We start from the raw sequence: 245,357 nt of genomic DNA on the forward strand, positions 1-245,357 counted from the left end.
TTATTTGTTTGGTCTTCAGTCAGTTTTCCCCTGCAGAACTGAGACAGCCGAAGTGGAGCATGGTCGCTGAGGGTGGATCTACAGGTATCTATTCTGAGAGGTTTCCTAAGCACCACCACAGACCGTGTAGCATCTCCTCTCTTCCATTTCCATTCCTTAGCTGTCACAGAGGTAAAGCCGTTGCCATGGCCACAGCAAGCCCGGATTTAATTCCTCGAACCAGTTTCTGATTGGCTTAGGTCTCTGTTTTTCAGATCTCCAGGCTCCCTCTGCTGGGAAAATAAACTTTGGAAATAACACATTCTTAAAAGATGTATTGTTTAAAGATGTTGTCACAGAGTTTGCAACCAATTCCTATCTGTGCTTTTTTGCAAAAACAGATCAAACTCATCAAAATATATCACATCATCAATATGACATTTATCAGTCCCACAGGGATATGATGGAGGTTGTATTACATTGCTGAAATCAATTAGCTTGTGAACCTTACTGTTTTCCCCTAATTACCGCTGTATGTGAATAAGACTCATGTATCCCCCATTGGGGCATTTTTCAGTTGAAGAATTTCCCACTATACCCACAGGAACATGAACAAGTGGCAGCACAACTTATATTGAAAGTGACAGATGAATATTCACATGTACAGTCGGGACTCTGGACCTTGGCTTTCCTAGAAGTGCCATCCTATGGGAGTCGCTGCTAATGCGGTTCCAGCAAACTCCAAAAATGTCTCAAGGAGAGCTGCTAGCCTACATCTTCAGAGAGAGGGGCGGAGGAGAGAGAGAAAATGTGGCAGAGAAAAATGCAAAGGAGACTGAGATAAAGTGAAAAAAGATAGCATGTCTGTATGTGGATGTTTGTATGTCCTGTGTGTTTTTAGTAGGTTTCCTCTCCGAACATCACCACCTTGGACTGCTGACATACAGCCAGTTTTCACTTAAATCGTTATTAAGTGTTGTCATGAGAATGTTCAATGGGGAGGATGAGAGAAGAGAGATTTCCCAAGAGGGATGATGAGTAGGTGACTGTACCAATTGCTTGCTGTGATGTGGGTTTCCTGGGAACCTAGGGTGAGGACTACTGTCTAATTCCTGGAGATAATAACCAAAGGTTTTGACTGTCAGCGATGTAGGAAAGCACCACAAAAGATACAGTAAAGCTTCTGTTTGATTTAAAGTGTGTTATCAAAATTAGGGCTAATGTAGTAAAATTGTATTACATTAGGACCTCATTGTTTGCACAAGAATAAGCTCATGGTAAATTCATGCCCTGAGATTGAAAAGTCCAAAAACCAAATAAAACATGAAATACAAATCATTGTATTTAAAATCTTCAGCCAAAGCCTTCGCTCATTCATGCCTTGCTTGCATGTGTACTGATCTGGAAACAGGAAACACAGTTCAAACTCTACATTCATACAACTGAGGCTGTCTTCAATGAGTTATGTGATACAATACCACCACCTAATGGCTGATGTGTGCTTTTAATCTCCCTAACAACCAAGTCAACTGCTGGCACTATTTGAACCATTATGAGCAGCGTCGTCCTGCACCTGGAGTTTGCACATGAAACACCACAGAAACCAGTTTGTCAGGTATACTGACCCATGTCACATTCAACTTCACTCTGCTGCATGCATTACAGCATGTAAACTAACTTTTCAATCTTCATGTTACTTGCAGTGAGAGGTAAATCCTTCACTAGATGGTCTGCATCCAATGATTGGTCCCAAAAAGTATGCTAGTAATAATTGTTTCCTCTATAAATACTTGAGATATTTTCTTGGAATTAGGTTGAAAACACAATAACAACACAAAATGAGTAAAAAAAGTTTCTCCCACCATGTGCTCTTTCCTTCTTATAAAGTGTTTAAAACGTTTATTAATAAACTGAACTATCAAGCTAAATAAAAACATTTGCCTTCACACTGAACCCATTATTAAGAAAAGCTGTACAAGTATTCCAGTCAGACTGCACAGTTAAACAGTCATAACGTTTATTCTGTAAGAGAGTGTGGACATCATTTAAATTCCAAGTAGTTCAGTAATTCAGAAGTACTTTGATTATTACATATTACGATTATTACATGATTTTATATCATTAATTAAATTTAATATTTAGTACACTGTTAAAACAAGCAATGCATTAATGTACAAGAAAGACTGAAGAATGTGATGCTTCAACATAACGTTATGTGGGCAACGATGTGCTGCCTATAAAGGAAAACTCTAATTGACTTCATACTTTATATCAATGCATGATCATATTCAGATTTGATTAACATTGTTTCCCATAACATAATGATAAAAAAGTAGAAATATTTTCTCATCACATTTATTCTGTATCTCTTGATGGGATGATGAACATTGCTTATCCTGACAACAATTCACACTTCATTGTCCTCATTTTCTAAATTGTATCTTAGTATTCTGCTACAGCCTCCTCACAGACAATTCAAATTTAGATCTTTACCAGTACCAGTAACTATGGCCAGAATTTTTGGTTCATGAATATTACGACACCTGACAAAAGTGCACAGTACGAGTAATAACAAACCGTGTTAAAGTTTGTCTCCAGTTCTGCCACATATACAGGAGTCAACTGTGACTATTTTAGTGCTTTTAGTACAGCACATGTCATGTAATGGACAGAACTTCCTGTTTTCAATTGGAAACTAATAGGGGAAAAATGGATACGTTGAAAATGTTACACATTCATCATTTTAGCATCCCATGGAGGACAAAAGCCTCCTCTTTGATGTAAAGTGTTGTGTTTCTTCACCGTGTGGATGTCTTTAGGCTGACTAAAAGAAAACAGTTTAAAAGACTCGGGAGGTGTTTATGAGATGTATCTCAGCCTGTGCTGAAAGATTCAGAAACAGATTGGACAGAAATTCAGACAGACACACCAGTAAATAGAAAGAGAGAGACAGGAAGACTATAAGCAGACAGACACAATTACTGAAACAGAAACAGATGTGACAACCAGAGTAACAGAGACACTCATCTGCTTAACGCAGTCCTGTGCAGTTTATCCATATCAAAACACACAATCGTCACAGTAATAAGGCACAAACAACACTAGACCACAATCCAAAAATAGCCGTACACTACGTATTCCCATAAAAATCTTTAATTTTTGTGTGGAATGGTGAAACATGCTGCTGTTGGAAGAAAACCTGATACCTGCAATTTAGTCCTCAAACATATTTTGACCAAATTGTCTTTAATCTAAGATGTAAAACAAGATGTTATGAATGCAGAGAGCTACATTACGTTTCTCACTCATGTACATTTCATTTAAAGTTTTTTTTAAGAGGAGATACCTTAAAATTAAAGAGAAAGTTCCTGAAAAACAAATTTGGGAAAAAAAAGTACACGATTTTCCCAAACCTGTAGCAATTACACCCTGTTGTTAAGATCTTGTTACGAAACATTTTGAAATCAGATAGTTTAAACATTTATAGTTGTGTGACACACAGCACAAAGACACTTCAACGCCGACTTCAACCCACAGTAGTAAAATACTCTCTATGCAAAATCATATCAGAAACATTGTCATACATTTTTGGGACTGCTGTACATACATACAACCTTGAACCAGTTTCCATCTCAAAAAGTATTATGGAGCTTCATGTAACTGAGCATCAACAGTAAAAATTACAGGATATGACTGGTTTATGGTATAAAAAGTGCCTTGTCATGATGCGTAATCAATATATAGTAGCCTATACATAAAATTAAATCCTATAAATACTCTAGAGAAGATAAATAAGGAATTTGTAAAATACATCAGGGGCTTGATTTTTGTACTTCCACCTAGTATTGTTAGAGATACTATTCTATTGTACAGTGTATTACAATATAATCAAGCAATCTGACCTCTAGAAATAAATCAAATCAATCAGCATTGTTGATAAAATCAACAAGATTTGAATGAGGTTTTTGTTCCAAAATGCAATATCAACCATTTTAAAATTCCATCTGCATTTTCAAATGAAAGATTTTTAAAGACTAGTGTACAATTTAAGTTCCCAGGGGAGGAAATGATTGCAACAACTTGGACCATCTGTATATGCGCATGCATTTATAGCATTTTGGAGAAGACCTCTTCAAGTCTTGCTGTCCACTCGAGCACTGACGCTAGACTTCATTCGTGCAAACTCTGCACTGAATATTTCCAGTGCACTTTAATCTCATAAAATTAGAGAAAGACTGGCTTGTGCCCCTCAGTCCTCCATCATATATAACAGCTCTTTTCTTAGAAACAGTCATAAAGTCGAGATAAAAAAAAAATACAGACCCCATTCACAAACCTGCAGGCCAACTGAATTTTGTTTTGTCAGAAAAGCTGCAGCCAAATTATTTTCCCCCTTAACATAAAACTTCTGTCCTAAATAAAAACGATATTAACAGTCGATTGGATTATTACATATTAACAGAGCAATGCTTCTGTACATGGCTATCTCTCAGTATGGCAAACCTGCATACAATTCATGCTAGTACAAGTCCACACACCAGTAGAAAAGAACATTGGCATGGATAGGGGAGGCTTACAGTAAATGCCTTTGCACAATGTGAAGGTTGTGTCAGGGATTACACACTTTTAAGGAATGAATAGGAGTGAATTGAAAAGTGAAACAGTGGTGATAATTCATTCTATTAAAAAAGTGGTGAATTCCTCTTTTAATTTCACTTATAGTGCTTCATCCACCACTTTTTAATCAGGGGGATAGATGGGGGCAAAAATATACAAAAAAGAAACATTTTGGCCTTAATATTGCAAAGAAATCATTCTTTCCAAAAATGCAAATAGTGTATTTCCAGTACAAACAGCAGACCAGCCTGATTTGAATTCAGTGAGTGTGGAGTTGTTATTCACTGCAAACTGATGACGGTAATTGTTTGCTCTCTTATCTCCATGCTCACACAAAAGGGAATCCTCGGAGCAGCAAAATGGACAACCAACTCTGAAAGCCCGGCAACGTCTGCTTCACATCCTGCACCATTAACAAATACACATTTTTCACTGGATGATTTTACAGGGGGGTGCTGCCATGGTTACTGACAGCTTCTCTCTCTTTTCCTCTCACGCCATCTCCGTCTCTCTCCACCCCCATAGCTAACGATAGCAGTAATATGCACTCGTGTAGTCTGACAGGTAGAGCTTTTTTAAATTTACTGTATACGCGTCTGAATCCATTGTGCAGTCGGGGTGCTATTACCAGTCTGAATACCACTGGGACTGTGCAGCCTTTGTGTGTGCTGTGCCTGCTGCAGCTCAATCAGGAGTAGATTGTGTTTGAAGTGATGTGATATGTGGTTGAGGTTAACGGTTGGACTCCCACTGGGACTGACGAACACATTACATCTCAATCTATGTCTGCACCCAAGGTAATGTAACCTGATATTTGGTCTGATGCACTTACATTCTCAACCCCCCTCTATTATTTGATGCATTTTACCCAATCTGTCAAACACTTCGCTTTGCGTAGAAAACGTACAGTATAAATCTTCCATGTGTTAATTTTTTTGTGCAGATCTCAATTGATTAATCTTTCGTTTTCCAATGCCTTTCCGTGGTTATAATACCAACATCAGAAACATCCCTTTGAACTCTGATTTGGACTGAGGGAGGAAACCGGAGAACCTGGAAAAAAGTCACGCTGACAAACATGCAAACTTTACACAGAAGGGCCGTCCAGCCTGGGATCAAACCCAGGCCCCTCTTGCTGTAAAGTGTCAGCATGGCATGACAGCGGGCGTGCAATTGTATATCACACTCGCATACAGACTCAAGAAACGTCAAGTTTTTTCGTCCCTGAAGTAATTTAGCGAGTTTGATACAGCATTAAGCCAAGCAGGGTCAGTGGCAGGTTAAGCAATGTGTTCCCTGTTAAACGAGTGGCAGTTCTCTGGCCAATAGATTGACCACTAGGGACAGTGTGGGTGGCTGACAGAACAAGATGTTTGAATAAGCAGTAGAACAAGGGGCTCTGTGATGGACAGAACAAAGAGCGCTGGTCACCACAGCAACTTAAAAAAAAAAGTGGGTGACACAGGGTGAGATAGGAAGTGAGATAGGGGAGACAGAGGGAGGTAATACAAATTTAAAAAAATAAAAGAGACAGATCAGACATGAAGCCAAAAATTCATCTCATTCCATCAGTCTTGTAGTAATCACCGTGGTTACATCATGTTCCTGTACACTCTCTCCATGAGTCCCTTTGAACTCTGTGTGATAAAGAAGAAAAAAACTCCTAAAAAAGCCAGGGTGAAACAGTGGAGTCTCTTTCCAAGAACTGCACACTAGATGTTTTTTTCGGACATGATGTCTGAAGTCAACAAACAGACACTTGTTATCTGTTGTTTGAACTGCCACAGAATGTTTGATCCCTTTCCATGTTTGATGTTGGGGGTGGACGAACATGTCAACTCTTGACTTGTGCGGCTGAAGCTTTCTTATGCTTGATGAATAGGTGGAAAAATCTTGCGAGCGTAACAATGCCTGCTAATTACCGTCTGCCTGACAATATAAAATGGTGAGCTCAGTGTGTGTCTGTCTGTCTTATAATTAACGGCTACTAAAAATATAGGCTACTGCGACATTATTGCTATGGTTTCGTTGAAAAACTATTTGAAGTCAGGGCTGACTTTAAGTTCTGCAACTCGTTGAGAAGTGACAGGTTTATACTTTGGGAACAAAGAAAATAGATGGGGAAATATTAGCTTGACCACTGCTTTATCCACTCGAAATGTAGATTGGATTTAGAGGAAACCTACAGCACACTATTCCTGTTACTAGCCAGAAGATATAAAGTATTTTTAATTACTTGGATTCTTTCAATTTTAAGATAAAATCAATCATAATCTCTCTATATTTTGTGTTCAACATCAGGGTATAAAAGCTGCTTCAAAGCCTTTTCATATACAAATACTAAAATCAGTCTAAAAAGTATCCATCATGTGTACAGATTGTTTTTGTTAAAAAGTAAATTTCCCCAAAGCTGCAAAATCATTTAAATTGGATAATTATTCATTATTAATGTGAAGACATACAGTACATGTATGGAGACTACATATGGAGTATGCAGCCAACAGCAGGCTTATACCTACAGTCTACATCTGGTGAATCTGACTAAATTCTCAGTCAAATCCCTTTCTGTCCTTCCTCGTCTGGAATCTATAGTAGAAAACATCCTGTCCTCCCAAAAAATGATGACTGCGGCATTGTTCTGAGTTGGATTAACACTATCCACCCATGCAAAAAACCCCGCATACATCCATGTTACTTAAAGGTGATTTGGATAAAAGTGTCTACCAAATGACAGATGCTGTTGAACAGAGGAGATCTACTCTTTTGTCCACAGTAACAGAGCAATGGGTCCCCTTCGTTTTCCAGCTGGGTCCTAGTCTGCAGTCTGAGCTTAATGAAGTTATAGCCACAGAGAATGACCCAAACAGTGAAATCAACTGTGACCTTAAAGGTCAAAGGTCAGAGAAGGGGGGGGCTTTTGAACTTTGCACTCTTCCTCTAATTCCCACTTACAGAGAGAGAGAGAGAGAGAGCGAGAGAGAGAGAGAGAGAGAGAGAGAGAGAGAGAGAGAGAGAGAGAGCAGCTTTACCTTGTTAATCTACATCCTGGTCATGTATACACTATTAAGGCTCACTGAAAGAACTATAGTACTTTCCATGGAAAGTCATTGTGTCCATTGGTAATAACTCAATAAATGGAGGTGGTGGGGAAGTAATGTAATACATCCGTGCCAAAGAATAGGGACATGCGGAAGTCAGGAGAAGAGAGGATTTGTTATATATACACAGTCATATGTGCTTACAGAATAAGTTTATAAGTTACTATATAAGTGTCAAAAGACGCTAACAAAACTGTCTCGATCAAATCTGTTTTGTATCCACTGATGTTGTGTGTTACTCATACACTGCTGACACTGTGATGACAGTAGAGCTATGTGAGGACCGAGCTATTGAGCGCTCACCCTGCACTGAACCGACAGCGGCTCCAGAGGGGCTGTCCCCCTGCTGATCCTGACCTCCGATCTGTCTCATGGTGGATGAGCAAAGAGGAAATGTGCCTGTGCAGATTAATACTGTACTACACCAGGTGTGTTATTACTTCTTAAAAAGATCTCACTTGTGTGTGTATAAATGTGGAGGAAACTTCATTATTGCACTTTGAACCCCAGCACACTGTAGCTTAAATTTTAATTAACTTGAGCTGCACCCCAGTGAGGTCCAATGGAGATGATCACATGGTTGCCAAATAAGCCCGATGACTGAAATACACAAGACACATCCCTGATCAAATGCTTTGCAGGGAAACTGATCTACAATAAGATGTGGTTTCTGACCCCATCATCCAATTTAAATCAGAGTAACTTGGTTTGAGGTTGATATATTTAGTTTTGTACAGTTTGTGCCCAGAGGATGAAGGCATTATGCTTTTTATACAGAGAAAATAAAGTCTATATGCCCAAATGTATTACCCAGGCCAGAGAGTGTAGTAATAGTAGTGTTGTTTTGCCTGACTGGAATGTGAGCAGGCCTCTTGGAATGAGGTTGGCAGTTCCCTTGGAGCGCTGACCGGTTTGTCAAAGTCACGAGTCTAGGAGCCTTGCGGTTGTGGCGATGTCGTAGCGGGGAGGCGCTCTGTGATCCAGCCGGTCACCTCCTTCAGCACGGACTCGGCCACCTCTGGGAGGTCGTGGTGAAGGCAGTGGTAGCCTCCCTCAAAGACCTGAACAGGAGCGAGAGAGTCAAGAGGGATGACTTGTTTGAAATCTAAGTCATTTGGAGAACACCTATTTTAAATTAACTACAGTGCAATTTCAGTCAGGGGTCAAAGTTGAGACAAATTTATCACGCTTAGCTAAACCTTCAGAGAAATACTATGAAAGTAAATAAACAGATCATTTTCTGTGATAAACCAATTTCCTGATACCAATTGTTCAGGCATTTAATACGTCAAATATTTCTTTGAAATAAAGATAAGAAGTGAGCAGGACCTCTCTTCCCTCTTTTCACTTTTCTCACCGCTCAGTTTTATTTTTTGTCCATTAAATTATTAACTATGCAAGAAAAAAATTGTGAACTTCCTTCTTCACAAACACACATACTTCTGCAAATGAGGAAGAATCTATATAGAGGTCAAAAAGCCTCTAGTGTGTCTGTCAGTGAACGCACCCTGAAAGGTTTCATTTAATAATTCTTTTTTTTACTTACATAGACAAACATGTATTTAACTGCCAGCACAGCTTAGTTTAGGCATCGACCAAAAGCTGAATGTACTGAACTGGGTTTTCATGTATTTAAAGGCAGCAGTTAACATTTCTACACAACTTGAAGTTGTACTTTCTGTATCAGTCATAAAAGCATGAACTTTTTTGTTAACTGTAGCAACCTCCCATACAGCCAAGTGTCATTTTTAAAATGTCAAAAGGCAATTGGGTGATACATCATTATAACAAAATGAAGCTACTGGATACAAGTTTGTGTCAATGTGATTATTTCCTTTTCTTTGACCGTATTTAAACAGGCTGTCCCACTAAAAAAATAATTTGAAATAAAAAACAAAATTTTTCAAAATCATTTCCATATAATTTTCTGTAAGCAACCCCATCCTCACCTTGATTTTCTTGTCTGAGCCCGGAGCGTTCTCGTACATCATCTTGGAGCCTCTGATGTCGCAGAGCTTGTCGTCGTCGCCGTGCAGCAGCAGGAAGGGCCAGCTGATGGACGGGATCTCCCTCTCGATGCGCGCCGCCGCCCCCATCAGCTGCATGGCGAACGACACCCGCATGCCACCGTGGAAGTTCAGCTCATCAGCGGCATACGTCTCCACCTGGCAGGAGAGAGAGACAACAAAGGGTCATGGTGCAAAGTGGACAATACTCGAGTTTATTACGCTTAGTATTAAGCATTTATATCGAACAAGCACTATAAACTTTGTGGTTTAATCCAAATATGGAAGAAAGTCGGGAGAATAAGTGCCTCCATGGGAGAAAACAGGGCCATGAAAGTAAGAAGACTCCTGGGAAAAACCATGAATGTTGGCAAATTGGATTAAGGATTATAAATAAATGGATGGGGGGCTTCAATGGAAAGAAAAATAAGAGTCACTGAAAGTAAATGTGACACGCTACATTAGTTTAAATCACAATTCAGGTGCAGATGGCACACCCTGTTTTTCTTACATCAAACATGAATTCTTCCATGTGGTCCATACATGCTTTCACATAAGTCACACTCACACACATACACATTTCTATTCATCTCATATGCAAACAGAGCTGATGGCCCACTCTAGCAGAAGCAGCTTCTCACAGGCCACATGCGCTGCTGCTTTGAATAATGAATGGCTGTAAGATGAGACGTGACACAAAAATGATCTGTTCAGAAGCTCAGAGAAGTCAGTGACGAAGCTTATACCCGGATACACATGAAAGAATGTAAAAACAGATACCGTGTAAAATATAATCATAGCAGGATATGGCCTAAGTTTAACTATAAGGAATTAGCATTACACATGTCAACGTAATTTTGACTAGTCGTAATTACGTTTTGAATTTGTATATAAGATATCTATAACTAATTCTGATGAGTCAAAACAACAGTAAGAGATATCTGTAAACCGCAGTGATTTCACTGAAAACGACACTCGACTCGTCACACACCCTAAGTGACACTGCAGATATCTGTAGTTCTGTTTTGACTGCTCTAAATAATAGTTGCAGATGTCTCAAACGTCCTTTTGACGTCCTTTTTGTTGTGCATGACGCTGCTCATGCAAGCTTGGATAGTTCAAACTGTATTTCAAGATATATGTAATTACATTTTGACTCTGCAGAATAAAATACAATTGTCTACAAATAAATTATTACTATACCTAATTCCAATTTGAGGTATCTACAACATCATTTTGACTAGCTAAAATTCTAAATTCTATCTAAAAAAGGACATTGTAGATATCTTGAATTGAGAGGAATTAAAGATGTCTGAAACTGGAATTAAAACTAGTCATAATTCAGTTGCAGATATCCGCAACTGAACTGTAGGCATCAGTAATAAGCAATCCCATACACATTAATGGCAAAAGTAGTTTGAATCTTACTTGTCAAAATGTATTTAGAGATGTCTAAGATTAGAGTTTTGACAAGGCAAAATTACTTTACAAATATCAGTAATAAGTACAGCTTTCCATAGGTGCTGGCATGTGTGTTTTTGTCTCCTCTGTGTTTCATTCAAAATACACACACAACCAAATACAGTGCACACAAGCGTTGTCTCATTGTCCTGTAGGTGACACAGTACATGCACCTGTTTTTATAATTACAAATAACAATGCAACCCACTCAAGGTATTACACACACACACACACACACACACACACACACACACACACACACACACACACACACACACACACACACACACACACACACACACACAGTACTTGCGATTTGGAAAGAATTCCAATTATGTATTGTAGGTTGGTCTTTCCTCCTGGGACTGTCAAATGTAGTTGGTGCATGACATCACACACGTATATATATATATAAAACACACACTCATATTTCCCCCTTGAGACCTGGTTAAATTATTTTCCGCGACGCCCTTCCCTGATATTTCAATGACAGATAACAATACAATACACCAACATGTGTCTCACCTGCTTCTTGTCCCGTGAGATCCATTTGGAATCGATGGCGCCAAGAGTGAGGCTCGGCAGCATGTGGTTTAGGACCTTCGCCATAAAAACCTGCAAACAGCGAAAAACAAAACACACAGAGCTTTCTAGTTTATTCTCACACATCAACACCTCCCTGATGGATGTTTCTATCCCTCTCTATTATTATTTTTCTCGCCATCTGACTAGTGTTACAAAGACATACAGTGATGCATATTTTGAGTATGCACTGTATAATCCACTCGTTTGCATGCAAAATAAAACCTCTCTTCTCCTTCCATGCAGATTGTCTTTGGCCTTGGACACACTTGTATCTGTGAGATTCAGAACTACTGCTGCTCAAATGGCACTTACACTGATTCTCACCTTTCAAACACACAAAAAAAAATAAAATGAAGTATTACAGTAATCCCCACAGCAGTGCTGAGTGGAGAAAGACGAAAGACTCCTGGGTAAACTAAGTACTTGACTGAATAAAGTGACTCAATTATAAAGGAAAGAGCAGAGGAAACAAGAGAGCAAAGGTGAAGAGGACAGAAGAGTGGACGAGCGATTGTGTGGTACCTTGAATGGCGTGGCCGAGTCTGGGTTCATTTGGACCATCGGAGCTATCAGAACCACTCCAGCAAAGTCACCGGGCCTCTCACAGGCCGTCAGGATGGAGATCGCACCACCCTGAGTAGGAAAAAGCACAGAATGTATATTTAGTAAATTAACTGGGAATTAAATTGATGAGATATTTTTTGCATAGGAGAAACATATAAAAGTTTTCAGTTGTTTGAAACCAATTTTTCAGTCAATTTGAATGCTTTATTTTTAAAGGTGTGATCTTCAATGCAGGGGGCATGAGTCAGAGGTGAGGTGCAGACGAACCAGGTGTTGTTTTTCCAACAACAGTGAACACATACATCGACAACAAGGGTGAGCTCTCTAAGAGGCAGCTCTACAAAACACACCACATCATCAATACACACACAAAAAGAAAATCACTAATTTCTTGTCACAATTAATTTATACAAATTAATACAAAAACCTGTGTGTTTCAAGTAATCAATGCAATCTATGCCATGTGTTATAAACAAAGTAGTACTTAAAGTGTAAGCTAAACAACATGCAGTGTGTGTAAAGAACCTTATGCTGAACACTTGGTTATGTTGGTTGGTTTTTGTGCTGTCAGGTGACCATGGTAACAGCTGGTCCTATACTGGCGCAGTCATGTGACCTGATCTCAGCACTTTGATTGGTTATTGTGTAAAAACAGTGTTGTAGGCAGCATGTTCATTTAAATAGTTCAATACTAAAACAAAGTTGATATTGATATTGACAATGGTATTTGATATATCTTATGTATATTCATATATATTTCATATTAATAATTAATTAATTAAACATATTATATTTGATGATATTTAAAAGCTACCACTGATGAAGAATAAAGCATTCCAGCCAGACAAACTGACGACGGAGAATTACCTAGAAACAAAATCATAAAAAAGAACCACCGGCAAGAGGTGCAATTTTTCAAGATAAAAGCAAATAAAAACAACTTGAGGAGTTATAAATAGAAGAAAGAGCATGTTTCAATGAGTGGAAGATGATATGAGCTCCGTCTTCGGCCTGTAACATAAGACAGGGAGTGTCTGAGCGAAGTAGGCGTGAGGTTCTGACGCGGGGAGCAGTGGGAAAACTCCTCAGAGGTCAAGACGAACATAAAACAATCCGTCTTTTGTTCAGACGGGCGTGAATTTCGACCCTGCTCTTTTGTTGCCGTTGCTCTACACATGACTGGGAGAGAAACGCAAATGTTAACCCACGGCTCTCGGGGCACAGCGTGCACTGTGACGCTGCAGGCGAACAGCAGCTCGAGGCCACACCTTGGCACCCATGCTGACAATTGAGATTGTGATTTAAATCCTGTGATGTAGGGCCGTGATAATTAACGGCTCCGTGGCGGCTGAAGTTCAAATCAATTCGTCATGGTTCACTTTGTCGGGGTTTCTCTTCTCAAACGCAACAAGTGCAAGTGTCTGTGAGGGTGCACACAGACAGACACACACATGGGCACAGGGATTCTGAATGGGTGAATCTGTCTCTCTCACTCTCGCTCTCTGGAGACTAATTGGCTTCAACTTTGTTTATGCAAGCGTTCTTTGTCACTTGTATGAATATTCATCAGGCTGGGGCCAATGACAGGCTCACTTCACGAAAGAGGCACCAAAAGACAAAACATTTCCCACCAGAAAATCTCACTTTCTAAAGCACACAAGCGCACACTCACTCACTGCATATACCCACACAAACAACACACAAGTCAAAAGAAGAGGCTAGCTAGCTCCATACATTTTTTTTCTAGTTTACACACACACACACACACACACACACACACACACACACACACACACACACACACACACACACACACACACACACACACATTCTCCTGGATGATTTAAGCAGCCCAAACTGGTTGATCCAGTAAAAAAAAGCCATGCCCTTACACACAACCGCATACTGTACATTTTGTCCAGTTGACTCCAATGATAGAGAGAGATACGTTTGAATAGGGATGAGAAGAGAGGGAGACTGAGATAGAGAGACAGGATTGGGACAGAGAAGCTCTTTAAGAAGCTGATTGGAGGCCTTCTTACACGGTCTCTCTCTGAACTTTGGTTGAGAGGATGAATACTTGTATTGTTTGTCGGCCTGCTGACAGTGGGTGGACTAGAACTGTCAAAGAGGAGGCTAACATACTGACAATATATGGACTATACAGCCAGCATACTTACACCGCAAAGGCCAACGTTGTCAGTTTCTCCATAACATTTAGAAGTGACGAAGCCTGTTTGAAAAACAGCAGTTTTACAAAAAAAAAGTGATTTGGATTCAACTCTCTCCAATTAAACAAAATCAAACTATTCAGTAAAAAGTAAACAATGATAAACAGGACAAGGTGACAAACTAAAAGAATGGCACAATATGAAAAAAAAAGTGACATATGGTTTAGCGTAAGAAGAAACTGAAGGAGAGATGGAGGGTTGACGAGCTGAACAAAAAGACCGTAAAAGGCCCTGAACAGCAACAAACCATTACATAAATCTCTGGCACTAAGGAAGTAGGAGAAAAGAGCTTGAGCCAGAAATACTAATGGAGAGGAAGAAAAATGAGGAAGAGTGAGAATGAGCCAGAGCTGAAAGCATTTGTCAGAATTCTCATGAGCTGATACAACACCAACAAACTGCTCCAATTCTCGACTCACTGCTTAAACAAATAAGATCCTAAAAAAGCTGTGAAATAGTCAGTCTGGTCGATCGGACCCAGATTCTACAAATTTGTAACTGAAATTTACTTTTAATCCATGTTTAGACTGTGATTCTGTGAAATAATAACTAATTAACACATTTTTAATGAGCTTGCAAGCGTTCAAATTCATATAATAGAAATGTAATAATTCATTTACTTCAGGTAGAAAATTATTGCTTTTTTATTTTTTTACTTATTAAAGTTTTTTTAATAAGTCTAAGAGTTTACAGTAATGTCAGGGTGGTCATGTTCTGTTAAATTACTCAAAATGATCTTAAGTACCTAAATTCATCCCTCAAAACGTCCACAATGGTGTGACAACGGCTTGTAGACTATGTCCTGCCAACAATGCCACAATGCAGTCGCTTGGTCATTTGTAGCATTAGTCAGCATTTTTCCTATTTTTTGAACTGATTATGGCACTAGAGAAAAAGTCAAAGGCTCATCAAAGTTATTAGGATACATTGACTGAGTACAATGAATATGTGTACAGAATTTGTGCCAATCCTAATTTGTGGATGTTGAGATACTTCACCACATTCGTGAAAACTCTGACCTGCTGGCAGGTTTAGATGATCACCACAGTCATTCATTAGGATTCCTCCCTCGAGTACTACGGATGTCTGCACAGAATTTCATGCCAATCCATCAAGTAGGTGTTGAGATATTTCACTCTGGACCAAAGCGGTGGGCCGACAAACCATTAGCCAGCTGTTAGCCTGGCTAATGATGACAAAATGTTAAAGAAACTTGAATCTTACACCACTCATGACCGTATGCATTTGTTTACATTTTCAACAGGAATCTAGCTTATGACTGCTCAGCTCAAACTTTTTAAATTAAAAACAACCTGGTGCAGCAGTTCAGGTGATTTGTGAGGAGTGGGACGTCGTTCTTCACTAAATCTACACTGTTGGGCTCTGCTAACTGCTCCACAGTCTCCTCAGGATGTTATCTTTGGAGCAGCGTGTCTGCACATACTGTAGAATCTACAGGGTGTTCCCATGGTCTTGAAGTTTCTGCGTCATCATGGTCCTGTTAAACAAAGATTCATACAAGCAGAGGAACACGCAAACAGAAACAGGATGAAAGCGTCACAACACTGGGAAGCTGGGAAATGAGGCCTGTAAAAACATAGCAACACAATATGGGATTTGGGTTGGGTTTCCCAAAGTCAAGGTCTGGATTTTATTTGTTTCCAAGTAAAGGAGAGTAATATGAGACGAGATGAAAATAAAGAAACGCTATGAAAAAGGAAGGGCAGGAAGGATAAAATGAACAGGAGTTAAAAAAAGGACGAAGAAAGGAAATGAGAAAATTAAATGAAAGCAAAACAAATTAAAGGAAGTACTGTGGAGGAAAGAGAAGACAGGAAATGAAAGCGGGGGATGGTACCGGTGGACTGGCTTACATGACAGCACAGAACAAACATCTGATAAAATGACGCAGATGGAGGGATGGACAGAAGGAAGGAAAGAACAGAGAGAAAAGAGGGAAGAGGGGATGAGAAAAAGAAAAGGGGAGAAGGAAGAAAGGAGGAAGGTGCTACTGTGACTTCGGTCAGCTCTGCATTCATATTTACAGACTCTGATGTCTAAACACACTCTAAGCCTCCATCTGGGATCCCACAGTTTCATTTACACAAAACTATTTGCGTCTGGGATCCTACGACCTCAGATTGTTTTGAATGCAGCATCAGTCTTTATATAAATACAGTACTGCAGCACGGTAAAGCACAAGCCATAAAAGGGTTGCAAAAATAGACTCGGGAATTAAATGAGTGCTGTTTGAAACATCTGAAAGCCCAACTGATGGCGTTTAATGTGACCTCAATGAATAGAAGACAGTGTGATGTAAATAAAAAATATAATAAAACTTATAGCAGAAAACAATATTTGAGTATCATTGGATTGTCTGAATCCACAACAAAGACTTTTCTATCATGAAAAAAAATGCTGCGATAGCAAAACAGCCTCAAAAGCACACAAGTCATTAAACAACGTGGTAAATCCATTAACCCCCCGTGGTTTTCTCACTCTCTAATAAGTCATTAATGGAATATAATCGATTTCTCACTTTATAATCCATTAGGTCTGCAACTATAAGTGTTTGCAAGTCATTATTAAAGTGTTCTTCCACTACAATATTGACGTTTAACAACAGTCCTTCCCAGAAGACAGAGGCTTCCTTTTATATTCAACCTTGGCTTGGAAATGCTCTGCAGCTCTTTTCCCAACTGATAAGTGATGTAACAGCCCATGGAGGTGGTCTTCCAGATAAATAACAAGAGCTAGCAACTGTATAAAAACAAAGCTGGTGTTATGCTAAGGGAGAACATACAGTACACCATGAAAAGGCATTGATCCTCAAACCCAAAGGTTGTTCTTATGAATTACTTACAACTGAGCTAAAACATTTATAAAGTATTTATAAAGACACATAACATAGAAACCTTTAATAGACAGGGTTACTGACTAACTAACGTTAAAAGCTCAATGTCTCGAACATTTAAATATATTTTCCAACAATATAGATGTTGGAAGCTCGTCATATCTTCTGTGAAAAATACCTTTTTTTCTGATGAATCCAAGAAGCCCACTGAATCACTGCTGAGCTATGAGATAACAAGGCTCCATGCGTCTCATTACAGACCAGTTCTGTAATGAATTTGCATTTATCCTCTGTGTTCCCTGCATGAAAAGAGTCTGCCAGCTGTGAGCAAAAAGACTAAAAAACTGTACTGTATGTGTGTTGGGCCTGAAATGTTTCTGACTAACAAAGGTGGTGCTGACTGCACTCTGTTCAAAGAAGCTTTTGTTTCATGTCCTGTGTCAGTGAAGTTGGCATCTTCCTCATACAACACAACATATTACACTCCAGATGAAGCTGCATGCATGAAAACATTTGTGCGTTCTGTATGAATACTGAATCTGAGCGGCTTGCTCATCTGAGACAAATGAGTTCAAAGGAGTACAAATTGACCGGACCTACAAACTTAATAACATAATTTTTTATTATATCACTCATCAATACTGTTTGTGTTCTGTCAGTTGCAGTAAGAGTTAGTGGGTCACTGAGCAAAACAGTGAGAGGGTGTGATGTTGAAGGCAGCTCTGCGAAAAATAGTTCCCTGGCTGGCCTTGATGCATTTTGTGTCCAGGCATTATGTCATTTTTCTCAATGAGAATTCTGGTTTGCCCCTGTCTCTGTAGATTTCCTACCGCTGCTGTCTGCATCGAATTTAACACAATTTTAACTCACTAAATTGAACTCAGTCAAACGGAAGACCAAGAAAATTTGGATATTAATAATAAATAAAACTTGTTTTTGTATTTGCAACTTTTTTGCATATTCTATGATAAAACATGATAAAACTGTACGAAGCACACTACAAATTCCTACTAATACCTAGTAATTATTTGGGATGTGGGAAATCTTTTTAAGCAAGAGTTTAACATTTTGGGTAATACGCGTACTGCTTTTTGGCAGAGTTAGATGAGATGATTGGCACCACTCTCATGTCTGCACATGAAATGTACGGCTACAGCCAGCAGCCCACTGCCACATTGCCCTTGAGCCGGTCACTGAACCTGTTACCTGCCCTGTTGGAGGTTTGAAGTCACCAGCAGCAGCAGCTGCTGTGGGCTGTGCACAATCTGTGTCACTGTGTGAAAGGTAAGTTTATTGAGCCAACGTAGCAAACCATCCCTGAACTGTTTTCCTGCAGGTGGATGGTGGAATTACTTCATCATACATAATGTATCTAGCTTGGGCCAAGCCAAACTAAATAAAATATCAATAAAAGCATGGCATCAAAGTATTTAACTGCATTATACAGTTCTTTCTTGAAAGTACTCGTAATATTAAAACACTCTGTTATTCTGTCAGCTTTCATGCAGAATACCACGTTCTGTGTTTTTTTTATGGCGGACTATTGTGTGACATAAAACCCCTTCATACTGATAGAAGAGCGTGTTCCTTTTCTTTTTATTTGAATGTCACGTTTTCACAGTAAACCTCTCAACACCGATTGCAGTTGTCACTGCAGTTGTCCCTCTGCATGTGTGTGTGTGTGTGTCAAGCACACTGTACCAGGAGCTCTGACACAATATTATGCAATTTCACACCAAACAAAACAGACAGACAAACCTCGACGACGGTGAGAGTTTCACTATCTTCAGAGCTGTTGTTCTTGAAATACAATAATGTGATTAAAATAAAACAAAACCCACAGAATGACCCCCAGTTGAATCTGGAATTAAAAGCATAATGCTATGTGGAGAGTGTCCTACCATGGAGTGACCCACGATGAAGACGGGCAGGTCTGGGTGGCGGGACTTCATCAGGTCAACGTGCTGCAGGGAGTCTCTGACGTAAACCTGGAAGTCTTTGATGTTCATCCTGTCTCCTTCACTCTGACCATGACCAACTGTGTAGGAAAAGAGGGAGGAAACTGGCTGAAACAATAAACTAGGAATATAAGGGCAGATGGCGGATGGAGGGAGAGACAGCAGTGAGGATGAGGAGGGACGAAGTAGAAGAGAGGAAAGGGATGTGAACAGAAGTAAGAAAGGGGAGGAATGGAGGGAGCAGGTGACAAAGAAAGTGAGACACTGAATGCAACATGAACCATTTCTAGTGGCAGCAACACCTTTGATGATTTGCATCTGCACTTATTGATATTCTGCAATTCATTATTCAGTGATCCAGGCTATGATTAGAAGCGTAAGTCATTTAAATATATCTTACCCTAAACAACTGAATGGAAACTGAATGGAAATGACAATTTAAATGTGTTTGTTACTGAAAGACAACATACTCTCCCCATCTTTCTGACTATATGATTTATGATATAGATTAAAACGGAAAATAACGGATCATGAGGAGAATCATGAGGAGGAACCTTTCTAAGGATCCTTTGTGAAGAATTTAAAGTTAAAAAGCAATGTTAATGTGTTTAATAATCACTCCTAGTGGTGGATATAATGTTATAACATGTTTGTTTGGAAAAGTGTTAAATCATAAAAGTATAATCATTCTATGTATCAAACTATAAAATACAGTTACTGAATGTTTTGAGGGAAAGAGAGAGACCTTTGAGACAGGCTTTTCAGATCTGAAAACAACTGTATGATAATGTGATGAGTTTGGTGAGCTGACTTCAGGAATGTGGGGTGTTAACAGTGGGGGAAGGAGATGTATTGATCAAACAGAGATGTAGATGAAGATAGCCCTAAGAAAACACGGGGGTCGGGTAAACGCAGTTTTATGAGGAGGAGGACAGGTCGGACCAGAGGACACTGTTCAGACATTATGTGGATCACTTAGACCAATGGAGAGCATTGTCCGAGGACAGGAGGAGACAATCAGATTCCAGCCAATCACAAAGCTGATAATGGACTTTTGAAAGTAAACTACTGACTTTTGGGTATAAAAACATTGTTAGGAGAGATGTTGTTCAGTTCTTGGCGATCCTCTTTACTGTAAACTGGCGTTTGTAGGCCGGTAGGGGGGGAGAGTCTTTGAACTCGGTTTCGCGATTCCTTACTGTCGACAGTGTAATTCAGTTTGTAATTGTCTTTTTAGCATTTGTGAATTATAAATACTTTTTCATTGTAAGCCGGATCCAGCTGATTTTTCTTAGCGTGACTTCGTTGCTCAAACAACAACGAAAGAGCGAGAGGTCCGCGGCCTCCTGCGAGCAGAGGTCTCACTCCATTACACCTTCTATGGTTCTTTTGTCAATTAAACCTACAGATGAACTATTGTGTGTTATCTGTTTGTCCACTCCAGTATAAAACTGCAAAGTTGTATCAGAGCTGTACGATCAGCTGCAGCATCCAATCACTAACAGATTTCCAATAAAAGAGGACCATCATGATGGCAGACCAGAACGTCATCTGGGTCAAGCATGAAGCAAGGAACGATCAAAATAAAGGACGCTGCATGTACCCCTGGATTAAGGTGAGAAGAAGAAGAAGAAAAAAGGGACAGGAAAGATTAGGATGGAGGACCAAAAAAGGGGGAAGGAAGAGAACAGGGTGTCGAGAGGAAGAAGGAGAAGAAGAGTGATGAAAGTGAAAAGAAAAGACAAATGAAAAGAGGGAAGGCAGGAGGTGGAGGAGGTGAGAGGACGAGGGGAGACAAAGACAGTGGGGAGAGAAAATTTGACTGACAGATGGCGAGGAGGGAAAAAAAAATGAATATGTATGTCTATGCATACATAGACTGTGTGTCGTCTCCTTGAGCTTTCTGCAGCAGTGGCTGAGAGGTGAGGCGGGTTGCCATGGCAACCATTGAACCAATACCATCACTGAGCACCTAAACATTTACAACATGTGCAGCTCACACCTTCTTGCTTTCCTCTGCAATCTCAAGTGTGTGTATGTATGTGTGTGTGTGTGCATTTTATAAATACTGTGTATGTGCGGCGTATATACGAAGATGTTTTTTTCTCTCTCTGCGATACCGAAGCGATCATCACAGCGTGGAAATCAATGTCCAATCACAGCAGCAGAGAGTGACGGAGCGCTGCAAACTCCAGTTCGATGCACACTGCACCCCCCTCCTGCATGAGATCAATGACCTCACACTCTACTGAGTCCACATCTTTTGATACACTCGAACACACACACAGATATTCACACATGAGCACACTTCAGACAGCTGACACACACACACACAGACATATAAACACTGACATCCACTGCTGCATGACTGGAAAGAACCGCAACACATGTTTTGTCTGATTTTCTTGGTAATAAGTGAATTCATTTAAGAGTTGATTGTAATACAAAGCCAGTCCAGCTGACTCATCTTAAGATCATTTGTGCGGTCTATTTCCATACAAGTGGGCTAATAATATTATAAAAAAGTGCACCATTGATTTTACTGCAGACACAGGTGTGACCATGGGTGCGCAGAGGTGTTGATGAAGAATTACATGGTTTAGCAGAATTTGGGCAGCAACTAATTATTATTGTCAATATTGGTAAATCTCTTGATTACTTTTTTGATGAACTGAGTATTTTGTCTTTAAAATATCACAAAGTTGTAATTTTAGCCCTAGGTGACTTCAATAATTATATAAAAGAGAAATATGCACTATATTTAGCAGAATGTAAACATTGTATAAATGGTTTCAGAACACACTATAATGTAGCTGTAAGCAGGTATAAGTGATTATTAATGTATTGTGACCACCCACAAGAGGAGTCTAAACTGATAATGAATCATAATAGACTAAAACACTGCTGTAACAATATAAAACATGTCTGATATTGAACAAAGGCTTGGGACACACTTCAGAGTCTGTGTGATGTGATGCTATGGCATGCTGACAAACTTAGATTTTTATGGATGTGAATAATTTAGGGATGTGTTCATTGCTTGGTGAATATAATTGTACAAATGAAGATCATGGCTGTTTTATGGGGTGTGCAATGTCATCTATTTTACCTTTTTTTATGTCTAAAATAAACTCAATCAAACCAAAAACAAATGCATATTTTTTTTCCAGATAATGGCCTCTTGAGGTAGCTTCTCCAATGTAGTAGTAGGAAATAAATCTTTGCACGGACTGATGGATGCAGATCTAATTAACTGTCACAATTCCATTATTGTCCAATGATGTGATGGGAGGACAAACATGATTTGAGCATCACCAAACAAACACTCCATTGTGAATATTTCACCCCTGCTTCAACATGAAATGTCAGTGTTGGTGTAATATGAGTCAAGTGATATGCATCCATCATCGCATCCACATTCTACAAAAGCCTCAATGTTTCATGTGTGTCAGCTATCAGTTTGGTATTTTGCTGTTACATTTTGAGTGAATTAACTATGCAGCCACCATGCCATATTTGGAGGTTGTCATGTGGTAAATAGCTGCAGTGTGTGACAGATGGAACAAACCTCCAGTCTGTGCAGGCTGCGAGGGAAAAACACCTAAAAGTCCTATAATTAGAAAGAATTACATGCGAGACAGAGGAAATTGTGAAAGAGGAAGAATATGTGAAAGATCTCAACTGCTGAACTCTATCAGGGGCTGCCCGAGGCGGCGTGTGTGTGTGTGTGTGTGTGTGTGTGTGAGACAGATAGATGGAAAACTAGTGTCTACAGGGACTTGTTCCAGTTCAGTATTTTCCATTTAACAGTGTGACATTTTACTGCGAGCCACTGAACAAACTGCTCCCGTGTGAGCAGCCTCTGTCATCCTCATCACTGTTTTTTCTTTTTCTTATCATCTCTGCCAGCTCTTCATTGAGATGTCTACCTCTGCAAATATTTCTACATTTACAGCTGGGACGTTATGTCTTTGCCTTCTCACCGTCTATCTCTCGGTCTCTCCTGTTCGTCTGTAGATGAGTTTGCTGAACACACATGCTGCTCTCTCTCTGCTGCACAGTCACACACGTTCACACATTCCTGCTGTATCTAAGACCAGTAACACCACACAGCCTCGCCTAAGAGCACCTAGTTGGAGGAATGTATGAGAGAAGAGATTGCTAATACCTATTTACTACTTCCCATCAAGCTAAAACGTTTAGGAATTTTTCTGTATTTTTCTGTTTCTATTAAATCTTTCTTTAAGAACCCATTTTACATTTTCTGTTCTAACTTAACATTTAGTTGGGGAAAGGTTTTGTTAGTTATATCCATAGAAAAACTTTTTCCGGATAACAAGTTGTGCCGAAGTGTCAACAGCCATGGTAATGGCTCAGTAGGACTGTGCTTAGCCACAGGAGTCCTTTGAAATTAAAGCTATCATCATCGTGCTAACGTGCTCACAAAGACCAAATTTTCATGCTGATGTTTAGCAACTGGGCTACAATGTTCACTATGTTCAACAACTTAGGTTAACATGCTAGCATACATTATCTAATTAGCGCTAAACGCAAAGCACAGCTGTGGCTGAATGGTTTTTAGCTATAAAGCAAAGTATTTCGGTATTAACGTGATGATGACACTAGTTGAAAAGAGTTTTACCAAAGTTATTACAATTCATCCTGGTGGGGGACATGAATGTCTTTACCAAATATCATCTATCCAAAGTTGTATAGTCACTCAAAACCAAAAATATCAAACCTTGTGATATTTAAAAGTCATTGAGATTCATTATCTGAGGATCATGAATTTCTGCACTAGATTTCAATCCATCCAATATTTGTGGACCTCCATACTAGTTTGGCTGAACAGATTTCAACCAAGTCCATTAAAAAAACATCAACAGCTCTACTGATTAGAATCCTTTAGTTGTGTTTTGTAATATTATGAGTTACAACTTGATGTTCGGCTTTGTAATTTCCAGCCTTGAGAATCAGCTAAAAGCCTAAACACCAGTTGACCGTGGGACTGTTGTCTGAGCTCACAGTCAGTCTGTCCAGTGCTGAGGACTCACTTGAACATGAACAGAGCCAGAAGTTTCATTCACACCTCAAACCACAACAGCATTTGTGAAGTTTTCCTTGATGTACCAACATAGAACAATGTACCAACGAGCCTAATTAATTTTCCCTAACAGGCTTCGTTCACTCAACAACACATAAGGGCCGGAATCAGGCAGAGAGGGGGATGATGGGCTTTCTTTGAACCTATGCATAAGCTATTCTGTGTTTGAACTACAGATGAACACAAGGGCTACCATGGGTGTAGGTGTGAGCGTATTAATGTAATGTGATGTGTGTTTGTGACTAACCGTGGTCGTGTGCAAACACCAGCAGCGACAGTTCCTTCAGCTTCTGTGCGATCTCATCGTACGGCCCACAGTGCTCCCCGGCCCCGTGGACAATCAACACCAGAGCCCTGAGAGGAGGAGAGGAAAGAGTTAAGTCATGTGTTCACAGAGACAAACAAACCTATGTTTGCATTTCCGTCCTTGATTTATCCGACTGTTGCGGTTGAGGTAAACCTTGAAGATTTCTATCCAACAGTACAGGGCTTGATTATAAGAGACTGCAGGGGGAGGAGGGCTGTGAGATGGATGAACGAGTTTAGAGCACAAACATAGATGGAAGGAAGACATACGAACAATCTGACGCAGTGATTATCCTCACTTACAGCCTGTTTTCTCAGGTAAAATACCAATTGATCTCTGAACAGCATTGCTTTTAACTACATGTGCGAAGAGACAGAGATGATAGAAAAAAAAAGATGCGAATGTTTTCAGAGATAGCAGCTATCATCCATCTGTCCGTCTATCTGCCTCAACACAGCTCTTCCTTCCTGACTCAAAACAAACACTGAGGGAATCCAGCAAAACACAAAAAAACAGCTTTGACATTCTTGCTTTTCATGAGAGTGTCCATTAAAAGAGAGTATCCATTAAAACATTCAGGAAAATGGAGCCTGTATGCAAATGCTTCTTCAGAACAGAAACTTCAGCGGCTCAGTTTCCAACCAAGTGCTTCAATGAGGCTGCATGGGGATAAACACTTCAGATCAAATATCCTCAAGGTTTCCAGCTGGTTTGAGGCAGAACCATGTAGTTGATGAGGAAATTATAAACTACATTATAAAGTAAACTGCCCTGGAATTTCATTTCTTAAATAAATGACATGGTTTAAGAATAATTTTTTGGGGGTTTTCTGATGTCGAGTATCTGTTTTGTTTGTCCCGACCCTGCTCATGGAGACATATTGTTTCTGTATTTTTACACGTTGGCAGATGTTTCAATTTCAATTTCAAACTTGTTTTGTCAAAACAAAACAAAGCTGGCTTTCAAAGAGGTTTTAGGAGTTTCAGCAGTATCAAGGATCAGATGTGGATAATCTAAGTCGCTACCAAGTTCTTTTATGATGATGTACCAAATAACAAAACAACGTGAAAGGTGTCGCTCGTAGTGATGAACCTACAGAGAAGTAATAGTGAGTATCTGCTCTACACTGCTGTCCGGCCCTCAACTCTGCTGTTTTTATTGAGTCTCACTGCTCTGATAGCGTCGTTTTCAGCTTTTCTCAGAGAAAAAGCTCTCCAGACTCATTGCACACTACCTGCTCGGCACCAAACAGCAGGCAGACACAGTGAGCGACTAGTGGGTGAACATAGTGGAGCATTTAACAGCTTAAGAGACAAATATTTCCTTCAGGAGAGAGCAAAAGCAGAGCTATAGGAGAGTGAATGGTGGACTTAAAAATCAAAAAAGTGAATGACAATGTTTATCTGTATCTGCCGGATATGGAATGTGGAATTATGCAACTGAACACGGTTGTTTATCCTAAAAGATGTCGAAACGTCAGCAATGTGTTCACAATTTGTTGCTGCAAAAAAAAAATCAGTTATTATTGCAGGTTTAACATCATTTAATATTTTGAATGTCATATATTGTGTCCTCTCCAGGTTCGTCAATATCAGAAATGTTTACATGACGACCTCGTTACAGGATGTTTTCATCCTGCTACTTTAGTCGATACAGTACTATGATAAGGATTTTAATTGCAATCATGATTTCTAGAAAGGAAAAACACAACTTATATGTTGTAGCAGTACAAACTACAGTCTGAAGGAAACTAATTTTAGAAAAACTCTTAAAAATTATCAATACAACTAAATAAGAGATGAAGTAAATGACACTCAAAGTTATACGCATTATGTGTGCGGGAATAAAAAGTCTAGTAGTGTTTTATTGAGGTAGAGTTGCAACCATGCAGTGTTTAATATTAGATTTACTGCTTTCTTTGTGCTTTATACCAATTGGGGAGGTGTTTTAATATTTCCAATATGCAAATGTATGATTTGTAATATTGGAGAAAAAACACTAGATGTCATAGGACAACAAGGTCTTTGTCTACCTTTCCTTTGAGGTACCTCAACGGTCTTTGTCACACATGCCCCAAACATAAAGCTACAACCAACACTGAATGTCAAAAACATGTTCTAATCATCATGTAAAAGCCTACAGGATAATCCCTTGCTAATTTCATCTCTTACATCCATTTAAATCGGGGTAGAGAAGATATTATGTAAAGTATATTCTTAAAATAAATGCTGGTTTAACGTCATGTTTTCTCAGAAAGAGAGACCTTTCGCTAATGAATGCACCGGCTGTGAGACCAGGTGTTTTTTTTCAGGTTTTACTTCTTCTATCAGCGCATATTAAGCAGCAGAGCAGCACTGAAATGCTGCAGTGTTCTTTCTCTGAACAGCAGCGCAGCTGAGAAGCCTGCGAGAGCTTCAATCAGCAGCAGACAATTAGCCCAAATGTATTCAGCGACAGAGAAAAAAGGGAAGTGAGTGAAAAAGGGAGAAAGTGAGTGAGAGTGTGCGGCGGGTAGAAGAGTAGAATAAGAGTATCTGTTCATCAGGCCTCATTAGCAAATCGCTCTGATTTCACTTGCGGCTCTTTCCCTCCTTTTGGAAAAAGCCATCGCCTCGGGCTAAGACTTCCTCTGCACTTGTTGGCTCGGAGCAAGTGTGTGTATACATGTACTGTATGCGTGTGCGCTTTTGTATGCGAGTGTGTGCGTGTGTGTGTGTGTGTGTGTGTGTGTGAATTGTGTGAATGAGTGTCTTTGTATAGGAACAATGTTCTGTAACACACATGCCGAGGGGCAGCAGGGGATTAATGGGGCTAATCTGGGTTCATTGTTATGGCGACTGTACGGTGAACAACACCCTGCGCACTGCAATGTGACATTTTTTCCGTTATTCACTTAATACCTCATTTGTCTGCCTGATAACCTCTCTTACTTCATTTCCCTCCCTTTGTTCTCCATCTTTTCTCCTTCTCTTGTCAGTTTTTCTTCATGAGTTGCCAGAAAGAGGAAATACAAACTGGATGAAAGGCAACACGTCTGGTGACAGTTAACAGTCTGCATTGTTTTTGAAGGATTTAATTTCCCAGATAATTGCCCTTATCTCAAGAGACCTCTGCAATTGCTCATATACAGGCATCTGCAGACAAGTGACATTATTCAGTCATCGCCAATATGTCGGCTCAGCCGTGCAGAGCCAGCCCACTATTTCCACTTTGCTTAAAGTGGTCTGGCAAGGCTCAAGAAGCATTCGCTTGGGACGAAGTGTTACTTCAATAGGCTGTGACATTTTGGCGTTATACATCTTTACTTAAACTCCATCAACCTGAAGCCTTCCGTCACCAGGGTGGATTAATGCACTACATACTAGGCTGTTTTAAGTCTTACAGAAAAGACTAATGACGGACCTGTAAAAAGACTAATCAACATGGCAGCTTCAAAACTGTGAAATGTTTTTTAAATGTGACACAAAAAATAGTTTCAGGGTAAATTTTAGGCTTAAAGTAGGCCGTCCTGTTGTAGAATTATACTTTACAACACCTACATGTCCTTTAGTTACTGCTCAGGCAAATTACCTTCAGCATTTGACGAATTGTGAGCTCTATTAGTAACTCACAGTAGGACTGCCTTAAACACAAATCAGGGCTAACATGCCCCTTACTTTAAGGAGCTACTTTTAGACTTCTGATGCTTTGTGAATATGGCCCCTGGTAATATGAGCACGCCAACTTCCTTCCCAAACTAGCTTTGACCAATCACAATTAAGTGGGGGCGGGACAAGGAAACGTTCAACGACGGACAAATATCCCAACCAACTCCTTCAAAAGTATCTTCGCCTGTATATAGTACAGGGACGTTTTATATTAAGGTCTGCAACTATTGATTGGTTCAATTGTTGAAATTGTCAATCAAGCGATATAAAAATGCTCAATAGTAAAAAAAAAAGTAGCGAAAAATACTTTACTCTTCCAGTAACAAGAAAAGAGGCTTCTCATTATCTCTCTCTCGCTCTCTCCCCCCCTCATCTCTCATGGGAACTGGAGACACACTTGTCTCCCACACCAGTTTCAGTTGCTGGAACAACATGGCTTATAACCAGCCTTATTAAAACACTCAAAGAGAGTGAGAGAGAGAGAGAGTTTAGTCCTCCCTCTGGCTCTACTCAGAGCTCCACGAAACAACCACAGACCCAAAACAAAGCCAGGACCCTAATCCCCTTAAAGCAACGCTGTTTGGCTACTCCACGATTATTTAGGAACTTCCAAACCTTCCAACTGTGCTCCAATGCCACTTTCTGCACCTTCAACTTTGTGTTTTACACGAAAAGCAAGAAGAATTTTAGGCATTTTAGGCATGCGTTTGATGCTCACAGAGGCTCATATTTAGAAGGTGGAAAGACCAAAGCCCTGCAATGTTTCTGTCGCCTAGGTATGAAATTCTTTAACTTTTCCATTATTTTCCACAGCACAATCACTACATAATTCATGTATTTCAAATATCTAAACATAACATGTAATTTACATAACATATAACATGTTGTTTCTACATAGTTTGTTAATTGTTTTTTCTATAAGAAGAAAAATTCTGGTTGCGCTCACCGCTCATAAATCATAGCCCACCAATACACATGTAGCACTGTTGAGTTAATTCTGTTATATTCCTGCAATGAGACCTACTACTTGTGAACTCCTCAACCAATGGTGAGGAGTTCAATAATCTAACAGAAAAATAGAATGGAAAGTATACGTCTGACGTCCTCCAAGTAGCTGTAGTGCAGTGGTTCTCAACTGGTCTGGCTGCGGGACCCACCATCACCCCTGTAGATTCGTCCATTTGTAATGCAAAATGACCGCTTGCCTTCGAGCTGTGGTCTGTTGTTGGATGTCATCCAACATGTCTTCAATTCGTCTACTTATAGTGTCATTTGACAGAGGGTTAGTTTTCAGTTTATCTGCTGCGAATTGATTCAACACGTCCATGTCCATGGCAGCAGGTAAGTAAGACACTTTTGTGATGTCCTCAGGTCTTGAAGTCGTCTTCGAAAGTGCTCAACAGGTTTTGTTTCCAAATGCCACTTCAGTTTTGACGACTTCATGCTTTCTTGTGCCAGAACCTCGCTGCACAAAACACACTGAGGTTTTTGCCCTCTTTTGTCCCAAATGTAAGAAAATCCAAATCTCATGTAGTCGGTGTTGTAGTTGAGTTAGCATCAATTAGCATATGAAAAGTATGTTCTTCTATACAGTGAAATGGGTGTCTATTAGCATTACAAGGCATTTAACACCAAATACTGTTAATGTGAATAACTCCACTACATTGTGGCTGACCATCCCAAGGATGAAAAACATCATCGTGCATACAGGAAGCTGTGATATTGTGAAACAACAGTCTGAAGTTCTTCGAGACTTTATTGATCTGTTAAACACAGTCAGCTCTGTCGAGGCTGAAGTGTTTATTAGTGGCCCTCTTCCACCAGTCAGAGGAGGAGATGAAGGATTCAGCAGTCTGTTTGCACTGAACAAATGGCTGTCAACTCCATGTACTGACCATTCAGTACATTTTATCAACAATTTCTACCTTTTTTGGGAGCGCAGACATCTTTTTAAGGCACATGGAGTTTGCCTGAACAAGTCAGGGGTAAAACTGTTTACCTCTAACCTATTTTTCTTCTTGCGTCACCCTGTTCCCACTCCCAAGGACAAGAGGAGTCTAAACAAGAGATAACCACACAGCATCGCCATAGAGATCTTATGGGAAGGATGCCCCTGCCTAATGTCAGCCAAGAGGAGGAGTCTCCAACCTCATCATCAGGGACCGCCTCTGATCTCCCACTTTCCCCACCCTTCCGAGAGGAGAAGTCTTTACCTCCCTCCCCAGCACCTACTTCCACCCCCCAGACTCCATCCAGACGTACAGTTCCAGCCCCACCCCCTCAACTGACTCTAAGTCCTCAGCCAGTTTTGACACAATCGGTGAAGGTAAACCGCTGTGCCCCTCTCCCACTTCCACTACTGTCTCCCCTACCTGATAAAGGCAATAATTTATATCTTCTGGGTCCAGGCTACAAGGCTAATGACACCAGTGATTCTCTCCAGGAAAAGTCGGGGCCCTGTAGCAGCTAGCCTTCTCAATTCCTGTCCTGATAGTTTATAGAAAAAGGCCGGTGAGGCTGCGAGGAAACAATAGTAAACCTGCAAACTTATCAAACTTAACATTCATTCCTCGTCAGCCTGTCCAAATAAATTGGGCAAATAAAGCTTTAACCACATTAAACTTAGCTTTATTAAATGTCAGGTCTCTATCAGGAATTTTTTTTTTAATAAATGATTTTATTGTTAGGCACAAACTGGACATTTTGTTTTTAACTGAAACATGGTTAAACCAAGATAACAGTGGAGCTGTTCTTATTGAATCAACACCTCGCAACTTCAGTTTCATGAGTGAAACAAGAGCGCATAAGAAAGGAGGTGGAGTTGCTATTTTATTTAATGATTCTCTTCAATGCAAGCAGATGTCCTTTGGTCATTTTAGTTATTTTGAATATGTGGCTCTGGATTCCGCTCAAGCTCTATTCCTAAACATTTACAGACCACCTAAATACTGTGCAACCTTCTTTGATGAGTTTACTGAACTGCTGTCTATAATCTGTATTGATTTTGACTGCGTTGTTCTTGTTGGCGATTTTAATATCCATGTTGATAATCCCCAGGACAGAGGGTCTATATAACTATGTGGTGTCCTTGATAACTATGATCTGACTCAGCATGTGACAGGACCCACCCACAACAGGGGGCACACTCTGGACCTAATCATCACCAAAGGTGTAAACATTTCCAAGGTTGCTGTGACTGATGTTGCACTCTCTGATCATTTCTGTGTTTTCTTTGAGAGTGCAATCTCCTTGCACACAAATGTCCAAACCGAGGTTGTGACAAAGTGTTACATCTCTGAAAACACCAGTGAACTATTTATTCAGAAGTTCTCCTCCACACCAGCCCTCTCTTGCATCTCAGTCAATGAGCTTGTTGAAAGCTTCAATTCTAAAGTTAAAAATGTTATTGATGCCATTGCACCCACTAAAGTGAAGGTTGTCTCGGGTAAGCAAAGATCTCCTTGGAGAAATGCTACGCTGGTCAGAATAGAGAAAAGAGAGTGTCGGAAAGCTGAACGCAGGTGGCGAAAAACAAATCTCCAGGTTTACTGTGATTTCTATAAAGAGAGACTTCGCAATTATAATTTGGAACTTAGAAATGCAAGGCAGTCCTTTTTCTCTGACATCATAACCAAAAACAATAACAATACACGCGCCTTATTTGCTACCGTCGACAGGCTAACAAACCCTCCAGTGTCAGTAGCTGCTGAGCTCCAATCCACCTGGGCATGCAATCAATTTGCCTCCTTTATCTTCAGTAGACTCGACTACTGTAACGGTGTGCTTACAGGTCTCTGTAAAAAGTCAATCAGAAAGCTGCAGCTGATTCAAAACGCTGCAGCTCGAGTCCTCACTAAGACCAAGAAAGTGGATCACATCATCTCTGTGGGTACAGCACCTCTAAGAGAGCTAAAAGCAGGAAAAGTCCAGCAATCTGCATCATAAATTATCATGATACGTGTCATGAATATTGACTTATGTCGACACGAAGGGAACGCAGCAGCATCAGGACTGTGTTAGCGTGCACAGGCAGAACGATAACCAGGAAACAGCGGAAAAACACAGGTGTAAGTAATAAAAGGAAGGAAGGCTGCATTCCATTTAGATGCTTCAGTTTTAGGGTCCTGGTATCGTGCATGCTGGCTCACTGCGGCTTTCTTGAATAGAACAGAGCCATCGTTTTCCTATAGGACAAGTCAAAATGGCTGCTGGTAAAAGGCTTATACCATCTCCTGTTTTGCTGCACTTGACTGGTCAGGACACAGGTAGAAGAATGTAAAAGGTGTCATATCCTGTTTGTGACCTGTCTCTGGGGCACCATGTATATTTGTACAATTAACTTTTGCTGATATGTTCTTATATAAACATACTGTAATTAACGCTGAAGGTTTTAGCGTCCACATGTCCAGACTGGACAGGATCCAGAGGACGAGACAGAACGACCGAACATTGGTATGTTAAGACGATTAATAGACTTAGACTGCTCAGAACTTAATGGTGTGTGTGTGTGTGTGTGTGTGTGTGTGTGTGCGTGTGTCTTTACTCTAATCTCAGTGACTGTGGGAGAACCACACATTTCTGAGCTTTCTTTGAAGAGCTGCCCAAAGGAAGTGATGTACATGCTGTGTGTGTATGTGTGTGTGCGGGGGTTACCACATCAGTGCTGTTAAGTGCAGACGTACAGTTATAGGGTGTGTATAGAAATATAGAGGCAAAGATTAAAGGAAAAGAAAAAGAAGAGTGGACCAAAGATAGAACAAGAAGATACACGTGAGACAGATTGAAACAGGACGTCATCAGCAGCTTTTGAAAAACCAAAGTTGGTAACGTTTTAAGATTATAACTCTAAAGTAAAAAAAACGCATGACCAGCCTGCCTAATTTAAACTGACTGAAGAGTATTCCAGGTACAGTGACTGTACTATAAACAGATATTTAATTATAGGCCAGGTCACAGCAGCATGTAAAATGACCATATTTTCGAATCTGCCTAGCGTTAGCTTGTCAGTTACAGTAGTTCACCAAGTAGCTCTGCGAGTAGCTGTATTCTGCTGAATTTCAAGAACTTTCTATAGTGTTTAAGACACCTTCAGACATTGTAAGAGACCGTGAACTCCCAGGTGACAGTGAGATTTGATGCACTTGGAAAAAAACAAAATGGATTTGACAGAAAGAACAACGTGACAAGTGGAAAATGACATGGAGGCTGAGAGAGGAATGAAGTGTGACTAACCGGTACGGAAAAAAAAAAAGATTGTATAGGTGTGTGTGTGTGTGTGTGTGTGTGTGTGTGTGTGTGTGTGTGTGTGTGTGTGTGTGTGTGTGTGTGTGTGTGTGTAATGCGCAGAAAAAAACCCACAGCAGAGAGAGACAGAGGAAATTGCTGTGTGATGGAGAGAAATGGAGGCAGGCAGATAGCAGGCATCCACAGAAGGAAAGTTTACACCAGTGAAAGTAAACCAAAGAGACCCACATTATTGAAAATGTTCCACTTTCATCTTTGCAGAGTGCAAAATTGGGCCAAGAGCATATGGGAACCACAAAGATGCCAGCTAACACAGGCAGTAAAAAAATAAATGCATGCATTTATGAATTTCTTTTTAATAAGGTGTTTTGTGGCCCGGGTACATGACCTTTAAAGCTGCTGGCCAGTAAAAGTAAAGAATAAAACTAGCAGACTTTAAAACAGTAGAGCTCAGGGGCTTTTCATTTGTGGTGCAAAAAAAGGCTCAACAGTCACTGTTGTAACATGCAACCATTTCCTTGATGTGGAAGGTTTGACCAGAAACTAAATGTCAGAGTAAGAGAAGAGGGAAGTGGTGTCCTCGTGGAGGAGATGCATGTGCAAAGTAGGTCTTGAAATCTCCCTCGTAGGTTCAAACTGCTGCTTTGTGGAGACTTGTATGAAGCTAACTGATACTGAAAATGAACAAAAGAAGAACTGTGTGTTCCTTAAACTCTTCCTCACAAGCTCGCAGCACACTTTCTTATGTGGATAGACAGAAATAGAATTAGATTTTTCTTTTATTATTTTGAATGGAATTGTCCTATGAATTCACCTTTTTCTAATTATGCACCAACACAGCCTCAATAAAATAAAAACACTACCACTGATACTACCATTTTATCACTTCTTCTTACTGCTGTAATCCTGATATTTTCATTTTTGCAGCTTTGCATGTTTGCATAACCTTTTTTGCTCTCTTCTTATGTAATTGCATTTTTCTTTGATGCATCTTATCACAGCAGTAGTTTTTGTTACAACATTCCACTTTCACATTTAATATATAAAATGTAATTTATTGAAATCCTAATAATTATAAAGAGTACTTTGATAATTACTTACACATTTGTACAATTCATGTCTCATTCATGTCTCAGCATATTATTATATTTTAATGTTGTGGTTGTTGCTTGTAATTATAACTGATGCAATAATTCTCACTTTCTATTACAGTATTAATGAAATCACTAAGTCATTGTGAATAAGAGCAACAGTGGGATGAAAAATTTACTTTTTCTCTGCTTCCTTTTCACAACTGGTATTTACTTTTGTGAGTACAAGTGGCCCTAATATTTAATACACTGCTTCATATATGCCCCCGAGCACAAACATGAAGGGAACCATTAAAGAGCTTTTATCTTTGTAAAGTATCCTCCATTGACGAGCGTAAAAGGGCAACCAGCAGCAGGGAAACGAAATGGTCTGACAAACACAAAAAGGAAAATCATTAAGACACCATCGGCGATAACATCAATAATAACAGCTTGACCTATTTATACAAACTGCGTGTGTTTGTGTGTGACTGTCAATTGTAAGTTTGCACTGTGAAAAAACAGGTGTGCAGTGCATGTACGGCTGGTATGCTGGTCTCCATGAGGGTTCAAAGCCCCAGTTGAACATCTGTTGGAAGATCTGTCAATCATTGTTGATGTCCCTCCCCTCCACCTTTCACCTACTTCCTGGTTCTAGTAGTGAATGGGCTTTTCAGGAGCCATTGACCTTTGACCCCATCTCATCCCAACAAGAAATATTTGAAATTGCATATTTTTGAAGGATTCATTGCTGCATCTTTCAGACTCCTCAATTATTTATTTGTCATAATTCCTACAGAACACACAGCGTGTTGGCAACATGGTGGACATGAAAAAGCCAACACCAGAAAGGTTCGTTATTTCTTCCAGAGAATTTAGTAGTGAATATTTGTAGATTATTTTATGCTCATATACCCATGGGAAAACTTCAAGGCTTCATTTTGTATGTTAATTGACTTCCGATAGGTATTCTGCATGTGTACAACATTTAAAAACATGACAGTACTTGACTAAAGAAAAAGTATTCTTACGAATAATTTCCAATTTTAAGCATTTAAGTCTAAACAAAACAACTTTGGAAAGGAGATGAAAGGAGACACGTTTAAGACTTGAACTGCACAGAAAGTGAGTGTCGCAACAAAAATCAATATCAGGAAGATGTTCTTCACACTCAGTGTATGTCAGAGGCTAAGTTCACGTGCTGCCCTCTGTTGAAGTTATTACTGTCCTTAAAGGACATTTACAACGTTAAACAACCAATCAATATTTATCAAAAAAATACTTTTTTGTAAGTGCTACTAAAGAACAAAGAGTGATGTGTTTTTTTAATCCATCAGCTGCATTCAGCTGCTGTTACTACAATGTTCTCTCATTGAGCCATCTACTCGCTATATGTTAATCAAAAGACATATTTGCAAAGTGGCCACCATCGCATGTTTGGAAGCTTTTGGTCCACCAGCAACAGATTTATTGATTCCCAAATTCGTATGATAGTTAAACTATTAAAAAGACATGTTTTCTGAAATAGACACGGATGGCTGACCGACGGCTGAGAAAAGGAAAAAATACAAACTAGCTCCTATTATAATCTCTCCACATTTTTTGCTCCAACATTTGTTGCCAAAGAGTAACGTAGCAATCAACCTAAGTCATCAACCCTCTCCGAGGCATGGGTCTTTTCCCTTCCATTTGGTGTGAGATTTAATATCAAACAACTTCCGCCTTTTTTGGTAAATAAATACCTCATGCGACAAACTGGTTCAGTTACTTGAGTCGATAAGTGTAGACCAGGCACTCTCAAACTGCTGCCGGTCCTCATGGTTGCAGCAAATCACATCACAGCTTAAATTGTGTCGACTATGATGGTGAATCATTGATAAATCATTTAAGCAAAAAACATACCCTATAGTTCCAGCATCTCAACTGTACGGATATGGTGCTTTTCTTTGTCTTATGTGATAGTAAACTAAAAATCTTTGGGTTTTGAACAAAACAAGCAATGTTAAGACGCCATGTGGCATTTTATAGATGAACCAGTTGATCAGTAAGAGTTGCAGCCCTGTTTTGGTTTGTTTTTGAGTTCTCATGAACCAGATGTCTTGCTGCCTACAAAAAGATATTATCAGAAGTCACAGTATATACCATTGTCATGCATAATCTCAATTAAAAAAAATCATGCGTCACTACAAAACATTTTATAATGAGTTTGAGTCGTTTGGCTACCATTTGAATAAACTGTCAAACAGCAAATCCCTTATCTGGAGATTCCTTTGATCGTCAAAGTTTATCACTGCACCAGCTGCTGCTGTGGCTGATATCAAACTATGTAGCCATCCTTCCATAAATTATTACATGGTCTAGATGTAGCTTGTGTTTTAAAACCATCCACAGTGTATACTAAGAAGTTTGAATTCATATTTCCCAGTCATGCCGATGGTCATAGACAGTTTTTTTTTAATTTTTTACTTAAATTCATATAATGCTATAAGCTTCTGGCTGAGCTGCATCTACAGAGATTTCATAAATTGGGCTCCGACACGCTGTGTCACGTTGTGTTAAATTACTAATCTGAGTGCTGCAGTGAGTGGGTAGCTGTGAGTCTGGAGGCTGCATCCATCCCAACCAAACAGAACCGTTTTTTTGTGAAACATCAGAGCGCAGGAGGTGCGTATCAGAGTATCTCTCTCACGGTTAAGTGTAGGCTTTACGACAGACAGCAGGCTAGAGAGTCTCAGTTTGTGACGCTTGCTCAGCAGTTTTACTCTCTGATGACATTCTGTGTGTAACTTTGATTTTGAGAGATTAAGACGGCAGCGCGTTCAGGAGAGGCTGATTTCCCCTCAGAGCTACAAACTATTATACTCCGATAAACACTGACGACAGCATACTCAGACCAATAACTCAGTTTGGGGTAATGGTGGGAGTGTGACTTTACTGAACTGCTTCTGTTTTGTCAGCTTGTAAAAAAAAAGTGCAGTAAACCTACCACACACAGCTTCTAGGAGCTAAACTTATTTAATTAATCTGGGCTTCAGTGAAGAATGCAATTGCCCTGTGAGAGTCTAGATGCAGCTTCTAAAGCTTTTTTTATTTGAGTACAGCGCACATAAAACGACCACAGAATATCTGCTATTATCAGCTAACAAAAGCACACGTTGGTCGACTGACAAACACATCACGACTGCTACATAACATTTCATGTAGTCTTGCTTGCCTCTCTGTAACATGACCGCATGCATCGCTAGCATGCTCGCTAGCATGCTCGCTAACTGGCCTCCAGTGAGAACGCTGTTACATAAGCCATCCAAAGCCTTGGCTCTGAAACAGCTACAACACAGAGGGATCTGCGGCTATTTTAAGCCTGCAGTGATTCAGCTTTTTACTTCCAAAAAACATGATTTGCAGAGGGACAGTAAAGCTGTTATGGTATGCCAATCAGATTTGTCATTTTGGTTTATTGATGCTTTTGGCAGCTGGAGTAGGACACGTTTTTAGAATTGGTTATTCATTTCCGAGACTCTTTGTTGACAAGCTTGAAATATATGAGCAGGTAGTAGGTTTTCTGTTCATGGGGAAGTGTGGGGACGAGTAAGGGACCACAGTATGGCCTCAGAGGCATTGTGGGCAGGCATAAGGTCATGTTTATCCCACTACCTGAACAGAATCATGCACATTTACATTTTAACAAGAGCTGACAGAGTCCAACCACAAAAACAACATCCAACGTTCGCTAACATACACAAATATCTGCACACAGGTATAAAAGCATCAGCATGCACAAATACAGAATAAATAACTGTATATAACTGCATGAATAAACACACATGCTGTTGTAAACTATGAGCCGCAGTTCATGGAGCAATTATGCAGCAGAGGCACGGACACAAGTGTCAGTTAATGAGTCACTGCTCTACAGAGATGTGTGAGCCTTGTGTGTGTGTGTGTGTGTGTGTGTGTGTGTGTGTGTGTGTGTGTGTGTGTGTGTGTGTGTGTGAGTGAGTGAGTGTGTGAGAGAGATCAGTAATGTCTTGACTCCAGATGTTTTGTGGGTGTCTCTGTCACTTCCCTTTCCTTCTGTGCTGCATGCAACTATGTTATTTGTAGGCGAGTCTAAGTGCGACATCTGTATTCTGTTTGGTGCCCTGGCCACAGCCGAAAGAGTTCATAGCCAGGGGGCTTCCGACAGCAGACACTAGCACCAAGTGTGTTTTTCATAAACTGGACCCATTAATCATCTTGTTGTATCGTTTGATGTCTTTTTGACTAAGAGACAACGTTGCGATTAACACTCTTTCAGACACCAGAATGCCCTATTAGTCAGCATCTCAGGCCTTTTGCAAATGAACTATAACGCTGTTCATTAAGGTTGAGGATACCATTCGAATCAACTACAAGTAGCAACCTCGAAACACAAGGGTTCATGGGTATGAGGAGACAGATGTTGTCATTTCATAGCCAGCATTTTCCCCGTGCTTGGAAAGTTGGGTTTTTCAAAGTAAAGTGATCGGGGAGACCACGGCCCGCACTATTGTTCATCCGTTTTCTCGTGTGCTGGACTGATTATGTTAATCTAAGTGAGCCATACACACAAAGTGCAACTGAGCTGGAAGCTGTAACTTAGTGCATTCTGTTGTCCTTCCCGCTAGAGTGAAGTATACAGAGGATCTGCAACCACAGGAAATGTCTGTTTGACTTATTAGCAAAATGTTTTAACTTGTTTAGTGGGTTGAAGAGGTAACACTGTTCCTCATTTTCTTAAAATGGGGTCATGACCCAGTATGAGTCGCTGGTGCATCTGGCAGTCCCCACTACGAGGAGATTAACATAATTATAATGTCTTTTTAACAAGCTTGGGTCACAGAATGAGACTCAACTGTCCAGATTGCCAACAGGTTGATTGTATTTCATGTCATTTTGTCATACTGACGTCATGTTATTGTCTCATTTTGACCGAGGGATGTTTTGTGTTGCATATATCAGCAGTAAACTGATTACATAAATAAGGGGTCGACCCAGGACTTTCACTAGACCTACAATAAAGATGCGAGGATTTTATAAACATGGACCTGGGCCATACGTTTACATGCATATTTACTAGTGTTGGGTTACTGGATTACAGCTCATAAAAGTAGGCTTCTCTTCAGCCAGTGCTACTCTAAAATAACGAGTCAATGTTTAAAACAACACATTTACAGGTGTTGACTTTACTGTGACAGTCTATGGAAGATGAGGAATGCTGATTGGTGAGTGTTTGACCAGTCACAGAGCTGATATGACTCCTGGTTGTGAGTGGATGAAGGCCTAACTGCCTTACAAAAGAAATTAACTTGGATATATGGATTCATACAGCTATTGTTGGTAGTGTTATTTACCCACTGTCAAAACATTTGCACTGACCAGGAAGGGATAGAGAATACCCAACTGTGCAGTTTTAAACAGCTGGTCCTGGACTGCGCGCGCACACACACACACACACACACACACACACACACACACACACACACACTAAAGATTAACATGCAGGAAGTTGAAGTGCTCATGTGACTCCAGGACTGAAAGCAACCATGTGAGTAGAAGCACTTTCCTCACAGCTCAGGATAATACGTTTAAACACTTAAAATGAAGACACCTCTTGTGGTACAAACTTCATTTCGCACGCAGCCTACTAAACACATACACGGAGGGACGATGCAATAAACACTAGTTTTCCTGCTCCGTTCTCCACTGACCTTGGCGGGGCGGCGGGCTCCCAGTAGCGGCAGAACAGGTGCAGTCCGTCGGCGTTGACGATGTGCGGCAGGTCGGCGTAGGGTACTCCCTGCGGGCTCTGCCGCGGAGCAGCTCCCGGCTCGGGCATGGAGGGGTCTGCAAGAGAGACACGGAGCAGCGATAAGAAGACATCGCTGCCGTACAGATAGCAGCTGAAGCCGGCGACGAGCAGGCAGGTGGCGGCGGTCACGGCGTTCATTGCTTATTGTGGTGGCGTGTTTTGCGGCATGCATCAGAGATGAGACGGTTTGTTGGGTTAGGATATGTCGGGAGTAATCCTGAGCAGCACGCGCGCGCACACACAAACACACAAACAAACACACAGCAGTGTTGTCAGAACGTCCGCAACGACCGGCGTTACGTCACGAGACCATATGCTTTGCTTTTCACAGGCCCCCAGTCTCTCCCCCCTCTCTCCCTCCCCCCCTCCCTTTATATTCTCTCTCCCTCTCTCCCTCTCTCTCTCCCTCTCTCCTCTCTCTCTCACACACTCCCTGACCATGATTATAATAATGCACTTAAAAGTGCAGTGTAGTGTTGCCAAATGTTGTAACCAATGCATTACTATACTGTAAGGATATAATTTTTGTATTTATATGACACATTAACATAAGATGATAGATTTAACAAGTGACTGTTATTTAGGGGGATAGGGGATGAATTTAGATGTATTAACATCACTAAATCAATAATTTTAAACTGAAAATTAAAGTGTTTCTACCTTCAGTCCATGAAAAACTGCCCCCCCCCCCCCCCCCACACACACACACACACACACACACACACACACACACATGTGAAGCACACTCCCCCTTCCCCTCTCCCTGTCTGTGGCATTCACACACACACACACACACACACACACACACACACACACGCACACACAAGAGGCTTCCTGGCTACAGGTCCAGCTGGATATACTGGATCCACGTCATGTTAATGTGTGCCACCATTACAATGAAGAGGGCACACCGCCGAAGGTAACAAATAGCCCTGGTGTGAAGCCATTTCCTGAGATGATCGGGTGTCTTTCAGGTTTAGTGACCTGACAACCTGAAGCCAGTGACAATTGTGTAATAAAAACACGAGTGAACTATGTGGCTGCCTGTTGCTGAGCAATATGGAATGATTTCATCCATGCGTCTTGCTTGAAAATGCGGGGTTTTTATCCTCAATAACAGGCAACATTTCTGCTTTTCTGCGTGGGTAAATCATTTCACCTGCATTTGACAGGATCACAACAGGACACACGAGAAGTGTGCATCACGCGTGGAAATAAACGTTCACACCAACATGTAACTATAGGCGTGAGCAGATCATTATTTGTAACTGCTCTCATGACGTGTGCGCAAAACCCCCTCTTTTGTTTTCATCTCTGCTGCAACCATCCAATTCCACATTCATGCACATGGGAAAGACTCTGCAACTACTGGGCAGGGTGGTCAAATCCCCTGCATGCTCCCAGGAAAAGCAAGCGTTTGCCATACAAGTGTCTGTAATAAGCAATATAGCCTTGCAGAGAATCGATTCATCTAGTTTGATATCGATGGCAGTGCGCAAATAGTGGGCTAGTGGAATATACAAATATGGTCTGCGGGTTTTATTTTTAAAAAGATGAGTGTGGAGAGAAGATGCGGCATGTGCGAACATCAGTGCAAAACTAAGAAGTTGCATTGGTTTAAAGCAAAGCGTAAAGGATTATTATAGTGATGCTGGAGATTAAATGCACTGGAGTGTCCATAATAAGGTCAAAACGGAGTCCTGCAGACGCACCGTTAAGTCCCCATGCTGAAATATCACGGTAGTGTTAAAAGAATATCATAGAGATGGAACCAACCTGAGCAGGAGCGTCTGCAGTGAAGTTTCAGCTTCTTCTCGGACTCTCTTCTCTCTCTCCCTCTAGGCTATGTCTCTCTCTCTCTCTCTCTCTCTCTCTCTCTCTCTCTCTCTCGCTCTCTCTCTCTCGCTCCGTCCCTCTCTCTCGGATACTCCGCTCGCGCCACCCGCCAAGAGAAGAATGCAGTCAGCGACGTTTGGGTTGAAACTAAAGAAGTATTGACACACACCCATCTCTCTCTCTCTCTCTCTCTCTCTCTCTCTCACACACGCACACACACACACACACACACACACACACACACACGCGCGCGCGCACACTCACATACACACATTTTCCCCAGAGGCGGAGATACAGCTCTTCCTCTCGCCCTTTCTGTTCTAATTTAAAAAACTGGTTGAGTCCACATGGTTCACATTTTGAAGGTACCAGAGCCACTGATATTCATGTGTTCTGAAGATCTCTCTTTATTTAGTTGATTGTGAAGCTTCCACCTGATGAGAGAAAGGAAAGGTCATTTTTTTCATTGTCTTCCAAAACGACCCATGTGTTCTGATCTGGTCCAACTTGTAGGTATTTGGTGGACATTGTTTGCCATAGATCTCTTTAAAAGAAATTTTAAAGAGAACCCCAATTTCATGATTTTTGAAGCGTAAATGCAATCACCAGAAGTAAAAAGCTAATGTTGAGCTATAAAAAAACTACAACACGGTCATATGACATCATCTCACTACAACTAAGCTAAAGGCAGACGTGTTATGATGTTTATTAGTATAATTTAGCTACTTGTTGTTAGAAACCAATTCACAAAAAAGCCACTGACTTTGAGATGAGAGAACCTAAAGTGCAAAAATGGCAACAAATTTCTGGGTTTTAGGACTCATTCCAAGCCTTAAAGAATAATAAGTGCTCGGCTTTGAAGCAAATTGTACATAGTGGCAAAACAGTGGAATTACAACTTATATGTCCGTCACATGATGCCATTGGGCCCATAGACTTACATTGGAAAAGAGGCATAACTCAGTGGATCTTTTTTTTTTTTTTGAGGTAAATTAACTTCCCAGCACGAAACATCACTAGAAGGAGGCTGGAGAAAGGGCTGGGACTTTGGGTAAAAGTAAATGCTAGTGCGCTTGCTTTATGGGTCCATGAATGTGAAAGATCACTTTTCTGAATTTTATACACGGAAATCAAACATTGTTTTGCTTCATGTACCACTGAGCAACTTTCATAGGAATGAACTGGGCCCACTCTATTACAAACCACTCTTACAATGATTAATACCTTGGTTTTGTGAACTGGAAAAACTACTTGGTTACGTATAGGAAAAATATACACAGCCTACAGAAGGCTGCCTCCACATATAGTATCTAATGTGTGCCAAGGTCGGGTGCAAATTGTTGGCTACAGACACTTGGGTGCTTGTCTCTGCCATGCTATATACACCCTGGTGTAAATAGCCTCAATGGCTATTCTGCCCGGGTGCAAATAGCATGGTTGGCTTCTGACACCTGGGTACTTATAGCATCTTCCATAACGGAACAAGCTTAACATAACATTGGCTTTTTGAGACCATATAAAGTTAGGGAATAAGACGAATATTGCAAGCCAGTCAACATTGATGTAAATACATTTTTTTATGGAGTTTTTTTTTAACAAGTCTGTAAGAACTAAACACAATATTTTTTTGGTGAATAACACTGAATGTACTGCAAACACAATGTCTGTTTGTTCACAAGAAAAGTCCACACTCACTTTTAAGTTGAAGCAAGCTTGTTAGCAAACAGTTGCCTATTAGCACATTCAACAAACACAGAGCGACACTAGCACTCACCTGGGGTTGTGCCTCTGGCCACCTGACAAATGTCCAATATTCACTCTTTTAACTCTGTTTAGCTCTGGTCCATCAGAGCTTCTACGGTCGATTACAGCTGTGAATGAGGCTGATCAGAGCAATGTGCTGAAACAGTAAAGTAGGCTAATGATCCAAAGGCTCTAAAATGCACCTTAGAGTCGAGGGGAATTGCAGAGCTGGTTATAATTCTCTGTGGGTTTGTCATTTGATACACAATATGTTATGTTTATAAACATATTGATTAGTGCAGATTTAAGTTTAATAATTTTTTAATAATTTATTTCTTTGTCTCACTTTTTGGACGATCCATGGCAGATGAGGCAAAGCATTTTAAATAATAGCCATTACTGTAAAATGGATTTGTTTTATTACGACTATATATGATTCAGAGTCTTCGTGTTCCAATAAGCAATGAGTCATTGAACCTGGTTTTAGTTAACAGAGGACTGATGTGGTGGAAATTAATCTCTGCCCACCTCTCTAACTGCTTACAGAAAAAAATGAAGCAAACGCTGAACATGGAAGTTACATTTTAGTTCCCTTATTCATGTGTGACTTTAAACTTCCTGATCAAAACATGGTGAGTTGTATCTGTAAATGTGCAGTTTCATGAGTTTCATAATTTTTTTCAGCTGTCTTGATCCTGAGGGTCAAAACATGATTGTATCTGCTTATACGCTACAATATGACAACATCTGGGGTGGTTATGGGTTTGGTTTCCACTGTCCGTACTGCTATTCTCTGTGCTTGAGCTACTTTACTGAGCATCTGCAACATCTGGCAGAAGAACTTGAAAATGTCTCAGAACAACTCCTTATACAGTATAAACAAACTCACTGAACAAGTCCGTAGATAAACAAGGTGTAGACTGAAGTCTGAGTGTGAAGGAAGCAGCCGGTCCCAGTGAGACAGGAAAGGAGAACACCCTGCATCTATTTTTGAGGCGTCAGTGTCATCAGTCCAATCTTTTCAGAGGTATTTTGAGATTTCCTGTCGCAGCGTCACCAAATCAAAATGTCTTCATTTGGAATATTCAAATCAAAACAGTCTGTGTTTGGAAAGGAAATGAACATTACCATTCAATGAGAAGCTTTTGAATCAGTAAAATAATATTTATTTTCCTTTGTTAGTAGTATAAATAAACTAACCATGCAGGTATTTATTATGTGTTTGTTACTCATTAAAGGCAATCTAATAACTTCCAATTTTTTTAAACAGCATACCAAAATACATTGCAGAAAAATATCAGTCTATATTAATGTGCTTTAAGTGCACATGTGTATGTTTGTGTCATATTTTAATGGCTTTGATCTGTACACTCCTCCAGCAAGGCATATCATTGTATGATTCCGGGTGTGTACTCTACTGTTCTCATTTACATGAATTCTGTTTATTTTGTCTTCATGTATTGTATTTGTGTCTACAGGTTTGAGTGTCTGCGATTGTGACACAGGCAGTCCCAGAAATCCGAAGCTCACAGGATATACTCCTCATACAGACAAGTGTCTGGCACTTCTTCATAATATCCTCCGTCACTGTTCTCAGGACTCACAAATGTGTCGCTGTGATCACCTGTGAAACAGAAGTACAGGAGAGGTCAAAACAGAGAAGAAGCACAACAGCGAGAAGAAGAGAGACACCGAGTGGGACGGTGGAGGGAAGATTTTCAAAACATGTTCCAGATTTTTCTTTTCTCTCTCCAGCGGCATGAAAGTCTCAGTGGCGGTTAATGAGGAGGAACAGAACGGGACTGTAAACGCGCCGCCTCAAACTTTGGCTCAGCAGGCCACAATCTCAGAAATAATGGTTCTGAGTCAAACTATTTTCACACGAACGTCTTCACTTTGCACTGTGTGGATTCTTGCATTCACTCCATTATGTTAAATGTTATATATTGTAGTTGTGATTGGCCTCGGGGGCGAATGTAAGGCTCTACTTGCTTGCTGATATGCTGAAATGCTTCTGTGAAATTAAGTGAGCTGGAGATAAACTATGGGCCAGATGGATTTCCAAACTAACCGCTTGCTTCCCTTATGTAAAACCATGTCCATGTGAAATACATTCATACATTCGGGCTGCATATGCATGTGCACGTATGCAAGTATTCATTCATTTGCACATGCCAGCATGCATGTTACTGTGTGTTCTTGTTTTTTGCACAGCTCTCTTAAACCAACCTCATGCTCATCTTACCATCCACTCGCTTACATCCTCAGTATTTTTGTATCCCTTTGTGTGTGTGCCAGTGACTGTGTGTGTGTGTGCGCCCTAACTCTCCCATGAAGAGCGGTAGCTCCTGTAAACTGTATTTCATGGATCAGTGCCACGTCTTTGTTCTCTGTTAGATTTGTCTTATGGAGGCAGAAACATAAAGTCACGCACCCAACTAAATACTAAAACAGAAGAGGCAGAAACAAAAGCACATGCACAGAACAATATGCAGATATCCAAGCACAGGTGTATAAATGAGATTAAGACAGACACACATACACACACATTGCCCACCCATGTGTTAATGAGATTGAGGGTGTTGCTGGAATCTGCAGTATTTCTGATGCATAGAAGAAAACCAAAATGCTGTTAAGGTATTTGTGTCTAATTGTGTATGAAAAAAAATCATGAGGGATTTGTATCAAAATGCATTAAAACATCAAAATAAAATATAATTTTGTACTTTACTGTAATTCTGTGGTACCATTTCCACCCAACCCCCAACCATCTCACTGTGTGCAATCAATTTGCAGTCCAGGTCACGCTGCAGAGTAAAGATCAATGAACCAATCCAGAATCAACATTTTAATCATTGTCCATTAAGATATTAAGAGCTGAACACATCATTCCCACACTCCAGGCTGCTGCATGAATTTGACTTTTTTCCCAGGTTCTTATCAGTGATGAGCCTGGCTGAATCATTAATACATTAAGCACCTCAAACAATCGAATGATCACGACTGTGAACATAAATATTCTAAGCTGCTCTGATCAATATTTGTATATTACTGTGACAATAAATCAAATGACAATGTATAAAGGCAAAGGGGTCGCTCATACTGACAAACCCACAGAGAATTATCACCTGACTGCACTTCCCATCGTCTCTATAGAGATTTGAAGCATCTTTAAACTCATTGTTTTGGTTTTACTGCCAACATTACTTTGCTGCGGTGGTTGGCAACAGGTGGTGCGCACGCCAGAACTAGATCACCAACAACAATAACATATTGTGATGATAAGCAGATGAAATTATCAACGGCAAAAAAATATTTTTGGAAATATGGCAAATAAATAAATGCATTAACAGCATATTAACTAGCCTAATATTGTGTGACCCATAAGATATGTTGCAGAGTCAACTTAAATCAAACCTAATCTATACAAAAAAAATTGACTGCTGTGCAAATTTTGTTTTTTGTTGGCTCAGCGCCAACAGATACAGTGGAGCAGAATATTTTGTTTTGGAAATTATTACATTTATCTGCTTTCAATAAATTACTTTTGGACTAAAGACTGAGACAGTTACAGAGACCAGGAGCACCGCGGCACTAGTTAGTGTGTGTGCGTGTTTAAGAGAGACAGAGAGAGGGTAAGAGAAGGAGGACTATTGCACGCAAGTTGGTGAATAAAGACACCAGTTTATAACTACTATTGGGTCCCTGAATGCAGCGCAAAACCCAGACACCGACATAAGACACTATGTAACAGTTTTTCGCAAATTCCAGTTGCAAAATTGTCCGGAGGCCAAACTTACTTGCCGACCCCTGCTTTACTGTTTTGCATCAGTTTTACCGCTCTCCTTTCATCAGCAGGCAGCAGTTTTCATTGAAAAAGCTCTAAAAAACCAACTGGACGCTTCCTGTCCAGCACCAAACAGCATTCATTACACCTCTATATGAATGACACCCAATAAGTATAAAGGCAACTGTTTGCTAACACATTCGTCACTGAATAAGATGATATCACGTCAGTACTGTGTGTCCATATTATTACACTGCCCACGGAGAAAAAATTAAATTATTGCAGTTTTAAGAGTGGTTTTAACAATTAAAGTCAACTATGAGTTTCTAGGAGAACAGCAGTAAGAAAAAACGAAATAACTGAGGGTCCTTTCACACCTACCTTGTTTGGTCTGGACTCTCTAACTTTTCAGTTTGTTCCAAACCAAAATTACAAGCAAAAATATCCCTGGTGTGAAGCTATGCAATGTGAAAATAAAAATAAGAGCATCAAATGTACACAATGTAACAAAAAACAAGACCCTTGGTTTAGACCAAGCTCAGACTTTCAGGTGTGAAATGGCCCTAAAATTCTGTCAAATTTAATAAACCTGCCTCATTTACTATTGGATAATGCCTGAAACTTGCACACTTCAGTACTCTATGTTGTGGTGTGTGATGACGTGTCTGTTTGAGGGCATGTGTGTACGCTCACAGTACATCACCTTATCTTGGTTGTGTGTTCTGGCAGACTGACAGTGCAGAACAGCATCATGGACGGTGGAGAAGAGACAGGACTTTGTCACTTTGTCGTTAAAGAAACCTCCAGTCTGCAGGTTGTCCACCACACCAGCTAGAAAGAGAGAGAGAGAGAGAGAGAGAGAGAGAGAGAGAGAGAGAGAGAGAGAGAGAGAGAGAGAGAGAGAAAGAGAGAGAGAGAGAGAGAAAGAGAGAGAGAGAGAGAGAAGGGTGAGTGGTAGTCCCCATGTTATTAAACCTTGTTGTAATTCCTGGCTGTGTAAATATTCTTTGCAGTTTCCTTTTCTAGCCCAAACATTCAAAATTGAACTATTTATTTATTACAGTAAAAACAAAATCATCCCCGCCAGATATCAGTATTTTCTCTTTTAGCTTTCCTTGGGACTCAATATATTCTTCTCATGACCCAATATTGCATATCATACCAGACATAGCAAACCTGGAATAGTGTTTTCTGGAAAACATACCAGCTACTGACTGAACTACTTCCATCACAGAAATGTTACAAAACATTAGCAAAAGGCTAAAACAACATCTTGTGTTGTTGAATGAATTTAAATTGTGTGTGGCTAAGCAAGCTGGAGCGTGAATGTAAAAATACATCACGTGTGAGTTACAATATGTGGGACAAAGGAATCCCAGTGGGATTTTGTTATTTTTCTGACAAACTGTCTACCACAGAAGATCTCAAAGTTTCCTACTGCTTAAGGCAAGTTACTATATATTTAAAATTGTTTTAATGCCACTCGGAATAAAGTTGTACAAACTTTACAACAACCAAGACTGAAGAAATCAATTATCATGTTTTAAGCACTTCCTGTACAAACTACACTTCGCCAGTCATACGGACAGCTGTAAACAGTAGCATAGCCGCTCTGGTGTTGGTCTCCAAGAGATTTTTAACTTTTTCTTTTTCATTAAAAAAAGAAAAATCTATTTAATTATTTTCTAGTGATGTAGAGAGACTTACTCAAGCAGCCAGCGAGGACCACCTCTATACAAATTTCCCCATAGTCCCTCTGGATCTGAAACAGACACAGAAGCACCGAGCAAAGGTCAGACTGGGGATCATTTCATTAGTCCGACAATTCAATTTACAGAAATTGAATGTCAGAGGAGCTAAATGATAACAAAAGTTATAGATGTATGGAGGAAAGTTCTAGTTGTTGCATAAAGAGATGAGAAAGGCAAAGTTACTAGAGTTGGTTAAACAAGAAGAAATGTAGACAGCAAAAATAAAAGGATCAGAATCAACAATTTGTATTAGAATCTTATTCTCCTAGGGCCAGTTTTTTTAAAATCTAATTCTGAGGATTGGTTTCATTAATAGCAATCAACTGTCTGCCAGCATTTTTCTTTAAAAGAGCAGTTTAGATCAAATTCAGATGACAACAATTTAGAAAAATGCTCTAGTAACCTGTTAATGTTGTCGAAATATTAAGATACACAAAATTTAGATTTGTAGAACAACAAACTTGCATATACTAATGCACATATACAAGAGGTAGAATTTCTAATGTGTGCAAGTTACTTTGACTTTATTGAATATGTCCCCTCCTCTCTTTGTACATGTGTATGTACAGGTGTAATATGACCGTCATATACGTACGCTGCGTAGCATCTTGACTCCCACAGTATCCAGGAAGTTGACTGGGCTGAGGTCGAGGATGATGGATCTGGGGAGTGAGGGGTCGGGCTCAGCGTCCATCTCAATGATGGCAATCTCCTTCTGCTCTTCCTTCTCTGGCCCCCCCTCCTGTAAAGGAGGAGGCATGACATTAAAATGTTATGCTTATAAACTGCAATCAAAGGTAATTGCATTACCAGGAATTAAAATGAACGTCACGGTTTAGGGTCAGAACTGTTTGAATATTTATTTTCTTATATTTCTGTTTGACTAACAATAATACTTTTGTATAAAAAGACAGTTGCATTTGAAATGTGTCACGATTTTAACCAAGCTCTGCTGGTGGTCTGTACGTTTTCAAAAATAGAGGAAAAAAACTCCTTTTGCATCATTTACAGTAATGTCTCTGGTCGTCCTCACCATGTCCACTGCGTTCCTCTTGGCAGCTTTCTTGGCATTTTTCTTCTCATGCCGCTTCCTTTTGGCCTCTAGTTTCTTCTTTGCTGACAGGAGTTTGGTAATGTCAATGCCAGACTAAAAGAAACAAAAAGACAACCACAGATGGTAAGAGTGAAGCTCACGTCACATCTTGCTTCCTCCTGAGGAATCCACCGTGACTGCAATGAACCACTACTTCTTCTATTCTTCTGACTCTTTTTTCTCTTAAGCAAAAAACACTATTCCAAATTTAAATTTCACAAGTTCTTTAGAACACATGAGTACTTACTTCAGAGGAATTAAAGGATATATGTATTGAAGTGTATTACAACCAATGTGAACCTACCTACCACAAGAGGATTACATGTCAAATGTTATCATGCTATTAGTAAAATTGGGAGGTAAAGCTCATTACAGGAACACAAACGTTTATCTTTGCTAGTTAAGCCAGTTCAGTCAGTCCAAGTTATCTAATTCCTTAAAAAAAAAACATAAACCAGCAGAGAAGGTCTTGCTTGTCTATACAACTGTATGAGACACAAAGTCTTACTTGCTCAGGAAGCTTGGTTCTTTCAATTGAGGGTGTTTGTATTAAATGAAATATTAAAGTTTGTGTTCTTGCATTCCACAACTAAAGAACACAAGTGAATCAAACTTTTAAGTTAAGTTGTCCTAAAGCATGAAACAAAATTTTTGGCCCCAAATTTTTTAACTTAAATGCTGATAATTAATATTTCTAACAGTTTGAAATCCTAATTTAGACCAAATAATAAAAATTGGCATTTTTACAATGTTGTTAGGCATGGAAACTTGGTCAGTTTATTCTGTATATGTTAAATTGTTAGAGGCATGTAATCCACACTGTGACCCATCCACAAAAATGCAATTACAACGACATATAGCTCTAAGAAAAATACTGTACTGTATGCATAACAGGCCAAGCACCATACAGTCAATAACACAGCTGTATATAGTTTTAGCTGCCAGAGTAAAATCAGTCAAAGTGAATTTAAAGGATAGGTTCACAATTTTTCAAGTCTGTCTTAAAACAATCTTGATGTGACGTAAGATATATTACTTCCACTAGATTTGTCTTACTCCAACAGCTGAAGCCTTATATTAACTGTAATCTTAATAAAAAGAGGGCTATGGATTTTGTCCCCAATCACCTGCATTGAAAACTCTTCATAAGGGTTCTATTAATGGCCAGCGTGAACTGGAGTACAGTAAGTAAAACATGTTTCAGTGTACATTTGGGAAGCTGGGTATTGTTTTTAGACAGACTTGAACAATTGTGAACCTATCGTGTATGACAAGAGAAAACCTGTTTTCATATTGGGATCAGCAAATACCAAGGGCATCACTCAGCATCATCATCATTGTGTTACAGGGCTGCGCTTGCTAACATAGTTAACAGATGGGCACACCTGTGAGTAAATTGAAGTGAAATAAAATAAAATGACGAATGAATAAAATAAGAGGGGTGGGGGTTGAAATGATGCCTGTCAAACATACACATTATTCATAGAAAAATACATTTAACGCATGCAGTACACACTGTTCCTATCAGACTATTGTTTACATGCAAATCATTCAAGAATTGAAATGTAGAAGGACCTCTGGAGCTTTCCAGTCGTTGAATTAAGTCACTTAGATCATTGGGTAAGTGATTTATCAGTGGCTGCCATACATTTATGAAGCTGTCCTCATTTCCTTTTATTTTGGCATTAAGTCTTTCCATGTGTAGTACTCTGAATATTTCTTTATACCATTGTGTTACTGATGGGAGTTTTTCTTGAATCCAATTAAATATTATGCCTCTTCTTGCGAGAAAAATAAATTTAGATCTTTGAGAGTCTAAGCCTTCTGCTTTGGACAGCAGTATTTTTGTGATTTTAATCCCATGAATACAATGTCTCCCTGGCAATTGCAAAGTGGATCAGAATTCGATAACAGCCATTTGTGCCTTCCTACTTCTCCAAAACAAAATTGATAGCTATCATCTCAAAAACATAGCCTAGGAGTTTGTAGGATATTTCAACTCGCCAAGATAATAGGATAGGAACGATAACTCATGCAAAAACAATGTATGAGTAACTTCTAAAAACCTTCCGTGCTGCATGACATTACTGGTTCGTGCAATTAGAGCATTAGTCTCCCCTGACACAAGTGCAACCCATCAGCTTAATCGCTACCGGGGAGGACAAGCATTAAGTGATACCATATTTCCCCAGCAACTTTCACTATTTCTTGGAAAGTAATCCCCAAATTTGAGTTGTCCGCACGCCACAGTGACTGGTCGAGTAAAAGCTCTTATCATCCAGATGGAAAATTACCATAATTCATCTGGTGGCTCACCTTGTAAACAGACTGCCCGTCAACAACAGCTCTATGAAAGATTATTTGTGCATCAAAGATAAGCAAGAAAAGAGCGACCCTGTGGCTTTGACATGCTGACATTTTAATGAATGAGCTGCTCCATTATCTCCCTCCCTTATTCAAGCTCTGCCTCTCACCCTCCCTCCATCTTTTGTCATCTTTTTTCTACCTTCCCTCAATCCGTCTTCCTATTTCCCCCAAAGAGACGTGACAGAGGAGGAGGAGGAAGAAAGGGGTGAGGAAGGAGAGGGGGGGGGGGGGGGGGGGGTGTTCAAACAAAAGTTTATCGGTAGAAAGGAGAGGAGAAATGGTGGGATGACATTTCGAACAATATCTGTCACGGTCGTGATGTGTGAATTGGTGAAATGGCGGGTCAGTTATTAGTGTGTCAGAAATAATGTTTGCAAGAGAGGAGTTAATTGCACGGAAATTGTGACAAAAAGGATTGTTGCTGGAGGTGGTTGTTTCTTTTTCTCTTTATGTGTGTGTGTGTGTAGCTGTGGTGTGTTTATCTGTATGTTCATATAAATTGAGTTTGTATGTCTGATACTGTTTCTTGGGGGGTCCACATTAATATATCAATGCATTAATATTCTTGTGTTTGTGTTCTGGTGTGGGCACTAGTTTGTGAGGACTAATTTTACTTTTAGACCTTTAGTGTGAGGACATTTCATCAGTCTGCACTTCTTTAAAGAGCTGTTAAGGATTAAGACCTGGTTTTACGGGCCGGTTAAGGTTAAAGGTAGGTTAAGGGTGTGTGTGTGTGTCCTCACCTTCTCTCCGAGTGCTTCTTGGTACATCTCAGCATTGGCGAAGTAAAGGGTAGCAGATGAACGGAAGATCAGAATCCCTGGCACCTGCTTCAGCTGAAACCAATCACTCAGTTAGTGAGTTCATCAATTAAACAGGCTTTGAGCTAAATGCTAACGTCAGCATGCTGGCATGGTCACAATGTCAGTGCTAACATACTGATGTTTAGCAGGTATTAGGTTTAATATATTCGCCATCTTAGTGTAGTTTTAGGCTACTGACATAAGTCACATTTGCATTATTCCATTCATCTCTAGACCAGTACTCACCCTGAACCCTGATTTCAAGTTATTTAAATTGAACGTGCCATACCAGATCGTAGTCCTCCAGTGGCCTGTAAATGTCGGTGTCTGGGACCTGCCCTAATATGGAGTATTTAGGTCTGGAATACACACAAAACAAAGAACAATTTGTCATACTTTGTGTTTGGATATGGTCTGCAAGAGAAGGACTGAATTCATTGTTTGGTGTGGTGATTGATGGTTTAATTTTAACACTGTGTGTGTTTATTAGTGTATAATTGGGCTTGTGTGTGGCAATGTATTCCTACAGCTGTGTCCTGAAGATGACAGTGAGCATGGAGAAACCGATGGCAGCAGCCAGTCCCAGGTCAGGGTTTAATAGCAAGGTGAGGAAAAAGGTGACCAACCAGATCACCTGGAAATAGAGAAAGAGAGTGATGATGATTGACGGGTGGTAAAGCAAGACATTAATTTAATGGTCTAGCGACCATTAAATGAAGCAGGGGCAAAAGTGTTGGACGAAAATAAAATGCAACTTTGCTATAGTTAGATGCTGGAAATGTGAAGTTTGACTTGATTGTGGCACTACAGGGAAGGCCCTTACTTAAATCCTCGAAGTGGCCTAATCAGTTTAAGCATATGAGTCAGCCTCAGGTTTATTTCATCAGCTATATGGACTTATACTGAATGGGAAAACATCCCATTTTTTCAACTTCTGAGTGTTCACGCATTATTTCCATGGGTTTGAAGATGTCTATCCCTGTTGCTAGCTTTGTTCTCAGGCTAGCCTAAATTTGCAATTTTGATCGTGTTACATTTCTGCACAAGTGAAACATGACAAACCAAACAAACACTGTATAGCGCCTTTTTAATTAGTTTCTGTTAACATTCAACATGTAGAGTTTAGCATGTTAGCAGTAGCATGTTAACATAGCAATAGCCTGTTGACTTAGCAAGGTAACTTTGCAGGTCAGAATGATATTTTACCTTAATGTCAAAGTACAGCAAAGGCTGATAGTAATTTGGTCATTTTAATCTGTCGTGCTTATTTATTTTTTAATTTACTGTGTCACTTTGTGTCACTGTGTCACTTTGCTTTTCAGTCATTAAATTCAAATTTCAGTTCAAAATTGAACCAGCAGCTTTAGTATAGTGAGTCATGTAAGTGTTAACATGCTAATGCTAAGCATGCAAAGTTTAGCTTTTTAGCAGTTTACATGCACAAAGTTAGGCCAGAGTAGAGTCACATCACATGCTAGTGTAACATGCTAATATTTAGCTATCATGCTATCATTATCGAGTCCCAATACAACTGGCTGTGAGCAATAATCTCTGAGAATAGGTGAGGCTGACAGGAAATGTTTCAGTTTTTTTTAATCAGTTTTAGGAGTTTCTTGTGCTGGAGAAGTTTTCATGACAAATTCACTGTTTATCTGTTTATCTTTACGTCACAAATAGCTTGTGAACATCTGGGATTTAAAATAATATTTAATCTGTATAGAAAAATATATGGATATGTTAGTGCAGTACATCCTGTTTCCAAATCATTAACCATTTCCTTACCTATAGTTTTTAGTACACTCACCATGTCTATTTTGTTGCTCCTCCACAGTGCAGGGATATCCATGAATTGCTTCATCATTCCATGGAGATTGACAAAAATGATGGCGGCCAGCACTGCCTGCAAAGTGAATCAAGTTTAATATAATTTATATGGAGAGCTCCAGTTTTGAGGCCTACAACATGAAGATGAGTTAGTTTGTTTGAGATAAACCTGTCATGCAGGATGTGGAAGTGTTATGTGCGCTAGTTAAATAGGCTGCAAACAAATGACTAAGAGTGGTCAGACCTGAATGGCAGTGTTTACAGTCACAATATTCATATAATTACTTTGCTTTACAGCCTCTGATTTAATCATTACTTTCAATGTTTTTATAATTTGTTTTAAAAAAAAAGTAGCCAAACGCTTTAGTACGAAGCTGAAGTAGTATCTGTTGGTGGCCTTACAGCAACACAATCTCAGCTGTTGTCTATATTTTGGGGAGGGTGGTTCACAATTTAGCAAAAACATTCACTCTGAGACTTGGACACATGTGTATGCTCATGCTTGTGCACAGATGTGAAGGCATTCAAACACCCACCCACACACACACACACACACAGTACCTTCGGCAAATCTTCAAAGAGAGTTCCAATCCAGAGCGTGATGAAAAGGATAACTATTGCTGATAAAGCACCAGCAACCTGCAGTGAAGAGAGAGAGAGAAGATAGAGGCATGATGAATGGAAATCAGGAGAGAGAGAGATCAGAGGAAGAGAGTAAAAGAAAAAGAAGAGGAAAAGATGAATGATGAAGTGATTATTAAAGAGAATTGGTACATGATTATGAGAGGAGTCAAGGCACCGTCAGTTAAAGCCTCTCCTCTCCTCTCCTCTCCTCTCCTCTCCTCTCCTCTGTAATGGGTCTTAGCTGACTGATGGTGTTGTCAAACTAAATCGGTTTAGCCTCTCAACCAATCTGTGTTTGTGTAGGTGGACTTCAATGATGTGAGCGAAAATCGATTGCCTAAGTGTTTTTTAATGATGCCATTTCAGAGTGACATTAATTATGACCGTTTTTTCCACATCGTTTAACCTTTGAGATGGCCTAGTTTAGTCGCCATGGACAGAGTGAAGCGTTGGGAGGAAAATACTGATCTGAATAATGATCTCATGAAACGGCCTGGTTAAGTTAAAACAAAGCATGAAAACCAATAAGCATTTATCTAGATGTTGCTGAAATGGTGTTCAGCTATTTGGAATAAATACAAGAAAAGCAACAAATATACTAGGTAGTGGGCTAATAGAAGGCTACATTACGTTGATCATAAAAGCAGCATAACAGATGCATTACATTTTGCTTTCATGACAGGTGTGTTGATAATGAATTAGTTTTTTAGGGAAAGTACTGCAAGTCTGTTACAGTACCACATAAGATACAAAATCAGTATTAACATTCATACAGTAGATATTTTAAGGTCTAATATGAGGAGCTAAAATTCATTGGAATGAAACATCTTTTTAAAAGAAGTGGTGGGCTTTTAAAAATTGCCTTCATGTTTCTTTACTTCCTTGTTAGTTCTGCAGGGATTTATATAACAGAAACAAGCTCTATCTAAAAAGACATAATGATCTCCAGCAATCGTCCTGGTTATCATTGGGACAGCTGGGTCGTGCGGATCGCCCTGTAATCATAATGTTTGGCGGCTTTTCCATCCCCAGCTCCTGTTGTCCGCATGTTGAAGTGTCTTTGAGACAGACACTGAACCCCGAGTTGGTTTCGCTGGGCAGGTCAGCACCTTGCATGACAGCTCCGTCACGATTGGTGAATGAATGTGTGGGTGAGCTAAAAAAATACATCACATTTTCTCTATTATCTCAAGTGGTTTAGCCAAGTAGATTGTTTTGGTGTTTTTTTCTGTATTGATACTAGCCCTGTGAAGCCTGACACATCATATAATATTCAGAAAATTCAGATTTTTTTGATATTGAAGTGTTTATTGGACCTTTAGTCAAAAAAATAAATAAAAAAAAAAATAATTTACATATATGATATTTTTTTTGTATCACATTTGATACATCAGGCATATTTGTCAATTTATTGATCACAACAATGTTTATTTTAGAAACAATAACTAATGATGTGCATTGCTTTTGGAACATTTGGAACATTTCAGTTGGTTTGGTTCTTATTTTTTCCAAAACAGGAACCTTTTTACAACCTGTTTGTTTCGCCTCGTGGCAGGCAAAGCACAGTTTCTGTCCTTGTTCAGGCAAACATGGACTTTACATTTCCCACAGTAGACATGGGATAAGTGATTGCCTGTGCAGTGCTTGCATCTGATTGTTTACTCTGAATTTCTTTTTTTAAATGAATGAATTAATTAATTAGCAATATATCAAAAGATTATGATAGACAAGAATTTTTTTTATATATAAAAAACATAAATTTCCACTCAATATATCTTACTACCTTTAATTAGTTTAATTAAATGACCAAAACAGTGTATTTGGCATTGTGATATGGCATAATCCAGAGTGTACAATGAAATACAATACAAGGATTCACAGGTGAATTATTACTTTATAAACCTGCTGTATCATATTTGATACCTATGTTTTCAACACGATTTTACTATAAAATAAGGAACGAAATATGAAGTAATTATAATTTGCTTCAATACAGTAAATATTCATATTGAAATATTAGTGACACAATAAATGTTATTCTTACCGTAACTGTTTCAAAATTAGCAAAGATTCCCCTGCCGAAAACGAAAAAGTCACTTCGTGACGGCTGCCATTTTGGAAATGGAATTTAAATGCCTGCTACTGCCTGCAGTGCATGGAAACTCCACCAGATGGTAGCAGACATGTATAGGATTGTACACAACAGATTTTTCAGGAAAGTATTGCTCATGTTAATTACGTAGATGTCTCTGAAACTCACGTAGCAAATATGATACAAATGGCGCTACAGGGCTAGGAGGGGTAAGTGTGAAAATGTTTGTGAAATGACCCTTTAGAATCCAACTATCCCCTTCATTTTGTAAAATGTAGTAGTCTCAAACTAAACCTTCTTTGCTCACTGATTTCTAAAATCATACTAAATGCTCTCTGCACAGAGATAAAGGCACCCAAACGATGTATCACTCAAAGCCAGTTCAGCAGGATAATGTCCACTCATACCAACCTGAGTCTTCCCGCCTGTGCTCTCCTGAACCATGGTGCGAGACATGGAGCAGCTGATGGCGAAACACTGGAAGATTCCTCCGATGGAGTTACTCAGACCCAGTGCGATCAGTTCCTGAAACAAGGAAACTCAGACTATTATATATATATATATATATATATATATATATATATATATATATATATATATATATATATATATATCAACTTTAAAAGAGACAGTTCATCCTGGATTCCCTCCATCACCTCCCCACCTGGTTGCTGTCCACCTTGTATCCATATTTTAGGGCAAAGATTCGTCCCAGCGAGATGGCGATGCCGTAGCCAACCACAGCCAGAGCAAAGGCATCCCCGATCACCTGACCAAACAGAGAGGCAGTTGGGAGAACGGGTGGCTGGAGGCTGGAAGTCATGGACAGAGTGGAATACATCGCCCATTACGAACACTTTCACTTTTCACATGTGTAAACGCACATTCCTGTATGTTTGGTGTGTCTGTGTTTCTCACCCTGAGGGAATCAGTCCCACCACATCCACTCCATATGTCTCATTCAAGTTAACTTGCCAGGAGATGACTGTAGCAATTACAATCTGGGGAAACAGATAATAAGAGATGTATTATTGGGTTTAAGTGTTATGGTGTGTGTGTGTGTGTGTGTGTGTGTGTATTTTTGTAAGGATTAATCTTCCATAGAGTATATTACAAGCGCATATACCACTCACACCAAGCAGCTCCACGGGTATAGGAACAGGTAGTTTTTTACTCAAGTATGAGTTGAGCTCCTTCACGAGGATGAGGCCGATTATAGCGATGATACTGACCACAAGAGTACCAATGTTTGTCTTTGGAAGGAGATAGCATATCTCCAACACAGTCTGCAATGAAAGAAATAATATTATTGAATGCTTATAGGAGGAAGCATGAGAGAAAGAATTAGTACAACATTTTATTCAAGAATAGACAATGCTCAGGTTAGATTCTTGTCCATCATGGAGAAGACTGTCAGCGGGCTGAAGCAAATGTCTCAGTTATGGCTGTTATGTTGCGGAGATAAAGCATGCTTACATGAGGGATACAGATATATATTATATATTTTGTAGCACACTATGCTTGATGAAGTCTAATTCTCTGACTTGAAGAAATCACTCAGGACCAAAATTGTCCAAAATTCAATTATGCTTTTGAAATAACAATTACTTTCAGCATTATCCTTTGAAATATATATTTAAAAAAACATGAAGAAACCAGCAGGTGTTGACGACAGTGTTTTTCCTCACATATATCAATGACAAGGGTCCACTGTGTCTCACAGGGCTGATGCCAAAGGTGTATTTGAGCTGAGACACGATGACGTGGATGGCAGCGCCTGTGGTGTAACCTCGGACCAGCGGCTCAGACAGGTAGGTCACAACAAAACCAAACTGGACTAGACCGAGCAGAATCTGCATACATATTGAAAAATACATGGAGCTTCACATTAACAAGAGGGGAGAACAAACAGGGACACAGCAGCCATGCTGTCATAGCTAATAGTATCCAGGTTAGCAGAAAAAACTATTTACTCTTGTTCATGAAATTAAAATGTATGGAATTACAAACTGGTTTACTCACAGATGATAGCCAGCGTGTAGCTTTACAGATACACAAAGAAATGCAGCTGCCTAAGCCATCATCACTAATTAATTACAATTTTACCTTTCAGCCTGGACAGGGGAGGAGCCAAGAGTTTCCTAGCTGAAGTACATAAAGGCTCACATGGAATTACGAGGTGAATCCCTTTCATGCTTTTAAAGAAATGCATCCTATTAAAGGCTTAAACCTTTTGTTGACATGAACTGGCTGTCTTCAAAGAGCGATGCAAGCTTTGAGTATTTGTAGCGTATTTTATTTCATTCATTGGTGTATTTCTTGCTTGCAGCATGTGCCTATTGATAGTGATGATAGTAACTCTAATTCACCTGAAATAATCCAGTCAAGAAGGTGACAGCTGCAGCCACTCTGACCCTCTCTGCATCCCGGAGGATGATGTCAACCACACTGGCGTTGGTCACATTGTCCCATGTCATAAAGTCGGAGTCTGGTGCTAATCGCTCTGTCACCCCTCCTATCATCACACTCAACACGGCAAATGTTCCTAAAAAAGGGAGACAGAGACATCAACACATATTTTTGTTAGACATTAACCATCATATCGGATATTCTGAGAGACATCTTTCTCAACGCCACCTTGGTAGCAAAGCCCAAAGTGGCAACATTTGTAACGATTTGGGTTATTTTACTCTTCACTATTTCACTGTTTTGACATCTGCTGGCAGGTAATGTATTTACACCTACCAAGCAAAAATTAGCAATTAAAAAAGGCAGTAGTAAAGTTGGATGAGCTTTTTCGGGAGGTTTCTGGTTCCAGAAGTAAACATCCCATTCATTTTCCTTTAGAAAATGTTGCATTACTCACAGTTGGAGTAATGCAACATAGATGGAGAATATTTGCTTCTTCCATAAAAACCGAAAGGTAAAAGCCTGTGTACATACAAACTTTGGGTAGGAAGTTAATGACTCCCAAGGTACATTTCAACAAAGACACATCCAATAAGGAAGTTTTAAAATGTTGTTACATGCGCCGGTAACAGTGTGTGGAAGACAAAGATTGCGATGTTGAGAAAATGGAAAATGCATCAGCAGCTTAATTCTGTTTACTTTTGTGAAAATGTATGAATTTGAAGAAGATGAACATAAGTTTGGTGCTGTTTTGTTCACAAATTCAACGTCAAATTATTTAGAATTTGCTGCCGCTCTAATCCAGGCCTTTAATTGACTTCTTCTCCATGGCATTGGAGCAGATTAGCTGAGATGTTTTTTAATTTTCAAACTATATTTACCCCCGATTTACTCATGAACATTAACAATTATAGCTAAATACCCAAAGTGATGAGAACTGTTTTTCAGGTGCTTTAAACACAAACATGTCATACGTTTTCTCATGATTTATGGTCAATCAATCAATTGAAGGGCTTCAGCTAAAAAGATCATAGACTGTATGTCTTAAAACCTGAACCTGGTCGATTAGAGACAATACAAAAATAGTAATCCTACTATATTGCTTGTTCTTCATTTTCAGACTATCCACACAACTTTATGGTGGATTAATCCTCCCCTTGTCAAAATGACTGGTGTGCAGACACAGCAAGTGTTGAAGTACAAACCGATTGAGATGTGCTTGGAAGTGCCAAAGATGAAGTAGAGGAGGACTGGATAGAAGGAGGAATAAAGTCCAAAGACTGCAGGAACAGAGGCTAGCAGGGCATAGGCCATACCTGTAGTGATAGCAGAGGATATGACTTCCAACAATATAGTAATAATTAGAAAATAGCTAAAAACAAGGAAGATTTTGAATAATGCAAAACCTGCAGATTACCATTTAAAAAAAACAAATTATAACAACATATCTTCCTTTATATATCTTCTACTTTTAAAGTTACGTGAAAAAACATTGTGAACATTATATTTAAAATATTTTAACATGAAACAAAACAAACAATTTAATAGCAATGTCTCCTCTATTTAAATAGTGCCTCCCTTTTTAAAGTCTGTGTGTTAACGTTATTACCTTATCTTAAAAAATCCAAATCATATCCATAATATGAACTACTCTCAGGGAGCGCAGAACAAAGTTTTGTTGAGCAGACATATGCTCACAGAGATGAAGGATGTCAGTTCAATGGAAAAGAGACACCAAACTGGTTTGTAATTAAAGATTTAGAAAGTCACTTGTGCTGATATAACATCTTAGCTCTGATAGTGGTCAGTTAAAACCTTTTTGATATTGGCGTGAGAAAAAACAATCATCAATCATCCATTCAATTGTCGATATATGATCTGGTGGCCTATCGGCACAGTCTACACTGAACTGATCTTCTCAACCTCCATCCTCACCCTGCGGAAGCTGCATGATCCCCACACTGATTCCAGAAATCAGGTCACCCAGGGCGTTTTCTCTGATGGAGTAACGAGGCAGCCATGACACAACAGGAACGCTACCCAGCAGGCAGCTCTTCAACCTGGGACCAGAACACCTGAGTTTGTGTATCAGAGAGACAGACAAGAGAAAAAGGTCCTGTCATGTGATCATTAGGGGACTCACTAAACAGTATTCTTACATTTGGATAGATATGACTTGCTGATTTTTTTTTTCTAAGTCTCAGACTTAGATGTGATATTGACCCTGTTTATGTAGCTCTGTTTTATCTCTCTATATATTTCTTATAAAGGTACTTTGACCAAACGTTTTGACATGCACACCCCTGTACGGCTGTTCTAAGAAGATAATAAGTAGATAAAGCAGGAGTTATTGTCTTATGACATACTGAGCGGAAATTGTTCTTTTAATTTAGTGTAATCATGGGCCAGATGTTCTAACTTGAACTAAAATATTCAAGTAGACCACAGTAAGTTTATTGAAGAACTCTGGAGTATGACAACTAATTTATTCAGAGAGTAATTGCTATATGCTTTGTGCCTGAATAAACAAGACAGGAAATGTCTGATTATGTAGAGAAAAGTTAGTTAGATGCACTGTAGATCAGATGTGGGGAACTTTACCTCATTGACTTTTTGATCTTCTCAGACAAAGATGGCTTTGAGTCAGACTTTTTTGCCATCTCATCCACTGTTTCTTCGTCCAGGATCTCCCTGTGCATGCTGTAGCCCATTCGTCTCCTCTCGGCCATGGCTTCAACTTGCTGCAACATAAACAAAAAGCTAACTTCTCTTCTTGCAAATGTATTTGAAAATCTATTCCTTGTATTTTTCAAACATTATTGCCCAAATGCTATCGTTGTATTTTCAACAGTGTTTCCATTTTTAAAAAGACCTAGAAATATCTCTTAAAAAAGTACAACATATTACTACATCCATGAGATCTTATTCTAATTATTGTTTTCGCACACAAACAGCTGTAAAAAAACAACAACCATGATACCTCTGGGACTAAACTGAAACATTTGATAATAATTACCTTGTGTTCCGGCCGTAAAATCTTTTATTATATTGAAAAGATGTCTATATTACAAAAAGCCCAGAACCTTCTGAAGCCCTGAGATGAACCATGCAAGTTCAGTGTAGGTTTACAGAGGAGTGATATACTGTTGAGTGTTCTATGCTGATGTCTTTTATCCGTTTTTCCAGAGAGATCCAAGTCCAAGTCTATTGCTGGTCAAGGTTGTAATGAAAATCTTCCACCTAAATCTTCCTTCAGTCATAAGATGGCACATCCCTCTTCATGAAGAATTAATCCTCTCTGTGTGAAGTAGTCCCCGGGCCTCAAATTGAATCTGGTATAGAGTTTTTGTCTTCTCTCTCCCTCAGTTGTCTGGGGATGAGACAGTCATGTTGTGGCTCCTCTGCTGTTCCTTGAGACCTTGAAGGGAAAACTAGATATTTGATATTGTTGTCGCGGGAGAGGGCAAAGTTCTATTGTGCAGCTGTACTGTTGGGGTGGTAACAAAACTGGCAGAAATTAGAGATGACCCGTATGTTTGAACATTTACAGTGAGGTCACTGTTTTTGTAATGATTGTCATAGATTTTTAATGTATTGTGTCAACCACCTGTTGTCCTTCAAGACATTTGTTAAAATTTAATAAAGAACATATTCAAAATATGAATTGACCTTACAGGAATACAGCATGCTATAAATACATACAGGAAACTAAACAAATGAGAGGTCAGATGAATGCAGACAAAAGTGTATAAAATACAATGGTATACTCACTTTAAATCAGACAGTCTTCGACATGTCTGTGTTTTATGTCTTATCTGTGCAATTTATGTTTTATCTGAGTGTGATTAGATTAGTCAGCCATTTCAGCTCAGTCATGGTTGTTCCTGTTAAATCATGATCACACCAGAGTGAATGGGAGGACCTGCTTAATCATTAGACAAACAGATACCAGTTAACTAGGCGGGACAAACAATATGTTTTTGTAAAGACAAATGTGTTTTATAGGTCGATCAGCAGGCATTTATGTTTTCATTGCTTAGTCACACTCTGCAGGGGATATTTCCTGGCCACAGTTACTTTTTGTGGACACGAGCCATGGTTAATGTGAAACCCTGAAGTTGAATCCTCTTTAGTTAAGTTTCTTTTCATTTGGCTCCTACCACCCTCTTGTCAGATGTCAGAGTTTGAGACAACATGAGGCCGTCCACAAGCAGCGATCCAGATGGCAAAGAAAGCAGCTTCACTATGTCAACAGGAAGAATGCTCCCTATAAACAAGTGTGCAGAACAGTTATCATATAGTCTGATTGACTGTCTCTTTTTTCCTGTTATCTATTTTTTTTTTTTTTGTACATTTTCTTAGCACCTATTAGCTTGAACAGCAATTAAGACACACACTTCTTCATGTCCTTTAGCTACTAGAGCTCGATCAGCAGCTAACATTAACACTACATGTTGTATGTCACTTAGCTTAGTCTGGCTAGCTAAACCGACAGAGATGGGCCAAACAGTTCATTAATACAACCACCGTCTCAAACCTCAAGTTAATGTTAAATGAGCCTCTGTAACACACGAACGCGCGAGCGCGCGCACACGCACGCACGCACACACACACACACACACACACACACACACACACACACACACACACACACACACACACACACACAAACTGTCTCTCTCTATCTCCAGCAGCCTGTTCGGCTTGCGATGCGTTAGGGGATATTTGTAAATTTAGGCAACAGAATATAACCCGTGTCATTTCCATAGTAAACCTAGGGATATACCACCTGGGCTCAGGTATTTATATGTTTGAATCAAATACTCTGCTCGCCAGCAGAGTGGCGCAGCGGAAGCGTGCTGGGCCCATAACCCAGAGGTCGATGGATCGAAACCATCCTCTGCTAGATCTTTTTCCTGGCAGCTGAGCGGTGCTTTCCTTTGACGGCACATTAACATGGACTGATGTTTTCTTACTGATGAAAAACCACCTTTCACTGCGGGTATCATTGAATGTCTAGATTAACTTATAAGGGTCGAGCGCCACACTTAGCCTCAACGTGTAAAACCAGCAAATAGATTATAAAAATGACATAACATACTTTACGAAAATGATAGAGTGGGGAGGGGCGGAGGCAGAAATGGGGGAGGCTGTGTGTTTATCTTGTCACTAAATGAACGGTTCACAACTGTCAGTACAAGAAAATGTTTGCATGCCGTAATCATGTTTGTCCGTCGATTAAGAGTAACTTTACATCATGATTTTGCTGACATCACAGTTGGGTGTGTCTACAAGTGCAACAGAGTTCACTTCTGACAAAATCCAGAAGTGAACTGTTGGTGACTGTGCTGTTCTTGTTCACATCTCCAATACCTCCTGTTTAGATCTGATCTTACACAGTCTAATGGACGTGTGCGTTTTCTTATTTCACAGAAACCCAACATCGAACATGTTTTTATTCATTTTCTTTTGCCAGTACAGGATTTCATGTTTTTAAATATATTTTTTAAGGTCAGATGATCACTTGTCTTTCGGCATATTCACACTCATACACCTGCCTACCTGCCTTGCCTGAGAATGACTGGTACATTCTGTTAAGAAGCCTAAAACATAGTTCATAGATATTTGTCAGCAAACTGCCGTCTTGAGCCAATCATGTGTCTTATATGAAAACTGTACATTGTTATGTTTTAATTACAAATAGTTAGAAATGAAGATAATCTCATTTTTTTAAAAGATACAGAGGAAAGGAATGGACATATTTTCATTCACATGTCTGTCAGTGTCACCTACAGTAATCCAACAATGTCATTGTCACTTAATTCAACACAGAGTTCAGCACAGAACCGGACAGACGGAGACTATGACTCAATTATGAAAACAAAGTCAACTCCTGTCTTCGGTATGTAACCATAGGAGTGGAGATTTATTTTTGTTATTGTGTAACTGTCTGTCATTCTGGAGGCTGAGCAACACATTAAATGTTTCAGATGCAAGGTTTTTATATCTCTACAAAGTAACTGCACAACACAGATTTAACAGTAGTACTGTAGTGGCCGATGAATTCATTTGGAATATTTGTCTTGTAATATCTAGTGCTGTTCCAATTTGGTCGGCCGGGGCCCTGGTATTGCGCATGGTAAATAAAATAGTAAATAGAATGGGACCCTAATTAATTCTATCGATCACATACATGTTTACCCTGCTACAACAAAATGGCTGCTGTGAAAAGGGCCTTTGGACAGCAGCGTGGTGCAGTGGAAGAAAGCTGCACCTATAGCCAGAGGGTGATGGATTGAAACCATCCTCTGCTAATGATGTTTTATTGGAAGCTGGGCAATCTTAATCAAATTTCAAATAATTCATGACAGAGAGGTCAAAAATGGTGCAAATTGTGGAACAATTACATTTATTGTCTGATAATGTGTGAGAAGTGTATGCATATACACAGTGGAAAGGTATTAATGTCTTTCTTTCAAAACAAAACGTTGCAGTGATTGTTATGTCGGCCATCTTAAAGCCTGAACTGTCACCCAGGATTTTTCTTTCGGCCATGTTGATGCACTGAGATGACTGAACTGTCCTGTAAAAGCGAGCAGTCGTGTAGGTTCAACAGTCACTTGCATCTGGGTTGATTTCCTGAGAAGAGATATGAGCAAAGAAACAATTAATATTTCTTGAAACGATATTGTACACATTGTGAGATGTCGTGTAAAAGAATTAAGGGAGTCCACTGATTTTGCATGGCACTCCAATAACAGTTTAAAAGTAAAATCAATGCAGCAGAATTGCAGATTCTTCGTCCTGGACAAAACCCACAACGCAATCGACTTATTTTCATTTTCTAACTTAAGTCGTAAGCTGACTCTTTGGACATCCTTTGGAACTCTAAAAACTTTCAGTTTTTATTTTCAGAAGGTTTTTTTTGTCATTATGTCTACAGATGAACTTGGAAGCGAGACAAAGTGTACCTCCAGAGGCCTTGGCAGGGTGCTGAGGCAGCGCTGGACAGCATGATGGATCGACGGGAAGAGACAGGAAGTGGACAGGCTGTCTGTTCTACAACTCTGAGTCTGGAGCTGAGATAAAATTCTCTCTGTTGACATAGAGAGGGTATCAAGATCGCACACTTAATGCTTTGATTTTAAAGTTTCAGGTATTTATTACACGCACACCGCACAGACCAGTTGGGTATGTTCAACCTGTCTGATTGCATGTGTTTGGTGTGACATAAAAAACGGTTACTGCAGGAGTTCAGAAAGGAATAAACAGTTTCAAGCAGAGGTACAGTATGGGAGGTGTGTTGGGAAACGGACAGCATCAGTCCAACGCTAGACAAAGTGTGTGTGTGTGTGTGTGTGTGTGTGTGTGTGTGTGTGTGTGTGTGTGTGTGTGTGTGTGTTTGTGAGTGAATGAATGAATGTGTGAGGGAGACATAGATGAGTCACGCTATCCAAGATTTATATACTGACCTGGGCACGCTGCCAGAAACACGCCGACACCTTGAACTTTCAAGTCTTCCGCAACCTTGTGAATAACACACACACACACACACACACACACACACACACACACACACACACACACACACACACACACACACACACAGCATACATCATGAAAATCTTTTTTTTTACACTTGTAGTTATATTTAAGCACGTGTTGACTCCATGAGTCTAATGATTGAATTTACTTCTTTTATCTTTAAGGACAAAGAGGACAACGAGATAACAAAGTCTATCTGTATAACTGGTCTATCTACGAGTAAAAAGCTGTGTGTGTGTGTGTGTGTGTGCAACCAAGAGGGTGTGTCTCATATTTTCATTATCTCATGTGTACTTACAGGAACTCTAGTCTGGCCTTAAATAATACTTGTGAATGTTTTTGATCAGCAGAAAACCTAAGCTGATGTTCCCATCAGAACAAATCAAACTGCAACATTTTGTCAAGGCTAAAAATAACAACTAAAAAAGTATTATCGAAATAGAAATACGCATGGTAGGTTAGAAATTTGTGACGCTTTTTAAAATCTTTATCATAGTTAAAATGAAACTGAATATGAGTTCTCTTTTCTCACCTTGCAAAGTGCCTGCATGGCCACAAAGTCCATGAAGGTGACTGAGCTGAGATCCAGAACCAAGCAATGAGTGTGTGTCGATGTCCGGCCTGAGGAGGAGGAGGGGGAGGAAGAAGAAGAAGAGGTGTGGACTCCAGCTGGGTTCTCCTTCTGACCACGACTCACTGTCTAGATGTGGTGAGGAAAAGTTACAGAAGGAAAGTTAGTCAGAAACACACAGCAGTACATTTCCTAGCGTAGATGCTGGCATTGAACATATATATTGATTGACTCTGTCACTCCAAATCGGCTCTTGTTTCGTTCTCTTCTTTCTCCCCAGTCATAATTGTGTGTGCGTGTGTGTGTGTGTGTGTGTGTGTGTGTGTGTGTGTGTGTGTGTTTTGGCACCTGTCTGATCTGTGTGAAGACCAGTTCAGAGTTGGCAAAGTAAATAGGACTGGAATAGGAGAGTATAGTCACCCCGGGAACTGGCTTTGCCTGTAAAAAAGAAAACACGCAACAAAGACACACATACAGTCAATGCATTTAACGTTGTGCAGAAGCTCCATTTTATAACTTGGCACAATAGTGACGCCCTGGAAAGAAGGTCAGGACTTACAACAACCAGTACTCTATGTTAATTAGTGCAAAAAGTTCTTGGACCAAACAATAAACCAGTTTAATGAATATCTAGCTCGGAGATACAACAGATCTTCTGTTTACTTTAACTTGCTCTAAAAAAAAGTGCGAGATGAAAGACAATAATAAAGAAAGATGGATGCAGAAGTAATTCATGAGGGGGGGGGGGGGGGACTTCTACAAAGAAAGCCACTGCATACACCATCACTAATGCATGACAGATACTTGACAAAGTACACAGAGGGAAGTGCTGCAGCAGCCAGCAGTGAAACAGATTGAGGAGAGAATCAAGCGGAGGGAACAGAGAGCGAGAAGTTGACAGGAATTCACTGACGTTCAGAGCACAAACAGATTGCCTTTGGTGACAGTTTGGTGTTTTGATGTGTGACAGATGGTGGTTTTCAGCCAGGGATGTATTTTTAGTGTGTTTTGGCTGTGTGACAGTTGTACCGTTCAGAGTGGTTCATTAAGTCGATAAAAGACTGACCTTCACTGAAGAATTGGGTTGGCTTGGTTCTTCGTTTACACGTTGGGGGACACCGCAGTTTAATGGCCTGCTACATAAAAACTCTACTCAAATCATTTCAAAACCTATTTTTAATATAAACTTTAGGATAAATGTATTTTTTTTCAATTGCTCATTTATTCAGATTGACATTGATCTACATCCTGCACATTAGAACCCATCAAATGCTTGCTGTGTTGATGTACATTTGCATTGCAGATGCTGTGATCCATTTGAAATAGGGGTGCGTTTCGTGTGCAGATACGAGACAGACTGTGGAGAATTCATTAGTGACTGTGTTTCACACTGATGGCATTTTAGATATGCTAGTCCACAGCCTGCAATCAGCTAAAATCATCGGGTGTCATGTAAGGTTAGTGTGATTCATCTTCCTATCTGGAAAGCGCCATGAGTCAGGCCGTGGCATACTGAAGGTGTGTAATGACCTGCTGCCCAATAATCAACGATTACATTATTAAATTATAGTTATTGTTAAATCAGACACACCTACAGACATTGGTCTTTTTTGCTGCATTACTTTTCTTTAGTGTCAAAAGTGGCTGCCCCTAATTGACCTATAATAACATATTATTAAGAAAAAAAAAGGCACCAGCTGGTGCTATGGAATAAGGTTTGGGACAAGTTTGGTAAAATGTTTCTGTGACTCGGCTGCAGAGAAAGGGTGGAGGAAGGAAACAATAGAAGTTTATAGTGTGGTAGCAGGTTAAAATAGAACCGACTAACTGCTTTTATTTAAGGATTTGTATAAAAGACAATCTTTGGATTTGGACCATTTTGTATTTGTGACAACTCATTATGACTACAAAAGTTTGAAAAGGCGAACAGCAACTTAATAGGAGTACTGCAAACATGTTTGGAAATACACTCCCTCGCTTTCTTTTTTGAGAAGTGAGGATCAATAACACCGCTCTCATATCTGTACGGTAAATAAGCGCTATGAGAACAGCATTAAGCTGCAGTTCCTCTCATGGCCACTAGATGCTGGCTTCAAGAAAACTCCCACTATGTTTAGGTCAGTACAAATGACACCAGAGCTACACTTCACTTAGTAGTTTGTTAAAAAATTCTAAAATGTACTCTTCCCTGCTGAAATAGAAGTACGTCTTTGGACACGTATTCCTCGATTAAAATATGTGTTAGTCAGCTCAGCTCCATCTACTTTCTACCCCAGTGCCCACATGCAGATTTTTAAACTCAAAATGTGTTAAGGCTGGTGGAGAAAAACAAAAACTCCAAATAATATTTTGGGTAAAACTAGGACAGTCAGAGGACAGTTGAGATTTTGAGCGAGTGAGTTACTGCTTCTAATTGATTTGTTTGGTCTCATGGATACAAACAGCTGCTGCCAGATGATTAATGTCATCTTCTAAATGGCATCTTCTGAATGTTTACAATAAGTTTGAAAGTATTTTAAAAGCTCTAACACCACGTTCTTCACCTAAACTATAACACGGAACAGGAATGGCACAAGTCAGGCAGATAAACATGGTGGGAATACAGAGTCACAGTGTTTTGTTTAGCTTTCCTTGTTACCGTGGGGTTCAACTTCACTTGGTTTACCTTGAACAACACAAAACTTTAACCACACAGTTTTTTCAACCAAGTTTTTTTTTAAATGTATTCTTGTGAGACCTGTGAGATGGATTGATCTTACCTCAGTGTAGAGTCCCACATCTCTGTAACAGTCTGTATGAGGAATACGACCCAAAACAACAGTGGAGGAGCTGAAAGACGAGGACAAGATGTAGGTAATAGACAGGGGAATGTTATATTGATGTTAAATGCCCCATGTAGTGCCTGTAAAATGATATGAACTGACTGTTGCGTCCTGTAGATGAGCGTGAGCAGAGAGAGGATGACTGCCACAGCCAGACCCAGGTCCAGGTTAAAGACCAGCGTGGAAATCAGCGAGGCGACCCACACCAGCTGAAGGAGAGGAGGGAGGAGAGAGGACCAGGATCAGATCTGTAACCATGGGTCTATGTTAAGAGCTTAGATAATGTGTGTGTGTGTGTGTGTGTGTGTGTGTGTGTGTGTGTGTGTGTGTGTGTGTGTGTGTGTGTGTAGCCCACCAGGTCTAATCTGTCAGACTTCCAGAGCACACACAAATCTTTGAACTGAGCTATTAACCCTTGCAGGTTCACCACGATGATCACTGCCAACACCGCCTGGAACACACAGCAAAGCATTACTGAATTAAGACGAGTGAATCATACCGACAGTGAGTCTCGTCCAGATGGAGTATGACTTGACATTTCTTAATAAAACATCTTTGCTGGTATTCTCTATCATTCCGTCATCATTCTGTGGTTGTTTATGCCAAGCTGGCCGGAGAACCGTCAGCAGGAACTTCTGGTGCACTTGCTTAACAACATATATGATGAACATAAATAATGTTTGTGATCTCATATGCATTTTACCTTTGGCAGCTGTTCAAAGAGATGACCGATCTTCAACAGGATGGTTAGAATCAACAGAGCTGATACCAATCCGGCCATCTAAAACATGAGATTAAGACACAACAGAAGGTTGGTAAGGAAAGGAAAGCAGTCAACAACGAAGAGGACAAAAGACCAATTATATAATGCACTCTATAAAAAGATTAGTTAATGTTGGTTCCCTATACAGTCTTTGACACAGTGCAAAGACAGAGGTGGGTTTTTATGTTTTTTAGAATAGATTACATACCTGTGTTTTGACACCAGTGCTATCCTGGACCATACTGCGAGAGAAGGAGCAGCTGACAGCGAAGCACTGGAACATTCCTCCTATGGTGTTACACAGACCCAGAGCCAGCAGGTCCTGAGGCCGAGACAGACAGCAGCAATTTGAAAAGTACGCACCGAGGCTGCAGCCCAGCTCAGGGATACTGCTGGAGTTTACTCAGGGGGAACTGGTTGGCCTGCTGGATATGTCCAAGACCTCAAATAACATCTTGGGGTAAGGGTGATAATATTTAACTAACATATACCATGAAACTTACCCTGTAAGTGTTTTTGGAAATGTTTGATTTAAATATGCAAATGAGGCACTGTCTTATTAAATATGTGATAATTTTAATACATTTCAGACCAGACATTCAAAATGATTGTGTCATTTTGTTTAATTTTGGATATTTCTTTTTTTATAAAGGAAAATCACTAATAGAACTTCCTCAGTTCAAGTACTTTTTGTACTACAGGTTTTCTGAAATTGTATGCCTGAATATGAAAGTGAGCCTAGTGCTCACTAGTGCACATTTTTGGTGAATATAGGAGGTGCACAAAATATTCATTCTTTATATATATATATATTAAAACAGATGCAGATGTTGGAAGATTTGTTCTTACTGTTTGAAAAAAGCGACCTCAACTTTAAATAGCTTCTCTCATCTTCTCTACACATTATCCAAATCTTCATAATTATGCATGTGTACATAATATGCACAGTTATCCCTTTTTGCAAAATTCTAAGACCTGACGACAAAAGCTTGATCTCTCTGTGGTCCCAGGCTGAAATGCGTGAGAGTTGCATCTACCATGAATGTACCTGACTGCTGTCCACGTGGTAGCCATGTTTGTGTGCAAACACTGAGCCAATGGCTGAGAGGAAACTGAAGCCGACCAGAGCCACTGACAGAGCTGGAATGAACAGCTCTCTGGCCTGAGAGAGCGAGGGAAGGACTGGGTAAGACAGGCTAGAGGAGAAGGAGGAGGAGGAGGAGAAGGAGGAGGAGGAGGGGGGAAAGAGATGGCAGCTTGATCAATTGAATGACTAACTGATTCCTCAAAGAAAAGAAATGAAATATACAGTAATATAAAGAATTATGACCACCAGTTAAAGGTAAATCATTCTCTCAAAGCTATCAAGGATAATGCAATAAAGCTAACTTGCATATTATGTGTGATGAGAACAGAGGTGTGAAGGATGGGAGGTTAGAGGAAGGCGAAAGTGTCAGAAAGATGAAGAGACATTGATCTGCACATTTTGTGGAAACAAACAAATACATTGGTTTGCCAATATACATACAGCATATTAGTAAAGACAGTATGTGCAAATAGAAGTCAAATAAAACTTACCATGTAAATGATCAATGATTTGTAAGACTCCTTTAAAAGCCATACTAGTCACAGTCTATTATGAATACATTTACAGTCAAACATCTGAAAGCTCACAGGCCTTCAACAAAAAATAAAAATCAACACAATAGTCTTAGAAAATATATTTAAAAGATAGCAAATTGAATGACAAGAAAAAACAGACAATGACACAGTTCAACTGACCCACTGGGTATGTGTCCCACCACCTGGACGGTGTACTGTCCAACCAGATCCATCTGCACTGACAGGATGGTGCCCAGGACAATCTGTGGGAGAAAAACAATGAACGTGACATTTTCTGCACAGAATATCCAGTTTGGAAAACAACAACATACAATATTTTACATCTAAATGTCAAATCAATCAGTGCGTATTTTGCAAATCAATGCGCATGGAGGTACATTAACACACACATTATCATAATCAGATAGTGTTCGTCCACTGATGTAGAAAGTTTGTCAGATCCCAGTGGCGGTGCAGTGATGGAGATAGTGCTCTCTCATTGGGCAGCTTCTCCCTGTCCAGATCCAAGTTCTGTATTTGCTGAGCTTTGTCTTCATAAGCGATGGATGCCAGTACAGCTAGACTATTACTAACCCCTTTGGCATTCTCCAATTTTAGCTCTTGTCATGTGCATACTGTCTTTTTAGAAGGTTCTCAAAGTGAACAATTGAGATTTGGTTCACTAATGCCCCAGGACGTTCATCATCCAAAGCAGGGGAACCATTAATCGACCATCCGAACACTGTTTTCACTGTATAGGGGATGTTTCCTTTGCCTGGATTGAAGCCATTTTCCCATAACAGACTATAACTCAACAGATCATGACGTGAAGCCTTCGAGAAAATGTTTTATGTAAGTCTTTGTTTACAATACCTCAACCTACCATTAACAATCTCACTATGGGACCCAATTTTGAACAAATCTTTATACGCAGAGGAAATGAACCTGGTTTCGTCCTGAGGTACATTTTGTATTCTAAAATGCTGTCCCAAAATAAATAATAATTAAAAAACATTTATATAGTATTATTGACAATTTCTGTCAAAGTAAAAATTATGGAAAATTAAGGAATTTCAAGTTATTTTGACTTAAAAAAAAAAAAATAACATGCCAAAAGTTTGCAAAATTATATTTACATTATGGTTTTAGCTACAGTAATTTACACTGAATCACTCACTTACCCATCAGTTTATGTAAACATTCACACATATATATGATATTAAATGAAACAAAACACCATCAGACGACCAAATGATGATTAATCATAGGACAGGTGCAGATATTTATTATATGTGGGGATTTGTGGTTTTGGTGATATAAACTGATTTTTATGTAACTGTGAGTCATTCATCAGTTCATCATTGTGGCATCTGTCCATCTGGGTGCATCTTATAGGCACTGAGTGTGTGTGTGTGTGTGTGTGTGTGTGTGTGTGTGTGTGTGTGCATCCCTCACCAGTATAAGTTCCCATGGAATGACGACGGGCAGCTTGTTCTTAAAGCGCTCATTCAGCATTTTGCCTCCGATGAGTATCACCATGGACACCCCGGAGACTGACAGCGGTCCTGGTACCACACTGGTCACTCCATGGAGAACATCATTTAATGTCTGAAAGAGAACACACACACACACACACACACACACACACACACACATTCAAACATTTAGTTTAAAAACTAAAACCTTTAAAAACCAGAAACACAGCTTTATTTAGCAAAGACGGTGTTATTTTTGTTCAAGGTGTAAACTGCTCCAGTGCAGACTGGAAGCCATGGACCAGTGACGCTAGAAGAAAACCGGCACCCGCAAATAGCTGAGAAGCCAAACCAAACCCATCTTGAAATACTGCCTGTGTAGAGGTGACAAGGTGCATCCTTGGAAGAGTTTGATGCCAACCTTGAATTTGCCCTCCGTAGTGCCAAGAATAAATACAAAACTATCGCTGACGCACAGCTGTCAGAAAGGCACTTTTATTACCAAGACAACATCGTGCCAAGATAATTAATTAAATCATTAAAAAGGTGAGGAGACGGTGAAGTAAGGGTCTGCCAGTATTGGTCCAGGAGATGGGATACGACCTCCAGTCTAATAAAACAACCACAAGTCATCATCATAGTCTGCTTCTGGCCTGCAATGTGCATAAAGCTTGTAACTGAGGCTAACGCTCCAGTTCATGCTCCTTGCTCCATCCATCAATTATTTTTTTCTGCTTCCCCAGCAACTTTTTCCAGCTCTTCTTGGGGAACCCCGAGAACAGTGGACCAGCTCTTCCCCCTGCCAGGGCTGTTGGAGGGGTCATGGGAGTTTGCTCATCCAGTCAACATGTGTTTCGTGGACTCAAAGAAGGCTTCTGACCGGTTTGTTGCCACGAGCCACCCGGTCCTTGTATAACCAAAGCAAGAGCTGTGTCCATAAACACACATTACTTTCCATTTAGCTGATATAATGACAGAAATCCTCAGGACCATGTTTCAGCTTTACAGGCATACTGACTAAACTCATATGAGAAAATCCAGAGAGGACTTCAGAGGTCAGGGATCAGCCACATAACAGGAGCTCATGTGGCTTAAAAGTTGAAGCTTGGAGTGTTTCAACTGACCCAAACTGAAGGCAGCAGTCCAGTGTGTCTCTGTGCAGGTATTCCAGTCATCAGTGGCAGCTGCAGGATCATCACATGCAGACCTGCTGCTGTGGTGTAGCCTCTGATTACAGGTTCAGACAGCCAGCGACCCGCACCACCTCCACGCAGCAGGTACATTAGGAGCTGAGGGGAAACACACACACACACACACACACACACACACACACACACATACACAAACACGAACACTCAGAATGCCGTCTCTTTGATTTTGAGAGACTAATACAACATGATAATTTATGTTTTCCATCACTGAAAATGTTCTGCTACAAATCTCCACTTTAGCTACAGAAAACATATTGATCGATTTGAAGTGCATGGGTGGCACCGAGACTAAATTTTTGCCCACCTCCACAGAGAGGATTGAAATCCACGGCAGCATGGGAACCCAATGTGGAGAGGAAAAAATATACCAAAAAACAAAACAGACTCAGCAAGACCTTTTTTTTTCTCTTTCCAGTTTTCAAGCTTCGGGGCAGATTGTTTCTTTTAATACCTCAAGTTGACCTGTGATGAAGAAGAGTGAGAGTTTGGGAAACTCAGCAGGTTGTGTATGCACAACTGTAGATGAAATAATAAAAACAAATGTAATACTTTAGTGGATGTCTGCAGGGAAACTCTTTTCTCTTGCTTGTCGCCATAAAGGGGCCGGAGGTCAGAGGTGAACATCAACAATGCGTGTCAGCCTGTGCAGTCTGTTTGTCCATGTATTGTCTACTGTGTGTGTATGTGTGTGTGTGTGTGTGTGTGTATATACCTGTATGAGGCCACAGAGGAAGGTGAGTTGTACAGCCACATTCACTTTGGCCGCTTCCACATCAATCTGACTCTCTTCAACGCCATTGTTGAGCAACTCTACTTTGGCCGTCACAGACCCAATCATGATGGCCAGGATGGCAAAAGTACCTGTCACACATAAACAGACACACAAACCATATACACAACTACCCAGCTCCCTTAACGCTAGAGTGTTAGATGCCTATTCCAGAAAAGTAAAGGTTGACAGTCACCAATGGAGAGGTGTCTGGAGGTGCCGAAGATGAAGTAGATGATCAGAGGATAGAGAGAGCTGTAGAGACCAAACACTGGAGGAACTCCCACCAACATGGCGTTGGCCATACCTGGGGAAGAAGAAGAAAGGCGGAGGTGAAAAGTGTGGCTTGAATGAGCAGCTAGAGCATGTTACTAAACACTAAGAAAATCCCTGTATCATTACAAAACTCAACTTTCTTGTCAGAGAGGTTTTTAGGAGTTTTAGGGGGTCTCTGCACTCATGAAACATTCCTTTCCTACCAAGGTACACGGGCAAATAAAGGAAGTGGGAAAAGATGAATAATAAGTAGGCTACAAAGCGGCAGTTGTTCATTGTTTAAACACAAGATGTGAGCTGAGAGATTTGCAAATTTAAGTATCTTTGCATGCATTTATCCAGACATACACTTTCATGTACGACTGCACCCTTTCAACATGCAGTTACTGTTCAAGTTGTTTTGGCAGCATGTAGTTGTTAAGGCTCTTAATGTGATTATCATCCTCACCCAGTGGCAGCTGTATGATCCCAACACTAATGCCAGACACCAGGTCCCCGACAGCGTTTTCTCTGATGGAATAGCGAGGCAGCCATGACAGGACAGGAAAAAAACCAAGCAGCAAGCTCTTCAACCTGGGACCGGAACAACTGGAGGAGCGCACACACACACACACACACACACACACACACACACACACACACACACACACACAGTCACACAGTCACACACAGCTTCAGATCAAGTGCCTTAGACATCTGTTAGCCCTTAAAAATGGCTGAGGGCACAAACTGACTCACAGAAGGGCAAAAATACTAAACCCATCCTTTGACTTACCAACATTGTGCCTTCACTCTCTCCAACAAGGACAGGGACTGCTGTTCTACCCGTTGCCCAAGGACATCCAGCTGTGCTTCATCCAAGGCAACAGTGAGATAAGGTTGCTTGTAGGGAGGAAGGCCATTTTGCTCAACGCTGTCCATCTGAAATCAATGTCAAAGATTACTGGCAGTACACTCAAGTTTCACTTTGTTATTGTCACAATACTGTGTGTGTCTTAAATGTGTCTCATGCACTTTTCTTTTTGTGTGTAAAATGTGTGTATGAAGTTATATGACAAAGACAACGGGCAGCAGTAACTAACATAGATACAAAACAAATGAGAGAGAGAGAGAGAGAGAGAGAGAGAGAGAGAGAGCGGCTGACCTATTCTGTATCACCACGAAGCTGCACAAGTACAAAGAGTTGATGTGCGGCAGTGTGCATGTATGAGGATAACACACACACACACACACACACACACACACACACACACAGCTCCACACACTCTCACACGTGAGTCGGGGAAGGTTGAGAACAGCCTTGAACTCTGCACATTACAGCGAGTTACAACCCCTTTTCTCCTCCCATTCACCCCCCATTCAGTACGTCTGAATGCCTCTATTATCACAGCTCAGCTTTCAGAGACTCATGGTCTGACTGTGTGTGTGTGTGTGTGTGTGTGTGTTTGTGAAAGAGCGAGCGAGCGAGAAAGACACCAAATGAAAGAGAAGTTCTCTGTTTTAATCTACTATATTACTATACTATAATATTTTTCACAATTGCTAATTTATGAAAGCTATTCCAACTGTGAAAATGTTATTTGAAAAAAAGACATGGAGGAAATGAAGAATAACCGGCACATGTTAAAAAAATATAAGAAAAAGCCAAACGGAATGAAAAGAGAGAAAAAAAACTCAATTTGTTTCTATTGTCCTTTTAATCTCACCACAGTAAGAAATTGGAACAGCAAACTTAAAAAAAAAAAATGTACAAAGAGAAAAGTCTGCAGATCCTCAGGTCATTAAAAATAAATAAAGCCTTAAAAAGAGAGAAGTTTAACATCTGCCCACATTATTGAATTACAAGCTTACAAATACAAATGTAATGATTAACCAGAACATATAACTATTGAATACTCAAATTAAAGATTATGTATTGTGTAATACTCATAATATCAAAATCGGTTGTAAAAGTGCCATTACACATTTTGACATGATAAACCCAACATTGAATGTATGGTAAAGTTATTGATTACATATGGTACATTTTACATACATAAATGTAAAATAACAAAAGTGACCTCCCATTGATTGGATATTTATGTGAATTTAAAAGATATATCAGGACTCTCAAACTCGCACAAAAAAAAGTGATAAAACTTCAGGCTATATTGTTGCCTAATGTAAGGCCTGAAGGTACTATCGTTATTATAATTGCCAGATATACAATTACGACTGTATTAATAACTCCAGGTGAATTTTAGGCCGACTTCTCTGTGTAGCCCACGCTAACATAAATTAAGGTTGTAAAGACAATTCTAAGGAATAATGTGAGGAATTGTATGTATATTGAGTGTCTGTGAGGGGGGTTTGAGGAAAGTGAGGTGTGAACCTGCGGGGGAAGAATGTAGTTGACAGAGGTGTCTGCCCAGGACAATGGGTCAGGATCCAAGGGGGAGCTTATCAGATTTCAGCCAATTGTGGAGCTGATCGATAGGCTGAGGAATGTAACTTTGGGGAGACAAGAGGACTGTAAATCCCAGGAGAGATTCAGACCTCCTCCGGACCATGATGCAGATATCTCGTGGCCCGGACGGGGCCTCACTTTCGTGAAATTGATATGTTTGTTTTGTTATTAATAGTGTAATTCGGTTTGTAATTGTCTAGCTTCTGTTTGTTATTAAATATCTTTTGATTTGATATTAACTCGAACCAGCTTATTTTTTGGCCCTGCTCTGCTGACAAAAGACGCAGCAGTAGGAGACATGCGGACTCCCTTTGTCTGCGAGAGAGAGTTGAAACCCTTTAACAATAACCTCAAAAGAACGATAATAACCGTTATTTCATTCTCTTCATTTTTCAAACAACATACAGCACAAAAGAAATCAATCTAATCTAAAAATTCTTCTATGTCAAAATCACTTCCATACAAACTTAAGTTCATTCGCATTTTCAAAAGAAAAACATTAATTGAAACAAAGAATTGCAACGTCCCGTTGATAGTGTCACCGACTCCGTAAGAGGATCTCCAGGTATCGAGCAGCTCCAATCAAACATCGGAAGTCGGAAGGAAAGAAAAAAACAATCAAACCCGCTCACGATTTTTGCCGGAGTTCTGATGCTGCTTCAGGGATTCTTCACTCCACCACTCTTGAGGTACAGTGTTTCTGTACCTCAAGACTACAGAGCAGCTTCTTTCCTCAGGCTGAGAGACTCCTTAATTCCTCCTTCACCCTCCACCATGTAATGTGTATTTTATTATGTTTTGCGCAACCCTGTTGTAAAAGGACAATATGTGAACCTTGTACCTTGAATGAGAGTAGAGTATACATTGAATTGTTTCCTGTGGTCATGTGATTAAAGGAAAACGCAATAGTTGCTACACAGCAGACAACAGTGGGACCGTAATGTGTGTCACACATACCAGTTTCAAAGCTTGATAGGCCTACATGCTGCTCTAACAATACAGCATATATATATCTTGCTGCATTAGTCTTTTTTGACAGTCAGATTTGACAATGGTTTCAAATGCAGCACTAATAAAACAGACTCTTCAGTAGTGTATCTGTCTCAGAAGCAGCAGAAGGTTTCTGACGCGCTCAGCACGGCAGCGAGGCGACTGGTGCAGCGGCAGCTCGAAGAAGGAAAAGGTGAAGCTCCGAGAGAAACTCAGGTTGGTGACGGGACGCAGTGGCGGGAGACGGGGGGGACGAGGCACTCGGCGCTGGGCATGCTGGGGTATCAACCTCCGCCTCGCCCGCAACCCTCTCCCCCCTCCACCTGCAGAGACAGAGAGGGACCGACATGGACGAAGTGGAAGGGAACTGGTCACAAAACTATGAAGAAGAACAGGACCCATAATCCTCAACAGGCTTACTGTTTTCATTTGGCTGATTAGATGTGTGTGTGTGTGTGTGTGTGTGTGAGTGTGGACATGTGTGCATATGGTTTTTGCATTCAATCCTTTTCTCTTTATGTCTGTCTTGTAAAGTACTTTGTAAGTGCTACATAACCTTAATAATTATTATTATTATCAACAACCCAAGATATGTTTAACAGATTAACCTTTCATTAACAACACCTTGCAGAAAATTCAGATTTTGTGTTTGTGCTCTTTGATCAAGGGACAACCAGGTGTTTCCAATCATGTCCTGGGTCTTGCGGTCAGTGGAGAGCAACTGGGGCTCTTAGCTCTAAAAGAAACTGCAGCGGCCTCTATCTCATGAGGTTATCATTACTTATGTGTGCATGACGCCAGAGCAAGTCAGGATTAAGCCCCCGGGAAGGATGCCAGGCTTTGAAAAAAGTTTTACAAAATGGTCAAATGGTGGGCCCATCACATGATGCCATGGGGCCCAAAAATACTTTTTCATATAGACTTACATTTAGAAAGAGACGTCTGTTTTCAATGGATTGTTTTTTTGAGGCAGATCAACTTTCCAATACGAACACTTGAACTGACCTTGTCTAAATCATGAAAAGATACACTAACAGACCAATGCAGATTTATTTTTCTCTGTTCATAAGTATGAACCTGAGACCAGTCCGAGGGCTGGGAGGTGGAGTTAAAATAAACGTTAGTGCGCTTACTCTATGGGCCCATGGATGCAAAAGATCGAAAGGTAATTTTATCTGAATTTTTAAAAGTCAAACTTTTTTTGCTTCATGTGCCACTCAGCAACTGTCATAGGAATGAAGGGGGCAATGCCTCCAACGGTGTATCCAGTTCTCTTTATACATACATCACATCACACAAATCTGATTGACATGCATTGTGAGGCGTTTGTGATCAGCTCAGTGCAGGCATGGCTCATCTGGAACGAGCCTATTTTGTCATGTCAATGCAGTGGCTTATTTCTATGAAACACTGACACTTTCTGACACTGAAGCAGCTAAATGGAATTCAGCCACCATTAATTTCATTATTAACACCTGTGCCTTCACTACTGTTACATGCTAAATGTCTTCAGTGAAACAAATCCAGCTAAATTAGCTTGGGCTAATGTTTTCGTAGCTAATGTTTGTCAGGGAAAGTCCATTTAAAAGTTACTGTGTATATTAGCACATAGTAATACTGGGTTCGTCAGCTGACATTACAGCAGCCAGCTAGCTAAAGTGAGTTAGCTGTAGCTAATGGTTAGCTAGGTTATGATTGTTAGCTCGCTATAATGGTTACCTTAACGTTAGCTTGAGTGCAGCTCATGTTGTGGACAAAGTGCCTTTAGTGTTATTTCAGATCCAATAAGTTACATTGTTGTGATAGTTTGGATTATCTTCATGTATACCTGAACACACTAATTGTTCTAGACATACCTGAGGTGTCCTGAGGGACTGCACCAGGTGGAGATGGAGCCTCAGAGCTTAAACTTGAACTTGAAACCTCCTCGTCTTCGTTCTGTCTCCCACAATAAGGAGTGGACGGCGTGGGTTGAGGAGCAGGAGGAGGTGGAGGGGCTCGTGGAGGGGCTTGTGGAGCGGGAGGCGGGGGGATTGAGGCAAAGGAGGACTCACAGAGGGCCAAGCCACCCCACGGTGTCATGGTGGTGTCCGAGGCGAGGATGGTGGAAGGCCCCGGAGGAGGGTGAGAGGTGGACGAGGCGGCGGATGAGGACGTCTGCTGCTGGCTGCGTTTTCGTTGATTGACCTGATGGGGCCGCTGGAGAGCCGGGGAGGAGAGCGATGGCTTGGCTGTTGAGAGAAGGGGAGATTAACTAAAGTGGCCTGGTTTAAAACCCTCTTTGTAGTGGTTGATTTTTGATAAGCAGCTTCGTTTTTCTTAGTCTTAATACCTTACTGCTAGTTTAATAACTTTAGATATCTGACTATAGTGGTGAGACCCCACAGGATCCCACTATCTGGAACGAACACCCACAGAACACAAGAGAGATAGGATTGCATCACACAGAAACAAGCAAACCAAGTTGTCCCAGGATCAACTAACGATCACTTTATACCTTCACTTTGACCTGGGTCTGGGTGATCTAACTGTCTCTAGCCCATATGAACCCAACCCCATGTTTCCTTAAAGGAAAATTAAAGGGGATATAAAACAGATGGAACACATTTCTGTAACTATTTTCTAAATACTACCCCCCTAGAGCCAAAGATCTGAAATGTTACATATATGTCACAATGGGCGTTTAGGTATAAATGTACTCGTTTGAAAATCAATCAACTTGGCCTTTTTTTCTTTCTTAGTAACACAAATATGCCTTTTTATTTGCATTTCCATAACACATATCAAAATTATAACTTTTCTGGTTAGGCTTAACCAAAATATATTTTTCAGATTTGTTTTACAAGACAAAAATGTCTTCTCCTTGGATGATCTACAGTGCATCCTGGACACTGTAGCATTCATTGTTATCCATAATGCAAAAAATATAATGAAAATACTTTGAAATAGGACTTAAAGAGGATAGTTCAATTTTGTTTGTTTGTGTTTTATTTAGTGATATGCCAAAATTCTTTCATAATACATTTTACTCATAATTTAATCATTTGACATTATTTTAAATTTACATTTGTTTAAATGTGTTTTGAATTCAACAACAGAACATATTTTAATTAAAAATAATTGAATCAGCTAAATCAATTGAGCAGCTCATAAATATTGTTCTTATTATGACAAATATGTCACATTGGTTTTTCTGAGATGATTATAAGTTTAAAAGCCTGATGTGACATATCTGTCAAAACAATATTTTCAAAACTTTATATATATAAAAATGTGTTTGAGAACCATGGTTAGAACAGTGATGTAATGTAGGACTTGTTATAAAAGCATTAGAATAGTTAAATGTTTTGAAACTTACCTTCAGCAACAAAAACAAGATTTTTTAATTAAATTAGCTAGTTCTGTCAAATGTGCTGACCAGCCAGGCAGCTGTTTTGGAAGTGATGTCATGGGTACACAAATTAACTCACTGTCACATGACCTTACCAGGATGTTAAGTATGTGTCACTTATGGACATCAAGGATAAAGCAGTATAAGGAACTTTCCAGGATATTTAAAGTGTCCGTGACAACTGTGGGTCACTGTGGGTTCTTCAGGGTTAGAGAACTAGAGTTCTGTCGAACTAGAGTAGAACTAGAGTTCCTACATCCCTGCCTCTAGCCTCCTGAATTGAGTCATTAACACTTTCAAACACTGAAGATATCAGATTATGGATATATGAATATACATGAAGTTACAATTAATACACCCATAGATCTTCCATACCACACCATGTAGTTGGCCAATATATTGCAGCTAGTAGAGCTTATCTGTTGCAAACTTACCTTATAATTAGGTTTCTGTTTACATAATATCTTACAGAAAACAGGTTTGGAAAATATAATGAAATATTAATTTATTTCTGTCAAAAAAACAGATTGCCCAACCAGAAAGTAATATACTGGCCTGGAGTTTTTCATGTAATTCAAGAAACTGCTGCACAGGCAATCCCCTTCTGTAAAAAAGGTGCTATGTGATATTAAAGGCCAGCAACAGCAAATAGGAGAAAATATACAGTATATATATATATATATATATAGATATATAGATAGATAGATAGATAGATATATTTTTCTTGAATTACATGAAAAACTCCAGGCCAGTATATATATATATATATATATATATATATATATATATATATATATATATATATATATATATATATATATATATATACTATAATAATAAACTATTAAATATGTTTGCCTGAAGCTCTATTATGGTTACATATTACCATATTACACAGACATTATTTAGAAAAAAAAGTATTCATTAAGATAATTAGGAATTATATATATTTAAAAAGTAAATGATGGATTCAAAAGTAATTTGATTTAAGTAACATTAACGCCTCAATTGTAGCATTATTTGGACTGACACCCGATAGTAGTATCAAAAACGACACTTTGTGATATGACCTGAACAATTAAACTTAAATTAATATCAGGTAAGATATTATCATTATAAAATAATACTTAGCCCCAAAATGTACTTCTGCATAATAACTTAAATGGAGAGTTTAGTGCTTCTTGACTGGATCACCTGTTGTTTTACTTCCAGATGAGCCAATGAGAGGTAGCCGGTCACGTGACATCACCAATCCGGGAGCCTGAGTAGAAATAAGTGTTTCACATGCTCACACCTGTAGGAAACATGTTTACAGTTTACTTTCATCATGAGAACAGTTCATACACACTGCAACACAAATATGCATTCATTCTGGATGACCATGTCAGCATGGCTCTAAGGTAATATAGGTAAGTACCATAAACGTTTGTTTGCCACAGAACTGAGTTTCTGCAACAATCCAAATTTCACTGGAAAATTCTAATTGGCTTTTTGTCAAGGAAGCAGTGCAATGCTAACTTCCGGGTTGGTCTGCGGAATACGTCATCCTGTCACTACTCTATATGTCAACATCCACTAGATAGCTTGACACAAACAAAACCTACAGATTGTCACTGATCATGTTAGCATGCTGACGAAAGCCTCACAGAGCCACTAGCACGTCTGTAGACTCTTAGTCTTCTTTCTTTATTCTCTACTCTTAAATTGAAGAAATCCTTTTTTTCATAATTTTTCAAAACACCTTGCCCTAATCACTTGTTCCTTGAACTATCCACCAAATATTGCATACGTAACAATAAGAGATACCCTGATAACAAAGCTGTAGGACTGAAAACAATTAATGCAAATGCACTTAATGTCTTAGAAATCTTGATCAAAGTCAGTCAGTTTGGTGTCAAATGCAACATTTAGCTCTTCTGAGAGTATGAGTGACAGTTTGGAATGAGGAATAAGGAAAGGTAAGCGCTCTGTCCTTGCACCAAATGTGCTGATAAAGAAAGACAAGAAAAATCTTTTTGACACTGAGTTCATAAGAAGCTAACATTTGCACATGAGTCAAATGGCAGAAAATAAACACAGCGACTGGCACATCGTCAGGAGTAGTGATGGAGAGCTGTGAGAGAGTGTGTGTCTATACCTCTTTGATGGTTGCAAACCGTCGGCCCTTCTGCACTTTGACAGACCAACACTTATTCCTCGTTCTCCTGGGTCAAGCAGAGCGTGCCTCAGAGATACACACTCGCACGCACAAGGGTCGCCAAGGGACAGTTTCCCGCCCGGCCCTTCATCGGCACGGACGCTGATGACTTCTTCTCAAGCTGGTTTCCATAACTCACTTCCTCTCTCTGCGCATGTTGTTTGACAGCTAAAGATGACTAATTAAAAACACAGTCTCCCCAAATGCATCCTAGAGAACACATCCTGTTTCGTGGAGAGCGTCTTCCTCCCTGTGTCTCATCTTACACTCCCCCACTCATCAATCAGTCCTCTACTTCACTATTCTGCCTCGTCTGTCTTCCCCCTGCTTTCTCTTCCGTGACCCAACTAACATCGGCAATAACGCTCAGAGCATCAGGTGCCTTCTCCATTTCTGTCCCCACCCCCTCTCCCTCCTCACTGCCCTCACCTTTACCATGTCAGCACTGGTGCTGTCACTCTCCCTCCACTCATTCCTCTCGGCCTTCCTTTCATCCCCTATCCCCTCTTTTTTTTCTCCATATTTTCTCTTCCACTCTCTCCTTCTCCCCCTTCACTGTTCATTTTCAGGGTGACATTAGCATTTCCTTCGCTCTCTTTTTCTCCTTCTTTCTCTCCGTTGTGAGTGGCAGGTGGTGAGATGGGTGCTGGACATAGGGCAACGTGAGACGAGACTAAAATATTAAAATATTCATGGATACCTGCAGTCGGCCCCTTCATGGGCTCTGACCCCCACCTAGCCCTCCACAGACAGATTGACAAAAGGGTTTGCAGGCCGGCATACACACATCTCATTTAGCAGACGTCTTCAGTAACACCAGCGTTTTAGACCAACACACACGCACACACGCACACAAAGGGACAAAGGTGCACACTTCTTCTGATTTTTGCATTTAAATTCCAGGCAGGTGATTGTGGATCAACACACTATGTATAACATTTAACGTGGCACAAGGTAACACGCTGCTCGTGGTCTCACACTTCATCTGACAGGGCTACATTTGCATAGCAGGCAGAATCTCTGACACACGCACACAAAAAAATATGTATGCAAAAAAACTGTGCACAGTCCCATGTCACCCTGCCACTTAAGCAGTATTAGCAATTCATATCACAACACATTTCTGCTTCAACGGTGCTAAATTAGCATATCAGAACACATGCACACGCATACACAACACACAGTGTACGAGTGCATGGAAACACCAAACTGTGCATGCACATCACACACACAGTTGTCTATAGTTATGCTCTTTACAATTAATGCAGAGTGTGACTAGAAAAGCAGATACACTGTCACTGATTGATGTACACCTAACACCAACTTTAAGCCTAACCATTATCTAAACTTAGTTGTAACTCTAAACAATGTAGTATAAGAGTCTCCTGAATGATGATACTACTCATATTAATACTCTCACTTCTTTCATTGTTTGTACACGCATTGTAAAGGGTCAATATTGTATAACCTTGTAAATTTAATCGTATATTCTGTTTTTAGGTTTACTTTGTAACATCTGCCTTGGGACTACAGATGGAAAATAGCCTCTTGGCGCATTCACAGCAATGATTATATTAATGTGCACTGTCCCTTATCAAATAAACCAATAAATAAACAGAATACTAAGTCTGAATTCTGAGAAAACCTTTGAAGAAGTGAAGACCGGACAAAAGGGTGACATTTTATCTCCCAAATACTTTTTTTTCAGATTTTGGAGACATTTGGTAAAGGCAATCTTTTGGTTTGGCCTTGTTCTGACCTAAAATGGAGTCCCAAGGCTCTCCTCAAGTACACAGCTTTATTTCCTGGCTGGTTGAGATACACAACATGCTGTATCAAAAATAACTCGTCATTGCAGCCATCTTGGTTGCGCTAGCGCCTGAAGGAGGCCACAGATGGCCTAAACACATCAGAGACGGTTTTAATGTTCTCTTGAAATAGCGATGAAGATGTTTCACTTGATGAGCACCAAATGCTTTTGGGGATTTGTTACAAGCAGAAATGTAGCCGGATTCCAGAAACGCTTTTTCAGGCTTGACCTAATTAATGACAGGCTTTAGTTGTCAGAGAAGTTGAGACAAACTTTAATCAGTCACTGGTTTATTTGTCTTCACAAGTTTGTTGGTGATTTTCCTGCTGAAAATATTGTCTCAGAAATATAATTTATATTTTTGTATTTATTTTTATTAAATCTTCATCAAGCTCATAAGTAATAAATGCTTTACATAATTACAATGTAGCGAGTAAATAATGACAAAGCTTGAGAATAAATAGTCTTTATTTAAAATGAAAGTAAAATCCATTTGATATCAATTCCTGTATCTGCAATCAAGGGAATTTTACAGGTACTTTATAAACCATTTTTTAAAAATGTCCACTGAGAAAATCATTGTTTGGACCCCAGCTGTCCTATGATTCCACTTATGTTGACTTTTCTCATGAAGTCACTTTAACTCTGTGAGTCGCCATCTCCTTTTCTCTCCTTATGGTCCACATCTCTGCATCCGTCTCTGTATTGCGGACTCGTAGTAGCTGGAAGCCCTGACCGCAGACCAGCACCCATCCCGTCTTTTCCCTCTCTTCCTTGCTCTCACGGGAAGCCTTGAAACCCTTCCCAGTGTTTACCTCACCCTCTGTCTCACCCAAGCTGTCAGCCTCTGTTTGATGTCTACATTCACCAGCTGTCTCACCTCCCTTCTCATTACTGGTTTGACAAACTGGGTCACCTGTCTCGTCCACGGCTTCAACAGGTTCTCCATCTTCGGCCTTGTCGTGTATTTTCTTGTCCTTATTGAACTGTGCCGCTGTCTGACACGTCGCTTTTAATTCTGTCTGACTCCCTCTCCAAATTGCAATCTCCTGCTCAGACTCAAACCTTGTTTTCTTATTTTTATATCCCTCCTCCTCTGTCATCTTCCCCTCCCACACTGCGAGCCCAGCAGCATCGGCAACATGGCAGCACAGCGCCCCAATGTGGCGGATGTCGGTACTGCCAACCCTCCACAGGCAAACCCTCTGATCTGAAGAGGTGGACACCACAAGGTCTGGGCTCAGGAGCTTCAGGGCGGTCAGAGGGGCAGCGTGAGCCAGCGGGATGTGGGACTGGGAGTAGAGGTGAGGATGAAGCTGGTTTGGGGATTGGAACTGGGTTTGTAGAGAAATCCCTCTGCTGCCCCCAATCTTTCCATCCTCCGGGTACTGCACCCTGATCACGGACACTGTCAGCTGCCCATCATCCCCTCCGCTAGCAACAGTTACCAGGCAACCGCCCTCTTGATGTCCAAGTTCCTCGGCCCAAACAGCCAATGAGTTGACGCCGCTCTGGTGGGCGTGAACATCGAGGCAGGGGATTGGTGGGGTTGGACTATGGCTCGATGCATCAGTTAAATCCCACACTGCAATTTTGCCATCTGTTGCAGCACTGAACAGCAGCTTATACCTGGGACAGATACAAACGTGTACATGAGAGACTGCTTTCTTCATACTATCCCAAAACAAAAAGTCAAAGTCAAAAGTCAATAAAAAGTTAAAGTGAACCTAAATTCACTGAGCTCTTAATATTGTATTCCTATATTAAATCAGGAGGTCACTATTCTTTTCATGAATGGCGTGATTTAAAATATTACATATATAATAAGAAAACAATCAAAAGGTCTGGTTCTGATGGGTTCCTACAACGCAAGACTACCAATGACTTGTTGTTGACATTTTACCAAGGTGCCAACTTTCAGGAAATTAAAAAAACATCAGCAAACATCTGCTCACCTGTTGCCTTTTCTGTCCTTCAGACTGCATGCGGCAACACTGAGCACACAGCGCTGGTGGTAAAACGTCTCCCACAACAAATTGATTTGATGTTTAACTTCACTGACTGAGAACAACCTGGAAAAGACAGTAATAGAGGCGAAAAGAAAGAAAAAAGGAGAGAGGGCAGCATTATCAGACAAATAGTGGATTTTAAAATCAAATTAAGTGACAACAAGAGCATTTAAGGTTGAGCAAACAGCTGTGTGAGGTAGGTGACAGAACACATGACAAAAAGTAAATGTCTTTGGTCACATTCAACTCACATTTCAACACATTTTCTCTTACATTCAGTTACTACCACTTTACTGAGGAAAATACTCATTTGAGAGTAACAGTTTGTTTTTCCCCAGCTCCTTAGAAACAATAATTATTATTAATTATTCTGTGATGAACACCAACCTGAGAGCTCCATCGCTGCCGGCCAGAGCCAGAAGACAACCGTCTGTCTTCTCATCCAGCGCCACGACAGACATGTACCTGAAAACACACAGACACAACTGGTGAGAACAGATCAGAAGTAGGTTTCAGTTACAGTATGGGGGTAAATAAGTACAGTTGCTGATTTTCTTCAGGACTCACTTATTGCACATTTTTCTTGTAAAAATATCTTAATATACAGACTTCAAAACTTCAGAATGTAAACTTTTCTTGATGAAGGAAGTGAAAACAAAAGACAGGAAGGTGACAAAAAAAACCTAGACATAGTCAAGAAAAAGTCATTCTCTTAATGTCTGAAATTCCCTTCCCATGTTTGCAGAAAACAAGCAGCAACTTGCCTCGTTTCTGGGTCCATTTTCACCGTCTTGTGCCGGTTCCGCCTCCTCTCCCACTGTTCGTCCAATCGGTGACTGGCCACCTGGATCACCTGGCAGGAGGGAACCAATCTCTGCCTGTCCCAGCCGACCAGCAGCCGGTAACACTGCATCTGAGCTCGCCCGCCGGCCGACACGAGCAGGGCGGAGAGAGACCGAGTCTGGTCCTCCCCCCCTGCCTCTGGACACGTCACTGCCGTCACCGTCCGAACGCTTGAGATGTGGTCAGTAATGACTGAGAGAACTTTGATGCAGCCAGTGTCGGGACGTACCGCCAGGACGGTTAAGCTAGTGTCCTCTCCTCCCGTCGCCACTATCTCCCAAAGCTCTTCCTCTCTCTCCACCTCCTTTACATCATCTCTTTCCTCAGATGTCATCAAATCTCCAGTACTGTTCGTTCTCATCTTATTCCCAATTCCCCTTATCGTCCCCAACCTGCACACACACCCGATCCCCCTCCCGTGGACGCCCTCTCTCAGGCCCCATCCTCCGGTCCTTCCTCCCTTCCCGGCCCAGCTCGAGGCCTCTCCAGGGGGTTGCGATGCCATGACGGCCCCCTGCTTGATGAAGACCAGGGCTCCATATCCGGGCCAAACTCCTCCGTGGGACGGCCAGAAACGCCAAGAGCGATGCCCCCCGCCGCAGGGCACCGCTAACAGCCTCTCTTGCCTCACCGGGTCCCAAACCACAAAGTGGACAGCATGGAAGCCAATAATGGCGAACCTGGCTTCTCTTCCCTTGTTCTCTGTCTTTTCTTCTCCTCCTCTAAAGCTCCCCATCTCTTCTCTCTCTGTAACCTCCAGCTTTTCTGTCAAATTCTGTGTCTTTGTCATGTGGTGGTTCTCACATTCCTCGCCCTCCTCCTCCTCTGCTGGAATGTCAGATTCAAGAATCAAAACCCTCTCCAGCCACTCCATACCCTTGCAGGCCCGCTGGACTCTGAGAACCTCCAGCTGAAGCCCTCCTTTGTTCTCTGCACCCTTTCCATGACTCTTTTCTTCAAACTTTTCTGGTGCCACTAGATGCACTCTGAAGACCCTCACGCAGCCGTCCCTGCCAGTGCTGTAGAGCAGTCCCTGGTATTCACACACTGAGGTTACACCCTGTTTTCCGTGCACGCCGAACAGGCAGCTCAACGGCTGCAGCATTAGGTCACCCACTTCTTTGCTTTCTCTCTCCTCAACCCCTTCATCATCCGTTTGTTTCCTGCCTGTCAGCCAGCCTTCCTCCATCCTTTTGTTATCTCCCATATTTTGCTCCTGCGTTCCTCCCTCCTGAAACAGAAGCAGGGACCCTCTCCTGTCCCCACACGCCCACAGTAACCCCTGTGTCGTGGAGTGGAGGCGCACTGCGGCTGTCAGCCAGCGTTTGGCGCAGGGGGGTAGAAGGAAAGAAGGAAGGGGATTTACACTGAGAGCTAAGGAGGAGTTTTCATCCGATTCTACCTCTATAAACCAGCGATAGACCAGTCCTTCAGAGCCTGATGCTAGCAAATAAATGCCGTCTTTTGCTTCTTGCCAAATGAGACTGTGGATCTTCCCTGATCCACCCGTGAGAAGAAACCCACGCTGAGGATGAGAGACCGGGAAGACCTGTATGGATCCGCTGAGGTTTCCCACAGCACACAAATTGACTTTTGCTGTTGAGTCTTTCACACTGACAGTTATTGTTTCCATCACACAATAGGATTGAAACTCAGCAGTCCCTTGCAACACCATCTCCCACTGCCCGTCACTGTACTGGTAAACTGTTCCCTGGTCAGTGCAGACAACAAACTTACTCTGACTCCAACTTGCATTTTTCTCCTCTTCGCCCGCCATACAAACAACTTTAGGCAAGCCGTGGCCAGGAAACTTCAGGTCAGTTAGCTTCTCTGTCACTGCGTCCTCCATTTTCTCCTCCCCTTCCTCACACCCTTTCACCCTCCACAACCTCACCCCTCCATCTGCCCCCCCTGTAGCCACCCATCTCTCTTCATCTCCTGTACCCTCACTGATTGCGAGGGCACGAACCCCCCCTGCTCGATGTCCTTTTAACGTCCGTATCACCTTGCCACCTCCAGCCCAGTCCCAGACTAAACAGGCGCCATCTTCACCAGCGCTGAACACATTCCCGGGGGAGAGACGCACCGAGAAAACCCTCGCCTGGTGTCCGTATAGGACCCTTAAACAAGCCGGGTTCAAGTCTCCACATTTCCCCTCAGGGCCCCCTAAAGCACCAACACCCCAGACCCTTACACTGCGGTCATCGGAGGCTGAAGCCAGCCATCCTTTCTCCTGGAGGTAAGATATGCTGAAGATGACCCCGCTGTGGCCCAGCAGACATCTCTTAACTGGAGCTTTGTGCTCGGAACCAACCGTTTTGTCTCCACCTCCCCCGGGCTTCCAGAGAATCAGTTGGTTGAAAACAGTTCCTCCTACTAAGATGGCATCTGCCCAGGATTCGTGTACCAGAAGGAGGGCAGAGTACAGCAGACATCCCTCCAGACAGGAGCGCTGAAACAGGACATTTCCTGTAACAATGTCTAGGAGAAGAGCACTATTGTGACTTCCAGCCACACAGAGCAGTGAGCGTTTGTCTCCGGAGAGCCAGCGGACATCCAGGGCCCAGTCCTGTAGCTCCATGAGGGGGCCCAGAATCTCCAGATGCTCCCCAGCTCTGAGATCCACATGGAGCCTCACCAGCCTCACAGCCTTGCCTCCAAACACCGCTAGATTGTAGAACTTGGGCTCCGACGTGGAGCTCAGTTCTGGGGATTGACAAACAAGAGATTTTGTAAATTTTTGAGCATGAATAAAAAAAAAAAACATCAGTAAAAAAATAACTAGAGGGCTGTCAGTGAGTGCAAATGCTTTACCAACACTGGACAGTTAATCAATCCTGCAGATCACCACCAAATTAAGACTTAGCCGTTCATCTGATTTCACTCAAATCAGCTAGTCAAGTTATTATATATCTCCCACAACACAACTATCATAGAGAAGAGTGAAAACAAAGCTTGTGCTAACCATCTCTCTTCTTCCCATGTGCTCCTGTAGCAGATCTCTGTGTTGGGACCGCCTCTACACTTCTAGGCCGTATCCCATGGATTCTGTAGTGTTGGAGCACACTCAGTGAGGCGCAGGCTTTAGGGCGAGGATGGAGATTGAACACCGTCAAGGCTGGACCCTCACCTGTCAGGACACGGTAAGAGAAGATTGTGTTATGCATGTTGTGTTATCTTTCACAGTGTACAGTCCTCTTTCAAAATAAGCAAAAATATATATAATCAAATATATGACCACATTTAAACCATGCATTTGTAGTAAAAGTAGATACAAAATGCGTAATTATAATAATGCATCATCAATCTGTGATTTTTGTTTGCCATTTCAAATCCACATTTGTGCATAACTACAAATATCACTTCTATAGTGACTCCCGAAACTGCTTCTTACCTGTCAGTAGAAAAGCATCCTGAAGGAACTCCAGAGCTGTGACTGGAGCTACGAGGGCAGCTGTCTCCATACTTTTATGATGAATGACTTTCACAGGAGACACATTATCAGTGGTGTCTGAAACATATAAAGGGACAACGCATACTTGTTAAAGAAAAAAGTCTACATTGAGTCACCATTAGCCTTCCAGTTAGCAAAACAAGCTAACAGCAAGAGCACTCCTTATGTTATTTGGTGTTTACGAATCAAGAAAAGTCCCCCCCCCCCCCATACCGCTACATAGTTCACTTACAATAAGCATCAAACGCAAAATAAATGTGCCTCAAATCTGCATTTAAACATCTTTATTAGCGTCCACGGTCCTAGTACCCATGTGTTCCTGTGCTGTCTTCCATGCTGCGTCTAAACCAATCAGGGTGCACTGCCTGCTTCCTGAACGCTGATTGGTTAGGAAAAAGATTAGCCATATTTGTATTGGAGAAAGCGACACATGTGACCGACCACCATTGAGTTGTGCCGCCTTTAGGTGTTTTTTGGAAAACTATGTTGTCAAAGGTATTTTTCAGCTTTAAAACAAATTACTGATATGCTATTTATTCAAGCTTTCTTTGTTCCTTTCTTTAACTTTCATTGACACTTATATACACAAATAAATACTTGTTTTTTATTTTTTTTTGCTTCACTATACCAGCAGACAGAATTGTATTATTTTTGCACTTTCTATGTGATACTTTCAGTCATCTTAGAAAGTCATGGGGATATCATATGCAGTCATATGAAGTATAAATACAGATTTAGGCTATCTTTATGTCAATACATAGAGTAATTTCAATTAATATGCGTAATGATGCAAACAATCATTGGCTATTCCGAGTCGCCCATGAATGCACCAGGAGACAGTGGAAGAGGCTTCGCCCTCCACTAGCCGGAAGGTAGCGGTGCAGCTAACTTCACTGCTAGCCATGCCTGGGAAATGTAAATTCCAGGACTCCTGGCTCTCTAAGGTGATTTACAAGGACTGGCTGGTTAAGGAACTCCAAGACATTCACTTCGCCCGATGCAGGGCATGTTGTAAATCCATCAAACTTCAGACGATGGGCGAGGCTGCTCTCACCAGTCACGCAGGGGGAGCTGGCCATAAAGCGGCGGTCCGCAAGCTGAGGGAAGGTATCTGAGTTTCAATTAGCAAAACGGGGAAAGCGTTTGTGATAGTTACCGACCACTGTCTGTTCATATGGTTTAATGGCGGGTTCTGGTGATGCAATATTGTTGTAGTTGGTGGGAGTGTGTATTTGACAGTGTGCACGTAGAGTGTAGAAACATCTGTCCCAGGTCATCAACCACAGCTTTTCCCTCGGGTCATGGAATCTTTTTTTAAACTTGTATAAAACTGAGAGAGAGAGATTTACTTTCAGGAGTTGTAATCCGTCATAATCTCGCATGGTTTTCATAAACTTCCTAATACATTTTAGGCTGGACCGTTAAGAGCTTTACAAACACAATAGTCAACACTAGTCTGCAGGGGAGATGAGGAGCTGCTGTAGTTGAACATCTGCAGTCTGCTAAAGTGTCCTTGAGCAAGTGCTCCATCATGGAGAACAACCGGATAACAGGTTCATCAGGTTCACTTTGATGTGATAACAGTAGTAATTATAATAGTTGTGATTGGGGCTGCGACTAAGGATTATTTTTATTGTTGAGTGTTGTCAATTGTTTTCTCTATTAATTAATTAGTTGTGTAGTCTATAAAATGTTGATCCGTGTTTCCCAAATCCCAAGATGACATCCTTTTTAATTATTCAGTTTAGTGTCATAGAGGAGTAAAGAAACATTTAACTAGCTGGGATCACAGAAGTTTGACTTAACTCAAACCGATTAATCGATTATGAAAATAGTTGGCTATTCATTTAATAGTTGACAACTAATCAGTTCATCTTTGTAGCTCTAGTTGTGATATAATTGAGGTATTTTTATTTAGTGAAATTTATTGTAAGACCTATTAAATATCATTATTGTGGAAAGAAAATGATGTATCAATTAACAACAATTCTGGTGTAACATTTACTTATTTTTTTTTCTCCAATTGAACAGTTCAGGTGTTAAGGTATACAAAAATAAATCATTAAAACCCTGTAGGGTATGTTATCGGTTCAACGCCCAATTTGGGGCATATAAAGTTCATCCAAATTGCACAAACACATTTTCTCAGACCTCGACCATTTGCATCTAGCTATGAACAACAACAAATTAGTTGATCTACTTTTTGTTTCTAAATCAAAAATTATTTTGGGCTATTTCATGTTCATTTGTGAAATAAATCCAGACTTTGCCAGCTTTTACAAACTGTAGGTTTAGGTTCTTCTGTGTACTTTCTTGACTTCTCACAGAAAATGTAGAGTTCCTTGTGTCTCTTACCATCTAGTGTGAGTGTCTAGAGTGAGATCAGAATACAAAACGGCCGCACTGATTTTGTTTTTTTGTTGTTTAAGGACAGTGAGTTTTAAAAGACTCCTGCTACCCCAAAGCATCAGTTTGTTAAACAGTTACACTTATAAGGAATTTGACCTGGAAACTGATTGAATAATCCAAGGATTTAATATTGTGTTAGAAATTGGCACTCAACCTGAAACTGACAGTAAATTTGAGGCTGACTTTGTTGACTTTTTTTATTAAGTGAAGATTCAAATCCCAAAATAGATTCATGTCTGTCCATTTCCCATCATGCTTCATTACTTACTATCCATACTAAAAAAAACATGAGCAGTCATGATGCTGCAACGTAAAGTGCTTTGGATATGCGTGTTGTGTGAAGGTGATGTTTGTTGTTCCTGCCTTCACCAGAGGGAGGCGCTCTCTGCTTATTTTCCTGAAATACATTTACCTGCAGCTCCTCCCTGTCTGTCTTTCTGTCCTTTTCTCTCATTAGCAGACAACGTGATGCTGATTAATGCTGCTGGGCAGACAAACGGCAGCGTAAAGCGGGTAAATATTTTCTTTTCGTTTAACATTTATTTTAGAGGCATAATTTCACATTAGCAGAATTCAAACCAACGAACAACACTCAAATAAACCTGGAGCAGCTCATATCAGTGGGCAACTACAATAACATTCATGCTAGAAATGAAAGTGTGGGGGTCCGGGGACCCACAGTCCTTGAGGGGTTTCCAGGGGGTTCCCAGGAATAAGGGTAATCATTTATTGTCACTATAATTACATCCGTAAGTAACACAATGACAGAATCTTAGATTATTTTGGTCATAAGTTTCATATGCTTTCTGTGACAAAACATCTAGAAGCTAAATTCCTCTGGAGATCCTGGGACAAAATCTTATCCAATGGGGGTCCGTGGACTTGTTTAATTTAAGGGGTCCTGGACCTTAAAGAGTTTGGGAACCACCGACTAAAAGCACACTTTGTTCTCTCCGTCTCAGACCGAGGACAGCAAGGAGCAAGTGGCCCTCTGCCTCCAGCGGGACACCTTGGACAGAATAACAGGCAGCGACTGGTTCAATCTGCCCCACAGCCCCACTGCGAACTCCACCTCCCACAATGCAGAGCTCCAGGATGTGACATTTCCTGCTGCCTACTCGACAGCCCCAGGTCGATAAAGCTCTGCAACACTATTAGTTGCCTGGAGACAGTTACTCAGTGAACTTTCTGTTGGAAAATACTGGTGACCTTTGAATATGTTTATGTGAGATATTCCAGCATTAACCTGAGTTACTCTTAATTAATATAAACAGCACTGAATGATGACCTTTAGCTAAAAGGGTGTTATAGGTTACTATTACTGAGGATGAGGAGGAAGGAGCGTCTTTTTTTTTCTTTTTTTTCTTCTTTCTTGCATTTTATTAAAATTAAATTTAGTCCCCGGTTCCTCCTGTGGACACACCGCTTTAGATTCTGTGCTCCTCAAAAGGTTCTTGGTCCCCTGAGGAAGTTCCCCGCGGTTTAAAACACCCTATGTGATACCAGCGGTGTATTGTTTGGAAACAGCTAACTGCATTTAGTAATAGGCATTGGACAGATGGCTCTCAGGAAAACAGGGTTCACCTCACTGACCTTTTTTTCCCCCCCGCAGGCACCTCCCAGGTCATCAGCCAGCGTCTGCACCCGGCGGGCGGCGAGGCGGAGGGAGTGACCCGCCGCTCGTCTCGGCACCAGGACCACGCGGACCTGTCTCGACAGGAGCACCAGCAGAGGACGGACGCTCTGGAGCAGCAGCAGCAGATGAAGATCCTGGAGTGGGAGAACAGGATGAAGGTGCTGGCATGGGAGCAGGAGCTGGTGAGGGAGAAAAGGAGAGCGGCGCGGCAGAAGGAGAAGGCCTTCAGGATGAAGAAGTCCTACTACAAAGCCAAGCTAAAGAGGATGGGCGAGGACGTGCCGCCGTCGTCCTCCAGCAGCAGCGACGAAGAGGCAAAAACGTATGGAACGTCTGGATGAACGGCTCCCATTGTTGCATTTTTATCAGTTCTTGTATTCTCTTGTCGATACGCCATGCTATTTTTATACATTGTCTTGTATTTTAATGCTAAAGGAGGATTCTCAGTCGCTTTAAATCAGCTGTTCTCACACAAAGAGGGACATTTTGGCTGAAAGCACAAGTGACATTACTTGGGTTGCAGACAACTCAACAGTACAAAGGTAGCTCTTTGAAGAATAGAAGAACAGTTACATTATTTCAAATGGTCAAACTACCAAACGATGCCTCTGCAACGCAACCACCACCTTCTCTAAGTAAGCCAAATGAGTTAAGGACAACACTTCATTTAAGATGTGGTACTAATAGACCTATAAAAGTACATGGAAGTGCTATGAATATGTAATACTTTGCACATCATGTAGAAAAAGGGTTGAGATCAAAATCACCATGTACCCGTTCTGTTTTATCTGTCATTCATCAGTGTCTTCAGTATTTAAAATGAGATATTCATTGTTTTTTTAAGGTTGACAGTGTCTGTAAAGCCTTATTCCAGGGAGGACGTACATCATTTTAAAGAATGTATTGAGATTACATCTACTCTCTACAGATGTAGAAATTAAATGAAATTCCTAAATATCATGATTTTATCTGCATAGCTTCTTTTTGCATGTTAACATGAGTGTGTACGCTTAAACTTTAGTCTTTGCTTTATAAGTACATTTGTATTCGGCTCAAAGTTGGAGTCGACTACAGACAGGTGACAAATGAAAGGGGGAAAAAAAGAATAAATGAGTGGAGAAACATACACTACATGGCCAAGAGTAGTTTGTAGACCACGCGCATTATTACACTGCTATTACAGCCTCTGCTGATTTTGGGACTTGGCAGCAGAACCCATTGAGCCACAAGAACATTAACTGCTATGTGTGTATGGTAATGTGCTGGGCATATTTTTTTAACTTTGGGCAGAGGCAGGCTGGCTGTTTCCCCCTGCCTCCAGTCGTTATGCTAAGCTAAGCTAATTGCCTGGCTTCAACTGGTTTGGATCTTGTCGTCTAACTCTCTGCATAAAAGTGAATAAACAAAATATCCCCTCGTCACCCATCTGTATGTGTTAAAGCAAGCATTTATTTTGTATTTTACAAATTGTTAGAAGTTATACTAATTTAACAGGAGCGCTGATTTCTCTTTCAGCCCCTGCATGTCTACATTTTAAAAGAATTTGGGGGCTGGTTATATTCTGTCTCAGCTGGGTGCTTCTGTTTTTGCTGGGAATCGAAGTGTCAGCTGAACTTCTCAGACACCTCTGAATGTGACGGGAAACTTTGAGAGTCAAAACAAGTCGAAGAGAGAGAGAGAGCCTTCCACAAAAACGTGTCCCTGTCAGGATGTTTCCTCATGAATTTGAAACAGTACATACACACACACACACACACACACACACACACACACACAGAGTAAATATAAACGCAGCCGAGTAGGAATAAGTTCTTTTTTTTAATGTCCAACATTTCTCTTGTTTCCGCGGTAACAGGGGAACAGCTGTTTCCATGCCGCCGTCCCCTTGCCGACGGCGGGATGGAAGGCATCCCATAATGAACAAACAAGCTAACAAAGACAATCTCCCATCCCTCCTCTTCCTCCACCCGACTATATCTCACTCCGTTTCTTTCCTTCCGTCACTTCGCCAATGTTTTGTCTTTTTTTAGAGCACATCACAATTTAGTGTCAACTCAGTCTTTTTGTCTCCTCCTGTTGGTCCGGACCAGATCAACCTGAAGCTGGAGTTTCACTGTCACTGACGTCTGACTGTTTCTGACTGTTTTTGGACGTCACCAGTTAATGATCTGATTTTGTGCATGTGAAGCTTCAGCCTTGAATCTATAATGATGAACAGGGAAGAAAAAAATGGTTTGATTTGTGACATATCTGCACTATTTACACCCAGTATTGAACTTTTAGTTTAGATATGTTGACATTCTGTCTGGGGAGGAAAAAAATGCACCTAAATAGGATTGAAATTCACGTTTTGTCAAATTATTCCCCCTTTAACCCCATGATTGGATAAAGAAACCAAATTAAATGCTGAAAAGCAAAGCATCCTGTGTCACATTTTCATCTTCACATTCTCATCTCTTCTTGTCCTTCATCTGTGAATTTGTTGCAGTGAGAGACTCAGATCATAAGAAACAGACAAAAGGGAACATTCGGACCCAACAAAAAACATACAAAATGGCAATATAAATAATCAATACAATGTGAATAAATTATCGATAAATAAAATAAATCTCATGTCTGTACAAGTTAAAGGTACTGTCAGTTGAAGATAACGAATGGATCTGTGAAGAGTAAATGGAGAAATAAGGAAATGGAGCAGCTGAATGAAAAGAGTGAGGAGAAATAGTGGGCAGTGTTCCCCTGCAGGGGCATTTTTTGGCAATACTACTGTAATAATAGGTTGACTTGTCACTTCCCAAGGGACATGGGGATGACGGAGCAGCAGTCACAACAGGGAGATATGCATTTGCGAGGTGGGTGTGTGTTTTTATTCCTACTTTCTGTATTTCTATGTTTCAACGCCCTCCTCCCTGTAGGTACAACTTGCACACAGTCACAGTTTCTGACTCAATTTGTTCCAACCTTGTCTAAGTTTGTACCTAATGATTTATTCTTATGCTCATTGTGCTCTTTCAGCCTTCTTGCTGTTTTATCCACTTCCCGTCTTGCTGTTTCAGTGTCGTCACAGTGCTCTCTGCTCGAGGGCATGCAGACAAACTAATTTTGGCATTACAGAAACCTCATTTTACCTTCAGTTATTTATGAACTGCTTCCCTTTTTTCATTACAAAAACACAGTCAAGTTAGCCTCAATTCTCTACTCCCTCTGCAGGCCGCTGGAGCTCTGCCTTCCTGTCTCCACTGCTTATAAATGCCTGTGTGTTGTTACCTCAAGGTCTGACATCAGCGCTCGCTCCAATAGCTGTGAGAAGGGAGACGTTGCTGATGGAAAGAGCTGCATCTTAAAACCCACTTAGAGGCTTTTAGCGCTGACACCACTGACATCTCTCCTCAGCAAAGCAGAAGCTACGCCCGGATCTGGCAAGAGACCTGATCTTCCTACAGCAATCTGTATTAATGTGTTCTGGTGTGAACCTCTTCATCAATGACAGCTCGTGCTGGATGTTTTGGAGCCCATCTGCAAAGTCAGGAAATTTCTCATGTATAGAAGATATTCTGAAGTCATTCCCCAGCAACTGTGTTCAGCCAAGCAATTTAAAAGAAAATATCTGGCATGGGCTTCATGTGCTACAGACGTGAGCTGATATATTCTGGTAGATACCAGGCTGGATATGTACGGCAGGTCTGCTTTCAGGTCTCCGAATAAATATCTGAGCGCACACCGGGACATGACTCATACCGTCCTCCTTCTGATCCGCTCTCCGTCTACGTATCAAACAAAATTACCCTCGCTGATACAGTATGCAACAAAACGGAATGAGAACCACAGTGGGTTATGTTGTAGCGATGATCGAGGGTCTCATTAACAACTGTTTCCATGGCACAATCATGAATACAAATAATACTAATCACAATTAAAACAAAAGTGTGAATTACATCTAGAGCGTTCACAGCCTGCACAAGTTTCATTTTCATCACACACAAAAACAAAACTGGAGAACAACAACGCATGGTACTGATTTTTAAACAGTTGTCCCTTTGGCTTGGATTTTGCACAGAACTTCTGCATGAGAAGCTTTTATACTACGAGTCTCCTGGATGCTCCCGTGACATATCTTGAGGCAGGTTGATGCATCAAAGAGCAAAAACACCTTGAGGGTCTTTAAATGGTTGTTACATGATAAAGCCTCATACAGAGAAGCAGATATCTACCTTCACCTGCCGGATCTCCGGAATGTCAGTCGACTGATATGGTCTGGTTCAGACAGCACCAGGCACAAAGATACACGGACAGAGGACAAGGTCACATTCACATACAGTGGATCACGAAACAGCACAATCTCCTTAAAGAGCTGATACTTTAACGGTGGAACCACCAACTCTGAGCCTTCATGTGGTGCTTTAGCTTAATGGTGGCCCATCTTTCTCTTCACAATCATCTTCCTATCATATCTCCTCTCCTATAATAACCCCGCCCTCTATTTACAATCACTTCTCGCTACTTTGATATTTTCCCTTTCAATCACATGTTTTAATAATCTCATCAGATACTATTGCCGGACCCCTGTCGTCGCTATACACAGAGTTGATGAGTGTGAGGAAAAGTTTCTGAGGAAAACTGCTTTCGAGGAAAATTTGGGGATTTTTTTTTCTTTGTAGGGGGAAATGTCTCCCTTGGCAACGAACAAGACTTCACTCGCACCAACCTCACTCACAACCTCACACGGACACAATCGTTTAAAAAACAAAAAAAAGAAAACATCACAAAAGATTTCTTCTTCATCTCCAATGAAAAAGATACAAAATGTATAAAAATGTTATTTACAGTCTTTTCTTCTTTTTTTTTTCTTCTTCTTTTAGACTGATGTTGTCTTGATCAAGTTGACTTGACTTTGAAATCTGAGGAGTTTGTGTTTGTCTTGAACAGTTTTTAGGTAGTAGAGGTGGTTGAGCCATCGTTCAAAGAAAAGTCATTGTAGGCAGTGGGACTTGAACAAAATGTAATTTATACAGTACAAACTGACCACGAGCCCTCTCTTATCCGCATGGATGCTCTCTGCCTTACTTTCTTTCCAACTCTGTGTCTCCTCTCAAGTTTGTTTCTAGGCTTCAGATGTCCCAGTGTGCCCCAGTGGTTCAGGACCATCCATGACCTTTGAACTTGTCCCTGGTTTTCCAAGCACTGTCGCAATGCATAAAGGGATATGGAGGCTGTCATCAAGACTGTCCTTCACTTCTGTTGGCTCTGAGGGGAAGGAAAGGAAAATGAATCATCAATAGGTTTCAATACTGATAGTAATTTCACTTACACATAATGATGACAATATACAGGAGCAGAATGGAAATGAGCTGTTAAAGGCAAAAGGGCAAAGAGAGACAGAACAGAACATACAGTTGTGGTCAAAAGTTTACATACACTTGTAAAGAACATAATGTCATGGCTCTCTTGAGTTTCCAGTTATTTCTACAACTCTGATTTTTCTCTGATAGAGTGATTGGAACAGATACTTCTTTGTCACAAAAAACATTCATGAAGTTTGGTTCTTTCATGACTTTATTATGGGTTAACAGAAAAAGTGACAAAATCTGCTGGGTCAAAAATATACATACAGCAACATGAATTAGCAATTTTGGTGACTTAGAAAGTTGTGTCAATGAAATGAGCTTCATAGCATGGCCTCTTAACTTCTTGTGAGTGATTATGAGTGACTACAGCTGGTGACTTCTCTGAGGCCATTTAAATAGGGCTCATTGGATACAAACGCCCACAAACGCTACAATGGGAAAGTCAAAGGAGCTCAGCATGGATCTGAAAAAGCGAATCATTGACTTGAACAAGTCTGGAAAGTCACTTGGAGCCATTTCAAAGCAGCTGCAGGTCCCAAGAGCAACAGTGCAAACAATTGTTTGTAAGTATAAAGTGCATGGCACTGTTTTGTCACTGCCACGATCAGGAAGAAAACGCAAGCTATCACCTGCTGCTGAGAGAAAATTGGTCAGGAGGGTGAAGAGTCAACCGAGAACCACCAAAAAGCAGATCTGCCAAGAATTAGAAGCTGCTGGAACACAGGTGTCAGTGTCCACAGTCAAGCGTGTTTTGCATCTCCATGGACTGAGAGGCTGCCGTGCAAGAAGGAAGCCCTTGCTCCAAAAGCGGCACCTTAAAGCTCGACTGAAGTTTGCTGCTGATCACATGGACAAAGATAAGACCTTCTGGAGGAAAGTTCTGTGGTCAGACAAAACAAAAATTGAGCTGTTTGGCCACAATGCCCAGCAATATGTTTGGAGGAGAAAAGGTGAGGCCTTTAACCCCAAGAACACCATGCCTACCGTCAAGCACGGTGGTGGTAGTATTATGCTGTGGGGCTGTTTTGCTGCCAATGGAACTGGTGCTTTACAGAGAGTAAATGGGATAATGAAGAAGGAGGATTACCTTCAAATTCTTCAGGATAACCTAAAATCATCAGCCCGAAGGTTGGGTCTTGGGCGCAGTTGGGTGTTCCAACAGGACAATGACCCCAAACACACATCAAAAGTGGTAATGGAATGGCTAAATCAGGCTAGAATTAGGGTTTTAGAATGGCCTTCCCAAAGTCCTGACTTAAATCCCATTGAGAACATGTGGACAATGCTGAAGAAACAAGTCCATGTCAGAAAGCCATCAAATTTAACTGAACTGCACCAATTCTGTCAAGAGGAGTGGTCAAAGATTCAACGAGAAGCTTGCGGATGGCTACCAAAAGCGCCTAATTGAAGTGAAAATGGCCAAGGGACATGTAACCAAATATTAGCACTGCTGTATGTATATTTTTGACCCAGCAGATTTTGTCACTTTTTCTGTTAACCCATAATAAAGTCATGAAAGAACCAAACTTCATGAATGTTTTTTGTGACAAAGAAGTATCTGTTCCAATCACTCTATCAGAGAAAAATCAGAGTTGTAGAAATAACGGGGAAACTCAAGAGAGCCATGACATTATGTTCTTTACAAGTGTATGTAAACTTTTGACCACAACTGTACATGTAAAGTAGGAAATGGAGCAGAGTAAAGTCGATTTAAAAATATGGGAAAGACAGGAAAGGAACAATATGAGAGGTGAAAAGAAGAGTTGAAGAGTAGACATGATTCCTATGGAGCTGCTGAGGAAGAACAGATCAGACAGGGGGAGACAAAAGGGAGGAGGTGCAGGAAAGTAAAAGCCAAAAACTGTGTTTACACAGGATCAAAGACAATGGGGAGTTGAAGACGAAGCACAAGATATAAAATAGAAAAAGGGGACAGGAGAGAGTTAGAGGAAGCCGATTTATGTACACAGAAGGACTTACTCGGAGTCGGGGGAGACTTCAGATATGCTGTGGGAGGTGGCTGGCGGGGAGGGGGAGGGCCCATGGGCGGAGCCATTAGGCCCAGGGTTCGAGGCGGCAGGGGGAGGAGTGAGGACGGAGGAACTGAAGGATGCCAGGATGGAGGACAGGATATCCAGGTGTTCACTGGACGGCTGTCGACCCAGAGGGTTTGGATTTGAACCTGCGACCTGGGGGACAGTCTGACCGGGGTACCTACACGGAGGTGCAGAGTCCAGTCGTCCTCTGACGTGAGCTGGGAGGTGGTCTTGCTGGGGCTCCTCGGAGATAGGGGGAGGAGGGGAGGAGGAGGGAGGCTGGTCGGGGTGCGAGGGCTGGCGGGGAGGCAGAGTCCGGAGCCACTCCCGACATGGCTGAGCCTGGGCTCCGCCCCCGTTGGTCTCCAGCTGCTCCCTCGACCTGCTGCTCATCAGCGCCCCCCCTAGGTGCTCCCGGGATGAGGCCTGCCGCCGGGTCAGCGAGTTCAGCTGCGACCTTGATCCGCTGAGGTATCCCTCAATTCCCGCTCCCCCGTTTCCGCTCAAGTCCTCCCTCGAGGCATGGACGCTACTTGCGTGGTGGTTGTCCAGTCTGTCCCTGGATCCTGTCAAGTTCTCCCTGGACAATGAGACCCGCTGGTGATCCAGCCCCAGTCCCCCTAGCCCTGCCCCCTGCCCCAGCTCTCTCCTCCTGGGCAGGAGATCAAGGTTGTCCCTGGAGCCCCGGGAGTCCAGTCGGTCTCTCGACCCCCCAACTGTCTGCCTCCCCAGTGGATCCCTAGACAACTGCCTCCGGGACAGCGAGTCCAGGTGTTCCCTGGAGGAGTAGCGAGAAGCAGGTTGAGAGAGAGAGCCGGAGCCTCCACTGGCACCCGCTGTGGCAGAGTACATGCGACCATACGAGGCTGCGGGAACTCCCCGGTGGCCCAGAGTAGAGGTTCGGTACCAGTTGAGCTCACTGGGGTTGCGGCCCAGGGTGGAGAGACCCTGGAGTGCCGGGGGACAGCCGATACGATTCTTCAGGATACCTGAGATAGGGAAATAGGTGTTCATGTGCTTTGTCTATTAATAGGTTCACTAAAATGTCACCCATGCTTTCAGGCAGCATGAGTGATTTATATTTGCCTGCATTTCTCCTCCTCACTTGCTCTCAGTGTGTCTTTGCATGTGTGGTGCACCTTTGAGTGTATGCGAGCATAAGCCAATTTTATATGTATGTATTCTGAGTATACAGTACACACTGTCCTGTACATATTATAATGCCACTCATGCTTTTAGGGCCAGATTTAAACTGACGCTACAGGCTGACTCCAGCTGACTCCAGCTCTTTAGTGTGTGGTGGGGGTAAATCATTTCTGCATGACATGGACATGAGGTGATCAGAGAATAAATCATGGTACATTGAATCTGGTATGACTCTGACTTAGGACAAAAACTGCTTGGTCACATGGAGGGAATAACATGTACTGGAATAATTTAGAATGCTTAACAAACTGCACATACAGCAGATAATGTGTCAGTGAATGAGCTTTGTTTTAAGTTATGCTTTGCTGATTCAGCTCACACAGCTGACATCTCCTCCATCTTCCTCTTGGCAAAATGCCCTTTTTCATCCTGATGGGCTGCATCAGACAGAGATTTTTTTAAAACAATATGATGAAGACATTGATATATTTGTAGTATACAGACCAGACACTAATATATAGATGCCTGGCATAAAAAGATCTACAAAGACGCAAAGTAACAATCATATGACTTGTTGCACAAGTCGATATTTAAAGCAACAAGAAGAAAGAGAGAGAAACAAAAACAAAAACACAATTTCTTATAGGTACAAGTCTGTTTATCAATATTAGACTGGAATATTAAAAATATATAATATACATGATCCTTGAATCATGTCTTTCTTTTTCTTGTCCATTGATCTGCCTCGGTTGAAGCTTTATGAATCTATAGAAAATCAACATGTATACAATATTATACAGAGATACATCACTTAGCTATTGCTTCAGAAAAATGGACAGCACGGTAGTGGTTAGTGTGTGTGTGTGTGTGTGTGTGTGTGTGTGTGTGTGTGTGTGTGTGTGTGTGTGTGTGTGTGTGTGTGTGTGTGTGTGTGTGTGTGTGTGTGTGTGTGTGTGTGTGTGGCTAAGTGGAGAGAAGGGCTGTCCTTCAATCAGAGGAACGGCGGTTCGATCACCGACTCTGCTCGTCACATGTCGATATGTCCTTGAGCAAGACACTTAACTCCTAAATTGCTCCCATAGCTGTGCCTACGGTGTAGAAATGTGATAGAATCTGCATTGTAAGTCGCTTTGGATAAAAGCGTCTGCTAAATGACTGTATTGCAATGTGTGTGCGTCTCGTTAAGACGCTGTCCGTAGTACTGACACAAAGCGAACATCGGTAGACACGGTCTTCTATCTTGCTTGCTTTTTGTGTTTGTAAATGATCTTTTGGTCCTAATTCCATTTCCCTTATTATAGAAATTCACAGACAGAAAGCAAATGGACAGTCAACGGGGGAGAGAGACGCAAGCTGTTATATGTCGCAAACAGCTGTGTCTACGCGCCTCCCCCAGCTGAATTTAGAGAATTGTTCAAAAATTCATATCTAGGGCTCTGACAGTGTTTCATTCTTATGTGAGTGCTCTGATTATTAAATAGAGACCTTTAGATGATGAACAATCCTCTGTTTCATTACATTACATTTACTCGCACTACGACTATTGGCATATATGGGGACATGCCTAGTTGAAAGCAAATCCAAAATGACAGTGTGCCCTTATCTTGTATGTATATGTGTTTCTCTCACCCTTGCGGTGCCTGTTTGGCTGGGTGAGGCCGTTCTCGTCCCCGCTAGTCAGCGCTGCGTCCTGCTGGTTGTTGTTGGCAGCGTCCTTGCTGTAATCGCCCCCCAGGGGGCGCTCTGAGCCCCACTTCTGAAGGCTGTGGGTCTCACACTCCTCCAAAGCCGGCCAGTAGGACAGAAGGTCATTGCCATCCAGATCTGTAACACACAAAAAGAACAAACGTTTTTAGGTTACTCATGAAATCCTTGATACACCTTTTTACACAAATACGTGTTCTCACGTCAGGCCATGACTTTATCAACCGCCGACGTTTGATAAAACATAAAGGCTCGCTAGTGTCACAGTAGTGATTAAGAAAAGAAAAAGGGAATCACTTTTATTGTTGTCAACACTGAAAAAAAAAATACTATTAAAGCCACTTAATACCAGTTATGAAAAGCTGCCGATATGTTCTTATGCCTCATATTCATCTTTTTAATTTCAAGCATTCTGCCTCATTTTGTTGCCTCGTGTGCATCTCAACAAACACAGAACAGACGTCTGCATCAAATAGCAGGTGTCAACAGACATTTAGCATATGTTCATAATGAAATAACTAATGACATATTGGTAGATAGCAGATATCAGACTCGTGCAAATGAACAGGCATAATTTATCTTAATGTATGACGCAGTTGTCTTCCCCTTACAGCCATTTGATATATTGATTTGTTCTGTGATATTAACACTTTAGGCCAATCCATGTAATTTGGAAAATCCCAATATAAAGGGTTAGGTCACCCACATCTTGTCACAATGTTATCATTAGGGCTACAACTAATAATTTATAAAAATTTTAACTAATCTCTCAATATTTTTCCAAAAACCGGGAAACAAAATTTCTCTGAGCCAAAAGTGACACATTGCTTGTTTTCTTAGCATATTTTAAATTATGTTTTTGCTTGATAAATGACAAATAAGAATAATTTATTTCTATCCAGAAATTTAATAATCATTATTTGTTCCAGCTACAAAACACATGACGTCGTTGCACCATTAATGTTAAGTACTTACTTTGAAAACCGCATATTATTCTAATTGTATTAGAATTTAGTTAAGCTTCTTCATTCTCTGCAACACATTTTAAATAATCTATTTATTGGTTTTGTTGTGTGTTTTTCAGCTGTCCATGGAACACTTACTCAGTTACACACATTCCTTGCACAGTCCTCTCACACTGACCAGTCGACTGCTCAACTGATCGATCAAAGGGTTTAACGCTTTGTCACAACGAATAGGCCGCCATCTTCAAACTGTGACCTTCAGTAAAAAGGCTCCGAGCCTTCAGCTTGACTGCACTGATGAATTGATTGGACTGTACTGGCCATCTGGATCCTGTCCTCCTCCATTCGTTCATATTGCTCCGGTCCCTGTTTTACTCTGTTTCATTGATCCAGGTGGCTAATTAAGCTAAGAACTGACTACTTGTATGGATTTATAGATTTGCACATCTGGCCTTTTCTCCGATGAAACCTTTCGTAGAGCACAGTGTATGCATGACATTTATATCACATACTTTGTACATAAACTCATGTGTTATGCATGACTACCAGCACTGACATTTCCTCCTGCTGTATGTGTGTGTATGTTTTTGTGCCACACATTTTGCTTGTTTCTACATATCTGAGATAAAAAAGAGAGGACTGCTTTCGAAACAGTGTCCTAAATAGTTTGACTCTGCTGGCTGACAAACGTCTCTGTCTGTTTTCACCCCATACTTAGCCCAAAACATGCAGGTCTGGTTAACTGGAGACTCTTAATGAAAGTAAAGCTGTGATTGTGAGTCAAAATGTGATATTCCTGTGATAGACTGGCGACCTGTCCATGGTGAATTCTGCTTCTCACCCAAAGTGAGATTGGATACACTCCAGCCTCCATGACCCTGCACAGGTTAAGCAGGTAGAGATGATAGATGGGGGAATACTCCACCAAAAACCAATAAATTAAGCGTCCTTGAGCAAGACCACTTGACCATTACTGGCCTTTTCTGGCGTTACTGTGAGAAGAAATGCCTTAAAAAGCAGAAACAAGTAAAAATAGTGAGATTAATCATTTGCTTAAGTGCTCGTCTAACCTTTGGTACCGTTGTGGGTGGGCTCTGTGAGCAGACGCTCGCTGTGATTGGAGCGTTTGAATCGCCGCTGGATGCGCCCGCGGAGTCGGACGTTGTCCTCACTCTCAGAAGAAGGGATGGAGAGACTGCGCTCCTCCTCCATGGAGAGGTCTGAGTCTGAGTCCGAATCCTCACCTGGGGGAAGAAGGAGAGAGGAAACAAGTGAGAGGCGGAATGGAGAAAAATGACAAAGAGGAAGGAAAAATAGCGTTGACAGGTTCTCCATTGTGATGTGAGCTTAACCTTTTAAATTTATATGGAAAGAGAGAGTGATGAGAAGAAAAAAAGAAGTGCAAAACAGGGGTGAAGAAATGGAGAATGCGTCACTGCTGCTTGTTAGGAGTGTGCGTTTGTGTCCAGGTGGTGTTTTGCGTTTACCTCCGTCTCTGTGGAACATGGCTACATCCAGGTCGGTCGCTCCTGTGTGGACGATGTTTTGTTCCAGCGTCTGACGAGCTAAAAGATTTTCTCTAGCAGGGAAAGAGGAGAGAAGTGAGGACACACACACAGTATACTGTATATGCAGTCATGCAGGCCAATAATAAAAATATAGAGCATCCACACACACACATAAAGTATGTACTGTACATGCACACACACACACACACACACACACACACACACACACACACACACACACATGCAGACAGTCACTCAGCCATAAACACACCAACAGCCACTCTCAGAGTACATTAGTTTTGCTCTACATACACTACAGTACATTGTTCCATCCAATCTTCTTCATCTTTACCCCACTGACCCACAAAATGCACGACAGGGTTTTTGTTAACGAGGGAATGTCCTCCCTGAAGCAGCTTTCTCTCAGATCCACAGAGAATCAGTCAAACTCAAATTCATATTTGAATGATAATTTAACACTTACATTGTTGGTATTAAACCATTTTCTCTTGAACTACAAGCAATGGTGTGGATTTTTTCCTTCCAAATGTATTTCTAGTTTGTTGGGAAAAGTTGTGATGTGTCTGTGTGTGAACCTTTGGATATTTATATACCTGGCGGAGCTGACAGAGGAGATGGTGGAGGTTCCCAGGGTAATGCGGTGCAGCCCGCTCTGCTCCAACAGAGATGCATTGTGATAGGGGTTCTGAGCCTGAACACACACAAACACACACACACACACACACACACACACAGACACACACACAACAAGGTTGAGAGAATTACTTTAACCAAGACACTGAATGGTACAAAACAAAAAGTTTTTAATAAAAAATAAAAGTGCATTTCCTCCCTCATGATGGTTTTTGAACATGGAAAAAAGTGATTGACTGAATCTTCTGTAGTTACACAACATACTGCACTGTATCAGGAGTCAAAATCCTACTGTTATTATGGGCTACCTGGTGCCTCCGTTATGTTATCATAATTCACATTCCCATAAAGGACTTCTTCCTGATACTGATGTTTTCTATCCATATCACTGAGTACTATTATAGATGGCTAAACTTTAAGAACCTTGTCTTTCTTTTTATTAGCATTCAAAAGCAACCGCCCGTGATATTTTACTATAGTGCCCCAGGAATTGTGGGAGCTATTATCTTGACTGAATGCTGACCGGGGAAAAAAAATTAAAAAAGGAGGCTAAGCTAATGGAGCAGAAGCTACTAGCAGGAAATGGGTCAAGACTTCTGCTTCCCATACTGTAATAGGCCACTGTAGTCATAAATAACATATCACACAGTAGTAGTAGAGTCAGATTGGTGAAACGATGCGAAGAGCTGGTCATTTGTGTCCTATAATACTTTTGGAAAAGATCAGTTATTTTGCCCCACATGTCTCAGTGATGGATAGGAAGAGCTCCCAGAGGAAATGGGGGTTTAAAAGGTGAAATGAACTACTTGTAAACTAGCACACCATCACACACACACACACACACACACACACACACACACACACACACACACACACACAGACATCCAGGCAGCATGTGAAGTTCATTGGATAGAAGTCGGATAAAGAGAGGATATTGGACTGTGAGCATGCACACACACACACACACACACACACACACACACACACACACACACACACAGTATAGTATAGAGGAGAGATAATGAGAGAGACTTAAGAAAACCGAGTGCAGTGAGCCTAAACACACATATGAGATAGAAGAGAGAGTGAAGAAAAGATGACAGGAAAGGGCTACACACACACACACACACACACACACACACACACACACACACACACACTCTCTAAATAGACACTGCACAGTGCTTTTGAAGAAGTGGACTTAAGAGTGAGCAGACCCCCACTGGTCAGTATATTGTCTTATCTGGGTCAGCGACAAACCCTGAAGGCAGAAGGAGAGGAGATGGAGGATGGGAAAGATGGATGGGTGGATAGAGGGAAGGAGGAATGAAAGGCAGGAGGGCATTTGTGCTGGTCTAGTAATGGACACAGTGAGAATGTGCATCAAGAGAAAAGAGAATACTGTAGAAGAGAATAAAACAGTAAATGGCTTTGGGATCATGCAGCGGGACGATTTACAGCTTCACATCAGGGTCTTACATTCATCCTGCAAGTCGTTAATGTGCAATAATGACCATCACATTATGCTATTATAGCTCATACAAATCATCAAAAATATCTTAAAATCTTTATTTACACAATGAGCTATGTAAATGATTGCATAGTAATGTCAAGTCAAACCAAGACATCTGACAATATAAAAACTTTTTAAGTTAAGTGGACACGAGCTGCAGCAAAACCACTACCCAACGGGAGGCTGTCTGTGTGTGTAACTCACAGTGTTCTGTGGGGGTCTTGGTGGGTCTTCTCCGGGGCTCTTCTTACCCAAACAGGCTACGCTCCAGGCCTCCTTAACCTCTGCGTTGAACACAGTGAAGACCAGCATCACCGACAAACCCTGGGAGAGAGAAAGAGCGTAGAAGGACACAGCTTAAGTTTAAGTTGCAAATTTTTCATCATGTCTTTTCCGAGCACTCCCTTTTTCTTCTTTATATTCAAGCAATAAAACAAAAACTATTATTTGGCCAGTAATTTTGACGTACTATATGCACAAATGTAAAGGCGGTAAGGAACCGGATGGAAGGTGAATCAGTGCAACAGTTCTATATAAACATACACTCTGTTCATACCTGCACGAGACAGAGGACATCGAATATGTAGTAGAAAGCCAGGATGCTGTTGTTCACTGACATCAGCCCACACAGCCAGGTGGAGGTGGCTACCAGCAACAGCAGGAAGGCATTGCGAATAGTCGCACTGAAGAGAGAAAACACAGAGGTCAGTGGGAGAGAAGGTTTGACAAACCATGATACAGACAACATCTGCATCTTTACATGTACAACTTGGATGTACAAGACAATGACATGGTTAAGCTTTGACTGGGAACAGCACATGCTACTAATAACTCTGATTACTTTGTTTTATTTCCCTGCTGGCTAGTTAACTAGCCATTCGTGAATGTAACATTTTAAAACTATTTTACTTCATACCACTATATACTCTTACTTGTGATATCACAACAATGTGGGTATTATTTATTGATGCCCATGACTAGGATAATGAAGAAATTCAGAGACAGAAAACAAAAGAAGCAATAATGACAGGGAGTTAAAACCAGCAGGAAAAGGCAGGGGATGAATACTGACAGAGAGATGCGGGAGTCGTTTATGTACATGTGATCTGATCAATAACCAGGCCTGACATGATCATTGTTTATTAAATCAGCATTGACTGAATGAGACAGATGTATTCCCCTCTGTTCCCTGTTAGTTCACCAGTCACAAACCATTTTCAAAACTACATCCACAACAGTTTTGTAACGCAAACAAAAAAAAAGTCACACAGTTTGAAAATTTAAGCAACAATTTATAGTGTTATAGCTTTGTTGAGGCTGTTAGCAGTTATTTGTAATGTATGTTGTATAGTGCTTCAATTTAAACTTTACATAAGTTTCTTAATCTTCATACAGTACCATCTTTATACACATTTACATACCATGACGGCCAACAAAGTCACTTTTACAAAGTGAGATAAGTCATTTCGCCATAGTGAGTGGGTACTCACATGACAGGGAGCTTCTTAGTCTCCTTCTGAGAGGGATTGCACGACATCTTGGCTACAATCATGAAAATCCCTCCATTCATCTGGATGAAGGGAAATCAATACAAATGGTAAGGCAACGTTTTTAATGCATTCCAGCTAATCCAATACTGCCGTTAGCAACATCAGGGATGAGGATAAACAAATAAAACAAATCAATGTGGACAAAATAGTCATCTAGGAGGGAAAAAAAGACATTCAAGTCTATGAAATGCTCTTTTATTCTGTTCTGGTTACTTTGCGCAAACAGTATAAAAAAATACACAGAAAAGTGAAGAAAAAAAATGTATCTTAAAAAATAAAAGAATTAGTACTGAAGAAGCGAAGGCACAACAGAAGGACGGAAAGAGAAAAATAAATGAATACCGTCATTCACAAAGGTTAGGAAGGTGTACTAATGAATAAGACTGTTAGTTTATGCACATTTTGTTTTTAAGAAGAGTTTACCTTGCATAGTATACAGGGCTAAGCTTATCTGCACTAGGTTTTATGATTATATCATCTTTTAAAGGGAAACAAAACCATAACCAATGTTCCTCTAAAAAACATAATTGATAAACGCTCATCAACAATTCACTGTTTTCACTATAGGTTTGTGTGTGTACATTAGCATTAACTACAATATATCAGACAGACAGGGGACAGTTACCAGTATGACGATGGCTATAGGACCAGCAAAGCTCCATATGAGTTTGTCATAGATGGAGATCCAACAAAAGTCTGGATTCCCGTATCCCTCTGGGTCCAGGCCCACCGCCAGGCCTGCAGCGAAGACACAGACAGTCAGATGTATATATCTTCTCAGGAAGAGAGAGGCAGTACAGGATGTGACCGCATGAGATTATCTGAAGGGCTTTAGCAGGAAAGGCATGAGACGTAACGCACACATTTTAATCAATAGTTATTTACTAAATAATAATTTCAGGCTAAAGAAAATCAGCATGTTGGAAACAGTGGCTGCAAATGCATTATGGTGCCTTCAGACATTTAATGTTTCCAGAATATTGAATAATAATTCTGATAAATTACTATCCAACATTAATACTAGCAAACATAAATAATATTAGCAAACTACTTTCTGTCTATTTTACCCTAATTTCCACCTGATTCTCTCAAGTTGTGACTGAGCTGATTAATCTTGTGTATTTTGAAGGAGACTCGTGCTTAAGACAAAACAGAAAAGACAAAATCCACATAACTTTTGGAATATGTGTTTGAGAAAAACCTTGAACGTACGTACAACCACACCACAAGTATTGGTTATTATCCGTTATTTCTTCACCACATGACCACACCTCTATGATGTTGCTATACTGGGTCGCTGTGAGAGTGGTGACGTGAACTGTGAAGTCTTAATTCCTTGTTTGGACAACTGTCAAGGTTTTGACAGTCATGAGTATAACGATTTTTTAAATTGAATTGCAAAAGTAAGAGAGACAGGAAGGGTTTAAATAAAGACGGACAGACGGATTAGACGCACCTCTGAGCCAGAGGGAAAGACATGCAGCCAGCGTGTGTGTGTGTGTATTTGTGTGTGTGTGTGTGCGTGTGTGTGTGTGTGCGGTGGGAGACAGATCCATTCTTGAGGCAAGGTGAGACAGCGGTCGGGGTGTATGTGTGTGTGTGTGACAGAACGAGCAACAGATAGAGGGGAGTTGACAGAATGTATCCGAGTGGAAACTGCAAATGTATGTGTGTGTGTGTGTGTGTGTGTGTGTGTGTGTGTGTTTGTAGAAAAAGAGGGGAGACAGAAAAAGGCAGACAGAAATGACTTGCTTACCGTATGTGTCAAGGAATAAATTGCTAGCGTCTGTGTGTCTGTGCTCTACTATCTCTATATTAAAATGTCACAGAAACCTTATCTACATAGTCAGGCTCATTGGAATGTGTGTGTGTGTGATGTGAGTGTGTCTGTGCACATATATGACAGTGTGTTGCCGTGAATAAATGTGGCGAGGACGTGGATGCATAGACACGCTTCCGACAAATATCACAGAGATTCTACATGTGTGCATGCGTGCAAATGTTGCGTGTGTCTTACCTGTGATAATGGCGGGCACGCCCCAGCCGATGGCGTAGTAGAACCTCATAGCGCCGTAGTTGATGTTGCGTTGCTCAGTCTGCATGCGGTAGATATGAAGGCCTTCCACGAACATCCAGGCAAAAGTGGACATAAAGAAGTAATGCAGGAGAATGGCCACGACTGTACACAGGAACTGGAGGGGGAGAGAAAGAGAACAATTAAAGCAAGGGGGAAGATGGAGACAGCAGAAGGAGAAAGACGAGAGGAGAAGCAGGGATGAAACAGAAGAAAAGGAAGAAAAGATGGTGAGCAATAAAAAAAATCAACCTTTGGGTTACACTTTATAATAACTACACACTATGAAGCAAGTATCATATATATTACAAACCAATTATTAAGGAGTTGCAGATGATTAATAACATCCTTTATAAAGTGCTAGTAAATGATTAAGAACTTATTTAGATGCACATTATTCATGCATTTACAGATATGATTTAGATATGCACTAATGGTTAGGGACTATGTTAATACATGCTTTATAAACGTGCATAAATACTGCAATTCATGATCAATTCAGGTAGTTACTAGTCATTTATTAAGTATTTTGTGTGACCTCATCTAAAGTGTGGACTATCTATGCCTTACAAAGCATTTATAAATGACATTGAAAGGCCATCAGTGCCTCAAAACCCACAGAAGTCTGTTATCTTCTCAACAGAAAAGACAAAACGCAAAGTGATCAAGTACATATCAATATTTATTACAAGATGCAAACAATGTACTCGTAATACAAACCTCTCAGCCATTCATTCATGTAAAAAAACAAAAACAGATTCTCCTTCAGGAGAACATGGCTGGATATAAAACATTTACATTCGCTCCACTCATATGAACAGATAAATGGTCATCAAACATTGTCGCTATCATATAACAGCTAGTTAGGCAACTGTCTCGTGAATTGCTCTATTTACAACGGAGGTAACGCCGTTGCGTGCGCCGTCTCAGGACCTCTAGATAGTGACATGCTAGCTGGAAGGATAGCTACATACTCATCCTCCATCATGTGTAACGTTACGTGACACCTGACGGGTCTCCAATGCCCGTCAGTTGTCATTGAGCAGATTCGCCGACTGCTATCGGAACATGCAACTGAAGAAAAGTGCGAACAGTGGAGATCGATGTGCTTGGTTAAAATGAATAATTAAATAAGTAAATGTAAACTAATATGCAAAGCTTCTGGCTAGCTCCAGTTGTACATTTGCAAATGTTTTATATTCAGCCATGTTCTCCTGAAGGAGAATCTGTTTGTTTTGTTTTTTTACATGAATGAATGGCTGAGAGGTTTGTATTACGAGTACATTGTTTGCATCTTGTAATAAATATTGATATGTACTTGATCACTTTGCGTTTTGTCTTTTCTGTTGAGAAGATAACAGACTTCTGTGGGTTTTGAGGCACTGATGGTCTTTCAATGTCATTTATAAATGCTTTGTAAGGCATAGATAGTCCAGACTTTAGATGAGGTCACACAAAATACTTAATAAATGACTAGTAACTACCTGAATTAATCATGAATTGCACTATTAATACACATTTATAAAGCATATATTAACATAGTCCCTAACCATTAGTGCATATCTAAATCATTATATATATATATAAATGCATGAATAATGGACATCTAAATAAGTTCTTAATCATTTACTAGCATTTTATAAAGGATGTTATTAATCATCTACAACTCCTTAATAATTGGTTTGTAATATATATAATACTGAATTTACAAATGGGGAATCCATCATTTATAAAGTATGAAAACACAATCACCAAACACATAATAGACAAGCTTATTAATCAAGAATAAAACATTTATAACTGTTGTTATGAATTGTATACTAATGAGTGTTAATGTAGGAATAATGCTTTATAAATGATGAATTAAGTGTTTACTCATACTTAACTAATGCTTCATAGTGTGTAGTTATTATAAAGTGTTACCAACCTGGGTATTGATTTTGTGACAGGTGCAGAGCAGCTACCTGCACCAACAAGTCTTTGATAAAACACAGCAGGTGTCAGCAATGAAGTGACAGACATTCATGGTTTAATTACCAATGCGACTAATGAACAGAGTTTATGGCAGCATGTTACAGTAAGTCTTCAGGAAAAGCCAAAAAATGAATGATATCAATGTAAATTAACGTCGTTATGATGCTGAATTATGGTAATAATACCCAAGAGTGCGTTAACTATGATTATGTGTACGAAAGAAAGCACTGTCGGTAGAGGAAAGTACGCTCGCAGGTAATGTGGTTGTCATAGCAGTTATGTGTGTAGAAGTCTGAAAGCATTCATGTAACAAATATGTTTACAATCATAAAAACAGCAATAAATACAGATCATTTCACTGGTTTTATGGTTTTAAGAAGAATAATCAACTCTGTACTCCAATTAAAAATCTTGTATTTCAAGGTTTCATCAAATGACCTGCTACCAACATTTTCTGTAAGTAATAGATATTATGAATTATACCATATATTTTGGAGAGAGCTTGGTCCGTGGTTGATTTATTTATTTTCGTCTTTTGAAACATCCATGAAACAGTATTGATGGACATGGAAAACGTCTTTATTGCCATAGATGATGCTGCACGAATGCTGAGAGCATGTCAAATCAGTTTTCAGAGACGCTTTAACATAAATATCTGAAGTCCGTGCAATGCCATGGTTTAGATTGCATATTATCAGGAATGAATTTGAGCACGTTTTGTCAGGGCAGGAGATCAACTTCCAAATCCCTTTTGCTGGTGTAGTGCTGCTGTTTGTTTTGGAAGTAATGCTGAACTTCTCCGTGAATAATCTCTGAGAATATACCCTCAGGCTGCATTCAAGCTTGTCTAAAGTGGTGTATTTGAACTCTGGGGGCTTCGGTCTGTTTTGTTTGTTTAACCAGATGAGGAAGATGCCATTCAAACTCAAGTGGCTCTGAATTACAGCACCTACATCTGAAAGTGCACGTCATCGTCTTCTAGGAGAACTGTGGTGCTGTTTGTCAGAAGTAAAGACAAAAACTAAACCAATAGGGCTCGGCGATATGATGTCTATCTATGAAATGTCTATAAAGTCTATAACGTTTATGTTTTTCTTTATTGTATCTATCGCAATGTCGAGACAACAGCAGAGAAAACAGCGTTATGGCAATATTTATATCAGTAAGACAAAGCTTTACATTCTGATCAATGCATGTGGGAGTGAAGCTGGAGCAAACAGCTGTTTTGCGAACACGGAGAGGGCACAATTGCAAAGTTAAGCCCACGCCGGTCCCCACTACAGGCATTTCTGAATGCAAGTTGTCTGTTAACCAGCACCCTGTGCCTTTACCATGTGGTTATGTCATATAGACGTTTTTTTAAATTGAATTACCAGAAAACACACATATCATTATTGAGATATGTAATGACCTATATCGGGATAGATGATTTGGCCCCGCCCTATAAACCAACCATAGGTAACAACTTCAGAACGTACGGGTTTATGAGTTACAATAGATGGCAGCTGGCAACTGACAGCCAGCTTTCAAAGCCATGTTTTACATGCTAAGTACAACGAAAAGAAGTGAGAACAAACGGTCTGGTGTGTTTTATTTTGTGTGTTCTTAACAGATATAAACACCAGACAATGAAAGATTACAGCTCAAAAGGCTCAGGCTGTCAATCCGGTCTTGGCTTAACTTGCAAAGACTGGAATTAGATCTGCTTCGACTCTTCCTCTCTGTCAAAATATTTGGGATAAACAAAATGTTGGTTTAATAACCAAGCTTCTTGTGAGTTTTTATCAACTCTGGTTTCCTGGGATGTGTGACTGCAACAGGACAGACACCTGATATTCATAACCTTCACCAAAAGGGTCATGTTGGTGACATGATGACATGGTGATTATATATAGATATGCAAATCAAAATACTTTTTCACAACCAAAGAAATAAAACTATGACATCATTAAGCTGCAGTCTTAAATTACTTTGGATGTGGGCTGTTAAACACCTAAAATGTAAATGTAAACTTCACAATGAACAAACTAATGAAAAAGGAGAAACACTTAACTAAAGAATTTTTGCAGCTGAGCGCTCTACATCTTTACGTTAAGGAAAGTCAACTCGTACCGCCCGGATGAGGTTAAAAGAAGCTCAGTGCAAATAATGACACAGCCAGAGACGACATAGAAATAGCAGCCGCCTTGGCAGGAATACAGCCAGACGATGGATTTCACACTCCCACGCACACACACACACACACACACACACACACACACACACACACACACTACAAGTTACACACTAAAAGAAAGAATAAATTGTGCACAAGCATGTAAAACCAAGTGTGCACACAAACACACACGACTGCTGCGAGCACCAACATGCTCTCCCAAGCATGATGCACATGAATAAGCAAACATATTGTTCAGCTAGAAGTAACCAGTCCCACTGTTAAGAGCCATACAGTCGACTGTGAGGGGGATACAGCTTAATTAATTAGATTTCATGCTGAGTGAGCACATACTTGCAGTACCCTCTGTACAAGACTCACTGCTCTTTACATACACACACATTTGTGATGTAACGAAAAAGAAGGAGAGTCAGGAGAGAGGAAGAAAACAAGAGAAAAAGGGTAGAAGAAGTATTGAGCATAATAGTAAGAGGACTTACAGAAAGTAGGCAGCAAAAAAACACATATGATGTAGAGAAGCAAAAAGTGAGCAGGATGGAGTATTACAGAGGATGAATAGCAGAAGAAAGGTAAAAAGACTGAGATATCTTGATGCATCTTTTAGAGCTGCACCAGCGAAACAAGGATCAATATATCTACATTGATGAGACTAGATATCATCTTAGATTTTGGATATTGTAATATGGCACAAGTGTTGCCTTTTTCTGGTTTTAAAGGTTGCATAACAGTTAAGTTCTAGCTGTCCTGTTATTTACCTTCATCCACTTAGCTATTTATCAAAAATCTCACTGTGTCAATATTTTGTGAAAGCACCAATAGTCAACCCTACAATAACATCACTAAATCGTTAATGAGGTATTTGGTCAAAAATATTGTGATATATATTGTGATTTGATGTTCTCCATATCGCCCAGCACTAAGTGCACCTTCAAATCTACAATGCGTGGCTAAAAATGAGACAATTATGAGGCCAAAAGCAAATGTCTGCTTAAGTAGTGAACTGGAGGGACAGTGATGAAAAAGAGAAAGGAAAGAAAGACATTACAGAACAAAGAAGGCTACAGAAAAACAAGCACACACACTCCCCCCCACCAGTATCTACCTGTTGCTCCGTCTGATTAACCCCGAGCAGAAACACCAGCTCCGACAAAAACATGGCTGCCGCTGTGTTTGAATGGATGCTCCTGGTGTTGGACTTGAGGCCTCGGAGGCAGGAGAGCACCAGGACAGTGAGCAGGAGGGCCAGCATGGAGACGATCAGCGAGGAATATGTGACCAAGGCCAGCGACTCCAGGTCCCCCTCCAACTGCTGCTCATACAGAGATGTGAGAAGGGAGAGACGGTATTATCAAACTGATATTATTTTGGTGGGAGTAAATGGAAAGGGAGGGCAGAGGAAAGAAGGGGAGTAGTAATAGAACAAATATGAAAAAGCACAAGGTGAAATAAGACAAAGCTGAATATTAATTATTTTAATTTGCTGAAATGCTGCTACTTCAGTCTGGGTAAAATCCCTTCATCTGTCTGGCTTCACTGACAATATTTATGACAGAGATAATAAATTATTTGGAAAGCAAGTAATTAAGATGAAGAATCTGCACCAGGCAGCCACTTCATATTCACATGTGATTCATAAAAAATCAATCAATTATTATGAAGTATGACATGTAACGTTGTTTAACTGGCCAGAATGCTGGCTGCTTTGTAATGCTAAATATTAAAGGTCTTGAAAGGATTGAAAGAGGCAAAGTATCTCAGTATTTAAACAGTTGAAAGTAATGTATGTCTTTATTATGAGCCAGTCTCAAGGCATTTGAAAGAGAAAATGAAAGTAAGCAGATGAATCCAACAACAGACGAAGCAAACTAGCAGACCTATCTATCTGTCAGGAAAAATCAGAGTATCAAAAGCATGAAATTGATTAAGATCACTGCCTTTGCATGCACAGAGAGCAATCGCTGCCAGTAAACATAACAAACACCTTCAGAATTGTATTTGGGCAAATTAAGCACATCAACAGTCACCCCTCTTCTCATTGCTCTGGACTAGCGCATTATTCAATGTGAACTATACATATTTGGGGAAATGTAGAACTTTATTTTCATTTTTCAACTTTAAATTCAACGCAAGGCATCCACTAGTTTCCAATCTCAAACGTCAAGATCTGATACATCATCACTTAGTATGCTGGGAAGTGACTGGCAGGGCGTTTGCATTAAACTGTGAAAATCGTCTACAGCTGTAACAAGACTTCCTTTAGCCTTCAGAATGTCAGGCAGGATTAATTCTCGGGGATTTCAAACTTTTACACCGACTACATTACAAGCAATTACCAGCTGAGATGTTCAAATGAAGAAAAGAATGAAAACGGACACACTGGCAAAACCAGGTGTGTGCATGTTATATATATGTGTGCGTAGTTCTCCACTGACAGATCACTAACCTCTCTGTGTGAACTGTCCATCAGCACCCCGAAGGTGCCTAGTCTCTGGCACTGACAGCGGACATGGGAGGTGTTCCTGTACACCACCATGCAGTCCCTGACTGTCCAACAGCCTCCTATCTCATACCTGCAGAGAGAGAGACAAGCCGGTTAATAGTAAAAGGTCAATTTGAACAGATGTGCAGACACAAAGACATGAACACACTATCATATGCGGAGTTCACCGTTGCTTGTGTATGAGGAAAGGAATTCATGCTCTCTGCTGTCAGTGAGCATACACCTGTGTGTTACTGTGTGTATGTGGCACTGAGTAAAAAGGGAATACACTACATTGCAGTTTGAATTTTTGTGATTCAGGTGCAGGTCCTCATGAACAATGGTCCCCCCTCTGTGAATTTAAAAATGTACAGGTTTTGTTTGACAGCAGACTGTGTCACTTAACTACCATTTCACTTCATGTTTAAGGTCCACTTCACAGCACTACTTCCGTAAATAAACCTGTTTCGCAGCAGACATGTTGACAGTTATGACAGGAAACACACCGGTGTAATTAATTACATCAATGACTGCATTCCATATAGTTGAGCCAGTTCTAGGGCCCTGATATTGTGCTGTCTGACACGGCTTACTCGGAAACTTCATGGAAGTGAACCATCTTTATTGTTATTGGTTACACCTCTGCTTTTCCTACTATGACAGGTCTACAAAAACAAAAGTGTATAATACGGGTGGCTGCCATAAGTCCAAAGCAAGAAAGTCTAAAGGCAAGCATTCTATATATTTCATACTTAAAAAGCAAAACCCAAACTCCTCCAATTAAGATTATATTTTGATGTTAAAATACTGTAATTTCATGACTAATTTCATATGAAAAATAGACATGTAGATGTTTCCTGACACAATAAACCCCAACAGTGATTTGAGTAGTTTTGCTTTTAGCTCCCTGTCAATGTTTCCACATTATAAAGCTACAGAATTTCAGAACACAGCACACAGATATGTGGATTCATTACACAGAGTTACTAAATTTAGAGGACTTAAAAGACAAAAAAGTGTCTCCATAATGCATTCAAATATAGCCATATATCATAATATACTAACAATATTATCTATATATGTATAGTGTAAAGTTATTGTATTTCATTTGTTTCAACAGCGTCAATACAATGTGAAGCATCATAAGCTAACTGACAATAACCAGCCCTACTACCCTTATCGATTTAAGTGTGTGTGTGTGTGTGTGTGTGTGTGTGTAGGAATATATGAACCAGTGAAAGCGGTAATCTGTACTCACTGATTGCTGTGGTTCCACTGCACACACAGTGGCTTGCTGCGATTGGCTGTCTCCAGCAGCTTGAACTCAAGCAGGATGGGCTGGTCCAAGTGCCCACCCACAAACGTCTGGTTGTTGTAGACAGAGATACTGACTACTGGGGAGTTCATTACCGGGTGTCTGGGAAGCCTGAGGGAGAGAGAGTGCAGAGTTACCGTGCATCTACTAAATAAGACAGAAAGCAGAGTTTGATGTCCTAGATAGGACAGTAAAAAAGGCAAAGACAAGGTGAGCAGAGACGATGTTAGAGTTAAATGACTGTTCATTGACATCTACTGAACATTGGACAGTTTGTTATTTCGTAATCAAGGCCGGAGGTGAGGTGAGGAAGAGCAGAGGGGAGAGGGATGGGAGGAGAGTTGAGAGAGAAAGAGAGCTACCATGAAAGGAGAGAAAAAAAACAGATGTAAGGAAGGTGATATTGGAAATAATGCTGAAGCTAATAGTCAATCAACTATTAATCGACTGACAGAAACTTCATTGGCCACAATTTTGATCATGAATAGACCTTTTTCCCGGCAGATATTTTGACATGTTGTAGGAGGAAAAGCACAGGTGTATTCAATAACATTAATAATAGGTGCATTGAGAGGGACACATAATGGGACTGAGCCATCGTTATTGTTATCAATTTCACCTGTGCTTTTCTTATTATGACAAGTCCAAACAGGTCCATTAATTGTTTTATGACAGATTTCATCGAGCAAAAATGCCATTTCTAATTCCAGCTTCTCAAATGTGAGGATTTGCTGCTTTTTTGTCTGTGCCATTCTGTGTCATTGTAAATGTCTTTGGGGGATGGTCAGAAAAAAATAACAATTTGGAGATGTCACCTTGGCTTTTCCCCATTATTTTTCATCAAATTCTGGCAGGTTGCTGTTTACATTTAATGATAAAGATATATAGTACAGAATGTGTTTCTAATGATGTGATGCTCCTGTTATATAAAAGCAATTCTGGTTCAGTGTTTGCTGCTGAATAAAGGAGACATGGGAAATCCCACTTCTATATCCAGCATGTTTCCTTCCTTTCTGCTGTAGTCAGATCTTTATTGTTCCAAGTGTGATTGATTCCCACCTCACTCCTCGTCGGTCTGTGTGGTACTTGGGAGGGAGGGCGCCGCCCAGACTGCGATAGATCAGCAGGATAACGATGGTGATGGGCTGCTCTGGCATTGAAACAGTGCGCCTGGCTGCAGTGTATTCTCCCGTCTGATTGGCTGAGATACTGACAGGGGCCACAGCAGCATTCTGAGGGGCCAAGGCTGAAATGGAGAAGTCTGTGTCAGTATATTCTCTAAGTTCCGTCCGCTTACACTATCAAGCATTTAATTCTATGTCTGTTCTTACGCTCTTTCTCTGTCCGCTCCTTCTCTTTCCAGTTGTGTTGTTGTTGCTGTCGTTGTGGCACCAGGGCAGCAGGGGGCAGTATCACATGAGTGTTGGGGTCCCACAAAGCCTGGCCGCGAAACAGGGTGGTGTGGTAACGTGGGAAACGCCGCCGCACATGGGTTTGGTTCTCTACGCGGTCCAGGTTCATGACTGACAAACAAACAGGAGCAGTAAACACACATGAACACACATCATTTGACACAATATAGGTGGCGGGTGTTAACCTTAAATCAATACTTCCCTTAAATGCCTGTGGAAGATGCTATTTATTGAATAAAGTGCAGACTCATACAAAGAATCAGTCACTGCTGCTGAGTTATTATCACATTTAGTTTCTTTACTAAATACAGGGTCAGCAAATTGAAAGTGATTTTTACATCATGCTTTCACTACTCCCACCAGAAGAACTGTGAAAGGGAAGCCATATTTCCACTGGAAGAACTCCATCCTTTATCCTGTTTTATGCTGAGCTGTATGTCTCAAAATTAAAGTGTTACTAATTTATTTTTGCTCAGGGTTGCAGCTCTAACGGCACATTTGAAACCTCCTTAATCATCAGTTGATAAAAAAACATTCAGTACACACCATGTTTAAATTAGTCAAAGCTACACAAGCAAGAAAGGTTCAGCTTTATGATAGCTGGAAATCATGAAAACGTTGCCAATTTTACTCAAATAGGTGAAGGGTAATTATGCTCTTGTTAATTAAAAAATAAAACTAATTGCTTACCTCTGTTCTACTTTGTTATTTTGTTATTTTAATTTTTTTGGTTTATTTGTATATTCTGTGTATGTACGTTGAGAGCAAAGTCAAATTCCTTGTATGCATATGCATGCATGGTCAATAAAGCTGATTGTGATTATAATTTCCCTTCTTAAATACAATACAATACAAGGGGAAACCTGAACCACCTGTGTCAATAAACCAGTTTAATCTCTGTGGATTTAGGACTGTGTAAACCCAATACAGACTCCATAAACACAAACACACACACAAACACACAGGACCAGAGGAACTGTCGTATTATTGGAAATGAGGTGGCGATCAGGAAGTACATAGTCAATGTGGAGTGTTCAATAATGAGTGAACACTTGACCAACCAAACACAAGTGGAACAGCACTCAATACTGAGAGAGGAGAAACATCACTCAATATAACAGACGTGTGTTATGTCTGTGTGTGTGTGTGTGTGTGTGTGTATTTTTGTGTGGAGAGAGACTGTCTGACTGAGTGTTTTTCTGATTTTAAACGTCTGTAATGACAATTTTGATGGCGAAACAAATGGTTTATTGGTGAAATAAAATGGAAAATTTGGCATTTTAATAACAAAAAAAAACAAGAAAAAAGTATATTGGAAGCTAACAGATGGGTGTGTGTCAGGTCCATCCATATCTTTAGAAACGTTATTCATTTTATCCGATTTAGCTGAGAGCATCAACTGTCTGTGTTTGTGTGTGTAGGAGTGTGAACGTTCTTATTCCCTCTGCTTTCACTGCCGCTAATTCTATGCTCCCCGTCTGGGGATGAGCATCATGCTGTCAGTTTTAGATGATCTAACAGCGTTTTGGATGTAATCCAAAGGCGAAGCATAAACAGTTAAGTAAGAGAGAGATGAGAGTCGCATAGAAAAGAAATAAAAGCAGGCAATTCATATTGGCCAAAGAAGGTAAGCCTATTTTATATTTTTGGCAGGTCTGGGATTAACTGTGCTACCAAACAGCACTGGAGGAAGCTGGTGGTTCACTAGTTGGTAACTTTGATGAGTTTCATGAGTTTTGGTTAGATGTTGTTTTATAGAAATCCAATCTGTGTGTGTAGCTAAGAGCATTAACTGAGTGTGAAATTCATTGTCTGGCTTCATCCCTGCCAGAGCTGCTGCTGCTGTTGCTATTTCAACACCTTGTTGTTGCATGTGGCACAGATTTTTTAACAGTATTTTCAACACTGCTAAACATGGAAAAGAGCAAAACGCACAAGTGACAGGATGCCAGAAACTAAATGACACAGGGCATGTGGCCAAACCCTGCAAATGTATAGGACATGTACTGTAAGAGAGAAAGAATGTGTGTGTTTCTGTGTGTGTGTTAATGTCAGCTACTCTATATGTGTGTGATCATGTGTGTGTTTGGCATCTGTAAATCTAAATTATGTATGCCGGAAAGTGCTACAGTGCTTCGGGGTTTGTGTGTGTGTGCTGAAAGCTTTAACTGGTGTGTGTGTGTGTGTGTGTGTGGGAGTGTGAAATTCATATCTCTGTCCTGCTGCCAGCGCTCTGGCCGTGCCATCATCATTTGCATTTGCGCTGTTCATCTCCCGCTTTACACTGAGTCATTCTAGCTGATTTCACAGCAGCGATTTACAGTATTATGAGAAAACCGCTGCAAATCATCCATAAAGATTAAGATTTTATTACTGTCTTAGTCTCTTGTACTGGGTCTGAGTAGGGATAAGCTTTTTTTTTATGCCTGAGTGTGTGTGTGTCTCTGCATGTGTAATCTTTCTGAACTCACCTATGTTTGGAGCAACCAGCGCCACAGGGTTGAGGTAGGTGAGCTTCATGTTCTGGGCCAGAATCTGGGCGTACTGCTCCAGCAGCTCCGTCAGCTCGGCCGGACCGCCGCCCGGGATGTGGTTCTGACTCTGAGCGAGAGCCCGCCAGAGCCCAGAGGTACCGGGACCCAACAGCACACTGCAGCCCCGCACAATGTTCTGCAAGCAGCAGAAAGATGAACAATCAATAAAAAAAGGAAATAAACAAGACTGCTGTTTTGCAGCGGGAGCTTCTTCTGATCATTTCTGAGAAGCAAGTGAACACATGGGCTTGTGTATTAGAGACAAAATAGAAAACAATAAGATACAAGATGGAAAAAGTAACAAATGTGTCAACATCCTGGATCATGAAAGGGAAAGAGAAATCTTTTTACTGTGCAGACAACAGCTCAAACTATCCAAAGACATACACAGGATGTACATAGTAGCTGTGTTTACATTCAATTGTCAAGGGAATTTTGTAAAAGTGAAACTTTTGAAATGTTGCAAAAAAGATACACGTATCAGGCCCATATTGGGCTGAAGCGTAGTTTCGTCAGAAGTTAAAGCTATAGGCTACAGCTTCTGGCTGTAATCCGCCAGTAAAGCAGAAGTAGAAGAGGTTGCGAGCTAGAAACAAAACATGTCTTTTTGGCCATCTAACAAGAGAAAATAGAGCGAGGTCTTCAGGAAAATTCTTTCATGTCAGCAAGTGTTGGCAATGTATCATGCTGTCCGGAGACCAAGACAAGCATTTGGCACAAACTTGAGTTTGTTGCTAATTCTGGTCGAGGAGACAAGACATCTTTTGTCAGCCTGCTGTGACAAAAGGACCACAAGAACATTGTAAACAGAACTTAAAAATAACATCCAAACAAGTCTAGACTATAGACTTCAATTATAGTTATGTTTTCCTTGCTTTTCATGTAATTTATTGTGACTCTGGATGGAAACCTATAGATAGTCTAGACTACACGGCCTTGCAAAATGTTTTGAACAAAGAGTCATATCAGAGATCAAGGAGAGAGAGAGAGAGAGAGAGAGAGAGAGAGAGAGAGAGAGAGAGACAGAGAGAGAGAGAGAGAGAGAGAGAGAGAGAGAGAGAGAAAAAGAGAGACAGAGAGAGAGAGAGAGAGAGAGAGAGAGAGAGAGACAGAGAGACAGACAGACAGACAGACAGAGGAAAAGTGCTTAATATGATTCTTGCTGTCTGACTACACCAGACCCAATAAAGCACTGCAGTCTCACATAATGCTCTGGGGATGAAAAATACACAAGAAAACCTTCAAACAAACAAGGACAACAATATACAGTAAAGTATAGGAAGAACGTAGTGAGTAGAAGAGAGAGAAGTCAGAAATAGGGATTGCGGAAGAGTAAGTGGCAAGTAGAAAACAGTAAAAGAGAATGAGAGAGAGGCAAAACAACAGACAGATGCTTAAAGATCTAATCCAAGTTTTTGTACTGATTTGTTTCAGGTTAAAGAAGGTCAAAAACACCATTATGAACAAATATTTTTTAGAACAAACCTATGCTTCCTGAGTTCTTAAAAAACACATTATACAGTCCAGTTTCCATTAATGGCTTCCTCTCATCATATGGTCTTATTTCGAGAAAATCAGGAACTGAAACACATTACTAATATTAAAAATGTCTTCATGAAAAATGTGATGGTGGATCTTAACCTCTACAACCACATCATTCTGTACACTGCAAGAGCTCATATGGTCTGTATTTAGTTGAAAACAAAAAGGGGTGAAAAAAACAATGGAGGTTAACAAAAGGACAGAGACGTGAAGAGTTTTAAAGAGGCAGCAGATGACAGGATTACAGGAAGAGAAGGAGGCACAGGGGCACACAAAGGCTGAAGGAGAGGCAGCATGGATGACAGGTTGGAACATAATGCCAGCCCGATCAGTTCAACAAACATTGTATGTGCAACACGTTGTCATATCCACACTACTTTGAATATTTTTTTCACATTAGATATTCAAAATGCTCTTTCAAATGAATTCTCTTCTCTTCTCAACTGTCATTTATGCTGCAGAGATCTCACTATGAGGAACAATTACATCACAAACCTGTTAGGAACATTGTGACGTTCATTGATGCCATAATGAATGTCAGATGTTTTAATGAACATAGAACATAGATAGAACATGTCATATCTGAAATTCTCTCCCTTATTTTAAAACACATGTACTTGATGAGACATGAGCCCTATCTGGATGTGCAGCAGTCTCCGGATGGATTGGATCACAGCTTGAACATGAAGGATTTCTTCCCTCCACTCACCGCTTCATTCCTGAAGTGTCTTGTTCCCTCTCTGCCTCCCTTTGTTTCTCCTGCAGCCACTGGCCCTGTTACTATAGTAACTGTGTTCCACATTACCTATTCGTCCGGCCTAATAGCTGCTGTTTAAAGTGAGGTGTCAAGTATTTCTAGATAAATTGTATTTTTTTTTATTGGTGAGAAAAAAATGGGCTGCCTGCAGCTCCACTTCAGTGGTGGTGCCGGGGTAAACCAGAGCTGCCTCATTAAATCGACATGATGACAAGTAGGGAACTTAGGTGAGTTCAGCGGACTGTAAAATGATAATAAAAAATCAACACTGCACTATAGTGACAACATATAGCTGCGTTAAGTTGCCAACATAATGTTAAACACTAGTGGCCATATCTCTGATTTACTGTCAGGTGAAGTAGGAATGTGAAAGTGAAATTTTGTGACATGAAAGGAAAAAGGTTTTAATTTCACTTACTATAGGATGCCATTAATGCTACGGCTGTGTTGCTATAGCAACTGTCCTTTTTTAGTCAAAGATGATGCATTGATCACATGAAGCAATGTACTGTATAATGCGCGAGGCTCCAACTGTGACAACAAAATGCTCTTGTTCATTTGACATTGGCAATGAATGACTTATAAGACATAAACCAATTCAACATTGGTTATTCACAAAGCACACTGACTCTAATCCTGCGGGACTATTTCTTCTTATTCGATGTTATGATTAACGAGTCAGCCCCTGACAGGTGCTGGAAGACGACTAAAGAAACACTGGTTTTGTTCACAGTCATAACTGGTGCCAAAGTGTGTATGTGGGAATTCAGCGTGTGCAACAAGTGTGTATTAAACCCGATAAAGGTGAGTGCTTTTTGTGTTATTGTTCACCTCAGAGGGAAAAGATACACTCTTCTACCTTTTACCCACTGAATGTACAGCAGACAAGATATGATGTGACGGCTACACCTCCTGCCAAAAGCCAGAAGGAGTTCCTACTCCTTAAGGAGAAACACAGTGACGGTCACTGGCCCTATCAATGCAAAACAAATACCTTTGATTCTTAGAAAGAAAACAAATGGTGCATGCAGCAATAAAATCTTCAAATATGTTTGGATATAATTACAAAAAGGCAGAGACATTGTTTGATTCTCACTATGCTATTATCACACTCACTCAGTTTCTATAGCAACTGTTCTTAGTTGTAATGGCAGCATGAATGATTTCAGCACCGCAAGGTGGGGATACAACTGCTACAGTTGTCATCAGGTGGCTAAATTCTCCCTGTTATCATAAATTATGAAATGCTTCCCTGGGTCAACTGTAGCAAAATGTGAGAGAAAAAATACTGCTTTCTAACTGCCCACCATGGCCCCTTTCTGAATGAATCACCTCCCGGCTGCATAAATGAGCTGGAACTCATCACTGTTACAACTGCTTCTAATACTACCGCTGCTAGAGGTGTAAAAGTATAACCACACACTTGAGTATCGCAATGTTATGTTTTGTGATAGGGTATGGAATTTTTTAAAACACTGCATTCATTATTAATTAATAGTTTACATGCAAAGATTCATGGCAGATGGTGGCTCATATTGCACAAAAAGTAGTGCTATAATGTGATAAATCCAAATCCAGCTACTTAAGTTTCAATGCATATCGTGGTGTATTCTTTATACAATGACAGTTTTCCTGAAATTAGATTAAAAAACTTGGCAAGTTATGGCCTTACTTATAGTATCGCAATATATCACAATAAATGATATCGTAACACATGTACCATATCGTATTGACAGATTAATGCTACACAGCATACACAGCCCTAGCTACTACTACTACTACTACTACTACAGCAAGGGGGGGGGCTTCTTCTCCTCTATGGGCTACTTTTCCTCTGTTTGAGAAACTTTTGAACATAACACCTCTCACCCGCATGCCAAATGACTTATTTTGCAGCCATTGGCAGTTAGATTTTGATGTGGTGTCATAATTAAACTTCAGTGTTTGTATGGCACACTGATTATCAAGAAAATTAAAAAAGATCTAAAAGGTCCACCATCAGCCGCTGCTTCATACATTGTGTCTTTAACTTGTAGTCCTTCATAAACAAGACTACAATACCCTTAATGTGTCGCCACACAAGTTCAAGTGATTGATGCGAGTGCTGTGCCTGAAGGATAATCGAGTGATGTTTCTTTAACCTTTTGTGCTGCTGCATTCACTTGCTTCCTGTTCTTGACTTGAAGAAGGTCTCTGACCAAAAGCCGAGAGATTTTTGCACAGATTTGTGTGTGCGGATGCTTTTTTTGACCAAGATATGTTATTAAAATTCTCTTCATGAATGAAAATAAATACACTATCGTCAGCATGTCAATTTAACTGTTTCTATAGTGAAATGCAATTTGTCAATTACTGACACATGAGCCAGTAAATTGAAAAAGTAGTTTAACAGCTAAGACAGAGGTTTTACTTTATGATGTATTGGACGACTGATTTCTTGTCAGCCAACTTGTGTGTTGGCTGACATGTGTAAGCTAAATATTTATATTTAAATGATATGGAGATGTCTGTTAGCGCCTTTATGTCAAAACACCAACAAGCTAAAATGATTCTGTCTCGGCTCCTGCATCTTCAGCTGAAGCACTCGTATCAGGTAAAATGAGACTCAGTTAATATGTGGAGATGACATGCTGCAGTGTTTCATGAGCTACTCTCACTGCATCGCCATAGCAACATTACCTCCCATTTCAGAGAAAAGACATCTCGTCACCGGGTCTGTACCCCATAAAGGTTCACTATATCCGTCTGTTTTAAATAACAGCAGCTGTTATTCTGCAGATTTGTGGCTACTGGTGGCAGTAATATACTGTAGAGTGAACATCTGGTTTTGTTCTTAAAATAAGTTAAATGTCATATTCACAAATCATTTGTGATTCATTTGGAGATTATCTCCATAAACTACTATTCCAAAATGTTACACAGCTTGTTCTCTACACATCTCTTGTTTAAAAATGTCGATGAAGTCTGTTCAAAACAGAACAGGTACAGTGGCAGTGTTTAGATTTTCACACATTAAAATCAACAGCACAAACTGATTATTGGCTTCACACTTCACTATCTTGTCCGTCTTTCAAACAACTTCTCACAACTTGCAGATACATGACCTCTTACTAATATTTGTGGTTTAAATGTGAGCGTTTTTAATCATCAAAACATCAATTTAATTACAAATTTGTCGATTTCTGACATCTTTTTCACACTCTTAGTAGTGTTTGTAAAATCCTTTTCCCAATAATCCCTGGCTGTGGTCGAAAAAGTAAAAGAAAATATGTCCTTCGTCTTTTCCTAACCACATTCTCCTTGACCTCGATGGAAAACATCATGAGGTCACGGAAAGATGTAAGAATTCATTAGGACTTAGGAAAAGACCACCACAGTGCTTAGAGAATCTGACTGCATTTACACTAGGCTACGGAAGTTTGTTTTTTTAAGCAGCTTAGTGTATAACGCATCAGAACTGAATACAGTGACAAACTCAATGCGATGCAGTTAAAGTAAGGATTCCTGTCAGAACAGAATCCCACTTTCTAAGAATGCAACGTTATTGTAGATCAAATGGTGCGTCGCTTTAAATGTTGCTGCCGCAAGCATTTCGTAAAGGATGGTCCAGTTGTGCTAAAGAAGATAATAAAGAAAGCATTGAAGCACCTTTCCTTAGCATTTAGAGAATACGACCAGCTCTTATCATGGCTGTCACTTTGATCCTTTCAGGTTATTTAACTCAGTTAGGAAGCTTCCTAAGCTAAAAAAAAAATATTGGACTGCATCCTTTGTTTCCTGTCAAAATAAGTAATGCAGTCCACTCTTTACCCAAAGGTAAGGTGTACCTTGAAGAGGCAAACACTGTATGTCTCCATGTCTTCAACCATATGCGACTGCAAGAAACTCTGAAAGCTTTAGCTGTACACCTGCCCCGACTACTCGCTGCTCTCACACTTCTACAGAAACGTATAAAAAACGTCAGAGTAAAGCACACAGAGAGTCTGTGTTTGGGAAAAAAATTAAAATGAGTGAAAAGGATAATCGAGTCACGTGTTCTTCTCTTTACCTCGTTGAAATGTGCATCCTGAGTAGCGGTGAGTCCGAAGCCGCTCTGTTGATTCTCAAAAGTCAGGAGGCGGGACAGCAGCCGCTCGGCAATCTGCAAGTCGTTGCCGTAGAGTCGGGCGGTTGCCTCGGTGACGTCACGGAGCTGGTGGGCTAGTTTCTTCTCCATGATGGTGTTCAGTTCGGTCTCATTACGCTCCAGAGAATCAAGCTAAATATGGAGACAGCGACAAAACATGAAAAGGTTAAGCTATCAACTTTTTAACATGTATTTTGGAATTACTGGAATTGAATGCACAGCAACACTACATCAAGTCTATAAGAGGTATTGTGTTGGATCTGTAGTTCATTAAAAGTTGCTTACACATATAAAATATCTGCATTTATTCATTCAGTTGCAAGTACTTTGTTGGAATTAAGGTATTATGTCCTACCCAACCTTTTTGAATTTTTTAAACATGAGGACTACAACAAGTTTAATGGGTCCACAAACTTCTGTGCATTGATGCCACAAAATACAATGAAATCCCATTGTTCTAAAGAAAAGAGACATCAGACTGCTGCAATGAGAGTTTTGAATTTACAAGTTGAGATCCAACAACCAAAAGAAGGCTTTCAAAGCAGTTTGAAACTTGAAACTGTTACAAAAAGTAACAGACACAAGCGTTCTAACAAATTCAAAGCTTTCATCAGCAAGGGCGCATCTTAGATTTGGCCTGGATTCAGCACTTTTCGAGTTGGGACCCATGGAGACATGTATTTAAAGGTATTGGTGATATTACTCTACGTACAGCAGCATTGAGCTCTACAAATGGAGGTGAGGTGCAGTTGTAAAGGTCTGGCTCCAGCCACCCTCTCTCCACATCACAGTGTCTGATGGCGGCACCTGCGAGGAGGAAAAAACAGGAAGGTTTTTCACAAGGACGTGGCATATATATAAATGAATCATCCCAAGGTGTCTGAGTGTGTACGGACCGACAGAGCCTTTGGGACACGGCACTGCTGCGGGAAGGTTGAACTTGGTCCGAGGCCACCAGATCCCCTGAGTGATGGTCTTTGGACAACCATCATAAATGACTGCAGAGAGGAAGAACCTTATTTAAAATCATCCTTATCATTTGATGAACTTTTTAAATTAAAAACATTACAAAAAGTCACTAATAATGTGTAAATGTTTTTCTTTTGACTTGACACACGCAGAGAAGTAAATGAAAAGGAAAGTGAGAGAATAAACACCTGCAACATAAGAAAGGAGGTAATTGCAAAATGGAAAGTGACAAAGCTCCGCAGAACAGAAAAAAAGGATACATCAAATTAACTGGAAGATGAAGATGAATATAATTAAGAGTTTCTTTGCTCTTGTATGCTTGGACAGGTTTGTTCGATAAACATACCAATTTTGAAAGACAACAAAAAAAGAAACTGAAATCCTATGATTACACAGTTATGATTAATTATGGTGGAAGTTCAGTATTGCATCTTTATTTCCTTGTCTGCTTGTATCTATGGATAATTTCCTGGTTTTAAGCCGTCTTGAAAATTATACATTGTCCTTAAATTACACACGACACAGTTTTCTGTACCACTGGCAAAGGGACATGTCTACTAAAGAAGGTAACAAATTATGTGTGCTATTGTTGGAGAACAACCCTGACAAAGCGTTAATATTAAATCCATCTTTTCAAACTATTGTTCAAAAGCAGATCATTTTTGTCTATAATTTGTTGTTTTTTTTCAATGACCCACAAAGGCGCTGCGAGATAGCGACATGTTTTTATCCATTAAAATAAAGTAGTTGGTGGAAATAGTAATTTCACAAATGTTTCAGTCCCAGAGCCGAAAAACAAATATGTTGTTTCAACAAATAATCTCACCTCCCACAAGGCAACCTACTGCATGTCAATGAATGATGTCGCCCTTTGTTGTGTAAACTAGAGTCACTTTAAAACCTAAATGTCTGAAACAAAGAATATAAGCATTCTCACCATCACAGCCTGAGTTTGTGACCTCAGCAAAGGGGCTGTCACATATGTTGCACTGGCGACCAATCACGCCGGGCCGGCACTGGCACTGGCCTGTTTCTGGGTCACATGACCGCGAGAAGGAACCCACCGGGTAGCAGTCACATGGCAGGCAGGTGTCAGAGCCCCGCAGATGGTAGTGAAACTCCTGAATGTACACACACAGACACACACTCATTAGGCTTTATTAGGCACACAGATGAAACTCAGTCAGACGCATGCAAAATGTCACAGTGCCAAGAATAGTGTCAGCGATTATATTACCACATGCATTAGGGCAAGATATATACAATTACACAAGAGGGGATACGGCTTAAACAGAGACATGAATACAAGAGATAAAGGAAAGCAGTACATTATTTAGTTTGCTAAATTTGCATGAGAATTAATTTTCAATACCGCATTTTGGAGACAGAATGATGTGCTACCAGATGATGGTGCAGCACCACTGTTTCTAATTCTTTAATTCCCCCTTGATTCAAAAATGGGTTCGCTTATTGTAACTTCACTTTGAGGTTTTACCGTCTCTGTGCAGAATGATGTATGTCTATTTGTTTTCAGATACACCTGCTGGAGGTGGAAAAGTTTCTCAGCGTTTAAATTAACGCTTCATTTAAGGCGTGCGCCTAAAAGCATTTTTGGAGTTTGGAGACCAATAGTGGTGCAAAAGTTCAAATTCTGAATAGAAATGTATTTACATATTCATTGACTCTAGATTTTGTATGGAGAAGGTCAATATCATTTCAATTCAAATAGTTCATTGAACATTTTTGAGGGAAAAACATATCAGGCCCAAACTATTACTCTAAGTATTCTGAGTATTTTTATGTCTTCAAATATGTCTGGAGGGGTTCTTTAAGGAAACTTTGTAAATACCAAACACATTATTATCTCAGCCGGTAGCAGCTTTATGTTGCATTTCAAGTTGAATTTCACAAGTAATCTGCTGTTGCTTTACGATCTAAAACATAGAAACACTGTAAAACTTTATACAGAGTTGTGTGTGTGTCAGCTTTGACCTGAAAGGCTAAATGAAAACATTATTATAGTGTAAGCATGAAAAACAGAAAAAAGCTTTTATTTCAAGCTTCATTTTTTGTAGAAAATCAAGATCCAGGAGCCAAAGGGAACAGGACATCGTGAGGTTAAGTACTTTGTTCAAGGGCAATATCAGAGATTAAAGATTAGGGTCAAAAGATCAGATTATGGATGGGATAAAACAGGGTTAAACATGCCGGCTACACACAAACATATCAATAAACACACTCACACATTCACACAAGGCAGAAATATCAGTGTGTGGGGATGACGATGGTATCATGGTTAATGTAGTTTGAATGTCTGGCTTAGTTTGTCAGACCATCAGACTGTGAGATGATTACTGTGTGTCGGGTTTAAACCAAAGCCAAAGTGAGCTGTAGAGCTACACCACCAAAGTCCTTCTAATCCTAACAGTATACAATGCGATCATGATATATACAGTATATAAAAACAACAACATAACAGCAGGTCTGTAATCATTCAATAGAGATTTGAACAGCTACTGTCCAACAGCTCGGTAATATGACGAATAACTCTCCAGTAAATACTAGACATCTAAAAATGTGAAAAATCTGCATCTGATGATCTACAGCTGAAGAAATAAAGGAAGGTGCTGCACTATGCTTGTTGATAATCAGATACTGTTTCCAACAGACTTTATCACATCTTTATCACATCAACATTGATTCACCAACCTCTCCACCTTAGTCAAGAGTAAAACATTACAAAATATATTTTTATACACTTCATCATTTTAGCAAAATTTATCCACAAACGACTGAAAGTTGCGATGTGTGTGTGTGTGTGTGTGTTCGTGTCTCCTGGTTACCTTGCAGTGACAGTGTCCACTGGTCTTGTTGCAGTCCGGGTCGAAGCCTTTATTGGTGTCACAGTGACACGGTCCACAGGTCGGAGATCCCCACCAACCCCTGGGACACTGGTGATCAATCCTACACACACACACACACATACATACATACACACACACACACACACACACACACACACACACACACACACACACACACACACACACACACAGACACATAAACAGGTACAATCAGTAACACAAGCAGGGAGAATCAGTATGGAAAAAGACAGTAATGGAGCATGTCAAAAACTTTTAATTTGAACCATCTTTCATTCTGACTTCTAACTAAGGACAACCTAACTAATGAGTTTGAAACATAGAGATGAAAGAGAGACACTGTGAGTGAGAAAAAGGAGAGAGGGAGGAAGCGAAGAGAGGGATCAAACTGATCAAATATTGATAGCGAAAGATGCGGGCAGAAACTAGAGATAATAAGAGCAAGGCAATTTGTGAGGCCAGCAAGACAAGAGTGAAAAGAATATGCACTTAGCACATGCTGAGTCATAGACAGTAACAGTTACTATCAAAGATATGAAGAAAGACGTTTAAGCAAAAAAATAAACTTGAGCTAATAATTCACCTTAAAACCAGTGTTTTCTAAACTGCTGAACTTAAAACACACCTCAGATTTTATGGCTCCGGTTTACTGTCACTCAGCTCTTCCATTCTCTTTGCTCACATCATATTTACTATAATGTGGTCTGTGTCTGTTCTCAGTGTCAAATGGATCACTGAGGAGACGAACGCTTTTCACAGTCAGCGCAGATTCCTGTGTGTGTCTTTATTGCTCCTTACGGGGAGTTTAAAAGAGGTAATTCAGATATCAGCGATGTTAATAGAATATTAGCATTGACATTTCTCCAGAGATTTTTGTTGCTACATCTCCTGACTTTTCCAAATGAAACGTCTCTCCCTGCTGTATATTCTTAGCTTTTAAAGCACTCTAATGGCAACGCAAACACACCCAGAGAGCCTAATGCTTTGTCTGATCGGAACAGAGGATGCACAGAAACAGAGGATGCGTCTTAACAGGAAGCTGAGCTGGATGTGCTCTGATGAAATTAGTTCAAATTGTCAGTTAAGATTATTTATCATCATAGCTCACATGATCTCATTTTAGTCACCTGGGCAGGGCAGGGCTGGAGCTAATGATTACTTTTTATTGTTACTGGTAAACAGTATATTATTAAGTTTACCAATATCTTAAAAGCACCCACTATGTCTCACCAGGAGTAAAACAAAATAAAAAAATGGCAATGATGAAAAACAAATTTGGACATTTTTGGGATTATTTTAAAAAGTGAGTTAGTAGGAAGATGATTAATGAGCCAAACTTTGGTGTCTTCATTGAAGAAAGCAATTACAGCGAGAGAGGGAGGGACATCAGGGGAAATTAAAAGAGAGTAGACATATATTTCATCAGCAGCTGACAATAGGACTATGTGTGTCTTTGTTAAAACACACACCAACTAGATCAAAGAAGACACACACACACACACATACACAGAACAGATCATGAGATAAATGTAAAGCTGTGTGGATTTCACGGACAGGAAGGAAGGGAGCATGGAGTTGAGGTCAGGGTCACGCTCGCTTCACACAGTGTTACACACACACAGATAACCTTTGTGTGTGTGCGTGCGTTATTACGTTAAGTCTATCCTCATTCCCCTGTGGATTACAGGCAACGCTGGAGATGTGGGACAACACAACAAGGCAGAACTAAAGCTACCAAGACACACACACACACACACACACACACACACACACTGGAACAGAGCTTAGCTGGTTCTACAGGCAGCATCAAGAGATTTTAGACCCAGTTGACGTCCCACAGGTAAACTGGGGCTCAAATGTTGAGTCGATTGTGTGTACCTGTGTTGGCAGTATTGCCCGTAGTTGTTGTCTCCACAGTCACAGATGTATCCGTGGGAAGAGCTGGGCTTCCTGTGGCACTGTGCCTCGTTTTCACATGGATTCAGATGGCAAGCGTCAGTGCAGCCTCTCCCATAGTAACCTGAGGGAGAGAGAGAGTTTCCTATTAGTCATGGTTGGAGCAACGGACCTGTTGACCGTCTTGTATGAGCAGCACAGGGGCTTATCGAATGTGGTTTCTTTGTCTTTGGGGTGGTATAAGAGAGAACTGTATTCAGTCTTCTGGGAGACACTTCCCTCTGATTATAGTATGGTCTCCACATAGTAGACAATGTTTTGTGCGATTATTTCATGTGTGCTATGTGTCCGAAGAAATTGTCCACCACAAAAGAGAGGGAGGATTAATTTCACTAGAGATGTCTCGAGTACAAGTACAAGTACTTACATTTGAGTACTTGCCAATACCGAGTCTCTATATGAGTACTGAATAATATCATTATAGTTGGAACAATTACTTTGAAATTACGTTTTATTTTCATCAGATGTTCCTCACTTTCTGACTCTAACAAACTAAATGTACAACACAATGCTGTTGCTGACATATAAACATTCAACATGTGTGTTTTTCTGATACAAACAGACCGAATACACACTAACGTTACGCCAGTTTTGTGAGCCAGGAAAACACACAGCTGACAACCTCGCAGCTGAACTAACTGATGCGGTGGAGACTGAACTGGCTGCTTGTGTCTACAACAATGCACTCAACATTGTGTCTGATAACTCTGCAGGACGGATGTGCATCAGGTTATCGTTGCAGCTTATGAGGCTTAACTGACGAGAGGTTAACGTCTCGTTGCCGTATTGGTATTAAGGGTGTGGTTGTATCAGAGTAGTTTTATGAGTACGAGAACATGAGCACAGTATCAGACCCAATACCTGATACCCGATACTGGTATCGGTGCCTCCTTAAATTAATTACAAGTCAAATTCAAACACCACCTCACAAAATATGCATTCCTGTCTTTTACAAAATATGTTTACATAGAACTGATTTGCTTTACCATATAAGTTAATTGCTACATGTTCACAGGCAATATACATAATTGTTGTCCAGGAAGTTTGACATTCTTATAACTTAAACACACAGAAATCATAGGAAAGATAGTTGGACAAACAAATGACAGGAATTTGACATTAGTGACCCGATTTCTCATCTTGCAGTTGGGTTTAAGCTACTAAAAGATTTGAAACCACATTTTAAAGGGCTTTAAGGTAAGTACATTTGAGTTAATATTACCTCTACATGACCTAAATATCAGAGAATTACATCAGATTGATATTCTAGTCTTTTACTACTGGAAATAATGCATACAATAATTGGGCACAGAAAATATGACAGAGGCGCAGGCATTCACGATGTCCGTGCAGAACTTCCCTTGTATGTACAATCATGGAATGAGAGCACAACACAACAACTATTGAAATCTAAATATGCAGAATGTCCATCTATTTCCCATCCACGTACCAGAAATAATAACCTGTCAGTTCACTGGTACACATCTCAAACATCAAACGGCGATTGTCACACACAACACTTCTCCGACACTCTGACTGGGCCAGCTAATGGAAAACAAGCCACAGCTGTCAATTACAATGCGTTTCATTCACTCCGAATGAAATGCAACGTAATGCTGCCTCTGAAAGAAAATGACTACCACTGCTCTAGAAAAGTAATTTCAAAAAACATGTTCACTTTCCACTAACACAAACAAGTACATTTTGAGCACTAAGCAAATATAGCACTTATCACGGTGAACTATGCAAAAAGAGGCTTTGCTGCTGCAATTTATTTTAAATGATAAATTAAAAAATGATTCACCAGAGATCAAGGAGGACGAAATTACTGTTTGTTGACTGTAAAAGGAATGAATTATATAACAAGGTGAGGTTGGACAGAATATAACTAGACCCATTGATGAAATGATGACACAAATATGTTTTTTTAGTGTGATTTATTCATATTTTCTTATATCTAAAATGTCAAAGACAAAATGTAAACTCAAGCAGCACATTTACTTATTACAAAATATTATGAATTATTACTTTATCTAATAACATCAAATAGTTGTTTGTGTAATTTATCAAGTGTTTCAGTGGCTTGTTGTCATTTGTCATCTTAGATTGGTTGTCAGTCTCAAGAGGGTGGGTCTTACGTAATATGAGGCTGGAGACGAGAGATGTGGACGAATGATATAGGTGCGAACCGTGACGGAAAATACATCATAACCCTCATCCCTGAAGGATTTTGGTTTAGTTTCTGTCTGTGTATATTTAAAAATCTAACTGAACAGAAACAAACAGAGCTCAGTGCAGCTCAGTTGCCAAAAAGAGAGCAGGACCGAAGCGGGGCCAGTCGAGTGGACACTGTGGGGAACGAGTGAAGCATGAGCAGAAAGCTAACTGAGCTCAACTCCAGCAGGTAAAGCCTGAGACCTTTTCTTGTGAGGCATTTAGATATGTTGTGGCCTGTTAGTAGCTGGTAGAGATATAATATTCAGTAGTAATTAAAGCATCTAGACCTAAAACAAATAATTGTGCCAGTACTACCTGTAGCAAAAATATCCTGGTTTCAAATCCTCTAAATGTTTATATAAGTGGACTATATTTGGACTGTCGGTTGGACAAAAAAAGCAATTTGAAGATGTCACAGAAATTCAAAAGATTTTGTACCATTCTCAAACATTTTACAAGCTAAACAATAAATCAAACAATCACAGCCATATTTGAAACACATAACAATTACTTGATAATAAAAAAGAATCTTTTGTTGTAGTCTTAGTATATTTTGGGTAAGTCCTCTCCATAAAAGCCCAAACATGTTCTGGTATAAATTTGTACAATACTGTGAGAGTGAAGCAGAACGTATGGTGCTCGCGCCAAAGAGAAACTCATTTGAAAAAGGTGAAGAACACCTCTCAGCCATAATAGCACCAAAATGTGCCTCAGCGAAAGCAAAGACAGCACTTCAACGAGCCACAACAATGAGCAACACACACATTCCCACAGTATACTTCAGTGTGCGGCTGTGCAGCACAGTGAATGAAGCCGTCAAACACTTCAATGCAATCCAAAGACACTCCACACAAACACACCAGCCTCTTCTATGGTAATACAGGCCGGCACATAAAGCCCCTCTTTAATCCAATGACTACAGCAGAGTGCTTCGCACACACTTTGGGGAGTATTTAGCACGAATAAAGAAGGCCTCTCACCCAGACCTGCTATTAATTTAAAAATAACATAATTGCTGTATTTAGACTTTAATGTACCTGGATTAAAATATTATGTGACTTAGCTGCATCATAAGGCCGTACTTTCATGTTGGAATGAAATTAAAAGCAATAAAACCAATACAATCACAGTTAAAATAGTGCTGAAGGACTGAAGAAAGTATTTGTTCCATCAGATGTGGTAAGACTTTTACTTACAAAATAATATTCAAATGTCTAATGCTTTATGGAATCTTCTATTAGAATCATTTGAGAATCCCAAGATAATATACGTACATGGAAATTACATTTTATTCTACGATTTTGACATGTATTTTGATATTAGTATTTTATAAGATATAATAAGATATCTATAATGATATTCATTGTTATGATTGTTTGTATTCAAAGCTTGTGTGCTTTAAATACAGACAAAGAGTTTGTCTTTCAGAGACTGACCAAATAGAAACATTTAAAAGCCTCTCAACCACTCCAAAAGACAAAATACTCACGTTAATATTCATATTAATACTAACCGTCAAGTGAAAAGCAGAAAACAATGCAATTTTTAAAAACTAGATATTACATTTTGCCTAGAACATCGTACTGATCCCTCAGAATTTCTCTCCAACACAGATCTCTGCCTCTCACACAATCACTTCCCCTCCTTCAGCAAGGAGTTCTGCTTTCAGGGCGCCTTTTTAATTTAACAGCAGTGAATAGAAGGTCGTCTCTATACACTGAAGTGTGACTGAAGTGTGCGTGCAGCTTGTTGGGGTCTTCATTCCTCCCTCTGGAGCTGACAAGTGTTTGTGTGTGTGTGTGTGTGTGTGTGTGTGTGTGTGTTTATGTGTGTGATGTCTGCTTTCACAGAAGCAACTCTGCTTTTCAAGCCTGTGTCCTTGGCTGCAGCTTTAGACACACACAAGGTTTCAAAACACTCCTACTATTTAAATATATCTCTCTCGCTTATTCCATACTTTGTGGAACTATCTCTATTTTATCATGCAAACAATCACACGCAGGTATGATTAGAGGATTGCACACTCAAACAGTGGTGGCGTTCTGTCTCTTATTTGTTTGCTCATGATCCCCCACTCTCTGTCTCCTGTGTTGGTCTCCACTTCTGTCGCTTTGTCGCTTAAACACAAACACAAACACACACACACACACACACACACACACACACACACACACACACACACACACACACTAAATCAACTTATTGGCCCTATACATCTTTACACTTTCACCATGGCAACTGACAGAGAGAGGCAACGGCAGCATTGGCTGTTTTCAGATGCTTATAATGACACTGGCCTTGTCACAACAATATGGAAGAGCGAGAGAGAGACAGATAGAGAGAGAGAGAGAGAGAGAGAGAGAGAGAGAGAGACGGATAGAGAGAGAGAGAGAGAGAGAGAGAGACGGATAGAGAGTGAGCGAGACTCGAGCCTGTAAGAACAAAGAGCTGTAAATCATATGTGTGAATGTACGTTTTTGGGTCCGGGAGCGTCTTTGAAAAGTTATGGCTCTGGAGCCGTACACACATCCAGTGTGACTCACAGCTTCACATCTGGCTTTAGACACTTTATTGTACGCAACATCAGCTTGACTTCTCCTCAACACCACAATCAGGAAAAGAAACACAAATCTTCTGTTCACTGAAACATCCATTCATCTTCTATATATCCTACTGTCTTCTCTCCGACAGTGGAAAGATCGTGGATGTCAGAAATATCCCATAAAAATGTGTTGGTGGGAAAACAGAATAATACCAGTGAACATTGAGTCCAATGATTCATGATACTATGTGTTGTGTGAAAGTGGTTGCTCACAATGATGAACCATATCAAATTATAATTTATCCATTTTAGTACCCTTGTAAATATTAGAATCTAAGTTGACAATCAGTGGAAGGAACTGTCCAACAAGTTCAGGGCTCAAGACATAAAGATCCAGTTCAATGTATCTTACAATGGATTTAAGTTTGGCTAAGGCACAAAACAGACTTGGTGAGGTAAGGAAATATTATGGTTTGAGTTTAAATAACCACTTTGTTAAGGTTAGCAGACCTTTGTCATCATAGTTAGAGTAACCAATATGTGGTTAACGGTAGGGAAACCGTGGCCATGCTTTAAAAAAACAACAACATTGATTGTTGGTTAGAAAAAGGAAACGAACATCAGCCTTCTTTGTTAAAAGTCAGGTGTTTTGTGGGACCATAAATCCACCCCGCCATCCTCCCTACGTTGACTTTGTTGCTTGCTAATAATCCCGCCGTACTTCCTCCTTTGCTTTGTCACGTAAACACATGTTGAATGAGGACGACTGACGCTGTCGTTCTTCTAGAGGGCAGTTTCGAAATGTATAGTACTGTGATAAACTTGTTTGAGACCAGTACTATAAATGTATGTTGGATTACTGAAATAAAAGGTTAATATATTGGTGTTTAAATCTCAGATATCAACCAGTGTGTGTGTGGGTTTGACTGGAAAACTTAAAACCCCATACATGAAAAAAAAGAAAAAATTAGAAAATCCATAAGGGGACCAATGAGTTTAAGTGAAAAAAGAAAGACACTATACACTGAATAATCATACAAGGTAAGGTAAAACTTTCTTCCAATAGCAGATTACTAAGATTATTTAGAAAAACCTCACTATACTGTATATCAGACGTACCATTCATATCCGTACAACAGTACCTGTACATTTTTGGTTTTAATATCAAACCCGATCAATAAATGACAGTCCTAGGTGAGGAGTCATTCGTCACAGAGAACAACTGATTCAGCACCTTGAGGATCTGGCAACTACTGTAGGTTGGAAAACTGGAAATAAAACTTGAAACTCATAAATCTCTTTCTCCCAGGGGGTCCGAGCTTAATATACTGCAGCTGCTCACCACACCCAAAAACAACAACCTCATATAACGCACTCCTCTGAAACACTCCATCTGAAGCAATATTTATTTGGCATTTGTTGATTACAATCACTATTTTATCGTCTAAACAAAACCAGAAACATTGATAAATGGCTCATTACTAAAGCAGCGGTAATGAGAGTTCCTGTTGTCAAATCCGGAACATATGTTTTCTACATGTGATCCAGTTGGTTTTTAAACAGCTCAGGGAACTCAAGCAGACATAAATCAACATGGCTGTAATTTATCCGATTATAATACATTTTTCACCACAGTGAATTAGCCTGTAGCACGTAAATACATACACACACATAACCTTACAAAATGTATACGTACTCTGAAACGAACAAAACTGTGCTTTGTCATGCAGGAACTGTGTATGTGTGTGTGTGTGTGTGTGTGTGTGTGTGTGTGTGTGTTTTCTAGGAGTCTGTATTGCACAAATCAGAGGTGCTAAAAAGCAGATGCATGAGAGAGCCACTGGGCTAGTTTCAGCACCAGGCCAAAATACACACACACACACACACACACACACACACACACACACACACACACACACACACACACACACACACAGACACACACACACAAACACAAACACACACATACATGAAAGAGAATTATTCAGAGTGCACCTCTATTTCGTTTTTTTCTCTCTGCTTATTAAACTTTGATTTGATTTGTCTCGAAGCAGCATCCATTGTTTAACAGTCTCCATTTTTAATGTTCATTGTGCTGATGAAAGATAATGATAATGAGAGAGGGTGTGTGTGTGTGTGTGTGTGTGTGTGTGTGTGTGTTTACAGTAAATAAGTGCATGCCTCATAACGTTTGTGCATATGCTTTGTGTGTGTGTGAGTGCAGCCTCTCTGCGTGCGCGCTCCATGTTAATAAGTCAAGGTGTTAGCATTAGCTCGTGGGCTGTGCAGGATGCTACAGGGATAGCAGCGCCTGTCTGCTTCCTCTCCCATGTTGTTAGGCCTGAGGCTTCCTCACTTTAACAAACTTTATCCACCGCCTAACACACACTCCCTCATTGTTCTTTCACTCCCCCCAACTCCACTTTAATCTCATGCTCTCATTTTCAAACTTTTCTTTCTTGAAAAACTTTCCTTAGATTTCTCTTCTATTATTTGGAGGCAGACACTGGGATAGCAGCCTGCGGCAGCAGGGCACATTTAGTTCGGTGGTTTGAGTCTACATGGCCAAACAAGATAACCAAGAAGTATAACACTTTTCCCCAATTCTCTTCCTTAACCCTTCCTCCTAAATAACATTTAAATTTGATCTGGCCACCATGGATTGTAGTAAAATAACTATGTAAGGGAACACCACCGATCACAAACATGCAAAGGGAGTGGAGGGTAGTTTAATTTTACGCTACTATTGTTTTAAAGCTATTTGTAATTTTAAAATGCAAATGCTGGAACATTTTACTGTGTATTGTTAACTGCAGATGCAGCATTGACACATTATCAAATGTTTTTGCAAATAATGACGGGCCATAAGGGGGAAACATTTGGAGCCTAATTAAGAAAGTAGTTTTACAACCAGTCCAGATGGTAACAGGAAACTACAGATGTATCTAAATATAAAGCAAGGAATATTTGTCTGTCTGTCTGTAGATCGTTGGCATATCTGGCTGTGTATTGTTGGGGACCCATGGAAGTGCTTTTGTCGAATTGGGTGCAATTTGGACAAACAACATGTTCAATATCAATAAACTATGAAAAAACAAGTGATTGGTGCTCTGTGTAGCAGCGGGGGCGGAGCTTCACGGCTCTGCATAGTCGAAAATGTCGTCTGCTGCAGGCGGCTTATGCAGCACATGGATTCTGGATTTACAAACGTTACAACTGGACTCTTCACTTCTCTGAAATCAACACGAGCGGATAGCCAACTGGAAACAGAATTAAACCAAAGTGTATTTCACAAGTGTTTCTGACTGAGAGTAAGCTGCGACATGGGTGTGTTTTTCCCCTGTAAGTAATACTTTCTTTTTTTTTAACCTTTATTTAAACAGGAGAGTCCCATTGAGATTAAAAATCTCTTTTTCAAGGGAGACCTGGCCAAGACAGGCAGCAACATAAGAAACACATAGTTACAGACAGATAACACAGAACAAGACAGGTTAAAAGAAACTAAAAGTTAAGAGACATTACAGTCATTTAGCAGACGCTTTTATCCAAAGCGACTTACAATTCAGTATCTATACAGCATAGGCACAGCTACGGGAGCAATTTTGGGGTTAAGTATCTTGCTCAAGGCCTGACAACATGGGAGAGGAAGCATGAGACTAGCGGAGCTGGAGCCGGGGATTGAACCCACGACCCTCTGATTGAAAGGCAGCCCTGCTCTCCAATTAGCCACAGTCACCCTTGACAGTGATGTAACCGAGTTAATTTAAAAAACATTTAAATTTTTGGGAACCTGCCTGTATTTCTTTAATTTTAGATTTAAAAGCAGTAAGTGGTATCAGTTCTTTGAGTTTTAAATCATTCTGCAACAACAACAACAACAACAACAACAACTCTACGTCCCTGTAGGACTTATTACTAACTTATAACACTAATAACGTTACTACCAGCAAAATACCTACGTTAACTGAATCCATGCTCTACTTTATAATCTTATAATGTCAAAGCAAGTGACTAATACGCCTATTTGTGAAGTGTATTTCAGTGGTATAAGAAGTGGGCCTACTCAAAACTTCTTTTCTGAAGTAAAACTATTAACTATTAATAGTAAAACTATTAATACTGCATTGTAAAATTACTGCATTCAAATGTTTATTTCCAGTGAAGAGTGAAAGAGAGGCACTATCAGCAAAATGTACTTGAATTTACTTAATTTCTGTTCAAGACGGAGCTTTTAGTATGATGCTGGCTAGTTTAATGGAAATTAATTAATTATATTGTAATTGTTATATTTTGTGAGCCAAATCTAAAACTGCAACTTAACCAGTAACATTTCTCTGTCAGGTAAATGTAGTACTACAACTGTGTAGAAATACACAGTAAGTAGTAGACAGTTGAGTTGCATATTGTGCTGTGGGGGCCTTTTGTAAGTCATTTTGGCTACATACTTCATTGTCTCTTAATTCGATATGTAAACATCATAATAAATCTAGAGCAGTTTGAGGTCCTTTAAGTCCAGGTTGCATAACAGTAATGTCTGCCCCTGGTGATTTGTTTCTGTGTACCTGAGTGTATTTCACTGATGTTTCTGACCATGAGTAGCCGCAACTTGGCTGCGTGAGGCAACTAAGTCATGGCAGGTGTGTTGCTGAGGACCCAAAGAAAGCGCAGTGTTGAGTGCGAAGTTGTTGGTATGAGCGGTTCTCGAGAAACCAAGAACACCAGCAACTCCACAGGCCAAGAATTCGGCCCAGTTGTGATCAGGCATGTTTTAAATGGGCACTGTACTAGTCTAAAAAAAGATACATGTTGAGATGCAGATAAGGAAGGTGATGGATGCTCATAAGGAGAGTATCAATATATCCGGACATCGTCTCTCTCGCTCTCTCTCTCTTTCATGTGGTTCTTTTTCTCTTAATTTGCTGTTCAATCTCTTCTCGTCTCTCCTTTAATCATGAATATAAGTAATCTCCTCTAATCATCTCTGCTTGGTTGGTCTAGTCTGTTTAATCAATACACGTCGAATTGAACCGCCGCTGGTTTATCAGTAGCGGCTAATATAGCTTCAAACAAATATCAAATATCACTTCTTCAACCTCTCCTTCACATTCACTCTTCTTTCTCTGCTGTGTGTGGGTCTGTCATGTTAGTTTTCTCTAAGTTTTATGATTTGTATGTCTCCGTGTGCATTTATGCCAGCTGTGTGTGGATCTGTTCCCAAATGTGTCATCAGTGTTTTCAGGCTGTTTGATTTGACTTTCTCTAGCACTCTTTCTTCTCTTTTTTTCCCTCTTGCCTCAAAACTTTTGGTGTTTGTTTTACACTATTTCTGTCACCCGCCCTTAAACTTCATTAATCATTAATATGTTTGGTTTCTCTGTTCTTCCTCTGCCTCTTTTTCATCTTTCCTCTCACCACTTCTCTCTATATAAGAGATGTTTTCCTTCATCTCCTACACATTAATTCTGCCTCATTATATTCACCTGACTAAGGAAATTTGGGAAGTTCGCCTGCAGTCAGTCTCTTACTCTCGGTCTCAGGTGGATGAGAACTCATTATGCATTCCCAAATATCTGTTTAACCCAGTTAGAGTATTGGCACACACCTACACAGATACGGCCGCATTATAATTATTCAATTTTTCTGTGTCTCTAAGTCAGCTGGCTTCTTTCACCTTCTGTTCTCACACATCTTCTCTTTCACATCCAATGTCCAGAATGTGCACTTATTATAACCATTTTCCTGGCACACACAGGTTAGCACAGGCGCAATTTACCTTGGATGACTTCAGTGTGAAATCGTTCTTGGATGTGCTACTTGGCCAGTTTATCTAATGTATTCATTGGCAAAGTCAAAAACACGATGTGATGGAAGAGATTAGCAAACGTGCCAGTTGCTCCAAACCTTAAATATCAGTCTTTAATATTAAAAGCCTTTTGTGATCACAATGAATTGTTTAGTAAAATTGTGAACAATGTGGATCATACAATATTCTTTAAATTGTAACCAATTGAAAACTATGATGAATCTTAAATTCAAAATAAAATAAAATAGAGACATAAATTCTGATGGAATGAGCATTTTTAGCCTTTATATTAATGATCCAAACCATAAATCGATTATTAGAAATGTGATTTTTTTTTCCCCTCCAGCTTTGCTGCTTGTATTATTACCAGGCGGGTCTGAAAAGTGAAGCCAATGCACAAGTGCCTTTAACCTTTATTCTTTCTAATGGCCTGCAGGGGATAACTGCTCTGGTTGCACAAAGAAGTCCTCCTCACTTGATTTATTACCTCAGTAAACGTTGTAAACATGAGTTTATGGTCTCAATTGCTAGTTGCAAGTCTTCTTCAATACAGCATTATGTTCATTTTTGTAAATTATGGTCCCATTTAGAGTAGTAAAAAACTGAGAATATGCAGAATATGCTTTAGAGCTCTCTAGTGATTGACAGGTTGCTACTACAGCGTTTTCCATTCTGGGAGTTGTCAGTGTTTATGTTGTGCCCGCTTCCTCAAGGACAGCATCTTCAACCTTGTCTACAACACCAGCATCGTCTCTCTGTTCACTCACCAGGTTCGCAGACACAGGTGTGCCTTTCCCATTGGTCGGAACAGCGGCTGTGGGAAGGGCAAGGAGACGAGACGCAGGGGTTGCCAACATTACAGCCGGTCTCCACTTTGACGGATCTTGACGGCCGAGGCAGGGGAGGGGAGTCAGGCCGCACACCCAACCGAACGCCCTGTTGACAGAGAGAGAGGTCAGTGTTCAGAGAGAAATATTGGCAGCTTCATTCAAACTCATATCTTTGCACATTTCCATCTCTTATGTACAAGTATTTCCAGCTTCTCCCCACCCATCCATCAATCAACATTAAGAATTCACTTCATCCATCCTCACCTGTATGCATCCTTTTATCCCGTTTTGAACCTCTCCTGAGCCCAACACTCCTCCCACATGCAGATGTTTCACCTTCAAACCATGAATCTCATTTCCCACTATCACTGTTCCCTAATGGGGAGAGAAAGAGGGAGAGACATCAGGCGACAGCAAGGGCAAAGATTATTATTATTATTAATAGCTGTATGCAAACTCAGTATTGAGTTACCATTTGAATACCATTATCTTACAAGGTGTTATCTTTCTGATATGAAAATATGAAGGTAAAATGGAAGGAAGGAAAGACATCGTTGACCACAAAGATTCGTATAAAAATAGACAATGAGAAATTCCTATTTTATTAGTTTACAGTATAAAAAGTATATACAGTAAGATAGAAAGAATATTCTAAACTGAAAGAAGATAAAAAGGCTTTACAGAAAACGTTATTGACTTTTTTTTTTCAGGATTCTTCTATATTTTCATTTACCTCTAGACCACTGGGTAGTCGGGTTTTAATGACGCTTATGTCAGTTGAAGGGAGGAGAAGGGAACTGAAGAGTGAATGATTGACTTAATGAAATAAAAGAATACAATAACATGCAGCCATTGTGGAGAAGGTCAATACTCAACTGATAAAACAAACAGTGTTGTGAGGCGACGTTGACAGGCAACAACCATTCAAAAATAATCAATGAGGCCCATTTATTACTGTTTCAGCCGCAGTGGAAGATGCTAAAATAGAGGGTGAGATCTGGCTGATAATAGCTGCACACATGCCAAAAGCTTTCAAAGGTAATTACCGTTTAATTGGCAGCGGCAATGTTTAATAATTTCATATTTAAAAGTGTTTTCTGCAACATTTACTCGGTGTATCGCTTGATGCACTTTGAAGAATAGCCTGGTGAACTACAATAAAAAAGATGAAAGGCAGAATTTGTTGGCAGATAATTTAAGAATCAAATCAACATGAAAACAGAACATGTCGCTTTGTGTAAACAAAGCCAAAGATGACAATAGTACAGAGTGTGTTTGCTTTTCTGTGTGCATGCTACTGTCACATATGTACAACCCTCATATAAACACAGGTACGCATGATCAAACAGACATCGTCGAGTACAATTTGACATATTAATCCACTACAGATTAGGGAAACTAGGATTTACAACCCATATTTTAAAGAGAGGCTGTCCAGGGTTAGAAAATCTGTTTGTGTTGTGAACGTCTGTGTGTGTGTGTGTGTGTGTGTGTGTGTGTGTGTGTGTGTGCATAGTGGGTGACAAGTGTACTTATATGACAGGAGAGAGTCACCAGTACGGCTGTTGACGTCTGAGTGCAGATACATTGTGTACAAGACAACTGCAAAGGTTTATCCTGTTTCAACTAGTTTATGGGAAATTTCTGAAAACCATGCTGAGGAATTATTTAATGCCATAAACATAATCTTTCCTGCTTTGATTTTAAGACTAAGAGTGATATCATATGTAAATGATTTCCTAATTTGCTGATATCTTTTGCAGTGATCTCCTGCTCTGTATTGGCTCATAGCAGGAAGAGAGGATGATATGGAGATTCTTTAGATTAGGGAATATTAAAAAGGATTTCTCGTTTTTATTCATATTAAATGCTTCACAATTCCAATTAGAGTTCTCTATTTATTAGACTGAAAAATGTAGTCCACATTTCAAATAGAGAAATTAAATCAAATCAATCAAAGAATTAGAGAACTTCCAAATGAACACAGTCAAAAGAGTTTGTGAATCCATCACGTATAGATGTTCTAAAAAAAAGGAAACAAATTAATTGTCATGGGAAATTAAGTCTTTTTGATTTAGTAAGCAGATATGATAAAACCTTGTAATTCATTTAAATCTGTGCTTGCAGGCCAAGTCAAACTTCTAATAACCGCATTTACAGTATTTTAATACTTTTTAAGGCTAAACATTCAGTTTCTCCTGAAAACCTTCCCGTTGAAGGATTGCGTCATGTCTATTACCTGATAGAGTCCAAAGTCGAGTCGCAGCGTTGCGACGTAGCGCGTCTCACGGCCGCTGCGGACGTCTCGCAGCTCCAGTTGGAGGTCGTGCCACTGGCCATCTGCAACCTGAACCTGATCCAACCGCAAACGCACCGGTCTGGTCGAACCACGGGTCACCGAGAACACCAACTGACCATTTATCACCTGAGGGCATTCGCACACACACACATACACACACACACACAAAGTCAAAGACCAGAAAAAAAGAGGAAAAGACGGAGAGTGTAGAAACTGACTGAAACAATACCTGCTTAGTAGGTGAGCAGAGACTGAGAGGTGACTGTGTGTGTGTGTGTGTGTGTGTGTGTGTGTGTGTGTGTGTGTGTGTGTGTGTGTGTGTGTGTGTGTGTGAGTGGGAGTGTGAAATTGAAATCCACTCCTGCCAAGATGCTGCTAATTCAATACTGTCTCAGGATGTAGGAATTTAGGAAATGTAAATGTAAACTGCACAGAATTTCAGGGATAATACCAGCTTTTTAGCATTTTGTCTTATGTAGAGGATGATAATGTGGTATTAAAACAGTAAATAGAGCCACAATAACCATGAGACATAAGTATAATTCCCATAATCAATGTGACCGTTGCTAACACATTTAGCAGCCCACGCAGTATTTTACATCCTGTACTGCCTGGTGAGATTTGGCTTCAAATGAGTAGCATTGATTTAAATCACAATATCAAATTGTTTATGGTACAAATGTGGAAGATGCTGCTGCCATTTATGTTTTAGCATAAATGCAGCTAAACCTTTTGGAGCTTCTGGCAACGGTAAAAGGAAAGAAACACTGTTATGTTTATCCTCTTAAGCAGAGCCAGAAAGAAAAAACACCAGCCAGAAACGGAGAGAGAGGTACTGGCAACAATCTCCTGTGCTGCAGGAATAAACAGGTTTATGGGAAATGCGGTCTTGTTTTCTGAAACTCCATTGAGCTTGGAGTGACTTGAAAGCTGACAATTATGTCAGCCATGGTCTTGTTTGTTAAAATGAAACCAATGCAATTTTTTTTTCAGGGATATGCCAATGTTCAAATACATTCTATTACAGACGGTAACGTAAATGGACGACGTCAGTCAGTGTGTGTGTGTGTGTGTGTGTGTGTGTGTGTGTGTGTGTGTGTGTGTGCGCACACCTGGAATAGCAGACTGGTGTACTGGCCCGCCTGAGCCTGCAGCAGCGTCCCCTCTCGCGCTCTGGTCCTGAACACCAGGCCAAGGTACCAGGGCGTCGAAATGGTTACGTCATTCTTCAGGTCCCACCAGAGGGCACTGTTACCCAGGAAGCGATGGGGGTGTGGCATCACTGACGCGGCGAGTGAGAGGAAGACGGTGAATAAAAAGTACTGGACTGCTCAGAACAGCCTCAAGATGTCACTGTTCCCGGGACTGAATAATCTCTATAAAGCATTCATGTGCAGTATAGTTAGGCAACGGGATTTTGGTATTGGAAGCGATCTGGTTCTGTTTGTGGTCCGAGTAATACTGCCCAATCACGCTCAAGTAGGCTTTGGTTGCATGCAGGTAAACAGTCCGGAGAGCAAAAGTGGTGGAACTCATTGGTCGAGATAAAATATAGTAACCCTCCGGCTATCGTCTGATGATGATTTAGCTTTTTATTTGTTTAAAATTAGCTTGTAAAATGGCTACTAGTGAAATAATCCGGTTGTACACGTCATCTCTCTACTGCAACTCCATTCTCGTATCTCAGATTACTAATTGGACTGTAAACAATTGACCGTCGCACGGAGGAGCAAGTCTTGGCTCGAATATCCGCTGGCTACACCAGAACGTCCCAGGTTTGCGTCCGGTTGGGGACCTTTGTTAGATGGCATTCCAAATATCTCTACCCCGTCATTTCCTGTCACTCTGACTGTCTACTCCCTACTAGGAAATCAAGGCATAAAAATGCCCCAAAAATGTAAAGAAGGGCACAAAATAAGTCTCATAACTTTGAACATTTGAGATCACAATAATACAACCTTATACAGGAAATAAAGACAGATATCCAGCTAACCATGCTAAGTGTAGTAACTATTTGTGCTGCGTTTTCCAGGAAATAGTCAAAATGAAAGGGAATCATCCATTTCACCTTGTCCTTCAGAGGTTGACACTCACTCAACCATCAATCCATCCATCCTTGCATGAACATGCATTTCACTTATACACTCACTTTACTCATATACTCTGAAAGCCTACAGCTGTGTAGCTCAGCACGAAATGAGGAATAAATCCTGGGACAGAGAGAACAAATGCTGAAGTGCACATTAAACTGAATGAATGGTTGACATAGCACTTCTGAAGCTAAACTACTGAAAGGTAAATACCAAACTACAAGTTTAATGGTTTAACCTTATTTGAACATCAGTCAATTACTCACTAATTAATGTGGCGTTAGAATAATTACTGCTGACAAATAAAGGCCACTGAAGGTCAGATAGAAATTGGCAATTATCTCTCACTTGTTATTGATAATTATACCAAATGTGGCACAAATGTGGTTGATGATTGACATTGGTTTGAAATGCAACATGTTGGACCCTAGAGTGAAAATAAACCCATGTAGCCTCTCACCGTGGCTGCAGTCCTTCCCTCCGTACCCGAGGGGACAGTCGCACGAGAAAGTCTCCCAGCTCACCCTGCAGGTTCCTCCGTTCTGACAGGGATTGGATTTACAGAAGGGAAGCTTGGCACTGCAGCCTATGAGGGGCAACAGAGACAATACATAACCGATCAAGTTGCCAAAAATGCATCACAATAATGTGCCTGTCAACAAATGTATTAAAAAAAAACACGTTAACGCCTCACATTTTCAGGTCTATAAAAATATTTTCAGTTACTAATAAGCAAATTTATAGTTGATCTTTTTGCACTGTGTAGTAGGATCTCAAGATTCAAATGGATTTTACAAATCCTTTGGTTGTTTGAATATACAATATTTAAATAGTATATCAAATTAAACGAGTTTATGAGTACAAAACAATAAGCAAATAAGTCATTCATATTTTCTGTTAATCCCACAATAAATCAACACAATTACACTTTTGTGTTAACTGCTAGCCTGAAGAGATGCTTCAATTATAATGATTTGAATACGTTTATTTAAAAAATTAAACAAGGTCCAGATGGCATTTGTGGACATTGTGAATATGTCATTGCTCGTGCTTTTTTAGAGGGGCATGCTTAGCAGTGCTGACCGGAGAGAGTTCCATTGTTAGCGATAAATCCAGCCAAGTCCAGCGGCTTGTTGTCAATGTGCAGCTCCTTCATACAGCCGATAAACTCCCTGGTGCCAAACGGGAAGTTGTCTGGTACGTTGGGAACTCCGCCCAGAAACAATGGACCAGTCAGGTCCAGAGACCTGAGAGAGGAGAGATTAAAGAGGAAGAGGAGTAAATAAGGTGGAGAGGAAAGGGGAATAAGGAAGGAATGGTGGATTATCCCTCAAGGATGGAGGTGACGGCAGGGGAGGGATGACGGAAGGGAGGGTAAGAAAAGGAAAAAACATGAAAAGAGGGTATGCGCGAGGCAAAAGGATTAAAAAAAAAAACAGAGATTAAATGTGTCATTAGAGGTAAATGACAAAAGGAACGAGAATCAGAGAATAACAGTTGATGTTGAGGGGAAATGAAATGACAATGATGTTGTTGAGGGTAAAAGTGGAAACAGCAGGGGATGAGACAAACTGAAAAGATGAGAAAGAAAAGGGGAGGCGGTGATCTAACAGGAGATTAAATATAACATACAGCAAACATCAGGAGAGAAGAGGTAGTGTAGTGTATGACAAGGCAGGGGGAGAAAGGAGACAGGAGCCAGCAAAGGAGGTATAATAGGGGGGGTTGGATGTTAGGGGACGTCAACAACTACCAAAGTCGCAGGCATAAAAAGGAGACGAAAAACAGCAGAGACAGCCGGGGAGGCAGATGAACAAAAAAGAGATTAAGTGTGAGTAACAGCAAATATCAAGAGAGATAAAGCGTAAAGGGTTGATGACAAGACAGATGGAAGACTGGTGGAGGAAAAGAAACGGGGGTGATGTAAAGAGGACGATGTAGAGGGAGAGTAAATAACACTTATGGGACTGCATGAGCTGGAAAAAAATGAAGAGACAGTAACAGTTGTTTTTTCATTTTGAGAGCGTTATGCTTTTGAGCTGAGTTTTTTTTTCAATAACCGCAGGGAAATATGAGTGAACCCAGAGAGACAAAAGGCGCCGGAGTCAAACAAACAAGAGATTAAGTGCGAGTTACAGCAAATATCAACAGAGAGCGTCATTAGAGGAGGATGTGGAGACGAGGGCGAGCTGTTAATGGAGAAGGAGCAGAGAAAGAGTGTCGAAGCGTTAGGCTTTGGCCTCCTTCTTTGATCCGTCTTCTCTTCTCTCAGCCTCACTTAGCGCTGACAGAACACAGCTAACTTGATTACAGCTTACAGAGGCAAGGCCAGACATCAACGCTGTGACAGGCCGCTTTTTTGAGTGTGTGTGAATAACGCACTTGTTGGCGACATACACGCAGACGTTTAGTTTGGTTGACACGCACCACAAGTAGACTAGGACACTTTGACAAGGTCAAAAAAGAACAGGACACGTAAAAAGCAACGTAGCGGATTTAAAACTGTCAAGTTGAATGTTTTGGTCGTACAAAAGAGAGACAGACTGGGTACGAGGTGGAGACGGAGTGAGACGAGCAGGGAGTGATGAGAAGGAATGAACATTAGCACTACACAGAATGAGCCGACGAGTAACAAGACCATCGGAGATATGCGGACAGACATGACAGCGTATGAATAAGTCAAACAAGTCGTGCCTCATTAAAGCCTCAGGTCCCCATAGCGTTCTCCTACAGTCACCTCATCACCCCGACAAAAAAACTAAAATCCTTTCCAAAAGCAACAGTCTCCGTAAATGTTTTAGCAGCAGTTTAACAGGTCAGACTGCTCAAACCTGCATTAAATGGTGAGTTACACCTACTTTTCATTTCAAAATTGTGATCAGCTTACAAGCCTGTTTAAACTGTGATATTCTGAATCTTAGTATTTAAAACTATTTGATCAGATCTTTGTCTTTGTTCCATGTTAATATTCATTCATTATTAAGCAATAGCAAGCAACTGATTCCCAAGATGACATAATATATGTCTTGGGTATCTTGGTTAGAAAACAAAATGGCAAATAGAGCTAATTGTGGGATCTACATGAGGAGCTACTTAGTCCTTCCAAGACAGAGGAATACATAATCAACAATACATAGTTATGGAAATGTAAGATTGAGTGAATACAAATGTACATCTAAAAATGTATTTGACCTTTTTACAATAAATTGTTTCATTTATACAAGGAAAAAATGGTAAATAATAAAACTAATATTTTATATTAAATACATACCAAAGGGACATAAGGTATCATAAGATATGAAAGGTAAGTTTCTAAATGCAATACATGCCCATATAAAAACTATAATGACACTACACCAACATGTTTTACAATGCTGTGTGCACATCTTCAATTGTTTGTAAATGGGAAACCTGTCGACAATTAGTTTCAAACGATCCAAGCATTTTGATTGGCTGACAGGAATTCTCATCAAAGCCCATATTTCTTAATATAGTAATGCTTCCACTAATCACTCAACATTATCTACCTTTTAATACCTATAATCTAGCAGCCTACATACCAACACCTGCCAGCTGGCCGGCGTGCTGCTACACACACACACACACACACACACACACACACACACACACACACACACACACACACACACACACACACACACACACACACACACACTGACCACCTTTATTGGTTTTCTACTTAATGGAAACTGCCTTTGAATATCTGCTAAGCCTCCGAACAGTCACAGATGATGTTTAATGAAAGTTGTCTTTGCAAAGAAGCTGGCACATCGGGTGCAAACACCACCCACAGCTCAGGATCCGTGACTATTCAGAGTCAGTCAGTTGCTTTGCTGGAAGTAGGAGATGGAAGAACTTAGCTGAATATGTCATCGTTTTTTCATAAATGTCAAACATGAGACTATGGAATTTAATTATATGATGAATTCCACACAAAGTGCTATAATAGCTATGGCACAAGATTGTGCTATCCTACATATATATATATATATATATACATATATATATATATATATATATATATATATACACATGTATATATTACACAGTATAACACTGCCTTTGATGCTATCTTCCGATTTCTTAAATGATGTAAAGTCATGTTCCAATAGTCATTATAAAGGAAGTATATATGCATGTTAAATTTTACACAGTAATGTGTTTTGAATATTCTGTCGACTACGAACAACTAGTCTTATTGGCTACATTAGGTGAATTAAATATAATTTTCCTAATGAACAGTTAATATGGCCAATGCACCAATATCTGAAAGAATGCCATATATTTATTATATTCACACGCAGTAGATCCTACAGATTATTTAATATGTCGTAAATAGTATTGTTCACTTGTTATGTCAAGTCATATGTCATGTCATAATTGACGTTTGACATTTCCAAGACATGTGGGCAACAGTGCTCTGACTGCAACTGTAAATGGATTATTTTAGGACCAGATACATTTATATAATTTTTTAAGGCATGACCTTATTGTTGGGGGTCATCTTTCGGATGCCTTCAAGTGAACACATATAAAGAAACAGCTAGTTTGAATACAGAAACAAAAAGACGGAGAGCTGAAAAAATAAAATATAAACTCACTTCTTGCTGCTGGTCTGTTTGCCCTGCGCCGCACAGCTGTAATTTCCAAGCTGTGTACCAAAGCGAAGCGACAACGCCGTGTCACAGTCGTCAACGCTCACAACAGCGATCTTCTCATCTGACGGACCCTGGGCCTCGCCACTCATACTGCGCTTGGGCTGAACACACACACACACGCAAGATTGAAAACAGAGACCAAGACAACCGACAACATGCAAGAAATACTTGCATGTATTTAGTTTATATCACTGCAATCATACGCTACAATATAACAGTTAAAAGACATCGGACTGTATTCAGTGTCTACACTGCTACTGTACATCGTGTTAGAAGGAAAAGGGAAAAACTTGAGTTAGTAAAAGGAGAAACAACAGACACTGTGTTTGGGTGGGAAAATAATGGAGTAAAAGTAGACAGACACATTCACTCTTCACTTACTGTCTGCTGGTGAATGAAAGAAAGACAGAAGAAGGAACAGAGGAAGGAAAGGAAAACAGAGGAAGAAGAAAAGTGTATGTGCACCCTGACACACACTCATACTCACATAGCGTGTAGCTGGCTGAGGAAAATTAAAGAACATGAAGAAAATTAAAGGAGATGTGCGGCGAATGTGCATGAATGAAATGGTGACAAGCAAACACCCTCATAACAGTGTCCACACACAAACGCTTCATCTCACTTCAAAGTGCTTCGTCGGCACGAAGGCTGAGAAACTATTCTGCCGACGCATCAGGTGTACAGCACAAATAATCATCAGCAACATGTTAAGATGTAAACGCACCTTGTTGTAGTAGTGTATGTGAACAGTATGCCAGTTGCCATCGCTCACACCGCCAGGCAGGAAGGGACTCACCTGCGTGGACGATTCACCTGAAGGCAGACAGATGAAGTTTGTGTCGAAACATCAGCAGGTAGTAAAAATACATAGGTACAGGACAAATTATTACTAGATCATTATCTTAATGAACTTGTCAGTACTTAAGCTTACTTCCTGTTATTTGTTTTTACATGCCTCTGGACATAAAACACTGTATATTAACTGTTATAATGTACATTATTATGCTAATCTCTCTTCTATATCCTTCTATTCACAGGTGTAGATGTTCAGGTACCAAAGATATATACAATATATGTAACTCTAATATATTGTTCATTCTGTACACATGACATCTATTGAACTTCTGTCCATCCTCCTCTGCTGCTCTCTGTCAGGTTTCTCCTTCATTTCTCCCAGTAAAAGTTTTTTGGGGGGAGATTCCCTGTTCCGATGCAAGGGTTCTCGGACAGAGGATGTCGTATGTAGGACAGATTGAGGGATGAGTGTCACGTGCAATGATAAACATAATTATTAAAAAAAAACGTGTTAAATGGTGGTGGTGGTGGTGGTGGTTCTCCATCACAGTGATTCATAGTAGGGTTTTCTCACCGCACCAAATTTGACTGGAATTTACTGCTTGTCTGACCCCCAATATTGTGTAAAACCTCCATATTTAACTATAATCTGTATCCTAATCTAATCATGATTCTAATCCTACATAAATCCTTTAATGACCTTTGAGAACAAAACTACACCTCTCTTTCCCCGTGGGAATATACAATGCTTATAAATGGGGAAACACTAGAATACAAAAGCACACTCACACATAAAGATATATAGTACCTGTGGAATATTTGAGCACCACTTGTCCTTCTTGGATCTCCAAGGCGATGAAGTCGTGTTTCTCATTGAAGCGTCCATTATAGAAGAGAAGACCACTGCTCTCCAGGGTGGCAAAACTAAAAAATGCACACACACAGAAACCCACATTCATAATACGTTTATTAATGAATATAGTGTGTGTGTGTGTGTGTGTGTGTGTGTGTGTGTGTGTGTGTGTGTGTGTGTGTGTGTGTGTGTGTGCAATGCATGAGTATCATTATATTTCTACAGTATATTTTGCATGTTTGTATCCTGAAAATATACAGTTCAAATAAATCAAGTAATTCTGTATGACACATTCATACATTTTCAGATGAGACTCTGACTTGGTTAATGCAACACTTGTCCTGAAACTGTCCGCCATACAACACCTAATTTCACATGGCAAAACAAAAACAACTCCTGCAAGCCTCCTCATATGCTTAGTATGGGAGAATGAATAGTATTCAAACTGTTCTACAGTTTTAAACCATGTTGCTGCAGACTCCATTCCCTCCAGCTGCTCTGTCTATTTTCCACAGCAAGGCCAAGAGGACGTGCTGAGGCCAAGGCTGCCATGTTAACCCGTCATGATCAAAAGAACTGTTTGTTTTTTTGATACTACAACACTGATAAGAAATCTTCCCTCCTGGTAACAAGATGCAGAAAAAAATGCCATTGATTTCATCTTAAAATGTTTTCAAAATAAATGTCTCACTGGTGGCTTATACTCAAGTTCTTGAACAACAATATTACTTCCTCCTTATTCTTACTTATTAACTACATTGCACATCCTTGGCTTAAACATCCCCCGGAGATCACTGTGACTGTAACGATAGATGCGCTACTGCAATACAAATGTACTATGGAGAAGAACATGTAAACAAATAAACCCAGGGTTAATCAATAGCGGACATGTGTCCTGTTTGTATAGCTCTGCTGCAATTCAAACAGGTCAATACAATTCTTATAGCATGCAGATGTACTGCCTTCAAGTCGGAAGAAATCATTTAAAAATAGAGTAACCTGACCTGAGTAAATGGAGGCTGAGTGGAGTGGATGCAGAAAGGATGAAGGCATAAATAAAAGCCATATTTGTTGTTTGTGAAATTGATTATTTGAAAGACCAAAGAACTGCATTTAATGAAAAAAACAAATACCATATATTTACTGACTGTTTCTCTCATAAACCTCATGAAGGCATATCATACAGGCATTACATTTTTTATTTCTCCAATTATTTCAGCTCAGCAGCAACTGACAACTTCAAACATAGCTGCAGCACTCTCATTCACACATTCTCCCCCACATGATTGGCAAACATTATAACTTTGCAGTAAGGACATACCTATAATGTCACGGCCCGAACAGAGCCATCTTACCCATCATTCTTTCTGAGGAAGAGTTACTACAAAAACATCTGAAGCAGCTTTTGGGTGAACAATGAAAAAGGAAGTATTTTTGCAGGGGTGAAATAAAATGCTGCGGGAGAAACTGAGTGACATGAATAATGTTTGAGTTCTGTTCAGCGAAGGAGCGAAGCTGGCAGCAAACTAAATAAGAATCTGACGTCAGTGGAAGAAGACTCACAGTCTACTGTACAGCTGGACACTCCTGAATCAGTCACCATTAGATAACATAAAAATAACTTTGCCCAACAACAATATGAATAGAATGTGGTGCCTCAGAGCAAGGCACTGAACTTATAGTTGCTGCTGTAGACTAAGGTTGAAGCTCAATGTATAAATAGATCGTACCTGTTCAACAACAGCCTTGTCTTTCTCAACGACACCTTAGTTGTAGTAGTTGGAACATTGCTCTTTTCAGTTTGGAAAATTTTAACTAAACTGCCACCATTGCAGCCAACAATTGCCTACATTGCAGTCTTCCAAGGGGAAAAGTTCTACCAGAAAAGCATTTCCATGTAGTGCCTTTAAGCACCCAACAATGCACAGAACCTCATTTGGCAATAACATCATGACCAGAATGTCTCATAGCAACCAGTCTATGGTGGGAGGCATCATCAGCCTAGCAACAACCCCATGGGCAATGTCACCTTAGCAACAATCATTAGTCGACATCACCCATGGAAACCAACCCATAACCCTGCTTGACCACTTTAAGAACCACTTCAGATCTCCCATAGACAACCACTCATATGCTGAGAGGCGAAGGAGCAGCAGGGAAACGATGGTGGTGGGCGAGCAAGACAAAGACAAAAGGACCTCAAGTAAGAGACGATCACTGACTTCTGAGGAATCATGTTGATGTGTGTAAAATCAAACTGGTCTCACTCACGTGTCTCTACAGGTTGCATGTAGGTCAGTACTCTCAAATAATCAAATGTTCTGAGAACGTTAAAAGCCTTGACAAAAGGTCTGAGAGAAAACTGCCAGAATTGTACAAATCAATCACTTCAATTATGTTTTTTAATTGGAAAAAGCTGCAGCTAATTTTTGGTCTAAATTGGTAACTGGGAGATTATTTTTCTTGAAAACCTAGGAGCTCTGAGCCCTTCACAGAAAGAGCACGGAGTCACCAGAAATGCAGCATTTGCCTTTGGAGCCTTTGCTGAAACCGAAAAGACTGAAAGAGGAGCGCACAGGGATGATAAGATGTAAGAGAAGAAGAGAGAAGGCAAAGTTACTGAAACCAGCAAATTGATGGATGAAAGAGGAGAGAGAGGAGAAACCGCACTTCTTACTGGAGAGGGAAGTGGAGCCAGCAGAGAGAGAAACCATGAATAATAGGATCGATGGCAGAGATGAAATAAATAGATTAAAGCAAAGAGAAGAGAGACTCCGTAAGAGGGAGATAACTGAGAATCAAAGAGGAGTTGTTATGGATCTCTGTCTGAGTGCAGCTGGATGGCGAGAGATGGAAGCTGAAAGAAAGGAAGGAAGGAAGGAAGATAGCAACAAAACAAAAAATACCAATCCGCTCAATATACTCACGTTAACGAGATGGACAGGTGAAATCTCTGTCTGAGGCCCCGGAACATGGCGAAGGACTTTGGCGGGAAGGACCGGGCGGTGACTGTGCAGTATGGACGCTCGTAGCCTCCCGCGGGACACTCGCAGCGGAATCCACCGCCTGAAAGCTCCCGACACGTCCCTCCGTTTCGGCACAAACCCGGCACACACCTGCCCTGCCGCCGGTCAAACTCACACCGATCACCTGGGGATTCACAATGAAAATAACTTATTGTATCATCCTGTGTTGAACCTCAGCGGGAATTGCAACAACACTGGAAAGTAAAGTTTCACACGCATTTCAAAATCACATGGTTTCACTTCATTCACAGTCGTAGGATATGATGTACAATACCCATGCAACAGATTAACGTAGCAATACACGTATGGATATCACATTTCCAGCATCCTTTATTGTATCAATATAAAAGGATTTACATTTTTTTAAATGGCCAATTTTCCCATCAGTGTCTGGACAGTTTTTGCCATTTTGTTGCTTGTTCCAGTAAGACTTCAGGTAATTAGGTTTCATAAGCTCTGACCTCACTTCACTCATTTGCAGTCCATCTCCACACGTGCAACCGAGCACTGTTCAACCCCACAGTGCTTTACTAAAATTTCACTCAAGATCCCGAGGTGTACATGCTGAATTTGAATTATGGTTGCGCTAAAATATTGTCGTGATTTTAATGCTTTATTCATTATGCTACAAGCATGACATACTTTCAGTTAACTTAGAGGAAGTGTATACTGTATCAGACGTATATGTGGAAATACATTTTTATCTTCCCTGATACAACTTTTTAAGTTAGTTTTAGTATATTTCATGATATTTCACTCTCTTCTTTATCAAGGTATTTCATTTCTCCAATCTCTTGCATTGCATACTCGGAAAACACTGCTACTGCCAAACTAAAACGTCAGCCATGCACCTATCTACATGTCTACATGACTCCCATAACCCTAATTTCTCCATCGTGGCTGGATATTATGAAATTAATAGAAGTTCAAAACTTTATCCTAAACCAACCAACACAGTGTAGACCTACTTTCAGACTAAGCATAGCTCAAGTGAAGTTAGCTTGACAATTGTTGAGTCACCTTGTTAACTACTGAAGTTAGCCCGACAACAGCTGAGCTTGTGTTAACTGCTGATTTTATATTATAATTGAGTCAAACCCTGAAAGAACCCAAAGAGAAGACCCTCAAGGAAAAGGAGCTATTCAATTTGTTCCCAAAGAGCATTGTGAAATAGGCAATGCACACCAAAGCAAACAGCAGAGAAGTTGACCATGTCTTTTCAGTTATTTTGAAATGGAAGTTATACATTCAGTAATGCAATCAGCTATTCACCAGACCTCTGCAGGTTGTGTCGCGTCACTTGAGAGCCGTCCGTAGGTTTTTGAAGAAGGATACTTAACACGAGGGCCTTGAAATTGCCCCAATCTATAAAGCTATGGTTCTCTCTCCGTGTCAACAGCTTAACAGAGTGCTGCTGGCTTTTCTTTCAGGCAGTGAACGGCGTTCGCCATGACGCTTTAGATGTAAATTAGTGCTTGATTAATCGGTGGAAGCAGCAGGGTGCTGATTCCTGAGGAGCAGGAGTAAGAGCAGCAGCTATAGAGGACTAAACTTTACCATCCCTCAAACGGACACGGAATATGAACTACAACTAAATTGGAGCTGGAATAAAATACCCAGTGTACAGTATTTGGAAGTGTATGTATGCAGGAGAAAAGGAGGGGGGGACTGGGTATTTTCCTGCCGACTGTGAGTCTAAAAAAGAAAAGAAAAAAAACAACACAAACAAATCTGCAGACGAGAATAAACACAGATTTGGCTGCCAGTCAAACAAGCGCCAGTCTGTAGTGTCTCAAGAGGCAGAAACGCCAACACAACACACACAAATACATAAAGACACACGCATCTACACACAATCAAAAGGTATGTAGGAGTAGACGTTCGCTCTTTCCCTTTTGGTCCTCACCTTTCCTCGAGCGTATTTGGACACACTCAATGTCTGACATTTAGCAGCTGCACACAAAAACACCCACACACCCAGTGCCCGCCACATAAACAGAGCAGACAGGGTCTAGAAGTAGCCCAAAGACAGATGGCTCCTTAAGGGCCCATTTTAGAACCTGCTGGCACACCCACACACATAAGCACAACAGTAAAATAACAAATAAACAAGCCAAAATGCGTACACATTAATAATGGATGCAATACAGAGTTTTTCTTTCTTTAACAAAGACAAACGCATATTCAATCTTCCTCTCATATTTCTCTTCTTCTTCTTCTCTCTCTCTTTCTCACACACACACACACACACACACACACAGATCATTGCCCCGAACCCTCGAGGCTGTCGGGGTTTTTATCATGTAGCTGTCTCTGTTGGCACTTTGTTTGTGCTGCTTTTAGCTGCCAAAGTACCCACGGGCAGGGTCCTCACATCCTAATAGCCACATACACACACACATTCGTACGACTCACACATGCAGATGACAAACAGTACTGCTGTTGTAAGTCAATAGAAGCCTTCACCTTTCCTCATGTTCGTTTGTACACAAATATAATCTGACGTACACAAGACATAGACACGGACCATCTCTCACACAGACAAAACACAGCCACAAACACACAAACACCTGAGGGCAAGTCATGACCACACACACACACATAAATGCAAGAGTCATCCACACAGAGAAAAGCTCACACTCTGATGCTGACTATCTGTGACACATACAACACAAACTGAACCCCACGGTACGAGGCATTAAGTGGTGAAACATTTAGCGCTTGTAGCTTGTATCAGCTTGAATCAAAGGTATAAACTGCTTGGATTACCGTCCGTCTCTCCTCCAGGGATGCAAACTGACAAAACTGAAAGTGATCAGCTTTGAAGACAGCGAGCAAGGGAAGCTCTTTTTTATTATTTTACTCGCTGTTCAGCACTCACAAGCGTGTCACTGCACAAAATCTTTACGTGCTGATTGCTCGGTGCGTTCATTTTATGTGCTTGAGCAGCATCATTGTCCTGATCAATGTTATTCTCCTTTTTTTTCTCCTGCCCTTTACATCAATCAATTGTTCACTTTATAACAGTTTATTCATTTGTCAATCTTACTCTTCACCACTCCATTTCGTACGTCCAGTGGGCAGCTGATATCTGCCAGATATCGGCTGACAGACATATGCTTTCACACCACTAAATCACCCCGAGGACACACACACACACACACACACACACACACACACACACACACACACACACACACACACACACACACACACACACACACACACGCACACACACACACACACACCAAGCTCAGCTAACAATAGCCCAAGGACATTGAAATGATCACATCTGTCTGTCCTTGTTTAGCTTTCTCTCATCCTCCCTCTTCTCCCACATTAAACATATACCTTAATGTAAATGCACACAACAGGGAACCAATTAAATAGGGAAACACACACATATGCACTCTTAACACGGCACAATTTTCCTGCCTTTGTCTGTTGCGCCTACTCATCCGTACAGACCCTCTCATTAATATTAAAATAAATAAATAGACATTAATACTCATGAATTATGCGTGTGGTGAGACTTAAACACACGTTGCTTCATTATGCAGGTCCGGTTGCGCACAGGTTGACAGACTGGCAGGAAATACATTTGAGAGACAGACAGAAAAAGAAAAAAACACAATATTTGCACACAGACGGCTTCAAAAACTGCAGAGAAAAAAACATACATGCAGTAATTAGAAGAAATAGAGCAGAGCAGACTTGATCTCAGACTGACTCAACGATGAGAAGGCGTCCACTTCACCAAGGCACTTAAGACTGATCAGCAGTGATAGGAAACACACACACACACACACACACACACACACACACACACAGAGTGGGACAGAGAGTCGCTTTTAGTGTGTACTTCCTCATTCTGCTCAGCGTTCAGACTCGCTTGGACACAAGGGTCAAGCGATTACTAAATGGTGCGTGTTCGTTCACACACAAACACACATGTTTTTAAATGAACTTACCGAAATGGAAACACACACACACACACACACACACAAACACACACACACACACACACACACACACACACACACACACACACACACACACACACACGATACCGCTTAAAGCATCAAACAAAGAAGTCCACACACACACAGAAAACTTCTGACTTTTTCTGTTCGCACTTGTACTTGTTGAAAAGGAGACTGCTCTTTCCATTCACCCCTTCATTCTTCCTCCCCTCCCTCCATCCTTCCTTCCTTTTCTATCTCACCCCCTCGACTTACATCTCTATATATAAAACCCTCCACGCTTTACTGTTCCTATCTCCTTCCATATCATTCTTTCTTTTCATCCTGTCTTCATCTTCTATGAGCGGCTTAATGCATTCACACCACCCCTTCATTTTCGCAGATGTTTTATTCATCAAAGCCAGTAGTCTTCAACTCCCCCCGCCCCCCGGCATCTTAGTTCGCTCCGCCCAACCACCCACCCACCCCATCACCCCCCTCCTCCACCCCAACACATGGGAGATCCCTGGAGGCCACTCCACTCCCAGTTGCTCCCCTCTTTTCCTTCCTCGCTAGGTCTCGCTCTCTTTTCTGGTGCTTTTTTTTTGTTTTTTGTCTACACCCCTTTAAGGGCTCTACAGATGTAGAGTTTAATGTATTTGATTCTAGAGTAGATTACAGCTTTAAATGGTTCTGAATTGCACTACAAACTCAATGTGGTTATCTATTCATTTGAGCGTGATGTAGTAAATGGATTTCTATTTATTAGTTCTTTACTTATTAACTTTTATTTGAACTTTGTATACCGTCTCCCTCATACACAGTCTCTCTCTTTCTTCACTGACTTTTCTCCACTCTTCTTCCATCTGGCGTCTTTGATATGTTTTTCAATGCTATTTGCTTGTCCGTGCCACTCTGTTTAAACTTTCTTTCATTTGGTTCCTTTTCTTCTTCTCCCTCCACTCCCCTCCCACTGCAGCCCTTTTATTTGACTCCGCTTTTGGTTATTTTCTCTTTCCAGTTTAGTCTCTTTCTAGTTTTTGTATTCTGTCATTTATTTCAATCTCCAACACATTTTTCTAGTCCCTTCTGTTCCTCTTTCCTATCCCCTCTCTGCTAAGTTTCCTTTCTGTATAGCTGTTTCATTTTCGCTTCTCTTCCATACAAGTCTCTTTTTTGCCTCAAAGACTCTCTACCCTCTTTTCCCTTCTGCTCCCTCTTTCCCAATTCTTGATGTGCTCTTTACCCCATTTTACACTTTCATCCGCCTCGACCTCCCTCACAATCCTCTTTTGCTTCTTTTGTAGTCGTTTTCAAAAGATCGGCTCTTAGATATTGATAAGAATTCACCTCCCACATTTATTTGATTCTTTTTAGCTCTCTCTATTCACCCTGCAGCCTTTCTTTCTTTCTTTCCTTCTCTCTTTATTCTTTTGCCACTCGTTGCATTTCCCTGCTCTCATTTTGTATTCCTATTTTTCAACTACAAGGTTGAATTTTTTCTTGCTTTAAATTCAAAACTTGGAATGTCCAATTTCAACCAATGCTCATCTTGCAATCAGAGTGCAAATCAGAATCTAAACATTTTCTTTTACTATCAAACATTTAGCAGTAATGTGAAGGAAAGTCTGAAAACACTCCACAGATTATCTGCCATCATATGATTGTTATAAGGGTCCGCAAACGGATATTTTACTTCCAATATGCAAAAGTATGCTTTCTTAGTTGCGCCTGATGGAACAAAAAGATTGGGCAACATACTTAAACTCTTTTTGTAGTTTTACAATTTTCTACAAAATACTATTGCCCATAAATAAAGTATTAATTGATTCATATACTTCACAGTCTTTCTGATCTAAGTTACCCTCATTGTTTATTATCTTTCAGGAGGAGTAGAGTCTCCTTTCTTAAATCCTGCATGCCTGGCTATTGGTTAAAGAGTTTCTGTGTGTCTGTACTTGATACCTCCTGCTCAACAGTACATTTACCTTCAGAATTACCTTCAGCAACTAGCCACTCGGCTGGGTGCGGGAGAAGATTGTGTTTCTTACTCGCTTCAACAAAGAGATTCCAGGCTCTTTCACTTTTGGGTGAGGTTCCCGTTTAATTAGAGTTTACAGATAATGATACGATATGATAGCACTTATCTTCCTGATCTCCCTTTAGTGTGTCTTGCTTGCGGTAAAGCCGTGTGATCTCCCCCGTCACCCATGCATCATTAGCCGTCTGTTGCACCTGTGCCCTATATACCAATTACCTGCCACACTAATCCACACTGCCACTCGTGGTCAACCTGAGGTAGGCTCCCAATTTATACAGATATAATATCCAGACCTAACTAATGGCTCCTACAACTACTGTTGTCTTAAGTAACATGTATGCTATTTATAATTCCACTAGCAAAAATTAGGCTGCAGCTCAGTTTCGGGAACACATCTCTAATACAGTGCACACTCAAAGTATTGCATTGCATTACTCTTCAAAGACTGTGTGTATGCATAAGTATCCACTGCGGCCAAAGTACCACAAGTACACTGATATTACAGGCACAGCATTTCACATGACATGCATATCTCCCATAAACATGCCAGAGGGGTCTGAGCTATACATTCTGCAACTTTTCTCCCAAAAACTAATTTAGTCTCCTCCCTCCTTCCTCTCACGCTGTTTGATGCATTGATCCCGCTCAACTCAGCAAGTCAGGTCCTGAAGTGTATTTTTTCACAAATTCCTCATATTTTTTCCTCCTACACAATCTGAGCTCATTCTAAACCTTAAAATCTAAGCTGTCTTGCTCTGAATGTTTGCACCACTTTTTTTTTCTCCACAAAGTAATTTACCCTCCTTGCGTGTCCTGCATGCTTGTTCGCTCTCTCTCTCTCTCTCTCTCTCTCTCTCTCTCTCTCTCTCTCTCTCTCTCTCTCTCACACACACACACACACACACACACACACACACACACACATTCACAAACACCACCACATCACTGTTTTTTAATTTCCCCAAAGTAATTTAGTATACCTCTCTTTTACTACTACTCACACACAAACACACACACACACACACACACACACACACACACACACACACACACACTTGGTTCTGTTACCTTTTCTTTTCCTCAGCTAATTTGGTGTCATTCTTACACACTCAACACACACACACACACACACACACACACACACACACACACACACACACACATTCATTCATTCATTTAATTAATTACCTTTTTTTTGCTTAACTTCATCTCTTGCGTGATCTTTCTTCACATAACATCCCATGCCATCTTTTACACTTTCACCTGAGCAGCGGTGAAAGTGTGAGCTGCCATGTGGAGAGCTGTGGCGGCCGCTGCAACTTATCAAGCTGCGGCCATTTTGATTCTGCAGTCGAAAGTTGGGGATGGTTTAGTTTAGTAACGGTTTAACTCTTGGCCAAATTGCAGCCAGAGAATACTCGCAGCCTATCAGTAGAGAGACTTGTGTCGTCTGTAGCATGTTGACATGTTACAAAGAATTGCTTCCCGCCTGAAACACGTGAACACGCCTCCTGGCCACAAAATGTAATTATTGCAGCAAGCCGCATATCGCTGCTGCCTGGCGTGTTTTGGGCGTTAGGAACTCACTCATCTATTTTAATCTCATCTACTCTGACTACTATTGCTGTCTTATCAACCAAGAGTGTCTCCAACCCTCACAGTGTGTCTTATCAATTCAAAAGGAATGACTTTCCATTACTTTCTCCTTTGTTTTTTTCTCTGCGAATGTCCTAACATTAAATTACTCAATTCTCGAGAAAGTACATTGTCATATTATTTTTGCTCCTGTGTTGTGATTATTTCTACAATAACTAGCTGTGTAATTGTTCGTAAACGCTGTGTTTATAATATATGCTATCAAGAAATGGCTGATTAAGTAATTCCTCAATCTACTCCTTCATTCTCAAATGACTTGTTTTTAGCTTTTGTTCAATAGAGAGCTTTGGTTAATTGCATTTGTCGAATGTATACGAATGTATACATAAATAAATAAATATAAATATATCATCAAAATCATGTAGCTTCTGCAAAGAAATATTAGTTCAACGGTGAACATAAAGCTTCAAAACATAAATTTTCTTGGTTTCACGTGGGAGTTGTAAATTAAGTACATAATTAGCTCAGATTAGATTAATAATTAGCTTTGATTTCACGGCTCAGTTCTGCCATTGGGCATGTGTTAAGTACGCTGAACATTATTTCTGCTTTATCACAGACTGCCGAGGTGTGCACCACGGGGAGAACAATAAACAATTATGCAGACTGATGAGTCAGATTTTAGTTGTTCTATTTTTGATGTACTTTTAAGTCTACTCACAACTCCCCTGTGGGTGATAACGCCAAACTCCGCCCCGTTCCAGTCAGTTCTTTATTCATGCCCCCTGTATACCACCTCTATACTTTCCAACTTATCTCCTCCTACTCTGCATTCATCACCCACCTCACTCCTTCTCCCCATACCCCAAGCTAATTCACCTCTCACTTCATTCTCTCCGTCTACCCGGTTCCTCCGTTCTCTCTGTCTTACACTAACCAAACTAATTTAGTCTCACAGACTTTACCTCAATCTCACCTCAATTTACTAAATGTCTGCATTCTCTCCTTCTCGGTGGCTCATTACTCTTTCCATTCCCTTCAGTTCCTAACTTTTAAACCGTCAACACCTTCTCCAAAAGGTTTAAACTTGCTAATACACTATAGCATTACTCTTCAAAAGCCTCACACAGTGTTAGCTACCTCAAGCTAATTTGCTCTGCATGTGTGATCTGTTTCCCTCCCTGTCTGCTGGATTAGATTTCTCAGTGTAACATGCATATCTGCTTTATCACATCCAAAACTAATCTCACCTCTGCCTACCACATTTCTTCCCCGTCTCTTTCTCTTGCTTCACACAACAAAGCAATATGATTTCTACCTGTGTCCTCTCTCCTCACGGCTCACCGTTTTATCTCCTCACAAACTAATTTAGTCTTCATCCGTGCTTCTCTCTCTCTCTGTCTCCCATCTCCTCTTTGCATCTCTTGGCTCTCCGAGGCGTATCCCTCATATTATATCTCACTGTAATCTGCATAGTGTACACCTCTCTTCATCACTTCTGAGTCTGTGTTCTTTCAGTTGGTAAAAAAACAATCAGACATCCTCTCTTTCTGTCTGCTGTTATCTCCGTCTTTAAGGTTGACTGTCCGCTGGGACCTTGTCTTTATACTACTGAGGTCTTTTTCTCTCTTTTTTTTCAGGTTTAATGACTGTTGCACATTCCCGTCAGCGCTGCAGGCTTTGCATGCTTTGCATGCTTCTAAAATAAATGAGCGCTCGAGGTTAGAAATATTTTAATTCTAATGAATAAAAGAGTGCAGATTGCAGCGCTTTGCCTGAGTTTAAGCAACTGTAGCTGCAGGAGGTGTGACTACAGCTTCCTTTCAATTGATAAACTCTAAAGTGAGGCACCCTGGAAATAGAGAGGTTTATTAGAGCAGCAGAAGCTAATTAATCCATATTTAATACAAATTGTTTCTTTTATCACTTGTCCAAAAACTATACTTAATTCACAGACTCATTTATGAATGAAATTACAAACATTTTCTTTTCAACAACAACAGGGTTCATAGAGGATATCTTCATACTTTTTAAAAATGGCAGCACAACAATATACTGGTGTAAGATAGAGAAACATTCAATGATGGGCTTATTTGTTTGCACTGTTAATATTACCAAGATATCGAAAGAGCCGTTCATTTGAGTTAACTCACAACTGATTTCAAAGCAGTTTGCCACATGACAAGAACACAATCAGACAACTAACTACTCACAGTACATGGAGATGTCTGTAGCTGTATTAATGTGGTAAAGCCTTCAATAGCGGACATTTCGTCATGTCACAGTAGCAAATATTAAAATTATCGAATTACAATTAGCTGCATTGGTTTCAGGGTTCTAGTATAAAAGAAACTTGAATTAACGTTATTAGTAACACCTGTGCTTCTCCTGCTACGGCAAGTGAGAAGGTCTTCTGCGAAAGAGGCCTGTGAGCAGAATCAGCAGATTAAAGCAGCACCGGTCAATTTATCTCAAAGTCAAGGTTTGATTGAATTCAATTCATGGATTTGAGGCCTTCAGAAGTTAAATAACACCAAATGGTTTTCACACTATAGCAACATTTGAACTTTAACTCTTGTTTTGTTACACAAAAGTGTTCCTCACAGATTCATTTAAACCACGGGCTAAGGTTGGCTATTCAGTACTCAGCTGAGCGATATATGACCCCTGCTGATGCAGTGTTTCACACTATTCTACATCTGTGGGGTTGGCACCATAAAGGTAGCGTTAACCCTTCTTCACAGCAGGGTTTATACCCCGTGGGTACAAAGTGGTTGTAACCCGCATTCAGTGTCAAACCTTTCTTATCCCAGGGTTAAACATGTAGTTTAGAGACGGGTTAGCCTGAGGTTACATTGTGAAGTTTTTGCTTTATTTTTTTTATTATATTTTGTTTTATACTTGATCTAACATACATTTTGTCTTAATTTATTTTAAATTTTACTGTATTTTATTTTTAATCTGGTAATGTATTCTATATACTTTCAAGGTTTTCCATTTGCTTTTATTATTGTTGGTTTTAATTTGTAGTAATTTGTAACTTGGTTATTAAAGAGTGCTCTACAGATTACTTATACATTTATTACAATTTTATATTATGCTCTATAGTTTTGATGAGGCACTTCCTTTAAGAAAAAAGAATCCCACCAGCTCACTAACAAACATTAACTTGAGCCAACAAGGCCTGACTTCACTCTCCAGGGGATTGGACGGACCGCTCATTTCACATTTTTATGATTTAAGCTGATGAAACTATTTTTTTCCATTTGGCTGGAGTAAAGAAACACCAAAGAAATTGCTTCACAAATCACACCTTACATGTCTATTGAAGGCTTCTGTTCTAGCTTCAGAAATATGTTTCACTCCGAAGAAAAATAAAGTTTCCAGTCTCGGTTTCCAGCTCCCGCCTGTGAGTGAAATCCATAGAGTTTCAGGGAAAAGCAATTCAAAGCCACAAAGAATGTATGAGAGGAAGGATGAAGGCAGGTAAGATGGAAAAATGAAGAAAAAAAATGAATGTGGTAGAGAGCAAACTTGGTTGGGAGATGTCTGGAGATTTCTGTGTGTTGCAGAATCAATTCGTCCCTGTTTATTGGTCCTCCTCCTCATCCTCATCCTCTTCCTCCCACTAGCCCTGGGCGTTGACAAGACACCACAACACCCGACGCCTACGCAAGGAAAGCAAAACACCGACTACCCAGAACCCATCTGATTTCCCTCACTCTATCCCTCAACTCTCATCCTACATCCCTCTCTCTCTCTCATTGCTCCCAGGTGTCTCTCGCCCCATTTTCCCCCTGAAGCCCTCCTTCCATGTTAGTCTCTGTGAATTCATCCGTCTCCCTCGCCTCTTCTCTGTCCTTTCCTTCATCTCTCATGCTCTGCTGTTTGCACTCTTTCCCTCTCCTGTCCCATCTTTAACTTTCTTTCTATTTTTTTCCACTGCCCTTCCTGTTCTCACAGATTTTCTGTCCTCCTTTACGACTTCTATTACCACTGATTTTATGTCCCTATCTTTCATCCTCTCTGTCTCCTCTGTCTCCGTCCTCGGGCCCTTACACATCTTGAGCGAACAGCAATCTTGCATGTTCATTGCATGTGCAAGATGGGTTCCATAAAATCTTTGTCGCACTGTATGACGTCTATTTTGAGGTTTGTGAATGTCTGGTGAATCGGAGTGGATAGAACTACATAAATGCAAGCAGACCCACACCATTGGTCATACAAGCTTTAGCAAATTTTCTGTTGTTTTTTTTCAACATAAAAGGTGGAGCTTCAACAACGTTCCAGCTAGTAATGTATTCTGAGTCATTTCATGTCATACTCCAGTGTTTCCCCTATATTCACAAGTATGAGCGCCACTGCTAACATTTCAAGCAATCATTAATATCCTCTACTTTTGTGTTGAGGCTTAACCCCTCCACCCACAGAGTACAGCAGAGGAGAGACTGGTGAAGTGAAGGTAATGTTGTTGGTACCGGTTACAAACCAGCTCGGTCTCAAACGACTCGCTAATGTGCTGATAGATTCTGTATTTTTGGCTGATCTACACCATCAATAATTTTTCTGGTGTTCTTCATCACTGTTTTGGAAGAAGGAAACAACAGGAGTAATGGATGAACCACGTTTAAAAAAAAGTGACACATTTTCTTTGAAGACAAGTTCTGTGCGGTGGAACCCCCGCCGTACCAAAGCAGTCAACCTACCCAACAAGTTTCTCTCTTGAATATCAACTTTTCACTGGTGTCGCCCAAAATCAAAAAGTGATTTCCTCTTTCTCTTCACATCACCTCACTCCCTACTTTCCGTCTTTCTCTCTATTTTCTCAAACTTTCCCGACTCCCTCCGTCTCTCTTTCACTTTCTTTCCATCATACTCTATTCTCTGTCTGTCTCTTGCCCTCCCACTCGCTCTCTGTCCCTTACTACCTCCAGTTCTCCTTTGCTTCTTTCCCCTCTCTCCCTTCATTCTTCTATCTCGCTGGAAAACACTCTGTATGTCTCATGAAAGAAAAATGTTGCTTCACTCCCCCAGCTCTCCTTTGATTCGAAATAAAAGACAATGTGAAATATCCCCCTGACACACACACTGACATTCATAGCATCTATCCTCTTCAGCAGTCTAGTCAATGGCTCGAAGACTGAGGCAATGCAGCAGTATGAAGGGGAGGCAGAGAGGGAGTGAAAGAGAGAGAGGGAATTAGTCGAGAGTTTGGGAAAGGTAAGAAAGAAAAAAATGTGTGTGTGTGTGTGTGTGTGTGTGTGTGTGTGTGTGTGTGTGTGTGTGTGTGTGTGTGTGTGTGTAAAAGTCACAGGTAGAGAGCTGAGTGGGGGGAGCTCTCCCAGGCGGCAGAGTGCGTGTTTTCATGTTGTTCAGTTCAACACGACAACAGAGTTAAAACAGAGAAGATCAAAAAAGAAGCCAACATGGGACATGAACAAAGACACAGACAGTCAGTTTTAGTTTACCAGTCTGGAGTTAAAGACTACACTAAGACATAACAAACACACAAACACACAAATAAACACACTACTCTCTGTCTTATCCATTAAATCAGTGGCGTTTCAAGCATTGCAGTTTAAACAGTACCAAATTATAGAGTACATATGAGGACCTGGTTTATGTTATGTATTGGGCAATCAGCATTTTCTGTAAAAGCCACAAATCAGGAGAACACCCTGCCTGAGGATGTGAGGAGCTGCAGCTTCATCAGCAATTTCAAAACCAACTTCAAAGGTCTGTTAAAAGCGACTCAGCTCTGTACTCACTGACATTGAATTCTATCTTACTTTATTGACTTGATTTTATCTGGCAAACATTTGGGATGTGCTATTGTGTAGTCTTGTGTGTTCTGTCTTGTATAACTTTATTCTCTTTTTTAACTTGTACTGTTGTTATTGTGTTCTCTTTGCTTTATCCTGAATTAGCTTAAAGCTATGATCTGGTTCAGTGCATCAAATCGAATGGATTGAGTTGAGTTTTAACTGTACACGGTCCAATTTAAATAAAATAAAATACATCAAACATTCTGTAGATTTGTCTTACAATTCATGACAGCATTATTTACACTTATAAGTAGGTCTTACGAGCTAATTGGACTCTTAACTACTGTTTTAATAAAGCAGGTGCACTGGAAAGTTAAATGAAACCAATAACATCAAGTTGGCTAAAAAGAGTGATCAAGATCAAGGACATTTCCAGTTAGATGTGGGTGATTTCTATTTCCAAAAATACTTTACTTACATAAAAGATGGATGAAAAAAGTTGGGTTTATTCTCCACTTGCTTTAAACAAATGTAAGTGAACATACTAGCACTACTATTCATAATCAACATGTCCATACCACCATCCCTACCTCACACAAACACACTTCATGTGTATCTTATAAGTGCAAAAACACACATATCCATAAAGAACCAACAAAATCAGCTAAATTGGAGCAATTTTCCATGACCTCACCTTTTGCCACAGCAGCACCAAGACATGCACGCTCCCTCACTACAGCACACAGCACTCACCAGTGTAGTCTTCACGGCAGATGCAGGTGTACCCTCCCTCTCTGCGGGCGCACACCCCTCCGTTCAGGCAGGGGTTGGAGTAACACAGGTTGATCTCCGTCTCGCAGTAATCACCCGTGAAGCCCACTGGGCAGCGGCAGCGCAGGCCTGCGATGGGGTGGATGGGCCGGAACAAGATGGAGGGCGAGGAGATGAAGGGGGCGGAGCTGTTGAAGCGCAGCACTGAGATGCACTTCATGTAGTTCTGGCACGGCTCACGCAGACACACGTTGTCGTCGAACGGGAGGACCTGGAGTGATGGGAGAGGAAAGATGTTGGAAGTCATTGTGAGGAATGTTATTGCTGTGTTGACATGTGAACGGTTATTGTTGTAGATGTTCCAGATGGCGTCCCAATTCAGATTAGCTTCTGTTACTCTAGTTTTCACTGCTCAGCATACTTTCTCAGTAAGGGCCTTTTTCATAATTCTGTCTGCCAAGCCGAAACACGCAATAATCTATTTCTACAACACACAGTCTGACTTATAAAAGAAGTAAAAGCACATGTGCAACTACTAACATTAATGTTGTCTCTTTTGGGCATTCCAGTAAGTCATTCAAACTGTGGTGGAGGAAATATTCAAATCAATAACTTAAGTAAAAGTAGTAAGTACTAATAGAAAATGTAAATATACCCATTATAATTAGTAAAATTCCTTCAATCAAAATACTACTTACAAAGTACATAAGTATTATTCCCAAAATGTAGTTAAAGTATCCAAGTAAAAGTGACCCGTGAGTGATATATAATCATAAATAAAAAATTTAGATTATTGATAACAATGCATCAATACAGTACATTTTTGGTGGAATCTGGTCACGAGGAGCTTGTTTTAACTACTTTATATACTCTTAGGTTTCAATCCATAACAGCACATTTTATTTTTATTAACGGATCCTTTGTAAGTAAAATCTGAAAAGTAACCAGGAACTTCAGCTGTCAGATAAAAGTAGCACAGTAAAGAGTGCAATGTTTCCCTCTTAAATGTAGGTAAGTGTAAGTATAAAGTAGCCTAAAATGGAAAGACTCAAGAGAGGTACAAATACCTTGAAATTGTACAATACATGAATAAATGTAGGCTACTTGGTTGCCAGGAAGAACTAGCCAACTAACCAATACAAGGGCCCAGAAATTGTAGCACCTCAGTTGACAGCAACCTTAATTAAGGTTATTGATTACACCAGTCCCTCCCTTTCTATGACATGTCAAAATGTCTACCATGAAAAGAAGTACATTTTATGCAGCAGGCACAGCTATGGCGAAGAAGAGAAGAGTGAAGAAGAAAGATTTAGAGTTGAGATTTGAGTGAAGCTCTATATAGTCGGTAGTGGGGGACGCATGTATTTAATGCAAATCATTTTTAGATGAAGAACATAATTTTGTTAACATTCAACAACAGCAACTTATCGCACGAAGCTAATGTTAATTACCCACAGAAACACCAACAAAGGGAAAATGTTAACAAATGAATTAACGCTAACCGCTAGCCTTTGTTTCATAAATTAAGGAGTTGTTCAAGTTAGACTAGCATGTAACATTAGTCACCTATTCAATGGTAGCTTATAACATGAATAGAAATGTTTCACCTTCTGAGAGACTGGAGACACCGAAGGAAACTGACTGGAGCAGAACAATACGAAAGTATTACTTAGCTGTTTGGTGTTGATTGATCATGTCAATGCTAAAATATCACAGTTACCTCGCTGACAAACTGACAGTCTTTGTCTTTTACTTATATAAATCTCTCTAGATATCGTCCTCTTACTGTCAAGCCGCCATAGTTCAGGTGAAAGAAGCTTCCTGATGAAAATATTGATACGCTCATCTTAGTTGATTAAAGGAGTTTTCTGCCCTGAGTTGCACCTCTCAGGCTGCAAAGTAGAGCCAGACCGATACTTTAAAGATCATAGCTTTCAAATCACTCCATATAGAAACTGCTCCACCCTCTGATAGGTGTTGGCACATAGACTCTAGGCATGGTAGCTTTTGGCATCCAGATTCTGACCTCACAGTGATCCATCGAAGATAGATGTTGAGATGTTTCACTCTGGATCAAGACATGGCAAAATAAGTCAAAACATAGTAATTTTAATTTTTTTTAAAGAGCGTGTCAAGATGACCTCCTTAATCTCATTTGATATAATGTGATTATTTGTTGGAGTTTGCTTATAGAATAAAGTCATTCTTGATAGATTACTCTTCCCTTTGTCTTGCCACATGTTGTCAGGTCAGAAACATCTCAGGTCTCAGTCATTATGAATTTGGATACTCTTAAAAACAGTTTTCCTGGAGAAGTGTAAAAGCCCTATCACACTAACACTACTGGTCTTCTTTTATTTCATCTTTTTTGTTTACTTGTATGCATTTATTCATTTGCCCTTATTCTGATTCATAGAAATGTTTGATTTCCAGAGGAACAGCTACTGTTTGCTGTTAAGGTCACTGGATCAGATGTACTCACAAGATTGTGTCTTCTTAGACAGTGAGAGGATATACTGTAGATTCGGTTGGTATATGTTCATGTGTGTTTGTGTGACAGTGCCTGTTGAGAAAAGGTTGTATGCCTGAAACTATCTCTTGACACTGATTTGCTCTCTCTTTTCCCTTCATAAATCTTTTCTCCTTTGTTTCACTTGTTCTTCTTTTTTATCAAAACATCTTTCTCTCTCTCTCTCTCTCTCTCTCTCTCTCTCTCTCTCTCTCTCTCTCTCATGCATGTACAGCGATGCTCTGAGGGGGTGTGCACGTGTATGTGATGTGCATGCTGTGTCCAGGTGTGTGTGATTTCATGCATGAAAACATTCAGCAGTCACATCAGCGTATTGCTGGATAAAGCCATATGTCTTGCGCTGGCGTGGCATCTGTATTCTATTATTATCAGTTCACATGCAATATGCCCAAGTGACTGTCTTGAGATGCATGTGTTTGCACAATGTGCCTTATTACATGTAACCCTGATTTCAAGCTTCTGCATGCGACTGACTTTTTTTTTCCATAGAATGTACAGTATGTATATTTTATGCAATGTGCCTGTAGTAGTAGATACACAAACACTAAACAATTAAAAATTCAGATTCTTATGTTTTGTATTTTGTAAATGGGAATTGACCTCCATCTGTGTTAGTGACGTCAGCCTCGGCCTGTTCAGGTACAGCTGTTCCTCCAGCGTCTCAGAAGGGAAGAAGAGTCCTCCGGGCAACGCAGCAGTGAAGCTGACATTCAGAATCCCTCCCGGTGCCGCGTCCAGGTCCGGCTGGATGTTGAAGATGAAAACGTCCTCGACAGGCACCGAGAGCACCGCTGACACGCCCTCCAGGAAGTTACCCAGCAGTGGTGACAGGAAGTGCTCCTGGGACATGTTCTGGAGGCGGACGGTGACGCTGCTGCCCAGCATGTCCTCGGTGATGATGAGAACGCGGAGAATGCACTGGGCTGAAATGCTGTGGACGCCATCTAGAAAATAAGAGAGCAGAGGGAGAAAAAGAAAAAGGTTAGTTGAATGAATGTGCTCATTCATGAGGTGTATAGAGGATGGACAAAAGGGTTAGGAGATGAAGGAGCAGGAGATAAAGAAAGATAACAACAGAGAGGGTTGGAAGACATGGAGTGATATATAGGTGTGAACAGGTGGAGGAGTAAGACGAGGGAGATGGATGAAGGGGGAGGCATGAGGGAGACGAGTTCGGGGCGACAGGGATAAACAGCAAAGAGCGGAGAGACGGAGGTAAAGAGATGGCGATAAATGACTGGGAGCCAGAGAGGAAGGATGACAAAGGGGAAGAGAAAAAGGTGAGGAGGTCACAACAATGTCAGGAGATATGCAGCTTAGACCGCTGTACATGACTCTGTCTCACTACATATGTTATCATGGATCGTACAAGCACATTCACATCTACACACATACAAATATAAGAGCAAAATAGGATCCAGGTTCATTTTCAAAACTGCTTTGTGAACATAACATTTCACAGTAAATGGGACTCATCATGGATAGAGAGTGGAGCTTCAACACGTAAAGACTATGATAATGGTCTAGGTGCCCCATGGACTCTTACTAGAATAATGAGCTGACTCTGTAGTATGTATGCATGTAATACATGATTGTGAGTCTGAGCTATTGTGGTATAACAACTCGTTGACAGTAAACTGGCATGCTGACTGTGATCATCACCCAATGTTAACCTGTCCTTTGGAAAATTTTAAATGATGAATTTAAAATAAATAAATGAAAGGAATTATTTTGCTGCTGAAGTGAACAACATTGTTTTACATATCATGTTAGAGACTTGTTTCACAGCTTGCACTACCAATAATGGACTATGCTGACTTTGTTCACCAGAATGCTTCTGAAACCGAACTCCGTTCCCTAAATATTATATATATATAACAGACTCAGCAGTATTTTAGTTTTTCTTCATTTAGTCATCAGCCATTTATCCAGTGGATAGTCATGATATGCGATTTATGGTATAAGACGGCATGATCATTTTCTGAAATCCAATTTAATTCTTTGATCTTATGTTCCAGTATGAGAGAGAAAACAGATCCTCTGAACTCTACACTTCCTTGTGAGCCAGTAAGTTGGTTTAAAGCATTGATTGAAATCGCCTCATAGAGACAGAGAGAGACAGAGAGGTGGTGAGGTAGCACAGAGTGCTCTTGTGTAGGACACATCAGCTCCCCCGTCTCCTCACATCCAGCTTTGGTTACAAACTCAACACAGCGCTCCTTTCCTCTGAAACCCGTCACTACTAAGAAATGAGCTCATATGAATCACAGCAGGTCACAACCCTCACAACAATACCTGTTTCAACAACTGACGCCAGACACATTTCATCTGCACTGGATACGAACACAATCCTGGCCTAGATGTGTTGTATATCGTAAAGCAATTTGGTGCGACAAGCCGGCTAATAAGCTGTAAAAGAATACAAATGCACATGACCACACCGGCATGAGGGGGCAATTTACTGCAGCGCCGTGGAGGTAAAACAGGGTGAACAATAAGACCGAGAAAATGAAAGCGTAAGAATGCCTCTCGTTGCAAAAAGGACATGGCAAGTGGTGAAAAGACAGAATGAGAAAGAAAACGAAAGAAAAGAGCACGGCAGCAATGAAGCGAGCGTGAGGGGTGAAAGAGAGAGAGGGAGGATGTTGACACACAGAGGCGACGGAGGGTGAAGGAGAGTGAAGGAGGTTTATTAAATACTGGAAGAAGCAAAGGAGACGATTGACGAGGACAAGAGAAGAGAAATGAGGAAGAAAACAAGGGTCTTTAACCAGGGATTCATGAAAAAAAAGCTCAGGCACTTATGGTAACTCACAATCAATAATAATTTACGACAGCTGTAAATAATTGATTGATTATCGATGTTCACTTCTTTCCCTTTGCCAATACTGTAAAACATAATTTGAGAGGTTATTGAATTGATTAAACGGTAAAAGTTGTTGAATATAAAGGAATATAAAGGAGTTTGAACAAAGTGAATTACATTTTTATTTAATCTAATTTGCCGTTGACATAAAGTGTCAAAAAGTAAGAAAGGAAGAACGCTAAATAAAATTAAAAGACATGAAAGGAAAGAGAGACACAATACAAATAAGTCATTTTAGAGAAGGGAGGACAAAATAAAAAAAGACAAGAGAGCAAGATGTAGACAGAAATATAAAGACAAAAACTATCAGCGAGAAAAACTGAATAAATAGAGAAAAAGATGGAGAGACAGAAGATATAGAGAGCGGTGGAGGGATGGGGGTTGGGTCGGGCGGCAGCTGGTTTGATTACCGGATTATGAGGAGACTCACTCCCTACTGACCTCTAACACACACTTACACTCACACACACACACACACACACACACTTACACTCACACACACACACACACACACACACACACACACACACACACACACACACACACACACACACACACACTAAAATCCAGAGCCCTTCGTAATAAATGAAGGGGGAGAGAGTGGCATCATGGAGGGACAGAGGAAAACTCCCACAAAAAAGCATCAGGGAACATATTAATAGAATCATTTGTAGAAAGAGATGGATACAAATTATCAACAGACAGACAGACAGACAGACACAGACAGACAGACAGACAGACAGACAGACAGACAGACAGACAGACAGACAGACAGATAGATAGATAGATAGATAGATAGATAGATAGATAGATAGATAGATAGAATAAAATAACAAATTAATTAATAATTAATTAAATGTCACCTCTTCTTCTGAGGCTAAAAGCCAGCTTTATTATCAGCTCTCTGGATCATGATGCAAAGACGCAGCAGTAATTGACGCTGAGCTCCCATTGTCATTGAAATGAGACAGGGATCTATGAAAATACCCCATAATCTGCTGTAGTAGGACCCAATCTCTCTCTCACACACACACACACATCCATTTAAGAATGCACCTATTCACTTATACCTACCATTGACAGAAAGCGTTAATCATCCCACAGATGCCTAACACCAACACTTTCCCTATAAACCTTAATTAGAAGACCAATACCACACCATACATTACGTTTTTAATAAACACACTTGGGACTTTTTTTTATCACATTGGCCAGTACACACTGAATTTGTACCCTAAGATGTTTTATTTCAGAAGGACAATAAACCACTCCACTCCACGGCAACACATTCTCACACTTTATTGCAATTGCTGAAAGACGGTGCTGTTTTTCTCAAATTTGCCTTCAACCAATCCCTCTGCACCAAGGTTATTTATTGTTTTGTTGACACACTGTTTTGTGTGCAATTGCCATGTTGGACTCCTGCAGACTGTGTGCCTAATTGTTTTCTGGTAAGAAAAAAGCACTACAATTCCCTCTGCAAGGCCCGCTGAACATTTTCCAACAAAGTCACGGGCTCTCAGGAATCCCCTCCGGTGGCCCACAGGGACAACAGTGACAATTCAAACTGGAATATATCACAACTCAACAAAAACATTTAACAGGCTAAAATGAAAAATGGTATAAGTATCGGGGCCTGACAGTTTATACCTTAACTGTGATTTTATCCGCCTTCTGGGGTATTCTCGCCCCAAGCAGCCATTCAGTTCTTTCAGTAAACCTTGCACACACACACACATAAAATATCTTCATTTGGTTTCCCTTCACGTCTACTGTCCAGCTAATTTGGCCAACCTGCATGAGTGCAGGACTTTTCACTCATCCCTCGACATATGAAGCCAATTGGAGGTTTGAAATAGAACAGAAAAACAACCATTCAAGCTAAAGGTCCATTTCAGCAATTATAACCACCAAAGTCTGTCCACTTCCTGTCAGCAGGTCAATAACTCATCCACCTCCTTCCATGAGATCAGCTACACATTTAACACAAGCACATGCTAATAACAGCTCTGCTGAAAACACGAAAGCCATAACCAATAAGTCTGCAAAAATATAAAGGCCATTTTCCAAAATTTCCGCAAGGTAGGTTTTAACTATTTTATTATAAGTTAGCCAACAGAGGATTGTCATTGCAGCAATGGAGTCTCAGGAAAAATCTGGCGTAACATGAAGCCTAATTATAATGTTTCCTGCTGTGTTAAAAAGCACATCTTTTTTTCCAAAAGCTCAATAAGAAAAAATTGCAAAAAAGTAAGAGTCTTAAAAACTGTAAGCAGGGATTCAAGTGTACAAGGACATAAGTCGCCTACTATCTTTTAAATCCTTACCAAAGCTTAGGGATTCTCAGGTGTCAATCCTTTTTATCAGACAATATATCACACCTGTAAAAGGGCCGATGCATCATTTTGGATACAAAGCCTTCATATCAAGAACTAAATCAAGAGACATCAGGTGTATCTCAGTGGATATAAAGACGTGGAGCAACTGTGAATTACTTTTCGAATCTTGGTGAGAGGTGAGTAAAGGTGATCTTGTCCACAACTTCCCAATAAGCCAGGAAGTCATAACTAATTCATCGCCCTTTCTCCATGGCACTCTGCTTTAGCGTGCATGGAAACAATAAAACATTAATAACTTCCAAACCCAAAACCCCACAAATGGAAGGTTATTTTAGCGTCTTTAGCACCACGGGAAAACAAAGCCTTTCGTAAATAACAACTCGGAGAGGAGCTTTCACGGTTCCTGTGGGCCTCGAGCCAACATTTCCTCCCTTTGTGTGTCCGCACATCAAAGACGGAGGAGAGCTCGAGGCTGGCGTGCATAAAGCCTCTAAGAATGAACAAACTGATCTGGAATCATCAGCGAGGTCCCATGGATGCGTGAACATCAGTACGCCCTGAGAGAGAGGCTGACCTCAGATCAGTGCTCCGGCTCTAAGATGCTTTGTGGGTACACGGTCCCCAGAGTTTCAAAGGGTTGAAGGAGTTCAGTGCTATCTCCCTGCGCCAGGTAGCCTGACTAATAGCGCACTCAAAGCTTCTTGAATGTCAGAGCATCCCGAGCTCGCTTCCTGGAAATCCAGACAGAAATAGTCTGCAAAGTAGCGCACAATAAGCCCACAGCTGGAGCTGAAAACAGCCCCAGAAACATATTAAAAGCTGCAATACAGGGCAGGAGGAGGGGTCACGAGGCAGAGCCCTGGCATTTTCCTTTAAGGAAGAAAGTCACAGAGCAAAGCAAGCAAAGGTTTGGAGATACTGCTCAGGTGGTTTGTGAAGACGTAAGAAAAAGCTCTATCACAGTCAAACAAACTTCATTCTTTTTCATTCTTGTTAAAAAATATTCCAAAACTTACAATTGCTTTGGAATTAAAATGGAACTAACTACAAAAAACACACTTTTACGGTTTTACAGTTACATTTTTTAAAGAATTTAAGACGTAAATGTTGAGGAAGCTGCTTGGTGTCCCAAATCTGTGTCCCAATTTGCAGTTCTTTTTCAAAATGACTAAATTGAGTATAAAAAAGGTCTATCAAGAAATGCGTTTAATGTGCTGTTCATGTAACCTTTTGCACCACAGTGAAAAACAGAAGTGCAAAATTAAAACACTTCAGATGTTGGAGGGACAGTTTGATGACGATAAAAAGGCATTGAATCTTTGAAAATCATTGTGCTTTCCCTTTCCAAAGTTTGATTGGCAGAGGTCTTCTATGGTTGCAGATTGGTGCACTTATTATATTATTTTCTGTTGGTACAAAATGATAAAGTAGCCGTATACTATCACAATTAGTGTGTAGGACATACAGTAGCCTGTTGGACTACATTAAGTATGGAAAGAGGACACACTTAAAGCTGGGCAGCTTGTCCTATCATTACATTCGGGCTGAATTAAATGATTGGACAGCAACAGATACCAGATACATTTTTTTCAGAGCATTTGAGTTATTTGCCGGATGTAACGAGAAATATAACAAAATAAAATAAAATTAACAACAAATTTGGTGTTTCAAGACGGTCTATCTATCGTATCAGCTACAACACATGTTTCAGATTCGGACTCTGAGAGACATTCGACTTGAGGCCTCAGAGGATGTGCAGTTCGCTGTAAAAGTAAAAGTAGCTCTTTAATCCATTCAGTTACAGCATTCAAATGTCTCCCGTGTTCAAATTCCTACCACTATGACTGTGGGAGGAAGACCTTGAATAACCACTGAGCAAGTTTTGCATTAATCACAGTTCATATCTTAACACTGGGGATTCTTGTCAATTTAAAATGTGTTTTGAATGAGGATCACTAGGCATGTATTTTCTTTTATTATTCATTGTGGCTCTGTGTAGCTCAGTCTGTAAAGGCTAACACTGCTGGGGTCAAAGGTTCAGATCGCTAACAATTCAGAAATTCACACATGGCCTTGACATTGTTTAAGAGCCTGACTTAAACTGTATGCACTCTTGGTACTATAAGGAGTTGGAATTTTTTTTTCTTAAACCCAAAAGGGAGATATATTTCAACTAGCATGCAAAAACCCCAAACAGTAAAATTGGATTTAGACAGCTCTATGTTGCTACTCTGAAACACACTAAAGACCGTCATGGTGCCTTCAGCCCATTAGCTCACAGTCCGTGCATCCACAATCACATGGTTTTAAATCCCATTTCACACTGTGTTGTCACACCCCTTTGTTTGGCCTTTTCCTGTTTCTCCTCTGTGTTCATCGTGCTCGAAAAGTCTATGTAAGATACATGAGCAGGTTGAATTTCCAAATCCTTGAGTAACTAAAAAGTGTGATGAGTGTTATGTTTTCAGCAGTGTAAGTTGCCCGCGGGTCAGGAAAAATAAATAGGTACAGCAGCCCCTGAACAAACGTTGCCCTTTTTAAACACACCTTTAAAAACCCGTTTCAGGTTGTTAACAGAGCACACAAAGAACCGTCTGATGCACAGTCACATGAAAATAACTCCTGGAGAGAATGTGAAAGGATGAACAGCTAAAATGGCACTTCATAGAAATAAGTACAAATAAGTGAATAAATGGATAGCTGCAGAGAGGTGCAGGCCATACATTAATGCCTGTAAAACAACACAAGCGTTAACAATATTGTGTATGCATCATTGCAAAGCACACACGCACGCACACACACACACACACGACCCAGGCCCATCTGATTTCTGTGCTCAGTTTGTTTTTTAAAGCCTTTCTACCCCTGAGGTCTGGGCACTCATTATACTCAGTGCAAAGGAGAGCAGAGTAAAAAAAGCAACACACACACACACACACACACACACACACACACACACACACACACACACACACAGCAACCGGAGCAACATAATGGTTTAAACCACTCTTTTACAGAAGCACTAATCCTTTACGTAAAACCAGATAGCTTGCACACACACACTGAACACAAAAAGCATTCTCTCATCCAAAGACTCGTATCACATTTAAACACACCCTCATGTCTATTGTACGGATAAATAACACAAATCCACACTCTGACCTCTTTGACATACAGACGTGACATCTGTTTGCAGCTGTTTGTAGCTACAGCTATCATCCTCCATCTTGCATCTTTTTGTCTTTGTTTGTACTGTGCTGCTGCTGATGCTTTGAGTATTTTCTCTCAAATGTACAACCACAGGGACATTACGTTTGTAAGGGGGAAAAAAGCAGAGCCACACTTGCATAAAAATAAATGCTTTTGGCCCAAAGGCGCTGTACACCGGGCTCCACCTTTTCTGTGGTAGTTGTTTTTCAGTTAAATAATTTGGTATTTTGGGGCATTACATTGTGAGATGAACATTCTCTCTGGTAAATCATTCACACTCCAGGACCTGAGGCAGGATGTGTAGAAGTTTTCATCGCTCCGATCACTGTGAGGGTGCCTGAAAAGATCCCAAATCTAATCTATTTTCTATACAATTGTTCTTGTGGGGCAGCGTAATAGTGAGGCAGTAACGTAAAGTAAGGCAAACCATTGTTTCCATGTTAGAGGACGTTCGGGCCCAATTCAAAACAATACAAGACAAGACAAGGAAAGAGAGCTGATCTGAAAGGTACCAAAGATCCGTCAGATCCAAAAAGATCTGAAGGTAATTAGACCTGACCCTAAATGTGGTCGACCTGAGCTGACCTAAAGAGAGACAGAACATCAGCAGCAGCACTTAACTACCATTTAACATCAGCAGCAGATAAAAAGAATAGTGAGACACTCTCATTGAAAAAGAAAGTGGTAATGGGGATTACAATGCACCACCTTGTCAAAGCTGATTGAGTCACTATGATTGACCTGACCAGCGAGTTTTTTTAGTGTTGCAGTGCTGTACAGCCTAAAACAGCAATCCAACTAACTTCATCAGTTCAATACTTTCCAGCTTCTCTCTCTCTCTCTCTCTCTCTCTCTCTCTCTCTCTCCCTCTCCCTCTCTCTCTCTCTGTCAGTGGTGATCCTGTTTGTTTACAGTAATCATGTTAATGTTGTAAAGCTAATGCGGTAATGATTTATTGATGACACAACGCTAAACATAGCAGGGAAGTTCCAGTCTGTTGACGATCTCTCCTCGTGTTCCTACATTGTGCCTCTCAGTCCTCCCTGGTGGCTGATTTGGACTGAACCCATTTTCATTTAGCTTCAGACCATCACTACAACAAATCACTAAAATGCTATGAACACTTATATTTCCATTTGCCATTCAGCATCTGGCTCTTTGATGTCTGAAAGGTTAGGAGACCTGGCGTTTGGGTAATAAACGCTGTTTGTACGTGTTTTTTTTTATCTCTTTAGATTACTGTAAATCAATTGTTATTACTGTGGCATGATAAAATAACTTTTGCCTGCAGATAAAGTTTTGTTGAGTCACGATCAAATGTCCTCAAGTCGTAGGCTTTTTTGAGAAATAAAGATAAAAAAGGACTTTGATTTTTATTAAATGTGAATAATGTCCTAATGTCTTAATGACTAATTGCATGAGTGTGTTGCAGAAGCAGTCTTTCTCCTCATTTGGTGTCGTTAGGTATTTTCTAAATTTTGTGTGTTTCGGACTGCTAACAAGAAACAGAATGTAATGGATAAATGTCAGCCTTCCTAATTAAGGACACGGGCAAAGTACAAAGACATTCAGCAAGGTGCTGGAGCGTAGCAGAGGAAGACAGTGGGGGTAAAAAAAGATGCATTCACTTTCTCCATGTGTGTGACATTTAATTAACTTTTTTTTATCACAAACATTCATTAAAGGGTAATATTCCAGCAAATTATATAGAGGTAGATTGTAATGAAACTCTGTAACCTTCCCCTAAGTTTAATGCATTACACAGGCTGAAAATAACATCACAGCAGATACCGTATTCAGCTTGTGTAACACAACTAAGTGATATGAACGGAAACTTTTGTGACTTTCTCTTACAGGATACAGAAGAGCAGTGGAAGAACTTTGTGTTGTGCTTCATGGGGAATTGGGGAGTGGTTTTGATTATTAAAAGGAAATGCATGGGTCTGTTTCTGTAAATGAATAACATAAAAATCCTCTATCAAACCTAATGGAGCAAATCTAAAATGTGTTGAGGTAAGAGCATCGATTCTCCATCACAGAGGGTTAATCTACTCCAGTTCGTTGCCTCAAAAATGACTGTAACTCAAGCTCAAACTATTAATTATTTATATAATGAGGTAGTATTATTTAAAGGTTTTAAATATACACACTTTAATGTCAACTGAAAAAGAATGTGGGTGACCAACAAAAGAAAAAAAAAAAGTGTGTGAAGCAGATTACAGAAGCATTGGCTTCTACAAATCTCTCAGCAGGGAACACACATTTGTTACGCTCTCAACTCAAAATATTCACTCATGGGAGCCCACCATGTCTGAATTTCCCCCGTCATGGCATTCCCCTGAGCATAATGTTGCCTAAGTTATCACTATTTCCCAGCAGTCATCCTGCCACTCAAACCACACCTCCTTGAGAAGAACCGTATCAAATGGACTGTATTTGTACAGGGCAGCTCCCAGATGGGGATGTGCACAACTGTGTGAATGCAAAGTAACTTGGCATTTGCAGTAAAAGAGACCTGATTGCATCTCTAACAAAACCTGGATAAATGAAAGCTGGGAAACAGACACCGTATCAGAAACTGTCACTCTGATTCCTCTCTATAAATCCCAGAAAAAAAGAAGATAATTGCCTTAACCATTTGCATGAAATGACAGAAACCATGTTCTTAAGCTGGGTGGACAGACCACTTTCCTTTTAACACAAGCTTTGAGTTGTCAAGCACTTAACTATGTGAGAGCCTTATAGTGTCAGACAGACATGGCCCTCCAACCCATCCACCACCTAATATCTCTGGCCTTCAGTGAGCTAAAAATCCTCTGTAAAAAATCAGATTAATGTCCTTGCACAGAAAGCTTTGAACATACACTGGCTTTGGTGACACTATATACAACATTAGAATCTCATACAAGGCCCTTGTTGCTCAAAATCTGCTATTACAACACAGATACCTTAAAAACATGAAAGAGAGGGTAAATAGTGATTAACACCTGTGGAGGTCACAGGTTTGCTCCCAGCGTTGGTGTAATGGTTACAGGACACTAACTACCCAACAAAGAAACCTGCCATCTGGCTCTCTGTGTCGAACTGTGTCTAACTCTGCAACCTTCTCTGCTTGATCCAAACCATTAGCTCCTGACGGTGGTAGCTGCATTGTGACCCTGACAGGCCGAAGATGAAGAGCGTACGTCTAATGGGTTCTAATGGCCGGCTAAAAGTTTCATTACATTGTGGTTGGCCAGTATGTACTGTCTAGGTCATCGTGGTTGCTAAGTAAACCTGTAGTAAGTGCTGTGTGCTCATGATGCTGTGGGTTTAAGCCCATTTTGTACTCTTTCATGCGGTTTCTCTTTATCCTCCGTAAATATCTTGTAGGTTTATAGACTATATGTATGATAGCAATGCACACCAGCGTATAGCGTTGAATAATTTAATGCCCAGAGGAAGCAGTAAGGGTTGGGTTATGCTAGAAAACCACGTTGGAAGATGGAAAAGTTGTAATTGTAAATCTGTCTGCTACATCAGCACCACAGACAGTGCAGTGGATTTATCAATAAACAGCACAGGTAGGCTTTTGATATTTCAGAGCTGTGATCATGGCCAAAGATTTTAAATTGCACCAAACTAAAAAGGAGCAATGAGTCAGGCAGACTAGACTAACATATTCAACTCAACAACCCCTTTGCCCCTGTTCTCTCTTTGCTACTAGGGGATCAAGAGGAGGTTAACAAGGGGGATGTATTTTGGTCATTTTGCTAAGGAGTAGGATAGCATCCCCCCTCATTCCATCTCAAATAGCCTTCGGTTTAGAGCTGTTACACAAAGCCTCACTCCAAGGAATAATGAAAATTCAGTCGACAGAGAGATGAGCAAGAAGCTATAATTGTTTAAATTTGGTACACATTTTCAGACAGACATTCCTGGAAGTCATTCATAGGGTTGTACATGTGAAAAGTGGCATACAAATGTGTGTAAAAAACAAAAAATAAGTTCAATCCTTGCTTTCTTTCTCACCTCCACACACAATGTCAATGTCGGTTTGTCAGTTTTGTAAAGTTATATAAATTGTCGGATGCATTAGTAGCTGTAGTATAGAGATAAAATACCGTGAAATAAAATGAGTTTCAGATGTTGTAAGCTAATGAAGCATATATTCATTACAGCATACAATATATAGCCTGAAGATTGATAAGCATTGTGTACTGGCCTGTAAAATGTATGAATTAATTTGTATCATCACCACTGGCTAAAAAACTGAAGTGATCCCTCTCTCTCTAAAGCTGAGGCAAGCTCTCCAACCTCTGACAAGTCAAATCAATACAGAGCAATAGTTGATGGGTGGTAAACACAGACGGCGCATTTCAACGGGCTATTAAATAAAAACCACTTGGTTTTGGTGGTGAAGGCTGTGGGGCTTCCTGAGGGTTCAGGTGGCGAACCATTAAAAGTGGTTCATGACATTAATGTTTTTATTCAGCTCTATGTTTTCTTTCTGCATCTTTGTTTTGAAATGTATTCTTCTCTTTCTTCACTGTAGGCAATAAATACATGGAATATAAAAGAAAGGCAATAGATAAATAGAAATACTCAAATGATTGTTTCTCAGCTGTGGCCATAAAACAAGAAAATATCCTAATTTTAGCTCCATGCTTGTAATATTGGGTAAAAAAAAACACATTATTGTCTAAAATGAGAATAATTCAGAGTGTTAAGCTCTTGGGTGTTGATCTTTCTGACCCATATGTTAATGCTTTAGCTGCCTTATACACACAGCATCAGCGTACTCACCCATAATGCATTGGTAAGGTTCTTCTTAACATCAGCACAATGACCTATATTGTAAGTGTATTCATGGTGCACTGACCTGAGTCACAGTTAGCAGTTGCCTCAACAATTACAGCATATAGTAAACCGGTGTGTAAATGTATTGGTGATGCGTCCTTAATCTCAACACAACTCCCAGAATCCCCAGCACACAAAGAAGCCATTAAACCTAAGTCAGTAAAGGAAAAAGGCTGCCGCATGTTGAGTTTGCCAAAGATAACACATCTGGCTCGTTAGATGTGTTAACTGAATGCTCACTCTGCTCGAATGTCTACCTCTATTGACATGCATAGAGAGCCGGCGTGTGACAAGTTTACAAATGACAAATTGTTATTTATGATTACCACATTTAACCTTAATTCTTTATAGATAGATAGGTGTATACTTTATTTATCCCCAGGGGGAAATTTGCTTGTAGCAGCAGCAAACAAAGTTACACAGTAAAATAAGTACGGAAAAATGCACAATATATACAATAAAATAAAGTAACAGAGCAGAACCTATTAAATTTAAAGAAAATAAAGTACTAAAAAAATGTACACTAGATACAATAAAATAAAATGGTATTAAATTAACTAAAAAAACTAAACTAAACAGTAGTGCAAAAGATTGCCAACAGCGGCAACAGCAGTGTTATAATCATTTGAAGGAAGATTTGGCCAGAGGTGATCTATTATAGAGTGTTATAGCAGAGGGCAGGAATGTTCTCCTGTATCTGTCCTTGTGACAGCGGAGCTGGATCAGTCTGTTGGAGAAAATGCTCCACTGTCCCTGCAGTAGGTAGTGGAGAGGGTGATCCGGGTTATCCAATATGGATAATAGTTTCTTCAGTGTCCTCCTCTCCACCACCTGTTCCAGATAGTCTTGTTTACAGCCGATGATGGAGCCGGCCTTCTTAATCAGTTTGTTAAGTCTGTTGGTGTCTCCGGCTCCAATGCTGCTCCCCCAGCAGACTACGCCGAAGTAGCTCCGTTAAGCAAAGTACTTACAATGAAAGAACTACGGGTGCTCACAGCGACAAAACCACAAAAATGCATCACCAACTCTGTAGCTCTATGGAGCTTTATAGCCTCTTTTACTATATTGTTTTATTTCTACAGAGTGGTCACAGTTTGGTTCAGTCTCAGAGCTCAGACAGCTGTTTTCAACTGAAACAAGCTCCAAAAAAAAACACTGTACCTGCCCAGCAACATACAGCAGGAAGTTCATCAAAGTGGAACATTTAGCAGATATTGTTCTATGGAGTTAGTGGAGACCAAACAGGGAATGGAAAGAGCATTGTCCTGCATCCATCAGGTGGACACAAACATAACTCCAAATGGTGCTCCACACCCACTGGATGTGAGAATATGCAACCGTTTATGATGTTCAGCTTGTTATGCAGTACATAAATGATCGCTTAGTTCTATGCAAGTGTCCTAATAAGTCTTGACAGTGTGATGGTAAAGAGAGACAACACGCACAATACCAGGACTCTGAAACAAAAGCAATTGCGTATTAGCCATTGTTCATTTTACTATTTACACCTGCACTTTCTCTGCTGTTACGTCAAAATGTCCGCTGTTAAAAAAGGCCAATTGAACACAGGCTGTGTTCAAAATTGCAGTTTCGGGTCGTGTTAGTTAGGCTCATGTTTTCTTTTACCAGCAAAGCCCTGCTCCTCATTTAAACTGCTACACACATTCACAACTGGGAGTTTGCCAGTATAACCACAGTCTTTGCTGCTGGCCACAGGAGCAGTTGGGGGTTGCTTTGCTCAAGGGCACCTTGAGCTAATGCTGTTTGGGGTGCCAAACTCAAATTAGATTTTTTTTCATCACTTGCCTCGACCAACTAACCCTAAAGCCAGTTTCATTGGTGCAAATGTAAATTTGTGTGTCTGTGTGTGCTTAAACTGCTGGCAACACAAGCGTGGATGCAGCGTTTAATCTCTGTGCCCCATAAATATGGGAACTATCCTGAGAATCAATAGTCAGGAGCTTCGAGAATGGGAAAGAGATAGAGAGCAGGAGAGAGGGAGGGAAATGGGAGAGAAAGAGAGAAGAGAGAGAGAGAACAAAGTGTGAAAGACCGAGGAAGTAAGAAAGCAAGATATAAAGCAGTGTAGTCTCGGCACTCTCTGGCATGCATAGATATTATTCATTGAAAAGGCATGAATACACTCTCAAGTGCAATGCTTTGAGCCACCTGAGAGTACACACACACACACACACACACACACACACACACACACACACACACATACAAACACACACACACACACACATCTGCACAGGACTACTATGTGCAACACAAATCATTCACAAGCAGGCACACACAAACAACTCTGCTACTTAGAAAACACTGTTCAAACACGCACATAAGTAAAAAATCAGGCGGAAATCCAAACACAACACATTCAAGCACTGGAGCAGACATATAGACACACACACACACACACACACACACACACACAGAAAGTGGAAATGAGGAGGGAAGAAAGCAGAAAAGAGGAGAGGAGGAGCAGAGTTGAAAAGAATATGCCATGGAAGAGACACAGCCCATGAGAGTTATGTGAGGATTAAAGGGAAGTGTTGAGGGAAAGAGAAGAAATGGAGGACAGGAGGGTGGATTATTGAATACAGAAGAAGGGAGAGAGAGCGAGAGAAAGAGAGAGACAGAGAGAGAGAGAGAGAGAGAAACAGACAGAGAGAGAGAGAGAGAGAGAGAGAGAGAGAGAGAGAGAGAGAGAGAGAGAGAGAGAGGCATAGCATAGAGAAATAATAGGCTACATAAGGTTTAAGTAAGAGACGAAGTAAATGGAAAAGGAACAACAGGACCGGAAAAAGTGGAAGGGAAGAGAAACAAATGGAAAGAAGGATGATGAAAAAGAAGAGTGAGAAACACACGGCCAACAATTCATCCATACATCTGAGGATGGCTAGAATAAAGGAGAGGAAGAAAGTGATGGGAAGAGGAGGGACGGGTAGTCACAGATAACACACAGCACACAATGAAAGTGACAGCTTTGCTCCGAGCATGACTCTGGCTGACTGTTGTTTCATTATAATCTCATAACTGTCAAATCCTGGAGCGACGGAGAGAGAGAGAGAAAGAGAGAGAGAGAGAGTAAAATACTTTCTTAGTGAGAGGGAAACAGCGAGAAAATTGGAAATGAATCTACACTTCTGGTTGAACTGAACTGAATGCACATTGGAGGCAAACAGAGACGAAGGCTGGCACATACATACATACCGTTTATGGTGCACACACACACACACACACACACACACACACACACACGCATGCCTGATTGCTCATTACTTTACTCACTCACTCACTCTCTCACTCTATCAGACATTTGATCACTCGTGCACTCTCTCATTACTTTTATACTCTAACATTTAAGCCAAATCGTTTACCTGTCACTCATTCACTCGGTCATATGCACTCTTATGCACTCTCACATGCTCATTTACTCAGTCACTTCCTCTATCATTCACCCACTCACCCATTTTGTCACATTTAGTCAGTCGCGTTCTCTTTTATTCACTCACTCACTCACAATTCACTTTGTAATGTTTAAACTTACTCACTCACTCACTCACTCACTCATATTCTCAGTCACCTGCTCTTTCATTCACTTCCTTGATAATGGTCTCATTTACTCAGACGCAGGTTACTCATTCAGTCACAAACGTAACCATTTGCTCACTCACTCCGTCATTCCCTTCACTCACAAATGACATCAAAATGACACCAAACGGAATATGTATAAGGCTTTGTCGTCACCAGTGAGGCTGGTATGAAAGCTGTGTAAATAGGGTAGCAGGTCACACACACTCCCAAGCCAGAATACAAACAGCACCAAAGTGAAAACAGCGCTTTCGTTTCTTTTCCTTACTGGTTTTCTAAGGCTTTGATCACTGACAGCAAAGAAGCCTGTAAAGCTTTTAGGAGGCCTTCATCTTAACCGGGAAATGCAAACAAAGAAATACACCAAAAAACTAATTTGAATAAAATCGACTTTTTCAACAAAATACGATTATTATATTCTTGTGTGTCAGACAAAGCAGCTTAAAATAATAATTAAATATAGAGCCATGATATATTTGTACCGTAAACTTTACTGCATTATGTGAGCAAACATAATGGACGGTCAACAAGCATGTCAGTTAAGTTAAGTGGCTATTTTCCTGGGAAATAAAAGTGTGTTTCTCTTCAAACTAATAGACCATGGGTTTACTCGAAGATTGACCCCCCACTGTCCTATTTCATCACGTAATAAATCCAATTAAGGAAGTATTGATACCATTTAACAGCAAGTGACCGCATTTGGCTCTGCCAGTCCGACTTGTCTGCTTCCTTGTTTTCCTACTGTATTTTCTATATTTTTACAATGGCAAATTGGACTGCACTCAGACCGCATACTAATCAGCTTGGGTGGTGCTGTGATACCGATCACTGCTTAACTACACAGTTATTTTTCTAACAGCAAAACTGTCTCGCCAAGCTGGAAATAAAATACCTGCTTACACCAGTTGCTTGCAATAGCATATCTCATTAACTGACAACATGCAGACTGATGCAAATTTGATATGAGAAGCCCACTAATAATTATAGTTATCTCACATTGACAGGAGTGCCTTTGAATACTTATCTCTTCTCACACACGTTTTCTCCCTTCCGCGATATCTGCTGTTACGTTTTCACACACAAATTCCACACTCAGCATCACACACACACTTTTTCATCATCCTTTTCTCGCACACTTCTCCCCTCTTCCACAAAGTGAAACTCTGCTAAGCCGACTAGCATCAATCTGCTTAATGTTTACCTCCCATGCTCTCAGGTAAATCTAGCTCTGTCAGCTCTGTCATTGTTTATATTTCTCTCACAAACACTTGTTCAATCAGCTTCCTCTCGCATCAAATTGCCCACACAAGCAGCTGTGTGCTTCAGTTAATTCCTAAGTCCTTCGTGCACACAAGTCCAGCAAAAGAGACAAAAGAAAAAGGTAGAAGCAATGCTCAGATCTCAAGCAAATGTCACCCACTCTTATCACTCCCCTTTCTCGCTTTATACGATTTAAACCTGTAGAGTCTGGGTCCTTATCTTCACAGGATTTGTTACAGTGAAGAAAGCTACAGGAATCTAAACTGACTGCACACACACACCCTCCTTCACATTTTCCCCTCCACGCTCTCTTACCTGTGACAGTGATCAGCATGGGAGCCACCAGCGGCCGGTTGTTATCCAGTTTTCGGCTCAGTCGGATCTCTCCGCTGGTGTGATTCAGCAGCAGCAGGTGAAGCTCGTTCCCTCGGTCGATGGTGTAGTACAGCCTGTCTGACACATCAGGGTCGTGGGCGGGTACTCTCCCAATTACACCACTGGGGAAACTGTTGGACCGATTGGATACGAAGTTGTTGAAAATGATTTGGAAGTCCTGCAGAGTGGGCCGGTTGTCGTTCTGGTCCACCAGTCGGATGCGGACAGTTGCCCGGCTGACTAGAGGTGCTGAGGTGGCTTGGACTACGATGACATACTCATTATTGGCCTCATAGTCAAGATCAATGAGTGAAGTGAGCTCCCCTGAAAAGATGTCCATCTGGAAGATCTCAGGGATGTTGCCCTCCACGATTTGGTACATGATCTGAGCGTTGGCACCTTCATCCGGGTCGGTGGCTGTGATCTGGGCTACCACAGAGCCCACTGCGCTGTTTTCCTTCACTAGAACCTCAAAGTCATCAGCAGGGAAGACAGGGGCATTGTCGTTGACATCGAGGACTGTCACCTGGATGTGGACGGGAGTACGCTGAGGGGGTACGCCTCGATCTACGGCATAGGCCGTCAGCTCATAGAATGGCACACTCTCACGGTCCAAGCGGCGAACAGTTCGAACAATACCAGATGTAGGTTCAATGGTAAAGTCTCCATCCCCGTCCTCGCCATTTTGGAAGGTGTACTGAACACGGCCATTAGCGTGTGCATCACGGTCAGTGGCTGAGATTTGGAGGACACTGGTGAAGGGAGGGGCGTCTTCGCTCACTGTCCCCTGATATCTGGGGCTGACGAACTGAGGTGCATTGTCGTTCACATCATTCACGTTCACCTCAACATATGTAGTGTCTGCTTTCTGTGGTATGCCGTTGTCTTTAGCTGTTATAGCCAAAGTGTAGGTCATCTGGTCCTCATAGTCGAGCTCTGCCTGGAGTGTTATAGCCCCTGTGGCAGTGTCAATGCGGAATTGTGGGATATTGTCCTCGAGGAAGTATGTGATTCGGGCATTTTCACCAACGTCATCATCTGTGGCACTGATCACAACGACAGTGCTTCCAGGTGGTCGGTCCTCATTCACGCTAATAGAGTAGTGGGCGCTCTGGAAAACAGGCCGATGAGTGTTGGCATCTGTGATGTTGATGTGCACCTGACAGGTGTCGTGGAGTGTGCGGTCTGAGGCGGTGACTGTAAGAACATAACGGCGCTCCTGTTTGTAGTCCAATGGGAGAGCTAACGAGAGAAGTCCGGACCCTCCTGCCGTGCTGATGGCAAAGCGGTTTCTGGTGTTTCCTCCTGTTATCTGATAGGTCACAGCACTGTTGACGTCGCGGTCCACAGCCGTGACAGTCACTACACTGGTACCAACCGACGCATCCTCATTCAGGCGAGCATAGTACTCCTTTAGGAGGAACTCAGGGCGGTTATCATTGACATCCATCACTGTAATTGTAACACTGGCTGTAGCAGAAAGCGGCGGCATGCCATAATCCCTGGCCTCAACACCAAAGAAATAGTGTTCCACAGATTCTCGGTCAAGAATGGAGCTCACAGTGACCCAGCCTGTAGCTGAATTTATAATGAATGGTGTGTCAGAGCTGGTTCCAGTTAACCTGTACTCCAGACGAGCATTATCACTAGAATCAGTATCAATGGCCTGAATGTGGAGGATCGAACTACCAACTGGGGCACTCTCGAGCACAGACGCCTGGAATGGGGTAGAGACAAAGATCGGTGGGTTGTCATTGACATCCGTCACCTGTACACTCACAATACCGGTGTTGTTGGAGAGAGGGGGCCGCCCATTGTCCTGTGCACGAACACGGAGTGTATACTCTCGTTCGGATTCATAGTCTAGTGGTGCGACGACATGGATCTCCCCAGTGACACTGTCGATGGAAAACTGTCCACGGCTGTTACCACTGATGATGTTATAGTGAACAGCAGCGTTACTGTCCTTGTCCCGGTCTGTGGCACTCACACGGAGGATCTCAGAGTGGGGCCGTACATCCTCCTTCACAGCTACAACATAGCGCTTTTCACTGAACTGTGGCACGTTGTCATTTTCATCCAGAACGGAGATGAAAACTTTAACAGTAGCGGAGCGGGGCCCCGGTTCCTTCCCCTGGTCACTGGCCTCCACCTGTAGAGTGTAGTGCTCGTTGGTTTCCCGGTCCACCGCTCCACGGGTTGTTATGAGTCCAGAGCGTGGGTCAACCTCAAAGGCTGCTCGTGCAATTGCAGCCGTATCCCCGACAAAGCGGTAACGGATATTGGCATTGGATGGGGAGTCTAAGTCTGTCGCTCTTAACTGTAAGATGGGATACCCCTCCTCTACGTTCTCCCTGATCGTCTCCCTGTACTCTGTCTGCTCAAATATAGGAGAATGATCGTTCCGATCTGAAACTGTAATGGCCACCATTGTGGTGCCAGAGAGTCGAGAAGAGCCGTGATCGGTCGCAGTGACCCGGAAGTAATGCAAATCCATGTGTTCTCTGTCTAGAATCTGAGTGGTGGTGATGAGACCTGTGTCTGGGTGGATGTGGAAGTAGTCAGATGATCGACTGTTCATCAACGGGGCCATGGTGTAGCTCACCCTGCCTGCATCTCCTGCATCTGGGTCTGAGGCGGACATGATGATGACTGAGGTGGCGGGTGGCTGGTTCTCAGCTACTTGCACTTGGAAGTTATACTGGGAAAAATGGGGATGTTTGTTGGCTGCACGTCGAGAGCGAGGCCAGGGCACCAAAATCTTCCTCCCCCTTTCTCCCTGTGACATTTCATCATCTGCTACTATTATCAGTCGTTCCAGGCTCCTCTCTCCCCTTGTACTGTGCCTCTCCTGCTCTCCACCTTCCCCCCTCTCATTCCCCTCTCCAACCACATGGCTTTCATCTGGCTGGCTCTCTTTCTTCCCTCTTTCGCTAGCTGGCTGTGTGATGGTAGTGGTGCTACTGCCCCTATCCTGACCCTTTCCTCCCTCTGCCTCTCTCTCCTCTGCCCGGCTTGCCTTTGTTATTCCTTTTTCCCTCTCCCACTCCTCCTCCTCTTGCTCTTCTCCCCCTGGTTCTCTCTCTCCCATCAGCCACGCCTCTCTCTCGCCCTCCCCCACCTGTAATTTTCCTCCCCCAACAGCGGCAGCAACAGCAGCAGACCCCTCCAAGCCCTCTCCCTCCCTCTCCCTTTCTCCCTCGGCCCCCATCTGCCGCCTATCTGTATGTCTGACACCTTCGGGCTCTAATGGCACTTGCTTACCGGAATTTAATTGCATATGTGCATGGTCGTTCTGCTCGGTGGTTGAACAGTCAGTGGAAATGCTGTCAGCGCAGCCTGCCTTGACCATCTCTCGCAGTGCGGTCTCCCACAGGTCTTGTTGCTGTGTCTGACCAGAGTCATGACTATATCCATTCATGTCCTTGCTTTCCTCCTCGTTGTTGTTGTTATTACTGTTGCTGTTGAATTTTCTCCACAAAAACACCCGCTGAGAGTCCCGGAGAGCTGTCCGTGGTGCTAAAATCAGATCCTTCACAGAGGATAAGTAAAGGGAACGCGCAGAGTCATCCTGCCATGTGGGCAGGTTCATTTCAGAGAAGAACGAGAGGTGGTTTTCTGTGGTGTCATCGGGCTGAGTGAGGAGACGTGAATTGTTTGCTGTTGCAGAGCGAGACGTGTCTGACACAACCCCGGGAGATTTAACAGGAAACTTCGAGGGCGAAAAAAAGCCTGAGTCACTGGCAGACTCTGTCTCTGAAGTTGCGTTTACTTTCTCAGCAGATAGATGGATCGGTTTGGATAGCTTTCCACTTTCTGCATAACCGCCTTTTCGTGTTTGAGGGTGCATATTGAGCACCAGGCCAGGATATCTTGATGCAATTGATGCGCTTCTGCTGGATAGAAAACATTGGTCGGGCGTCTCTGTGATGCTACTGGGGGAAAATTGGATGGGGGGGTTCCTCAGAGCTATGACTCCCTCCGGGACCATAAACTCTGCTACATATCCATCCCCCATTTCTATTCTGTCCAAACAACCAAAGCGACCACCGGGAACCTCCCTGCTTTCTTCCCGGGTTTGGCTGCCCTGCCCTCCGGTTGCTGTTGCTGATTTCCCCAGCGGAAGCTCATTATCAGCCCTACATAGGAGCATCAGAATCGGACAAGCCAAATCATTATCCGGATAATTAGATAAATTAATGTATTTGTTGCCTTGGTTCACCCCTCCTCCTCGTCCATCCTTTCCCTCTCTCTTCCCAGCCCTCTCCTCCCTCTTATCCATAATTCTGACATGGTAATACCTTGCTTTCATCCCACGGACAGGGGGTCCACAATGATCTAGGTGAGCCCAGGTACTAGGGTTAATGACTGCCGGTGCACTACATCTGTATGCTTCCTTCCCCCCCTCATCATCTCCCTCACTCCTCATCCCCCTCTCCCTCACCCTGCACCTATTGCACCCAGTCAAACAGCTATCATCACCCCCCTCTCTGTTGCTGCTGAGATCGATATCATTGTGCCTTCCCAAATGAGAACAATTACCAGCCCCCCTGTCCGCGCTGGCTGAGCACCCATCAGCATCCCAGGTCTTGTTATTAATGCTGTTCCTGTAAACTGAATGCGGCTGAATTTCACCTGTGTGGCTGTTCTGTGAGGAATAAGTTGAAAAATGACAAACGTAGTCCAAATTTGAATTCTGGTTATAGTTTGAATTCTCTGTGAAACAGGGATGAAATTTAAAGGTGTAGTTTGAAGCCTTACTGGATGGTGAATTGTATCCAAAGAGAGGATGGATGCAACAAGAGCAACCGGTTGGCAATGGGCCAAGTGAGGGTTTTTTAGCGGGGGAGAGGGCTTGTTTGTTGGGGCTTGACCGGTAGAGATGCCCGGGTGTCAGGGAGCACCATGTAGCAAATAGCCTCCTCACCTCACGAGCCCTCTCCCACGCCACTCTCCCTCTCCTATCTCCACTTCCGGGTGCCCTGCACAGGCCAGAGGCGTGCACAAAGGCTCTAGCGGCGCCACGTTTAGTGAGGTGTGGCCTCGACGCCGGCCACCGTAGCGCGCACGCTCTAGTCCTTTGTACTGCCCGTTTTTTGCCGTTCTGAACCGGCGAGGAGGTGAAAGCAGGTGAAGCGGGAGGAGAAACAACGCCCTTCCTCCTCATCCTCCCTCTATCCACTCTCTGTCCTGCGCCGACGCCATCAGAGCTCGACCTGCTCCTAATACCTGGGTTGAGAGGAGGAGGGGGTGATGATGGTGCCAGAGGGCCGTTTTCACACCTCCAAAACGTCCCGACTCCTTTGAGTCTCTCCTTCCGTGCCCCCCTCGCCCCATCCCGGTGATATCGTCCCAGTGTCCCCCCTGCGCGCTGCACTCCAGAGCATCCCGCGGTCTGTATCCGCTCTACAGTCCACCTGCTTGGGCGTATATTCCAGCTGCCCCACGGCGACTCCCCTGCTTCCTCGCGCTGCTGCTGCTGCTGTTGCTGCTGGCTCACTTTACCGGCGTCTCGGTAACAGAGACCGGGGGTCCATCGGTTGGAAGCCCCTTCTGTATTCCCAGTCCCCGGGGTGAGGGCGAACAAAGGGCCGAGGAGAAGCAGGTGGAGTGCCAGAGAAGAGAGCAGGAGCGGGGTGAAGCCCGGTAGCGGTGCAGCCATTTAGTCTCTTCCTTTCTCTGTCTCTCCCTCCTTTCTCCCTCTTCCACCACTTCCTATTCTCTCTTTATCTCTCTCTCTCTCGAGTGCGTCTTCCCTTCTCCCCGTTACTTCTCTCTCTCTCTCTCTCTCTCTCTCTCTCTCTCTCTCTCTCTCTCTCTCTCTCTCTCTCTCTCTCGTTCCGGCTAGGTGGCCAGTTCCAGGACCGCCGGCACCGCCCGACACCTTCCCCCAGGCTCCCCCGTCTCTCCGTCAGCCTGGAGAGTTGGCATCTACCCGCTGTGGTACGTGGAGCTGGAGGTATGAGCGTTAGGAGCGGCGCGGCAGCAGCATCTCTCCTCCCGTTCATTCACATCCAACATGGCTTACACACTCACACTGACTGACTGACTGTGCTGGCTGGCTCACACACTACCCTCCTGAGTGTGTGTATGTGTGTGCGCACTCTCCTAGGCACAGCCCGGTGGTAGGCTACTATCCATCCATCCACACACACGATCACACTCTCCTCCTCTCTCCTTTTTCTACCCCTCCCCCTATTGCTTGCATCTCTACCACGCCTCTCTCTCTCTCTCTCTCTCTCTCTCTCTCTCTCTCTCTCTTTCTCCCTGCCTCTCCTTTCCTCTCTCATGATGGTTGGCTCCGGTGCGCAGGGCTGTTACACATCACCCGCGGCGGCAGCCATATCCACAACTGCAAAAGGACGGAGGGGGATAGCCTGGATCTTACACAATCACACCGTCATCGGCGTATTATCTGAAGAATTATCACCCTCACAAATAACCCTGCAGGTTTGCCACCTTTTACCGGGGTTATGCAGACAAACCTGGCAATGCTGCTGATTCAGACAACTAAAAATGTGATTCTGACATTTTAAAATCAAAATGATGCAACAGTGGGATGTCTTGGATGAATTGCAGAAAAGCAATTCCTAGAAACTTGACCAAAAGGAAGGAAGCAGCATCAGGAATTTTAGTAAAGTATATCGTGACAAAGTATGAGCCAAGTTGAATTATCGTATAGCCTATATGTATGATATTTTATTTATTTTGTATAAATAAGCTGCAGTTTCACGGCTTAATTTTGTTCATACATGACTACATTGTCCTATTTTGTGATATCATCCTCATCAGGTTACACACAGTACAATCCAGTCCAGTGATGTAAGCTGTGAGTCGTCAGGTTAGCTCTAGTAAAAGTGACGTCATCTCCAGTATGATCACCGATGAGTAATTCACACACGCGCACACACACACAAGCATAGGAAACATAAATTCCAATTCTGACTTTACTGTGAACAATGTTTTCTGTGGCAGGATAAACTATATTATATTTTATGGGCTATAATTGTCCCACAGGGATATATTTCTGCCATATAGCAGCCACATTTATTATTAGTGTGATTCATTTCAATGGTGAAGGCACATGCGCGCTATCCAGCAATCATCCCAATTTAACACTAATTTGTGCATGGCTAAATGGGCAGATCCATTTCCTGATACAAAAATCACATTATGCAAATACTTAGGCTACACATTTCCTCCAATATTCACTCACCACCGTCTTCCCATTCAATACCAATTTATAGTGTCGGCTGGGTGGTGTATAGTTTTTCTAATGACACGGCTGGAATTGAACATGATTTCTTCCTGGGGCTGATGGGAGGAGATACACAAGGCGTGTCAGTCGGGGATGCTGAGGAGCAGCCAAATATGAGCCCCAGAGCTTAAGTATTGATCAGGTTTGAGCGTCATGTGTGGTCTGGTGATTGTCAGTGTAGGCTAACTATCCAAGTATCACAAATGGTCAAGCACAAAAAGTGCTAAAACATAAAAAAAAATATATATATATATATATATATATATATATATATATATTATGAATATCTCATAAAAAAAATGTATGAGATGTATTATATTATAATTTTGCCACTTTTAGACCTCATTTTATTTAGGTTATGTTATTATTTGTAGAAAAAATCAATGTTTAATATTCCTAAAGATTTCAAAATAGATTTTGGTATTGGTACCAAAACTCAGGTACCGTATCAGCACTAAAACAAAACAAAACAAATAAAATAAACTTTCAAACAACACAACAGTGATTGCCATACAATTGCACTAATATACTGACTTATCTTATGGTTATTTGTATCAGAAGCTATTGTTTTGTAGTGTATAGTGTATTATTTAATATTAGTTGATGTATACTGAAACAACGATGAAAAAAGATTTTATCGTGTTTCCCATGCCAACTTAATTAAGGTGCAGCCAACACAGAATAAATTAAAACTTTATCTTGTGAATGACACACAACACAGTGTGTTCATTTATGTGTGTCCCAGTCTGTTTGGATCCCCACTTCTGTTTTTTTTTTTTCAGAGCTGGAGCTTGGAGGACAGCCACAGCAATATGGTGCTCCAAAATGCATATCCCCCTTTTCCAAATAAGATTTGAATGCACAAAAGAAAAAAAATCCTCTCCCTCCCTCCTTCCCTGGGTGTCAGCAGCCTCCCTCCAGCCTCGTGCTCTGTCACCAGGATTTGTTAGCGTTTTTCGATCGTTGCTCCGACACCCTCACACGCCTCCGTCAGCCAGTGTGATTACAGTAGAATGTAGGTTATTGTGGCGCACGCTGGCAGCGTTAACAGGATTTGGAATGGGTGCGTGTCGGGGAGCATGAGGACGTCTAGACAAGTTGTGACGAGGCAGCGTGTGAAACAGTCTGACAGGTATTACTCCATTTACCCATTCAGTGATGATACTTTAGATGTCATGATACTTTTTCCGCCACGGAGGGGAAGCTTTCTTTTTCTTCGCCACTCATCAAACAGGTCAGAGTTCACAGTGACCCCTGAGGCTGTCAGAGGTTCAATTACACACATTCAATGGCACTTCATTGGGGTATCAAACTTGAATACCTCCTGTTGAATCAAGGGCTTTCTTCTGGCTGCTCTGCCCCCGAAATCTCTAAAACTGAAATAGTATAATGTTACAATGTTCTTCACTGAGAAACTAACACTCTTGGGCTATTACTGTTTCAATTCCAGTGATTGTATAGCACACTTACCAGTAATTTAATCGTATTCTTCTCTAGAAGTGAGAATGAAGTTCAGTCGGGCAAAAACTGCAGTATACCTAATATGTCCCCCGCTGAAATGAGAAAAATGTTTAAAAAAAAATGTTTTAACCAAAAGTCAAAAGAGGGTGTGTGTGTGTGGAGTGTGTATTGTATAAGTAATGTAACAAATGGTACAATAACCTACCTCTTTAACACTAAACATAGCACACGTAACAGAGAGAATTACACCGCATATTTAACATGAAAACTATTCCTACTCAACATTACAGAATATGAAAACTAGTTTAATCATTGCATGCCCTTGAAAGTCTTTGGGATATTAATAGTCTTTGGCCTATCAGGGAAAGTAAAATCCAGACAGCAGTGAATCCGCCTGGGGAAAATTTCTGTCATAAAGTAATTCTGATTCCTATTCTGGAAGATGGACAGCTAATTCGACTGAATGGGAACTCTAATAATGTGAAAACCTGAAGACTCTCTGTCCATTTAGAAACTTGTTGAGATTAATATAGACTCAGAATGTCACCCCCAATGTATATGAATCTCATTTGTAATTTTGAAGAATAGTGGTCGTTCTAGAGAATCAGTAAAGGTAATACATTATTAATTGCTAGTAGAGACCCCAATAAAGAGAAATTGATCTGGAAATCCCACCTTGAATCTCTTGAAATATACAGCACAGTAAACACAATCGCAGTAAACACAAATACAATCCATGAATGTATCTACAGGCAAGGAGGTGAAATACCAGTGACGACCATAAGTGCTGTGAGCCCTCAATATACTTATTCATACTTGACATTTGGGAAGCAGTTGCAGATTACATTGTGGACCTTAAGACAAGAATCCACAGTTCACCCTTGAAAACTCTTCAAAATGATTCTGTCGAATCAAATCAAAATCTGCCATAAATCTACTGGGGATGATCCCTGCACGTCTGTGCTGCTCTAATTAAGTACACAAAATGGTTCAGCATGCCTGCTGAGATACACACATTAATTAATATTTGAGTTTTTTTCTCTTATTTTATTTTATATTTAACTCTACCAAGTTAATAAGATCTTACATTCAGGATGTAACTGTTTCATGTCCACCTTTATTTTTAATCTGCACGGCTGGTCAGATTAATTAGGTTGAGTACGAAGTCTAATAGACAGAGTGTTGAGTGACAGCGATGAGGGAGTGCTGTGCCACTTACAGCTATTTATAATGGATCAGAGAGGCTGGACGGACTATAAACACTAAACGAAGCTGACTGACAGACAGTTACTACGGCACCCTGTGGGGCTCTGACATCAGAGGGAGAGAGAGAGGATGAGGGGAAGTGAGTGCGGGAGAAAGAGAGAGACTGGGAAAATAGGGTGAGTGATGAGTGACAAGGATAAGGGGAGGAAGGGAGAAATGGGAAATGAATGAGGAAGGAGCAGAAAGTTACGGTAAGCCGCCGTAACACTTGAAAAAGTACAGTGTGATTTTTATTCCGGCTGCAGTAGAGTTTTAAATCAAACAATCAAGAAATGAAACTCATTATTCTGCTCAGTGAACAAATGCTTGCTGTGAGCAGCAGCAGGAGGAGATACATTATTATAAACTTTATGGGCATTGCTTTGCTCACTGTATTTGTTTTATGCAAAAATTATAAACTTTTGCGTGCTCAGCCCTGGAATGTTAAAGCGCACATTCCTGAAAATGTCACTATGTCCAGATAGGTGAAATACGCTGGATCACTTTTATCCAGAACATCCAGAACATTTGAACTTTTCTGTTGCAGCAACCAAGAAACAATGATATAAGGTAAAAAAAAAAAAAAAATGCAGACATGTTTAGAGAGTGAGATGGAGGTGAAGAGGAGAGAAAATGACAGAGGTAATTAGAATGAGAGTTGAGTCATATGGAGACTAACTGCAAGTGTCTGAAACAAATTCTTTAATAACAAACGCTAATCTTACATTTGTGCATAGTCAGTCAATCGACATCAGCCAAAGTGTCAGCAACCCACAGGCCATCTCATTCAGATCTAATTACATTAGGCTATTTAATCATTGAATTTCAAGCTATCAAACTCCCATTTACCGATTGAAACCTTGACAGGTGTATATATAGACCGGACCAACACCAGGACTTGATAAGTGAGGCAGGCTTTGAAGGTTTAGACCTATTTCACAGCACCACTGCCCTCATAAAGTGAGAGGGATGAAGGCTGATGTAATGTCGGCCAGCAGACCCTTGCTGTTACCGTTTTGTATCACCAGTTTAACATGTTCAATTTCCAGAGTGGATTCCCAGTAGAACATGCATGTACTCCTTAATACTTGTAAAGACATTGGCCTGACCTCAACCTGCATGTGTTTATTTCAGTGAGTAATTTCCTACATTCCCCAGAATGTTTTTCAATGCTTTCCTTTACAGCTGTGGACTGTAGTTATAGGAGAAGAGAGTGATAGCGAGGGAATGCATTCTTTTACTTTTCATTTAATTTCAGGTCTATTAAATCTAACATGTCAGTGGAGAAAAGTGTTCCATCCGTCTGCCCATTCTGCACATAATAACCTGTATGCTTTTTACATGTCAGTGCAGAGTGGTGACTCTAAAACCTGATGCTCAAATTGATCTTTCGCATAGCTGAAAAATATTCTGCCATCAATGTCCATTGTAGCTGCCATTGGTAATATCCCAGTGAGATGTCATGCTGTCTGTTTTGTCTAATGCGCCATATAAACAAGAACACATACACCACCGTACGATGCAGGGGACACTGTAGGTATACCTGCTTTTTAATGGTTTGAAATGAGTTGGCTCATTCAGGCCCACGAACAGTTATCTGCTGCAAACATTTTTTCTCCTTCAAAGTGCAGCACATACAGTACTCTGTTCAAAAATGTGGAAAGCAAAAACAAAACCTGCGCGTGGCAGGATGTTTACAGGCTGTACCTCAAAAATGACCCCTTAAGAGCACAATTAATTTCCAGATTCTGCGTGCAGCTTTTAATGCAACTCGCTGCGGAGTCAGAAATGAGGAGGCCTAATTCAAATGAGAAAATCTTATTTCCAGTTCAGCTGAGGTAATGTGGGTCAGGAACAGCTGGATCCCGCTGCTGATCCACTCTACTCCCTTCTGCTCTGCAAGCCATTAATAGCCGGGTTTATGCGCATATGAACAGAATCTAATATTGTTCTCTAAACAGGAGAACAATGATGTTGCCATGCAGCTTTGTCTGACTGTTTGTCAGGCTTGAAATGACCAGATGTTTTGCTAACTCCTACGGCCGGTCAAATGCATCTGAAATAAAGGCTACTGATTAAAACTGTTACAAGGTGAATAAAGCATAACAAGTGTTTTTGAATAAAACTGGTGCAAGTTCTTGGTACTTACGCTGCTGAAAATGATGAGTCTTGTTAAGCAGACCATATAAAAGTAGTTTAAATAGATGTGCCAGCGTGTGGCTTACTGTAACCCTGTATTCACATTAAATCAGAGGAGGTGGAGAACAGGATTTCATCTGCATTTTTCAAATCGCTCAGCTTGGGGGAGCGCTACAACATTTATACAATTTCCTGTGTGTCACGCAAAAAAATATCTGTAATGCTGTGAATTGGATTTTCACAAGGCTCAAGGGAATCACTCATTTCATTTCTCAACTGTAATGTTTCGTGGCATTTCATTGCGGGAACATTACAATGTTTGTTTGCGTGTTGATTTTGTGAGAAAATGATCTCACCGCTGTGTTCTTACATTTTCTAAACAGCAAAACCATTGAAGGCTTTTGCTTTTTTGTTTCTCATTGCTGTGTCGGCTGTAAAAGCTGACATGTCATGTTTGAACTACAGTTACAGCTTGAAAATAAAGGGATGTATCTGTTGCTAGTGGGGTTTTTTTTGTTTTTTTTTACCATTTATAAGAGCTACAGAGTGTCTATTAAATGCTGAATTTTTATTGTCAATTGGTAAATCCAACAATGGAACCGGTTTTAGTGGATCCGTCTTTGTATGCATGTGACTGTGTTGTGTGTGTATGTGTGTGCGCACTCTTGGACAGTGGGCTTGCCTCCCTGTGCTGAGGGATCAATAACCGGCTGACTCCTCGCGGGAAGTCTCCTCACAGCCTCGAGCCTCCAGGCAGGGGACCGCGTGCTTTCTATCGGTGTGGGTTTCCATGGGAACAGTCTGTGAAAGTGCGTGTGCATATGTGTATGTGTGTGTGAGTTGAGGGGGGACACTGAGACCAGGGGATTACTGCTGCTGCTGCTGCAGGCGCGCGCGCGCGCGTGCGTGCGTGCGACAGAGAGAAAGAGAGAGAGAGAAGAATGGTGACCATAGAAGTTTAGGGAGACGATAAAACAGGAAACAAAAGAGAAAATGTGAGTACAGAAAATGTACACACACACATGCCCACATGTGCGCGCACACACACACACACACACATATAAAGATGGAGACAAATAAACTACATAGAGAAAAGACAGGAACACAAAAATAAATAAGGTCTTTACAGATAAGGTTGTCTTGCATCCTCATTGCTTCCCCCTTCTCGCATAACACCCCCCTCTAATTGCCTGCTGCCCTTGGCCTTTTGCGTCTCTGTTGATCCATCTCACAGGGGGGTATGGAGCGGAGTGCGGCTGTAGAACGACAGGCCACAGGCTGTCCGTAACACCCCCCCACGCAACACAAAACAGGGAGATCCTGAGCGGCAGGCCAGCAGGTGGCCGTTGGCCTGCTGCTCATCTGTCCAGTTTGAAAGCAGCAGTGATGCATATTCAACACATGCAGGGCAAGGGTGACGGAGGTGGGACAGGGTGTGTGTGTGTGTGTGAGTGAGTGAGTGAGTGAGTGAGTGAGTGAGTGAGTGAGTGAGTGAGTGAGTGAGTGAGTGAGAGAGAGAGACAGACACATCCTGCCATTCAGACAGAGGAGCCACTTGCCGGAAACCTTCCCCTCTCTCCACGCACACACACAAACACACTCACACACACAGATGATGGCATATGGCGGCAGCTGCCCAGCGAGTGTCGTGATTGTGTGAATTAGAAGCAGCGTGTTGCACGCACGAATAATGAGCCTCGCCTCTCCGCGGGGACGAGCCTCACGCAATGAAAAGATGAAAGAATCATGGGAAGGAAGGAGGTGAAAACCTCCTGTAGAGCAGCTTCTCCTCCTGTGATCCATAACTGTTGATTTAACAGCTGGCTACTCATTTTATTATTAAAGCCTCTGTCCTCAGCTCCTCTTCTCACACTCTCTGTCTTGTTCACATTTAATTTACATTTGCTCCCTTTAAGCTATTTAATTCCTACTTAGTTTGAACAGCAGGACATTTTTTGGTAGTTACCTTTTCAAACAAATGCCATGTCCACTCACCAAAAAAATATTATCATTATTTTGTTTGTCATTTTCAGATTGATTGCCAACAGTGTTGGGGAATGTTTTTATTCTTCACCCCGGAAAAAGTAGTTTGACAAAGTAAGCTCATGTAAAAATTAAATATACTTTTATTGTGACACAAATTTACCCAGCACAGCTCACAGTGAAATGTAATGTCTGCATTTAAGCCATCCATATAGTATTAAGAGCTGTGGGCAGCTAGCGACTAGGGAGCAGTTTGGGGGTTTAGTGCCTTGTTCACCTCCTGGGCAACTGCACCACTCCGGCTACCAGTCCACACTTTGAACTCAGGCTGTGTGACTCAGTGATGTGCGGTGAGGTTCGTGGCTGGTGAGGCATTGACACTACATAAGTCATATTTACAAATTCTGTATATGAACCCAATAGAGTATGCAAATTGACTACTGGTTGTTTTTCATATTCGATCTGCCCCACCGACCCGCACCACCGGGAGCGTTTCAGAAGTGGAGCGCTCGCGGGCGCCACCCGCGAAAATCGTGAGATTCCGCGATAATCTGTGTAACAACCACGGATGTATAAAGAGAACAACAAACACATAAAAGGTTACTTTACCTGTCCGACGTTGAATTGCTGTTGATTTGGTCATATTTCCCTGTTTTTTTTAGACATTTTTAAGCTTGGATATAAATCTTACATTGTTGTGGTCAAAGCAAAATATAAGAAGAAGAAGAGAAGTGTAGAAGAAGAGCAACGACAGAACAAGCATAAACCCGACCGGTGGGCTCTCGCACGCCCTCTTCTTTGAGGCAGAGTAGTGTTTGCCTCCCCTCTGCTTTGTCAGATCAGCAAAACTAAATATGTTCTACACACACGTGAAATACATTACCTATTATATGGAATGAAAGGACGTATAATAAAAGTGTCTACAAATATTACAGTGGTGACAAACAATGAGACAGCAAAAGACACGCGCTCAACCCAGTTTGTAAGGGATTGCGCAATCTGAGGTGAGGCACAGCTCGTCGCTGCCTCACCTCACGTGTCTCCTCTGTTTGAACAGGACATGCGCTAATTCAGCGATTTTGATTATAAAAATGCTTGAAATGATTGGAATCATACAGAAATTACATTTATAGCACAGATCACTAGAGAAATATTTATATTTATTTTAAAAATAAGGCTCTGCCTCACCTGCCTCCCCTGACCGCACGTCCCTGGTGTGACTTGACTTGAAGTGGCAACCCTATGGTTCCAAACCCCATAGACTGAACTACTGCCGCCCCAATCTTGATAATCTTGATTTAAGGTTCACTTACTAGATTTTTGCAGTGCTTTCAACCGCATCTCAAGCAGGCGGCCACCTCCATTTTGAAAAGTGTAGCCAAAGCAGGCGTGCCTTAATCTTGCAGTCTTTACTGGCCAGCAGGGGGCGACTCCTCTGGTTGCAAAAAGACGTCTGATTGTATCGATAGATAGATAGATAGATAGATAGATAGATAGATAGATAGATAGATAGATAAATAGATTTATTTTATTAGTGAGTAATTTGTGTGCAAATATCAAATGCACAATATATACAATAAGAAAGACGGAGCAAAAATATTAGATATAAAAATGCACAATATATACAATGAAATATAATAATATAATATAATATATATATATATATATATATATATATAGTGCAAAGATTTGACCAAACAACAGAGTAACAGTGTTATAGTTTTGTGATTGATCTGGCCTCAGGTGATTTATTGTACAGTCTTATTGCAGTGGGCAGGAATGATATCCTGTATCTGTCCTTGTGACAGTGGATAGCGTATAGAAGTCTATGAGAAAATTTCTCTCACTTGATTTACTACCTCAGTAAAAATTGTAAACATGAGTTCATGGTCATAGTCGCTATACACTGTAAAATGTAATAAGTTGACTTTACTTAAAAAAAAGTCAGGAAACCGATTGCCTTAAAATTTCTAAGTAAAGTAGCGCATTAATTTTAAGTTGTTAAAGCTTAAAATAACTGAGTTAATGCAACTCATGTCATTGCAGTAAAGTGTAGTATAGTCAACTCAAAAACATTAATTAGGTTGACTATAAATTGTCAATTCAGACAACTTAAAGATCTGAGTTATATTAAGTCAGCAGTACTAAGAAGAACAAGTTATCCTTACAAGTCCAAGCATTCACATTACTAGGAAATTATCAGGAAACCGATTGCCTTAAAATTCTCAAGTAAACTGAACTACAAACTCTAAGTTGCTGAAACAAAAGACAGAGAACAGTATATAAATGGAAGACAGAGTTTATTTTTACGAAAAACAAACGTCTTTGAGTTTTTATCTTCAAACAGTTTGTTAATCTCAAACTAAATGCAAACAAAAATGCTGGACATGTTGCCAGATTAAGTTCTGAAATAGAACAACAGATCATAGTCGCCCTTATAATGTAAAAAATTGAAACAAATGCATTTTTTTGGAATGCAGACTATAGTTCACTCTGATTAACACAGTTTTGTTAGTCTTGTGTAACAGTTTAAAGCAGCAGTTTATAAAAACACCTTTTTAATCATATTTGCTCAAACTGTCACTATATCCTGACATTAAAGGAAGAGACCAGATTCCCCTGCTTCCTTTCAGTGCTCCTGCAGTTGCAAGATTCCACCATGCCCACAGAAAAACAACCAACTCGATGAGTCTCCAACACAGCTGTCAATCACTACTTGTGAATTCCAATTTAACTGTAAAACTATAGACAGTTTACCAAATATGAATCAATATTCTGTTACTTTCTTTATTTCTCACCTCAAATGTTTTCAGAAACGTGCGTCAGTGTACTGTTTTGAGATTATGTTTGTTACCTGGCTGCCATTAGTAGGTAGGTTGACAGTTGGGAAAACAGGCCAGAGTTAACTTTCTAATTTTACAGCTTAACAGTACACTAAAGTAGGTGTCTGAGGTGAGAAATAGCCAATGCAGGACCACAATCTTGCATTAGAGAATCCTCAGCTCTGATTGGTTGTTCTACTTTGGGTGTGGTGGAATCTTGCAAATGCCATTTGGAACACTAAAAGGAGGTAGAAGATCCTGACTTTTTTTACAGATCGTCTGTCAGGATATAGTGACAGTTTAAGCACATATCGCAAAGTAGTTATTAACTGCAGCTTTTGAAAAAGGGAATTTTTTTTTTTTTACAAGTTTCTCACATAAACAATACATTTCTTTTGGGCTTTTTTCAGTTTTTTGTATTCAAATAGTAGAATGAACTGAACTTCTGCAAACCAAGCTATCAAATTACTAAAGAAAAATAGGATACCTTTACCGGCAATATGTCTTTATGTCTATATCTTGACATGAACTTCCTCAACTTTTATAAAATCAAAATGCCTTTCATCACTACTGATGAAAAATCGTGAATTGCTCTCTTTTGACTACAGGTACAGAAACAACAGATAAACAAAGTCAATAGTCAACTGGACTAAATGACCAAAAAAACGTTTCCATATAAGTAAAGCGTTCCATTGGAGATGGAAGGGTAAAGGTCTCAGGCCTGAGCCAGCATGTCACCATTCACATCGTGAACTCACTGCATCAGTAGATTTTTGAGTGACTGTATTTTAGGTTTTAGGGATTTCTGTCCAAGTGAGAGAAGCACTCTTTGAATAAACTCAAAGGTGTACCTGAGTTGTTGAGGGTACTCCAAATTCAGGGCGTAAATAAGTCCGAAGAGTAGGCACATGGCATGCGGAAGATTGTCTCGGTCATCCATCACCACTGTTCCTTCCAAAACGACTGCAGTAGCTGTAGACTCCAGGTGCAGTGAGTGAGAAGAGGCCACACTGTCTTCGGCAATCACTGTCAGGATCCCGATGGAGGTGTGGGACATGTCTGGAGCGTCATCGCAGTCCTAACAACAATAGCAGCATTAAAACCACAATTGCATGTCAAATGCCAGTTTGCATTTCTATAGTAGAACACACTGATTATATTTGTGCCTTACAGCAAAACAACGCTCCACAAAAGCAACCAATCAGAGCATTGAAGAGACACAGTAACTGACAGGAAGCTAGATTCAGATATTATTAGATAATCCCTGCAGAGTGAGTAAATACTGCATTTATTGATTGATCATTTAATTCACTGATTGGTTGCAAATACCTTGCATTGGGCAAGAACTGCAACCAACTGGAAAGACGGTAGATACTACTAAAAGGGTCCTAACCAGGGATAGGTGATCAGTGCATCAAAAATGAAAGTATAGCAGCACTGATTCAGGCTGAGTGGAAGAGAAGTAACTAATACCAAAAGATGAACAGAATGAACGCATTAGATAGATTGGGCATCCTGTGGTGTGGAATTAAATAATTTTGACAAAAGACTACTTACAAAGCAGATCTTGAAGAAGTCTGTGTTCTCATCTCCATGGATGACAGGAAGGCGGTTCGCTTCCCAGTAACATACTCTGTAAAAATAATTTAAAACACAAAAGTACAATCAATTGACAGCTCTGCAGACACAATGTGGTGCCACTACTTTGGTCACCAAATACACATACATTTTTTTTTACTTTGCTTGAGAAACCTACCCCTGGTGTGACTTGTTGCAGATATTCCTGAAGTTTGTGGCCGACACTCCCCCCCTTGGACTTGAAAATCTCAAGGAAGCGAGGAGTGTATTTGTCAAGTTCTTTGAAGAATTCTGCTTGCAGGTTTTTGCTTGATAAGCAACAGAACTCTGCCAGAATCTAAAGGACAGAGTAGGACAAATTAAGATGGTCATATTTTGCAATGATTAATTCATAAAATCATTTTTTAGGACTACTTTTTCAGTAGTATGACAGTAAAGCTAATTCTGTGACATCATTATACATGACAAATAATTAAAATACATTTTAACTAAAAACTTGAACGTGAACAATTTTGATTTACCTGACTCTCCGTAAAGAGTGCTGGCCACCTTTCAACTGTGTCTTTTAATGGAGGCTCCAAGTTCACCAACTCCTTTCTTCTCAAGGCAAACGTTGAGTCCATATTCTTGGACATCAGAGCAAAACTGCAAAGAGGACAATGAAATATCACTGGGATTTCTTCAGCTCCACTCATCTGCCCATCATGAACGTCACGGGAGTGAATTCTTGTTAAATGCACTTTGAGGGCATTAAATGACTTGAATGAACACAAACAATCTGTGTGGAGGCATGGAATTGGGGTCAATCTGGCGTAGCTTCCATGTTTTAAGCGGTAGTGTTTGAAAAGTTGAGCCCTCCTTTTGGACGAAAACAAGCAGTACTTACACTTCCAATTCATTGCCAGGTTTCTGCAAAGCCTACAAAAGAAACAACAAAAGCAATCAGTCAAACTGCAAATAAATCACAGTCAAGTTGCATGTATATAGCTAACTAGCTATCAGTTTAATAGAAGATTTCAAGATTTTAAAACTTAAATCACAAATACTTGTCTTTGCTAGCCATGATATATATATATATATATATATATATATATATATATATATATATATATAGTGTGTTTTTTTTCTCTATTATTCATAGGTTTTTGTTTGATTGTAAAGACTCAATTGCCCATCCACAAGTGGTAAGCTGAAAGTTTACCACTTGCTAATGAACTTGTTAATAGTTATATTGTACATCATTTCCAGTAAATATCACAATATAAGACGTTATTTTAACGTGAAAAACGCAACGTAACGCTTGCTGTTGCGACACAGTGTCACTCTCTGTGGCCGAGAGGTCCGCCATCATATGGTTGTTGTAGAATTATTCCTCATTCATTTTAACTGAACGTTACATTTCATCGTCATTCACTAACAATAATGTTCTGTACATCCCGTAATGCGGTATTTTTAATGCATGCGAATCAGACAGCCACGGTTATTAATATAACCGCCACCGTCCGGTCTGCCTTTTAAAATATGCTTCAGTAACATCAAGAGAAATAAATGAAACGTGACATAATATGTTAAGTGCACTATACATTACTTCCAAATTGGTAAACGGATAAGCAGATGTAACATTTTGACTCGTTTCCCGATAAGGTTGCTTCTCTAACGGTCCCATTTTACTGCGCAGTTGACGGTTGTCGGAGCCACGGACTTAAAAAAGAAAAGAAAAGACATGCTTGCTGAATTCAAGAGTGGCCCTGAAATATCGACACAATTGCCCTTGCACCCGCTAAAAAGTACGCTGTGTCTCCCGAAACTCAAGTGGTTGTTAAATTTGCACTTATTGTAGCGGGGTTTAGCACGGGCTAGCGTTAGCTAGGTTAGCTTTAACGTTCGCTAGCTTTCAAAATCGAAGACATAATGTTAACCTCCAAACCCCTAATTAACAGGTACAAGGCCGACTAGGTTTGCTAAAAAAGATAGCCAGTGATATTTTATTTCATTATGTAGCTGAAACTTACCATCAAATAACTTGACAAAGCAGCGCTTTCCTCCCGCTTCGAGCAACCGCCATTACGCCTCAAGAAACCGCCATTACGCCTCAAGAAAAGAACGTCTTCAGTGGTCAAGTGGTGAACTGCGCATGTGTAGTCACCGAGTGCGGCCGAGTTCGGTCTCGTGTTTCTCCGGACTTTGCGGATGCTTCCACCTTACTGATTTTATTATATTAAAGGTTACTTGAGCTGATAAGTTTCATAACTTTACTCACCAGAAAGTGTTCTTTACCAAGTTTCTTTAAGTATAGTCAGCGAATTAAGCAGAAATAAGTTACGGTCACTTATTTTTTTAAGTAAGGTCATCAATTACATTTTACAGTGTAGTTTCAAGTCTTCTTTGATACAGCATGATGTTCATTTAGTAAATTATGATTCACGGGGTGACCGTGGCTAAGTGGAGAGCATGGCCGCCTTTCAGTCAGAGGGTCGGCGGTTCGTTCCCCTGCTCTGCTAGACTCATGTCAATGTGTCCTTGAGCAAGACACTTAACCCCAAAATTGCTCCCATAGCTGCGTCTACGGTGTGTAGATAGATACTGAATTGTAAGTTGCTTTGGATAAAAGTGTCTGCTAAATGACTGTAATTTAAAGTAAAAAAGATGCTTTAAGTCATGGCTCCATTGACAGGTTGTTACCATGGAGTTGTCTGTATTCACGTCTTACAATTTTAACCCTTTAACAATGTGTTTTCAGTTCATGAAGGCTAATTGTAACATTAGCCTTCCCTACACATGTCTTATTCAGTGTTCGGTTGTACTTAGCGTCACCCTCTTGTGTCACTATGGTTCCAAAAAGATGGCAATGGCCAAAAACCAGGATGGGGCGGCTAAAATGCAGAGATTGAGGCTTCACAATGGCAATCCACAAGCCAAAAGGCGACGTCACGGTGATTATGTCCACTTCTTATATATACAGGTTATGATCTCAAGCTCTTCCCCAGCAGTTTGCTCAGTGTGCTCCTTATGGTCTACTTATTTCACTTATTTGCTCTGTATGAAATTAATAGTAATGGTGCTTTCCCATTCAACATAATTTTATAGATTTGCAATATAATTAATGCACATTAGGACATAGTTTTGGCATGGGGAGACCACCATATTGGTTTGAATTGCTAGGACTGCTGTTGCTAGGTGACAAAACAGAACTCCTTGTTCCTTTTTCAAGAACGACAAATGATTTTGTGCTTTCTACATTGCATTTTCAAGGACAGGGTACACAACAAAGGGAATTAATAATAGTAATAATAAATCAACATATCTTTTCAACTCCTAAACTTGGGATTAGCGGGTCATTTAAACGGTTGCTGTTATGGCCGAATCCGGCCCGCGACGTCATTTCATGTGGCCCACGAAACTGCCAGCAAAAAAAAAAATTAAATTCCAAAAAAAAAAAAAAAATGAAAAGTTAGATTTAATAAAAATATCCCCATGGTCGAAATTATGAGATAGAAAGTCGAAATTATGAGATACTTAAAGACAACAGTCAAAGAAGCAGCTCTTCATAGGTTACCCTACATTTGACATATAAATGGATTGTGAGTACATTGAAGACTTTAAACATGGTTTTACAACAGATGAAATCTATGGGTAAATGGGTGCATTTTTTAAGCAGTGCATGCTAAAAGGTATGTGAGCAGGTGAGCTCCGACCAGATACAGACTTTTATAAATGTCAGTTTGTGAGGAAACACCATCGCAGACCGAGTTCAGGAACTAGCAGGCAATCTAACAACACAGCTAGCTGAAGAGATGAGGATTTACTTGTCTTTTTCATTAGCTGTTGATGAAAGCACAAACAACACGGATACATCGCATCTATCAATGTTAATAAGGGGCTGAAGGCAGACCTGACCGTCAGTGAGGAGCTCTTGGATGTAGCTGCATGAATGGGACGATGGCGGGGAGGGACATTAGTAATGCAGAGAGGTGACAAAAATATCTTTGAACAAAGTTAATGTAATAACTTGTGTTTGATGATATTTGTCTTTGTTATTTTCTTTAAAAGTCTGATCTTTGATAGAGTAATGTAGGTTTCTTAATCCTAAATTAAAAGGATTTATGTTATAATAACATAAATGTGCTTCAATATATCTTTACATTTATATAACGCCATGTACAATATTGTTACACTTGAATAAACAATAATCAAAAGCAGAGACAGTTATTTACCAATATATTAGGAGTAGTTATTTACACAGTCTTACATTTACAACCGGCCCTTTGAGGGCAACCATGATGCTGATGTGGCCCGGGGTGAAAATGAGTTTGACACCCCTGCTCAAGGTGTTCTTTCAACTCAAAAGAAATTGATTCAAATTGTTCTTTAAAGGTGGAGCCGTAATTAAAAAAGCTGAAGGAATATCTCACCTCACACATGCAACTCTTTCTTTATATCTTGATAATATAATCAGTAAAGCTGTTGATTAGATGGTTTAACTTAATCTTTAAAAACAATCATTTACATTATATTTTTTTAAAGTGTTGTTATTGTGAATAATTATTCATCTGAATGGTTTAATATCCTGGATTGTATCACATAATACCTTTAAAATAGGGCTGGACCAACATACCAGTATTCATGATAATCGTGATCTTTAAAAAATGAAATGTTGATATCTAGTTTGTAATAGACATGTGATAATATTGTGTAAATAATCCAGCGCCTCTTAAATCCCGCTTTTGTACAGTTATGGTTACAGATTCTCTCTCTCCATCTCCCTACACTGGTATTTTGAGTGTAATTAACTTGCCAAAAAGAGAGACAAAACGCACAAGTAACAAAGATGAACTAAAGTGATAGCATTGCTATCATTCATTCTTTCATATTTTCTATACTTATTGCTATGATATTGTTATTCTGTATTCATACACAATATTCATGTAGTGAAAATCTGATATTGACAGCTCTACTCAGTATTTTCTAAAAAATCTTCAAATTTCAATCTGGAATTTTTGTCAATTTATAATTATAATGTAGACTGGTAAAATATCTCTATTCCATAAACCGGTCCTTCGGCCTCTTTGATATATAAGCACAACTTCTCATCACAAAGATACCTTATTTGTATTAATAGAGACATTTTGTTCAAGAACAAATCACTCTTCTTTGAAAGATGGGTTCAAATCATATTGTGCCAGTGAGTAAATTGTTCAATGGGGAGGGGACAATTTTTTAATTACAGCGAATTCATATACATTAACTTCCTCAGTAACTGAAGTTGGCATTTTCATCATAAATGTAAATTTAACAATATAACTTGTTTTGTTGTTTTCCCGAAGGATGTTGAGGCTATCAAGACAATACGTTTGTCTAAGTATGATATAGTATGGCTGCTTTGTTATTGTCCTTTTTGTTTGATGGTTATTAAGCAAATTGGCGTAACACGATACACTTGAAGGCATCACAAGGCCACACTGATTACTGCATTCATCACGTTGGCTAGTAATCTTATGTTCTCCTCCTCTATTCCCATATTCCAACCCCAAAACAACATATAACCCTTGTGAGTATGCAGTAATAATACTTTAAATATCTGCGGTACGTAACAGTAGCTGTCCATGTACAAGTTGCTGGTTACTTCCGTAACTTGTGGTAAACCAAAACGCGAGCATTGACACCCGTGGTGGTATGTGCGCTGTGCCATTTCTGTTGTTACGCCAGCATTTCCGCTAATTGACTGCTAGCTAACCCCAGCTGCTAACGTTACTTTGCGTAAGTGCGAGCTAATGTTAGTGTTGCATAAAGGCTAGGTTTACGTTTGGCTGCAAGTTTGCACCTTGCAGTGGTATTATTTTGGGAAGAATACATGCAAAAATAATAATAATAAAATAATGAATTGTGTCTGTGGAAACTAAAAGTTTTATTGTGAATATTGGACTTGTATTTTAACAGATGGTGAAAATGAGCACTCCAGTGGGATGCCCAAATTGCTCCATTTCTGCTGGATGTGTAAGTAATGCTACACGGAACTTGATACACTATACCTAAGCTTGTTGTAAGATTGTTTTGAGTTATTCTTTCTGCTTTCTTGTCATCAAAACAAATTGGATGCTGGTTACATTTGTGCTGAAGCTTTTTATTTTCTATTCCTGTTTGTTTCGTGCCTTTTGTTTCTTCTTGCTCTCTCTGTGTATGTCTAGAAAAGTACTATTACATTTAGTGTTTATCTGCCAATATCACATCTCAAAATTAATCAGTGCCAAATCATCTAATGATTAAACATGTTAATAGGCTTCTCTCCAACTCACAACCTCTCTGTTTCTGTATTGTCTCTCCATTTCAAACCTTTCATTTCCTTCACCTTCTCTCTGAGGATCTTTTCACCAAACCCCTTCCTCTCTTTTTTTTCATGCTTTCTTTGATCCTGTCTTACTATTCTCTCCCTCTTCCTCTTCATTACCTCTGGCGTTTGATTGGCTGGCATTGTAGAAGCTACAACCGAAAATGATGTCATTAATTATTTGGGTATAGAGTTTATGTGATTAAGCTTGTGTGTGTGTGTGTGTGTGTGTGCGCGTGTGTTTGTGAGCCCTTGTGTATGTGTGCATGTGAATGCCTTGGTGCGTATACATGTATTTGTGATTGTGTGCCGTATCCGGTGGCCACATTATTAGATTCAGATGAGAGCGGTGAGCATGTGTGGGCAATTTATTCGTTAAATTGTTGACCCACTGCTGTTCTGCTGATGCAAAGCAAACAAACACAGAAACAAACAAACAAACAAATGTTGTCCCCTCTGAATCTGTCCTGCTGCAAAAACACAATCAGTAAATAAATGGTTCTGACATCCAGAAGATCAAACACACCCCCATCAGATATTTTTGGGATAAGAAATGAGAGCAGGGTGTTGAATCACTCTTACAGTATTATTTCTATGGCATACTCTGTTTCAATCAGGTCACAGAGTTTTGTTTGTGAAAAAGACTGTTGAGGGAGAATGATGGAGGAGGAGCAGCAATAAAGAAAGTAAGAGGAGAAGGACAGGAGAGAGGGGAAATATTAGAAAAGCGATAAAGAAAACAAGGTGAAAGTTTTTTGCACAGGATGGACCAAATAAACAAATGTGTTTCAGGACACTTAGTGCCAGATCGTGATTCATCATAATGTGTGTGTGAGGGGAGGGGACTGGAGAAGAGGGCAGCGCGGTTTTTAGGCCAGCTGTGTGTAGTCGTTTAGTCAGTCGGTGACCTAAATCACTGAATAAAAAGAGAGCGAGAGAATGAGAGCGAGAATGAATGTGTGCGAGAGGAGGAACGGGGGGTAATAAAGAGTGAGTGAAAGGAAGGCAAAGAGAGGAGGAGGGAAAAAAGGATGAGAGACAAAGGTTGAGGAGGAAAAAGGATGTTGGCGAAAGGAAGGAAGTATGAAAGGAAGAGTTGAGGGATGAAGGCGGAGAGAGAAGAGGGAGGGTAAACATGTTTGAGACTGAAATTATGCAGCGCAGCCATAAATATCTGGGCTTGTTATTTGTTTCTTCGCCTGCTTTACATTTCCAGAGTAAGAAAGTTCCAAACCGCCACACCGCTCACTACACAAATGCACAACCGCTCCCTGCAGCCACATCCGGCTCTCTCTCTGTGACTGTTTGCTAAACATAGCATCACACAACAACATGCATAATGGAAGAACAATTATTCAAAGCATGCCAATGCTGTAAATCCCACACATAGAGAGGGATCATTAGCTGAATTAGGACAGTAAAGTGTGCTTGACAGAAAACGCCACACTAAGAATCACTATGTTGAAGGGTTAGAAGAAGAAATTCATCTTTTTATTTAAAATAATTAAATTGTCAAAATAGTGTTAGGAATCATTGTACTGGCACACAACATATACAGCCCGGAAATAAAGATAATCTGTTATATTTCCCCCATGTTATAAGTGTTATCATGGTCAAATGATTACATTTTTGATTCAGAGCAGAGAAGCACAATAAGAGGGATCAGACACAAGGGCAGAAGCCATTAGCATCACTTTCAGGCTTCACATCTGCTTGCTGCCCCATCAGCTTAGGACCACAGCACCGCTGGGGCTTCGTCACCATTGTGCCACACCAATAATTCAGGCTCTGTTTGAGATTAGGACTCTGATGTTGAGAAAGATAAAAGACATCAAGTAGTTTTGTTTGAGTTTGGTGGTTTGTGAATAGTTTGTAGTTTGCTGCTGTTCACAGAGGATGTTGTCAGTGTGGATTCATGTTGGTTACAGTATCAAAGTATAACATTGATTTTTGATTTTTTTTTTATCCTTGTTGGTATCTTTTTTTGAAATCATCACAAACCGGCATTATGACATAGTTTGAATTGTTTAGTTTAGGCGAGTCTGGCAATGTTTGGCAGGCCATTGAGAGTCAGAGTGGTCTGGTGCATTGGGTTAGGGTTTGAAGAAAATGCTAAAACAAAAGAAAGTCATAAAGTGAGAAAAATGACTTGTATTGGTTCTTGATAATGATTTTGAAATGGCTTCTGCTAATGCAGAGTTTGCAGAGGTGCAGCTGCCAGGAGTAAATTTGTTTAACTGTATGCAAATAACAAGCTGCTGCTAAAAAAAAATAGTATGCTAGTATGTTTGATCAGCAAAACCTTTTCCAGCATATCTAGAGCTCTCAAAAGTTTCAAATTCAAGTTCTCCTGATAGTCGTTGGCTTCCTTCATAAGATTTTTCTTCTACAGGGGTATTGTATTAATGTAATCAGCCAACTCTTCCAGCGATGGGTAACAATCCCTTAGCTTGATGAGCCTCGTGTTGGTTCATTTTCTTCTGTTACGCTGCAGTACGTTCATATTTTAAGAGCCGTTACGGTGTACTGCTTTTTATGGAGATTCAGTGCTTGTGGATAACCACTGCCATAATCCATACTTCTGCTGGGCTTTGTCATATTTCCAGTTGAGTAGTCAGGCACGGTCCAAATGTTTGGGCGCATGGTGTTGATGATACAGAGAGCACCAGACCGAAGACACAGTGAAAAATATGGATCGTTTTATTTCTTCCAGTTTCTGCTATTGGGATGGAAAATCTGTTGGAACAGCTTGTGACAGCGTGTAACACTCAAGACTCCTTATTATTAAGTCTGCATTGTAATATTTTTTAATATCCAGTACTGTGGTTCAAGATAAGATAAGTGTTATTCAGAGTGTTTGTCAAATTCATGTAATTAAATGGAAATGTGTTAATTTAAGTCCTTGGCATTCACAAGACACTGACCAACATACACTGCTGCTCTAATTCAAATGAGACAAATCTGTTATTTAAAAACCTGTCCAGGAGGGCAACAGGTCAAGTGATGCAGAATTACCTAATTGGACAGATTTCAATAATTGTCCAGTAAAAGGAGCCAATTGAGGTCATGTCCAGTTTGTGTAATGCGTTGTTTGGATTTAGTCCAGAACAGCATGTGAACACAGATGGATTTTTAAACTCTCCGACCAAATCAAATTTGAATAATGCAGTAACTGAATGGCTTTATTCATATAATAATATGAATGGTGAAAAAAGTATGTTATTACAATAGAACGTCTCCTAAACCAATGCAGGCTATCGTAGTTAAACGCTTCCAGCTTGGTGGCGTCTTTCTAGCATCCTTATAAAGCAGTGACCTACTCTACTTAATACTGAGATGTAGAGCAACGCTGATTTGGTCTGGATAACGTGACCTATAGACAGTAGATGAAGGATTTGTTTTGCTTAAAATGTAAAGATGTTTAGTTTATTGTATAATGCAAATAAACATTGTCCAATATACATTCATACTTAGTGGTTTTAGATTAAGACAATATGAACTATTAGAAAATATTGAACTGTTTGTTGTACGAGAGTGTCAATGTTATTTATTTTTATTACACAGTAAGCACATATCAGCAGATTATCTAAAAGTACAAATTTAAAGCTGGAAAAAAGGTGAATATGTAGCGTGTCTGACTTTCATGTGGAGACTGATGTTCTTTTTTTTTTTAACCTAACTATCTTTCCATAATCTAATCCATAGCTCAACCATACTGTAGTTGTAGTTTCTACCGTGCATTGTCAGTGTTCTGTCTCCTGAGCGGGTTTGCCAAATCCAATATTTGAAAGTCCAATAATACCACAAGAAAAAGGGAGAAGAGTGTTTGGAAGGCACATTTTTCCATCAAACCATTTCCAATCTACAACACTGTGAGTATGTGGCGGGCGTCATCTCCCACTGAGCCAGCAGGACATTCAGGAACCCACATTGGTTGTGAATTAGTTACACATGGTTACAGGGACAGACCTCCATGTTGGACAGAGCAACAACGCTCGACAAGGAAATCTTTACTGCAATTATGCTTATGACAGTGATGCAGTTTGATATTCTGCAGAGCTCTGCATATATAAGGAGCATCTTAATATGCTGCTGTATAAAGGCGTGATGGCCTTTATACAGCAGCATATCTACATAACAATGCATGTGCACATATATTCTTTATGGAAGAAATACCTTTCATATATCGGGATAAAAAAAGAACATGGGATAGAAATTTACAAAAACAGCAGCTGAGCTTTGTGTTGTGAATAAAAGCCGCTCTATAAATAAACCTGCTTTGGTTCCCTTGATTAGTTGGCATGTCCTCTGTGTCAAAATCTGGTTTCTTGTATGTTTTTTTTGTATCCCCCTCCTCTCCCTTTACAACAAATATTGCACAGAAATTTTATGTTTTCGATTAGTTTTTCAATTAATTTTATTCCCAGACCAACAGTCCCCAAAAGCCAACCTATGTTCAAAATAGAAAAAAGGGGAGATGTGAACAAAATGTACCTGTTAAATCAGTACCCGATCACAGCAAATCTCTCTCCCTCTCTTTCTCCGGCACACCACTTTTGGATCAGGGCATCATTTCCCTCTGCCCTGCTCAGTCTGGATTTCATTCAACATTGCTTCACATCCCTCTTGCTGCAGCACACACAATATTATCAAAGAGAAACACTCAGCAGATCAGACCAACCAAACTGGTAATCAACCTCTAAAACCAAATCTGTAATCTGACTCTTAAGCACCACTCATCACTGGATCCCGCTCAATTTCGATCTGTTTCAGTCTGGACTTGAGTCAAACTGCATTCATATTCAAATCAGCGTAGCTTTGTGTAGCTCTGGCTCTGGTTCCTCCGTCAACCAGTCTGTCTGTTTGGCACCAGGCGAGTCGGTCTGCAGCCAGAGCTCAGATGGAAATCACACCAAATTGAATCAATATTGAATCCAGGAGGGAGAGCTGTGTCTTATTACAGCACAGTATTGGAAAGTTGGGCTCCTGATTACCTGCAAGCAACAGGATTACAGTAATGCCCAGAGAAAAGAGGTAACCCCACTTGTGTAATTTTACTCACATGGTTCGACAAAAAGCAATAGGTTGTAATCAGTCTGTATTGGATCAGTATTTAATCCAGCTGGATGACTCTGTCTTTTAACTGGACTGCATTAGGAATTCACTCATTTTGGGTAATAGGATTACAGGATTACTGGAAATCTTGTTATAGTATGATACATTTTCTAAATAGAACTAAACGGCCCAGTGAGGCTGAAATACACAGCAGAAAACACAGTTTTTGGATGGATGAAAAATTAAAAGACTGAAGGTTACTGTTCCCATTAATTTACCACTAGTGCAGCAAAAAATGTAAAGTTTGACCGAAGGGTGGCATCAGAGGAAAGGTCATGCCACCTACTGCAAATCAAGAGGGTTTATTGTCTGTACGGTGGCCCTCGGACATATCACACTCCACTTGTTCGGATCAGCCCTACTTAATGTCTGGCAGTGTCAAAATAATTTGCTGTTGGTCCATTGGGTTGAACTATGCGTTAAAGCCCAGAACCCACGACATTGATCGCAGTAATTCCATTTTCAATGATTTGATTTTTATCCAAAAATTCCTTGTTATTGATGTTGTTGAGACCCATAGACCCACAAGTCAGCTTTCAAACGTTTTGCTCAACTAGAGACTGAAGACAAGCCCTGATTTCATTGCTAAATCTGAGTGGAAACAATTATAGAGTTAAGAAAAAAACCTGCACAGCGGAACCAATCCAAAGTCGTTAGGGTGGCCCTTCATATTTGGGCGATGACATGCAGAAGTTGCGTGCATGTAAAAACTTTCACTCACTGTTGCTACTGCTCAAAGTTTAGAAAATAAAAAATGTCTCCAAGCTCTCCATCTGTCAGGAAACAACTCCAGAATAGGACTAGCTGTCACATGTTATATTCTCCGTCTGCGCACCTCTCCTGCGTCCTAGACTTCGTCAACCAATTACTGTGTGTAATCCCCACGCGGCACCCCCGTATATCCCCAACCACGTAGATAAACGGTTGTGATTGGCCTGTCCGAATCCAGGTCCTAAGGGGAGTAGGATCTCTCCCAGACGATCTCTGATAGTCTGGTGTTGTGAGACTAGAGGGACCTGGCCCTCAGACTAATCAGTCTAATCTGGACTTTGTCAACGTTAGCTGTACATGGTTTCATCTGTAGTTGTGCAGTAGTGGTATTTCACTATACTCCTGCTTGTCTGCAGCAAAAAGTTAGACTTGAGCGAAAGAGACATCCATAGAAGCTGCTTCAGATCAAAATCGAGCTGTGCCGGGTATCACGTCAGTTCAAATACAGTGTGATTTGTGACATTAAAAGTTTCATTGCACCTTCCACTTTTATTTCAATCCCTTGTGTCCAGAAACAGAAGGAAAGCTGTTCTGACACAGATATAGAAGATCTGATATTTAAGTCTTTGTGTCACAGATCTGATAGCGCTGACGGTCGTCAAGGAGCCAGAGGAGTTGAGAGTGAAGTCTCTTTCACTCAGCAGCCAATAACAGGCTGCTGTTCAACAACGCACTAATAACTCTCCAACCCTCTATTAGTCCCACCTGTGCTTTTCTGCTATGGATAAAACCCAAATTGTTATAATTGGCAACCTATTTTATCTATTGTAGTAGACAATTTACATATATCAATCATTCAGCTGACAGTCTAATTTCAAGCCAACACCAGTGATCTTTCTATGGTGGAAATTAACCCTATAGGGATCTACGAAGAAGGAAAAGACTTATCTTTTTAACATAATCACTAAATCAGTGAACATGGCAAAGCCTCGAGTTGTGCATTAGAGCGGAACAGAAGAGAGTACTCAGCAGAACAGAGGGAACATCTCATCTGGTATTCTTTATAGGTGTCTCCAGACTGCAAGGCATTCCACTGCATTTACATTTCCACATTTACATTTTAGCCCCATTACACCACACAGCCACTTATCATAAGTGCATCAGCAGGAGTTTGGGGAGGATCCAAAGATTATCGCGTTACTGTAAAACCCTTTCAGACAGGTGATTGGGACTCGGATGCAGACGCGAGGTCTCCTGGAAATATGGCACGGGAACTGGCCTCATTTATCTCTCATGCAGCTTTTATCATGTGAAACGTCAGAGTTAAAGGTGCTAACCACCTCTGAAATAGAGTAATAAAATTCACTCTGATCTGTTGTGTCCAATGTGCATGAATGCAACTCTTATGCCTCTACAGCTCACCGTTCAGCACGTCTGCTGTCGACCATCATTGGCCCGGTGTAGATCGTCTGTGGCCACCAGCCTACTGTAGTTTTAGGGGCGTCCAGCACCGTTGGCAGCCATTCAGCCGGTTGAGCTTGTTGAATCAGCAGTGGAGGCACTCAGTGAGAGAGAGAGCCGTCTGACGGGCCGGTCAGGTAGTTTCTCTTTATTTTTTGAGTTTACCCTCTCTTTTCTTTCTTTCTTGGGCTGACGACACAAAACAAAAGCAAAGCAAAACATATTCTCTCCCCTCGTTATTCTTGTCATCATGTTTGATCTTCAGGTTTTTGTGTTTTGATTATGATCTGACTTGTTATGTGTACACGTTTGGCATCAGCTGCAGTCTCTGCCTTGTGTTTAAGAAAGGGGATTTGAGGCAACTTGAGGAAGTGCGAAGCATTTGATCATTTGGCGTTTGATGCTGCCAGGTCTTTGAGATTGGTTCGGTGTGACTGGCCAACAACAACAATGCGGAATAGTGGGTACAGAAATCAATAAGCGGCAACTTTCTCTGACTGAAAAAATACAAAGAAAAACGAGTAGATACTGGAGAGACATACCGGCAGCATTTCAATGAAGTATTTGAGAAACAAAATGATCAAGTAATATTGTAAATGTTTTAACTCTTTCTTAAATCATACACATCAACTGATCACTGAAATGATGTAAATACTGATCTTTCTATATGGGCCACATAAATGTAGCCAGGAGTCAGATGTCCTATAAATAACTGCAGAAACTAGGTTGATGTACAGAATCTGTGCTGACTTCCTACAGTAAATGGCTGTGTGACTCATTGCTCGTTATGTGCTCACAGTTGGATTCACACTGAAGTCCTGCTCTGTCCTGTGTAAATGGATGTGTATGAACTGTGGCAGGTGTAATCACATCCCGGCGCCCCAAATCCTGAAGAAGAAATTATGTCTTGTATGTAGTTAAATATAGATGTAATTAAATATTCAATGAAATGAGCCGAGCTATAATAGAGGCCAATATCGAAAGGTGAGGTGTGTTTTGCTGTAAGACAGGAGGAGGAAATAAGCCACAATGTTATGTATCTTATTGATATCAGTGTCTATTAGTGCTGAAAAATTTTTGTCGATTTGTCCGTTGTCAGAAAATGAATTGCAATTTCTATAACAGTTTGACATTTTAGATGATTTCTAAAGCAGAATTAAACAGTTGCGTGTTTCAGCTTTTCAATTGAGGATTTGCTTCTTTCCTCTGTTTTAGATAATTCCTGATATTTGACAACAAACAATTTGAAGATCTTTCCTTGTACATTGGGAACTGAGCAGGCATTATGAGTTATGGTATACCGTCCTGTCCACACGATTCGACATTTCCATTCATTGTTTATGTGACCAGCCCTGCGATGCATTCTGGTAGTGCAGCGGTGCGTTTCAAGAGGCTGACGGTCATGTTGGCTGATCCTCAGTTTTTATAAAGCTGAGAACTACGCTTATTAATGTAAATCGGGGGCATCTAGCGAGACTCCCCGAACTCTGGAAACTTTTAAAACTAACCGTTGTCGATCAGAAATTAAGAATAACATGTGTTTCAGAGACACATTTCACACAAATCCGGGAGCAGAATGCTGGGAAACAGCTCGACCACTCTTGTCCTGTGGGGCACGCGTAAGAGCAGACGTCCATTAACAGACTTATTTGAGTCAGGTTGGAATAGAACTTGACAGTGAAATTGTCAGACAGCATTTGGCCTTGTCTCCACCCTGCTGTGAGAAGGACGGCCACCGCTGTTCCTTCCTGTTGCTTGGTATTCCTTTGTGTCACTCGGGCCAATGAGCATTGTCTCTAACCAATGTGCTGCTACCCAACTGTTGCTGAGGGTTTTTTTGCTGAGGGTCTGTTCTACATCTACAACAGAGGGTCTGTTCCACATGTGTACACACTTGGCTTACTGTTTGTATCAGAAGAGAGGGGAAATGCAGAGAGTTCACATGCCTGAACCAAAAAATGTTCAACAAGCATGTGTACAAGCAATGCACTAAATCCTATAATGTGCTGCCCCATGTTCATCACTCTCTTCCCAGTTTGCCCATTGCTCTGGTGTTCATGGGCATGTTTTACTTGAAATGGGACCTGACTTCATCGTCTTTATCTGCGTTGGAATGAGTAAAGTTTGTGTTTGTTTGTCCGTGTGTGTGAACTCAGTGAGAAATCACCTCCCTTTGCACACACTCGCACACACATAAACCCAAACTTTGGAGAGCTTTCAGCTCCATGGAGGTTCATTACACACTCACACACACACACACCCCTTGACCCATTCCTGCTCCTTCCAAATCACTATTGCTGGATATGCACTTTGAGAGGAGTAGTGTGTATGATGGCAAAAGAGATGGAGTGAAAACCAGTGCATTACCATATGTGAGTGTCAGCATGGATGTTTAAAGAGTGTGTGTGTGTGTGTGTGTGTGTGTGTGTGTGTGTGTGTGTGTGTGTGTGACATGCACTTCCATATTGACATGCACTTCCAGGTTAAATGTAATTTCAAAGTCACTACAGGAAGTTATATCAATGCAAAAGCAGAAATGAAATGGAAACAATGTTGGTAGCTGCTAAATATTTTATTGGTGTCTGAAACTTTCCCTTCAACTGCCATGCCTATATTGACTCAGAAGTTGATTTCCAGTATTTCCCTGACTGCTTTTAACTTCAATGTTCCGATGTGCCGCCCGGCTTCACCAAAGGAGCTGCTTAGTGTAGTGAAGAGAGGACTGCGGTTTTTCAGACTCCGGGTCCTCTGTATCTGGTTGTGTTCATTAAGCTCAGTAAAACAACAACAGTTGCTACTCCGACTCCCAAACACTATTTAATATACAGACCGGAGTTGTTAAGGACTGTTTATTTTCCAGCCTGAGATGCACAGGGAAAAACAGTTTCTTACTATGAAAACTAGTCATTAAATCACATTTTACTATACAACCACTGAAAGTAGAGAGATGCACAACGTCTGTGTCAGCCTCTGTATGTGTGCTCAACTTTTCACTTGAATAGTATCTGGGCTGAGGTACTGACTATTCTTTCATATGCAGTACATTTCATCAAAATGCCTCACAGCAAGCTTTACTTGATATTTGAACATGGCCGTTGGCTGTTGGCCTTTGGGGAAACGTACATGTGGTGAATATTGTAGATTCAAGGTCCACTTACTTTATTGGCAACAGACTTGCAATGTTACAGCATTGTCTGATGTCAACTCAAACTGGGTGTAGATGTTGAATCCTGAGAACCTTCACAGGTAGAACAAACCCTGTGACCCCGAGGCTCACAAAATGTAACCACACACAACAATAACAGCCATCAATTGATGATGCTGAGATTTTGCTTTCTTGTTGTTGCAGAACAAAAGCCTCTCGCCCTTTTAACAGCCATACAGTAGATTACTTAATGGCACTATAATCCAACAGCAGAGATAAATAAAGCTTACTGGGAGAATGGGGAGACAGGTCGACCCAGTGACACCAACTCTGCCATGATGAAAAGGTCAAAGGTTCGATCTCCCTGAATGTTGTGTTCATCAGCTGTCAACGTGTCTTTCAGCAGAGCACTGCATGCCCATGCTGCCCACTTATCATAATTCAATCTCTATCAGTACATCTGCTAAAATATCCAACAATACATGTGCGCAGCGGGTCAGTGTGTTTGTTTCTGTTTGTTAAAAAGAAAGCTTTATCAAACCAGATCCTCATCTGCTGAATTAGGGATTGAGATGGATAATGGATAGTACTTATGCTTGTGTGTGTGTGTGTGTGTGTGTGTGTGTGTGTGTGTGTGTGTGTGTGTGTGTGTCGCCACATGCACGCTTGGGGTACACGTGTGTGTTCTCCTAAGTACACTCGCATGCACACAGCGACATACTGAAAGAGGTCCGGATACAGAGAAGAGATATAGAGACTGAGAGAGGCATTAAGTGGAGATGGAGTGATAGAGGGAGGAGGGGAGGGAGAGGGAGAGAGAGGGAGAGGGAGGGAGGGAAGGCACAGAGATTGGGTCATAGACAGGCCGGGTCTGGGTGACAGCTGTTGTATTGAGAGTTTATCAGATTAAATCTGACCATCTCCGCTTTGGGAGGGAGGGACCCGGACCCAGTTCACTGATGCCCCAAAGACACACACACACACACACACACACACACACACACACACACACACACACACACACACACACACACACACACTTCAGTGGACACTCTTTTTGACTTCATACTTTGAGCTGCTTTGGCCAAACAAAAGACACTTCACAACATGAATAAATGAAATGACAAAGTAGGGTTGCGAACGAGTACAATGTCCTATCCTCATGACTGAATACACTATACATTAACCGACTGTGCCCAGATAGACTGGTGTCACCTCCACCTTCCAAGATGAGATTTGTGCACTGACGTCACATTACGTGTGACAGTATACAGATACGCCTCATTCAGGGCCATCAAAGGGCAGCGTTGAAGTCATGATCACTCACTTTTTTTCACAAGTGTAAAAGTTTGTGGATGGCAGCATTATGGCAGGGCTTTAAAGACGGTTTCAACAGAATTGAATTGCTAGGCAACAACTTGGGTCCATGTTTACTTCCTGTCAGCTGATGTCATTCACATACACAGCAACAAGGACTTTATAAAAGAAGGAAGGGTCATTACGTCCTGATATTAATAAGAAGCATCAAGAGAGCTGGTTGATCTTAGCCCTCTTGAATAATAATAAATATCATTAACAGTTTGATGGTTGGTTAGTTATTGATAACAAATGTGCTCTATTACAATCAAATACATGTAGAATACTACTGAGAAATGAGTGAGGCTCAACTCAAGATACAACCTGTCCTGGTGGCTGAATTGAATTCTGATCTGAATGATGTTACTGTTAATGCAAGTTGGTTTTATGATGGATTTCTTCCTATGGATTACTATATAATTGAGCAATGTGGCATCTAGAAATCCCTCCATCGGGTCTGACTTCCGAAATCTTTTTCTTTTACGAAACTCCATTGTAGCTTCAGGAGTAATATTTTCTATTTTCAAGCATCATCATGTTTTCTGTGTAAATGCACCAAACAACAGAAAAGGTTTGATGTGGATTTTCCCTTTTTAACCCTCATTTACTCTCTAATACATTTCTTTGCCTTTTGATGTCTATAAACGAACAAAACAAATTGCAGGCTAATTTCTCCCACGGCGCATCGCTGCCACTGCCCCTCCTCCACCCAGCCCCCATCTCAACCATGAGCCATAGCCTTGGGCAAGCAACTGCTGTTCACAGCAATTACGTATACCCAGAATCGTAATTTATATGATTTAATTTGATTCAGTTCTCAATTTATTCAATTATTGTATAATACAGGCCCTGCTTCTACTACCCACCCACCCCTCCTCCACTCCTGTCATGACCAAACCCCCACCAATCTCTCCTGCCTGTCACTTGACAGGCGCATTTGCAACTGTTTTGGGAATTAATTGAAGGGGCATGGTTGACAAAATACTCCACGTGTTGAATCCAGCAGAATACTGAGTCTCTGCTGCTGTGAGATTATTCCACACTAGCAGTCACAGTGATATCGGCAGCTTCCCTCCAGTCTCACTCTCATCCTCGTACCGAATACTTAAGTGCGGTGCCGTTTCTGCTGAGAACATGCTTTTCTAGTTCAGATTTGTTAGGTGGCATATTCTGATCACACATTAATGATGAAAAAATCATAGATGTTCAAGCCCCCCTCCATTCAGACATTTGTTTTGCTTATTGTCACATCACTGGGATGTTTGCGTTAGACTGTGCGGAATGATGTGTGAAGAGTTTGACACTAGAGAACTGTTTCTATATTCTGCAGAAGGGGGAAAGCTTCTCTGCGCTCACCTTTAAATCTCACTTTAAGGTGATGTGTGAGGTTCTGTGATATTAAAAGTAGTTAGGAAGCTTGTCATGGTCCAGTATGCAATTTACAGAAGTGTAATGTGGGAACATACACTGAGAACTGACTTTTCAGTCATATAGGAGACATCTTGTGTCTAGCGGTAACACTGCAACATAAACAAATGCAAATATTTGCATATTCATAGATTCAGATTTTTTTTATCATGGAGAAGGAATGGATGTAATCTTAATAATTTTTAACAAGTTAACCTCTGTGGAAAAACTGTATCAGACATAAATTAGTATCCAAAGCAGAGTATTCTTATATTAAAGAATAACTGCTTGGAGATTGTCAATATTTTTCAAACAATCCCATGAGTCAATACCTCACACCGTCCTGTAGCCGTGAGAAAACTCACAAGTGCACCAAATGTGTATTAATCTGCAGCTGAAAATCATTTTAAGCCCCAGTTATGATGGCTGAAGATGTAAATCAAGAAAATTACAAGTCATAAGGCTACATCCATTATGTAAAGTGAGTGGGCCGGCCAAACCAGCAGAGGTTCACCACCTGCCTGACTGCTCCAGCCTCTCCAGCATCCTCCTCTTTCTCTCGCTGAGCTTTCCTGCTGAGTCAACGAGAAGCTCTTTGGCTCGCGGAGGAAGAAAACAGCTCGAAATAGAACGCCTTAGCTTCCATTCTGACAAGATATGAGCAGCGGGTGCTCTTGAGTAGTGTGTTAAATCTGTTCACGCAAATGTGTCAGAAGGCCTGGATGGACCTCACACCCGGCTGCATCACCTCGCATGAGGAGTGGAGATAAATCTGTTGACTGCTGATTGCTATCCGAGGGCATGAATGTTTCGCAGCCTATTATAGTAGGCTATAGTATTGTCATAATTTCTCTTATCTTGTGTATCTGTGGTTCACAAACACACAATAATGCATGGTCTTCCACCCAGTTACACTTTTCGCCACGCACTCTCACCCTTCCCCTCTTTTTATCTGCTTCTTTCCAGCTAATTCCTCATTGCAGTCGCCCTCAGTCCATTTCCACCTCATGCATTTACTCCATCCTTGCTACTTATCCTCCTTTCTCTCACTCTATCAAGCCTTCTCTCTCTCTCTCTTTATTCTCAGGGGCGTCCCTGACCCCATTCATTCATGTCTCTTCAAGACCGTGGATACACTCTCAACGATTACTCTACATGCTCCGCTCCTTCTAACAACCCATCCCTGTGTTTATCAACCACTTTCACGTCCAGACCCCCTCCTGTTTTATCCGGTCTCCCTTTTCTCTCGCTCTCCTCCCTCTTTTGTCTCGCTCCAACCTATTGCCCGAGGGGAGTGATTGACAAGCAAGCGGGGGTCTTGTAAAGGGGAGTTTCTGATTGGTGTAGAGGGAGATGAGAAGGATGAAGCCTCCTAGACCTGCCCTGACTGCACTGCAAAAAAAATGGATTCATTGTAATCTCTCTTGTGATCAGTCTTAAGGTTCATTTACATCAAGCACGTTTGAAGTCTGTGGAGTCAGCAGTGTTTACTGCTGTAGTTTGCTGTGTTTATCCAGGTGAGAACAACGCCATCCAAATCTGAGACGGCAAACTGATCAACATAAAAGCAGAGATACTAGAAACTCGCGGAGAAATAGGAGGGAAGCTGCTTAAAATTACAAATTAAGCCTGGTCTTTGCAACCTCAGCAGCTGCTAATCCAAGCTTTTGTATACCTCTGAGTGTTTGTATTGTGTGCACAAAGAATTGCTCAATTCAATTTCACACGTTTTGCATTGCACAGCTTCCCTGTTGTTGTTTTTTAAAGTTATAATTCACCCAAATATTCTCATTAGGAACTATTATTATTTTCAATGTTGTGTTGTGAGTTGTCCAGTAACAGTGAGCCCAACACATTAACAGCAGTAGCTTTTATTTTGTGAAACAAAACAAGTGAATTGCAGATTCTGATTTAAAATGCATAGACATCCTTTTATAACTAAATTAGTTTAGCATTGAATATTTTGTTTTAAAACAAAAGGACTTCTTGCTTTAGCTACAGTTCAGATACAGTCTGGGTAAGCTCTATTACAAATGGCAAATAAATAATTTATTTTTGTTGCAGTTTTCTGACAATAAAACACCTGATTGTGAGTTAGTTGTGGTGGATTCCCAAGTGGTGAGAACTACAACCGTACTACACTTGTTTAAAGATTCATATGTACTGAGACAGCTGTGATGTAGTTAATTAGTACTGATGACATTACAAACAATAGAAAACCCTAAAACCAACGCAATTGTGGGAATAAAGAGGCAGATGTTAACATCTGGCAGACAGCAGTTCCTCATGTTTGGAAAGCTGAGCAAAACAAAATGGGCTCAGGATCTGAACCAGCAATGCTTATTTTCAGATATTTTTTCATGCATCCTTCAAGGAGGGTTGTCCACCACACATAGCTTTAGTCACAGGAACTGAAATCAGTTTGTTTTTTCATCCTATTATTTTTCATTCATATACTTCAATTTAAGATATTTCAATTATCTTCAGCCTTTATGACAATTCAAAAAACGTTCATCTGACCACACTGACAGAAGCAAAAAGACTAAATCCTACAGATGATAAAAAGACTACTGTACATCACCTTTACAGCTCGGGCTTTTTTTTTGCAGTGTGTCTGGCTGGGTTCAAGACTTTGAAAACCTGTCTCAACATCGCCACCATGTGGTAAACTTGTTGTACTGCGGTGAGATTACATCATTGCTCTACACGCACGCCTTCCAGTCAGTTGTGTTTCAGCTGTGTTTAACTTAAGGTCAGGAGTTATGAGTATTGTGGCCGAATTCATACCCAGAGACGGGACACACAAGACGAGATGTGGGCAACGAGAACAGAGTGCACATCCAACATCAGAAACACTTGTGCATAATAAAACACATACAGACTTTATATTTTAGAATATATGTATTCACAGAATATATATATATATATATATATATATATATATATATATATATATATATATATATATTCTGTGAATGACTGTACAGTATGCATATGGAGGCTGTTGCGCTATGCTCACATATACAATTTGTAAAGAAGAGATAAAGAAAGAAGCAAACAGCATTGAGAGCATATGCAGTGCAGCAACGCTTGTGTGCGTGTGTGTGTGTGTGTGTGTGTGTGTGTGTGTGTGTGTGTGTGTGTGTGTGTGTGTACCAATGCACCATTGAAATGACAAGAAACTGTCCGTGCACATGTCCCTTCCAAAGCTGAGTTAATAGGGATATTTCTGGGATTTTTCAATGTCAGTCTGTTGGTCCGTCTGTCAGTCCACCAGAAGGAAATGTCTCAAAGAACCCTAGATGGGTTATACCTGTTAAACATGAGTATGTTAGCATGCTGATGCTAGCATTTAGCTCAAAGCCTCTCTGTACTTAAGTACAGTCTCACAGAGCCACTAGCATGGCTGTAGACTCTACTGAGACAAAGTCGTGCATCTGGGTGTGTGTCTATTCAAGGTCTGCCTGGCGCTGTCTTATTTCTTTTTTATTGTTCCAGGATAGTATCGTTGATTTGGGCAATTAAACTTAATGCTAAAGTTACATAACAAAAATCTACTTTTACCTGCTTACTTGTATGCCCACTTTGTCTATCTTGTCTTTGTAAAGCATCTTGTAAATGTTTTGCTGTAAGAAAAAAAGAGCATTTGTTGATACCTAAAGATGTGATTGGAAAGTAATGTGTGTGTGTGTGTGTGTGTGTGTGTGTGTGTGTGTGTGTGTGTGTGTGTGTGTGTGTGCGTGTGTGTGTCCGCGTGCCTGAATTTGTGAACTACTTCAACATCTATAACAGAGACCGACACAGCTGACTGCAGCTCATTACTGCAGGTCAAGACAGGTTGTGGGAAAGAGGAAACACATCATTAAACTGAATGAGCCACATTTATTAGCCGTCCTTTAGGGCTGTGAATGTCAGGAGTTGAAACCATTATTTCAAATCAAGTCTGAAAGTTATCTTGTTATTCTTTTGTTTTTTTCCTGAGATCTTGTACTATTTAACAGCCAGTCATGTGTGCTCTGTTGGCAAGAATCATATAGGCATCATATCACTCTTGTGATTATTTATCCCCCTTTTTCAGGGGGTGTAACACGAGGTCTTATACCATCTCTCGCTCTCCGGACATTCCTGGAAACAACACTGGAAGAAGGAGCTGCCAGAACAGGTGGAGGGTTTCTTTTACTATGGATACTCCATAAATCAACTTCCATTTTAAAGAGACAAAGTTCTGTCTGCAAACATACTGATAACATGACACTGAATATAAACGTATTCGTAGATGCAGAAAATAACCAAGTACTGTAGTGCAATTTTAGGGCTAAGAACTTTAACAGAATATGTAATTGAATATCAGAGACTTTATGGTTTTACATAAACAAATGAGACAATTCATGTCATTACTGTGGTCTTACTGTAGTTTGTGGTAAATGGTTTTCCAGTCTTCAAACTTAACCACCAATAATACCCAAATTAAATTAAAACAGATGTTTTTATCCACCATGCTCATTCATACTCATTTCAGGAAAGATACCACTACAACATAATCATCCTAACTATTAAGTTGCTTGTAATTATCTTTTTAATGGATGATTAAAGTTGAGCAAATTGGGAATCAGCTGTGCAGCAGGACTACTGTAGACATAAACCAATACCGCTGAGTAATGATCTTCTCTTAATGAAATTGAGAGGTTTTCAGTAATTGCCCGCGTGGTCTCCTCCACAGTGACCTTGACCATTGTGAAATTCTCCACTAATAGCATTATTATTAAGTCAATCAACTGATTTCTCTGTGCTGCTCAGTTAATTAAAACAGAGACAATTATTCTAGTTATTACCTCTCATACAACTACTATGGCTACAAATGTGTGTCCCTGACTTTTTGTTTCAGTCCAACACCATGTAAAAAGACAAAATGTTTCCGATCAACAAATCAACCAGTGGATGTAATCAGTAATAATTTATTGATCGCACTCGTACAATTAGCATAGCTTGGAAAGTACAGATTTGATTCAATGCTAAGAAGGTTGAGAGACACAGCTGTGTGTGTGTGTGTGTGTGTGTGTGTGTGTGTGTGTGTGTGTGTGTGTGTGTGTGTGTGTGTGTGCACGTGAATATATAATGTAAATATATATTGAATATCAGCGCTGACCTTAAAAAAACAAGTTTATTGTCTCTAGTGTGTATGTGATTTGTCCCACAGATAAAGGGCACAGAACATTAATTAATTAAAGGAACTTCTGAATCAGTTACCAGCCATCTCATTCCACTTTTCTTTTTCTCTTACTCCCTTACTGAATGCAAAGAGGGAAAAATAAGGGAACATGCTAGGGGAAAAAATGGGAAATCAGG

The 245,357-nt window shown here is 40.6% G+C and overlaps 6 protein-coding genes, 1 long non-coding RNA gene and 1 other non-coding gene across 13 annotated transcripts; 2 read left to right on the forward strand and 6 right to left on the reverse strand.

Moving 5' to 3' along the window:
• Positions 1-2,997: 2,997 nt before the first annotated feature.
• Positions 2,998-42,487, reverse strand: mgll (monoglyceride lipase). 2 transcript variants are annotated; one of them, XM_068732635.1, is made up of 8 exons: positions 42,332-42,487; positions 40,455-40,590; positions 24,705-24,811; positions 19,297-19,433; positions 12,269-12,379; positions 11,687-11,776; positions 9,644-9,859; positions 2,998-8,755 (listed from the first exon to the last, which is right to left on the reverse strand). In XM_068732635.1, the coding sequence occupies exons 2-8, from the start codon at positions 40,580-40,582 to the stop codon at positions 8,624-8,626; spliced, it is 921 nt and encodes a 306-aa protein (XP_068588736.1). In that variant the 5' UTR covers positions 40,583-40,590; positions 42,332-42,487; the 3' UTR covers positions 2,998-8,623. The 2 variants fall into 2 exon arrangements, with proteins under 2 accessions (XP_068588736.1, XP_068588735.1); XM_068732634.1 differs by lacking the exon at positions 42,332-42,487 and having other exon boundaries at positions 40,455-40,866.
• Positions 42,488-44,705: 2,218 nt separating this feature from the next.
• slc26a6 (solute carrier family 26 member 6) lies at positions 44,706-64,675 on the reverse strand. The gene is made up of 21 exons (XM_068732778.1): positions 64,656-64,675; positions 63,901-64,302; positions 63,486-63,625; positions 62,820-62,959; positions 62,090-62,200; positions 60,845-61,020; positions 60,164-60,328; positions 59,609-59,761; positions 59,394-59,476; positions 59,140-59,287; positions 58,887-59,000; positions 56,321-56,398; positions 55,740-55,835; positions 54,463-54,569; positions 54,225-54,294; positions 53,876-53,968; positions 50,706-50,819; positions 50,268-50,414; positions 49,629-49,683; positions 48,625-48,752; positions 44,706-45,758 (listed from the first exon to the last, which is right to left on the reverse strand). The coding sequence occupies exons 3-21, from the start codon at positions 63,611-63,613 to the stop codon at positions 45,735-45,737; spliced, it is 2,130 nt and encodes a 709-aa protein (XP_068588879.1). The 5' UTR covers positions 63,614-63,625; positions 63,901-64,302; positions 64,656-64,675; the 3' UTR covers positions 44,706-45,734.
• A 1,043-nt stretch (positions 64,676-65,718) lies between these two features.
• On the forward strand, positions 65,719-65,790 carry trnam-cau (transfer RNA methionine (anticodon CAU)). Its single transcript has one exon. It is a non-coding gene; the product is annotated as a tRNA-Met (tRNA).
• A 966-nt stretch (positions 65,791-66,756) lies between these two features.
• On the reverse strand, positions 66,757-81,300 carry LOC137889128 (solute carrier family 26 member 6-like). 3 transcript variants are annotated; one of them, XM_068732779.1, is made up of 19 exons: positions 80,997-81,286; positions 78,694-78,839; positions 78,367-78,506; positions 77,839-77,949; positions 77,586-77,734; positions 76,787-76,951; positions 75,643-75,795; positions 74,368-74,450; positions 73,634-73,781; positions 72,794-72,907; positions 72,526-72,603; positions 72,178-72,273; positions 71,925-72,031; positions 71,760-71,829; positions 69,349-69,438; positions 68,962-69,129; positions 68,357-68,411; positions 67,856-67,980; positions 66,757-67,523 (listed from the first exon to the last, which is right to left on the reverse strand). In XM_068732779.1, exons 2-19 carry the CDS (start codon positions 78,837-78,839, stop codon positions 67,494-67,496), a joined length of 2,028 nt encoding a protein of 675 aa, XP_068588880.1. In that variant the 5' UTR covers positions 80,997-81,286; the 3' UTR covers positions 66,757-67,493. The 3 variants fall into 3 exon arrangements, with proteins under 3 accessions (XP_068588880.1, XP_068588882.1, XP_068588881.1); XM_068732781.1 differs by lacking the exons at positions 77,586-77,734; positions 77,839-77,949; positions 78,367-78,506; positions 78,694-78,839; positions 80,997-81,286 and adding an exon at positions 77,178-77,308; XM_068732780.1 differs by lacking the exons at positions 66,757-67,523; positions 67,856-67,980; positions 68,357-68,411; positions 68,962-69,129; positions 69,349-69,438 and adding an exon at positions 69,808-70,136 and having other exon boundaries at positions 80,997-81,300.
• A 7,902-nt stretch (positions 81,301-89,202) lies between these two features.
• wdr6 (WD repeat domain 6) lies at positions 89,203-95,376 on the reverse strand. Of its 2 annotated transcripts, none has more exons than XM_068732777.1 (7): positions 95,291-95,376; positions 94,999-95,115; positions 94,570-94,734; positions 91,526-94,310; positions 91,149-91,226; positions 90,708-90,824; positions 89,203-90,381 (listed from the first exon to the last, which is right to left on the reverse strand). In XM_068732777.1, the coding sequence occupies exons 2-7, from the start codon at positions 95,066-95,068 to the stop codon at positions 89,379-89,381; spliced, it is 4,218 nt and encodes a 1,405-aa protein (XP_068588878.1). In that variant the 5' UTR covers positions 95,069-95,115; positions 95,291-95,376; the 3' UTR covers positions 89,203-89,378. The 2 variants fall into 2 exon arrangements, with proteins under 2 accessions (XP_068588878.1, XP_068588877.1); XM_068732776.1 differs by having other exon boundaries at positions 95,368-95,373.
• A 531-nt stretch (positions 95,377-95,907) lies between these two features.
• On the forward strand, positions 95,908-100,524 carry LOC137889129 (uncharacterized). Its single transcript, XM_068732783.1, has 4 exons — positions 95,908-96,165; positions 97,925-97,980; positions 98,430-98,598; positions 99,080-100,524. Exons 1-4 carry the CDS (start codon positions 95,961-95,963, stop codon positions 99,442-99,444), a joined length of 795 nt encoding a protein of 264 aa, XP_068588884.1. The 5' UTR covers positions 95,908-95,960; the 3' UTR covers positions 99,445-100,524.
• Positions 100,525-100,709: 185 nt separating this feature from the next.
• Positions 100,710-208,166, reverse strand: celsr3 (cadherin, EGF LAG seven-pass G-type receptor 3). The gene is made up of 36 exons (XM_068732775.1): positions 201,946-208,166; positions 184,120-184,463; positions 180,972-181,260; positions 166,756-166,978; positions 163,784-163,899; positions 162,905-162,993; positions 162,124-162,281; positions 158,585-158,748; positions 157,962-158,087; positions 156,524-156,693; positions 155,352-155,537; positions 153,377-153,487; positions 153,050-153,218; positions 141,643-141,784; positions 139,726-139,846; positions 137,820-138,003; positions 136,810-136,911; positions 136,626-136,720; positions 135,836-136,045; positions 129,426-129,624; positions 126,874-127,065; positions 126,602-126,788; positions 125,486-125,653; positions 124,192-124,318; positions 122,851-123,057; positions 117,542-117,716; positions 116,150-116,262; positions 115,465-115,544; positions 114,531-114,657; positions 114,179-114,298; positions 112,422-112,519; positions 111,787-111,878; positions 111,370-111,543; positions 109,260-109,454; positions 106,429-107,473; positions 100,710-104,347 (listed from the first exon to the last, which is right to left on the reverse strand). Exons 1-36 carry the CDS (start codon positions 207,665-207,667, stop codon positions 104,320-104,322), a joined length of 12,048 nt encoding a protein of 4,015 aa, XP_068588876.1. The 5' UTR covers positions 207,668-208,166; the 3' UTR covers positions 100,710-104,319.
• Positions 208,167-218,250: 10,084 nt separating this feature from the next.
• Positions 218,251-221,444, reverse strand: LOC137889829 (uncharacterized). Of its 2 annotated transcripts, XR_011105245.1 has the most exons (4): positions 221,013-221,444; positions 220,670-220,828; positions 220,471-220,546; positions 218,273-219,991 (listed from the first exon to the last, which is right to left on the reverse strand). It is a non-coding gene; the product is annotated as an uncharacterized lncRNA (long non-coding RNA). The 2 variants fall into 2 exon arrangements; XR_011105244.1 differs by having other exon boundaries at positions 218,251-219,991; positions 220,471-220,828.
• Positions 221,445-245,357: the final 23,913 nt, after the last annotated feature.

This window comes from Cebidichthys violaceus, unplaced genomic scaffold, assembly GCF_023349555.1.
Source record: "Cebidichthys violaceus isolate CVI_PGR_0920_01 unplaced genomic scaffold, fCebVio1.0.p SCAF_6, whole genome shotgun sequence".
Taxonomy (NCBI): Eukaryota; Metazoa; Chordata; class Actinopteri; order Perciformes; family Stichaeidae; genus Cebidichthys; species Cebidichthys violaceus.

Coding starts and splice junctions, on each gene's coding strand:
- mgll (XM_068732634.1), bottom strand. CDS start 40,693: ATGAACGCCGTGACCGCCGCCACCTGCCTGCTCGTCGCCGGCTTCAGC. Junction 24,812..40,454: donor GAGCCCGCCGCCCCGCCAAG/GTCAGTGGAGAA, acceptor TCCTCCTCTCAG/GGCTCTGGTGTTGATTGTCC. Junction 11,777..12,268: donor ACTCGGCCACGCCATTCAAG/GTACCACACAAT, acceptor CGCTGTTTGCAG/GTTTTTATGGCGAAGGTCCT.
- slc26a6 (XM_068732778.1), bottom strand. CDS start 63,613: ATGGCCGAGAGGAGACGAATGGGCTACAGCATGCACAGGGAGATCCTG. Junction 59,001..59,139: donor ACAAGGTGGACAGCAACCAG/GTGGGGAGGTGA, acceptor TCCTTGTTTCAG/GAACTGATCGCACTGGGTCT. Junction 50,820..53,875: donor AAGAAGCACTCGGAGAGAAG/GTGAGGACACAC, acceptor TGTTTCTTTTAG/TCTGGCATTGACATTACCAA.
- LOC137889128 (XM_068732779.1), bottom strand. CDS start 78,839: ATGGACAGCGTTGAGCAAAATGGCCTTCCTCCCTACAAGCAACCTTAT. Junction 72,274..72,525: donor TCTTTGAACAGCTGCCAAAG/GTAAAATGCATA, acceptor TGTGTGTTCCAG/GCGGTGTTGGCAGTGATCAT. Junction 72,032..72,177: donor AGTCTGACAGATTAGACCTG/GTGGGCTACACA, acceptor CCTCTCCTTCAG/CTGGTGTGGGTCGCCTCGCT.
- wdr6 (XM_068732776.1), bottom strand. Junction 94,735..94,998: donor GGATGCTTTTCTACTGACAG/GTAAGAAGCAGT, acceptor GTGTCCTGACAG/GTGAGGGTCCAGCCTTGACG. Junction 90,825..91,148: donor GGCAGCGATGGAGCTCTCAG/GTTGGTGTTCAT, acceptor TGTCTTTTCCAG/GTTGTTCTCAGTCAGTGAAG.
- LOC137889129 (XM_068732783.1), top strand. CDS start 95,961: ATGCCTGGGAAATGTAAATTCCAGGACTCCTGGCTCTCTAAGGTGATT. Junction 96,166..97,924: donor GGTCCGCAAGCTGAGGGAAG/GTATCTGAGTTT, acceptor TTCTCTCATTAG/CAGACAACGTGATGCTGATT. Junction 98,599..99,079: donor TGCCTACTCGACAGCCCCAG/GTCGATAAAGCT, acceptor TCCCCCCCGCAG/GCACCTCCCAGGTCATCAGC.
- celsr3 (XM_068732775.1), bottom strand. CDS start 207,667: ATGGCTGCACCGCTACCGGGCTTCACCCCGCTCCTGCTCTCTTCTCTG. Junction 162,282..162,904: donor ACATACACTACTACAACAAG/GTGCGTTTACAT, acceptor GTGTGTGTTCAG/CCCAAGCGCAGTATGAGTGG. Junction 153,219..153,376: donor GGATAAAAGGATGCATACAG/GTGAGGATGGAT, acceptor CTCTGTCAACAG/GGCGTTCGGTTGGGTGTGCG.